General features: G+C 46.5%; 6 protein-coding genes and 2 long non-coding RNA genes across 50 annotated transcripts; 5 read left to right on the plus strand and 3 right to left on the minus strand.

Moving 5' to 3' along the window:
* Positions 1 to 264: 264 nt before the first annotated feature.
* POU4F3 (POU class 4 homeobox 3) lies at positions 265 to 1,856 on the minus strand. The gene is made up of 2 exons (XM_048057470.2): positions 1,490 to 1,856; positions 265 to 1,195 (listed from the first exon to the last, which is right to left on the minus strand). Exons 1-2 carry the CDS (start codon positions 1,607 to 1,609, stop codon positions 314 to 316), a joined length of 1,002 nt encoding a protein of 333 aa, XP_047913427.2. The 5' UTR covers positions 1,610 to 1,856; the 3' UTR covers positions 265 to 313.
* A 16,906-nt stretch (positions 1,857 to 18,762) lies between these two features.
* On the minus strand, positions 18,763 to 42,618 carry RBM27 (RNA binding motif protein 27). Of its 7 annotated transcripts, none has more exons than XM_066977141.1 (21): positions 42,461 to 42,618; positions 40,291 to 40,409; positions 39,486 to 39,610; positions 36,941 to 37,032; positions 36,162 to 36,355; positions 35,103 to 35,360; positions 34,318 to 34,551; positions 32,866 to 33,000; positions 30,618 to 30,767; positions 28,595 to 28,742; positions 28,156 to 28,309; positions 26,759 to 27,022; positions 26,505 to 26,633; positions 25,495 to 25,620; positions 24,918 to 24,989; positions 24,648 to 24,812; positions 24,117 to 24,221; positions 23,820 to 24,011; positions 22,691 to 22,777; positions 22,138 to 22,248; positions 18,763 to 21,296 (listed from the first exon to the last, which is right to left on the minus strand). In XM_066977141.1, exons 1-21 carry the CDS (start codon positions 42,517 to 42,519, stop codon positions 21,210 to 21,212), a joined length of 3,006 nt encoding a protein of 1,001 aa, XP_066833242.1. In that variant the 5' UTR covers positions 42,520 to 42,618; the 3' UTR covers positions 18,763 to 21,209. The 7 variants fall into 7 exon arrangements, with proteins under 7 accessions (XP_066833242.1, XP_066833240.1, XP_066833241.1 ...); XM_066977139.1 differs by having other exon boundaries at positions 24,918 to 24,992; XM_066977140.1 differs by having other exon boundaries at positions 35,103 to 35,363.
* Positions 42,619 to 42,804: 186 nt separating this feature from the next.
* On the plus strand, positions 42,805 to 72,933 carry LARS1 (leucyl-tRNA synthetase 1). Of its 2 annotated transcripts, XM_066977137.1 has the most exons (32): positions 42,805 to 42,927; positions 43,737 to 43,855; positions 47,145 to 47,232; positions 47,922 to 48,002; positions 48,434 to 48,574; positions 49,667 to 49,828; positions 50,091 to 50,203; positions 50,597 to 50,660; positions 51,190 to 51,257; positions 51,598 to 51,823; positions 53,194 to 53,281; positions 53,383 to 53,459; positions 54,110 to 54,163; positions 55,084 to 55,224; positions 55,882 to 55,959; positions 56,972 to 57,057; positions 57,149 to 57,214; positions 57,315 to 57,397; positions 58,033 to 58,171; positions 59,675 to 59,887; positions 61,352 to 61,409; positions 62,338 to 62,401; positions 62,951 to 63,134; positions 63,377 to 63,467; positions 64,367 to 64,507; positions 65,107 to 65,247; positions 65,350 to 65,460; positions 66,582 to 66,692; positions 68,230 to 68,334; positions 69,479 to 69,574; positions 70,478 to 70,610; positions 72,524 to 72,933. In XM_066977137.1, the coding sequence occupies exons 1-32, from the start codon at positions 42,922 to 42,924 to the stop codon at positions 72,727 to 72,729; spliced, it is 3,534 nt and encodes a 1,177-aa protein (XP_066833238.1). In that variant the 5' UTR covers positions 42,805 to 42,921; the 3' UTR covers positions 72,730 to 72,933. The 2 variants fall into 2 exon arrangements, with proteins under 2 accessions (XP_066833238.1, XP_047913158.1); XM_048057201.2 differs by lacking the exons at positions 42,805 to 42,927; positions 47,145 to 47,232.
* Positions 72,934 to 78,196: 5,263 nt separating this feature from the next.
* SH3RF2 (SH3 domain containing ring finger 2) lies at positions 78,197 to 118,591 on the minus strand. Of its 7 annotated transcripts, none has more exons than XM_066977148.1 (11): positions 118,460 to 118,591; positions 117,394 to 117,886; positions 104,137 to 104,406; positions 101,581 to 101,676; positions 99,512 to 99,835; positions 94,074 to 94,168; positions 91,870 to 92,040; positions 90,318 to 90,550; positions 87,537 to 87,904; positions 86,508 to 86,805; positions 78,197 to 79,349 (listed from the first exon to the last, which is right to left on the minus strand). In XM_066977148.1, the coding sequence occupies exons 2-10, from the start codon at positions 117,763 to 117,765 to the stop codon at positions 86,512 to 86,514; spliced, it is 2,223 nt and encodes a 740-aa protein (XP_066833249.1). In that variant the 5' UTR covers positions 117,766 to 117,886; positions 118,460 to 118,591; the 3' UTR covers positions 78,197 to 79,349; positions 86,508 to 86,511. The 7 variants fall into 7 exon arrangements, with proteins under 7 accessions (XP_066833249.1, XP_066833248.1, XP_066833250.1 ...); XM_066977147.1 differs by lacking the exon at positions 78,197 to 79,349 and adding an exon at positions 79,402 to 82,468; XM_066977149.1 differs by lacking the exon at positions 78,197 to 79,349 and adding an exon at positions 82,621 to 85,224 and having other exon boundaries at positions 90,318 to 90,547.
* Positions 94,164 to 104,143, plus strand: LOC125181974 (uncharacterized). The gene is made up of 3 exons (XR_010824937.1): positions 94,164 to 95,015; positions 98,137 to 98,236; positions 101,908 to 104,143. It is a non-coding gene; the product is annotated as an uncharacterized lncRNA (long non-coding RNA).
* GRXCR2 (glutaredoxin and cysteine rich domain containing 2) lies at positions 104,682 to 149,410 on the plus strand. 8 transcript variants are annotated; one of them, XM_066977157.1, is made up of 9 exons: positions 104,688 to 104,851; positions 129,802 to 130,190; positions 132,465 to 132,680; positions 134,322 to 136,512; positions 137,316 to 144,248; positions 144,311 to 144,426; positions 144,479 to 144,534; positions 144,616 to 146,799; positions 149,304 to 149,410. In XM_066977157.1, the coding sequence occupies exons 1-4, from the start codon at positions 104,761 to 104,763 to the stop codon at positions 134,544 to 134,546; spliced, it is 921 nt and encodes a 306-aa protein (XP_066833258.1). In that variant the 5' UTR covers positions 104,688 to 104,760; the 3' UTR covers positions 134,547 to 136,512; positions 137,316 to 144,248; positions 144,311 to 144,426; positions 144,479 to 144,534; positions 144,616 to 146,799; positions 149,304 to 149,410. The 8 variants fall into 8 exon arrangements, with proteins under 8 accessions (XP_066833253.1, XP_066833258.1, XP_066833257.1 ...); XM_066977156.1 differs by having other exon boundaries at positions 137,316 to 144,078; positions 144,217 to 144,426; XM_066977158.1 differs by having other exon boundaries at positions 137,316 to 144,078; positions 144,395 to 144,426.
* Positions 136,378 to 155,943, plus strand: PRELID2 (PRELI domain containing 2). Of its 3 annotated transcripts, XM_066977162.1 has the most exons (7): positions 136,378 to 136,512; positions 142,430 to 142,487; positions 144,981 to 145,054; positions 146,639 to 146,799; positions 149,304 to 149,409; positions 154,814 to 154,879; positions 155,329 to 155,943. In XM_066977162.1, exons 1-6 carry the CDS (start codon positions 136,438 to 136,440, stop codon positions 154,856 to 154,858), a joined length of 519 nt encoding a protein of 172 aa, XP_066833263.1. In that variant the 5' UTR covers positions 136,378 to 136,437; the 3' UTR covers positions 154,859 to 154,879; positions 155,329 to 155,943. The 3 variants fall into 3 exon arrangements, with proteins under 3 accessions (XP_066833263.1, XP_066833262.1, XP_066833264.1); XM_066977161.1 differs by lacking the exon at positions 154,814 to 154,879; XM_066977163.1 differs by lacking the exons at positions 142,430 to 142,487; positions 144,981 to 145,054; positions 154,814 to 154,879 and having other exon boundaries at positions 136,404 to 136,512.
* Positions 155,944 to 163,185: 7,242 nt separating this feature from the next.
* LOC106032731 (uncharacterized) lies at positions 163,186 to 259,603 on the plus strand. 21 transcript variants are annotated; one of them, XR_010824936.1, is made up of 17 exons: positions 172,166 to 176,163; positions 176,774 to 176,935; positions 177,263 to 177,318; positions 208,081 to 208,230; positions 208,585 to 208,886; positions 213,251 to 213,406; positions 218,978 to 219,169; positions 220,779 to 223,588; positions 224,230 to 224,428; positions 226,593 to 229,412; positions 230,855 to 231,039; positions 233,763 to 234,324; positions 238,740 to 238,954; positions 239,450 to 239,525; positions 241,013 to 250,614; positions 250,704 to 250,746; positions 252,882 to 259,603. It is a non-coding gene; the product is annotated as an uncharacterized lncRNA (long non-coding RNA). The 21 variants fall into 21 exon arrangements; XR_010824926.1 differs by having other exon boundaries at positions 172,168 to 176,163; positions 238,740 to 250,614; positions 252,882 to 256,785; positions 257,635 to 259,603; XR_010824931.1 differs by having other exon boundaries at positions 172,168 to 176,163; positions 238,740 to 250,614; positions 252,882 to 253,111; positions 258,142 to 259,603.
* Positions 259,604 to 283,144: the final 23,541 nt, after the last annotated feature.

The raw sequence follows: 283,144 nt of genomic DNA on the forward strand, positions 1-283,144 counted from the left end.
CGGCCGCGGGGCTCGGCTCCGGTGCGGGCGAGCCTCCGAAAGCGGCTCCTCGCTCCGCCACGCCGGGTCCGGGGCGCCGCGGAACGGCCGCGGAACGGCCTCGCTCGGCGGCCCGGCGGGCGGCGGGGCCCCGGCAGCCGTCGGTGCCTCGGGGCGGCGGGCTCGGGGCCGGGGCGCCTCGGCCGTGCCAGGGGCTCGGGGGGGGCTCGCGGCGGCCCGCCCCGTCCCGGCCCTCGGCGGGGCCGCGCGGCCTCGCCCCGTCCCGCCGCAGCCGCGGTGCGGAGCCGTCGGGGCGGCGGGGCCGGGGCCGCCGTCAGTGCACGGCCGAGTACTTCATGCGCTTCTGCTTCTGGCGCTGGTTGCAGAACCAGACGCGCACCACGTTCTTCTTGAGGTCCAGCTTCTCGGCGATGGCGGCGATCTTCTCGGAGGAGGGCCGCGGCTGCAGCGCGAAGTAGGCCTCCAGCGAGCGCTTCTCGGGCGCGGCGATCGAGGTCCGCTTGCGCTTGCGCTCGGCGCCCGCGAAGAGCTCGGGCTTGGCGGCGCGGTCGCGGTGCGCGGCCTCGGCCTCCTCCAGCCAGGCCTGCAGCACGGGCCGCAGCGCCGTCATGTTGTTGTGCGACAGCGTCAGCGACTCGAAGCGGCAGATGGTGCTCTGGCTGAGCGAGCCCACGCCCGGGATCTTCAGGTTGGCCAGGGCCGCCCCCACGTCGGCCTGGGTCACCCCCAGCTTGATGCGGCGCTGCTTGAAGCGCTCGGCGAAGGCCTCCAGCTCCCGCGGGTCGGACTCCACGTCGGGCAGGCAGGGCGCGGCGGGCAGCGGCGGCGCCGGCCCCCCCGGCGGGCCCATGCCCACGGCCAGGTGGCCCATGGCGCCCAGCGGGTGCGGCGGCAGCGGCGGCGGCACGGCCGGGGGCTCGGCCAGGCCGCCGACGGCCAGCGAGGGCGAGAGGTGCTCCAGGAGGTCGCCGTCCAGCGCCGGGTGCGCGGCGTGGTGCGGGTGCGAGGTGAGCGCCGCGGGGTGCGGCAGGGCGGCGGGGGCGGCCGGGGCGCAGGGGACGCTGCTCATGGTGTGGTAGGTGGCGTCCGGCTTGAAGGGGTGGCTCTTGCCGTGGGAGACGATATCGACAGCCGCCAGAGCCTCCGCGCGGGCCAGCAGGCTCTCATCAAAGCTTCCAAATATATTGCCCTGGAGCTGCGAGCGAGAACGCGCATAGTGGAGTCAGTGGGGAATACTGTCATCTCCGGATTAAAAACCTTGCCGAGCACAGAGATGCCTCCTCAAAGCTCAGGTCATAAAAATTAATATGAAGGCAGAAGCTTTGCTCCAAGAGACGTGTGGATCAGAGACGAGAGCGAGAGGGAGAGGGGAGAGGGGGGGAGAGAGAGGCTCAGAGATACGCGATTGTTCTGTGACATGAAAAAAACATTAAGCGAGTGCCTGTCAAAAATTGTGCCTTAAAGCGGTAATTATGCTTAATCTACATACCTGCGGGGCTGGGAGGCAAACCCTGCGCATAGCCTCCGAGCTGGAGTGCAGGCTGGAGTACTTGGGCTCCTGGAGGGCAGCGTGCATGGTGAAGGGCTGCTTGGCGTTCATGGCCATCATCTTTGCACACCTCGCAGGTAGGCAGCCCGTGACATCGACTCAGGGTTGTCTCTCTGCCTTGCCACTGTCAAAGTGAGCTATTTTCAATGACAGAGCTTCCCTCTCCGCGCCCGCTCGCGCCCCCCCCACCGCTCCTTCACTCATCTTACACGCTGCCTGCCAGCCACGGGCCCCGCGCCCCGCGCAGGCGTGCTGCAGGGCGGCACCGGAGGGCACCGGCGCCGGGGCAGCGCCGAGCCCCGCGCCCCGCAGCCCAGCCCCCGCGGGCGGCCGGACGCGCCGTCGGGGCCGGGCCGCTCACCGGCGCGGGGCGGAGGGGAGGGGCGGGGAGGGGAGGGGCGGCGGGCAGCCCCCGGCCGGGCAGGGCCGGGCCGGGGAGGGCAGGGCAGGGCCGGGCAGGCCCGGCGGGGAGCGGAGGGGCCGCGGCCGCCGCCCCCGAACCGCCCCGTCCGCGGCCCGGGAGCGGCCGTCGGGGGGAGCGCCGGGCCCTGCCCGCCCGGCGAGAGGCCGGGGCAGCCCGCGGGGAGCGGCCGGGGGGCGCGGGGCAGCCGGTGCCGAGGGAAGGGGGCGGCAGGGGCGCGTTTCTCCGCGGCAGCGCGGAACCCGGCTCCGCGGGGCCTCGGCCGGGAGGAGACCGGAGCCCGCAGCCCGGGCCCAGGCGCGGAAGGGCTCCCGCAGGGCCGCCGGTGCCGAGGTCCCTGCCCACGGGCCTCCCGCGAGGAGGCGGCCGAGCCGCCCCGTCCCGCGGGCCCGGCCGCCCGCACGCCGCGAGAGCCCCCGGGAGCCGCCCGGGTGTTCGCCGCCCCCTCGGGCGTTCCCGCGGCCGTTCGCACGCCGGGGGGATGCACCCAGCAAGCGCAAGCACACGAAGGCGAAACGTCTTCCGCGGGTCCCGCACGGCTGACAGCGACCCCGCAGCGCTGGCTAAGTACAACGCAAGTCGGGCGGCAAACTCGGAAGGGAGCGGCGCTCCCGGCCCCCCTCCAGGCGCCGCCGCAGCGAACGCCCCCCGCCGCCGAGCGGAGCTGGGCTCGGGCTGCGCCCCCTCGGCCAGCCCCGGTGTCCGCCACCGCCGGGCCCGTCCCCGCGCTCCTCGCTCGGGCGAATCTCCCCTGAAACCGGGGCCGCGGGGTCAGGCCCGGGGCCGCAGTACCGCCCCGCGGGGCTGTGTTACACCGGAGGGGGGCCCCGGGGAGTAAGGTTCCGTTGATTTCAGCGTTTGCCGAGGACAACGTTTCCGTTGAAGTCAAGATAACGCAAGGAAATATTTCCGTCGAGGAATGTGTTTTCGTAGGAAACCGAGCGCGGGCAGACCGTGGGGCTTCTTAAATGCCGTGGGCACAGCTGCAGGTCCCGGCGAGGCTGCAAGGCGCCCCGCAGCCGGGCTGGGAGGTTGCTGGGCGAGGTGAGCCCCGTGCAGGCGGCCCGCGGGCTGGAAGCTGTGCCGTGCTCACAGCGGGCAGCTCCACTGCCAAGCGCCCCCAGATAGGCTGGAGATGGGCATAATTCTCCTATGGAGCAGATGCTTTATTTTCGATTTCTCATACTCGTCACACATCGTCAGACGTGACATCCGCCAGACTTTGATGGTCCACGGACTTAAGTATTTTGCAAGTGTGAAATTTCCTGTTCTTAAGCAAAAATAAAATCTACGCTCAGCTTTAGAGTTTCCAAGAGCTTTATGAGCCCTAATACATGCAGAACAAGAGCCACAGGACGTGCTGGCTTGGTTTCCTGACGAGCATGAGAACTTGGTGCGGCCAGAGGAAAGAAGAGGTACAGCTCCTGCGGGGAGATGCCTTTCACTCAGGAGACACCTACATACACCAAGCATACTTACAAAGGCTTGCCTCCACATCTCACAGCAAGGGGAAATAAGGGCTAAAGGAGCAGGAGCAGCCTGTTTTATAGCTCACTCCGCGGGGAAAGTTCCGCAGCCCCTAGGCCCGTACCGAGAGCTGCTCTCCTCCATGCGCCGGCCGGGCGGGGCGCGGCGCAGGAGAAAACCCTTCCTCGCCGAGCAGGCGGCCGGGGCGAGCCCCCGCGGGGCCGGGCACGGGCACGGGGCCGGGCACGGGCACGGGGCCGGGCACGGGCACGGGGCCGGGGCCGGGGCCGGACACGGGCCGGCAGCACCGCGGACAGCGCCCGGCCGCGGCGCGGGTCCGGGCTGCGCGGCGCGGGGCTCGGCAGCGCAGCCTCGTCCCGTCGGGGGGAAGGCGGCGTGCTGCCGCAAAGCTCCGTGCCCTGATTTATGATAAAAAATTTAAAGGAAATCATTTATATTTCAAAGGGCCTAAATAGCTGCATGAAAGTTTTATCCAAAGTGGCACCATATTTATAGGCAGCCCCGCTTCGGTGGAAGTAATTAATAGAGGGATAAATTTCAGACCTTTGTTTTGTTTGGAATCCTCCCTTTATTTAGGCCTGGCTGGTTAACGTAAATAAATAAGAGGATACAAACGGGGTGCCGGACATGAAGCTGGAGGTACTGCCTGCTCGCCAGAGCGCGTCTCCCCCTCCCTAGCTCCCAGGGCGTTTGCACGGGGCTGATGCTCTCCTCTTCCGTCCCTCTGCTGCTGCCAGCCTTCCCTCTCGAGCTAGGAGCTGCCGGAGACCCCCGAGACCTTTTCCTGCTCCCGCGTGAAGCGGCGGGCGCTGCTCAGCCGACGCGCCGCAGCCAAGCGCCCCGTGGGGAGGGAGAGCTCGGCTTGGGGCTCGTGTCCCGGCGGCCCAGCCCGCGAGCGCAGCTTGCTGACTGCCTCGGGTAAGGACGGCCTTCCCCTTCCCTCCTGAAGGCAGCTGTTCTGAAAGAAACCGGGCTGGGTAACCTAGCTGCCTTTAATTAAAGCTGTAAAATATTGATGCTCCTGGCCCCGTCTACTGACGTTACACCTTACAAACAGAGGAGAGAAGTCCAAAGGATAAACAATAACAAGTTAAAAGAGCCCAGATGGTTTGCCATCAGAAACTATCTGCAGACTCAAAGGTGTCACTGCAATAGATTTCAGAGATCATTCACCTACTGGTAAATAATTAATGGTATTTCTGGAAGGAAAAAAAAAACACCAAACCCATACCCTGATGAAACATCACTGGTGAGTCACTGAAAATCTGAAGGTAGAAGTCAGATTAAAAGCGTGCGTTTTACCCGCCGTGCGGTCTTATTCAGTGTCACAATTCAAAGATCATTATCCATTTTCCTAATACATCAAAACAGTCTGTTCTCATTTAGAATTTAATTCAAAGCCCATCACAGTCAGCGAGTTGTCAATAGGCTCTCGGTTTCATTATATAATTGAGTTTAAGAATTATAGAGTAAACGCTTACACAGGACTGACAAAAGCTTTGAAATATAGAGGTATGTTATTTAACCACAGTTCGTTCTCATATATTCTCTACAGTGGGCTGTAAATAGCACTACTTAACACAGTCACAAAGCCAAAATGACCCATGAAAATTTCCTCAATTGCTATCTACGCCAACCACATAATTTCCTACAAACCCAAAAGCATACTACTGTGATCGTTTACATTTCGAGATGCATGAGCGAGCTAAAGCACGCATACCAAACACGCAGATATTTTCCTTGTTCTCACTAGGTGAGCACAGTAGTTTATACCTGCCTTCTGCTTCCTACCATGGAAAACTAGATCCCCTGCCCTGACCACCAAGAATCCTGAAAGGGGAGGATTTCTTTGTTAGCCCCTAGTATTTTTCTTTACTGTGCATCTGAAAATTATTTCTGTTTTAGAAATAATATTTTTCATTTTTCATTCAAGATTCAAGTAATAAGTTCTTTTTGCAGAGATGCAACGTCTTATCACGAATTGTCTGATATTGCTTGGAGGAAGAGTGAAGAGTGCTGACTTGTGCAGGTTCCTGCAGAACTTGGGTTTACAAAGCACATTTCTAGCCCACGAACAAGCAAGCAACGCTGCACACAGTATGATATGGCTGTTCCATTGCACAATCTGATCGAGGAAATATCTAGGATTACCCAGACAGTCAATTATTCATCAGCTAAACGGCCAAGCATCAATTACCTGGCTTGATTCTCTTATTCATTAAGGAGATTGAAGAGCCCAACTTAACAAAGCAAAAAGAAAGTTGCTAAGTTACAGGAGCTGCCCGGCTCAGTAGCGAGGCCGCACAGTGTCAGACTTTCAAAGGAAACTGGCCTAAAGAGAGGAAGTCTCGTAGGCTATAGGGTAACACTCACAGCACTCGGGTTTTAGGAAGCCCATACCTCCACAGGGTTGAAAGCAACAGGGGGTTCTGCAGAGAGGCAGGGCTTTGCTGGAGGCTTACCTCCACCTTTGTACAGCGAGAGGTCACCCGGGGCCTTGACTCAGACGAGGGGGCTTGAGAAAACAAGAGGTGGAGTGAGGGTATTTTAGAGAAGAACTTGAGGGGTTAAAGCGAGGGGTTAGGGAAGGACCAGCCTCATCCTGGGAAGCTTTTAATTGAGGTGTGGTGGGATGGAAACTGGTCCCGTGTCGACACAGAAAAGCTGTGAGTGGTGTCACTACGAAGCTGCCGCTCAGCACATACCCTCGGCAAGGTCCTACACCAGTGACGCCTCACACCAGGTTCCAAGACAAAACGCATTCCTCCTTTCAGCTGAGCTTCCCACCTCTCCTGCTCCCCCGCCGCGCCCGGCAGCTTGCAGCAATGGGTCCCCACGTCCCGCGGCCGAGGCAGGGAGAGCCGGGGGGCTGCAGGGCTTCTGCAGGGGCAGCCCAAGGTGCGCAGGGGGGGCTGGCTGCACAGCCAAAGGCACAGCCCGCTGGCACCCAGCAGCGCATCCCTCGCCACTCTGGTGAAACGCTGCGGGTCCAAATTGCTTAGCGATGCCCAACACCAGAAACAAATGAACGTTTCCAGCGTGTGTTTGATGTGCAGCCCCACCGCAGCTGGAGCCTGTCTGGGCAGGCTGGGGCACGGTGCAGGGGGGTAAAGGATCCCGGCAGTGCCGGTGTTTGGAGAAGCAGGAGGAGATCCTGAGCCTTATCTCATCGCTGTGCTTGATACGAGGGACAAGCAGCTGTGCCTGTAAGGTAAGGACCCGCAGCAGGACACACAGCTCCAGCTGACAGAGCGTACCCTGAAGCTTGCTGGAGCCTGGGAGAGAGTAATTACAATAAATTAACGGTCAGAAATCTGTAAGCACATGTAGTAACACAGCTGATGACACTTTCTCTTAACCGTCCTGTGACTGCCAGACTACTCTTCCTTTAAGGGGATTTGAGAGAATAGTAAGGGCATAGCATCTTGATGAGATGAGCAAGATTCTTACTAAACAGGGGTTTCCAGTAAGTACTTGTCTCATCATCGTTATTGATCTTCTCTGGTAGGGAGCCTTCCTGGGACATATAATTCAGCCGACATCACCGAGGTGGATCAATGCACTGTGCTCCGAGCAAGGGGCTTCCTTGGACAGCTGGGTGGCTCCCTGTTCTGACGCTGCCCCACGTCCCCTGGATGTCACTCACGTCCCTGCGAGTGCTGCTCGCGTGCTGGCGGCAGCGCAGGAGCCGCAGCGTGTCGAGCAGCAGCGGCTGGCTCCCTTGGGGCACGCCGCCGAGCGAGGAGCAGAACAGGAGGGCCCTGACAGCAAAAATCTAAATTAAAATTGGATGCAAAACTGGATTTTAATTGGCCATTTTATCTCACTAGATATGAAACAAACATACAATAATAACAAATAGATTATTTTATAGGTCTATTAATGTTTTTAAAAGCTTCCTTTAGACACCATCAGGTGAGATTTTTTTTTTTTTTAATGTGAAAATCAGGGAGCTCACATTTGCTTGAATATGGAATATTCAAATGGCAACCCATAGGAATGTGCTCTTCAAAAATAATAGGGTGAGGCCAGTTGAACTTCTTTCCAAAAAGAGAAATGGGGAAATACTTGTGATGTCCATGCTGTTTAAATTAAATTATTAAGGCTCTCTCTCACCTTCTGTAGTTTAAAACAAAACAAACAGTTTTGCCTTTTTTTTTTTTTCTTCCCTCTAGATATATGCAGGAGAGCCATCAGAAATCAAAGTTCTGGCTACGTTAGTGGTTACAAACAGTGGGCATGGACAGTCCTAGAAGGCCAGGTAAGGTGTTTGCAGGTATTCCTAGAAAAAATATTGTGGCCATATTAGAAAATTAAAAGGGCCAAAGCTACACTGCAGCACTGAAATGCTTGGCTGATGGGAGGTAAGCAGCATAAACATCCTGCCTTCCAACTGCAGTACTTGGGAAACTGACGCAATCTTATTTCTGAATTTTTCAGTAAACAAGGTTTTGATTTGAGGTAACAGGGATGCAGGATGCCAGACAGTTCATGCTAGCTGGGAGGTCTTCCTTGTACTCATTTGTAATGTGCATGAATTATAGAACTTGTTTCTTGTATCTTTCCCTGAAATTAAAATTGTAACAAAGCAGACTTCTGTGCTTGTTAAAAATAAAACCTATTTATTTCTGATGAAGATAATACGAGCAACACAACAATATTTTCCAAGGCGGGAGGAGAGCAGAGTGCTTATCTGTCAGGCATCCCTTTCTTCTTATATTTGCTCCTAATTCTAGAAATACATCTAAATGTAGTCTAACAAGACTCTGTTCCACAAGAAATTAATGAGGAACAAACATTAATTATTAATGCCCTGAAACAGTAGGTCTGCTAATGTTTCTGCTAATCAACAAGTCAAACAGCTGTATCTTTGCAAGGGCAATCTTGGGGAGTATGAAGAAAGAACAACATTGATACTCTTTACTGGACTGCCCCCAAAGTTTTGTTCTAAGCTCTTGCATTTGCCTAGCACAAATCCAAGATTCCTGCTGCTTTCTAATGACATCCACTGTAATGATATTGAATTGAAATATATTCCAGCAAGACATCACCTCAGACTTGACACAACTCTGCTGGAGAGGCTACTGGGAAGTCCTGTGCTGACTTCACTGACCTGGATTCAGCCCTGCATAGGGAAAACGAAGGGAATGAGCCAAGGAAAACAAACCAACCAACCAAACAGAAAAAGGAACAACAGGTTCAGCTGCACGGGTCTGAAGCAGAGACTGAACAATGGAAAAAAAAAAGCTTCATTTCTGGTCTTCTGAATCCCAGTTCTAGGTCAGAAGGCTCTTTGCATTATCTTAAATACAGCAACACACAGGGAACATCCAACAACATGAAAAATGAAAACTGTAAACAGGTTTTAAGGTCCCTTCCAACCTAAGCCATTCTATGGATCTATGTCTTTTAGGGCTTACTTTTCCTGCAGTCACCTCTATTTAGGTGAATGTAGTGAAATGAACCTAGGCAAATGTCTAAACAGCAGCATTTTGTAACAGAACACACTTAAAAATTAATAGCTTGGTTTGGAAAAAAATAAAATAAATGGAAGCATAATTAGAAAACAAGTTGCCTTCAGATGAGAGCTTAAGATATTAAACAAAAATTTAAAAAGTATTTCCTTCAAAGGGGCAAAGGTTATGTAGCCAGGAAAGGACTTAGAATCCTCCTGCTTTGCCAAAATTCACTGGCCTGAAGCTATGCTTTTGGTTGCTGTGAGATTGTTTATTGCTTGAACAAAAGCAGCACGGGGACTGACTGTTCAACGTGTGTTTAAGCAGACACTCTTAGGCAGTCTCTGTCTGATTCAGCAAGTAGTGTTTGCCTCCACATCCAGCTAAAGGAGCCACAGAAAGCATACGGTGGAAAAACTCATGAAATTCCACTACCCAGCAAAATTCAACAACAAGCAAGTTCGAGCAAACAGTGCCAGAGAAAGCAGTTTAGCATCCTCAGGCATTCCCGCCAACATTACCCATTTGCCTCATATTTACCACATTTTAGCCGTCATCCACAAGCTAGAAAGAACAAATACTTCCACTTTATTAATAGGCCATCCATGAGAATTAACATAAAGATGAGAAAAACTACATTTCTGTAGGAGAAAAAAAATCAAAATCTGAATGCTGAAAAGAAGCTTTGCACCCCCCCCCCCACCCCCCCCCCCCTTTAAATGGCTTCTGAAACATTGCAAATCACGTTGAAGCACTGTAAGTTCAGGACTCAGCCTCACACACATCCTCAATTCCAATGAATTTCCACAAACCAAAGGGATTTTATGACTTGTCCATACCATAAAACCTCTCATCTGTGCACCCAACACAGTTGGAAATTCCATCAGCGTTGATGCATCTTAAAACTAGCCCAAGGAGCAGGTCAAGCTGCTTAAATCCTGGCTCCATATCATAGGCTCCATATCATAGCTGTAGCTGCAGCAAACAACACACTTTCCTCCCAAGATCCCCAGACAAGCTGGTTATCAATTTAATGACCAAACCCATAGCACATTCCTGCTCCTATGCTCCGACAAACAATTTTCCATCACAAGTGCCTTGGGAATCGTTCTGAATTTGTTCCAGTTGTACAGAGCACTATGGGACCCCACATAGAGGATTACGTGTTGTGTCCAGGAGGGAATGTTGGTCAAGATCTGCACCCCTGAAAGCTACTGATAGCCCACGGGCTGAAAATTATAGGGAGCATGGGTGTTTGGGAGGTAGTGGATGCTCGTGTGCCCTGTAGCTCTATAAAATTATTCAGCTTTGTGCTGCCTTCACATTCCTTTTACATTAATGCTCTCTGAAATCTTCATTAAAATTTGAAATTAAAATGTAACAATCGGGGGGGATGGGGAGAAATCCTGTCACCTGACATTAAACTCATCCCTTCATACATTTACATTTCCTGGATTTTTAATTAAAGAAGTCACACCAACTGCTATATCAGAGTTTGGGGAAAACAAATTGTCACTGGCCAAAGCGTGCATGTGTTAGCTACACTCCCTCAGCAAGCCCCACGTACGGTGTCGGTGTTGACAAGCCAAAGTTTCCTCTGCCACTTAGCTATGTTTTATTGAAGAGGCAGCTCTGCAGGGCCATGTAGCTGGCAGCGCCTGCTGTACACACACCAGCTGAATTCCCTTTGCCACCGCAGATGCTCTACGGCTGCGTGCATTACACTGTATTTTTAGAAACTCTGCATGTCGTCTTCTGTGTGACATCTCTTTGCTTCTTGCATAGTTTTCCACCTATCAAACCTACCAAGAAGCCTTGTTGTGATCAGGCAAAGAAAAAACTTAAGTTCCTAAGTTACTTTAGATTTAGAGGAAAACACCCCACCTAGAAAGCCCTATGGGCAAGAAATATTTCCAAAGCAGCAAAAAGTTTATGTATAAAAAGCATTACAGAAATCCCTAGGAAGCTTTCTCAAAGCATCTCAAGGATTTTGCAGTGCAAATCCTTGGGCACGTCTATTGATTTATTTTCAGGTGTGGGTGATTGTAAAAATGCCACTCAGTTCTATTATCTGCAAAAAGAAACACACCAAATGTAGAATTTTGGTCAGGATCAATCTGTTGACAATTTATGAGCATATTCAGCATATTCAACATAAATTTCTTGGCAGGGAGAAGCTTAAAAAATGAACACGTGCTAAATTCTTAAAATTACTAGGGGCGTCATCTTCTTCCCTCTACCTGAGATCTTAAACCACCCAGGATGCAGGAGGCTCATGCATTATTTCCTTCATACCTACAGAGAGCTGAGCATACACTGTAAAACCCTGAGATCACCAAAATGAACAGGCTACAAACTATTCTGGAATAATGCGTACTGGCTCTTGGCACTGCTGGACAGAAATATGTTGACGTGAACTAGAGCAGGGACTGGAAAGCAGGTGGGTATCCTGCTCGGCTGGAAACACGCGGCCGTGCTCCCAGCAGTGAGCACACACAGAGGAGGCCGGGGGAGCAGCGACATGAAGGGTTTGTGATGCCACTGAAATCTAATTTGCAAGACATCAGCACAGAAATTGTCAGTGCAGCGTTTTCAGACCTTCCACCTTCTGGAGCTATTGTCTTTGTGCCTAAAGCACTCCGGTAGTCATGAGCCCACGCGTGGCACCCTGTTCCAGGAGCCGGGGCCATCCCCACATCCCCCCTCCTGCCTCAGGGGCACTGCCTGTCTCTGTCCCCAGTCCTATCACACTTGCTCTGCGCAGGTAAGATTTCAGCTTTTGCTGTCACACGTACAGCTTGAGCAGGTGGGCTTCGAAGGTACCTGTGAATATTTCCTGCCTTTTGTTACTTGCTGTCCCCTCTGTTGTGTTTTATCCAACTGCCCTGAAGACCAAGCCCGCTCGCACAGTGGTCGCTCATTGCCAAGCTGAGCACTGACCGGCAGAGCCGTCAGTGTGCGGCCCGGCGCGCCCCAGCCACGCCAACGGCCATGGTCCTGCAAGGCGCTCAGCCTGCGCAGTCTGCGGGAGCATCTTCCCTTCACCTCGACCATCAAATTCTCTCACTATTCTATTAAAAAATATTAAAATATTAATCCTTTTATGGGAGGTCTATCACACTGCCTGTTTTCCCAAACTCTTCTGCTGAATTGCGTGCCGGGATGAGAATATTATCTTTCCCCTATGTGAACACGCACACCTCTGCACCGTCCTTCCCCGCAGCCACTGCTGCCCGCGGCCCGGCTCGAGGGGGTGGAGGGGCCGCGGGGCCAGGCTGGCCACGGGCGAGGACCGGGGGCTCCTGCTGCCGGGACACGCCGCCTGCGCTCCTGCAGGTCAGTCCCTCTCCGACCAGGTCTGCCCCACTCCACCTAAGACAACACATATAACTACGTAAATGCAGGTATACTCGTGTGTGTAAATATGCACATGTTTATACGTACATATAAACATATATAGTGCTGAAATTTCAGAGACATCAGCGTAGCACTGATGTGATTTTGCTCCCACCTTTCTTTTGTTGCTTCTCCCACTCTGCTGCTGTCCCCGCTTGTTGGTTTAATGCCACGTCCATAGCAGACAGCACTGCTCGGTCAGAAGGGCTGCGCTGGTACTGGGGCAGCAGTGACAAGCCTATGATGAAAGGAAACTGGGGCAGGTACCAGCTCCTGATAATCTGCATGTAACTAGAAAAATAAAAGAACAATTTGACTGCAAAGTGGACCTAGTACTCCACATTACATAACATGCACAGTAGCCACGTTATAGTTAAAGAAACAGTAAGTTTCTCAGCAGAAATTCCCATGTTGACCTTTCCACACGAGCAGCAACAGGCTGAAGTTTTCAAGCCTGGAAGCACACACCTCTGCTGCTTGAGCAAACGGACTAAGGAAGAAGAAATTCACACTGAGAAAGCAGGAATCAGAAACAGATGAGGAGCCCCTTCCCTTTAGGAGGAATTTAGTTCAAGGAAGCCCAAGCCACGTATAAGAACTCCTCAGGCTGACAGGTAACAAGCTGAGCTCGGAGAATTCAGCTCACGACAGACTTTTCTACACTGCAGCCCAGGCACACCCACAGAGCACAAAACATCCCTGCTTAAAGGACTGGGGAAAGCCCCACGCTGCGCAGCTCCCCACCGCAAGCGCTGCGCTGCCGCCCGTCCCCACGGGTCTGCCTGGAGGCCAACCCCAGCCTCCCGTACCTTCAGCAGCGCCTGGCTTAGCGGTGCTGCCGTGCCACCTCCTGTGGAAAATGTTATGCTTCCTGCACAGAAACTTCAGATTCCCAGAGAATACTTCTACGTGGGGGTTGCCAGAAACATGCTCCCAGGGAGCTGTGAGGTTGCAGAGGAGGCGTTGGCTCCTCTCAAAGCCAGTAAGAGCTCAGACAACTGAGAGAAGCATTTAACGGCAGCTCACTGAAGCATAGCAGCGGAAGAAGCACGCCTAGGGCAACACGCAGGCATCTTGAGGCGTAACCATGGGCAGGAGCTTGTTTCCTATTTGGAAGCAGGTTCAGCAGCACCGACCAAGGCAGCACCGAGACTCGCACCTCCTGCTGCCGCCAGCCCTGCTTGCACAGCAGGGTCTGCTTTCCCCGTTGGGCTGCCTCCAAGGGTGACCGTCCCTCCTCCCGACTTCTGCAACAGTCCCAAACGGCGCTACACCAACTGCTACGCTCGGAGACGAGGGCAGCGGTGTTGGGGCTTCACTGCAGCAGCAGCGCCTGGCAGAGGAAGAGAGGGGAACCTTTGTTCTCCGAAAGGTCTCTGCTCCGCAGAGCTGCTTGTGGAGGAAGCAAGGAGGCTCAGGCCCAAACCGTCCAAAGGCTTGCATTGCTAATAGTAAAAATACTTTCTTAAAGGCCTAAATATGTTTCAAGTTACATATACTTCTATCCCGATTTATACTTTCGTAATATGGGTATCAGAAGTTGGAAATTTGCTTGTTAGAGAAGTCCTCATCACTTTTCTTTGACCTACAGATAACCCAAAGTCACATTACAAAGCGAAAATGAAGAGTGGATGAAATTGTTTGACATATCTTTAGCCACCAGAGACCACACAGAGGTACATTATATTGAGTTGACTCCAAATAATTTTCACATGAATTACTAAAGTGCCAGAAATGTATAATTTATTACCATTTAAATAAATCACGGAGCAGAAGTGCTTTAAGGCTACCAGTATAACATGCACAGACTAGATAGACTACATTTACCTCAGAAGTACCATGGAGTGCAGCAGTCCTAGCATTACCACACTTACATGACCAAGGCAAAGAGCAGATGAGGTTCAGCTCCTAAACAAATAAAACCAACGATACCAGCAATCGAACCACTGAGCGGCAGAGGAAAGCTGCTGCTACCTTGCTCCATTCTTCTTTTGAGAGGTGTCCAGAGTGAAAGTTATCATTTCTTGTGGTGTCAAAAGAGTCCTGCCTCATGCGTGCAATATTCAATATTTGTGCAATCACAAGTTTAAAAACCGCAACATCAGCTTTTTCTATTAATATGATTTTTTTTGGGTCATATGAAAGCTGCAAGATCACAGCTGAATATGTTTATAAACTTTCAATTTATGCCAGGGTTAAAAACAAGACATCAAGGAGGAAAATATTGAAAAAACACAGCAGCAGCATATAAAAATCCGTATCATCATAACTGAGTTTCCTATTGTGAAAGCGCACGTAAGATCAAATTGAAAACAAAGTCAGCAGACAAATCACAGTAAAATGCATTAGATTTTGTGGATGAACATTGCTAGGGTCACAGAAGATATTGCTTTAAAATATATTTATCCTGGGATTAACATAAATCCTGTGTTACATGGTTTCCAATAAACTTTTCTGCATCTCTCTTCTCCCCAGAGATGCAATCCACCGTGCAGGCGGGGACAGACGAAGCTAGGAGTGAGACTTGAGACACAAACCAAGCAGCCCGCTGACAGCGATGCTGCACTTACCTCTCTGCAAGCCTGCACGAACCTGGACGGGCGTGGGATCGGTGCAGGCGTCCTTCTGGAAACCTCACCCCCCCCGGTCATGGCTGCTCAAGGTCCGCACGACACAAAAAACCAACGCCCGCCAGCTCAAGGGAGGGCAGGCCCCGTGGGCTCGCACGTGCCATCGTGGCCACGGTGGGCCTGTGTCGGGCGTGCTCGGAGCGCCAAGCGAGGCGCCCCTACCTGAGAGGGGCACGAGAACACAGGCTGTACTCACCGTTCATCAGGCGGCGTTAGACCCTGGCCGAGCCCTTCATCCTTATTGCAAAAGTCCTGATTAACCCCCAAAAGCCTCAACAGGGACAAGCAGAGGGCAGTGAAAATGCTGTGGGGCGGGGGCCGGGTGGGAGGAGGGCACGGCAGAGTGCAGGCACCAGACACCTGTAACTTCAGAAGATGGAGGAAACTGCTGGCCCCCGACTTGTGAGTGGAAAAACTGTAAACTGATGAGCTCCAGCAGCCGAACGTCAATGTAACATGCTCACAGTTTTATTAAAAAATCAACCTTGGACTGCACCCTGTTGGGAGCAAAACCCCACAACTTCAGACGAAGCAGCTATCGGGACGCTGCGGGGCGCAGCTTCCTACGTGCAGGCCTGGGACAAGCCGCTGAGGGGTAACGCTCCCTTCAGCCAGCTCTCTAACTTTTAACCGAGCGATGTGAACACAGGCCCGATATTTACTATATTCAGATACCTAAGGATGCAGATTTCTAACAACAGCAACAAGTTCAGATAAGCTTTAGGTTCTGATGCTTTTAACTGCCGGTTGCATCTGCCTCCAACGGGGGGGAACAGCCGAGGGATGCTGAAGCACCTCGGGTGCCGCGGAGCAGCGGGCTCCCGGCCTTCTCCTGCCCTCTGCAGGGGAGCTTCACGAGCGCCAGGTGAGTTTCTCCAACCTACACGGCTCACCCGTTTACACCCGGCTCCTACAACTGAACGGAAGGCCCCCGGATGGAGGTCGAAGTGCCCTTTGAACACCTCCCTGGCCGCGGGCGCTTTCCGTCGCCTGCACCACCCGTACCTCGGGGCACTTCTGTACCTCAGGGCACTTCTGGGCACTTCTGTACCTCAGGGCACTTCTGTACCTCAGGGCACTTTTCCAGGAGCCGCTGAACCGGGTGGCTGCCGCAGAGCTGGCCGCGCGGGGCGAGCACCCGACGCCGAGCACCTGGTGCCGAACACCTTGCTGCTGGCCCCTCTCTGGCTTCCCCCATCTGGCTCCCACCTGCAGAGCCACAAGCCCAGGGTCTAGCACAGATCAACCTACCTTAAAATAAACCAGCAGCAACCGGGAACGCTCTGGGGGCAATTCTGAGGAAAAAAGAGAAAAACCTCCAGTGAATCCAACGGTGGCACGTTGGTCATCGCAACTGTGGATCCATCATAAAAGTAAACAAACAAAAAACCAGCAGCACAAGTACACCTAAGCGTTCTTTAGAGGAACTGGAATAGTAAGAACAGGCACGGTTCACTTGGTGTAACTGCCTACAGCGTCCTTACACCTAAGAAAGGCTTCAAGTTCTCATCGCTTCCCCCTCGAGGAGGGATTTCAGCCCCAGCGTTCTGTAACGCACGCTGACGCCGGGCATGCCGGGCAGCTGGCGACGGCACCGGCCGACACCAGACAAATCTATTTCTCCATTTTCAACCGCACACTTGTGTCAGTGCTCCTGACAAGAAGGAAGCAGAACAGTGTTACGCTACCTACCGCATTGGCTACACAAGACAGAACTGGATCCCACGTTTCGAGAAAAATTAAAATTATATCACCATATTTGGGAAACCTCTCTATATACAATTACTACTGAATTTCATACAGACTTCAGTGCAACTAATAAAGAGGTTCTTGGCCTAATAATTAAAGCAACAATTTACCTCTATGTATTTGTTCAGCTAAAGTAGTTACTTGGTATTTCTTTCTTTCTTCACAATGGCTGAAATTCCTTTCCATTGCTTTAGTCACACCCTACTAAAACATAGTTCTTTCTTTAATAGGAAAAATTTAAATATTTGAAAAAGGCAGGGAAAAAATAATCCAAAGCCACATCTGTACACAATTAGAAAATGCTATCCCTCTTTCTTGATTTTTTCTTTTTTTTTTTTGCTATTAAGATTAATTTTGATCATATAGAAACAAGTTTTTTTTTTTTTTTTAAGAGAATGCAGAATATTTCCTATTCAATGTCTAGACTCCATTTCTTCAAAGGATTTTATTGCATCTTGCAGAATAACGAAGATAATTTGGTGATTAGTATTTATACACAGGAAAGCGGGCTGTGGAAGGATTCTAAAATTCAATTATTGACAATGAAAAAATGTCCAAAAGGCATAGGTTTATCATAAGAACTCTATTCTACGATAAAGAAAAGCCAGCTCATGTTTTAAAACATTTATATTGCAGACCACAGAGATGAGAGAGAGAGTACAATCACAGCAGTAAAATGTACTAGCAGGTTCCTTCCTCTCCTCCCTCTATTCCTCAAAATGAGCGCAGTGAAGAAAGGGGGGGGGAGGCACATCCCTGTAAAATGTCTAATCTGTTTTCAAAAGTCTTATTACAGCACACCAACAATCCAGGTTAAAAAAAAAAAAAAGAATGTGAGAAAAGTGTAAGAAAAGATCACAAATGTTTACATTCATGAAAACAAGATTGAAAGGGAAGGGAATAAGAGAAACTACTAAAGAAGCAAAGACCAAAGATAATGTTAACGATAAATAGAGTAAAAGAATAAATTAATTTTCAGACCAAAATGCTAAGGGGTAAAAGATTGCATTTATACAATTTTTGGTTTTGCACACACTATTTTCAATAACCCAGCAATACTGCAAATCTGTAAAAGAGATCATGGAATCCACTGTAATCTATGAAATTTTTCTTTTTATATTAGAATTTTGAACCTTGCCCAGAATGTAACACAGTCTTTACCGGAACTCCACTCCCACTTAATTATGACTAGGGTGTATTGTCTGTGTCTTCTCCCCAACAAGTTAGCTACCTTAATTTGCACCATTTCAGAGCACTGAAGCACTTGATTTTACTCCTTGCTGATTCAGCAATTACTCATGAGCATTCACTATTAAGCAAAATAAACTTGCTTGCATTCTCCACAAATAAATAACCCTTCACACATACTTCCAGAAAAAACAGTGATAACGCTCTTTTTGTGATAATTGTATTTTTTTTGAATGGTTCTGCTGTCCAATTTATTTAAGTTAGTTTTCATTTTTTCTAAATCTTGAACCATTCCATAGTATATCTTTATTGCAAAAATTCAACATGCATCTTAGAAATTCAGATTGTAATCAATAAAACAAACATTACATATATGAATTTAAATGTATAAACAGTTAGAAATTCAACAATATCTCCTATTATACTATTACACAAGTTCACAATTTTGTAAAAACTATAGTACAAGTTTACTATACACCAAGAGGAACTTTATTCCTTTTCACATGATTTTGCTAAGGGAAAAAAAGTGTTGTATTTTCCACAATAAGCAGGCAACTGTTTTCATATTTATTCTTTTAACTGTTGGGTTGTTCTTTTTGCTTAGCTTAATTAAACAATGAAAGGGAGGTAAGTATAGTTCTACGTAACAGTTAATTTCTTTTCCTATCACATAACACTTTCAATGTTCATACACTATGCTTATACTGGTAACATCTTATTATACATTTCCTGTAAATACACTTGCTGGTGTACGGAAGTTCCACTGTTGATTATAAGTTCTATCTAACATACTCTCTGAAGTTCATTAATTTCACAATAAAATGTTACCGTAAAGCAAGCTGTACTGTCATGTTACCTATTAAACTAAAAAAAAACACACGCAAAAAACCAGAACAGTTTAATATTGCCTAGTACATACACCCTAAGGTACAGGGAGATAAGCTTTGGCAAAATGAAGGTCACTTTCAAACATCTTTCCTACTCCTTAAAGACCACAAGTCAGATACTGCTATGCTGCCCATCACTTAAATCCCCAATAATATAATAGCATGCTTCCAATACACAAGCTAAGTTCAGAGGCACAACTCATTTTTGTGCCTCAGCATTTACAAATCATGTTTGGGATGTCACTTGAGGATTTATGTAAGCCTGCCAATGTGTACTCTAAAGGGAAAAAAAAAGTAATCATGTGAAGCTCTCCAAAAATCATTAAATAAAGCTACCACAGTCACTTACTTCCTGTCTTGCCCAACTTGAAAAGCCAGCACGTGTGGGAAAGGACAAGTGTCTCTGAATACAGTGTGCCAGTCAGGTGCCATTTTAGAGCTAAAACCATATGAAAAGGAATCCCATTCTACGTGTGTCAAAGGCTACTGCAATTTTTCTTACAGCTTCATTCATTCACTGTAATTTTCATTTTCCAAATACAAAAATACAACAGTTCTTATTGAAATCTATACGCTGGTAGTTTTAGTACACAAAAAGCAAAATATTTACAAAATTATACAGTTTAAGAAAAAACTCTGTACAAAAAAATATATAAATCCTTTGTTCCCTCTATCATTTTTAATCTGTCAGGACTCAAATATGGTTGCCGCAATGGATTTTTCAAAATATACACTGACTGAGCCACAGACATTAAAAAAACAGTAGAGATAATGGGAGAAAAATCAAGACATTCTAAGTATGTAGAATTGGTTTTCCCTTGTTTCTTCATGTATGTAATTTAGCCTCAATATTAGCAGGAAAGTCCTAATTATATAAAAAGGTTTTAGTGTGAAGAGGAAGAATACTGAAAGGCATACTACCTTCAACTGACAAGGAAACAAAAAAATACACTGTTTCGATTTTTAATATTCCACCACAGCAAGATGGTAACAGGGGAACAGTGAACTCAAAGGCATGCTCAACTCCATGTCATTAGCTAAGTTCAGAGCCACTGAAATTTAGAAGTCTTGATGCAAATTTTTCTTCAGTTGGGAACTTGCTGACAAATATTCTGGTAAACTATTCAAAAGAGGAGCACATTTTTGCACCGACATTGTTTATTTTGTATAGAAGAGTAAATAAAAATGTACTGAAAAGTGTACGGTACAAATGCAGAGAGTTAAGGAAAACGCTTCCTAGGTAACACATATTCATGAACTGCAAAAGCCATGTAACAGTTAAGACACATGGCTTAAGTATCTAAACTTGTTATACTAATTTCTATTATTATACACCATTTTTGGTGTGTGTTTGCTTTTTCCTTTTTTTTTTAAATGGTAAAGTGATAAGGCAACTGAGAATGTTAATGGTATTCACCTTAAATGTGTCTGAACAAAAATCTATACTTGAAGATAAATGGTTAACATTCCCAAAACAGGTCTGAACACTACTCTGAAGGCTTACTGAGCAGCAGACTGACATTTTTTGGATAAAACGTATTTTGCTCTGAACACTTTACAGATTTGGCTTGAACATAAATAAAATAGGGAAGGAAGAAGAGTTTCTAATGGCTGGTGAGCAGTTGCCAATTTCGTTCTTTTTGGGGAAAGCATAAAACATTACATTCACAAATACTGAGATGCAATAGATGAATAGTATAAATTTGAACACTACGCTGAAACTACAGAAGGAAATCTCAAACACTCACTCAAATCTGTGTCATTGCTGATGTTTTTGTGAAGCAGGATTTGAAGAAACAGAGTGAACTGGACAATATTATAGTAGTAACCTGTTGAATTACTTTTTCCATCTCCTCTCACAAAAAGCAGAATATAGAAACTGTGTGGCCTTCAAACATCCTTAAATAAGCGAAGGATGAGCTTAGCCACAAATAATTTCTACAGTGAGTGATTGCATATGAAATAAAATGCTACCTTTTTTCAATTAGTAAATGAGGCATTTTTTTCTTTCATAACATTTAATGAAAGTTTGTGTCTTTCCCCCAAGCCTATAATATTGCTAAATAAAACCTGTAACATCTTTTCAATTATAAGCTAACAAATCAATCACATTATAAAAAACAAAACAAGGTAATACAGGTGACACGAAAAGAGGACAGGAAAATACTAATATTCACTTTCTTTCTCTCTTTTTAACCTTCTTAAATAGAAAAGAATCACCACCCCGGTGAGCTTGATAATTCTGTAAAAAGTTACTGGGCCTTTGGCTAGCTTGGCATCACAGCTCTTATCTGAAATGTTTTTATAACAAACTTTGCTCACTTTAAATCTTGTGGTTTGAAAAGAAAGTAAAGCTTTTTTTGGCTCATCAACTTTCTTAAATAAATGTTTAAAAGATATAGCTTGAACTATATTCCTAAAATTATACATTTCCAACATCAAGTTTCATCTTCTCCAAGAACGGGATTCATCCTCATCTTCGTCATCATCATCATCATCTTCATGCAAAAATAAATCTGAGGTTTCAGTCTCCTAGATAAAGAAAAAAATGTTTTTAAACAAAGAAGTTCCATGCTGTATCCTAGGAAACTTGTATGACAACACAGCCTCCCCATTGCTCTTTACATCAGGTTCTTGTTTACAGTAAATCTCACCGAATTGCACGCAACTATTTTCCACAAGCTTTAGGGAAAGAACAGTAGTCTCACACATCAAGAAAGGGAAAGAAAGCCAAACTTCAAAGGAAGCAGGAATAAACAACCACCCACCCACTCTGAAACAAGTTTCTGTTAAATGCCTAGGCAGAAAAACCTTTAAAAGCCTTAAAGTGTTCATAATTACAATCTAAGAATATACAGAACTTATCCCTCAGTAGAGAATTAATAAAGTAAAAATATTAGCAGCATGCATACATGTGAGAATGTGATGTTTATCATCTTAATTTACAAATCTAAGTTTTTGGAGTGGATTTCTTTTTTCTTTCCTTTTTTAAAACACGAAAGTTGTACCTGACTATTTAAAAACAGTTAGGCTTCTGGCTTGCAGAAACATATTTTAGGTTGGATATTAGGAAGAACTTCTTTACTGAAAGGGTTGTTAGGCGTTGGAATAGGCTTCCCAGGGACGTGGTTGAGTCACCATCCCTAGAGGTCTTTAAAAGATGTTTAGATGTAGAGCTTAAGTGATACAGTTTAGCGGAGGACTTGTTAGTGTTAGGTCAGAGGTTGGACTAGGTGATGTTGGAGGTCTCTTCCAACCTAGATGATTCTGGGATTTCCTGGAATTTCTTCAGTAAACAAAAAACCTATCTGAAAAGAGCTCATAGCTTTTAGATTGTTAAAAGAGTCATAACTTTATCAACATATTTTCATACCTCTTCCTTAGGCTCCTCTTCCTCAATTTCTGTTGACACAGAGGGTACCTTAGGTTTGTACCATGATATCTGTAGTCTTCGGTCTTTGAACCGGGATCCCTGGTTAGCAGCCTACATTGTGTTTAAAATGAATGTATTTTCAAAAAGAGAATCAAGTAAAGGATTTTTTAAGATCATCAGTAATGAGTAGACCCAGTCAACACCTATCACTGCAGAGGTATATCAAAATATCGCAAACACATAATAATTATCTGCTTCAGTCTTCAAGAGCAACTTCATTTAAACCTGAGCCTATAAACAATGCTCCTCTACTACCAATCTGAAAAGACTAACAGAGTTCTAAACTGATGGTGACATTGAACCTATGTCAGCAAAAGACCTTTGAGTTATTTCCCTTTTTAGCAAACTATACGTAAAAGCAACAAATATCTGCACTAGCTAGCTTGAAGTAGCAGGATCAAAGCTAGCTCAATTTTAAAACACAAAAAGGCAGACATGAGTAGCTAAAAATTCTTATTTTGGAACCAGGAAAAAAATCCATTATTCCACTTACATTCTCAGCTTCAGAGCGAGATTTAAAAGTTAGAACAACACTTAGTGGGGAATCCTCTTCTTGAAGGTCTTCAATATCTCCAAATTTCTATAAGAGGAAAAACAGTAATATTCTCCTCCAGAAACATGATCATCATGCGCTACGAATACATTGTTCTGTACCACAGCACTACTGAAACCTTGTTAGTTTTTGGACAGAAAAAGAGAAATCTCAGCTGCGTCATCCAGCAACGCTGCAACATTTGTACTTGTATTTTTGGGCAAAAGCTCAGACTTATTAATATTCTAATAAGCAGAGATTTATTTTGCAGGAGAAAAGGAGCTATAGAGAAAAGGAGCTGAGAAGTGAATCCAGAGAATTCACCACTTCCTTATCTCTTCTGCCTTTCAATGTTGTACTACTACAGACCTGTTAAGTATGTCCTTTAGAGCTTATTTACTTGCAAAAGAAGAGATTTGATCAATAGGAATCAAACTTTGCTATATAGCTCCTGAATACGCTAAGTACAGAACATTTTTTTCATGGAACCAGAAAAGAAGTCTAGTATGTCTAGATTAACAGAACATTGCATTTTTAGAAATGGTATATTGCATAATGGTAAAAATTTGAATGTACACAGCAATGATAGATTTTTAAAAAAAAAACAAAAAACAAGACAGAACATCAAACTAACAAAAACACACACAAATTTATCTATTTATGAAGCATTAGATTGTCTCCCTGACAAATTTACTAGGTTTGCAAAGGGAAACATTTTATTCTGATTAGTGTTAACTGAGGGAAATGTCAAATGTGTTTTTCCTTTATTGTGTTAACTCAGGTCTGATACTAACACATCCATTAACTCAGCTTGCAAACTACCAGCTATTTGCTGTACCACAAGTTTGTAAATAAGTTTAACTTACAGAATTAATAAGACGAAGCCATTTGGCTTTTCCTATTAAAGGAATGCATTGGGCAGCTACTGTAAATCAGCTATAAAAGACATTTACATCCTTGATAACTCTTGAAACTGTTTATCCATATCTTGTTCCATGAATTCAGGATAAATTTGTTTGTATTACAGATAAAGACTTGCATCTCCAACTCTCATTCCCAGTTTCTCTATTTAACGTAACCTAATACTTACAGAGAAGTGCTGTAACAATTCATCTTTTTCCTCTTCAACAAATCCTCCAACTGTTAGTGCTTTGGGACGATGGTCTACCACCATGTGATTCAACATGCCCCTTCCTCTCCCACCACGACCCCGCCCTCGTCCTCTTCCTTGAGCTGGCATTGTCTTTCCTCGACCAACAGGCAAGATACCTAAACGGGCAGCCTGTTGAAAAGGCAGCAAATAATGTATAAAGCTATCCCCAGTTTGAAAGGATTTAAAACATTTATATATCAAATACATTAAAAACATAAATGCAGACATACTTACTTCTACTTGTAACTGGTTTAGCTTTTTTCGCAGTTCAGTTGTATCTTCTCCAGAGGAAAGTCTTTTATGGAAGTCCAGTTCTGCATCTAGAAGTTCCTTTTGTGCCTTGAAGAAAAACATATAGAAAGAGAAAATGCAAGGGAAAAGCAGAACATGAATGTCTGCTTTTAATATTTAATTCCACTTCTTTAGCAATAAATTTATACAAGAAATATAGGCAGATCAACACACAACTTCCACACTTTCCTCTAAATTCAGTTGTTTATGTTTTATTTGCCTCCATGTCCTTCCCCCCACCTTTTGGAGGGACCCAGAATTCAATGCTTCAGAACATGAACAAGCTCGAATAAGTTATATGCAAACTAGGTCACCCAAGTTACTTGAAACTACTGCTTGGTTCTCCATAGCTATCACTGAAATTCAAAATACTGCTGGGAAGTACATTGATCTAACAGTGTGTTGCGTTTTTAGGACACATCATTAGAAATAGTTATAGGAGATTGATGGCCAAGTGTCTTGTACAATAAATACCTCTGTCTTGGACTTTAATTTTGATGGTGTAGAGGTTGCAGATGAAGTTTTTAACTCATCCTTTAATTGAGATATTTTTCCTGCTAGTTCTTTTAAGGTCTTCATTATTTCTGCTCTCTCTTCTGGTTTCATAGCCTTATTTTTCTCCAGCTTGGATATCAACATCTATGTATTAATAAAAGAGCAGGAATATAAAACTTCAGCAAGAACAGCACTGAACAGATGCCTAAAAAATCAGAACACTTTTACTGGAAGCCATTCCAAACTTACCTTCTGACATTCTATTTGTTTTTCTAACATCTCCTGCTTCTTTTTCCTCATGTCTTGTTGGAGTTTCATTGCCTCCTGTGAGAAGAAAACCCTTCCAGTCAGAAAAAGCAGTCTAGCATTACATGTACTCGTATGTCATATTTTCTTCTTCAAGATATATATAAGCAAGGGCCATAATAAAAACTACTAGTCTGTGAACTACACTAGTATTAAATATATCTGATCTGGAAAATAACAATGAAAAGTTGCCCACTTCCTGTTCTGAAGCAGTCTACTATTTTTTTTCTTCCCAACACCCCTTGAATATCCTGTGCTGTCATTTAAGTTTTTCGTATCTGCAGAGATTAAAACCAGAGAAATGTCAACAACCCCTTATCGCTTGCTCTTAAACAAAAAAAAAAAAACAAAAAAAACCACACACCAATCCTCAATGTGCATCTGCAAAATTGAATCATAAAACCCACACTGATTATGCGTAGAAAGCTACATAGCAGTATTTGAGGTTTAAGGTGTCTCTCAATCCTTTCTTTTTAAAGTACTTTGACCACTACACTGTCGTCAACATATAGCAAAGTACCTGTTGTTTTTTTTTAAGAGCTTCTTGCACATCATGAGGTTTAGACCCTGCACCAGGCTTCATAGCTGTCTTTAAATTTGAAGTACTGTAAACCGTTTTTGAGTGGCTTGTAGAAGTAGGGAACGTCTGAAATTGTAAAAATACACACACACAAAAATATGTAATAGGTTAAAGTGAAAGTGATACACCACCATCATATAATTTAAAAGGAAGACACTCTATGAAACAAACACAAGCTTCCAGATTTATGCAATGAGAAAAAAATTAAAATACATGTATAAAGGCATTAGTCTAACTGTCAACTTGCTTGGAAGCAATCATGTTGAACACTTTTGCAGAAAGCATTTTAACAAGATAATTTATTTTAGTCATTATCCAAAATTCCCTTTGTATCCAAATATCCACTAGGAACACTGCTAAAGCTGATCTTTTGTATCTGCACAATATTCAGCTTGGTAACACAAACTAACATCGCACTTTCAGACCAAACACTTAAGAAAAGAGGTATGCAAGTGACTGTTACTGCCTTTTTTTTTTTTCTCTTTCTCTCAAGGAAGGACTTCTTTGCGTCCAAGAACATTTGCTGCAGTATGGTATCAGTGCTAATTAAACTGTACCACCTTGAATTCTATACAGAAGGATTCTCTAAGTTTCTAGTACTATTGTTGAAGCACAGCATAAGCTCCCAAATCACTGGGAAAAGCAATTAGATTTATCAACAAAAAGCTGACGTCCCATGTAGGCCGTCAAATTTGTTTAATAGGAAGCACTGCCAAAAATATTTTATGATACTTAAAATAGCGGTACTTTGTTTCTGAAATAATTCTCACTAGTATATATAAGCAGCTCATGAAACTAAGAAGTGACTGACCATGTTGTATAGAACTTTAGTGATAAAGAAATAATCTACTAGGAACAGAATTTGCATGTTCTATTTGCTAGGTCCCTTTTTCAGCTGACGGGCAAAAGCTTTAAGCAAGTATGAAGATGGTCAGCTTTCATAAACATACCTGAGAATCCTCTACTACAGCCCCAGACTGACTTAAATCAGACTGACTTCCACCTGCTGCTCCAAGGCGACGTTTCACTGGGACTTTATTAAGGACATAGGCACCAGAGGCCAGCGGTTTATTCATTGCCTGTGTATCAACAGATATTAAAAAAATGAGAAGGGCACTGTACTCTGCATTTTCAAAGCTAGCAGCTGTCACTTAAGAACACTGATAACCTTCAGCATATCGAAGGTTAATTTATGAAAGCATACCTTTGACATATTGCTATGCATCGTTACGGCTGGAGGCGTGGTCAGGGCTTGCTGCTGAAGGTGAAGCTGGTGATGAAGAGACTGTGAGGGCGACTGCTGCTGTGGTTGCTGCAGCAATGGGGGATTCTGTTCGCTTTCTCTGTGCCACAACACCCTTATAAACCGATTGTTTAAAACTGCCTCTGTGCTTGAAATTGCCTTCCTGGCCTCGTCATTAGTTAAGTACTGAATTAGTGCAGCTTCAGGATCATTCTGGAAAGCAACCTAAAACAAAAGTTGACGAAAATACATTAATTCTCAAGAAAGAAAACATCTCAACCAGTCGCAAAGCAACCTACAAATAATCCGCAGTAACAAGTGGAATATCTAATGGTATTAATAGCTCAAAAATGAAGGTAAATATTCAATACAATTAAAGCCAAGTACATTTTAGCAAATATTACACATTATTACAGCAAAGACTATATGCAGTAAAATAAAATCAAATAAATAATAAGAGACTTCTCCACCAAATATCATTGGATAATCAAAGCACAGTAAACTGCTATTGGGATATGACTGAAGAGACTGATACAAAGCCGAAAGCTTTTTATTATAATCTCCTGAAGTAAAAACGTTGTCCAAGGATATGCAGTGCAAAGATTCACCACATTTCCAAAGAAACATTATGCAGCAATCATGAAAAAGACAAATTTTCTCTAAAAAATAATCATTACAGAAATAAAAGCATACTTTCTAGTTGGACTTTCCAGTATGATATGATTGAGGTAATGTGTTTTAAATGCATTATTTCATTACCATCGTGTAGAAAGCACCACAGTATCTTCTGGGCTAGGCTAAAACTGTCAGCTCAGGAAATAGGGAGGCCTCCCAGGTATCTGTCTTTATTCAGACCTCTAACCAAGGACTCTGGAGGCCATTGTTTTGTGTAAACAAAACAAAAGGAAATTTAGTACTTTAACCATGCAACTACCTGTGTTTTGCTTATATAGTGCTTTTCCACTTATAATGCAAGGAACACCACTGAATTGGAGCCAGTTCTAGGATGCAAAATGGTAATAAACTGATGCATAAAGACTCTCCTGTAGCATCATTGCCAAAATCCTAAGAAATAACGCAGGACTTCCATACAAAACAGAATTTGCTAGATCTCTCTCAAAAATTATGCTCAAGTTGCTCAAAAGCCTGATAGATACTGTTAAATCTGCAAGTCTTTCAAATGTAACAAGACCTCACGAAAGCAGAGAGGACCAACAGGCCTTTTTGAATTTGATTACCTACTTTTGTTAGTCTCCACTAAGATTTCTCAGAAACAAAGTACAGCTACTGTATTCAAGAAGGCTCCAGGGGAAATAAAATACCCACATGCAGAAACAAAATTGAATTTCGTTTTTTACCTGAATGTTTACAATAGTTCCAAATTTACTGAAGTGTTCGTTGAGCTGTGTAATATTGTTCAGTTCTGGTGGAATTTTCCGAACTTCTAATTTTGTATTAGTATACTGATTCTTTTTCAAAAATCCTGGCTTATTCTGGTTGTTATTTGCTTGCCTAGAGAAAATGAGAGCAAGACAGTCATTCAGAAAGACATAAATGCACCGAAGCAAGGCAGCAATTGTTAATGCACATTTAACTTTTATTTTCTCATTAGAAGTACACACTCTAGAGAGTAACAACAACTGAACTACCTTTTCTCCCAGTATTTATTCTCCGATTATTATATAGATTTTCTGACTCAGTCTACTCAAATTACAGGGACTAATGAATTGCTATATTTACAGCACTGATAGCATTAAAGTGCATTCCAGTTAGTCAACTGTGGTCATTAGTTCTTACTTTCCCAACCATGGTTTCTTCAGTGGTGGACATTCCATGCTACTTGGAGATCGTTTTCTGCTGTCTGGTTCAAGCACAACTCTAGTTACATTGCTGCTATTATTCGTAATGGGAATGGGAGGTTCAGTCTGGATGATAATATTGGCAGCTGGAGGGAAGGAAAGGAATGGGAAGAAGAGATGTATTATTTATCACACATCAATGGAAACATTGATAAAGCTTGCATTTAAACAACAAAATTGAGCTGATTTTAAAAACATAAGAAATAAGAAGTTGGTCTGTTCTGTTTAAGAAGTTACTTCAGAGATCACTTGCTAGCCTAACTAATCAATCTGAGGAAAACAAGCATTTAGTCCTGCCAGCAGATGTGGGAGTTTTGACCTTCAAGATTAGTATCAGTTTGAAGAAACAAAGATAAAACTTCATATTGCAGGTACTGAAGCTTTAGGTTCTGCAGACCACCAGCACCACAAAACAACCCACTACATTCTGAGATTTCGGGTTAGAGTTCTGGAATGTGGCATGGGCTTAATAAACAACCAACTTTCCCTGAATTAACCTTTGATAGTGAAAGGCAACCAAGAACCCATTCCTCCCACTGCTATCCCCTTTGCCACCCCTCCATCCAGTTTTCAGCAACAGCAACTGTCAATTAAGCACAGCTACAGCATGAAATTATATTCTGAGATGTTACATTTATCATTTGAAGCAAATTCTACAAACACAAATCCGAAGCACTAGATCATAATTTGCCAAGTATTTATTACATCCATTTGAAAATTATGCTATTGCTGTTGGTTTCTTGTGTATGCCAAATATTCAACTCCTAAAAAGAAGTCTGAGTTGTAAATCAATTTTCTGTGGTTTTTATATATGCCAGAGCTCTGCTGATTACACTCGTAAGAAAAAAAGACTAGGCATTTTCAGGCATACAGTTTCAGTCTTACATTGGAGGATGATTTTAGAGAAAACCTTTCAGGTACTTGACAGAGACAGCAAAACAAGTGGCCTGAAGCACCATCACCAAACACAGACCCATTGCTTACAACTGGAATGGGTTCTTAGAGAGAATCTGAGGACCAGCAATAAAGCCCCAACTCTGCTTTTTTGACATTTATTAAGATGAAAACAGCAACAACAATTTCTGCAATAGTATTTAAAAATATTCCTTATAGGATGAGTCACTGGAAGGGAACACTGGGCAAAAAAACCTCTCTTACCACTAAGTAAGAAGCACTGAAGTGTAACAATAAACACTGAAATTTACCAACTTTCCCCTTACAGATCATGGGGAGAAAGCAGGAAGGAGAAAGAAAGCTATGCCAGCAGAACAAAAATTTCTTTTTTGTTCTCAAGAAGAGCCTTGACTTCTTCTCTACCCTAAAAGAGACTTTGTACGTGCCACGCTACATCCACATTCATCCAGCTTATGAATCAGAATTACTTAAATGTAGACTGGAATTTCTACAGGCTAGGAGAATTAGAATTCTACCTGCAACAATCATTTTAATATAGCATCTGGCTGACAAAGTCAGACCATCAAGTACAAAAACAAGCCATGATAGTTCCCCTCACAACTACCATCGAACCAGACGAGGCAAGTATTGTGGATCATCGCATCTGTGCCCCAGCTCTTAAACACGCCCTTGGCAAATCAGAAGTTTCTGCAAAATGTACTGTTTAAAGTCAACTTCCTGTATCATTGTTCTTTCCAGAAGCAACAGCACTCAAAAAGTACCTTTGTAGGCTAAAGACAAATAAAAACCCAACCAACCAAAAACCACCACAACAAACCAACCTTGTAACATTTCCAAGCCAGTGGTTATTTTTAATCAATAAGTCTGCTGTTACTTCAATATGGTCATATTAGCATTTTTTAAAAAAGTTGAGATGTCTGAAAATTGCTCTGAAATACTAGATCAGTGAGAAAAAAATATACTGCTTTTAGCCTGAAAAAGAGGTAAATAAGTGTTGACGCTCTTGGACAAAAATAGCAACAGCAATGACTAGAAACCCTTCCTACCTCTTGGATTTGTATCCATCTCCCCAGATGTTAGGCCAATTAGATTTGGACGCTGCGTTTGTGCTCTTGTAAAGAACTGTCGATATTGAGATCTACCAGCACTGGTAATACTAGGAGCTTCAGGGTTATAGCCATCTGGCTCATATGTATCTATAAAAAAAGGAGAGAAATGAAAGAATTTTTCAAATGAGTTTAAGACTCAGGGTTAATTTTCCTTTAAGGAAACGCATGGATGTCCAAGAATCAGAAGTTGTTCTGAACAAAGAGGTTGTAGAACCAATGTGTGTAGCTATTTAGAACCCTCATCTCACCTCTATGCCTAAGTCTACTTGGGCATATTCTCCTTCAATTATTGTAACTGTTTGTACAAAGTGCATAGATCACAACTACTGAGTACTGATGATGAAGTGCCTGAAAAAGAAGTGAGGTGCCTGTATCACATCCTTCACTAAGTCTGACAGTGTTTCACAGGGAACAACAAAATATTTAGTTTGAGCATTTATTCTTACATCTTATCCTAAGACGTAAAGAGATTTTGAGTCTTTGTTGCGCTAACAGATTATGTTACTTCAGGGAAGGATTTTTGGAAAAGAATGCACTTAAATGATTCCAATCAAAGCAAGTTGAGAAATCAGGTGATTTGACCAATACTTACCTATTAAATTATCTTAATTTATATGAGATTAGCTACCTACCTTCATTAAGTTATTAATGATTACTTAACTACAAGGGATAACTGTGAGAACACAAGAAGACAGAATTGACTCGTGTTGTTCCTCTAGTCCGAGGTACATCAAAGATGATGTATTCTTCCAACAATAAAAAGGAAAAGCTATACAAGAGCTTGAATGAATAAAACCCATGAAAAACCTCCAGAGAAACACAGCATATCCTGGAACAGAAATGGGTGCCAATACAGGGGGATCCAACAGACCTGAAGCACTCTACATGTCAGCTCCTTATTCTAAATGACAACGAAGACTTGACAATTTAAACAGATTCCTCAAAACTTCAATACTGATGTTCTTCATGCAGCGCTGACTCTGCAGTCAGCAGTTTCAGATTCTGCCAAGAACTTTCATTAAACTCGTGTGAGCTGAACTACAGGTTCCTCTTCCAAGATCCTTCATGCAATTGCAAGAGGGCAAGCAGCAGTTTAACCGTAACAGTCCAAGAGTAGGACTTGAGAATCAACCTCCACACAGGTTTTGGAGAAGAGAATTATGTAGCACAATTAAAGTCAAAGATGCCCTGTGAGTTACAACAGATAGAATCACTCCTGAGAAGAAGCTCTGAAGCTGAAAGAATCTGATGGTAACATGGCCTGGCAGCATTTGGAGACAACTGAACAGAGATCCTAACAAGATATTTGAGTGACTGACATTCTAAAAAGCATGGAATTCACGAAGGAAATGACATGGACCATAAACTGGAGCTCTCCTTTGAATAAAATCCAGAATATTTATGTTAAAAAAGAGCTAGGAATATTATAATTACTTATTATTATATTATTTATAATATTCCAGAAAGGTATATTATAAAACACTGAGATTTTAATCGCCTTAGTTTGCTCACATAAAACATGAAAATGTCATTACTGTTTTCATTATCAAAGATATATAAATTTGATTTGGTTTAAATTGAATGATTTGGGGTTCTCCAGTTATTTTGTTATTCCTTTCATAAAAAAAAAGTGCTCTGTAAGGAAGATGTCATGTCCATTGAAAGCAGTCTTTTTTTTATTTTTTAAGTTAGAAAGCTAGGATTAGGTCAATTCTGGAAAAAAGAGAAATAAAGTACTAATGTATATGAAGAGCCTAGAGAAAATTTTGGTACACAGATGAGAGAAGAAAGTCTCTCATATGAAGTAGTAGCCAAAATTGGGTAGGAATAAAGACCAAGTTAAACAGTAATTACAGGTTTGCAGATGCATCTTTTCTCTACTGATGTTCTACTAAACAGCTAGAAGATGAACGAATTTTTTTCTTATGCTACCGTTTTATTATTTTGAAAATACGAAACCAAAAAGAAGCTCCTGACAAATGAACTTTTCTCAGACAGTGACAGAACACTACTGCTATTTCACACAGTAACAGCAGATGATGCACTGACCACAAGGAAAGCCATCAGACTTCTTTTTAGATTTGTATTCACTGGAGGAACATAAAGGTAATTACTTCCAATTACACAAGCAGAGGAACTTTTAAATTTACATGCCAAGCAGATTTAAAAAAAGAAATTTGCTTACGTTCTGATACTGTGTACAGTAGGTTCTGGGGTAATGGAGGAGGTAGCCTTGCTCCTACAGAGGCAAGACTGGGCACTGCACTTGTCCCAGGCTGGTCACGATTATTTATCAAACTTGACTGTGTTAAAGGTGGTCCTACAACGACATCATAGAATCAGTAAGACTCCACAGATTAAATGTATGAACAATTCTGTAAAATTTGTTTATTCCTTGTAAATAATCACAATCCTACTACATCAAAATTGTTTACCATGGATAAGAAGTTCCATTTTGCTACGTTACTCTGATTCCAACACACTTTCTCTCTTTCCCAGAAAGAACAAAGCTTTAAGCCTAAGGAGGGGAAGGGGAAAAAAAGAAAAAAAGACTTTTCTTCCCCAGAGCTTTATTACTGTTAGAGCTTGCATTAGCTAAAGCAGCTCCTCCCTCAGCTCTGCCATGGAGAATCAAGGCTTGCTCAGAGCAAGACATACCAGCAACATTTAGATTACAGTTCTAGAACAAAAAACTACAGGGCAAAAGGCATTAACAGGCAAGGAATCTGTCTAATTTGTGCTTTGTTTGTACCATATACAATACACATGCTTCTACTCTCTATGTAGCCAAAGAGGGGCAGTGAATTAATCCTACACAACCTACTAAAACACACCTACAATCAGAGAACTCTGAACAGCAAGCCAACTCAGTACCCACTAAAAGGCTCAGGCAAAGTTTTGCGTAAGTTATCCTGTTAATTAGAAAAGCTTGCTTTAGATAAGGTAAATGTAGTATTTCCTACCTTTGCCATTTTAAGCTTTTGCTACTAGGGTTCGTGAAAAAAAGTAATCCAAGGAAACAAAAGCAGGAATAAGACTAAGTGTGTATGAACAGATATAATCTACAGGTGCCTTTCATGTAATTGTAGCCAGGCACAGTTTCACCAGAAGCACCACTGTTTTTGAAATAAAACTAGCACAAACAACAACTATATTCCCCAAGATTAATTTCATAATTCATTTTTCTACTACCAGTGTAAAATGTTTTCTAGAAGCCTGCCCACTAATTGCTTTGTGTTAACCCTATATGAAAACTATTCCTTATCCCATAACTGCTGCTACCTGTTACAATTAAGACAGCATGTATTGTGTAACTGGAGTCAAGAGTACTGAAACAGAGTAATCATATATCCAATATACTAAGATTTTTCTCCACAGAATTTACAATGTAATATGCAACCAGATAACAAAAAAGGCTGAACAGACTCAGATCACTGTTGAGCTAAAAGAGATCTCAGATGCATAAGGTATCTGCTGCTAGAAACAACACATAGTGTAGTACAAACACAGAGATTTATTAGAACTTTCAATAGATTAGATCTCAACTTTTTTTCATTAGAAAAAAATTTCCTTTCCAGAACGAGCCATCATTTTAACTTTGTGACATATAGTAACACAGAAAAATGTTTGAACTTACTTGGTACAGGAAGCACAACAGGAGGTGGTGCCTGCGGATGAGCTTGTGGTACTGGCATCCTCATACTGCGAGCTGGACCTGGCATCGGAGGCAAAAGCATACCAGGAGGAGGAGGAAGTCCAGGAGGTGGTGGAGGGAAAGGAATCATACTTGGCAAGGAAACTTCATCTACTACTAAAGGATCGTTTCCATGATCAAACTGGCAAAGATCACCAAGTACACAAAAGCCTCTCTCTGCAAAACAAGAAAATTAATTATCTTCTTAGAGGGGAAAAAAATTAGTTGTCAACAATTAATGTCATCTCAGTTTTTGCTGGAATTTCTTACTAAAGAAAACATACAATCAATGACTTAACATTATCAGATGAGGTTTCAAAATAATTCCAATTATGGTAATTTTCCATAAAAGCATACAGACAAATATATGTATCCATAGGAAAAGCCGTGGAAAAACAAAGCATGCGTATGTACCACGTTTTACATTAAACACATATAGTGAAATCTTTTTCAGAACTGCCAGTCATTAAGTTATTTGCCAAGGCAAATATGTAGCATTGTGAACAAAATCCATGTTCTATCCACCAGCTGTCAGATTACAAATGAACTGCTTCCAGCAAGATTAGTTCCTTTCCCAGTAAAATATCGGTCATTCGTGCATTTTTACATATAAAGATACACCACAAGCTACTGCATTTTGACTTGCTACACCTAACTTGAATACCTAAAAAAAATGTTACAGAATTATTGAAACTAGGTAGGAAACAGAAGACTAGGAAACAGTTTACCATCATAATCTCGACATCTTCTTTTAGGTGGAGGGTTTCTGCCAAATGAACTGGGATTGCTATGATTGTTATAATAATTTGACCAGCTCTCTGTTGTGTTTTCCAGATGGTGCGCAGGTGCAATTACAGTAACAGCACTGGGAATAGATTGTGCAGAAGAATACTGTTCAGTAGAGTTACTTGGAGACACAGAAACTGGATTATATGAGCCTTCAACATCATTTCTTTCACTCTTGAATTTTGATCTCTCACGGTGCTCTGCTTAGAAAACAAAACAAAAACAAAATTAGGTACATCTTCATACTTTGCTCTGTATATCAGAGACCTGAAAAAAAGATGTTACGCAACAGTATAGACGTTTACTTAAATATTCAATATTTTGCATGTTAAATTGTTCTTAAAGCAGATTAGTCTTACCAATGGAAGACAAACTAAATATAGTGCAAACAGGGTTTTAACTTCAGAAACCTAGACGTTTCCTTTGCAAAATGAACATTCTTTCCTCTACTCCTTATCCCTTCTTGGATTACAGCTTTCTTTTGAAGTAGAAAGGGGGAGAAAAGCAACAAACCTCTCCGCCCACCAGTAACTAATGTGGTCTCAACACACATTGAAACATGTAGTAATCTGTGCCCCTTAGTTTTCCAACAGTTCTGAATTAGCCCTAAAAGTACAACGGATCATGTGGTAACCACCTTGAATTAGAAAGAAAACTTCTCTAAAAATACACAATAACAAAATGAAAAAGAGATTTATACTACTTAGCAAAAAATATAGTACATCTTTGAAAAATCAACAGCTTTGTTAACACATACAGCACATAAATATCAGCTACTGATATACACCTGCGGATAAATTAAGAGGTTAGTGAAGAACACAATTCCCTTAATTACTCTACTTTGAAGAACAGCATCTTAATGATTTCAGCAACACAAAGTTCTCAAAGTTTGCTCAGACTGCTCAAGGACATCTACAGCCTGCTAGACCGTACAGTACGTAGGAGTCACCACACATCACTGACATTATATCTTCTCCTAAAGCAACACCTTGAGTACTCACCAACATTTCTGCTCGAATCGCGGTCTTTGCTTCTACCCCTACTGCGGCTACGACTTCGACTTAACCCTCTGCTTTTACTACGACTTTTACTCCTGCCTCGTCGCCAGCTGGACTTGTCTCTGTACAAGTCACTCCTGTCGTAGTATCTGTCATAGTCCCTCCATTTTCCATCATCTCTCTTTTTCTCTCTGGTTCTAGAAAAACACATATGTAGACCATATTTATGAAAAGAGAAACCCAATTCAAAAACAAGTTTGCAAGTTAACATACTGTTTGTCCGTCCTGTCCAGTTTAGACAGCAAAAAACCCATTTGAATCAGGATTTCCCCAATTACACAGAAAAATACAGAAGCACTCATTCATGGAAACCAGCTACAAGAGGACTAATAAAAAAAGGAAAGGTGAAAAAGTTACAGATGAACAGAACAAGTTCTAAAAACAATGTTGACAGCGCGTGTTGGGGGGGAGGTATAGGGAAAGGGCAGTAAGAACACTGCCGCACCCCAACAATGCTTTTCATTTATATAACAAGGGAAAGAACGGAACTGAGAGCATCCCTAGGTATTAACATTTGAAAAGTACTGTCACTTTTCCCAAAGAGACTAACATCTAGTGAAGGGTTCTCATGCATGAGATCAGCATAGAAACATTTCCGACAGAGAACAGTGGGAACGAAATCATTGTTTTTGTGAAAATCCTAAGAAAGGGGTAAAAATCCTCAGTTAAAGACTGCCAGCAAATACAGAAGGAGATATCAGCACTTTGGTTCAACTACTAGCCTTTGTTCACTGGAATCTGCACGGCTTCTCTGTGGACTAGAATGTTTCTTTTTCCTGCCATCCCGCTCTTCTTCAACTGGTTCTTGAAAATTCTGTTTAAGAGACAGCCACCAAGTCAGCATGAGCATAGCTTTTTTTTTTTTTTTAAAGAAAAAGACCAAGATTAATTTCATATCACAGTTAGTATCTTGTATAAAACAACATTTTAAGTATTACTTGCACAGAATACCTAAGCACTTCAAGTAATCACACTGCAGAGGTTGATGGGCTGTGTGCTTTAAATCTTTTAGGATTTTCTCTAGAGCAGAGGCTCCAAAGTAAAGCTACTTTCAAATTTTGTTTTTAAACAGGATTCACAACAGACAGATATTATGCCCACCTTCTATCCCATTAGAATAAGCAATTATACAAACCAGGCATTTTCTGAATCTCGTAGCAGGAACACTACTAAGGAGAACTACTTCTCTCCATGTAGACAGGCTAGTTATTCACATTTTGAAATAAACGCTTTAAAGCCAAAAAAAAAAAAAAAAAAAAAGCCCGACGAAAAACCAAACCTGTTCACATAGTTGAAGTAATCACATTTCTCGCTGGCCTCAACAAAAGCAGTATTAGAAGTCTGTCAGTTTCCCCAGTACTGTAAATCTGTTTGAACGCATTTTGTACATTTTCATGCGTTTGCTGCCATTTTACTTTGCTTAGAAGGTACTGTAAATTTGGGTGGCAAAAGTTTTCCTGCAATAATATTTAAGAGTTTTTCAAGTCAAAACAATACTAAAAGGCAGGCTTGTATAAGATAAATTCATCCTTGTTTAGGATTATCTAGAAAGAATTGGTAGAAACACTCAAGAACTGGCTTGACGAGGCTCTGGATAGCCCAGTTTAAGGTCCTGCTTTCAAAACAAGATTGGATGACTTCATCTCCAGGAGCCCCTTCCAACCTAAGCTTCTCTCTGATTGCATCCTTATTTTATTCTGTGCTCTCCATTTCAAGGAAATGCGCAATACACTGAGGTGCGTGACAAAACATCAAGTTCCTAAGGTAGAAATAGCTACTAAATGTCCTGATCCTGTAAAACTGTCACACAAAACTGTCCTAAATATCTTTCTTCGTCTTCCTTCCAACCCGCAAACAAAGCCAAACAAAACAAAAACCCAAACCAACCAACTACACCAAATGATCCCTTCCCCACCATTAATGCAGTGGTTAAGTTGACAGAGGATAATTCTAAAAAAATTGTTAGAAGTTACGATAGTTCTTTTAAGAACTGATTAGCAAACTATTGTTGTCTTGTATAGTTGCAAATGATACACTTCCATCACCAAAGCTACTTCAATAAATTGTTGTGATAATTCTGGATCTAATTCTCAAAGAAACAAAGACATAAGAAATGAAAGAAGAGACTAAATAGCAACTTTGATTTAAATCAATTGATGAATCACATTCAAACAGCATCTGCATTCCACAATACAATATAATACAACTTTGTTTTGGTTGACTGACAAATTTTGATCTATTATTTGTCACCTTCGTGACCATCTGCCAGCTTAAACACTGAAGACAGAACAACTAATTCCAGCAAGGTCTTTCTTTCATCTTACTTTAGGCTTATAGACAAAAGCATAAATCTGAATACCCATTCAGAATACTTCTCTGAAAACAACGCTCGTTATAGTCCATTACTAAATAAAGAACAACAGTTTTTGCTTTCAGCACTTCAAGACATAAGCATCCATGGAGCAAGGGGGAAAGAATTAGAGTATTAGTTTTTCCCTGACTGCATTTACATCTTTCCTATAGCAACTAAAACACACATGCAGCCTAAAGTATCTTGTGAATAGTGATGTGTGTATGGAAATGAAGAACATTTATTTCAGTAGCAATTTTTCCCCAACTCTCTCTCAAAGCTGGGGCATCAGGATGCAATAAACACAGATCTCCTCCCTTGGAAAACTGCCGACACAGAGAATAATATGCCACAGAGAACCGAGAGCAGAGGATTATACAAGATAGAAGGGGTTTAGATAACTACAGAAATATTACTTCGCTTTCTCATAAACTTGATTGCTTTAAATTTTGTCAATAAAGCTTAAAAACAAGACAAATGCAAAAACTGTTGGCAAATGAGTTACATTTTTTTCAGTAACTAACCCTTGATATAGAGGCTGTCATATTTCACTGATTTCGAGTATTACAGAAGACATTTAAAGTAATTTTTATTCCTTACAGAATATACAAAATTGAAACAGGAAATGATTTGGAATGTTTTTCCTTCTTTCTCATCTCTTAAATCCTTTCAAATCACTGCCAGCTCATGTTGCCAGGGACATCTGAATAGGATTTGTGAATGATATTAAGCTAGATAAAAGTAAGATGTTCTTTCTGAATGATCACCTTCCATTTTCATTCAGATGCACAGAGACCAAAAAAAAGATTACTAGTCACAACAAAATGGATTTTGCTTTTGCATTTTGCCTCACAGATGTTACAGCAGGGATAATTTGAAAATTAGAAACAGGTAGAGAAAAAAAAAAAAGAGGTTACCTCCTCCTTGACTTCTTCTTTTTCCTGACTTGCAGGCTTTGCTTCTACTTTCGTGGGTTCAAGAGAAGGAAGGTAACTCTTTGTGTACAGACTTTCAAAAAGTTTATCTACAAAACCTGAAGTTTCTGAAGATAAAGAAGACAAGAAAATATTACATACCGATTTAAGTTCATTGTTTGGAATGGCTTTACCAGAAAAGTCCACAAAAAATCATCTGGGTAGACTGCTTAAATCAGGAGCAGCAATGCCTTAGGTTAATGAACATTAGTTCCATTCGAGGAGATGGAATTACAAGACAAAAAAAGAGACTTTTCCTTCAATCACATTTACAGCTTTGGAATGTTCTAAGGGCCAAGTGTGACTGAAACTCATGATCAAATCCACAGTTAGTCCGCTAGCTACAGAGTGAGCAGTTTCTTTTAACACACTGAATTTGATACAAATTGCCCTGAGCAGCTCATCAGAAGCCTGGAAGATCAACGTGGGGCAGGTTTTCAGAAGTTATCAAACATCTGATACAGAAATGTCTGGCGGCACGACGTACGTTTTAAAACCAAATCAAGTGTTAGCTTTTATTTTAGAGGATTTCCTCCCACCCACTGTGAACGCGACAGGCTACAAAAATCATCTTGTGGAAAAAAAAAAAAAAGAACAAGATTTTTATTCCTTCACACTCTGTAAGAAATAATCAATTTATGGATAACTAGAAATATTTTGAGTGAAACAATAGTATATCATTCTCCCCATCAAACACAGTGAAATGAAAACCAGGAAACAAAAGATAAAGAAGTGTAGAACACGGTACCTTTTTGCAGAAAGACGTCCAGCTGATCAGCACAGAAAGCTTTCAGCTCTTTCTCTGGTTTGTCTTTCTTAACTAACGCCACAACATAGTTGGCTAAAGCCGACGGGTCTGCATCACATCTGCGGGGAGAAAGAACCATTCTTGATTCTGCTGAAGAATGCCCAAAGCACTGCATGTTGGACAGGCGCTGGTACAGGAGGGCCACCGAAGAAAGCCCAGCAACAGACACTGGATGCTGTTCTGACACCCGGTATGAACACAGCTGCACCAGGATGTCTGCGACGGCAATTTTTTTTCCCCAATTACAGCCAGATACTTTAATCGCCTTGTGACCACCTCCCACACCCTGCCACACCTGGCAGCCTTCCTGGTCTTTCGCCCCTTCCTCGGGTTTGCTCAGGAAGAGCCACCTTCCTGCCGTGTTTAACGAGGACCCAATTCTAGGGCAACTGAGCAGACGTCGTCGTTTCTTAGCTTCCTCAGAGCATCACAACCAGCACCCAGTGTGACCGCACCAGAGTAGCAGAGCAACTTCCCGGAAAATCACCGCACGACTACCTGGAAGTACTACAGGGGCTTTACAGTACGAAATCAGTATTACAGCTCCTCATTCTGCCTCTCTTGGAAACACGCAGATGCAAGCTATCAGAGGGTAGGTAGGACCCCAAAAGAGTTTGATGATTTGTTTTTAAATTAACATTTAAAGAGAGGAGCAATTTTTTTTTAAATAACGTTAACCATGGAGATACAGGGAAATAGCATAGAGTGTGTAGACCCCCAAATTACCTCAAATAATAATAAAAAAAATACACAAACTAACAAACATAAAGAAAAATGCAGATGACACTGGTTAAAGACAAAATTCCCAATGAACTGTCAGTCAAGCAGCTCGACTCCAAATTAATTTGCTTGTTTCCAAGATCCGATGAAAGCCGTGTTAAACATAGCAATTAACAACAGAGAAACCACAAATTTACAGATTGTACAATTCTCACGCGCACATCCACTACAATAAACAAACCGTATTTAATCTATTCCGTGGCAGCGCCCACGCCAGCTGAGTCCGACCCTTCTGTTTTAAATAAAGGAGACGGCCCGTCCCTTCGGGCCCTCGCCCATCCTCTTCTCCGTGCGCAAATTTCTCCTAGGCACTTAGGCTGCACCGCAGCAACCCGTGCGAGGTGGGAGCACGCTACGCCAGGCTGGCCGCGTTGCACCTTCCCGACGGAACCCCGGGACCGCCTGGGCCAGGCCGGGCACCCCCCGCCACCAAGCCTCGCCTCCGGCTGCCTCCTGGCGCTGCAGCCCGGGCCGCACGGGGCGGCGGGAGGCAGGCAGGGCCGCGCGGGGTTGCGCCGCGGCCCGGCCGGGCTTTCAGAGGGGCCTGGCCGGGCGTCGGAGAGCCGCGACCTTAGGAAGAGGCGCGCAAACGACGGCCGGGCAGGGAAGCGCTCCGCCGGGGGTCGCGTCGCTCACGGCGCCGTCCGGGCACCCGCGGGAACGCGCGCGCCGCGGAGCCGGGCGGGACCACGCGCGGGGAGGGGGCGGAGGGGCGCTCAGCCGGGCCGCGTCACACCGAGCCCCCGGGGCGCCGCCGCGGCGCTTCCTGCGGCCCAGCGCGCGCCCGGGACCCGCACGCGGCGCTCAGACGCCGGGCGCTGCTCGCGGCGCGGGCCGGGAACGGGCCGGGCCTGGGCCGCGCTCCCTGCGGGTCCGTACCCGGCCGGGCGGCGCCGGGCGGCGGCGGCGCTCAGCCCGCGCGGCGTTCCCGGGGCTGCTCCTCGGCGCACGGTGACGGGGCGGCCCCGCTGCGCTCCCGGGCCCGGCCGCGAGGGCACGGCGGGAGCGGCCGCTCTGCTGCTGGCCCCGGGCGGCCGCCCCCAGCCCCGCCGCACGGCTGCGGCTCCGCGCGGGGCACGCGGCCGGGCCAGGCCGGCCCTCACCGAGCGCTGCCCGCGCCCCGCGCCCGGCCCCAACGGCCCCGAGCCCGGCCCGCCACAGCTGGGCGCCTCCGGCCCCGCGGCAGCCCCAGGCGGTGACGGGGCGGCGGTGCCGGCGTGTGGCGGTGGGGACGGCCCCGGCCCCCCGCGGCCGCCCCGGCCCCAGCCCCAACCCCCTCGGCTGCCCGCCCCGTCCCGTCCCGCCCGCCCGCCGGCCCCGCGGCGCTCACATGGGCTCCAGCAGCCTGGCCAGCCAGGACTTGAGCGCCTCCACGTTCTCTATGATCATGGCGCCGCCGCCACCATCGCCCCCGGCCCGCGGCGGTTGCTGCCCCGGCCCCTCCCCCCGCCGAGGCCCGCTCCAGGAACCAGCCGCCGGCCGCCGCGCAGCCTGCCGGGCGCAGCCGGGGCGGGGCCGGACGGCCGCGAGCCAATCGGGCGGCGGCGCCGCCGCGCGGCGGGCCAATGGCGGCCGCCGGGAGCGCGACCCGGAGGTCACCGCGCTGGGTCGCGCGAGCGCCCGAGCCCCGCGGCGACATCTTTGGGGGTGCTCTTAAAGGCGCAGCGCTCGGCCGCGGGACGGACAGGGCGGGGCGGGGAGGCCGCCCCCACCCCCCGGCCCCGCCGCCTTGGTACGGCCCCGGCGCGTCACGGGGCGCGGCGCCGCCCCCCGGCCCCTCCTCCCGGCAGCATGGCGGTGAGTGGGGCTGGCGCGGGGCCGGCGCTGCCGGCGGGCTCTGCCCGGACCGGACCGGCGCGGCGGCGGCGCCCGGGGCTGCGCGGGGCCGCTCCCGGGGCCTGGGCCAGGGCCGTGGCGGGGCCGCCCCGAGCCCCGCGGTCCGTGCGGGCCCTGCCGGGGGCGGGCTGCCCGCGGCGCTGCGGTAACGCTGCGGGCGCCCTGCGGGGGGGGGGCAGGCGGCGTTAGCGCCGGGGGCGGGCGGGTGCGGAGCGCCCCGCGGGGGGAGGCGCCGGGGAAGGAGCGCCGGGGGCTCGTGTGCCGCGGGCAGCGCCCGCCCCGCCCCGGCCCTCGGCAGCCGCCGGGGCCGAAGCGGCTCCGCGGCTCCGCGCTCGCCGGGGAAGCGCGGCCCTGGCCGCGGGGCTCGGGCGTCTCTGGGCTGCGCGGTGCTGGTGGGGTAACGGGCCTTCGGCGGGGCGCCGCGCGCGGGCCGGCACCGCCTGGGAAGGAGTCTGCCAGCCCGCCCCGCGCGGGGCCGAGGCGTTCCGGAAGGCCGGAGGATGCGGGTGGGCGCGGGCCGTTTGGGGTGTGGGGGTGATGTGGGGGTGATTGGGGGGTGTCGGTGGCATTGGCGATGGCACTGGTGATGTTGGTGATGCTCCGTTGTGAGGTGATGCCGCGGTGTTACGGAGGCCAGGGAGATGCTCACGAACGCGCTCTGGGGCCGCGGCACCCGGCAGCGGAAGGGCTTTGGGGGCGGCCCGCAGCGCGTTGCGGTTCTGTGCTCGGAAACCTGTTCACCCAGAGTTCTGCTCTTCTTTGTTTCACAGGAACGCAAGGGGACAGCAAAAGTTGATTTCCTGAAGAAAATTGAAAAAGAGATTCAGCAGAAGTGGGACGATGAACGAGTCTTTGAGGCGAATGCTCCGGACACGCAGAACCGAGAGAGGTATCGTCACGCTATTTAGTGGTTTTATTGTCACTTATCTGAAGCTTTTTTCCAGGGAACTTTTTTTCCATCAATATCCAGGGAGGGGAAGAGTGGCCTCTTTGGAAGTAACAGTGTTCTTCCATCATCTGAAGGTTCTCACGCATGAAGTTAGCGTTTCCGTATCTGATGGCATGAAGCGGTGGTGAACACGTGCTGGCCACGTTCCAGTAGTCCTCTCGTTCCTTGGTAGTTTCAGTGCCATCTGGGATTTTAAAAACAAGATTCCTTTTTGAGATGTCTAATTTCTGGTGTGTAGGAGCCTTTTTCAATATGGTAAAGGAGTAGGAGGGCTTGACACCCGCCCAGTCAGAAAGGATCTCTCCTCTATCTGTGGTGCGGTAGCTCAGGAGGCGTGTACTCGCTCTGCTTCACTGAGAATAGAAAATTCTTCAGCAAACACCTCGGGTCCTGGTGTAGGCTAACCTGTTCTGCTTTGTGTATAAACAGACAAAGGCCGGGTGTGTGATCATTACCATTACTCAGATGAGGTGCTGCAATCTGTTTTAGTATATGAACTGCATTGAAGTTGTGTGACTTGTTTGTTAGTCACAGAGCTTCAGTTTGGACTGCTCTTGTTGCGAGCTGCAGCTTCAGCAGTGTTAGTCTCAGGACTGCGTAAATAGTGAATGACACATGTGCCCCTAAATGGGTCAGACAAGTTGAATCCTGAATCTAGGAGGCATAATAAAAGTGGTTGTGTGGGTACACTTGTTAGCATTGTAGAAATCTTTTTTGGCTTAAGAGAAACGCAGTCTGAAATTTAGGGTTGTAATTAATACTTAGTTTCTGACTGAAATGAACGTGGTAGGTCAGTTTTACAATATTGAGCAAACATGAAATTTCAGCGTTCACTATGATTACGTATGACCACCCTATAAATCAAGAAAAGCTGCCTTGCTAACTTGATTTTGTTACACTCTAGTTAAAACGTTGTGTATTTACTTCAGGGCTTTGTCATAAACTTCTGTTTTCATAAAATAGCTGGTACTACTAAAAGCTACCCTAGAAGAGAGAGAGAGGTGCTGCCGCCATGTACGGTTCTGCAGTCGTTCCTTACATAGTCACAGTGGGACTTCATCCTGTGCAGGAAAAAGCTTTACTTGTGATGCTTTTTCTTAAGCTGAGCTCTTAAAGCTCCATGGTATTGTGATAGAACTGCTGTGAGAGATTTGGTGCCATTCGTGCAATTTTCAATCCTAGGAAGTGATAGCAAAAACATCCGCATCATTATTAAATATCACAGTTATTCAGAGAAAATGAGCCAGGAGAGATGACTTATAATGTGGTTGATCTTTTCCAAAACTCAGGCTTAATAAATTCTTCGCTATAATTTCTGCTTAGGCTTAAGGGGATTCCCTAGGAAAGAAAACGTCCTTTACTTAAAGGGAATGGTGTTCCACCACAGATCTTCTTTGGATGTTTTAATAGCTAGTGATGTTTTTGTTTCATTTCAGTTACCTGACCTCAGTTCCAATCCCTGCGTTTCGTTGCATTTCTGCTTCCTTGCTTAAAGCTTTCTCTGCTAATGTGATTTCATTGTGTTTCTAGAGGTGCTGTGCCTCAACCACGTCTTGTTCTTTGCTGTTTCCATTTCATAATGCCCTTGATAGGATTACCTATGTTCTTTTATTTTGTTCAAATAAAATACCTTTTGTTGATGTTATCTCTGTGTGTGCATCTGTACTGAGTTATCTGTACTGAGTACGTATACATATGTACATATCTGTACTGAGGCATTTTTCCATTCCTTGTTGGTGTTTGTCACTTCTAATTCATTTGAACGGCTGTGAATTTTATTGCGTTTTTCTTACTTGTTAGTTGATTTTTTTTTTAATAGAGCATTCTGCTTTTAATCTGTGCTGATTTCAGTTAACCTAATACTTTACTTTGATAATGGCCACCTGGTCTTGTGGGAGAATATTCCTGAGCTGCTATCTGCTTATTATAGAAGGTGCTTCTTTTGTTGTTTAAATTTCTTCCCACGTTTGGTTTCATTATCGCTCTTAGCTTTCTGAAATTGCTCCCTCTAAAATACCAGGTACGTGTAGCACTGGTCTGGTCTCTTCACTCTTTCCCCAGGACAGATACTGCCTGCTCTAGTGCCTGAGCAGCTACCAAATTTTGATTTTGTGTGAGTTCCCTTGTGGCAGGTGCAGTACTGCTCAAGCAGAGAGGGGCAGCTTCTTGGTTACCTCGGTCACAGCTTGCTCATGACTGTAAGAGCTGTAAGAAATGGTGAATTACGTTTGTGACCAGCTGAGGAGCGAACGGAGCGGTGCCACCACCAGGAAGAGTATCTGACTGGCGGAGGGAGCATGCGGTGGGATGGGAAAGGGCTGCTTAACTCCTGGCTTTTCTCCTATCTCAGAGTAACCATGAGAATCTTGTTTAAGCCGGAAGCTGTGGAAATGCTGAGCAAGCTTGAGAGCAGAATTCCTCTCAAATCAAGAGGATCGATGCTCCTTACAGTATAGAGAGCCTTACTTGTGAAACAGCTTTAGTGGCTTGGGTAAGGTCTGAGTGAAAAAGCAGTGACCTTGGCAGCATGAGGTTGGTTATTTCTTACATGGGAAAGTCAAACTAAACCAAGATAATAACTGAAGTGTTATAACAGGTGGCAGCTTCTTAAGCTATAATATTTTGCAAGTAAATAAATGACTTAGCTTTTATTTATGCACACTGATATTATCAGCAGTAGTGTCCGAAGGGTAAAGGCGAGCCGTGGAGGAGAGGCAGTTCTGCGAAGGTGGAGGCAGAAATTTCAAATGTCCTAGATATCTAGAAATTATTTTAGATGTTTTCAGAGGTCAGATTATGATAATATGTATACAAAATGCTGTGCAATAATACTATTGTTGAATATTAAGTGATTATTTACAGCGTACCACTAGTAAGGCTGAACTCAGACAGTGAGAGATTAAATACATTATTTCTGTAAGCCTTTGCAGTAGTTTGTTTAGAGAATCAGGATTAGAACTTCCTAACTTTGGAAGACAATTTTTCAAAGTTTCTTTGTGATGTCAGTCTGATTTTTTTTTTTAAACATGATAAAACTTGTTAGTGTAGCAGTGGTTTACAATCAAAGACTCATGATATTGCAAGAAAAAAAAGTATTTTCATGTGACTGTGAGCTGATAATATCAGAACATACCATGATGTTAACGGTATTATTTATGCTTCTCCTGGTGCTCACTTTCAAAGCACGGTTCTATGTTCGTATGCTTCAATTCTTTGAATTTCTTTTCAGCAAAGGAAAGTACTTTGTTACTTTTCCTTACCCCTACATGAATGGACGACTTCACCTGGGACACACATTTTCTTTATCCAAATGTGAGGTAAAATTTTCCATTGCTAATACCTTTAAGGGCTTCTTTTAAAGGAGCTAATGCTACTTTTGTAGTTACGTGCTAATTTTATAGTTAAATGTCAAGCTAACAGAATGCCTTGCTAATTACTTCATAGATTCAATAATGATGTATTCAAACTTCCCTTTTTTCATATTTCTGGAAGCAATATTGGTGGCTGAAAAGAAAGACTACGTATCACTTTTTTTTTTAATTTATTCTGGGAAACTAGAATACAGGTGTTTCCTCTGGTTCTTCCTTCACACTTGCAGATATTTTTAGGAGGTGCTGCTTCCTATTGTTTGTTTAGCTGCTAATTAGCACAAACTTCACAAAGAACCGTATTGTCTTTTTTGTTAGTGACTACTGTGCTCTATTACCTGTGTGTTAACAGGTTTTAGATATTAATGGATAGGATTCCACAAAATTCATTTCTTCTTTGCATTCTTCACTAGTCAAAAACAGCCCCCTGAAAATTAGGAAGACTTTGTGCTTAGGCAGGCCTGGTAACAAAATGTGTTTTTACTTTTTCCTACAACTAGCTTCTTAGATGCTGTTGGCTGCATTTGTTTCTTTGTAGCTTCATGTGGAAAAGGAATTACATTTACGTTTTGGGAAGGGTGTTGATTTAGCCCTCTGCCATTCTTGTTTCATGTGTTTCATTTTTCCACTTTTTATAGTTTGCAACTGGGTATCAGCGGCTAAAGGGAAAGAGTTGTTTGTTCCCATTTGGTCTACACTGCACTGGGATGCCTATCAAGGTAAGAGTTACTGAGGGCTTTTTCTGATGCTTTCTATGCGTAAAGTTACTTGGAACATTGACTACTGTCTGTCTGGAACATTATGGTAATTTATTCAAAAAATTATTAAGACAGTGTGATTTGGAACCTGAATTTGTAGTAAAGATGTGTTTTGTGCTTGAACTATGCAATATGACATACTAGAAAATAAAATGCTTCAAAATTAAGTCCAAGTAGTTTTATTTCATTTGAAGGAAATCCTCACTGTAAGCATCATCCTGCCCTGGCAGGATTTCTTTAAGTTGCAAGGTCTCCCAGAAGGTCATGCAATGTCCAGAAAAAGTTTGAGTGTTGTAGTAGAACACAGTGTTATCAGTAGAAACTGATCCTTGTCAGTTGCTTCAATCATAGCTACGGAAAAGTGCTGATAGTCTACCAATAACTCTATTTAGGCTTGTGCAGATAAGCTAAAAAGAGAAATGGAATTATATGGCTGCCCCCCTGAATTTCCTGATGAGGAGGAAGAGGAAGAAGAAAATTCTGTTAAAAAAGAAGAAGAGTTTATCATCAAAGACAAAGCAAAAGGGAAAAAGGTAAAGTTGATTAAACAAGGACTCCGGGTTGGTAGCTGTGCTCAAAAAGCTTCAAAGTATGCATCATAGTTCGTTCTTCCTCCTACACGTACCTCAGAGAAGCCTGTGATAAAAATATTTTGATTGTTTTTTCAAGATAACTTGGTCCTTTTAAGGTTGACTTGAAAAAAATGCACTTCCTGCATGGTTCCAGAGATGCCATTTTAATACATGAAAACTTAATGATAAGCTGGTGCACTGTTTGATAGCCTCCTAAGAGAAATGAGATCATCCAGAGTAATATAATACTCTGAACGTTTTGCTGCACAGAGCATTCACAAACTATGAAATAACCCTGCTTTCTTAGCAGTAGGGGTTAGATGTGCTATTCTGAGTACTCTATTGTAAATACCCTAAGGAAAATCACTCAAAATATTGTGACTTATCCGATTTGTAAGAGATGTATGATTTTAGGAGTATCACAAGGCAAGGAAAGAATCAAGTCCAGGAAAACTTTAGAGGTGTTCTAATGTGTATAATTTATTCCAAAGAGATTGTTGCAGTATAAGTATTAGATTGAGGATTCTGCCTGTTCTGCATCAACAGTAGATAGGATCTTGATTGCTCTTGCAGATAGTTCCAGTTGGGTAGAGACATAAGATAGCTGAAGGACAATAGCTGGAAAAAGTAGTATGAGCAAAGTACCAGCAGGAAAGGCTTTTATTACAAGGATTTAGTATAGGACTGCTCCACCTTTTCATGGTAAAAATACACATTTGTTTGACCAGCACATCAATTAACTGGTCATTTCTTGCCAGTTTCTCATGGCACACATTTTCTGCAGATGTATCGTGATAAATCTAAGCATTTGTCAGTTGAAAAGGGGGGAAGGGTACTAAATTGTGTGTAGTTGAACATGAGCTAGGAAATGAAATACTGTAGATCAAACTGTAGTTGTCTTCACTGTGAAAGGCAACTAGAATATTCATATTAACTTCTATATCTGGAAATAGAAACCACAATGTAAGTGGAGGGAAAAATGCACTGGAGCATATGAAGGTATTGTCGATGTGAGAACGTGCAGTTTTTTTCTAATCACAATTGTCCTGTTAGAGTAAGGCTGCTGCCAAGACTGGGTCTTCCAAATACCAGTGGGGAATTATGAAGTCTTTGGGTCTATCTGATGAAGAAGTAATTGGTTTTTCTGAAGCCGAGCATTGGCTGGATTACTTCCCTCCCCTTGCTGTCCAGGATCTGAAAAGCATGGGATTGAAGGTAACTGTATGAAATCTAAAATTCAATTATGCAAGCAGCCATACTTGACTTGTTACTACATTTGTGGATACGCTTCTTTTGTCTTTAACATGTCAGCTCTGAAAGACCAAGCACATGCACATTGCTCCCTTAGTAGGATATGTACTTGCAATATGTTTTTGGAGAAAAGTGTCTTTTGTAGTTTTAAAGTTAGGGTTTTACAGTAATTCAAATTTCCTTGAATTTCTTTATTTACTCACTAGAAACTCTTACACGTTTCCAGGTGGATTGGAGGCGTTCTTTCATTACCACAGATGTTAACCCTTATTATGATTCCTTTGTGCGATGGCAATTCCTTACCTTAAGAGAAAGAAATAAGATTAAGTTTGGGAAACGGTAAGCCTGCCATGCGTTTGTGAGTTTGGATAAACTCAGCTTTACAAAACTTGGAGCCCTGTGAAATGTCTCTAGAACTTGCCTATGACTCAAATTAAACTAAAATCCTTTTATTTCAAATGCCCTATAGACATTGTAACATAGTGTGTTTGTTGTGCTAGCCGCGTTTGTGAAATAGCGTCCCTGTGTTTTAGTTTGACAACAGATGCCGACTCAAAGCAAAGTAAGGTCAATACTGAAAGCTCTGGCAAGTACTTGCTGGCGGCAGTGGAAACAGAGGCAAAATTTGAAAATACCACTTAGGGAATCTCCCTTTGATAAGGAGCTTTTTTCCTTCTCTTCATCTACAGATTATTGTATTTACTACTAAATGAACATATACCTTTTTTTTAGATACACAATTTATTCTCCAAAAGATGGACAGCCTTGCATGGATCATGACAGGCAAACAGGAGAGGTAATATTTTTAGTTGACATTTTTATGTGTTGCTTATGGTTCTTAAATACCGAATGGAAAAAATGTATCTTGGTCAAATGTATTTTGTACATACTGAACTATCTGTTCTCAGTTGTCAGTACATGTGAAAATTGAATGAACTCCACTTTTGAGAATACTTATCCTGAACTATGGATAGTATTTTCCACTGTAGCTATTTTCTGTGATTGTCTGGCAATTTGTGCCACCAACATCACTACAGCATATCATTATCTATTTGTTGAAACAAAACAAATAAGCTTTTGTTATGTTGCTGAGATAGTTGCTGTCATGAGTAAATTTTCGGACAGAGGAATAAAATAGAACCCCTCTCTTCAGACTGCATTTTATTAAGCAGCCATTTGTATCAATGGAAATATGATTTTCTTTGAAGAAACAACTGGTGCTTTCAACAGCGTTTGTGTTAGGTTACTACAGAATAGAATTTATTTTCTTTACTGCTTGAGTCAACTTCATATATTGATTGGTGCATTGTTTATGTGAACTGTAGGGTGTTGGACCTCAAGAATATACTCTAATAAAAATGAAGGTGTTAGATCCTTACCCAGCAAAGTTAAGGTAGGTCTTGAATTCATAATGGCAAATAACTTCCAACTTATGGCCAGAAGTAACCATTAAATTAGTCTGTTTTACCTAATGCAGAATTTAATTTTGTAGTGTTATTTGTCATGCAAAGACTTGGTCTCTGTTTTGAGCTGCCATATTCACTAGTCTGTGTGGAACACAAATTGGGAGTTCAAAAACTAAGTTAAATTAAAAGCCCCGCAAAGAAGCTTAATGAGCCACTTTCATCCCTTAGGAAATGTTACTTACAGTTCGTATTAACTTAAGAGCATGTCTTGTATTACCCTGAATGTTTTTATTTTGCTGACTTATAAAATACTTTTTCCCCCCCCAGTGGCCTAAGAGGAAAAAATATCTTCTTGGTGGCTGCTACGCTCAGACCAGAGACCATGTTTGGACAGACTAACTGCTGGGTTCGCCCAGATATGAAGTACATCGGCTTTGAGACTGTGAATGGGGATATTTTTATCTGTACGCAAAGAGCTGCCAGGAACATGTCCTACCAGGGCTTTACAAAAGATAATGGAGTCGTACCTGTTGTCAAGGAACTGATGGGAGAAGTAAGCATCTTGCAGCTTGTGGGCCAGGTTTATCTACTCCTGTGAAGCTTACTTATACTTAAAAAGGTGGCTGTAGAATTCTGCTTATAAAGAAAATAGAGGAACTACAAAAAAATCTGAGTGTTAAGTAACTTGAAAAAAAAAATTAAAAAATGCAAAAGAGCTTCTTTGGCAGCTAGTACTACATTTGGGAGATTAACCAGATATACTATCTCATTGACAAATGCATTACTGTTGCCTTAGCATTACTGATAAATGAATGATTTAAGTAGCATTTTTGTGCGTGCTGGAAAGAGTGATGACTCTTCTGTGCTAGGAATGGAAAAAGAAGAAAAGTAATAGCTATAAAGTAACAGCTGTAAGGTATTATGTGAAAAAGACTGGTGCTGAAGCTTCCATTTTTGTGAATACAGCTTTGTTAGTTTTGTAGTTGAATGTTAGTTTTTGATATTTACGGAGAACAGAAATTAAAGGGTAGTAAAAGCGTGGTTACTGGCATTTGTTCATCCTAATCCAGAGTACCTTCATGCTGTTTACATCATTTGATCTTTGTTCACTAAAATTTCTTTCCATCCTTCTTGATCCTGCTTTGCATGAAGTAGAAAGTACACGTTTTGATTCTTCATTAGTAGAGATGATATGAATCCAAGCAAATTAGAGAGGGATGAAGACAACTGCAGCACCTAGACTACCTCTTGTCAGTGCATAAATCTTGACAATATGCTTTTACTGCCTTTAGTTTAATCTAGCTTTTGAACGTGGTTAGTTAATTCTTATAAAACACAATATAGAATAGATTCAGTAGGAAGGGACCTACAGAGGTCAGTGAGTCCAACTGTCAGACTACTTTGGGGCTGACCCAAAGTTAAAGCATATCATTAAAAGCACTATCCAAATACCTCTTGGCTGACACCTTGTGCCTGTCCATGTCCACCTCTCTAGGAAGCCTGTTGCAGTGTCTACCCTCTCGGTAGTGTCTTGATGCTGATGTGATCAAAATGTTTGGATGCAAACTGTGTTCCTGCTTATCTTTTTCCAGCTCTAGACTTTCTATTTCAGTAATTTTGCTTTGCTCTGAATTATTTTGTCAATATTATCTGCTATTTGATTTTTTGACTAGTAAATAGTCCATGTATTATCTCAAATGGTACACAGATGCTTTTCTTAGGTACTTCCTCCTTGTCTAACAATACACGTATTTGTTTATAATATGTGGGGAATGCACATGTTTGCATATGAATGCATATGCAATGCACATGAATGCATATGTTGCACATATGCAAGTTTAAAATAGTATCAGCAAGAAGAGCTTACTCGGCTAGACTGAAAAAGTGCTGTTTATAGTAATTATATTCTTTTGCCCCATGTAGGAGATTCTTGGCGCTGCACTTTCTGCACCTCTCACCAGCTACAAAGTTATATATGCTCTTCCCATGCTCACAATCAAGGAAGATAAAGGTAACGTTGCAACAGCTTCTTGCCTAAGCCTGTTTGATGCACGCTGTACATTCAGTATGTTGACTAATCTTTTTATCTGTTTTATCTTTCTCTTTGTCAAGGAACCGGAGTGGTAACAAGTGTCCCTTCTGATTCTCCAGATGATATTGCAGCCCTGAGAGATTTGAAAAAAAAACAGGTCAGTCTCTTACCTGAATCACTTGTCTTTCTATTTCCTTTCTGGGGTGTGGAGCGACAAAAGGGGATATCCAGTGGGTAAAACGAAAGTCCCTTTGGTTGTAGTTCTGCCATCTCTAACTTCAAATCAAAGTAGTTAAACAATAAAATAAAACCAGCTGAGGTCAGCAAAGTTTTTGTTCTCAGTCTTCAAGAAGGGTTTTTGAATGAGAATGATGTCACTTCTGTATCTTAACATGCAGAGAAGAGTGTCAGTGAAATGGAAATAAATTCCTGTTGTGAAAATAACTTCTAGAGATGAGAACTCTGTATGAATTCAAAATTTCAAATGAATTTCAGCTACGTAGAGTAGCTGTTGCTATCACAATTTCAGAAAGGCATCAGTGTCTAAACAGCTGTCCACTGGCTGTTGAAGTTCCATTCTACTTGGCTCTAGTGTGGCTTTTTCCATCTTAGAAATGTATTCGTTCTGATAGAAAATCACGTGAAAATGAGACAGGGATTAAAGTCATGTGCGAGAAATGGTGAGCATGCAGAGAAGCATTTTTGTTTGCTTTATAGTAAAATACTATGTCCATGAGAGGCACTAAAAACCTTCGAAGATAGAAGAGTTTACTTCTATTCATGTTGTGTTTTTTCTGAATTTCAAAGGCTTTGAGAGTGAAGTATGGCATTAAAGATGAAATGGTCCTGCCGTTTGAACCGGTGAGTACACCCAACTGTGTGCATCAGCAGTACACATGGCTTTGCATTCACTGATGAGAAACGTGCCAGAACTGCCTGCCTCTCTCAGAATTTCTATCTGATTTCTCCCAAACTTCTACTTTTCAGATGAAAGAGATATGAAAACATTAAACTTTCAGTTTTGTTATAGTTGTAATATTTGGTCTGTTAGGGTTTGCAGTCAAGATTTATTATTCTGTGCTATACCAGAGTTAAATAAAAGTACCAATTTTTGTGAAAATTACTGTTTGGAGAAAGTGCATCTTTACATCGATAACCTATTGGTTGGTTAAAACTTAAAATAATTATCTTGCCTTCAAGCAAGGCTGCATCTGTTCTGTGCAAAGGGCTGAAGTCCCTTCCTATTAACACCGACTCATGGCTGAATCAGTTTTCATTGGAAAACAGGTGACGGGTAAAGCCATCCCAACATTGTCTTATTACCCTTGCTTCCACAGGCTAGCTTCAGTGCTGGTATAACTTGCTGCTGGCATGATGTGAGGAGATAAAACTGGGTTATTTTTTGTGGGAGAGCAGATCAGAAGTCCCAGCAGGGACCACCAAGAATTCTTGAGCTTATCAGTGGAATTGCGCTGATACTTTGTAAATGCCTACGTAACTTGATTACTAATAGATGCTGCAAATCTACGCACAGAGTAGTACAACGTGCTACTATATCATGCAGCACAAACACAATAAGTAATAACCGCCTCTTGTTTCCCTTCCTGATCTCTGGTTCAAACTCATGTTAGCCTAGGGCCTGCAAATCAAGCAAAATATTGTCTCTTGTTCAGTGCATCACTTCTTGTGAAGTATATCAAATCTACAAGACAAATCCTTGTGTAGATATTACATTGAGATAACTTGAAGTCAATATGTGACGCTGTTTTGTTAATTCTCAGGTGCCCATCATCGAAATCCCAGGATATGGCAACCTTTGTGCTCTATCAGTCTGTGATGAGCTCAAAATCCAGAGCCAGAACGACAGAGAGAAACTTGCTGAGGCCAAGGAGAGAGTATACCTGAAAGGATTTTACGAAGGAGTAAGTAATAAAAGATTTGGCTTAGTTTGATTGGGAGAAAAAAAAATCATGGGGCAAGGTAAATAAAATAAAAAAAACAGCAGGAAAGAGGGAGTTTTGTTTGTTTTTTTCAAGAGTCCATTTTTCATTAAGAATTCTTCTGCAGTTGCATTCTACAGTTGGAGGAGTTGTGTAGAAATGAAGAAAGAGAATAGAGAAATGTGTGAATACAAACTGAGGCTCATAATTTGGTTTCTTAGCAAGTGGTCGCATTAAAGAATTGATCCATTTTGTTAAAGTATTGATTTGGAAACCGATAGGAAAAGATGGCAATATATACATTTTTTTTGTCTCTACTCGTGTAGTGGGTTACTCTGATGTAATCCTCAGCTGTTTTCTCCTAAGCTGGAAAGAATTTGCTGTTCTTACTAGCTATGTGGGGTTGCCTATACGCATGCCAACCTGTATACAACTTTGTTTTAGGTAAAGAAGATTGTCTATTAAATAAAACCAACCAAACAAACAAAAAATAAACCAACAAACAACCTGAAAGCTTGATTCCTATTTGTGCACGTCAAAAATCCAGTAATCGCTATTTCTTTCTTAGATCCAAATACCTACTGCACCTATTTCTTCTTAATTTAAAAACAATTAACTCTCTTGACTCATCTTTTACAGGTAATGTTGGTAGATGGATACAAAGGACAAAAAGTTCAAGATGTCAAGAAACTTATTCAGAAGATGATGGTGGATAATGTATGTCGTAGAATGCACACAGCTTCTTCTAAATCATCCATTTTGTCTTTTTTCACAATAATCGTGTCTCTGAGGAAACCTCTTTTGTTCTGCAGTCCTCTTAATGGTTCTTAGGGTAGCTACAGAGTATATGCTACTGCTCAAATTGCTTGTGTTCTTTGGTTAAGTGGGATGAATAGCTTAAGTAGAGACATCTTATTCCCTGCTTCATCCCATCACTTTGTCTAGGAAATATTTTGGTCTGATTTTCATCTTTGATAAAGCTGTGAGATACTCAAAGTATAGGATCTGAACTTATAGGCTTTTTCAAGTAAAATTGAAGGATATTCATTACATGCAGACACCCCATTTCTGGGTGGGGCTCATCAAGCAGAGGAGAAAGAGTAAATGAACAATGATCGTCATTACTCTGATAAGATTTTCCCAGTGAGGACTGGAAGTGAGAGAGGCATCTGTTACTTTGTCAATATTTGCTTGCCATTGCAGCATTGTTATGTTCAGCTTATAACATAACGCTTTATACTGTTTCATCCTCCATCAGAATATATAGTCTGTGAAGGAAGAATTAAAGCTCACTATTCTATTTTTCTTTGCCTTCCCAACCTTTTTTTTTTTTTTTAAATAGTAGCTGTGATATTTGTTATATGTTTTAGATTCTGCTGTAAATAACTTTTTTCCCAAAATAGTTTCAATTGCTAGGAGCATAACTAACGAGTAATATTGTTTTGCTTCTGTCCTTTTCATAATGAATGGAGACATTCTTCACAGAATTATGTGAACTGAGGCATCTAGGAGGTACATAGTCAAATATTATCCTTATTTTACTGAAGCAAATACTGAGGCAGAGAGCCAGTGCAGTTATGAAGGCCATGCAATAAATGCTGTAAAACAAATTAGAATAAAAATGATGGGTGTTAGATGCGAGGATTTTCAAGGCTCTGCTAAGTTAGCTTTATTACCCTTTATCTTAGCTTTATTGCCCTTTTAGGTGTATAATGATCTCTTCCCATAGGATGAAGCCATGATTTATATGGAACCTGAGAAACAAGTCATATCAAGGTCTACTGATGAATGTGTCGTGGCCCTTTGTGACCAGTGGTAAGTGAAGTAAAGCTGTAGTTAAAGCATTACTGTCTAGTTATATCCAACTTGTTGATTGCTTTGTTACATAAACTTTTCATGGCTGTAGGTATTTAGATTATGGTGAAGTGGACTGGAAGCAACAGGCATCAGAGTGCTTGAAACATCTAGAGACGTAAGTTATAAAAGCAGATGTAAAGAGGAGAGATTGTTTGCTGGTGATGGTGTTCTAAGAAGACTGAGAGGAGTGATTAGTAATAGCTTATTTCTTACAGATTTTGTGAAGAGACTAGGAGAAATTTTGAAGCTACTTTAGGATGGCTACAAGAGCATGCATGCTCAAGGACGTATGGGTTAGGTAAGCAAAAAACGTATTTGCTCATTGCTTCATGAGTATTGTACTCATTACTTCATTTGGAAGGCTGAAGTGTACCTTGGATCCAAAATGGTATAGTTAAATCTGTTCTACACTTATCCAATTTAAATCTTGACCCAGCATCCCAGAGAAGGCACCCTTTATCTTGTAAACTTGTGGCGCTAGGGGTAATCTCTGGCTTTTTTTTTTCTTTTGACTGGGCAGTTGGTTTGGAAGGAATCTTAGCAGAAGGGACTAATTCCATTTCTTGGGTGTTCTCCTCAAATGATGACTAGCCTTTGGCATGTGTAGCCTGCAAGGTGTGAAAGCAGGTGCAGCTTGACATGGGACAGCTATTATAACTGCATTATAATCTGCAACAAATAATCATGAATTAAAATTTGTTTGTAAGATGCTGGCTACAAAAATGGCAAGTATTTTCTCTTGAATAAAATTTTCAAATGCACAGTTGTTTTTTTTTTAAAGGATTTTTAAATGTGTAAGCATGAGTACTTGCAGAAGGAGAGAGATTCCACTAAAAGTCATGAACTGCTAATGTATGCTTGGATGTCTTGCTTGTTAGACCTGCAAGTAGGGATGATACTGACTGTCTGATACCTGGCTTCCATCTCTTCCAGGTACCCGTTTGCCTTGGGATGAGCAGTGGCTGATAGAGTCTCTCTCTGACTCAACTATCTACATGGCCTATTACACAGTTGCTCATCTGTTACAAGGAGGGAACCTGAGGGGCCAGGGAGAATCTCCTGTAGGCATTAGGTAAGGAGAGTGAATCACTAAATTTGCTTGTTTAATTTTGTGTCCTCTTCTGAATTGTTCTTGACAAAGACTTGCCAAGCAGGCTGATTTGCTTTTGTGTTTAAAAGGCATTACTGTCAAAACTTAGCTTGCTTGTTAGATAAATTGTAGCAATTCTGTAGAGAAATACAAAGGAAAAAGGGAAGTAGTACTGTGGCCAGAGAGAGGGAAGGAATGTCCTTGAGAGCAGAACCTCTCCTGTGTTCAAACCTCTCTAATTACAGAGGGGTTACCTACACACTAGTAGTGTCTGGGAACAAACTTTGAAGTGACCATCCTTAGCACTGAATTACAGATTTGATGTATGTAATTAAGTACCTAAAATTACATTGTGCTATTACATGAGTAGATAACATCTTTCTTTTTAGTATTAGCAAATACATTTTTTTTTTAACTAAGACTAACTCTGTGGGGTACAGTAAATAAGGGATTCATGGCACATCATGTCATTCGTCATTCAGATACAACAATCTTTAGCAACAAACATAGAAACGAAGTCACAGCACACAATAGTAATTTAAAGCATAGAGCAGAACCACCAGAGCTAAAGCAGAAAACTGGTACATATAAGACTGTTCTGAACTGGTGGTATTGTCTGTCATTTGAACTGTGTTTAATATTTGCAAAAGTAGTTTGGGTTCAGAAGTTTTTTTTCCTCTCTGCATAATACAGGGCCAAAGCACCTTAGTAGATGTTAAAAGATGGTAAATGTAGATTTGACACTATTTAATTTGAAATGTTTTCAGGTAGTATATGGTAGACTCCAGTGAAACTCCAAGAAGCTAGGAGTAAAAAACTATGTAGAACAATTTTTTTTAACTTGTGGATCCTACTTCCAGTAATTGCTAAAACGTGTCTTATTTGATAGTAATTTTGAATGAATTTGGTATCCCAGCTCTGTGTTGGTAATGAGGGGTGAAGGGTGCACAGGAAACGGGACACATTTTTCCATGTAGGAAGGTGATCTTGAATTGTACAGAAATTTTCTTGTACTCCTGCTATTCTACTTTCATGGAAACCAGAAGGAATGACAATATGACCCAGTGCAAGGAATTCAGAGAAACTTACATACTAATAGGTATTCATTACAGAATTAAGGTCACAAGTGGTGCCTAGAGGGGAAGGCATTTGTAAAATAAACAGGTTTTCAGGGCATTCAAGATTATACTTTAATTATTAATTGCTTTTTCTTTACAGAATTCCTTATGGTTATTAGGAAATATCAAAGGACGTTTTAAGCAGGGCATGGCCTGAGCTGGTACTTCTGAGTTCTGATTTTGTATTTCATGTTTGACTCCTTCAATTTTGAACAAAATGCCTATATTCTTTTTGTTCGTGTTTGCTTTTCAAATGGGGAGTATGTTGTGAGAATGAATCAACAGATATAAGAAGTTTTATTCAAAATGCTGTGGCTTGTAAGAGGAGTTTTTAATCTCAGATTGAGATGTCAGTAATTCTGTGCAGGGCACATCAAATGAGCAAAGAAGTTTGGGATTACATCTTCTTCAAGGCAGCTCCATTTCCTAAAACAGATATTCCGAAAGAGAAGTTGGACAAGCTAAAGGAGGAGTTTGAATTTTGGTATCCTGTGGATCTCAGAGTCTCTGGCAAAGATCTCATTCCAAATCATCTCTCATACTACCTCTATAATCATGTGGCTATGTGGTCAGATCAAAGGTAAGTTCGGAACTAATGCAAAACACAGGTGTGCAGGAGATAAAGCTGGAGAGTTTTTAGTTTTGATGGTTTTGCTAATTTTTTTGACTACCTAACATTCAGGATTAGCTTAAAAACTTATTCTTTATATCAGTGTTTTTACCATTGTCTATACTAGAAGATATTGAAATTGAAGGTTTTTTACCCTTGTTTTTCCTTTTTATTTCCCTAGAATTCTTTAAAGATTTTAAGATACAAGGTTTTTTATGTACGGATTCTAAAATACTGGCTAAAGCAAAACTGAAATTTAACTGCATAATATGACTTCTGGCTTGTTGAAACCCTGTTCTAAACGCTGAAATTCTTTCATGGAGCAATCGATTTGGCAGTTTAAATCATAGCTCTAGAACAAGCCTAAGGATTTGCATGTTCTAACGAAACAGTACCTTTTCTTGGTACTTCTTTAGAGGGTACATGGAAAAAACATTTTAAAACAGCATTGCTGTATCTTTAAGGCTTTTTCTATCTTTGAGAAGCAGAGAAGAATATACAGTAGCAACGTCTAGAGCTAAATCCATATACAGCTGGTGCAGGAACCTCTGATGTTTGCCACTATTTTTCATTTGTTTTGTCTGTCTATGGAGGCACGAAAAGCTCACAGTTAAACAGCCACATTAGAAAGAAAATGTATAAAAGTAAAGAATTAATTTTTAGTGTAGCCTTCATTGACCTCCTTTATAAAAGTCAAATGTATTCTGTAAATATCTCTTTCTATGGATTTTCTGATGTTGAATCATATTCTTGCACTGAGATTGAAGTGAATTTATTATCAATGTTTTCTTAATTACTTCTCACGGACCGTTGAAACTGTGTGTGTGTGTGTGTATATATATATATGTGTATATATATATATATATACTGCAGTGGACTGTATAGTACAGGCTGAGAATTTTTGCCAATCACACGGGACTTTTAGAAAGATGTAGTTCCTAAGCATGAATATACTGTTTGTATTGCCTTGAACCGCTAGTTAAAAGTTGTATAAAACTGTATATAGGAAAAGTTGTTTTCTCATGTATAGTAACAATGATCATGGAGAATGAATCTGCCTCCTCCACTGGTCGAGATATGTGGGTTTGCCCAACAGAAGACTGTGTAGCTCTATCCAGTGCTGCTGAGCAGTGCTAATCACAGTCTTTTAAATTAAATATAGCTGAAGGGAGGGAGGTAAGGTAAATGAAGTGTAATTGTCGGTGCAGTGCTCCCTGCTTTGCATGTCAGCAATGGTAAGCCCTAGCCCTTATATTACAGTTCTTTTCATCTTCAAAGACACTCCTGGATTTTTTTTTAAAGCCACCTCTCCAGATACTTTTTGAAGATTTCATTTAAATTATTCATCCCAAACAGGAACATAAAATGTTTATTTTCTCTTTTAAAAGGAATATTTCTACTTAATTATACGCTTTGCATCTTGTCTTCAAACAGAGAAAAGTGGCCAGTAGCTGTGAGAGCAAATGGACATCTCCTTCTCAATTCTGAAAAGGTATAGTGAGGTTTTGTGTATGTAGCTGTCAAAATAGGCACTTGGTAGCCAGATTGAAAAAAATCTATCTAGGAAATTAAGAGGAAGAAATTGTGAAAACTTCAGTTCCTTCTTTGGTGCCCTTAAGTTTTTCATTCACTGGAGATAAAGACATGCCTTTCCTCCAATACTGTCTTAACTCCTTTTCCTGTTAGTTCTTGTATTGCTTCATCAGTTTAGTGAAGATTTCAGTGGATTTTTATTAAGTTTTAGGATAATTTATAATGTAGAATGCTTTTTTTTGGACTGCATTTTTGATTTGTTAAGGCTTGGAGTAGGTATAAGAAGAAAATGTTTGTATGACTAACTTTGTAATTCCAACAAGTTCTGAAATTGAACTTTATTGAATTTAAAAGTGCCTAAACCTTAGAATTTGACCTTGGAGACTGTCTAATTGAAACAAAAACAAGACAAGACAAGACAAAACAAACAACAAAAAAAACCCACCAAGGCTCTACCTCAAAAACTGATGCAGGATAAGCTGAAAATGTCAATTGCAAAGTATTATTTTGATTTCAGAAATTTAATTCAGGTAACTTTGGGGATTTAATTTTGGTACCAGTTATCCCATTTTCCGAAGCCTGATGAATTCTAGGGTGGAACCCAAATGAGACAGAAAGCAGCTACTATTTCCATGCAGTTGTGGTATATGCAGACCTTAGTAGTAACAATTTGTCCAAGTCTCAAGAAATTTCAGGAATTGGATCAGTACCTGCAAAATTTAGTCTGTCTTTACTATGAGACATTGTTCAGTTTTACCAAACTGCTTTTGCTGTGATTCATGAGAAAATACTTTCTCAGTGGTTTCCCCAAATTCTTGTTGTCTGTCTTGCTTATCCAACAGCAAAATGAATGTAGGAGAAAAACAAGGTTTTTCTGTTTCTTTTAGATGTCTAAATCTACAGGTAACTTTCTTACGCTAACTCAAGCTGTTGACAAGTTTTCTGCAGATGGTAAGTATGTTTTGACCTGTTTCTGTTTTTCAATTTTAGTCATTTTGGCATCATTAATGTTTTGCTCTGGAAGGAGCAGTGGATATATTGGAGTATTTAATTGCAGTAAATCTACCACTTACCAGCTGGTTTTGCTTGAAAAGCTGAACTTTATTTAGAAAACTGGAATGAGTGTTAAGACAACACCTGTTTAAATCCAAAACTTCCAGTGCTGAGGCTTTCTAGAAGGTGCCTAGGATGGGTGAAAACCCGTTCTCACTGGGGGTCAAAACATCAGACAAATGCTATTGTGTGTGCATAAATGTATGCCATGCTCTTCCTTGCATCCTCATGGTTTTTGAACAGTGTTTGTACTACTCTCTTGGTGTCTGTCTGATCTTCTTCCTCTTTATAAGGACGGCAGTGGGTAAAGGGCATCTTTTACCCATCATGGGTAAAGGGCATCTTTTGAGATATCTCTAGTAATTGACTTTGAGTCCCTTGCCTCCTACATCCCTATCTACCAGCTAATTGCATGCCAGCCATGTTAGCTATTGTGGTTACTTTCAGGCATGCGTTTAGCCTTGGCTGATGCTGGAGACACTGTTGAAGATGCCAACTTTGTGGAAGCCATGGCTGATGCTGGTATTCTTCGTCTCTACACGTGGGTGGAGTGGGTAAAGGAGATGATTGCAAACAGAGACAGTCTAAGAAGCGGTCCTGCTGACACCTTCAATGACAGAGTCTTTGCCAGGTACTTTACAAAGGCTAACGTAGTTTGGACCTTTTTTTTTTTTTAAATCTTGCTAGGATCATCTTTGTAGTTTTTTTTTTTTCTTTTCTTTCTACAAGTTAATGAATTCCATAAAGCAAAACACATTTTTGATTCACTTTCAGAATAATAATTGTGTCACACTACTGACATTGATAGTGTTGTTTTACAGTGTTGCTGTTAAGTGAAGTGGACAATATTGATGATTTCACTTTCTTCCCTAGTGAAATGAATGCAGGCATAATGAAGACAGATCAAAATTATGAGAAGATGATGTTTAAGGAAGCACTAAAAACTGGCTTCTTTGAGTTTCAGGTAGGTGATCTCTTTTCAGGTGTAGAAAACTAATACTTGCCATTTATTACTTTTGCGTGGATTTCTTTTGATCCTAATGTCTCTGATCCTTAATTGTACCACTGAATTGGAATCCAAATTATATAAGGAAAAAAAGACTGCTTCAGTAGTCTTAAATTATAAACGTCTTTTTGTGGCATTTTGCAAAAGTCTAGAGGAGGGCACCTGTGATGCTGCAAATAGTTTTGATATCTAATATGAGCAAAAAGCTCTTTAAAAAAAGATGCTGTTGAGAAGAGTGTTTCCTTTTTGCTCCTTTGTAATAAGGAACTCTGTATAAGAAATACAGATGATAATCAACAGAATTGTTTGGAAGTAGAATGCTTTTTGATATACTCTATAAACTATGTCTCCAGAGTGTCTGCTGAACCATGCCACTTCACATAATTACAGAGACTCCTTTATGTGGTTCCTTTATGTTATTCAGGAGCGTGATTAAATAGGCTGTACTGTATGCATAAGGATAGACCATATTCATTACCTTTTTCTTACTACTTTTTAGTATCTTTGCAAGTTATTGAAAATGTTAGTACCTGATACGCAGTTGTGCATATTTTTGTATGTTATGTCTGTTCAAAAAAACACTTTTTTTTTTTTTAAAGTACCATGCTATTGTACAATGGTCAACTGACAGATTTACACTTGCAGGCTTAAGAATGTAATTCTTTCAATAATATATTTTAATAATATATTATTGAGTTCTAAACTTGTTACATTCTAAAGGTATGTTAGAGCAAAGAATTGTTTTTTTTCTTCTTTCAAATGTTTCTCCTTGTCAATTAATGTGTTAACAATGGTTGTTTTAACATATGTAACGTTATTTTAACATATTAATAGTGGTTAAATTGGCTTTATTTCAGGCAGCAAAAGATAAATATCGTGAGCTGGCGATAGAAGGAATGCACAGAGAGCTGGTGTTTCAGTTCATTGAAGTTCAGACTCTGCTCTTGGCTCCCATTTGTCCCCACTTATGTGAACACATCTGGTCGCTGCTGGGAAAGGTACTAGTAGTGTATGTTTCAGTTTTGGTTTTTCATTCAGAACTAAGCTTTCACTGATTTTTAGTAAGGCTAGTATCAGACTTGTGGATGCCATTCATATGCAGGTAAAAGAAACATCTGTCCTATATTAGTGTATGAATTGCCATAATAGGTCATCATCCATATCACAACAAGCATATTGAATTAATCTGTGTATTCGTGGTTACTGTAATGATATATGTAACTTTCATACAAGTCACTTTGACTATCTTCTCACTGAGAGGTGATCTAAAATTAATCCAAATAATGAAACATTTCTACATTTATGCATGAAAATTAGCTTTTGAACTTGTGTTGGCAGGTAAACTGGAGAAATAAATGTTGTATGTGAAGTTATGTAGTTCTATGGCAGGTGTGCTTGTATATGTAGTCTTTAACATACTTGCAAATTAGCGCTTGTTGGCTGTATGCTTATTCCTTTACAACTGAGTTATCGGTGGGTGCTCATTGAGGTTCAAACTGTGTAAACCAGTTTCCACTCAAGCTATAATGGTTTGAGAAAATACCAGACACTAATGTATTCTTATCTCAGTGCATTTAATTTCTTCCTTTCTTCAAAGCCTGATTCCATCATGAAAGCCTCCTGGCCAATAGCAGGTCCTGTGGATGAGATACTAATTCGCTCTTCTCAGTACCTCATGGAAGCAGCTCATGAGCTCAGACTTCGTCTCAAGAGCTTCATGGCACCTGTGAAAGGAAAGGTGAAGTGTACTAAGTCATCCTTAAGTCTTCATACTCAGTAATTCTGGATTGCGTCAGAACTCCCTCCTGATGTTACTTTTTTTTCCCTATTGTTCCCTTAGAAAAGTACTAAAGAACCTTCCCAGAAGCCTTCTCACTGTACCATCTACGTGGCAAAGAACTACCCGCCTTGGCAGCACACCACCTTATCAGTTCTGCGCAAGCACTACCAGGTGACTGCTCTTGTTTCTTTGGGCTGCTTACCTGCTTTTTTGTACTCTTATTTTCTGTCTCTAAAGAAACTTATAAGCTGTAACTTGCTACCAAATTACTTAAATATAAAGTGAGACAGTTTTAATTTCCGTTGTGCTTTTATTTCTGTCTAGCAGTTTTCAATGCTTAATGAAGATGTTCTGAGGAATACCACTGATTTGACAGTATGACCTTGTTCCTTTTGACAATTTTTGAGTGAAAACTGGCCCATGTTTTGTTATTTTTCATTTTTAAATTGATAAACTTTTAAAATATTCTCTTTCCCGGGAGTATTTCTGAGGAAATGTTGTTGACTAAGAGATTAATATTACTATGCAAGAGGGCTTAGAAGCATTTTGTGATCTCTAAGTAGGTGTATGCCGTTCACTGATGTTGCAAGGAATATGTTGAAATGCAATATATCTGTCATAAGCAGAAGAAATTAGCTTCTGTGAAAGCAGAAGAGTCTGCTTCTAATGTGGAAACTGGTGAGAATGGTTTTTGGCATGCTGATGAACCATCGTCTTTTTCAGCTTAAACAATCAGTGTTGTAGCTGATAGATGAGAGTTATGACTCTCTCAACGTGCAATATTGAGTTAAACCAGTGTTCCTCAAGTGAAACTTGTCTTTAGAGTGTTAAGTTTGGGGAATTCTATAGCCTTTCTTGTATCAGTATTGAATTCTGCTGTTCAGTCTGATGCACTGACTTGGAGCGTTGGCAAATATCTGAACTGTGAATGCAAAGTACAAACAATTTGGGAAAACCACTGCATGAAGATCTGCTTGAGGCAAGAATTAAATGTGGATTTAAAATGTATTTTAGTATATCATTCAGGTACCTTAATATATAGTCAAAGGCAAGAGTGAAGAAAACAGAATAATACTGAGTTGCTTGAATGGCAGTAGATAAGTGGTTTTGGTCAAGATTTTACAGTCTTACTTCTAAAATGTTTTAAAAGGATGAGAAAATGATTGTGTGGAAATCAATGATAGTGTTTGCTGGTATTTTGGGAAAGCGTGGAGGGTATATGATATTAAAGGGCAAGTATTTATTTTTTAAATGATGCCTATTCTTTTTAATGTATATTCATTAACATTTAGGTCAGTGGAGGTCAACTGCCAGATAATAAAGTAATCGCCAGTGAGCTTAACAACTTGCCAGAGCTGAAGAAGTATATGAAGAAGGTTATGCCTTTTGTTGCCATGATTAAGGTATGTGATAGAGGGACACTTGTATAGAAAAAGGTTAATGGTGTCCTGGGCTGCAGTGGGCAAAGTATTGCCAGCAGGTTGTGGGACTTGATCCTTACCTTCTGTTCACACTGGTGAGGACATACCTCTAATACTGTGTGCAGTTTTAAAATCTTTTTGACTCTAGATGTGATTTGTAGATGTTGGAAGGGACTAGTAATGGAAAAATCATAAAGTTTAAGGGAAAAAGTAACATTTTTACACCAATTAAGAAGTGGCTTTTAAAAAATGTATTTATTAATGTCTTCTACTTCTTAACCTTATGTTTGTCATATAAATGCTGTTTTAAAGCATTCTCTTGCCCTCTGTCTAATGTCATTCTAATTATTCTGTTTTGTGATAGCTCAAAAACTCTTAGAGGAATAGAAAGCGCAAAGCAGCTATGAAGCTGTCTGTATAAGTGAAGTTTTTAAAAAGGTACTATTTTATTAGATCAGCTAGTACAGTTTAAACAGATCAGACAAGCTTTCAATCATACAAGTAAGTTTAGGTCTGAAGCACGCCTGGTTTTTGCTAGTGTTCATCTGGCAATAATTAATGATTCTGTTGCATGCAGGGAATGGGTCGGCATGCTGAGGCTTACCCAATAATTGATCCTTGCCCTTTAAAAGATGATCAGTAAGCGATTGCATATAAATACATAGAAACTTCTGAACTCAAATTCCTTCGACCAGAATATTGTTCTGTGAAACTGATTATTCAGCAGTTTCAACGTACAAGAAGCATTTTTGCTTTTGCTTCCTATTTCTTCAAAAGAAGGCTTAAATCCCAAAGCTTCCCCTATGTTTACAAAGGGAAGAAATTCATTGTTAATTTAGGGAATCTCGTACATTAAACTGACGAGGAAACTACTGCCAGGGTAAGTCTGATGGAGCAGAGCTTCTAAAGAGACATCTGGCTCAGCATATGAAAGTGAGAAAGGGACAGGTTAAATTCCAAAGATGAAGTTCGGTTTTTTTTAAGGTGTTTTTTATATTGCCTTTAATACTTTGGATCTTGTGATTTGTTTTTGGTTTTCTGTACTAACTAAGTTACCTTTATGTTAACATATACAGTGATTGTTATTTCCCTGCAGAGAACTTGTTTTACAACTGTTGTGAACATGTCCAGTTGTTGTATGCTCATTCTTTGTTTTAAACTAGGTCATGACTAAATTTCCTGCTGTGAAATAGCACTGAAATGCCGACTGACTTGGAGAATTCTCAACCTGCACATTAAATAGAGATTATAAGTAACTGAATATAAAACACCTTTTGAATTCTATATTAAAGATGTGTTACAATTGTTCTTACTCCTCCCATCAGTGTCACTAACTCCCTGAGGAAGAAACCCTGTTATGAGAGAATAGTTGCTCCTGTGCTAGCATATTGTGCCAGCAGAGAGCTCTTATGTTTAAAAGCCTGTTCTTTTCATGACTGATGTATGTTGCTTGCCATTTTGAAGCATTGTTTTACTTGCAATGTTCAGAGGGTTTAAATCCATTTTTTTCCTTTGACAGGAAAATCTGGAGAAGAATGGTTCACGTGTTCTTGATCTGGAACTGGAATTTGATGAACGGGCAGTGCTCATGGAGAATATTGTCTATTTGACAAATTCCCTAGAGGTTAGTGTGTATTGGCATATTTGTTGCTTGGTTCTCACTGGGATAGCTGGAGGACCAGCCTTTCCAGTGACACTTTCGAAGAGACATTTTTCTCAGACCTAACCAATATCTTACATTTTTCAACTGAAGAAATGAGGAGGAGATGTTCATAGGCATCACCAGTAAGAATGATCACAGCCTCGTATCTTCAGACTCTTTCAATGGCACATGTTATCTGTAGCAGATTACTTCACCCTCTTCAAGGAGTGGATTCTAGGCAGGGTTTTTAAAACTGTTACATTGTGAAAGGCCAGTCTAGAAGCATTTATGCCAGTTTCATATGATAACCAAAATACTTGAATGAGGGAACAGCTCAGGCAGGTTTATAAGAAATAGCTTGTTTCAAGAGTTAGAAGTTTCAAAAATACAAACTACTAAACTTCATTTTTTTCACCTGTGCAATATGTAATAAATGTGGGTTCATTGGATTGCTCCTATATCAGAGCAAAGTCAAGAATGAGCAATAACTTTTGTTGTAAAATGTGTAAATTTGCAGAAACAAACAACCAACCCAACCAAACAAACAAAACCACTAAACTGGTGGAAGCAGCAGTTGTCCTGCTAAATGGTGGAACTTTCATGCAGGAGAATGTACAGAAGCATAAGAATTAGACTACCAGATCCTACAAAGTTTAACAGGAGTTGTCATGTTCTGTACCAGGGCATAATAACTCCATATTTCTGGATAAGCTGGGAACTGGCTGTCTGTCTATCAAGTTTGCTACAAAAGACACTGGTTACTATGGGGCTGTCAGGTTTAATGCAAGTTTAATGCGAGTGTGCTGTCACTGCAAATGAGCCATGCTGTTTGTTGACCTACATTAGAAAGAGTTATCTATATAGAATGTGATTTGGGAAGTCATCCCTCTCAGCCCTGCTGAGCTCAAATTTGGAGAATGTGTCAGTGTTTCGCCCCTGTCTCATCCTCCCCCATTCCCTACCCCCATTGTTAAAAAAAGGATGATGAGAAATTGCAGCTTGTTGAACAGAGGACCACCAAGAATGTTAGGGGGGGACCTGGAGTGCATGGAGGTCTGGTAACTCCTGTTGCTCCCTCCAGAATGATTAAACTCCTGTTTACACGCACACATACCCTTTCTTACAGCTGGATCACATTGAAGTGAAGTTTGCTTCTGAAGCAGAAGATAAAATAAAAGAAGAATGCTGTCCTGGAAAACCGTTTTCTGTATTCAGAACTGAGGTAAAATCAGAAATTTAGGTACTGGAAATCTGAAAACTTAAGTTAAAACAATCCCACAAGCATGCCATTTAAAAGTTTGTTCAGATATATAAAGAGGAATTTTTGCCCTTAACCTAACACCTCTTCAAGACAGGAAACACTTCCTGAAGTAATTGTAGCTGTGTGTAGGGGGCAGGGGAAATAGTAAATGTGCCTGTATTTGTATCTTAGCCTCAAGGCTCTTTAGGTCAAATCTTTAAATTGTGCTGACTGGGAGACTTTTAAAAATGAGTGACTTGAGCATCAGCATACTCTTACATTTGTTTCTTTGAGCCAAGCGCCTCGATTACCACTCTCTAGATAACTAGATGAATCTCACTTTACTACTGTTATTTAGAAATTCTGGCAGTGTTATACTTTTTTTTTAAGGTGCTTTAAACTTCCATGTGAAACTTAGCTTGCTGAATCCTAAGGTGTTTTTTAATATTTTCAATGATTATCTGTTAGTTTATAATGGGCTAATAAACCGCATTCAGTTGCATAAAAATAAAGCCTTTTGAAATTATTCGTACAGCACAGTGTAATGGAGTCCTGAAAGAATTAGTGAGTAGTGTGTGATTAGCGAAACTCTATGGCAGTAGTATCATATATGAATATTTCTAGCTGTAATACTTTTCAACAGTAAAAATTTCATTGATTTCCCTAAATATGTCCTAAAAAATTATGCATACTGTGGCTTATATTTTAAAGATTCCTGTGAGTGCTTGCATTCTGCCAGTGGCAGTCAGTGTTTCTAAATGAAGGTTATCCATCCACAGTATTTGTTGATAGATTATGTTTATTTGTTTTATTTGCATGTTTCCTCTGAGGCTTTGATCACAAACACAGATTTTGCCTTTACTGTTATTACCAACTCTCTTATAGCCTGGTGTGTCTGTATTTTTGGTGAACCCTCAACCATCAAATGGCCACTTCTCTACAAAAATTGAAATCAGGCAAGGAGATAATAGAGAGACGGTGATCAGGCGCTTAATGAAGATGGACAGAGGAATCAAAGGTAAGATGTGTAGTAGTAAGAGTCAGTACTATGTAGTAGTAAGAGTCAGTAAGCATCAGAAGAATTTCTTTGAAAGCACTCAGTCCATGGGCAACAGTGAACTACATTGCGAGAGCATCAAGACATGCATTTTATCACCTGTGAAGCCCGACCTTAAGCAGCATTTAAGCTGTCGTAGCACTACGTAGTCCATTCCCTGATGTTAGCTGGTTTCCAGTAGTGGAGACCCAAGCAAGAGCAGCTGGGGAGACAATTTGCTATTGTGTCTGACAGCATCACCCCTGCTCGCTTACCTGAGGTAGTTGTCCTGGTAGAGGTGCAGCGATGGCTCAGATAAAGGTCTCCAGACAGAACCTGGGTGCGCTGCTTTTGCTGCTAGCGTTTCTGTTTAGTGCTTGTAGAGTTCTGTGGAGTGGCTGGTGTTCTGTGGTTTAGGGATCTGAATTCCACCACAATAACTTCCATAGGGATGGATTTTCTTCTTTTCTGATGAAAATCCTGTGATTGCCGTAAGTACTTTGTGTCCTCTTGCTTCTTTGCTTTCTAAATAGTTTTCTGTCCAACAACCTCACACGAGTCTTACACTGCCACGTAGGTTCTTCAGGCGATAGGCACTGACATGACAAGATGATGATGAAAACAGCATCTCATCACTGTCTCATTGTGTGGCACTGAGAAAATCTTAGCCTCCTTTCTTGTTTTTTGGATTGTTGCAGTTGGAATAAAAGCTGCCTCTTGAGAGTGCTGCTATGGTCAGTTTAAATGTTTGTGGTATCTTAACAGTCTAAAGGTCTTCTTTATGCGTAATAATATTTCAGGATGTTCCCCTCACCCGTTTTTGTTGCTTTTAGAAATAAACAGTTTGTTTTTCAGCCTGCTTGTTTACAATTTTAGTATTCCTTGCCTCTCCAACTCCTTGGAAAGATATTTTAGGAAAACACAGAATAACGTGGTAAAATTTCCCGTCAAACATCTTTGAAACAAACATGAAGTTTCTGGCCAGTGTAATGAAAGAAAATAGCTTTCTTAAAGGAACAGCAGCTGTGTTTGTGTTGAAGAATGCAGAAATTAAGATTCAAACAAATCTGAATCACTGTAGAGCTGGACATTAAAGGAAAGATGGACTTGATCCAAAAGCTTGTGACAGCAGAGACGTCTTTTCTTTCCTTATTTTTTAACAGCTTGTGTTTATATTAATGTTTAGCTGTCTAACAAAGACGGCTGCCCATTGATGGTGCGCACAGAGGGAGGAATATACGATGATGTGTAGCAATATGCACTTGGGGAAATGTGCTGTGTGCGTAGTAGAAGTGTATGCATGTCCACTACCCTACTGCTGAGTATTTTGAAAAGATGGAAAAAAAGTGACTCTTTATAGCTTTTCATCTTTTCCAGAAGGTGTCACTGTTCTGTTGGTGCACAAGGGATAGGAGGTTGTACTTGGAGGAAGGCTTGACTAAAAGATCTGAGGCTTCACAGTGATTTTTCTGGTCTGCTTAGCAATCTTTTATTGGTGTGAATTTTAAAATGGAATTGTATTTACAAAAATCCTCACCTTCCTCTTTCTCACAATCCCTGAATTCTTTCCTCAGAAAATGAAGACAGTAACTCTACAGTTACTTGTAGCTGTCACAGAAACAAATAAGGGAAATGCAATGCTCAGAATGTGGTGTTGGGACTTGGGGATAAAACAGACAAATACCGTTTCTGCTAGTAATGTGCTCTGTAGCCACTGAATGACATCTTTGTAGTGGATTTAAAACTTAATGTGAGTAGTATCCCTGAGAGAATATATTTCCTTGGGGAAGATATCTTAGGAGTACCAAGTATTCAGTGTTGTTTTGGTTAACTTATTTGATACTATAGCTTGTGCGTAGATCCTGTAACCTAATTAGCGAGTCTTTTCATTGCAGATCTCTCTAAAGTGAAACTGATGAGGTTTGATGATCCCGTACTTGGACCCCGCCGTGTCCCAGTCCTTGGCAAAGAAGAAGTGGAGAAAACGCCTATTCTAGAGCAAGCCATCTTCCATATTGACCTGGATGAGAAACGTGTTCACATTACTGAGAATGGCCTCACAAAGGACATCGGTGACACAATTGTTTATTTAGTTCATTAAACTGGCACATACACGGCTCGATTCCTGACAGTGAGAAAGTTCATAGAGTGACTTTGAAAGCATTTGTAACGAACGAAGATGCTTATTTGTTCTTAAAAAAAGAAAAAAAAACACACCCCAAACAACCTAATTAGGCATGCAAGTTTGTCCCTACTCTTTTAAATGTGGATATAATAAAATTTAATAAAATTATTTTCCTCTGGCCATTTGGCTTTGCTTCCTTTTAAAAAAAAAAAAAAAAAGTAGTTTTCCCAAATGTTAACGTCACAAATCCTCCTTTTCAGCTTTTCAACTGTGGCCTATTTTCAGAATCATTTTTGAGTACCATATGAAGAGAAGTTGGTTGTAAATATCCCATAATAGAGGGGAAAACATTGCTTGTACACTTACGTGTTTTACTTTTCAGTGACCCGAGTGACTGAATGCCGTTACGGTATTTTTACATGGACTTACCGGTTCAGAAGTAACTTGATACTGGGGAACCGTGGGTGCATTGCCCAGACCTGAATATCGTTGCTTATTTGGCTTCCTTGGAGCAAATTTGGCTCCAAGGCTGAGAACAGAAGTTTCTTACAGAAGATATGAACAAGGGGTTTCCAAATAACTTGAATTAGATACTAGATTTGCTCTCTGATCTCCAGGTGAGAAGGCTACTGTTTTGGATAACTGCTAGCAAAAGCAGTACGTGGTAAAACTAAACCCCTTGTACTGCCCTGGGTAGCAAGGTGGGACTTACAAGTGGACAATTCCCAAATACGTGTGTTTTGATCACCACAGCTCTACAAAAAGTTATCAGGTGAAGTGAACTGATCGTTTCCTTGTAGAAAAGCACCTTCATCAGTTCCAAGAAGCAGGGAATACAGCAAGAAAAAATTAATGTATCTGGCTGCTGATTTGTCAATAATCCGAGCAGAGAAAAGTTACTTCAGAGGTTTAGAGCAATAAGTTTTGCTTTGTTGCTCTTATGATACAGGCTTTCTTGTTTCAGCCACTGCCTAGAGAAGAGCCTCACACGCATGTTGCACAGAGCTGGTTGGGAAGCCTGGGGTGTGTGTGTGCAGGTTTTTTTTTTCTCCCATAACGGGGAAGTTAACCAATGGTGGTGTTCCTTACATTCTCAGTGTTTGAGTGAATCAGACAAACTGATTCTTAATGAGCCAGGTAGAGCTAATAAGCTGTGTTTGTTTTTTTTTTTTTTTTTCTGCAATTGTCTGTTGGCTTCCAGGAGATGTCACTGCTATGCTGGTTCGGGTGCTTTTTTTCTCTAGTAAAAGCTAGTAACAGGATAAAGAGTTTTTTTGTGCGTGGTGGATTTCCCACGTTATTAAGAAAATTCTGGCCTTTCCTAATATTCTCCCTGGTATGATTCTAGTTTAAAAGAAAAAAAAAATCTGGAGAGAACTTTTTTTTTTTTAACCTGAGTATGTTTTTTGAAGGATATAATTTCACAGTTACAAGAACAGGCCTCTTTCTTTTATTTCCCAACTTCCAATTTTCTGCTGTCATGCTGTGGGATATTTCCTTTACTTTCATTGTCCTTCAATTTTCCTCTATTCAGATGAAAGTACAGATACTTTTCTCAGAAACACTACGAGCCATAAATAACATTACGGAAGGAAGTTAACATTCTGGAAAAAGTTCAGTGGGACAACGAGGGACCTTGGCTACGTCCCTTGACGCCAAGACAAACTGGATGAAATCGGAAACTGCGCAGCAATTTCAGAAATGTGAAACTAAGCTCAAAACAGAACGTAGATGTTTTGATGTCTGGATTTTTCCAAAGCAGAGTGAGTACGTGTCTGTGGTAGTGCCCTGCTGCCCGTCTCACGATGTGCAAGAGATGGCAGTTTTGATTCAGGTTGTCTCCTGTGTCCATCCTGCCTGGGGTGAGCTCATAGCGAGACGAATGTGGGCAACCAGGGCAGTGGGGAACTTTTTTCCCACCCATGTGCCTGTTATGCAGGCACTTGATGAATTTGCCTCATTTAAAAAAAATAAATAAATAAAAAAAAATTACTGTGTTAAATTTCCCCCGATATTAGTGAAGTGTTTTGCTGACTGACAGGATTCAGATTCGGTATGTGTTAGCAAGGAACGTTTGAAGGAGGAATATATTTTGGCTGCCCCACGGAAGCGCTAAAGCTGCACCTAACTTGTTCGAGGGATTTACCTCTGTCCTCCTGGGCCCGTTCAGCTGAGTGCCGTACCTGAGGACCTTCTGCCGTCCCAGCACCGGAGCGGGCTGCTGCTCGCCCGTGGTCTCGCGTTCCTCTTGCTGAATTGCTGCCGGCCTGTGTGGAACAGTGCAGAACAATCAGCTTCTAATTCTGCCTGGTAATTGCCATGAGTTTAAGGGCTGAAAGATGTGCTAATACTCATGTGGTTGTGGAGCAGCACCAGAAGTAACGAAGCGTTTGTGGTACCAACATCTCAGCGGGGGCCCCGGCCAGGCAGTGGGGTGTCCGTGGGGCACGGGGAGGGGACGGCACGGCGCTCCCGCGGCGGGGTGGCAGCGGGGCGGCAGCGGGCCCGGTGCCTGGAAGCACTGCTGCTGCCTGCAGCGCTGCGGTGCCGTCACCGCTCGGTTTGCTCAGGTTCCTCCAGCAAGCAGATGCGTCTGCTTCCACCCCTGGTGAGGTGGTTGCTCCGTGGTGAACGCTGCTGAGATCCTGTTGCTATTTATTCCTTCCTGTTTGACCCCTGGGGATGGGACTTCTTTTTCCTTCTGGCCTCAAAAGAGGAGTAAGGTTAGGAGGCTGATCCTTGGCTAATGTTATAAATAATCTGGTACAGTATAAAAATCTATATAGAAACCATATAGGTGATGAGAAATGAAAGCTCCCTGTTGCATATTTCACTAAAATATCTTGTAGGGCTGCCTCTGACTCAGGAATTCAGTTCAGAGAAGTTTATTAATCCCTGTGGGTTTTGCTGGCAGAAGAGAGAATTATTGACTCTGTGGCACCAGCAAAGTATCCAGGATCTATATTTTGTTTAAAGCAGCACCAGTTATTCTTCAGTGCTGTCTCGCTGTGTTAGAAGGATTGCTTGACCTTTGGTGAATTATTTTCCACTGAAGTGGGGAGCAGCTGAAGCCACCGTGTGAGTTCGAGGTGCACACCAGCTGCTGAGCAGCAGGGCGGCTGCCAGGGAACGGCTACAAGTGAGGTTATTTGAGAATGGTCTTTTTAATAGTTGTGCAGTGCTTCCAAGGGGTCACCGTTAATATTGACTGGTTCTTGAGCTACCCGTGTATAGAGAGGAGCCCGGCGCAGGACAGGCCACAGCGCTCCCTCGGCACGCACCCCTCTGGGCAGTGGTTTCTCTCTTGCTCCTTTGCCAGCTTTGAGGTCCTCCAGCAGGCAAGGCAAACACAGGTTTTTGGTTGCTTTTTTTGGTTGATGGGCCTTTTTGTTCCTGTTTTAGGCTGCGTCAGTTTGATCATGCAATTGTGTTGCAAGGTCTGGTTGCTTAAACTTGAAAGCCCCTCCCTGATCTCCAGGTCCCTGCTCTGCGTGACTTCCAGCAGCTACCTTCAGAGCGTTTTAGCTGGTGCTGGACACAGCTGATGTCCAGGTACAACTCCAGCTGCTACCCAAACCACAGATTAGGCAGAAAGGTTGAGGCTGTATTGTTTCCCCGCTTCTGGTATTTTTAAAGAAATCACTTAAACCCTGCAGGGATTTCATAAAAAGGGACTTACAGGTGAGTTTAACAGAACGGGAAACGTTATATTTCTGTAACAGCGTGTTGTTTAAAGTACTGTCATTATTATGCTAAACCAGATTTAAACAATGTGATTCTATACCAAAGGTCCTAGAGCATCAGTTCTGCTGAAGATGTTGTGTTTTGCTAGATGTATTTACTTCTGAATTGCAAACAAAAGGCAATTTAAATGAATTGCGAGACTGTGATAGCAAAACATTATTGAATTTACTTCGGGCAATAACAGTGAGAGAAAACCAACACATCCAAATGGGAGTCAGCACTGTCTGAGCAGGTGCTCTGAGGCTGATGCAGTTTATGCTCGATTCTTTTGTTCCTCCTGGAACAATGTTTCACAGATTTTGAAGTCTCTTCACTACTGTTGGGGCCACAGCTAGAAAAGGGTTTTCTTTCATCCAGCTAGCAGCACCATGTCAGCGGGCAGAGGAGATGACACCTGAAACCCAAAATGTGTCGGGGCTAAATTCAGTGTGGGGTGTAGCATCTGCCATAAATATAGGAAATTTGTTGGAATTCAAGCAAGGTTTTGAAATGCACACGCACATTAGGAAAGAACCCCTTCTCCTGTGGCATAAATCTGTTCCTATGGTATAAAGCTGTTGGGGATCTGGGACCTTCAGCTGAGATTTTTCTTGTCTAGCAGCCTTGAAAATTTTTGGCCATACAGCTGTGCAGGTTTATTTCCCAGTGCATTTGGGAAAGACAAAGACATGCTGAGGGAGTTGGGGTTGTTCAGCCTGGAGGAGAGAAGGCTCCAGGGAGACCTTACAGCGGCCTGCCAGTACCTAAAGGGGGCTGCAGGAAAGCTGGGGAGACAGACTGTTCATCAGGGATTGTAGTGATAGGACAAGGGTAACAGCTTTAAACTAAGAGAGGGGAGATTTAGATGAGATATACGGGGGAAATTCTTCGCTCAGAGGGTGGTGAGGCACTGAGCAGGCTGCCCAGAGAAGCTGTGGATGCCCCATCCCTGGAGGTGCTCAAGGCCTGGCTGCACGGGGCCCTGGGCAGCCTGGTCCGGTGGGAGGTGTCCCTGCCCGTGTCAGGGGGCTGGAATTAGATGACCTTTAAGGCCCCGTCCAACCCAAACCCTTCTGTGACTCTGTGAGCCCCACTGCTACGGCTGGGACCGCGGTGTTCGGTCGCTCCTTCAGCCTGCGCGGCCGGGCGCCGCTGGGGCAGGGAGCCCAGAGCCTGCCCCTGGGGGCCGGATCCATGCAGCAAGCGGGGGGGCGAGAGGAGCCCCGTCCTGGGGGCGCGCTGCTGCGGCCCTGCATCTGCAGGCGGGATCCGCGTCCTGCAGCGTGGCGCTGAAAGCGGTGACGTTGAAGTGACGCAAATGTGAAAAGTTCATTTGGGACTCAGTCCCGGAGAAGATGGATTCCACCCACCAGCCCCCACGCTGTTCACGCCGGCTTTTGCAGGATCCTACAGCCAAATTCCTTTTTGATCTGAAAATCTGTTCTGTTACCTTGATGCATTTTTAAAGCTGAACTAATGCATTAAATCTCAAGAATTGCCCTGTCTCCTGCACTGAGGCAAAAGCGGTATTTGTTTCATAATAGAACGGCAACTCCAAGCAACTACTCATGTTTTTAAAGTACTTTGTTAGAGCGTGGCTGTATGTGGCTGTGTAGCTGCTGTAGAATTACATAGCCCAGAGCTGATGCCGTAAAATATACATTACTGCGTAATCAGGGTGGCAGGGAGCAAAGAGCCCTTTGAAGCTGTGCTGGAGCCTCCATTCAGGCTGAGGCAGTAGAGCGTCCTCAGAGCTCGCTTTCCGCAGTGAAATCTGCGGCTGGCCAGCACCCTCCGGATCTGTGCTCCCCGCCGTGAGTGCAGGCGGCAGGTGAGAGCAGGGCCTGGCCTGAGACGGGCACCGCGCGCGTCAGGGCAGTGCTTGGGCTGGGCCCGGACCTGGCCTGTGAATTCATTCTGCTTGGTCTTGATGTGCAGGGTGAGGTGGGAAGCTGGCTCCTGCTCATGGCACTCACACAGAGCCACCTTCCTTCTCTCCTAGGGGCTCCTCTCCGAAGCCCAGCCCTCTTGCTGCTTGCTGCTGAGCTGCTGCCGCCCGGGGGGCCCAGCGCAGGAGAGGAGCGCTGCGACCCTGCGCTGTCACTGCTGCTGCTTCAGCTGGGGGCGGCCTGCTGAAAAAACTCCCCAGCAAGGGAGCCTGAGTCATGATCCTCTCTATCCATCCACTTCTTCTCCCTCACCACCCACTGTGCAAAATGCCTTGCTTTTAAAAATAAAATGTATGAGTATTTTATAGCCGTCTCTCTCAGCTGCTTCTTATCGCATGATGTTAAGAGTGGATATAATGCCCAATAACCCGCTCTTCATGCTAGACAGTCATATTGAAGCAGTTTACTGATCCAGCAGTGGCTTGAAAGTATGAACCTAATTTGTCATCTTGGGCTTGGACAAGTGAGCTGAAAACCACGCAGATTTACTTGCTTTTCCTGGAGAGAACAGCAGTGACCCCGTTCTGCAGCAAAGGGGGCAGTAGCACGGTGCAACAGCAAGAGACGAGACAAAGCAGGGCAGGAGTTCCCCTCCCCTCCCCTCCCTGCACTGTGAGTGCCAGTGCCTCCTGCCACTTGACTTTAACCAAGTACGAGTGGAATAAGGTGACTTGCTTCTCTCTTATCCAGAGGTTTCAAAGCAGTCAAAATTTAAAAAAAAAAAAAAAAAAAAAAAAAAAAAAAGTCAAGCATTGCTTAGAGCTTAATGGGATTGTTGTATTTGCTTGTAGGGAGGCAAAGAAGAACATCGCCAGTGGAGACCGGTGGCTCCCGCTCGGCCTGGCCGTGGTGCCCAGCTGCAGCCGCCGCCACAGGGCACCCGGAGCCCCGCGGGCGAGGTGGCGGCGAGCAAAGCTCCGGCTCCTGCAACAGCGAAACGTGAGATGAGAGCGGAAATAACCATTCCTGCTTTTCATGCAAAAAGTTTTAATGGTAGCACAACAGCTTCTACAGGATGGAATAATGCACATGTCTGGCTCTGAAAATGTTATCAAGACCCGTATTTTCCACCTGTTGACCTCCACCAGGCTAGCGAGCTAATTTTATAGTGCACGCATGCTGCAACTCGGTTCTGCCGCTTACGCTTCCAGGTACAAGGTGCAGTAATCCACTCGTCTTCAGTTAACTTCTTAATTAATCTACAGGTTACAGACCTACACTGCGGTATTATAAACTTAGATAAGTAAACTTTTGAGAACTTAAAATATTTTTAAACCATTGTTTTTTAGTTACAGAAATACAAAATAAATATTTTGAAGATTAATACAAACCAGAAAATTAATATCTTTGTTTATTGACTTTTTTCTTCTCCTTAATAGTACGATAAATTGAAAAAGCCTTTTTAAAAAATGAACTTCACGTCATGGAAAAAATATTAAGCATCACTGAATTTGTACAAGTATCTCCAAACAATAAAGTAAATATACGTATTCTATTTTTTTTTCCTACCCATCACCAAATAAGAAATGATTATATAGCTTACTGTTTCTAAACATATGCATGTAAAAATAGTCATTTCTGTTTTCTTATTTATAGTAACATGGCAGTAACATTTCACTGTAATGTTTCCTGGGCTCAATGCAGAAAGTAGGCAACAAAATTCACTGATCTGTTATGCAGGTGACCAAGGTAAATCGCTAAGGATCCATTGATCCTTACTGTCTCTAAAATGTATTTAGCTTGGAAGTTTGGTATTAATAGATCTTTTATCTGCTTTTATTATGTGTATAGTCTTCATCAGTGCAACCGCTGTTAGGTGTCCTGTGTGCCAGACCAAATGGTGGCTGCTGGTTTCTCCACAACTTTCTGTTTGAAGCAGGTACAGGCGGAGCACTCGGCCTGTGCGAGCTTCTGCCGACGCGTCCTGTAAGTCCTGATCGCTTCACCCGGGGAGTGCTGGGTTCTGGGCGCTGGTTTGCCGAGCGTTTGGAAATGTTACCTTTTAAACGGGGGAAATACTGAGACTTGGGGGGTGGGGGGGAACGGGGACGGGACACATGAGTTAAAGTCTATATAGCTATTATTACATTTAATATATGTAGTGGCACAAATGAACCTCAACTATATGGCAATGAATAAACCTTCTAAAATACTGATAAATGTACATAGGAACTTGCTAATTCCTGGGCTGCTCTGGTGTTTCCAACCTAAATGTTTTGAGGCCAGATTTGTCCCTTTCATTTTCCTGGACCTAGGTACAGAAAAGGGCTGGGGCGAGGGGGCTCTGCCCCGGGCTGTTTGGAGGAAGGAGAGGAAGGAGTCCTGCGGCCCCTCCGTGCCGTGGGGCTGAGAGGGGGCTCGTTGGGGCGGGCTGCTTGTGCTCCTGGGCTTTTCTCTCCAGCTAATTTCTTGGATTTTTCTGAATGTAGATGAGGTGCTTGGTGCTTTAACTGTTTTGGTTTTAGGTTGGTGGCTTATGAAAACCTGAACAAGATCAAGTCAGGAAATGAAACACGTGGAAATAAGTGTTCATTAGAGCACCTGGTGACTGAGAATATATCATGGATTGGATGTCTCAATGAGCTACAGCCTCATAGTTTGCTTGTTTGATGGTTTTCTAATATTTTAGAAAATGGCCCATTACTAAAGGGAGAGCAGGGCGGTTGGGAGAGTGAAAGAAGTAAATACCTGGTGTTGCACTACGTGGTCTTTTACTAACTTATCGGTATTGCGATACCTTTTTTAAAGTCCCATGTTCTTGGAATCATGTGATCATCTACGAAAGAAAAAAACCCCTTGACTTCCATTTATAAAAGAGGAAGAAACTCTTGAGAATGACTGTCAAAGGCTCAGCAACTGGAAGACATAGAAATCACAGCAGGGTTTCATAAGTATTGAGCTACCAGTGGCACTTGTGTTTGTCAGACCAACGTGATCCCAGCTAGCAAAGCCTTGAGCCTGCCCTTGCCCTCTTGAAGTCAGTGCTGTTTCCAGTAGCACCTTTCTGGCATTTTTCAGCACGTGACAAGATGTGGTCATAAATGCATTGTGTTGCTTTGGACGCAGCATCCTCTTACGTGACTTCTGTCCTCTGACCAAGGAATAACGAGATCCTCTTCATCACAGAGCAGGCGCTGGTCCCCAGGGACATTTTATAGACCCCAGTCTGGCTACAGTTCTCAAGCTCCTAGGAGAGCAGCCTGCTGGTTTCCCTCTGAGATGGCCGTGCAGAATTCCCTCCTGACATTATCGCTTTTATTTTCCCCAGGGCAGCCGTGGGAGGGAGCACTGTGGGTGCAGCTCCAGGAGGCCGGGGGGCTCCCCTCACCCCCGTGCCTGAGACGAGTTGTCCACTGCATGAAGTGTGGGGAGGGAATTAGTTAACGCTATGTTTTGTTACCTCTGCTGCCTTTGTTCGTAATTCATCAGGAAACATGACTGCAGTTCAAGCTCAGGGGGGTAGGTTACTTATTGAAGTGCTCCTAGGTTTCTGCCAGGCTAGGCAGGCAATTAAAGCAGAGCTGATGAATGGTCTGATTCAGCTCCAATTCATTAACTAATCATAAGAAATGAGCAGATAGAAAATAAGCCCAACTCAGGAACTTGAGAGAGGTTCATTAAGGGTCCCTCTGTCCCCGTGTGCTACCCTGTGTGCTTTTCCAGAGCTCTTTCCCTGCGCTCCCTGACAAACGCGATGCTGCAGATGGCCGGAGCCCCCAGCAACCGAGTGCCTTCGCATTGAGCCGGGGAGGCAGAGAACAATGTATTTTCATTACGGAAATACATTATGCTGCAGTGCGGTTGCAATTGTATTTTGCCTTTCCTAACGTTGTTTCCTTTGCGCTCTGGACTTCATAAGCTGGGTCACGGTGAGGCAGGGCTGAGCCTGGGCAGTTCAGTGAGCGGGGCCGGGGCTGCACCGCTGCAGGGAGCAGCCCGGGGGGGGGCCCGGTCCTTCCCGGCCTGCTGGAGGAGATGCAGCAGCAGGGTCACGGTGCTGGTGTCTAACCTCTCTTCACTGGGGAAATTGGGCTGAAGAGAGTCTGGAAGAGGGGAAGAGAGGAGGGAAGATAAATATATACATATGAAAATGGACATACACCCTTAAAGAGCTCGCCCGCCTCCATGCAGAGCTACCACCCTCCTGCCAACATGTGATGCTCCTTTTATACTGCTAACGATAAAAAAAAAAAAAAAAAAGTAAAATAATGAGAGGAGCCAGAGGACGGACAGGGGTTTGGAGCAGAGCTTCATGAGAGATGGAGTGCCCTTCTGGTCCCCGGCCCAGAGCTGAACCAAGAAAATGCTGTTTGTCTGTGCTCCACGCTCTCCCTGTGTGGTTGTTCTGCTCACAGAATAAAGGTGATTAGAGTAATTGTTCCAGAAGAGACATTTCTGGTCTGGTGCACTTAGAGAATTGCTCCTGGCAGACCCCGTGGATGTTTTCCCTGGTGTGATCAGCCTTCCTGTGTCGATGAGGACTGCTTGTGGGGCACTGCCTTGCTTAGCGCTTGTGACACAGCTGCAGGTTATCTCCCTCTGGGGGTTCCCTTTTAGCCTGGATTTTTGCAAGAAAGCTCTTGAACCCTCGCTCCTTTTGCCTGCAGTGTTCCGTAGTGAAATAATCCAGTCCAGATGCTATGCTCCACCATTCTGCACTGGGCTGCAGGATTAAACCAGTGGGCAGGTACGTGTGTCGCTGGGAGTGCTGGGTGATGTCAGTAAGATGCTTATTGGAGCTGTTGCTTTAAAATGTGTCCTGTTTTCAGTTCTTTCTTCCTGCATGTTTTGGATACATTTAGGGAACTTATCACCATAGCACCAAAGCACTGAAATATCCTGTGCAAGAAACTGAGATCTGTCCCAAAATAGATTCCTGCTTTTTTTACCAAAGCACCAATTTCATTGTCAGTGCTTCCTTTCCCTCTTGGTGCCTGTGACTCTGTGCGTGTGTGCACGCATGTGCACAAGTGCCAGAGCTTTTTCTCTCCCCATCAGCCCAACACTGTCACGTGTTGCCATAACGCAGTGGGTCAGCTCTGGGAGAGGTCTGTGGTGCTTTTTGGTGTTTTTGTGTTAAGTCTTCAGTGCCGTGAAATGGGCTGAGCAGTTTTGCAAGCTTCCCTGTGTGCATGGGTCTGTGAAACCTTATTGCTGTTTATCTTGGTGGAAAAGGGTGGCTTTGTTCCATGAAAGGCAATGTTCTGAGCTGACAACGTTATGAGCAGCATCCAGCTGTTGTGAGCTTGGATGTTCAGACTTTATGGCTTATTAAGTCTTAAGGCATGCTGAGCACCTTTGGATTTTCCTGATGCTCACAGTGTCTGCTGAGGCTTGGCTTAGTGCACCTGACAAATCGGGCCAACGGTGGTGCTGTATTTCCTCCCCTCTGGGCTTTGGTGGCAGGTATGAGGCATGAGGAAGGGGCCCACAGGCAGCTCCGCAGGTTGCTCTCTCTGTTTCTCATTTTGCAGCCCCAAACAACTTCAGATTCTTCCCTGTTGCCCGCCTCTTGTGGGAACCCGCCCCAGTAGCAGATTAAATTTACAAGGTGACCAGCATACATCTCTGCCTGAAGCCCCAGGGAGTTGCTGTATGCTGTTTTCTCTTTGTCGCTCGTGTTCAAACCCCTCTCTGCATGCAGCTTGTGCTGAGCTCCCGAGCGTCTGCAGTCACTGATGCGCTCCCTGCTCTCGAGGAAGGCTCCTTTTGAGGTCCTGATGAAACTGGCACTGGGGTCTTGCAGGGCAGAGCTAATTGCTGGCAACAGGCGAAGATCTCAGATCAGAGCTGCTGCAGGCTCCCCAGGCCACTGTCTTGCTGCTGGCTCTTGAGGGACCCCGTGCTCTGCTGGTACTGGTGGGCTCGAGGCTGCCTCTTGCTGTCGGGTGTAAAAGCCCACCCAGGAGGGGCAGCAGGCACAGCGAACCGGCCGGGTCCCTCCCGGCACAGGCAGCTCGCAGCAGGCGCCTCTGCTCGGCAAGCAGCGCAGCCGGGGCCGTCGCGTTAGGCTGGGCTTCGCTGTGCTAGCGGGAGGCGAGGATGCTCCTTCTGGGGGGCAGTAAAATGCAGACATTCCCCTTGCTTCCCTACGTGTGCTGTCCCTTCTCAGCACCGAGCTGTGCTTCACATTTCCTGCTGCTCCCTCTTTGGCAGCATTTCTATCTGCATAATTAACTCTCATGTGTAGCTCCAACCACCCATGCCACTGTCTTGAATGAGTCTCAGGGGAGGTCAGCTGTTGAAATGCATTGGATGCTTCGTCAGCAGGTTACAGGTGAGGTCACACCAAGCCAGCCGTCCTTTCATTAGCATGCGCTAAGTGATGGTCGGAGCCAGGCGTGAGCCGGCAGCCCCTCCTTCCCCTCCACACTAACACTATAAATTACTAACTGGGATGATCCTGGACATACTTAATGCAATTCTGTTTATTTCTGACTGTGGCTGGGAGAGGTGCAGTTGTTCTCGGTTATAGAGACATCGTATGAGGTTTTCTGGTTTAGTTCTAAAGGGTTGAGAGGAATCTTCGGCGAAGAGCTGCCATTTTCTCTGGGCTGTTCAGTTCTCACTGAAATGGCATCGCTAAGGGCTGTCTTCACCCTCTTATTTGCCACTTGCACCACCTTTTATACCTGGGAAAAGTGCACTTTTTCAGTTTGTCAGGATTTTTCTGCAGGACCTTAAATAGTGACAGACAGCAGCAGGCAAAGAACTTATCAGTGCCACTGGTTAGTTCCGCGCCATTGAAAATCCCTCTTTTGGGGAGAAGCCAGCTTCCTGCTACACAAACAGAAAAAGCCTGAAAGAGAAAAAACAGGGTCTGTGGGCTAGTAGAGGTTTTTATCCATTCCCTTTCCTTAATTCCAGAAGAAAACCTCCTTCTCCAATGCACAGCCTCAGAGAGTTTCTATCCACCAGCAGAGCTAATTCTGTAGGTTCTGTATGCAATTAACCAAGGATGTGATTTCACAGCAGTTTTGGAAGAAGCACAGCTACCGCTGTTAGGAGCTGCTAGGAGATCTAATGTTTGTTTGTTGTGGCTCAGGTGGGAATTGGTGGTCTCTAAACCAGCAATAAAAGCGAGGTATGAGAACCAAAACCTGCTGTGCAGCAGCCTGCCGGGTGCTGCCGGCTTGCCCGTGCGTTCCCGGGAGGGTGGCTGCAGGGGTCGGCTGGGGCTGGGGCTGCCACGGCGGGGGGGGTGCTCTGTGCTGTGGGAGCGCTGAGTCCTGCTCTCTGCTCCTTGGACGATGTTTCATGCGTCTTCATGTAGGCTTAAACCCATGAATCTCATTTAGGGTGTTTACAAAAACAATATCCAAATGGGTGGGTGGTGAAACTGGAGTAAGCTCGTGGCCAGCTAGGAAGCGGCTGTCAGGTAGCTAGAGGACACCAAGGGACGAGAAGCAAGATTCAGTACCCTCGTCTGCACAGTCTAAGTGGATGTTGTGAGGACGTGTCCCTTTCTATTGTCCCTTTCCTCAGCAAATCATCTTTTAAACTATTTTCTGAGTTACAGCTCCTGGACTAAAACCAGAGAGAAAAGCAAGCAACCAACCTAACAAAAAATCCAAGTGAAACCCCCTCAAAAGGGAACGCGAACATCCAACTAGAAGCTGACTGATTTTGATTTATGGTTTCTTTATCCTGTAGAAGTAGGAAGGTAATGAACCACTGTTTTGATCTCTGTGGGTTTTCCTGTGGCAGTGAGGAGATCAAAACAAGTTTAACCGTTTCTGATACCTGTGTGCTTTCTTCCCTCTCCCGCTCCTTCCCCGATTCTCCTACAGGCAGCCCTATGCGATGCCGAGGAGCGTTGGCTTTGTGTTGCCTTAAGCCCCAGCTCCCCACTGCTCCGTGCAGTTGCCGGGCCCCTGGGGGTCCCGCAGCCCAGTCTGGGGCCGTGATGCCCGGCCGGCTGGGGCAGGGACGGCCGCTGCCCCGTCCTGCTCCCCTGGGGCTCCCGAGCCCTCGGCTGGGCCCGGGTGCTGGCAGCGTGGCCCATGGGGAAAATCCCCCCTGCCAAGCAGGGGTGGCAGCGGGTGGGATGGGGAGGCACGTCGCGGGGGACTGTGAGCTTACCCTGTCAGTTCGCAGAGACGCTGCTGTAGCTCTTCCTGATGGGGAAGGTCAGCTGGCCCGAGAGGTCCAGTGATGCCGCCTTCGGGTGCAGCGCCCGGCGCGGGTGCAGGGGGCTGGCGCCGAGCCGGGGCGAGGGCAGCGCTGGCAGCTCGGGGCCCGGCGGGCTCCCCTCGGGCAGCGGGGGCTCCACCACGGGTGCCGGCTCCGTCCTGCTGCGGAGCAGGCGTGGGGAGGGCTGCAGGCTGTGCCGCTTGGGCGGCGGGGGGCTGTGGTTCTGGAACCTCACCGTCTTCACCTGCTGCAATGAGAACGGAGCACGTCACCAGGGGGAAGCGGGCGGCCTGCCGGGGACGCTGCGGGGAGCGCACGGTGCTGTGGGGAAGAGCGCGGCGCCCCGCCACGCCGTGCCCTCCCTGCTTCCCCCAGAGCTCCCAGGGCTGCCCCCCTCGGGGCCTGTGCAGTGACTTGCCCTTTGGGTGCCATGGGAGGGGAGAGCTGTCAGCAGGGCAATGACAGGGTGTCTGCCTTTTTACCCAGGCAACGTCACTCTGGCTGCCAACAGGGAGAGAAATCTCCATTCCATGCGGCTCAGCCAGTGGTGCGAGGGAGATCTGGGGGCATGCCGGAGTGCTGCACCGCCCGGCCCAGCGGAAGGTCTGACATCCAGATCTGGCACCTGCTCATTTGAAACCAGACTCACGGTGACCTCCGTGGGATTCATGCCTCATTTAAGACCTCGAAGTCTCAAAATTTGAGCATGACCAATGTTCATTCATTCACTCCGAAAGAGACCCTGCAGCACCTTGCCATTCCAAAAGGCTTAATTTCAACAGCAGAGTCAGCAGCACCAATATCTGATCGCTTAATGCAGGTATGGATCGTGCTGATTTCTAACAGGAAAAAACCTGGTGAGAACGGAGAGAAGCCCTTATGGGATTGGGGCCACGGCCAGCGCTGGGCTGACACCAACTGTGGGTCCCTAGAGGACTGTGAGGACCAGCCGAGGGCAGCAGGCCCCCCCCGCCGTACCTTTTCGGTGCTGTTCCGGGAGGTGTCTGGTTTCACCAGGATGGACGGTGGAGCTGACGCAGGCGGCTTTGGGGCTGGCTCACTCTTTGCTGGAGGGTCTTTGGCATCCAGGATCACTGAGCTACAGACAGAAGGCGTTCTGCTTTCCCCTCCTCTGACCACAAGCACTGGTGAAGCATCGTGGGCGAAGTTTGGCCTCATTCCTGCCTCAGCCACGCCAGCTGCAGGAGGGATGCTGTGCGGCTGAGCGCTGATGTGCTGATAGAGCTGAAACTGCTGAGGTCGCACCGTGGCCGTGGGAGGACGCCGCAGGGAGCCGGCAGCCTGCGTGGGGCCCCCTGGCTGCCCCGGCCTCTGCAGGGACCCATCTGGGGAGCAAGAGCCATGCGAGGAGGTGAGTTAACAGGAATGCCGTGGGTCCCAAAAGGAAGACAATAGAGGCAAAGCAGAGAGCAGAAGTGAGCAGCGGTTATGCATCAGCAGCCCTGTTCGCAGGCTGGTCCTCGCCTCCCCAAGCCCTGTGCAGGGCAGAGACCCTCATCGAGAAGTACCTGCGGTGGGGAGGCAGCACATCCCCAGGGGTCTGGGCACCTTCTGCTCTCTGCCCCTCATGGTTTTATTTATTTATTTATTTATTTTTCTGAACAAGCAAGAACTGTAAGCACAAGCTCTTGCGCCTGAGCCATCCCCACAGTGCTCGTGGTTTGGTGCTATTTGTAGTTCCCACTTTGGCTGCTCCATCTGATAGCTGCTTTCCAGGCTACAGTGCTGGAAGTTGCACACTTTATTTCTTCTGCAGCGTCTTGCTGTTTGGAAGATTGATTTTTTAAACAGAGCCACCACAGGGGAAGGAGTCCTTTGCAGTAAAATAACTTTTAAGATAAATCCAATTTTGAGTCTAAAACCACTGACAATAGTTTTTGCAAATGAGCCTCACCCCTGCCAGTGACACTGCCTATCTCCGGCCAGCAGCTCCGCCTGAAAGTATCAGAGAGTATGCCAGAGTTGCTCAAATATACTTGGAAATATATTCCAGAGCAGCATGTATGGTCTGAAGATAAACCCTACCAGTCTCACTGGAAAGCATTTAACCAACTGAGCTCTGAATAAACCTTCACAAAGAGTTTTTCTCTGCCAGCTCAAAAAAAAAAAAAATTAAAAAAAGGAATCACCAAAATGACCACAGCTGGGGAAAGCCCGCAGTGTGGGACATGGGGCACTGCCAGCTGGCAGGAGCATTTGCTCAGGCATCCCCTGCAGCCTCGGGCACGTGGGACTGGGCATGTGAGCAGGCTGACGGTGTGTGCGTGCGGCCCTGCCCTGCCGGCCACAGCAGGGCGGTCGGTCGGTGCGCCACGTGTGCCGCGGTGTGCCGGTGGCTGCAGAGCTGCGGCGGCTGGCAACGTAGCTGACCACAGAGTCGGTGTGGTTAGCGCCGTGCCAAGGACGTTCCTTCAGGAAATGGCTCCTGCAGGCACGCAGCAAGGAGCCGTGAATGCCCCTGCTCCTGCGAGTGCCACCACGTGCCCCGGTACGCGGGGCGCAGCGTCTCTGCCTGGGGCTGGCTCAGCCCGGGGCACTCGATGGGCACGGGCTGGCTACGGGGCTGCTCCCACGGGAGCTCGCTTTGGGTCTTGGCGTGGGAGAGGAAAATAGAGCTGATATGGAGAATTTTGCTCCTCGAGTTCTGTGCCGTTGAAGCTTTTGACTTCACAATTTCACTGGATGACCCCTACTTCTTTTTTTTTGGTGAAGTATCGTTTCTCACTTTCAGCCTATTCATGATTTTATGCACCTTGGATATTTCCAGGCTGAAAAAATTTGCTCCAGAAATAGAAGTTATTCCATTCTCTTGATCATTCTTCTGTATACTTATTTCTAATTTTACTGTATTCTTATTGAGTTAAGAGAAATATGAGGTATTCGGGATATGAGTTCACTAGAACTCCTACAATGGCACAGCTGAGTTTTACTCATTTGTTCTGAGCTCCTTTCTTAATAATTCCTGCTTCAAATAATATTTCAAATTAACCTTTTTTAATTGCTTCTGAGCATGGAGTTGGAGTTCTCAGAGTCATCTGTGACGACTCCAAAATCCCTCTCTAGAGGGATGCAAGTAATTTAGGGCCCAGTGCTGTGTGTGCATAATTAGGGCTTATCCTTCTCCACATCCGTGTATGGATGTTTCAGCTACCGTTCTAGCTCCCTGTGTTGCTTGGTGTTGTGAAATTATCTTGTGGATCTTTGCAGCCAGCCTCAGACACGACTGCGCTGAAAACCCCAACACCAGCAGCAAACTTCACATCCCTGTCCTCGTGCCTGATTCCAGCCGCGCTCTGTGCGGGCGCCTTGGCACCGCTCACCGGCTGTCCCCGGGGGCCCGCGAGCGAGCGCCTCTGCGCAGTGCTGTCAGAAGCTTTTTCGCTGTTCGCTGTGCTCAGCAACCACCTGTTCAGGCTCTCCAGCTCCTTCAGGGGACTCAGGCTTGTTGACCAGACTGCCCTGATTTCCACCCCCAGATGTGTAAGGTTTTCCTGCCTATCCACTGATTCTTTTGATTCCCATCGCTTTGCCCAGTTCAGGAGCTGGATTTGCTGGTTTCCATTTTCCAAGACCACTGCTTCAGCCCACTTAGGGACTGATCGTATTGCCTCAGTACAGTTCACGTTTTGCTTGCTGGCTTTTGTTTCACTTACTTTGATCGCCAGCACTTTGCTCGGCACCCTGCAACGCTCAGGACCCCTCCCAGCCCCCCGGCGGCACCCCCGGCCCCGCACTTACTCTTCCTGGTGCTGCCGCGGCCGCGCCGCAGCGATGCCTGCCCCGTGCCCCCCAGCGCGGCCACGCTCCTGCCGGGCGAGGGCACGGGCACGGGCAGCGCAGCCACCTTCAGCGGCCGGCTCTGCCGCTGGCCGCTCTCCGAGATGCTCCCCTGGGAAGAGAGCGAGGCGGTCGACAGCGTCCACGAGGCATACAGGGAAGGCAGCTTCGAGTCGGAGAGGCTGGGTTTCCTGCTGGCAACGGAGAAGGTTGTGAGCTGGCGTTCAGAGGCTTTTCATAAGGAAAGCAGCAGTTTGCCCCAAATGTGAACTCGGTGGGTTTAAATACTCCTGCACTGCTCCTGTGCCAGGGTTTTGGTGGAAAACACTACAGATGGCACAGGTGGTTCAGGAGGACAGAATACAGCGCCCAAATCAGTGTTTGTGGTTGAAGCACTTTGTGAGGCTCGTTGGGGTGGCTGAGCTGTGCTCTCCACTACTTATTCTGCTCCGTTTATCAGTGAGGTGGGGCCGTGGTGTTATCGGTGCGGGTGCACGGAGGAAGGAGGGGATCTGTTTTTTCCACGTCACAAGAAAATGGGGGAGAGGGAATGCTGGCTCTGGGCTGGGAGCAAGCAAGGCACTGGGTGCTGCTTTTCCAAATAACAACGTGGTAATCTGCAAAGAGGCTTCTTGGCTCATCCCCATGCTTTCTGTTTCAGACACAGCACTGCATTTCTAAGCTCTTTGTCATGCCTTTGCCTAACCTGAGCAAATATCAGGGGAACTGAGGGCACAGGCAATTTTTTTTTCCTCACCTAAACTGTATATATTAATTATTGCTTTTTCTAATGCATGTTTGTTTAATTAGATCAGTGGCTTCTAGCATTTAAATTCCTGCTCTAAAGACAGTATTTTGACTCTAAGAGAGCCTTCAGCTCATAGTTTCCCTTCTGGCAGAAAAAAGAAGAGTGGTGTCATCCAAAATGAACAAAGGCGAGTCTGAGACCAGACCGGCTGCTGCTCAGCCTGGCTCCCAGACTAACTCATCAACACGCACTGTGTGGTGGCACCTGCAGGTCTCTGCCCAAGCTCCTGGCCTGAATTAAACAGCCGTGTGAGAAGATAGAGATGTCCCTGCCAATATCCCAGATTTAAAACCAGCAGACGAAGGCTGACCACGCCGTTGGTGTGTCTGGGCTGTGTGCCACCCCAGGGGCAGTGCTGCTGAACCCATCAGCTGCCTGACTTCTCCCTGCACCAGCCCCTGGGTGCTGGGGGGAGATGTGATTCCCACGTAGTGCACGCAGCCGGGCAGGTGTGCAGAGAAATAAAGAGCAGTGGGAGGTGTCCCTGCCCATGGCTGGGGGTTGGAATTAGATTATATCTAAGGTCCCTTCCAACCCAAACCGTCCTATGATTCTGTCATCACAACCCCACGAGGAGTCACTGGCTGTTACTAGTGCTGCAGGAATCCCACGCGGTGATTCCACCAGGGGGACAAGAAGACACAGCATCCTACATGTGACCCGCCCCTCTCTCCACGTTTCTGTTCCATATAAGAAAAATCAGACCTGAAAAGAGGAGCGACGTAGTTGCTTGGGAAGATCCCCACTCTTCCCGTGACCAGCGACATGCCCCGCAGCCAGCCGTCGTGGTATTTCCCAAAGATGCGGACCCCTTCTCCTTTCTGCAGCTCCAGCTCGTCCGGCCCGTGAGCCATGTAGGAGTGGAGAGCCACGCACCTGGGGAGACAACGGGGGAGGTGAAGGGGAGGGAAGGCAGCCTGCAGAGAAGCCACTGCCTCCGTGCGAAGTGCCTGGATCATGTCCCAGAGCGCCTGGTTTTAGCTGTGCTGAGGAGGTGATGCTGCTGGGTTTGGGTGAGAGGCTGTTTGCCTGAAGCCTCCTCCACCAGCACTTCCGTCAAGTCTTTGGGTGTTGCTGTTACTGTGGAGAGAACTTGCAGGAAAGAAACAGCCTGTAACTTTAGGCTGAAGGGGATATGAATAAAAGAAAAGCCAGCAGGAATGAAGAACAAAGCAGATCTCATCAGCGGTTGCTGTCCCAGAAGTGCCAGCCGAGCCAGCCAAGGGCGACAAGCAAGCATCGGGGAGGAGAAGGCTGCTGTTCTCCTCCTCACCCAGGAGGCGCTCCTTTGGAATAACTGATTAAGGACCAATGTGGACCTGTCCTAAGGCAAGGCACTATGAAAGAGGGCAGCATGGTGCCCTGTCCAGGTGATAGCATCAGGAATGCGTTCTGCCTTTGAAGCACTGGTGAGCAAGAGGCCTTGCGACTGCTTGCCCTGAGCATCATCTGGAGGTGCGGGAGGGAGCCCGGCAGCACAGGGCGACAGACGCAGTGCGAGTGCTTGAACCCCGTCCTCCTCGCTCCCCTTGTCCTCCCGCGACCACAGCCGTGCAGAAACACACGCTGGGACCTCAGTCATTGATGCTGGGGGGCTTTGAAGAGTGAAGCAGACGAATGAGGAGGGAGATGGCTCTGCTCCGGACTAGTGAGGAAACTGGTCTAGAAATTCATTTGAAATTTCATTTTTCCTTGGAGAGGGGGATGTGATCTGCTCCCAGCTATTACAGACTGTGCGGCAATTAGCAGTTATTATTAAAAAAAATAAAATGAAAACAGCAGACTGTCAAAGACTATCCCATAACTTTTAAAATGGTTTGTTCTCTCTCCCTGTTGTTCAGAAAAATCAGCTGACAGTTTGTCTAAAAAAGTCTGTCTATAAAATAACTTCTGCTGCTGCTACTTGCACAGACCAGACAAAGTTCAGTGTTAAGGGTGTTCTGATTCTGCAGTGGCTTATTTTATACAGGATTTATCTTCAGGGGCAGGACAGGCACAGACTGGTTTCATATTGTAGGGTTGAAAAAGGAGCTGAGCCAAACAGGCAGCTGATAAAACACTAAAATACAATCCTCATTCTGAAAATTATTTTAAGGCTTCAGGAGCATTCTTATAGTTAGGAATCACTGTGTTTGTGTGCAGCAGTCTTGGATGACCTACGCTAATGCAAGAAAATAGCAAATATCATGAATGTAGAAAAGATTTCTAGATATTGCTCACGTGTACTACTGTATCCAAGGGTCTGGCTCAATACTGGGAAGGTGCTAATTACCGTGTAGACAGCTTGTTTCTATTTGGTTGTTGTTGTGTAGCTTACCACAGTGCCAGGCTGCTGAATCTTATTCAGAGGAAAACAAATCATCACAATATATTTACCTACTAATTTTAACTCTGGGAAACTTTTAAAAGATTTGATCATTCAAAACATCAGTGATCTTCACTGTCTTAGAGTAAATAATTATGCTCACTTAAGGTGTGATTAGTTTCTTTATATTTAAAAATTTTAAATGTACCATTGATAAGTGGGTGAAACTATATGTCTATAAATACAGAAGTGAGGTAGTAAGGTGCAAAGATAGTTCACCTGCGGGGAATATAATAATTCAAAAAGAAGAGCACAGTAATTTGAAATCTGTCTCAAATATTTCCATCAGTGTATCTATATTCTTCCATATCCCCTGATTTCCCTAAAATTAACCTTCAGCTGCCACAGTAGGTCTCTGCGACCTCCTGTTCAGAACTGCCACGGACACTCATGCATGGATCGGCGCTCGGACCCGGACACGCGGCACCCGCGCTCTGCTCCGCCTGCACCTCCTGACACCCGACAGCCCCTGGCAGGGCTGGCTCAGCTCAGGTGAAGGTACAGAACATGGCACGACACCCCCGGTGTTCGTCTCCTTACGTACATGTTGGCTGATAGGTGGTGCTGCAGGTGGGGAAGAGTGACAATGGCTGCTGAGTGCCCCAGCGATCCTGAAGCGGGGTAGTAAGATGCACTGACCTACAGGGAGAAAGAAAACAATATGTTAGTCTGAGTACAGGCTTATCTTAGCCACTGGGAGAGCGACTGAAAGCATTTGACAGGCGCCACCCATGCTTCCAAAAAAGAAGAAAAAAAGACACAATCTTAAAGAGAGGATTTCTGTTGGCCTGTGGCTCTGAGGAGTACCACGTAATGGTAGATCTAGAGGAGACAACTGATTCAAGTGTAACCCCGCCTAGCAGCAATTACTTGCTTCTCTTGATATCTCCAGCAGATTGCAGGGAATGCAATGAGTATCTCCCTTTATTACGTAGGAGACCATTGCCTGGCTCCATGCCCCGGTCTACAAGACAAGTAATGCTGGCTGTTGGTGTCAGTCTCGGCAGTGGAGCTGCAGGTGCACAAGAAGAGGGTTGATGTGCACCATCCATCTGCCATGCAGCCACAGACCTGCTGCTGGAGGGGTCTTCTGGCTCAGCTGGCCCCTTCCTGGCCCGATTTAACACTGACACACTTTCCAGGGCACGGCTCGGTGGGGCTGATGGAGCTTCTCCCGTTCTGTAAGTAAGGAACTCAGCTTTCCCACTCACTGTGAGGTTGTCCACCTGTGTCCAATGCACTTGCACCCCCTATGTGCATTGCTAAAATGAGGATGAGTTCCCTGAAGCAAATAAAGAAAAAAGGCGCTGAGCAGACAAATATCATGTCTATGTATTTCCAACAGGAATAAATGGGATGTGTCTAGATTTGCAGTTGCAGCTCTTGGTGCAGGTTCATCTTTGATTCAGGAAGAAAAAGGAGCTTGGAAAAAAAACATTTCTGACCCAGACTTTGCTAACCAGGAGGAGACTGTCACGTCTGCCAGGTGAGACTGTATAATCCTTGTTCTTTTACTTGTTAGTTATTTACCTCCAGCTGGGAGCACTGGCATTATCTAAAACCTCAAAAAATACAGCCTTTGCCCCAGTGATCCTTTAATAATTGTTATTAAAGCTGTTTACCATGTCTGTGGCTGAGGAGCTCCACAAGCATTTGCACGTGCATAGTGCAGGCCCCTTGGGCAGAGGAGGGGAAGCAGCAAGGAGAGCCCCGCGCAGACGGGCGCTTGGCTGGAGCTGCCCCTTCCCCACCGCCCTGCACCCGGGCAGAGCTACCAGGGCCCCAGCGCCCGGCTTGTCCTCCCCTCGCAGAACTCTTCTGTGCTTAAAGGAAGAACCTCAGCCCCCTTCTGCTGTCGGAGTTCTGGGTTTAAAACTCGCTCGGATAACAGCACTGAAGTCCTGCTGCATAACTGCTGCAGGCTTTAGATGTTGAGGACAGACGGACAGATACTGGTTTCCTTTTTCTTTCTACTGTTCTGAAAGAAATATCTTTCAGATACTTCTGTCTTTGTTCTTGTGCACAAACACAAAAACACAGAATGTGGGATGAGGCCGAGTTATGAGAGAGGAAACAAGCTTCAGCTTGAGAGGCTGTGACACTCACTTCCATACTCGGGGCAGTCTGGGTGCCGGTGTGCCCTGCAATGCCAGCCCGTGCTCATTAGCTACCAGCAGCTAACAGATGTCACCTGCTTGCCTCGGGAGAAAACATTTGCTGAGCATCGTGGCTAATTTATCTAGGCCAGTAAAGGAGGACAGGCACAGGTGGGTCAGAGGCTCTCATGTACATCCTACCTCTAGCAAAGGGAACTAGAGAGGTGGCATGGGTAAAAGCAGAGAGGAAACTATGCCTGGATAATGTGAGGGCCGTGATTACCATTTCATTAGTTCAGCAGTTAATTTCAAGGGTTTAGGATAAATAGGATGACCTCTCTGAGGCTGGTAAACTGCTCTTCCATCTCCAGTGTACTCCGCAGGCCGAAGGAAGCGTCCAGATGCAGGGAGCATGACATGGAGATGTTTCACTCAGCTGCCAGTGCAACGTGTGTTAGCCATTCAGAGCTGCTTGACGGAACGAGCAGTGTAAACGGGTACTGGAGCTACTAGATATGGGAAATGCTAATCCTGTTCCACAAGCATATAAAAAATGTAGATAAAAAAATCCAACAAACTATATTAGCCAACTATACTGACTATACAAAATTTTTCAGTTAAGGAATTCTACTGAAGGGCTCGAAAGACATCACAGGCCTGCATGCCGCCTCCTCCTCCCTCTCCCCTCTCCTTGGGCCGTGTCCCCTGGGACACACAGCAGCACCTGCCCCTCGGCCAGCAGGCTTGCAGCACACTGGTGGCGATCCCTGCCGTACCGGGAAGGAAAGGCACTGGCCTGTATCGTGTTGGGAGCTGCAGGACAGCATGCGTTAATGGAAATATTTCCTGCTTGCAAACTGATTCAGCAATCAAGGTGTAAGGCCTTTCGAAGAAAACAGACTTTTCCGAGGGAAGGTGGACACTTGGCTTGCACTTGAAAGTCCAATTATCTTTCAAATGGCAAAAGCCAAACAATTTAATCTGAACTTTTTTGATTGGTTTTAGCTGGCAGCCTTGTTTACACGCTCAGCAGGGAGGCAGAGGATTAACTGGAGCAAGGACAACGCAATCCCTCTCCTCCAGAGGAGTCGTGCCAGGCAGGGGGCAGCACGTGGCCGTAACACCCTGCACTTCTGCAACGCCTTGCTTGGAGGATCTCCAAGTGCTTTACAAACATTAGGAGATTAGCGAGGTCTCTCAGCCCGCAGAGGCGGGGAGGTTTCGTTATCTCTGTCTCACAGACGGAGGGCCGAGGCCTGTCGCGTGAGGTGGAGGAAGCAGCGCTGCCGCCTGGCCCTCACCAGTGCTGGGCCCGTGGGCTCGTCCCTCGGCCACTGGCAAAACGCTTTAAGGGAAAGGGTGAGGAGAAGCGGTGCCCGGCCCTGGTGCAGGAAGGTCCAAGCTACTGAGCTCGCTGCTCTGCGCCACCATCACGCACCTCCAGTTTGTGCCCAGTGCCTCTTGTCCTGGTGCCGCGCACCACTGAACAGAGCCTGGCTCTGTGCTCCCTGCACTTCCCTGCATGTATTTAGAGGCTTTGGTAAGACCCCCTGAGTCTCCTCCAGGCTGAACGGTCCTAGGTCCCTCAGCCTCTCCCCATAGGACAGGAGGGATAAACCACTGCCTACCTTGTTCTCGAAACTTGCTCAGCTGGTGATTTTCCTTCCCTTCCCAGTGATGCTCTGTCTATGAAAGGAATTGTCACGGAACCACCACACTTTCAGACACGCACAAGCCACATGAGGCTTTTCCAAAGTCCCAGCACTTACTACCAAGGCTAAACCTCCACAGGAGGCTGCCGCCTGGGCAGACTAGCCCTTGGGACAGCATCAGCTCTCGCCCCTTCCATTGCTGCTCAGTCCTGGAGCTTCTGTTCTAAACAGGAGGGTTCCCTTATCATCAGTTTCAGCACCGTGGCTGTTCAAGCCGATTACTATTACGGAGCTGTATGTGTCCTCAGTGGGATACGACCAGCAGTATCTGGCTGGCAGTTCATATCGACACTTGCACTAGAGTCTCAGATTTCCACCTCGGTCAAATACCGTAACCCAAAGATGGGGATGGAAAGAGGAAAAGCTGCAACCTCCGTGGCCACGTGCACAGCACATAGATCCCCCTCTAAGTCTGCAGGAGAAAAATTACTGTTTAGAAGAAAGGAAATTCAAACCATTCTAAGGCAACAAGTTAACACATTCACTCTATTGCTTATGCTGTTGACAATAGCTCACGCTGAGACACTTTTGGTAAAATTATATTGGGTTCATGAGACATGATACCATTTCAATTGAATTATAGTTCTATTGTAAGGCTTCATTTCCTCTCACATAAACCAGGATCTAACATCCAAGGCTCTTCACAGGCTATTGCTAAGTACAAAATGCCTGCTGGGTTTTATTGCATAGACACTGAACTACCAGGGGCTGGCTTATTGCTTTATAAAATGTTAGAGCAACCTTGAGTATGAAAGATGCCATATAAATCTAAACAAAACCTTTTTTTCTCCCATTTCAGATGATCTGTGAAGATCCTGTATTGAGATCTTTAGTCAGAGTGTGAAGAAGGAACAAGACTCTTTTGCCTCCTAAAATAAGGAGAGGATATAGTCCAAAAGGTCAGTCTACTTTTATTAGCTCAGCCCCAAGTTCAGCTTGTCTCAGCACAGTCTTGGGTTTAGCCTGCAGGCAGGCAGGGGCTCCCTGGTAACTGCCCTCCCACGGCAGGAGCCATTCATCTGGAAGCGGAGAGAGGCAGGCGGCAGGCTGGTTTAGGACAGGGCAGCAACCCTGACTGCTTTTCAGGAGGCTTGATATCCCTTCTGAGGAGCAACAGGAGGGCAAACCACTATTGCAGCACATGTTCTAATGCTGCTTTTTGCGAGGAAGCCTGTCCTGCCACCAGCTTGTCTCTGGGGAGGATCCTTTGAGGGTTAGAGCAGCACACTGCTGGCCGCATACGGGGCTGCACCGCGGTGCCGGGGACCCGGCGGGCTCTGGGCGTGCGGCCCCGGTTGCTGCGGGCTGTGCCACATGCGCGGTGCCAGCAGAAACGCTCCACAGGTGTCCAACATCCCCGGATCCACCTGGACCAAATCCCCAGGCAGAGAAAAGGCTGTGTTCAGAGTCACCAGAACGTGAGGCATGCTGCACAGCAGCTGGGGTTTTAATCGGGGTTTTGGTGCTGGGGACTCAGAATGGCAGGATGGTTGGGGCTGGAGGCACCTCGGGGTCCCTCTGGTCCAACCCTTGCCCCAGCAGGGCCACCTGGAGGAGGGCGTCCAGCACCACGTTGAAGATCTCCAAGGAGGAGACTCCACCACCTCTCTGGGCAGCCTGTGCCAGTGCTGGAACTCCTCATGTGCTTGAGACTCACCAAAAAAATTTAATGACCATCAATAAAAAGAGCAGGTTCCTGCCTTTCTTTTAAGCACGGGGTTAGAGCAGAAGGCTGTTACCAGCCACTGGCTCCCCTGTGCAAGGGGGGAGCGAGGCCTGGTGAGTGCCCCTGGGGATTCGTGTTCCACACTGACCCTTCTAAAATTAAAAATACTGGATTCTGCAAGTGAAGGTCTATGTTTTCTCTGGGAGCTCACCGCAGTAGTGTAGGAACTGGAACAGGAGAGCACTTATCTGAGTTTAGTTACTCTGATAACTTCATTTCTCTTTCTGTGAATTCCCTGGAGTCCCCAGACTCTACGGACAGACCTTTCAATTCAAAAGGAGGGGAAAACATCGCAGGCAGCCTGATGCTGCGGATGACATTACCTCACTGATGCTGTCAGCCTGGGTGTTGTGTCTTTGCACGTGTGTGCTTCAGCTTTCTGGGCGCCCGCCTACACACCCAGCGTTTCCATCCAGAACCCGCACCCCCCGCCGCACCGCTCCCTCACCTGGGCAGGGGGGCCCTGGGGGGCGTCCGCCTGCTCGCTGCTGGGGGCGGCCACGCTGGGGTTGCTGGAGCTGATGAGCACCGGGGAGCTGATCTCCAGCGCCGGCCGGTCGGTGGGCGCGTGCACCATGCGGTTCAGGGTGTTGAGGGCGGTGGTGATGGAGAACGGCCGCAGGCTCTTCCGCCGGGAGTCGGGCGCCTTGTGGAGCGCGGGCGGCTCCCTGCCCTTCGCTTTGGGAGAGGCCGTTCGCAGCGACGCGCACTTAAACGGGGGCGGCCAGTGGCTCTTGCTGGTCTGCAGGAGCTGCCTGGCCGTCGTGTTGGGCTGGAAGAGGCAGAAGGAAAGGCTGGTGATGCCGCTGCAGCGGTTCCCCTTCCCACAGGCTCAGCCCAGGGGCTGCTCAGGAGCTTTCTGCTGCCCAGCAGCACAGCAGCGGGCAGATTGCAGGTTTGCAGGTGATCTGTACAAGTTGTGGCTCAGTTATGTCCCTGATATGTTTTCAGTGACAAATTCTGAATGCAAAATTACCCATGTAGAGCTCACAGTGAAATTTAAATTGGTTTGAAAAATTTGTTGCTTAGACGGAACATCAGTGAGGCTAAATGCCCCCCGATACTTTGCAGAAACTTCATCCCTTGTCTAAGCCCTTGACTTGCAGAGGTACACAGAGATGGCTGGCTCACTAGCAGCATTGTAATAAAGTCAGCTCTAAATCAGAGGGACATTTGGGCACACCTTCCTGTTCTGCGTAGTGCTGGCAAGCTCAGGTGCGCCTGGGAATGGGATGCCACATCTCTACAGCCGAATTTAGGAACTGACTTAGAGAAGCTGTCACTGACAGCAGCTTCCCGAGCAAAGCTGGAGCCCCCCCATTACATCTCCGTAGCCCGAGACATTCATGGCTCATTGCTGTTGCCCCTGAAAAGAGCCCAGCTTGGTAACCATCGGTTTTAATGAGAGAAGAGCCAGGCCCTGAGTTTGCATGGAGGCAACAGTCAAGCAGTATTTCTTGGAAACTGCTGATCACTACAGTATTAATAGCAAAGGGCATGTGGTGACAATGTTTTTCACCACGATGACTGCCAAAGGAATTAATCATGATTTACTGCTGACATTAACGAATTGCAAAACTTTGAGATTCTCACCCACTCATGTGAGGCAATATGCCTGGCTCCGCAGATGAACGAGAATTAGGCTAACACAGAACAGGTAGTTGTCTCTCAAGCGTTATCATTTTAAAGCAAGGATTGTTTTCACATTTCCCTCCTCCTCACTTCTTAAAGCAAGTTTTAAAAAGCATGGTGTATGCATATGTATACATATAAGGTGGTAATATTGTCATTTATATATGTAATCAAACTAGCCAGAACCAAAACCAATTTTCTGCCTTTTCTAACACCAGGGGACTTGATAAAGCGGGGCACAAACTGAAACATCAAAGCCAAGAAAAGCCTCACGTTTCCCAAAGTAGATCTACCTTTGCTTTCTCCATAACTAATAAGTTTCTCCACAACGAATTCCCTGGTGTCTTAATGTGTCCCTAGCTAACTTATTTCTGTTAACGCCAGAGTTAAATAAGTCATTTCTGAAGCTAAAATGGTTTCATTAAATGAAAAGGCGTTTTACAAAATATATTAGAGCTTCAAATTAGATGTTTTACTGATGTCCTTTTATAAAATAGCCACAAAGAGGTGCTTGCTGTAATTATGATGATTATAAGTATTAATTTTATTTCTAGGAATTCTTGTTGGTGCCATGTACACCCTGCATCCCCAGCTGAGCCGTAGGAACACAATTAATGTCTAGACCGGTGCTCACAAAGGGCTGGCCGGGAGCGGGCGGCTGCGGGGGCTCTGGGGGAGGATGCCGCGGCCAGGGAGTGCCGGGACGGGAGCCTGCGAGGGGCGGCTCCGGTGCTCTGCCCGGGTTTGGAGCTTTGCCCCCCAGTTTCTCCGTGCCGAGGAGGCTTCGCTGCGGTGGGACGGGGCACAGGGGCTCGCTCTGCCCGGGACGTGGCAGCGGCCAGCACGAGGTGTGATGGAAGCGCAGGTGCGAGCGGCTGTACCTACCTCCACGAACAGGACAGGGAAGATCCCTACTTTGTCGCCTAACTTGCCCTCTGCCCAGTTTCCATCAACTCTGCTGATGACGGTGATGATATCACCCTGAAAGGCAGGAGCACATTGTTACCAGCCGTCTCTTGTGGGAGAGGTGGATGGTGGGTGTGAAGATGGGCTCGCCCTGTAATTTCACACAGCAGCCTTGTTAGGCAGCCTCGCCGGTGTGTCCCCTGCAAAGTCCTCTGTTCGGCAAAGCTTTTGGTATGTATTTATTCTGAAACACAAGCTCCTCTGTCCTTATTCAGCACAATGCTCAAACATGTTTTTAATTTAAAGGTGCAAGCGTGGCTGAATTGGGACCATGGACACGCGTCTGACAGAGGAGACATGAAAAGCAGAGGAGCTTTCCACTTGTTTGAAGGTTTCCACCGCGTGGAAATGCTTCTGTAATCACCATGCCCAGAACTAATAATGAAAATGGCGTTTTAGCTACGAACGAAGCAAAAAATCCCTGCGTAAGTGTCTAGGTAATTGGTGCCACGATGCCAAGAAACTCAGATCATTACTTCGGGAGCTGAAATAACCTGATGTTACTGGAGTGTAGGTATTTGAAATGCTCTGGAGGAAAAAAGCTAGTTTGTATTGACTGATAGCTAAATCTCTTTAGAAGGACTCACGTTTCTGAGCAATCCAGCAAAATTAAATCTTGTCAATTTTTAATATGTTTTGATTTCATCATTTTAATGAAATCTGCTGTAGGTTTTTGGGGGGCAAGTTAAGAGAACTCTACAAGAAAAAAAATTTGTTTTTCTCTCTTTTGAACTAATGCACAAAGTTTGGGTTTAAACTTTTATCTGCTCTGAGGTTCTAGGGGTCAGAGAAGGCTGGGTCCTGCTGGCCAAATTATTTATGCCCGTGCAGGGTACGAGCACGAACCTTCTGCCTGAATTGGTGGAGATTTTGTGTTTCTCTTGCAGCAGGTGAATGACCCTTCAGGCTCAGACAGGCAAATCGGAGCTGGCTGCCGACTATTTCCTTGAACAAGAGCAAGAGGTGCTCTTCAGTGCCGCGCACGTTTTGGGCCAGGCTTGTGGCCAGCTCTCTGCAGCTTCTCCTGAGAAGCCGGATGGACCCAGCGGCCCTCAGACGTTCTGTGACTTGGTGGTTCTGTGAACTCTGGCATCACCCATCCAAGGCTCCGCCGTGCCTCTGCTAGGGTTCCCCTGCCTGCTGCGGCTCCTGGAGGAAACCGTTTACGGGGGCTTGCAGCGAGAGGGCTCCCCAGGGGTGCTCTGCCCAGCGGGAGGAGCACCCGCATCGCCTGGAGGCTTCTGCAGAGGGGAGCTGCTGAAGTTACTGTGCCAATCTTCCCAAACTCCGTGCAGTAACAGCTGACGGGTGTTGCAGAGCTCGGGGAGAGGAGGATGTTCGTGCCTCTTTGAAGAAGCATCTGTTTGTTTTAGATGTGTGCTCACTTCCCATGTGTGAACTCTGCTGCGGGAGAGGAGGGGAGCACAGCCTCCCAAAAGCAAATAAACAGAGTGAGTAAGCCCTGAAACAAAGGCAAATAAAGTGGAAGAGAAAAAACAAATGCAGACAGCAGGAAGCTGAGGAAGGCGCCTCCTGCTAATAAGTAAATCCTAATGACAAAGGAAGGACTGCTGGCTGCCCAGGCTCCCTGCATCTGCGCTAGCAAGCTGAAAACCCCCACTTCGTAGGGCTGCTGCTGATGTGCAGCCCTGTTCTGACTGTTTTTTCTTTTGTTTCCTCCCCTTCTTAGTCAGAAACCACATCTGGCTCCTGGCTATTTGATTTCCCATCCGCTGGCCTCCCCACATCCGGCTCTGACTCCTCAGACACCTGGCCTGGACCACAGCCTCCCTCCCCTGCCTCTCCTTCCTGCTGGGGAGAGCTAGAAGAGCCTCGGCCTGTGCTGCCAGCCGGAGAGAACAGAGGTGGCTTCCCTGCTAGGACACCGATGCCTCCAGGCACTGCTTTCTCTGCTTTGCTTTGTGATGCCTCACCTCCTTTTGACAGTATAGGGACAGCTGACTTTGCTGGGAGGTGCAGTTACTCAGAAAAGTGTGTCCTCTAACTGAGAGCAAATGCAAGCTCTGCAGCCTTTGGGGAATAAAAGCAAAGGCAGCAAAAGTTCAGGTCCTACCCTGCCAGTGTGTGCATTGGCTGAACATGTTCGAGCTGCAGAAATGAGGTATTACCAGACTGGAAGCAATTTTCTTTAATATGTCAGTGGGTATCTGTTAAGGCTCTCCTTGGTGCGTTGTGGTGCTGAGAGCAGCCCACCACCAGCAGCTGCTCCTCGTCAGCTAAAGCAGCTGAACCGAGGGACTGAAATTGCTGCTCAAGATGACCTCGTCCTGGCCGTGTCTGTGCGTGCCCTCAGGGAGCCACGGGGCTTTAGCCAGTGCTGTCAGTGACTGAAACCTTCCTGATTTTCAGCAGATCTGCTCTAGTGCTGTGAAGCAGCAGAACGCAATACAACCCAAAGAAGAAAAGCAGCCCAGCCCGTGTCACCCAGCCTTTGGCTGTGCAGGGCGGTGTTACCTTGTGAAATGTCAGGCACTCTTTGTTTTCACTTTTGTCCCTGCTTCTCAGGTCAAAGTTGTAAAGTGCTCTGCAGAGGGGTGGTGGCAGGGGCAGGTGCTTGATGACTTGTACAGAGCTGGCTGGGAAAACCCCGCTGATCCCGTTGGCCTCACCCAGGTACCAGTTCTCATCCAGCTGTCGGAGCAGCATGATGATGTCCCCTTTGTTGAACCTCAGCTCGCCGGGATTGTGCCCTCGATAGGTGTACAGTGCCTTGGCTCGTGGAACCTGTGGGATGAGAAACAGCCCTTAGAGCTCAGCTGTGACAATGGTGTTTAACACAGACAGAATTCCCCAAAAGTACTTGTAATTACTGGGAAAAAGTTAGAGGTCTAAGGCTGAAGCATGCATTTACTGTGATTAACTACCCACATCCTTTCTTGATGTCTTTTTCTAATGAAGACAAGCTCCAAAATACTTACTCCAAATTTGTATCTAGATGAAAAGCAGGCTGAACTTGTCTGAGAATATTAAGAAACAATTAATGCCTTAAACTAGTCTTCCCATGGGATTTTTCTGCCTGCTCTAAGCTCTCTTCTAATGAAATGCCTATTGTAATGAACATGGTATTTCTGTTTTAGCATGACCGGCGGTGACAGCAGCTGTCGAGCACCTGATGGCTGTCACCCGCAGGGGCCAACAGAGCATCTTCAGGAACAGCTACGGGAAGCAGGTGAGTGCAGGTGCCTGCCTTCCTGTGGGCATCGCCCCACTTCAACACTGCGCGACCGTGACTTTATGTCAGTCTGTAATCTGAGTTACAGGAAGAGAGGTTTTCTTAATGTTGTTGTTGTTGCAGTATAATATGAGAAAGAAGAGATATACTAAACCTAGCGGAAATGAGGGAACTTTACTATCCTGACTCTCATTGAAATGAAGCCACAAGGTTCACTTAAAATAACAGCTTTACTGACCTTTATCTGTACTAGAAAACTCAATTTAATTTAATACACAGTGCAACAGATCATTGAGATGGCTGAATAAATGCAGAGCCAGCCCTGGCCTCGCTGCTGCGAACCCAGGCGGTCCGCTCTGGGGCTGCCTGCGGCTGCTTTCCTGCAAGGAGCGCCGTTAGGACGGAGTTTTCTGTGCTCTGTTGAGGTCTTCTAGATGTGCGTTTTGAAATGGCAAGGCCGAAAGGCTTGCTCTTTATGTACTTGTGTGGAGATCCCTCGAGCACAGTGCAGTGTCCCACGGAGGACATCCTGAAACATGTAAGCAACCCGTGTTTGTGGTTACTGTTATCCGCAACATCACAGCCCTGCTCAGGGCCCCGAGCGAGCTGTCCCGCAGGGACCAGCACCGTGTCCTGCCCTCCCGCGGGCCCCGCAGCCTCGGCACGGCCCCGGCAGGTGCAGAGCCCTGGCTCCGCAGGTGGCAGAGGTGGTGGAAATCATAGTCAGGGGAACAGACGTCCTCGTGTGTGCTTGTGGAGCGTTGAGTGCGTACGTACCGATGCTGTTTTAGCACAGGCTTGTGTTCGTACACCGCATTTCCATCACGTATCGGGTGAGCAGTCCTCGTCTCACATCCAGCTGGGAACAGTGGCCACCGCAAGGTGCTCGGCGGTGGAGTGCCGATGGGAGAAATTGCTTCTTCACTCGAGGCACATAGCGATTGGTTTTGGCATAAAGTGAGGCAGCAGCATATAATCTAAGCTATAATCTGAACTATTAGAGGTGCAGATGTTGTGTTCTTTGAACCGTACCAGATTCCTGGCTGTGATAGTATCTTGCGTTGTGGGCTCATTTTCCTTAATCCCTTTTGATTAACAGTAACGCCATTTCTGAATGTGGGAGCTTTGCTGCCTTTGGTGTGAATCCTGAGTTACGGGACGGATCCATTTTCTGCCTTCTGACATGGCAGCGTCTCCCTCAAAGGGCTCCTTGGACCAGAGGGGAGGCTTTGCACTGGGCTGGGGAAAGTAGAGCCTGGGTCCTGCTGGCCCCTGCAGCTCTGGCAGATGGGACCAGAGCCACAGCGAGTCCCCCTGGCCGCTGCTGGGCTCTGTCTCCCGGCCGTGTGGCGTGGAGCTGAGTGGGCTGGAGAAGGGCGCTGCTCCCGAGCAGTGGGACCCCAGCCCGCGCGCCGGCTTCCTGCAGGGGGCTGCGGCACAGATGGGTGGGTGGCGAGGGGACCGTGGGGCCGGGGGCTTCACTTCCCTGGGTCAGTCCCCCTGGGAGGGCAGCAAAGGGAAGAGAGACGCAGCGCTGGTTCTTGAAGCGTGGAAAAGACCACAGAAAATGACTTAAGTCTGGGGAAAAGAAGATCTTCCAGCACTCCCAAACACTGACGCTTGGTAGGGAGAAGGAACCAAGAAGTGAAAAATTTTATGTACTGTGCTTCCTTCAAAGCATTTGAAACAGGAAGCAATTAGTTTAATGCTTAGTTCTAATTGACTCGTCCGTTAATTTGCACTAATAGTAAATGCATGCACTTGGCTTGTTAACACTGAAAGTACATTGCTGAAAAAAAGGGAAATCATGAAAATCAGTCAGGCAAGCTTTGTTCTGCCATCCATCCTCAGAGCACAGACTGGAAATACTGACTCGGGCAGCACTAGAGCAAAGAAACCATTGCAAATGCATGCCTGAGCACGCACACGTCCTCCAGCAGGGCACAGGCTGCGGGGTCTATGGGGAAGAAAACCTGCAGGGTCACGGGAGGGCTCGGCCGCATCCGCGAGACTCGGTGACACTCCCAGTGTCAAACCAGGATGAGGAGCACGGCAGGAGTGCTTTAGGAGTGACCAGAAAACATAAAGGACTGATGCAAACTCTGAGAGCAGGGCTCCGAAAAGAGGAACACAAACGTCCGGGAAGATGAGAGAGTGGTTGCACAACGAAATAAGGCCAAACATAAAAGGCACCAAGAACGAGTTATGGAAATATATTAAAAATAAGAGAAACTCTGAAATGAAATGCAAACCTATTACTACTGGGAAATGGTGAACAAGCAATGGGGAAGTCTGGAATGTTCTTTCTCCAGCAAGAAAGAGGATGATCAGATACTCTGAGAAATTAATTTTAATGAGACAGGAGTGCGGGCCTGAATAGAGGACTGAAAACTGGCTGGAACAGAGGTGTTTGTGACATGAGGGCTTGCCGAAACTCACCCCTCAGCGCGTGAAGAAAGGGTCAGGTACCCTCTGAGCAATTAGTGCTTGTCCGCAAGAGCTCCTGGAAGGCAGAACTGCTCCCGGAGGACGGGAATAAAGTTTCTGAAGCTGTGTGCGGCCACGACCCCTGCCTCCAGACATGCCCATACAGAGCTGAAGTTTTGCGATAGGAAAACTCATCTCCCCGGCTGCAGCAGAATATTTCTAGCGCTGCTAGAAATGCCAGCAGCAGTGCACCTGGTGGGCAGGGTTGGCACTTCCGTGGCCCTGCCACTAAGTGCCGATTTGTCTGGCAAATAACGCACGGGGGTCTCCTGGCTGCGCGGGGCAGGCGGGATGCTGCGGCGAGCGCTGGGGCACGGGCTGCTGGCTCCCACGGCGGGGGGCCCGGCCACAGCTCCCGGCCGGGGAGGACGAGCAGGTCTGGCTCTCTCGGGCTGGGCAGACGCCAATGGAAATGGCCCTGGCTTGCAGCTCGGTGCCGGGAGGCTGCGGGGGAAGCGAGCGCAGCCGGCGGCGGGGCCCCCTGGCAGCAGCAGCGGAGCCTCCCAAGCCCGTCCCAGGAGAAGGGCCCGCGGCGCTCCCGGCTCACTGCCACAGCCCTGAGGTTCCTCGTCCCCGCTGCTTCCTCCGGGTGGGAGCCTGCGGCCTGGGCACCGCGCGGCTGCGCCTTCCGGGACATTCCCAGCACGGCGTGAGGGGTAACGGGCCGGGCTTTCTTCACTTCTTTACCTCTTCTTTCACCTTCCTCTCACTTCCATGCCCGTTCAAATCTCACTGCTCCTTCTCCTTTCCAGCATCCCTCTAAGTCTTGCTTTCTTTCCCAGCTGTGTCCTGGAGCTTGTAACGATGAACTGGCAGAATCTCACCCGCCACTTTGTAGAGCAGAGATTGTATTCACGCATTGAAATTTGTTGCAAAACGTGTGGACGCAAAATTATACTTAATATTAATGGTTATGTGCTTCTTTAGCATCCAAAAAATATTCAGAATCTTGGTCTTTTGGGGCTTCCTAGTCGTTTTGCACACTCACAAAGTAAGGTCGGTGTGTTTCTTCATGGCCACCTTGCCAGGAACTGTTACAAGGCTGGTGAGCCCACGGGGCGGGTGCACCTCGTGGCTGTTCCCCACCCAGTGGATTTGAGGCTGGTAGGGGAGAAAGGGTTTTCCGATCATTTTTGGCATTTGGCATTGGCTGTGCTAGGCAGCCATCCAACACATCTGAGTTTCCCTCTGTACAAAACAAAGACGTAAATTAAAAATATGCACATGTGTGTGTAAAGAAGCAATTCAAAGCATCCCTTCATAGCTGGGAGAAAAGCGCACTATAATTATCTTAAATGAGCTAGTTATAACTTCCTCATTATTGACAGTGGGTTAATGTAAGAGCACACACTCACAGCACTGGTATTGAAAAAAAGAGAAGCGCGTGGGTCTGCGGGGTGGGGGTCACCAGGGGCTGGCGACTCACGGTGCCAGGGACGGGGAAGGGGAGCTCCCAGCAGAGCGCTCTCCCTGCACCCCGTCGGCGGTGCCAGGCGATGGGGCTGTGCCGGTGGCAGCGCCTGTGCCCGAGCAGGGCGGCGGTGCCGGGGAGCAGGGGGCCGAGGCCACACACGCCTGTGCTGGGCTCCGCTCGCTGCCTCCTCCCCGTCCAGGCAGGGCTCACCCCGAGCGGCCACGGCGCTGAGCTCAGCGCTTCCCGGCGGCTCTGCCTGCTGCAGGAGGGTTGGCATCCGTGTGGTGCAGAGGCAGTGACATTCCCACAGCCACACCATTCCCTAACACCTAACAGACTCCTTGAGAGGAGCGATTTATTCTAGGATAGTGCTAATCATTGCCAGGAAGAGAAGAAATCCACTCCTGGATGTTTTCCAGCTTGGTTTCTCTCCCACTAGACACTTCGGATTCAGTGTGCAAGTGTTTTTGGGTTATTTTTCATTTGAGGCTCAAACGCCTCGGGGCTGTTGGAGTGTTTGGGGCTGTGCGGGGCGGGGGGCACACAGGGAGCTGCATCCCTGGGGCTCGCCCAGCGGGGCAACGCGAGGCAGCGCCCTGCCTGCCCCTAACGCCCTCGTGCTGGCTCCGTGCCTGCGTGCCAGGAGCCCGAGTCTGAACCTGGACCGGGACACGCGGTGCTGCTGGATGCCGAGCTGCAGGCACCCACCACCCACAACAGGCCCCAAAGGGCATGGCAGCCTTCTGTAATGAAAAATAATCGTTAAAAACTGCATCCATTTGATGGCTAGATTTCTGCAAGCCTCTAACGTCCTGCCAGAGACTGCCAGCCTTTCAGCTGGGATGAATGAGCCCTGCCTCGTTTCCTTTGTGTGATCAGTGCAGTTTTTAGGGCTCTTTAGGATCCAGTTGGATGAAAAGAGCTATTTGAATGTAAATTAATTGCCATTACAATTCTGTTTTTCTGCTTTTCAGCAGAGGAGATAACTCCAGTCTTGTCACATAGAACAAAACCATCAAAAGCGAACTTGTCATTCCAATCTCCTCATATAATTATGTTCTGAGGCTTCAGACAGTTGGGTAGTTTCGGCATTCCTTCTCCCCCGAGGAGGACGGCTCGCATCTTCCAGGCGCCAGCAGGCTGCTCGTGCAGCGAGGAGCAGCTGGGGGGGCACGGGACGGGCTGCGGCCCAGGGGCTGGGGGGAGCACACGGACGCGGCTGGGTACGGAAAGCGTTGTCTGCAGCTACAGGTGCTGCTGGGTGTGCTTCACCGGCTGGGGAGATGAACCGTGACCAGCGGGGCACGAGGCGGCAGGCACTGGGCGCTGACGCAGCCCCGTGGGGCGATGGCAGCGGGGGGAGCGCTCGCAGCCTGCTCGCCACTGGGCTTAGGACAGGAGCCGTGCTGAGACCTACGGAGGCCGCTTCTGAACTTTGCCTGTTGTTATTCTGGCTTCGTAATGCAGGGGGGGAGTGGGAAACGGGGAAAATGATTAAAGAAAGTGCAGAGCAGCTCTTGTCACAAGAAGCTCAGAGGATTGTGCACCCAGCAGCTGCGTGACTCAGTGCCGACGCGCACCCATCCCTGAGGTGGAGCTCAGCGGCTGCTTGTCAGGAGCTTCCCAGCGGCTCCGGAGGAGCACAATGCCATATTAGGCCTCGCCTGGCCCGCATGAAACCGCAGGAGAGATTCTAGGCAGGCAGAACGAGTGCCAAGATGCAAGCAACGCAGGCGTTACGCCAGGGCTTGGCTTCGTTTCGGGGATGCACTCTCCTGGGCGCAGGTGGAGCTGCACAGGCGAGGACGGGGGGACAGGCGGGGGGACAGGCGGGGGACAGGCGGGGGACAGGCGGAGCGCCCGGGCGCTGGGGACACGAGGGGCACACAGCGTGAGCACGGCCGGGCACCCAGTGCAGGGCCGTGGCTGCAGCGCCCGCACCGAGCCCCCCCGCCTCCTCCCCGCCGGCGGCTGCTATCAGATGGCCGTGTCTCTGCTGCAGTCAGCACTCTGGGGTAGTGGCTACGTTGTGTGTCACGGCTTTAAGCCGCATGGAAAACAAAATGTGTCAGCCCTCAGCATGCCCGGTCATGATTCTCCGCTTCGGGACCATGCTCCTCAGCCGTGGCCGCTTGCCACGAGGGAGGAAACCCGGGCACTGCTCCTCTCCGCTTTCTGCCCTCGCGTGTTCCTGCTGGTTGTGCCACCTCCCTTTGCCGGGAAGGGGAAATCGCGCCGCCGCCCCAGCTCCCAGTGCCGCCGCTGTGGGGCAGTGCCAGGGGGCAGCGGGGAGGCCGGAGGGGGCTGCTCCCTGCTCGCTGCTCCGCTCAGCGAGGCTGCTGAAGGCCAACGGCTCTGCACCATGTCCTCGCTGCTGACAAAGCCTGCCAGGGCCCTGCACTTTCTTTTTGCCCTTGCTACATTGCATAGTAGGCATTTTGATGGTAAGTTAACGACCATCATGAGCTCCACGATGTGCTGGCCCTTGCCTGGCCCAGGGGTCAGGACTGGAGAGGTCACTGTCCTCACGGTCTTGGCTGTGCTCACTCTTGCCCAGACCTGGACCTGTAAAAAGGAGCCCTTCTGCCCTTCCTGTACTTACATTTCCTGAAGGAGACTGACTGACTCTGGAACCGAGTTATGCAAGAACCAAGCAGATGTGGTTTCCCTGCAAGCAAGGCTTGCTCTTCCTTCTCTGCAAAACCAGCAGGAACTTCTGGGCCCATCAGTTATTCAGGACCCAAAGGAAACCCTCGCAGAGGGATCTGATTTCTAAAGGACAGAGGTTTGTCTCTTAAAAACAGTGCCTAAACCGTGTCGCCCATCCTGGCACCGAAACAAGAGGGAGATTCCCTGAGCTACGAGTAAAAGGCTAGGCTCAAATATCCACTCACAGACTCCTAAGGGAAAAGTTTTCTTAAGAACAAAGTTTATAATTCTTTATTCCGTTGCACAATGGAATTCCGATGCTAAATGGAGTTCGAGTACCTGACAATTGGTAACAGCAGAACAAGACCTCACATTTAAGGGCAAGCGCTGCAGCTTCCCCTGTGAGAAGGGCAGAGGAGAAGTAAGGGAGAGGAGGGGAGGCTCCAACTAAAGCGGGGCATCGGCGTCCTCCCTGCCAGGAGCCAGCCTCCTCCGGGGCTGCCTCCGAGCTTCGCCCTGGCAGAGCCACGCAAGAGCTTGCCTGTCCCTGCGCCCCCACCCCAGCGCGGGGAGCAGCAACACCAGGCCAGGTGCCGCGCTGCAGGGCCCGGGGATGTGCCAGCCGCTAGCGGGGAAGCTCGGCGAGAAGAAGGGGAGCCTCAGACTTTCAGCCTCCTCGCTGACCACGGCGCTTAATAGGTGAACGCGCTACCCTGCAGAAATCCTGTTATTCTATTCCTGACTTGCCAGCTGAGGCTGACTCATTGCCTTGGTAACAAATTAAAACACTTTCATGTGTTAGCTCAGCGCCAGTTTTGTGGAACCAGGGAAACTTGCTCCTGGTGTGGGCCCTGCTGCCCTGCGCGGAGCAGCCCGGGAGCGCCCCGGCCCCGCTGCGTGCCCGCGGCCCCGGTGGGAGCTGGCGCTGCGCCGCCTGCAGCGGCCGAGCCGCCTGCCCCATCCCCTGACCCTGGGGCTGCCGTCCTGCCCACGGACCTCTGACAAGGAGGACGAGCGGCTCCGCGCCGCCCCGTGTAACACCGGCTCTGTTCGTAGCCACCTGCTTCTGGGCGGCTGAATGCGCTGCTGTTGAACGCACCTCTGTGGGGTGTGTGTTGTCAGGTGATCGATATTGAGGTGACTTTACTCTTTTCAATAGATACGAGATGTTAAAACTGCGTGCAAAGGAGGAAAAAGCCATACGGTGGGGTGTGCGACGAGGCCAAGCAGGGAACAATCCCTCAGGTTGCCCTGATGGAGGCAGCTGGAGGAGAACTGGGGCAAATCCACCCTCCCAGAGGGTCGCAGGACCCCACGGTGTGCAGCAAAATGCAGTATTTCGATTTCCAGGTGAAGAAGCAGCCAGGGCAGGTGGCTGCCAGGCACAGGGATGTCCCGCAGCCGGAGGGGATCCTGCGCCACCCCGAGGTGGAGCCGATGGGATGTGCGGAGCTCCCCTGCTTGCAAGGTCCGTCCAGCTCCTGTCCAGTGCCGCCCAACCCTGACATGTCTCAGTCCTGCGATGGCGCAGGAACCGGCTTTTATTTCTCTTGGGGAAGTTGCTCAGTGATATGGGTCAGAAAACGTTTGCTCCTGCTGGGTGCAAGCATGAAGGTCGCTTTGAACAAGGTTTTGAAAAGAGCCAGCAAACCAAATCCTGTCTGTCAAATTCAGAAAGGAGCTGGAGATGTTTCTGGAGGAGCAGAAAATACCAAGGCGCAGGCACTATATATAGACGCCCATGTGAAGGTGGCGATGTTGGAGTGTGGTGTATTTTTATCCCGATAGAGGTGTTATCTGTCTATCTCCCATGAAGTGCTGGAGGGGGCTGTTGCAGCACTCGGTTCATGCAAAGAGAAAACAGCCGAAGTCACAGGTAAAGCGGCACGGTCTGTTTTCATGGGCAAGCCGTCACTCTCGTAACCTCTCTCCTCCGTCTCATTTGGCCTCGTGTTTGCTGCAGGACAGAGCTCACTGCCCCGGCGGCCGCTGGGCGCCTGCCGTGCAGCTCTGTGTGCTGCAGCACACAGCGTCCTCGTCCCCGGCAGTGCCAGGGCCGTGCTGGGCTGCAGCCCGCTGGGACGGCCGCTTCGGCAGAGCAGGAACCGCATCTCGCACACGCCAGGGGCGGTTCCTCGGAGTTCAAAGGATTCAGTGTAAATTATTTACGCATTCACCTCCTAGCAAATCCTTTCATTTCTGAGTTCCAGACGGTTTATTACGTGGAGATCCTGAAAATCCTAAGTCTTGTCCTCTTGGCATAGACGTTAAGGATCTTAAGCCTGGCCAGACGTCCCTGGAGCAGCTTCCCAGGCAGCGCTCACCAGCCACATGCACAGAGCCAGAGCGCGCCCGGCCTGCGCTGGGACGCGGGAGGCACGTTCAGAAGGGGTGTCAGTGCCACCCAGTGAGAAATAGTTTGGGGTGGGCTGCAACTGAAATACTCCCTGTCCTCTGAGGGCTTTGGTTCCTTGGAGCTCCTGACTGCAGCCTGCATGGCGTACTGTTGATTGTTCAGCAGCTCTGCTGGGGACTGCTTGCGCCTCACACGCGGAATGTTGTGAATTCTTGCTATGTGATGAGGGGATTTATTTTGTTAATTATTTATTTTTTTGTTGGCTTCATGGACGCTTGTGAGGATGAAGACCAACAAGCTGTCAAGAAAACACCTCTGAGAGGAGAAACTTCAGTCTAACTTGTGATTTCTCAGCTCCATGGAGTAAAGGCAGGTTATTTATAGGAGGTCTTTTTTTGTAAAAACAAAGCATGTCCTGTATCCCGCTTTTGATGGCATATCTGGCTGCAGTGCAGCATGGCGTACATTAATTTTGTTTGCTTTGTAGCATGAAGTGGTGTACGGTATTGGCAGTAATTAGTCTATGCAGATTGGGGCAGTCTTTCTTTGGAGACCACACCGCCGTCCAGTGCATTGCAGACAAACGCCGCATTAGGGGTCACCCAGGCAGCAGCTGCGGTGGGGCAGCTGTGCTGGAGCAGGGCTGCAGGAGCTCCGTGCCCCTTGGGATGAAGCAGGCCCTGTCTGGTGACGCGAAGGCCAGACCAGTGCCAGCGCTACTCAAAACCCAGCAACAAACTCAGTGTGCCCTGAAAAGCCGCTGGATTATGTGCATACAAGCAAAAAAGTGCCTTTCAGGGCCACGTGCACGCCCCAGCAGCGATGGTGCTGCCTCCCCCCGTGCCACGCCAGGGACAGGACAGGGACGGGGACAGGAGGGGGACGCGCTGCCTGCGGGGTGGTGGGGACAGGCAAGCACCGGTCACGTTCCTGGGGACTCTCAGCGTCTGGGTGCCAGTGAGGCTGCAATCAAGATGCTCGGGAGCTGTCTGTGTATCTGGCCAGTTGGTTTTACTACTTATCATTTTCTTCTGGTTTGGGATTTTACTTGCTATTTTCCCCTGGTTTGGGATTTTTAAACTCGGGTCATTTCAAGAGTACTATCAAATCCTTGAAGATGCAGAGATAAAGTTAAAATCAGCTCAGAAGTTTGAACTTTTCCACAAAAGAGATCTAAAAATAATCTTAAGACCAGATTTCTGGTTTGGAAGATGTCTTTGTGCTTGTTAAATAATAATAATTATGGTAGTAGGAGTAGTAATAATAACAATAATAATAATAACAGTAGTAGTAGTAGCAGCAGCAGCACAACAGTCTTAAATAAGCCCGTGGAGAGATGCTGATCTCAGAGGGACTTAGTAAAGGGTCCTTTCTTGCTCACTAAAGTCTTAAAGTGTTTTGTGAGCATCCACTGGTGCCAGCTGGCCGCGGGGCTGGGCAGTGCTGGTGGCAGGAGCCAGCGCTGCTGCTGCTGCTCCTCCGGCACCTCCGACGGGAGGTGAGGCTTCAGTCCTGGTGCCCACGCTGCTCACGGGAGCCACGACCACAAACCGCCTCCCATCCTCTTCTGCTGAAAATCTGACACTATTTTGTGCTATAAAAGGCAGCTGCCACAAAAGTGTCTGCTCTTAAGTTCAAGTTGCTGGAGGCCTCTGCGTATCCAAATTGCTTCAGCGATGTAACTCATCACTCGTTCCTGGTGTTTGCGCGCTCGATGCTGCAAGAAGGCAAGCCGTCCTTGCTGTGTCCTGGCCTTCTTGCAGCATGGGCACTGGCAGGGGTCCCCGCTGCTGCAGAGAAAGAGCTGCTGGTGCCGGGAGTCAGCCCCATGAAGGGTGTGCGTGCACTCCTGCCCCCTCGGGCAGCTGTAGTGGCACGGCCCAGGCTGCGTGTATTTGGAATCACCAAAATCCAAATGTGACTAATGGTCGCGTTCTTCACCTCGCAGTTGAGGTTTTCAAAGTATTTTCTAATTAATTAACTCATTAAGTCCAAGAGCATTCCAGTGTACTGTTTTACACCCCTTCATCAGAGAGCGCGGGGAGCCGGGGCCACCCCGGTGCCTTTTGGCAGCGCCGCGCGGTGCCGACCCTGCTGAGCGCCCACGGCCGGGCCGCGCGCTTCGGCGGAAACGCTTCAGGAGCTGCCAACAGGAGAGCTGCCGCGGTGCAACACCAGCAGCAAGCTTCTACCTGTCCTGAGAACTAGTATGGAAACGCAAAAGGGGCGAAAGAGGAGAAAAATAAATATGAGCATGTTTGCCGGGGAGCGCCGCTCACTGCCTGGGGCTCGGGCTGCCTCTCCTCTGAGCTGAGGCACGAATTCTCGGTACAGACGAGCACGGGGCAGAAGTGGAGGACACCTGTGGGGCCTGCCCACCTGCGGGCACTCACAGCTGCGTGGCCACGGCCGAAGCAGCAGCCGTGATGCTCCCGTGCACCGGGGCCGCTGCTCCCCGCCCAACCACTGCGACGTGCCCCGGGGTAGGACACTGGGTGCCGCGGCACAGGAGTTGTGTCCGCTGCCCGTGGTAAAGGGACTCATTGCACGTCTCAGGCCACACTGCCACGTTTTCCGGTGGGAAAACGTGGGACACGAGCTCCAGAGATAGGCCTGGCTGCTGTGTGCGACACGTTCAGGATGACCCATCAGTGCTCCAGAGGTTCCCTGCGGTGCGCGCAGCAGCTCGGGCCCACACGAAGCGCGGTGTCCTCTGCAGCCGTAGAGCCTCACACGCAAGCGTACGCCTTTATAACACGCCGGTTAGAAAACCTGTTACGAGTCTGCCCCTGAGTTTGTGTCTCTGCAGTTCTGAGAAGTGCCCTCAGGTTTATCAGCCAATCGAGTCAAGCTTCTGAATGTTATGGAAAGCTTTCAGAGGTATTTTACAGAATAGTGCAGGTGAAAGAAATGGAAATCCAGGAATATAACACAGGAATGGTGAGGTCACGAGTCAGTCTTTTCTCAAAATGCAATCTGAGCCAGGCTCCTTACCAGGTCTCATACCACATCCTAATTATTTCAGAAAAGCTTTTGTACTGTTAGAGAAAATTACAGAAACAACTTACAATTTTAAAATTAGCCTAGGAAATCATCACTAGATGAAGCTGAGTTTAATTTTTTTCCTTAGTGAACCTCAAAGTGTTTTGCCAGGGACATAAACATCATTATGCCCCCTCCTTCCTTTTTAAAGCCTGGGGAAACTGAGGCGCAGATGAGAAACACCTTTCTCCACCTCTAATAGCTAGAGCCTTGCAACGACTGATTTAATTGCTATCAATCAAAAATCAGTAAATTGCCTGAAAGTTAAAGCATCTGAAATGCCCTCCAAATATCAGAAGCACCTCAAAATTCCAGAGAAAAACAGCTGCTGTGAAGTTTTTGTAAGGGGAAAGGCAAGCTATTTTTATCTAAGCCTGGGATTCAGTGCAATTACTGTTGTGATGAGCTCCAAATAGTCAAATATCACAAGGAAACAGCAGCCAGATTTGCAAACAAAAGGACAATCTCTCCTACTTCAAACATCAGCATGTATGCATAGCAGCAGTGCTAGCATGGAAGTTTCATAGCTCTTGGCACAGAGGAACAGATCTGTATGCCCACGGCAAAGGGGAAAATGTGGCTGGTGCTTACCCCATCCATGTGGATCCTGGGGCTGGTCGCCAGCCGGTGCTGGTGGAGCTGCAGACCCCGCGGGAGCCTCCGGATGGAGGCGGGGGAGGACAGGAGCCCCGACCTCTGCATTGAGCCGAACCGGGGAGCATTCTGTCCGTATCTGACTCCATCCAGCAGGCGAATGAGCAGCAGGTTGGACGGGAGCTGCTCGATGCCACAGAGGACGAGCGTCCTGCACTCAGGGCACCGGAGCTCCTTCTGGGATTTCAGGATCCTCTGCAGACAAGGCTTGCAGAAAGTGTGCTGGCACGGCAGCACCTTTGCTGTGGCGTCGAGCTTTTCAAAGCACACCGGGCACTCCAACAGGTCGAGCAGAGCCAAATCATCCATCTTCAGCGCAGGGCTCCCGTCACGGGCCGCGCCGGGGACATCCACATGACACGGGCAGCCGACACGACGCCTTTGCGCACCCGCGAGACCGGCACCGAAACCCCGGGCTCAGGCAGCTACCCTGCACGGAGAGGAGGGGAGGAGGAAAAAAGAGCAGAGCTCGACTGCTGGAGTATGTAATACATCCCACCTACATCGCAAGGCAGTGCCTCACGAGCCAATTTGCAAATGCATGCTTTGCGCTCCCATCCAAGCCCGAAGTGAGTCATTCGTGATTCAGGAGCGCGAGGGGGCCGTGCCCGGGCGGGTGCCAGCGGCCGGGGAGCCCCGCGGCGGGCCAGGGGCTGCGGCGGGGCCGAAGGCTCCGTGCCCGGCAGGGCGGCTGGGGCAGGCCGGGTGCCGTCCTTCCTGCTCACACTCCAGCAAAGTTCTCTCAAATGCTGTCTGCCCTGTGGGTCATAACTGGCAGCACAGCACAGGTGCCCCCAGCCCAGCGATGCGAGCCCTGGCAAACGTCGCCTTGAACCTGTTTTCTCTCGGCTCTGGCTTAAAGCAGCCGTCGGCTGCCCGCAGCCCCTCGCACACCTACACACTGCCTTGTTTGCAAGATCGCTCCTAATTAAGCTTTCTATCTGCCAGTTTTGACAGCAGTTCTATAAAAAGCCCTCCAAACACAAATATAATCCTGTTTTACCTTGGAGAGACGCGGGGAGCTGCAGCGACATCCGCGCCCAGCCGGGCTGCCTGAGCTCTCCCTGCAGCCCCGGACGATTATTCCTCCCAATTCCTCCCACGGCCTGAAGTCACTCAACCCGTTCGGCTCCTTCGGGGCTGCGCGCCGATCTTCACTCAAGCAGGCGGCTGCGGGTTCAAGTCACGGCTTGTGGGAGCGCTGCGTCTCCCGAGCATGCCACCCGGGCTGGAGCGGGATGCTGCCCGTGCCAAACCCCTCCAGGAGCTGCAGCCAGCAGCGCCGTGACACTCGTGCACACCCCTCGGCGTGCCCTGGGTGCGCGCGGCTGCGGGACGGCTCCTTGCTCTGCTGCCCTACAACAGCGAGCGGCGGACGGAGCAAAGATCCAAGAGATTTGCCTTTACCATCTCTTCCATACCTCAGCCGTGTGTTTGCAAACCATGAATTAGAGGAAAGGATTGTAAATCTAAAGGAATTATTTCAGTTTGGTCCTTCTGCAGACAATGCACAGGACATCCTTCATGAAGGACTACGTCAGCAGACGTTGTTAACTCGGTTCTTTTAAAAGCTTTTCCCTACCGATCGTGATTTTGTCAAAGCAAAGTTTTTTTTCTCTCTCTCTCTCTCTTTTTTTTTTTAATGGTGGCCATTTGGCTAAATTAAAACGTTGATGAACATCTTCAGGATAATGCAAAAAAAACACAATTACTTCACTCTGTTTCATCTCAGGTTTCCATCTACTTTGGTATTTCTTTGTAGCCTGTCATGTGTTGATTCATGCTTGGCTGACTGAGTGCACAATTTTTAATGAATGACGTTGAAAACATCTAATCGACTGGCGTTATAAAATGCAATGTGTGACATCAACTATATTGAAAACAGTTTTTGAAGTTTTTTTCTTCTTTACATATTCTTCCCTATTTCTGTTCTGTGGTTAATACTTACATGTTGCATTTTCATCTGATTAGAAATGGAAGAGAATTATGAAATACCTTGCAGCTAGGAAATGGTGGGAAATGAAGCAGACCTGCTGATTTTGTGCACGCTAGGTAATGATAACCTTTCACGAAACTTGTTTGTGAGTCCTTTTTCAATTTTTCTTAAACTTTCGGTAAGGCCCAACCTAGTCTAGTTGTGCTGTCCAAACAATGGGCGGGATTGAAAGTCTGTCTGAGAGGACACCGACTTCGCGGTGCAGTTCTCTACCCCGTGGCAGATTTCCATGGAAATCCGTGGGTGCTGTGCAGCGGGGCAGGCGCGCTGCTGCCCCGTGTCCCAGCTGGTGCCAACCGTGCTCCTGCCACCTCCCAGCCGTGCTCCTGCCACCTCCCAGCCGTGCTGAGCACTCGTGGCCAGGGCAGGAGCCAGGTGCTCGGTGTCTGTGAGCCTGCTGCAGCACAGCAGCAGCTCTTGGGGCTCTCCAAGGGCTGCATCTTCGTTTTCTCCAGTGAAACGTGTCCCTGTGGGCAGCAGGCAGTGTTTTTTCTCCCAAGAATGCCATGGTGTGCTGGAACTCTGGGCAGCTCTTTCCGCCTGAATTTGGTAGTGCTCACAGCCCAGCTCCAGCCTGCCCGGAGTGTGTGCACCGGGAACGGCTCAAGCAGGGAGCGGGGACCTTTCCTACCGGGAGCTTCCAAACTGCCCTGTACAGTGAGGCTCTGATCTTGATTGCAGTCTCTGGGTTCTGCTGCAATGTAAAAAAAAAAAAGATGATGCCAACTCTTAGCATTTATATAACTCCTTCAAAGCGCTTTCCAAACGCTAATTCATCTGTGGAACGCCCCTTGGGCTGTCACCCCCACTTCGTATGGAAAAGTTCAGGGGATGAGGCCACTCTGCAAATCAGTGCCCGAGCTGGGCCTAGGTGTGAGGCCGGTTCTGCGCCCGGTGCTCAGACCACCCCGCCGAGCTCTGTTACCTGCCACCGCCTCTCCCTTGCGGTGCGTCTCGTAACTGGGGCTAAAAAACAAAGGCAGAGCTAGGAAGCTGCCAGTCCTTCCCTTTCATTGAAGCAGTCTGCGCTTGATGCCGATGCTGTAATTAGCTCAGGGCTGGATGCGGCGGGCGCTGCTCCCCCGCAGCAACATCGCGCCCACCCAGCGCGGCCGCCCCCAGCCCCAGCACCCGCGGGGTGCCCTCGGCCCCGGGCCGCGCGTGGGGCCGTGCTGGAGGGAGGCAGGGCCGGGCAGGGCAGGGCAGGGCACGCTGCCTGGCTGAGGCGGTGGATCGTGCCGCTGGGAGCTGGGAAGCAGCACTGCCAGCAGAAACAGCCGCTCCGCTCTGGTTCAGCGCCTGTGCCTGCAGGGAGCAGCGTCCTCTGGCCTGGCCCCATCTCCAAAGCTGTCTCAGGAAAGAGCTCGGAGGAATCCCGGACAGCAAGCACACTTTGCCACCTCGTCCGGCAGCAGCCCCGTGCCTAGCGAGGGTTTCTGTCCACCCAAGTCAGCTGCCACGGACAAGAAGCGCTCGGTGTGTTATCTCAGGGCTGCCCTGGGAGAGCCCCACGCCCCCGGCTCCTGACCTCCCGCTGCAGGGTCCCGGGAGCCCACCCGCCGGGCCTGGCGCTCACCCGCCTGCGTGCGGCTCCACCCCGCTCCAACAGCTGCGGCTGCGAGCTTCCAGCGCACAATCACACCACTGCAAATAGTATTTCCTTTTACCAGTTTTGAATTTCACACATTTTAGCATCGCTATTTCCAGTTCTTGTGATTATGAGACACTAACGTGTAAATAAGCTTTGCGTTTAATGCCTTTAGATCACAAAGAACTTCATGAAGCTAGATGTAATTACTGCCTTTTATGGAGGGGGAAAAAGAGAGGTGGGGTGGCTTTTCAAGGTCATAAAAGCGACCAGTGGCAGTCAAGAAGGGGCCTGACATCAAATAACTACTGTGATCAGCTTTGCCTCACGCACGACCTGGCGTATTGTGATGCATCCTTACAACATTGAAATGAATTTCCTCGCTCTTCCTGTGGCTGCCTGGGCAGGGTTAACAGAAGACAAGGCATTGCTATAGGAAATGGGAACCTCCTCTCCTCTACCTCATACGTACTGTACAATTCCTGCGCTGAAGGGTGATGAACCTGTGAAAATCCTACAATAGCAAAGTGAACATACAACTGGTTCATACAGCCCAGCTAATTTTTAAGCTGATTGCTGTGCCAAACAAGACAGCTCCCTTCGGACCTCGCCGTGCCCTGCTGCCTTCCCGTGCTCCGACTGACCCCGTAAGGCGCATCCCTGCGTGGCTCCTTGTGCAGAGCTGCCCGCGGGGGCTCCGGGGCGGGTGGAGCAGCGGCTCTCCTTCCCGCATCCCCTCGTGCTCGCCGCTTGAAATAACAACGCTGAACGGTGCGAGCGGGTAGAAGGAGCTTCCCCCAGCACCCCTCACAGCCTGTGTTTCGGGGTCCTCCTCCGCGCCTGCGTGCTCTGGCCCAGCAGGAGACCTGCTGGGTGGCTGGGGACCAGCCCGGCACCCGGGGACCCTGGGATGGGCACGGGGCTGTGTTACGGGGCTGCTGCAGCAACGCCACGGAGCCACAGCCTGCATGCGAGGAGCCGGAGCCGGCAGAGGGCAAAGGCTCGGCAGCTCCTCGCCAGGAGTTTATAAAAAGCCTTCTGTCACACTGCTTATCGCGAGTGGGTGCCGCACGCCTCCTCCTCCGGGGAAATAAGGGACCTCTCGTTCCTTTTTTAGATCCTGGAGGGCAGGGAGAGGGGGTGCCACTTACACGCTGCTGCAAATTATAGATCTGATGCTAACAGCTTGTCCTCCTACCACCCACCACCCAGGCACGCTGAGCGGCTGTGGTGGCTGCGAGGGGAGGCGAGCGGCAGCCCCCGCTGCCCCCTGCCCCGGCGGCAGGGACGAAGGCGCCTGTCCCCAGGCACTGCCCTGGCCTTGCTCGCGCTGCTGCGCCCCGTCCTCGGGCAGCGGCACCGGGGCTGTGGCGTGGCTGCCGCACGGGCAGTCCTGTGCTGACGGAGAGAAGCTGCTGCACGTTTAGCAATTAGACATAACGAGGCGGTGTGAATCTGCAGGATCTGTGCAGCGTGGGGCCCTGCAGAGAGCAGAGCAGAGGCCACCCCGAGCTTTTCCACCCCCCACACCGTCCGCCTGTGCTGCGGTGCCGCCGAGGCAGCGCGGGGGACACAGGGCGCTGCTGCCCACACAGCGACATGGGAAGCGCGGCTCAGCCCGGACTGCCACAGCTGATGGAGGAGCACCAAGCACCGAGGAGCTGCCTGCACCGGTCAAGAAGAGCGTTTTAGAGCGCTGGTCATTAATCTTAGGGCAAGTCAAATGATGTCGTTTGTACCTAATAGCCTTTAACAGGTTTGCTGCTGGGTAACATGAAGCCTTCAGCCCACCCAAAAGTAGCTGGAGCAGAGCGGTGCCTATCTAGACATGGAGAAGTATTTTTAAGTGAAGCTCGGATGCTGATTTTCCTTAGGATAGGCTGCTACACACCCGCTGAACTGGCGTTAGCAGCAGCAGGTGGTGCGTGGGCACCGTCCCGCGCCCCTGGCCCTGGCCCCCTGCAGCCAGCTCCCCGCACGGGGCCGAGGGCAGGGCCGGCCTGGCTCAGCTCTGTGGTCCTTCTTTCCCTGCAGTGCACTGAAGGACCACAAAATGCGCAGCACTAAATCCTGCTTCACTGGGATTCACCCAATAGGGGCTGAATCTGCAGGGATGCAATTTCCATTTTTTAAGACAAGAAGAAATAAATGTTCTCGAGTAGCAATAGACCTGAGCACCAGCCTAATAGGCCTTTGAACATTGCTGTGAGTACTTCTCAGCTGCTCTTCACACAGGTCTGACCACAGAAAATGTCAGGCTTCAGTTACCTAATTAAATACAGATGCAAATAGCAACGCTGCTTGCAACGATACATCTCCTTTTAGTGTTCCCAGGTGCTTCTGGCCAGCAGGAAGGCAGCAACTGCCGCAGCCCAGCCAGGGAGGCAAGCTGGGTTATAAATGCACAGCGAGCACCAGTGTTGGGTGTGGAGTGTGGGGGTGAGGCTTTAGCAGCCTGTGCAGAAATAAATCTGCTGAAAATGTGCTTGTGCCTTGCTGAATTAAGGAGCAACTGGTCCAGCTATTTGCTGCCTCTTCACTGGGTCGTGCTGTGACTGGGGGCTGGCAGCTGGGCTTTGCTTTCCTCACAGCCCCTGCCCGAGCAGTGCTGCTTGTGGGAGGAGGTCTGGGGAGCGGGAGCTGAGCGTGGCCGGGTTTGGGGAGCGGGAGCTGAGCGTGGCCGGGTTTGGGGAGCGGGAGCTGAGCGTGGCCGGGTCTGGGGAGCGGGAGCTGAGCGTGGCCGGGTCTGGGGAGCGGGAGCTGAGCGTGGCCGGGTCTGGGGAGCGGGAGCTGAGCGTGGCCGGGTCTGGGGAGCGGGAGCTGAGCGTGGCCGGGTCTGGGGAGCGGGAGCTGAGCGTGGCCGGGTTTGGGGAGCGGGAGCTGAGCGTGGCCGGGTTTGGGGAGCGGGAGCTGAGCGTGGCCGGGTTTGGGGAGCGGGAGCTGAGCGTGGCCGGGTTTGGGGAGCGGGAGCTGAGCGTGGCCGGGTTTGGGGAGCGGGAGCTGAGCGTGGCCGGGTTTGGGGAGCGGGAGCTGAGCGTGGCCGGGTTTGGGGAGCGGGAGCTGAGCGTGGCCGGGTCTGGGGAGCGGGAGCTGAGCGTGGCCGGGTCTGGGGAGCGGGAGCTGAGCGTGGCCGGGTTTGGGGAGCGGGAGCTGAGCGTGGCCGGGTTTGGGGAGCGGGAGCTGAGCGTGGCCGGGTTTGGGGAGCGGGAGCTGAGTGTGGCCGGGTCTGGGGAGCAGGGCTGCTCTGTGGGGGTGCACCGGTGTGTGTGCCCGGGAGTGCCCGGGGGCTGCGCCGCAGCCCTGCTGCAGGCTGGTGTTAGCTGTGTGCTCACCTCCCATGCGAGGTGGTGATAACAGGAACTGCGGCTCCGTGTCACCACCTCTCTGGGAATGCTCACTGGGAGGTAACAAGTGCTGTTGTTTGTTGTGTGCACTTTTTTTTTCTTTTTTTTTTTTTCTGGATTCCAGCCTCATGCAGATCAGTTCACGCTGCTCCCAGGAGGCAGCCTAGGGAGGTTTGCTTCTCAAGGTAGGACTCAAGTCCTGGGAATTTCCCTCTTTGAAGCACTTTTTCCTGGTTTTTGTTTCCTTGTGACTTCAAGATTTTTATGCTTACTCAGGACTCTTCCCTCACCTGCCCATGCACAGTCTCTGGGGCTGAGGTGGGTGCTCAGCGAGCTGACTTTCATCCAGAGCCTGCACGGCTCCTGGAGGTGCCAGGCATCCTCCGCTCCTGTTGACTTCAGCCTCCAGGAATGCGTGGCAGGCCCTGCCTTGCATGTCAGCCAGGAAGCGGCCAGCCAGATGAGGCGTTCCTGGCTTGTTTTCCTAGAAAAATGGAGCCTTGTGGATTGGCGGTGTATGAGAATGTGGGTATGTGTAGCTGTGCCTGTCTGTGCACCCCCACACCTTGTGAAGCCAGTTTAGTGGGGAGGAAAAGCTCCCAGAATTTTAAATATCCAGTAACTTCTATGAACATGGGAGGCTGGGCCCAAAAAGGAGACCCTGCGAGCCCCTTCATGGTAGGAACGGTGCAACGTGACCTCGTGAATCTACTTTGACCTGAAAAGCAGGCGTCAGCCTCAGCAATGTCTTCCTCAGGCTGGTGGGGCGATGGCCTGCCCTCAGCCACCGCCTTCACCAAGCACCTGCTGCGGCACTGCAGGCGGGGCAAGACCCCCGTAGGCACCATCGCTTCCGAAGCGGTCCAACATCAGCGTCCTGCCGAAGGGCGAGTCGCCTCTCCCCGCGCCTGGCCCCTCACACCTCGTCCTCGCGGGCGGTCCCCGGTTTGCGTCGGCAGCTGGTGCGTTTAAAAGGGAGGTAACTTTGAAGAAGTAACTCAAGGTTGTCACCTTGAGTTTATGAGATCAGAAATACGAGGATACTTTTCCCCTGGGGTGAGAAGAGAGATGGAGGCAGGCTGCTGGGCAGTCTTCTTGTGTGGCAAGGAGCTGTGGCAGCTATTCTGCGTGGTGCTGGGTCCTTGTGGCTGGCAGCTCAACGCAGCGAGCCCTGTGCAGCTGACGCTGCTATGGGGAAGCTGTGCTCAGTCCGTTCAGCAGGGGATGGAAAAAAACACATTTTGCAATGAGTGATGAAATTAAGCTCCGTCTGTCGGGGCAGGTGCAGCGGTTGCAGTGCTGCTTGCCGTGCCCTTCTGGGAATGCCAAGCCCTGCTGTGCCCGGCTGCCACGTGGCGCTGGGGGAAGTCCCTGCTCACTGGTGCTGTGCCGCCAGCCCTCGCGCTGCTGCTGGTCCCTCTGCAACCTGGGGACAGCGGGGAGCAGCTGAAGGGAGCCTGGGGGTTGGAATGAGCTGCGAGCACACGAGTTCGTGGTTCTCAGGCCAAGAGCTGAGGACCAGCCTTGGCTGGGTAGCCCACGCTTCTGTGCAAGGCTCTGGCGCTGCTGCTGCTGCGGCTCGGCGTCTGCTTTTCTGCTTTCACAGGGGCTTATCTCAAAGCCCGAGCTGTCGGCTAACAGGCATTCTGCACCCACCAGCTAAAGGAAGAGAGAGGCTGTGGCTGCTCTCTACAAGTATGTCAGGAGGTAAATCTAGCAAAGGAGAAGTGCTGTTACACTGAAGGACTGTGTTTGTGCAAGCACAAATGTGCACAATTGGCTGCAAACAAACCTGGTCAAGAAACCAGAATACTCCAAACCATGCAGTGAGCAAGGGTCTGTAACAGCCTCTGATAAAGCTGCAGGGCCCAGGGCCTGCAGACGTTCCTGCCTGCTCAGCTCCCCACGACACGGTGCTGCGGTACGGCGGCAGCACGGGCACCACGGCGGTGGCGGGGGTGGCAGCTCCCTGGGGCCAGGAGCCCCCCGGGAGCAAGGTCTGGGGCCAGCCCTGGCCGGGCAGGCTGCCTGCCCCGTGCCGCCTGCTGGGTGCCTGGGGACGGGCTGCCCCTGCTGTGGGGGAACGCAGAGCAGCAGCAAGGAGGAAAGCTTCCTTCTGCTGACAGACAATTATGGTTAATGTGGCATGCTGATATTTCCTCGTATTCACCACCACATTTACTGTGGTAATGCCACTATCTCCTCACCATGAGGTCTCACAACTGCTTTGCGATTCCTTCCCTTTCTCTTTGTGCATCCAGAAGGTGTCTAAGTGCTGGTGAGTTTTTCCCAGCATTTATATAAAAAAATATATTTCCATAGGCTAGCAGCAAGTAGCTCTGTTTGTGACTTCGTGCAGTATCTTTTCTCTCCTGCTTTTACTTCATCTTGTCGGCACACACACACACAGAGCCCTCTTCAACTCCATTAAATTATTGGCTAGAATTATCTTCTTGACCTACTGATCTGAACCTTTCTGCTTGCTACTCCCACACTGAAACAAGTTTAATGCTTGTGTCCTTTCAAGCTTCTACTTTGCTCCTTTGCTTCCTTCGTATCTGACCTGCCCTCTGCTCCGTGACCGCCTGCTCCATGGCCCTCTAGCCTCTCTTTGTGTCTGCCAAAGCTGGCTCAGGCCCTTTCGTGTCCCCTCTCCTCCGCCTTACTTTAAGGAGCCGTTGCTGTGCTTAGAGTAACGCGACCAGCGGGGCAGGGCTGCGGCGTTCCGGCGCTGCGGCGGCTGAAGCCGTGACACCTTTCCACATCCCTGCGTGTTGCCTACCCGGTGCTTGCACAAGGATGGGCACTGCAGTGCTTGCAGTAAGGAAGTAAAAATGAGCAAAGCACAACAAAACATTTTTCAGCGAAATGTGCAGGTGGAAACATGTCTTCACATGGTTACAGGGCAGTTCGCTATTGCTTTTCTATCTGTCCTAGTTTGTACATACCCTGCTTTGTTGCAATAGATCTAAAACAGCGTGTTGCACTCCTTAGGGCAAGGGCCGTCCATCTCTTTGTTCTGCACAGCCTCCAGCACGCTTCCAACAATCAGTTAATATTTCTTGACGTGGAGAGGAGGATGAAGACAGGGTGCATGCTTGAAAGGCAGATGTCATTAAAATCCAGTGGAAAGAAGGCTAAAGGAAAGCTTAGTGCAGGGATAACCTAGATCACGAAACAATGATTTCACTGTTGTATGCAAAATCGCTATTGTATTTGTGGTGAGGACCGACTGGCTGTGGGAAACGAGCCCGGGCTGACGCGTGAGAGCAGAGCGAGTGCTGCTGCTGGCAGGGCTGCGGCAGGCGGGCAGCGTCCCGCTGAGCTCCGGCCCGTCCTTACCCTGCTCCCCAGCTCCGTGCTGAGCGTGCCGCGGTGCTCCCCTGCGGGAGCGAGACTGCTGCGGCTTCAAACCCTCTGCCTGGAAAGCCCCTGCTCGGCATACGCGGGGTGGGAAGGTTGGCCCGGGCTGGGGAGCGCAGCCCCGGCAGCCGCAGGTGGCTTGTAGCCAGAGGAAAGCTGTCTGATACTGCTCCAGAGGATGGGATTGTTCTAACACGAAAATTATAGGGCCATGGCAGGTTTGTTGCGTTGTGACAGCACCTGTAAGTAACTGTGTGTACTGGAAGCCACTTTGCTTGTCTAGCAAATGTAGCTTGTGACTGTGGTGCTCTCATTGCTGCTTTCAACTTCTTTTCCTGTTTGATTGTTCCCTTAATCAAAAGAAAATGAACACCAATTACGCTACCTTACAAAGTGTGATTTGTGTCAATTAAGACTGCTGGTGTACCTTTGAAAAGCAGTGATGCTGAGGCCTGGTTCACGTAGGACATGCAAGAGAAAGGGGTGGATCAAGCTTCTCGAGTAAATGCAGTAAGAGCTGAGTTTGATTAATGCAAATCAAAATTTTCTTATAAAGCGAGATCCTCCTGTCTGAGATAGGAGGGCAGCCTGACATGAGCATTACCAAAACGTTTTGGAAATGAGAAGGGTGTGTCCGGGGCTGTGTGTTTACATGGGCAAGTTCACACAGGTTCTCCTGGCAGAACGCACAGCCTGTGCGTGCCCCCACGAGGCTTCCAGCAGCCCGAGGAGCCTGCACGGGCAGCGCCCGCCCCAGCAGAGCCGCTCTCGGCGCAGGAAGGCAGGCGGGCTGCGGGACCGGCCGCTGCAGGAGGCTTCTTCCAAGGGCCAAGCGTGCGCTCCGCGTTTTAACAACAAACATGCTTCTGAACTACCTGCCGAGCATTTCATGAACAGGAATTTAATGAAGCATTGGCATTTGAAAGAAGAGAGATTTAAAATATTGCTGTGTACACTTGATAAAACTAGGTGTTAGAAGACCTTTAAAAGCCAGCCAGCGCTTGCTTTATGGGTGCATTTTGCACCAAGCGCACTCGTCATTTTTCCCCTCAAAAGGCACGGGGCACGGTGACCGAGCACCTCCTTCAGCAGCAGGGCGTCGGCAGCGGGCAGGGGGCTCCTGCGCACGCAGACGGGAGGCGTGCGTGGGGCGGCACGCTGCTGCACGGGCACCGAGGAGCTGCGGCACCCGGGGGGCGCTGGAGGAGGAGGCTGAGGAACTGCGAACCCTGTGAGGTGCTGGAGGAGGCCGTCTGCCCGCGGCACGGCTCAGACCTTCCTGCCCCGCAGCTGGGCCCCCGCAGCCCTGTGCTGCATCTGTCCCCTGGGAGAGGCGCGACCAAACGGGGCGGCCGCGGTCGGGTGCTCCTGGTGCGCGTGCAAGGGGCTGCACGGAGCAGGGGCTGGGCCGCTGGCCTCTCTCGGGAGGCGGCTGGCTTTCAGAAATTAAAAGCGAACCAGAACGGTCAAAAGGCCTGGAAAGCCGGCAAGAATTACAAATAGGGATTGGAAGCTAAAGAGAGAGAAAATCTTAATTAGATCTCCACCAACCTGTAGAGAAACACATTTGGACTAAAATGAAATGGAGCTTTGTACTCTCAGAGTTTCTGAGCAAGAATGGAAGAGGAATTATTCACAATTGCTATTTGTGAAGCCGGATTGCTTTTTCTGTGAACTTGTCTTTTTAAATTTTCACCTTGTCAGAAAACGGTGAAAAGCTGCTGGGATGGTGTATTTGGGATAGTTCTTATCACAGGACACGGCAGAAACATTTCCATGGCTGCAGAACACAGGCAGGGTTTCCTGTTTAATCCTCTCCTCCCCAAGGTAACTCCATTTCTCATTTCGTAGGCCAGCCTGTCCACCTTTCAGCAGAGTTCAGCAAAACTTGCCTTCTATTTCACCACCACAGATATTTTCTCTTTGTGAATATCTATCAATATTTAATACAGCGGTGTCGGTTTTGCCGTAAGATGAGAGGAACTACTAGAAACCTTGAATTATACATGGTGTGTCTGGGGGAAGCTGAGGAGAGTTTTCTTTTGGACCCAAAGCTCTTTCAGTTGATCTCCAGGACCTGCGACTTGAAATCGTAATCATGGATGAGCACCAGAAGAAGCTCAGCCAAAGGCACGAGGGAAGGCCCCGCAAAGTGAGGTTCAAAATATCATCAGCCTACAGCGGTCGAGTGCTAAAACAAGTCTTCGAGGACGGGCAGGAGCTGGAGCCCCCGGCCAAAGAGCAGTCTCGGCGTTTCCTCCGGCACAGCTTTGAGCCGGGGAACCGTCCCTGCGCGGCGGGGGACGCGGCAGAAGGCAGGCAGTGCCCGCCAGCCAAGCTGAGTGCCCAGCGGATCAGCATATTCAAAGAGGATAAGAAATACAGCCTCGCCAGCACCTCGCCTCTCCTCAGCGACTGCCCCTCGAGAGACGGCCACCGCAGGGTGAGTAACGCCCAGCCTTGGCTGCTGCCTGTTTTGTAGAGTAAGATGCAGCATTTCCAAGTGTTTCAATATCTACGCAGAGTAATCCTAATGCATCGAGAGCAGTCAAAAGTAAGGTGGATATTATCTTAATTAGTTATATTTTAAACATAGAAGTTGCATGACTTGAGCTGGCAAAAAGGTTAGTGCCCCTGGCAGCCTACCAGCGAGCCTCAGAGCGAGTCATGCACATCCTCTGGAAACTCAGAATTACCCTTCACCCGCTTTGAAACCCCGGCTTAGTTTCACTGGATATGTTATTAACATATAATTAACACCACTGATATAGAAGTGTCCTTTTAGCTGTAATAAAAAGCAAGTACATGTGTAATATATGTTAAATTGATTCATATACAGGGATTATGTTCATTTTCTTGCCCTGTCAAATTAGACTTATGTTATTTTTTACTGCTATTTGGTTTTATCAAACCTCTACGTACCAGCCAAACAACCCATATAATGATGGTGGTGTATCAGTACTGTTGATAACAGCCACGTTACCCTGAAACACAAACTCCAAATGAAGTGCATTATTGATATATTGATATAATCAGCAGATTTGTGAAATTCAAGGTGAGTCTGCTCATAAAAAAATGAGAAAAAGGAAGACAGCAAAAGGTAGCTAGCTTGTTCAATCAATACATCAGGCCTTTCCCTGGTAGACACCTCATTTCAAATCCAGTTCAGATTGAACAGCGAGCAGTTGTTGTTCAGAGACTGGTCTGTCCTTTGCCCAGGACACACCTTGCACGCGCCATCCCAGTCCTACACTGGCTGTTTGGTGGTATCGCCCCGGTTGCTAGCAGAATGGTCAAGAATTAAGGATGTCTCCAGGGAGAAATTTGAGTACACCAACAGCTGAAACATACAGAAAGTTGTACTGTCACCTGCTTTGGTCTCTTGAATAGTCACTTTGACCACAACTGAAGGGACTTGGGAGTGCTTTAGAAAGCATTTTATGTCTTAGTTTAAACATATTAAAAGTCTATTGGTGCTAATCAAAGTTTCAAAGTTGCATGTAGGAACACCAGACTGCTGATACTTGAACTACACTTAGTTGATACACTGGGCATCTATAACCGAAAATATCAAACCACTCTGAATGTCTTTTGCCCAAAGACAGAGCACTTATGTGATCCTATCTCTACCATTAATTTGTTCTGCATTCTTGGGTAATACTCATCTCTATTCCCTAGTCTCCCTAACCATAAGTACTTTGAGTAATCATGCTATCCAATATCTGTTTTGTTTTGTATCAACATGCACTCAGTATTTGGAGACACCACGTCTGCATAAGAAATACGAGGTGTTTAAAGCCTTCTGCGAACGGGCAGGGTTTGAGCTTGCTGCCCCTCCATGCTTCTGCTGGTACAAAGCAGCAGGTGCCCGGTTGCCAGCAGAGCCATCAACCAACCTGCATTGGATGATGTGAGTCTGTCACGGCATTTTCTTAGGAGAGCATCTCCTTTTGCATCGCTTCTTGACACTTACACAGAGCGAAATAGGAAGAGTTTGTAAAACAATAGGCTATGGTAACTGCCATATGATACCTGGTAAAATGCTAAGGGAAGGAGGGACCAGGTAAGCAAAATGCTGCTTTCAAAATGTGTTTGACCAGACCAAGGTTAGCTTAAAAATCATTAGAAAAGAATGCAAATTCAAGTGTCCCCATGAACGGTTATTTAGACTGGCTGTTAGGACCAAAATTTTGCATTAGAAAATTAGCTTATTTTTTTAAATCATCTGACTGCTTTGCCAGCATTAATAAATGACTAAGAGAATTTTTCTTTTAAATCTGAAAAACCCTACCTACTCCAGTGACATTCAGTTGAATGTCACGGTCAGGATGGGGAAAGCTTTCCGGGATGTAAGGTCTCACTTCAACCCATCTGCAAGAAAGGAAGAAAGCACAGCCCTAAGGGCAGTGGAGCTGGCACGTAGAGAAAAGCCACCTCTGCAGCTCCAGATGATGGTTACCTCTTTGGTAGCATTCGGTAGGGTTTGGAAGCTTTGACCCAAAGCCTGGGTGTGAGCTGGCAGCCCCGTCTGTCTGTCTTTCCATCTCTCCTCCCCTGTGTGCACCGTGCTCTGGAGGGCTGTGGGAAGCTGGCCTGTGGGGCAGAGCCCGGCTAGGGGCGGCCAGGCAGGAGGGATGTTCTTCTGGGAACCCAGGGATCGTCACTGTTTGCAGAGCGTATTCATACAGGTGAGACATTGATTAAGATCCTTCTACAGGCTTCCCCAATCATAGATTTTGGCAAGATCATCATCTACACAAATAACCTGAAAATCATCCGTGCACCAATGGACCAGAAAGAGCTCGTGAGAAGAATCATCCAGACTGAGGGAGTAAATGACTGGGCCTTCATATACCAGGAAAGGAAAGACAGAATTGGCACTGGACATAAAAAAGAGGTGGAGAAAAAGGTTGCCTGCAACCAGTACATGCAGGTAAGTGATAATGGAAATTGCTTTTGTTCCCCAAGGCTTTTGGGTCTTGCAGTCCCAGTCAAACAGCTCAATATTCCCATCCAAGCCCCATCTATGTCTGTATCTGACACTTCAACTAAATTTGGATTAAAAGCATCACTTTGTTCCTCTTCCAACATGGAGATAACTAATCAGTGCTGTAGCACAGTTTGCACTCTGGGGACAGCTGCTCTGTTTCCAGCGTCCTCATGTCTCCCACTTGATGTTTCCCTCGGAGATCGCTGACATTTACGTAGTTTGGCTTAGGTCCATCTTTCTTCACTCTCTCCCAGCGGAATAAGAGCAGGCCTGAGTTTCTCCAGCCTGACAAGGCTAAACACAGCTGCCGTGTGGCTGAGACTGCCTGGGGCTAAAATTTTAATATCAGCTGAAATAGGATTGTGTCTTCCCCTTATTTTCTCACGGGTTAGTCTTTGTTGGTCAGAATCCCAATTAGTCTGACCATAATTTGATCCCACAAAACAATGCTGTCATGCAGGGTAAATACCAAGCATTACGAATTTGCCAACCTGAAACCAACCTCCTGTGCATAATGCAGGTTGCCTTGGATGCTCTGCAGCCATGAGCCTTGCTTGGGGCTCACTTACGTAAAGTCCCTGTGAAAACTGAGAACAACCCTGAGAAGCTAAGCAGCGATTTTTTCCTTGGTCAGTATTGAAATAAACACAGTTTTCAGAAAGAGGGCTTTAACATAAAAGCCAAGATTCATCCCATCTACTGGCAGAATTACCTGTCTGAGATATTTGGGAACAAAGAGTAAAACCTGAAAGTACCAAGACTGTGGATTTTTTTTTCCAGAATAGTTTTGGATTCTTTATGCACTGGTAATACAAATATTCAATAAGATGACCAAACCACAGGAAGGTTGTTCTCCTGAGAAGTCAACTAATTTGGCCTATCAAATTACCACGTAGGCACGACGTAAAGCATACCTAGCACTAACTCCCATATCTTAGTTAAAGCCTCGTTCTGTTCTGCTGGGTAAGGCAGCACCGCTGCGCAGGAATGATGTGGGCCACTGAACTGACACCACAACGGTGAACCTGTGCCCGGGTATGTTCTTCCTGGTGCAGATATTTAATCACTTCTGGGCTCTGTGGAAGTAGTGAATTTTAAGCTGAGATTTGAAAGAGGCTGGCAGCCCTGGAGCGAGTTGCAGGCACAAGGGGAAGCCTGAAAGAAGCCACGCGTGTGTCAGTGCTGGGGGACTGGCAGGGGCAGAGGGTGAGGAGCAATGCACGAGGAAAGGGAGCGTGGCTTAACACATTGCTGGTAAAACGGCCACATTAAGAAATGACAGGAAGATGGGGGACCTATGCAGACCCTTGCAAGAGGAGAAAAGCTGAATTTCAAGGTATTGTATTTCAAACTCAGGCACGTTAACTTCTCATTTTGTAGAAGTATCCACAAATTGTCCGCGGACACACAGGAGCCTTTACCTTGGAGATCTTGCTATAGAGAACCAAATGCTATTGGCAGAGCGGCATGTCAGGAACCATGATTACTTTAAAGACCAGAGGAGAGAATTTCCTGCTTTCAGCTGTTACTGACTTTGATGTCTGATATCGGGTACAGATTTTGTTCATGATCTTTCTGTTGCAGGAAGGCGATGCTGAACACACTTGTTCCCAGTGTAAAGGATCAGGCTCTGCTCCTTGCTCGCTGTGCCATGGAAGCAAGTTTTCAATGCTAGCAAACAGATTCAGAGAGTCCTACAGGGCTCTCCGATGCCCAGCTTGCAATGAAAGCGGCCTGCAGCCCTGCCAGATCTGTGCTGTACGACCAGAGCTGCAGCAGTCTACAAGCACCGCACCGATATTTTGTTGAGAACTTTGAATTATTTCATCTTCAAGCAGCCTTGCTCTAATAGAAAGATTTTTAAAGATGAGAAAGGCGCCTTATACACGTCTCACCGTAAATGCGAACACAGCACCTCTGCTACCAACTGTTCCTCTTGTTTGTTGCACACATCTGTTCAACTTTTTAATCAGCCCAGACCCCGTTTTGCAAACATGCTGCTTGTAGCCCTGTGGGGTGAACATATCCAGGCTGCTACATGACACGATCTGCGCTTAGGTGTAAAGAACCTGTGTAAATGTCTCCTGCATCAGGAGCTCGGCCTGGATCTGCTGGCACTGCCCGTCAGTGCTGTTGGGAGCCCAGCACAGACGGATCCCCGCCAGCAGGCACTGTGGTAGCACAACAAAAAGCAGCAGAAGGCGCAGCTTGGGCACATCGTTAACAGTCAGGGTGTGAAGTCTGTTTGTATGACAGCAGGGAAGAACCAGAGTGGTGCCTCCTCTGGGTTTTAATTTGCTGAACATTTTAACATTACACCATCTTTTGTGATTAACTCTGAACTTGCCTTGCAGTGTCACAAGTGTTTCCTGAAGATTTTGCTGATTCTTACATCAGCTTTAACGGACACGATGATTCCTGTGGGGTCTGATTTATGGGGCGAAACTGAAAACTCTTCCCAAATCTGGAGCTATAAAAATGCACAGTAATTTATTATTATAAATAGAAGTTAATGAGTTTTTAGCCTACTTATGAGGAACTGCTGAACTAAAATTCCCCTCTCCAATGCTCAGCACTTTTCAGGATCAGGCTGGTGGTGAGCAGGATTTCTGTTGCTTAATATTAATCCCATGTTGTAATCTGCAAGAGGTAAACTCTAATTAGTTGAGGTGAAGCAATGATGCTGAATACTTTGCAGGCTGCCACTGGTGGTGCAGAACACAAGGGCTTCAAAAGGTGGAGGCAAACAGGGGAAATGTTTTTTTTTTTTTTTTTCTTCCCATAGTCTTAAATCATTACATTTCATATTCATGAGTAATGGTAATACAGCCTTAACTCGCGTATTACCTCCGAGACTGACGAGTTAAGAGACTGCTTGCACATTCTTCGTGCTGAGGTTGCAAGCCTAGGCAGGGTAGTTTATGGCCAAGTTTCTACTTCTCTGTGGTGGGCTATAAAATTTCTCCCCAATACTTAAATTACTAGAAATAATGCCCTTATAGCTCTTAGACTTCCATATGTCTCCTACTGAAATTTTTCAGTGCATACCAAGGGCTTAATTAAAAATAAATACAAATATAGCAGATACTTGATTTGCTTCATTTATCACGCCAGGATCTGCAATATGTATGAATGTGGCCCTCTGGGCATTAACTGAGGGCAGACGAGACCTCAGAAACCAGGAACTGATGTCAGGCAGCTCTCTCCCCGCAAGCTGGCTCCTTTGATCTCGGCCTGTCGGTCTCATTTAAAAGTTTGCCAGCTTAAGATAAGAAAGAAGCACCTAGGCAAAGCTGTTGCCCGATACTTGAATGTTTACAGTAAAACTAGATGCAAATGCGCATTTACGAAGTCGGTATTTATTGCTCTCCAGCAGTTACATCGCCCCTCGGCCACCGCCGCTCCTCCCGGCCGCACCAGCGCGGCGGAGGCCCGGGGGCAGGCCCGGGGGCAGGTAGGGGCGCGGGGCCGGGCCGGGCCGGCCGCTTTCCCACAAACGCTCCGACCGCACGCGGGGCTGTTTGATCGCTCCCGGGGCTGCCGCGGGCGCCCCCGGCTCCCCGCAGCACCCCGCCCGCGGCACCGCAGCACCCGCCCGCGGCGGGGCCCGCAAGATGGTGGCGGGGCGGGGCGGGCCCTGCGGCGGGCCCGCGGGCGGGGCAGGAAGGGGCGGCCGGGCCGGGCCGGGCCGGGCCCCGCCATGGGGGTGACGGTGGAGGTGCACCGCGTGTACCGGTACCCCTTCGAGCAGGTGGTGGCCAGCTACCTCCGCAAGGTAACCGCGGCCGCCCCGGCCCCGCCTCCCCGCCTGCCGCCGGGGCTGCAGCGCCTCACGGCGGCGGCGGCGGGGCCGGCAGCGGGCAGCGGGCAGCGGGCAGCGAGGTGTGCCCGGCCCCGCCTCGCTGCTCGGGGCGCCGCTGCGGGGCTGCTCCGCGCGTCGGGGCGCTCCCCGCGGCCCTGGGGGCTCGGCTGCCCCGAGGGGCCCGGCGGTGCGGGGCGGTGCGGGGCGGTGCGGGGCTGTGCGGGCCGGGGGCTCGGCCGGGAGAGCCGCGCTGGGTTCTGCCCCGGCCGCCGTCACAGCTCGGGGCGATAGGCGCGGGCCTTGGCCTAGCGGGGCGATGCGTTCGGGTGGGTTTGCAGTGAGAGTGTTTTGCAGCGGGGAAGGCTGCGTTAGTGCAGGTAGGTAGCGTTCCCGTGTGGGGTCCATCCTCCTACGTTTTCCTTTTGAACGCTGCTGTCTCAGACCCAGCCTCCCAGCTGTGCATCAAAACCGCCCTTTCTGCTGCAGTTTTCCTTGAACAATAGCACAGGAATAGGGATGAGGTGTCATCTTTATTAAAAACTGGTGCTGGGCTTTTGCCCTCTGGCTGCGACTAGTTCTTAGGAACACCGAGGTGAAAAACAGAGCAGGCCCCATGACGTTTGGTTTGGCCGCGTGTGTTTAAACATTAACGACAGAAGTGAGCGGCGGTGTAGCACGGGGTGTTTCCTTGGCACACAGCCCCGAGGGTTTGTGAACGTTTTTGTCAAGATGTTTGAACAAATGCTGACTTTGGGCTGAATTCACCCTTGTTGCAGCTGATGTACAGGCGAGGAAGGACGTACCTGTGCCGTGGGCAGATGCCGGTTCCCTGTTGCCCGTTGGCAGAGGCCGGGCTCTGGCGGAGCCGATGCCGAAGGGAGCCCAGAGCGCGTCCACCCCTGGCAGAGCGGAGCCCACGCGCCCCGCAGCGGAGGCAGCCCCACAGCAGAGGCAGCCCCGCAGCGGAGGCAGCCCTGGCGCATCAGCGGTGGGTGACGGCCGGCAGCGCGCTCCTCGCTGGCACGGCCTGCCTGCGGCGGGCGGAGAGTGCCTCTTGCTAAGGAACTTTGCATGGGAAATTGTCAGGCCCTTAACAATGGGATCAGTTTTATGGGTTGTGGTTGGAGTACAAAGCTTTTCATCCAAGAAATAACAAGCTTTTTTTTTCTGAAAGCTTTTGAAGACTGCGTTGAAACTTGCTGGGGTCACCAGGCTTTTGCAAGTGGTCTCAGTGGGGTCAGTTTCCTGTCTTCATTGCCAGTTTCACGGGATAATGACTGACAAGATACATAAATCTCTAAAAGATGTGGTGGCATGTTTTTGTTTCAATTGACTGCCTCTTTTTTTCTGGTGTTCAGCTCGTTATAAAAGGGAACTGAATCCCTGTAGTGGTGTCTTGGCCTGTAATGAGAACCAAATATGTTTTATGTGGAACTCTTACAAAGGAAAAATTCAAAATTTCTTCGCAGGCTGAAACGCCAGAATTTTGAGTAAAAATGCTTTGTCTGGACTCTTTCTCTTCTGTTTCTCTTAATCATCTACAGATGTTCTTTTCTTGTGCTAGTACAGGACTTTAGAAAGATGCATTTAAGGTTTCCTTCAAAAAAAGAAAAAAAATGGCAAAAAAATACTTCTTTTTTTGCTTTTGCTCTGCTGCAGAAAGCCTGAGCTATATATTTGGCAAGCTTGGGTAGTCAAATTTACTAACCATGTAGTTTAGACTGCCACACTATGGCTGACTAATGGATGTGCTTTGAAATAATAATTTGAAAGCTTTGAATGAACTTGGAAAAGAAAAGGCAGGAGGCATCTTTTGCTGGTTTTCATGAGTGTTTGGGAGCTAGCCATCAGAAGAGAAGCAGAGTTCGTGCTTTTCATTGTGAAAGATACAAACCAGAGTAAAAATACACATAGAAATTGTATTCGGTAGTATATTTCTATATGACTTAAGAAGGGCAGTTGGAGATGAACACTGAGGCTAATTATCAACGCCAGAGACGAAGAGCAGAGAGGTTAAAATAATCCTCGTTTGTATGTGCCAGCAAAGTGCATCACTTGCTTTTAACGAGGAATTCTGTATGATTGAAGGATTGTCATAGTTACTCATAAATCCCATAGTTAAAGTTGATTTTCAGTGCTCCCGATCCTGTTCTTTCTGTCAGGGTCCTGCAGGTTGAACCGCTGAGTGTTGTTATGTTGCGGAACAGGGTGGGAAGGTGCAGCGGGGCTTGCTCTCAGAGAGACCACAGTCAGGGGTCCTCAAGGGCACGTTTGTGTCAAGTCATCTCCTGGCTCACGGAAGTCCCACGTATTGCCTGTACTGGGGCATTTTCTGTATTGACTGCATCTTACAACCTCTCTCGATTGATCACAGAAGTCACGAAGATCACTCAGACTATGGAAGGAGTTGGTGTGTTTTGTTCCTCGCCCCCCTCAATCCTCTTCCCCCTCACACACCTCTCGGGTTAGGTTTAAAGCTCTGCTGCACTCCGCAGTAAAGTTTTCACCCAGCTGCTCTAAAAGTGTGCCCTTACTGCAGAATGTTTCCTCCACTTTGATTAAGAAATCAGGGGTCATCGGACGGACAGCCTTCTGCGTCAGATATTGAGGTATATATTTGGATGTCAGTTCACAAATGCACTGGAAAACATTCTGCCTATGTCACGTATTTCTCGAGAAACAGGATCCAGGTCCTGCAGCGCACGGCAGTCGTGGAGCAGTGCAGGGCTCCGTGGACGATGCTGCCCACATTTCCAAGCCCTGCCGTAGCTCCTGATGGGGAAGGGCAGGTAGTGGCCCAGCTCCATCCCTCCTCAGGGACGTGCTGAGTGAGATGGACGCGTGGTGGTCCGCAACGACATCTTTCTGTTGCGGTACACCTTCTGGACACCTACAACGTAGATGAGGGAAAATCCCACTGGAAAGGTGTGAAAGAAGTTAAAGCCACAACTTCCGATGTGCCTGGGTTCTCGTGCCGTGTCCAAGGCAGAAACGCGGCGTTGCTGGGCCGGCAGGGAAGGGCGCGCTTAGCGTGCCGCTGTCGGGCACGGGGCCGGGAGCTGTGCCCCGCTCTGCCGCAGGGGCCGCTCGGTCGGGGAGACCTCACCTCGCGCTGAGCCCACGAACAGTAAATCAGACTCAGTTCGACAGATTGATTTGTATTTGAAATAAATGTATCCGTATGTGAAAGGCTTATGCATTTATTGATTTTTATCGCAGTAAGTAATCTACACAGTGGGTTTGCTAGATTTTTTTTTGAATTCACGTTTATTCACAACCACCACCTTTCCAACCCGGTAATAAAGTGAAGGAATGTGGAAAGGTTTAGCTGATTTTGTAGTGTCACCGCTTCATTTCCTTGGTGTTGAAAAAGAAAGAATCAGAATATTTATGAATTTAAATATTATTATTTTTTGCAAGTCTTTGAAGCTGTCATTTTGATTTACGTGGGCTCCATTTGATCTTGCATGTAAAACCAGCCCTTCATTGCTTTGAAATATTTCATTTTTATACAAATCATTATGTGTAACCTGCAGTGATTTCTCTCTGCTGCTAAACACAGTGCTGCTTGTAAAGGTCTGCTATTTCCCTCAAATAACGTCTAAGAAACATCACTGTGGTTAGAAACTGCTGCTTTTGATAAATGATCTTACGCATTCCAGTTAGGAAAGGTATGTAGGGTCTTAATTCCCTGGATTCAGAATAATGACTAATGGAATCAATTCTGTTTGTTGTTACTTATAGAAAACAATCGATACATTTGCAGGAAGACTGAGTAAGGGCACAGGAATTACTCCGTTTTTAATTGGCAGGTTTTTGCAAATTGGGAATGGAAAGCTTCAATTTCAGTAAGCAGTGAAATGTGGCGATAACTGGTAACTGCTCAGGTGCTGTGCTGGAAATGCGGAGGGATTTTCAGGATATGGGACTCAGCTTCTGAAATGCTGTTCGCGGGTGCCACGTTTGTAGCTCTAAGTCTCTAGAATGGACTCGGCATCTTTGAGAAACACTCATGACTGGCAGCCACAGTAAAAAAAAAGAAAGAAAAAGGCTTTTTAAAGACACTGATGAAGTCAGCTTCACGGTTTCTGCTGCTGCTGATTTGTTTGGGGTCTCTTTAGAACGACGGAGGGACAGACGTCTCTGCAATAAGCAAACCGGGAGTCTCCCTCCTCGGAGCTGTTCGGGACCTGTCTGGAAGTGGTCCTGGGTGGCCCCGCCTGAGACCCCCCCGGGGTGCCCGCCAACCTCAACCCTTAGGGCATTCGGAGGTCACTGGGAGGCAATTTACCGAGGGAACTCGTTGGAACTACCTCTAGGTCCGGCGTGGATACGCAGTGGGGTTCCCAAGCCCGAGGAGCGGTGGGGGTCTCTGCAGCGATGGCAGCGCCGGGGCCGTGCCCAGGGGGCAGCCCGTGGCCCTGCGGGGCCGGTGGGAGCCCTCAGCGCGGGGCCAGGCCGGGCACGGTGCCGGGGTGCTGGGAGCGGCCCTGTGAGGAGCGGGTACGGCAGGGCTGGGGCTCGCGGCGCTCCGCTGCCCTGAGCCGTGAGGCCGCGGGGAGCGGAAACCTCGCGGGGAGGCTGGGGCTGGCTGGCGGGAGCGCTCCTGTGCGCGGCCGGCTCGCCAAGCCGTTACTTCTGCTCGTGGACTTCTCATGTTGTTTCCTTTTCTGAGCCGTGTAGGAGATTGAGTCTATTTCTGTTCAAGTACTTGGGTAATAGAGCCTGCTATTTAGTGAAGGATTTATGTAAATGGTTCTGTGCTTCACGCGATTGGGCCTTACAGAGCGTAAGTTACGTTGATAATGCAATTTTGCCAGTACGGCCATTTCAAAGCAGCGTGTTGTAGGGAGCACTCCAACTTCTCTGTAGAACAGGACTTGAAAACCTTGCGCTTTTAAAGTCAACTTTTGTTCTGCAGCGAGAAGAAGCAGGAGAGCTGGGCTGGAGAGCAGCCTCTTCTGGAGTTGTCGGCCTTTTTAGCTCAGAACCGAAGATTTCTTTTATGTCAGAATTTTGGAGCACCTGTTGTTACACATCGTAATTGCATTACCCAAACTGATTTGGTCTTGAAATGCAATTTCTCCACCTTTTCTAAAGCTCTCTATTATGTTCAATGCTGATTTTAATTTGGTGTTCAGGATTTCTCCAGCCTGGCATTTTTATTACCATGGATGCTACGGTAACTTTTGAGTATTATTTGAGTTCAATAAATTTTCTTGTGCTTTAAATTTTAGATTTTGTTATTGACATGAGTGTTGGCTGCTTGGTGTACTGGCAGTAAGGTCCTTGTAGCCCTGTCACTCTCGTTTCTATCCAGAGGGGTTTGCTAAGTTCCAAGATAACTGTGCATCCTTCGCAGTCCTGGTCTTGTGCATCCATTCCCCGCATAGCACACTGCCCTGCAGGCAACCTGCACAATTTTGGCATAATTCCTGTGCGCTGGGGTCCCGGGCTGAGAATCTCTGGGGGCAGCTGTGAGGAAGGTGAGGCCGCGGCGATGCCCTCGGTCCTGCACACAAGTGCCGGTGCCCGGGCGCTCGGCGCGCTGCCTCCGCTGCCTCGCGCGCCTGGAGCTGTCGTGCTGCCGAGAGGCGTGCGGGGTGCGAGGGAGGTGTCTGTGTGCGGCCTGTGGCACCGGCTGGAACCTCCCCTTCGGGCATTTTTTACCCTAGCAGTGTTGTGGGTTTGCTTTTCTGTTCTAATCTTACTAAGCTAGTCTTCCTAAATTCTTCCTAATTTGAATGGAGTCTGCAGACTGTTAACGTGGAGCAGCTTGTACCTGCTGAGAGGGGCTGTGAGGCTGCTTTTGGCTCTACGAGTGACGTTAGCCGTTTGCTGTTAGCCACGTGGCGAGCAGTAATGTTTACGCTGTCCATTTTTATCCCAGTACCCCAGCCCCATGGATAAGCACGTCATGGCTGTAGAAACAGTGGAAGAGAAAACAGGTAAGCTGCCTGACTTTTCTTAAAAAGCTAACTAACGCTTCTCATAACCTTCGGTGTTAATTATTTAATAGCTTTGTTTCAGTAGATGCTGGGCACTGCACACATCCAGCACATCCAGCATGCAGGAATCCTAGGCATAAGTGAGACTGAGAAAATATTTAACCTGCCCCCAAAAGCATGTGTTTTAGCTGGATTAAGCATTTGGATTTTTAGCTTATTCCGAGGCTGTCAGAGATGACTTGCCTACTTTTTCTGCAGTACGTTCTGCTGTGCGGTTCCCTGGCACTTCGTTGACGATTTCCACGCGCAGTGCTCTGCAGACCAGACGTAAGGCTGCTGGAATTGAGCACGGTGAACGCTGGCGTCAGGCCTCAGGCGCTCCGCAGGCATTTCACTGCCTTGCTTTGCAGGTCCCTGCCCCTGGGGATGCGTCGCTGTCCCACCGCGCGGCGAGGCGGTTCCAGGACCCAGCGACCTGCGCAGTGGCCCCATAGGGTGCTGAGAGCCGGTGAACCCGGACCCTCAGTCTGCCGCTTATCAGGGTTCCTGGAATACCCAAAGTTAGACGTTACCACTTCCCAGTCGTATTGACAGGAAAATAAACGTGCTCAGTCAGAGCAGGTTACCAGATAAGGTCCAGTGATACTGCATGGGCCGTTTCCCAGTTGCTGAGGTTGCAAGATCTGTTTGCAGTGAGGCACTTACAGTAACGTGCCTGTGAAGAAGTATTAAACTGTTATGCCACCACGTGGGAATCAAATACTGTAGGATTTAGCATAGTAATTATTCCCTTCTTCTAAATACTGGGTTAGTGATCGAATTCTCATTTGGAATGAAGTAAGAACTTGTTGACTCTTAAGTCTTACTACCAAATGCTTGTGGATGCTCTTTGTCATACATACATTTGGAGATGTCTTCTGTCTTGCAGCTCAGGGTTAATGGTGGCCCTTAGTGAGGTAGCTCTGAGATTAAAGAAAACAACATTAGTGCTGCCATGGCATTTTTTTCAAAGGGAGTAAACCACTCCTCTTGGAGAATGCTTTTCTGTTCTCTGTTGCATGGAGATGCTTCATGTTATTTATGTGATTTGTTTGTTCCAGTCCTGAAAACCAAACCCCATGAAGTGTTCATTTCACAGACCCAACCAAATGCTGTTTGAGAACACACTCTTTTATCTCTGACAAGTCTTTAACCTGGGCTGCCTGCCAGCTGGGTTCTCGTGTGGTACTATCCTGAGGTTTCTGTTCTTGATCTGGGTCATTAAATATTAAAAGGCAAAGTGGTTCTAAAAGCCAGCCATTTTTTTGAGATAGTAAATAACTGTAATTTGTTTCCTAATAGATAGTTTTGTCCTTGTCGCTGGTCCAATTCAATACAAAAATAAACATGTAACGAGGCACGGCTGCTCTGTAAATCTTGCGTGCAGTACGTTTGCCCGGAGAATGAGCTTGAGAATATAAATCGGGGCGTGGGTAGAAATAAAGGGAAGCTTCAGTCCGCACGTTGGCCCGGCAGCTCAGTCGGTGTGCGGCAGGGCAGGGCAGGGCGCAGCGCCTGGGGCTCCCTGCGGCCACCGGGACGGGCCCTGAAGGCTGGCACCAGCACCGGGACGGGCCCTGAAGGCTGGCACCAGGATGGGCCCTGAAGGCTGGCACCGGCACCGGGACGGGCCCTGAAGGCTGGCACCGGGACGGGGCCCTGAAGGCTGGCACCGGGACGGGCCCTGAAGGCTGGCACCGGCACCGGGATGGGGCCCTGAAGGCTGGCACCGGCACCGGGACGGGCCCTGAAGGCTGGCACCGGCACCGGGACGGGCCCTGAAGGCTGGCACCGGCACTGGGACGGGGCCCTGAAGGCTGGCACCGGGACGAGGCCCTGAAGGCTGGCACTGGGATGGGGCCCTGAAGGCTGGCACCGGCACCGGGACGGGGCCCTGAAGGCTGGCACCGGGACGGGGCCCTGAAGGCTGGCACCGGGCACGGGCCCTGAAGGCTGGCACCGGGACGGGCCCTGAAGGCTGGCACCGGCACCGGGACGGGCCCTGAAGGCTGGCACCGGCACGGGCCCTGAAGGCTGGGGACGGGCCCTGAAGGCTGGCACCGGCACCTGGGGACGGGGGGCCCTGAAGGCTGGCACCAGCCCGACGCTGCGTGCTGCGGGGCTTGGCCACCCGGGAGCGTCGGCGGGGGTGCAGGGAGGTGTTTGTGCCATGCGCTGGGTGAGGGCGCCTGGGTGCAGCGCTGGGTGCAGGTGCCCTCCTGAGGCGGTGCCCGTAGCAGCCTTGCTTACAGCCCTGCCTGGCAAGCGGCAGCCGTACTCGGTTATACTTAAAAAATAAATAAGTAAATAAATAAAAATCCTACTGCATTGTTAATTTGCCAGCGTTTCTGCTTGCACATTTGCTGTCTGTGAAGTCTCGCCACTACTTTTTTTTTGAAAAATGGTAATATCTGCTGCTGTAACTCTTCCCTTCTGACTGACTTTTATCAACAGATTTGTCTACAGGGATTATTTACCGGAGGAGAATTGCAACGTGCAAGAATGTGATTCCTGAAATCCTGAGAAAGGTAACTACCTGGAGAAGTTCAGTCAGGTTGTGAAACCTTAACACCTGCCTGTGGTTTATCTTGTTTAACGGGATCTCATTTCTTAATGATATTTTCTTTTTGTTAGAAAAGTTACTTTTAAAGAGAACTTGAGAGAAAAAGGTTCCCTAAGAGCAGATGTAACTTGAATGGACAAAATTGTAGCCTTGAGTAGAGGAAGATGTAAGTGGTGCTGGTGGTTACCTTACAGGTGGCAACGGGCTTTTAACTTTCCTACCTGGATAAAGTAAACCTGCTTTAAACTGTCGCCTGGGCCTCGGTGAAAGTGCAGCTGTTCCCCCGCCTCCCCGTACAATAATCCTGTTGCTGCCTGCTGTCCCGATCCTAGTGTGGTGGATGGTATTTTTGTAAAAGCCCAGTCTCCCAGAACTCAAGAGAAAACTGCAACAGAACTCAGAAACTGCACCTGAAGCCTGAGTGAGAAGAAGGCAGCTAATAATAAACCCTGGGCAAGATTTCGGTGCTGAGCTCACGTTGGATGTCTGATCCATGACTTGGGCCACACTGGGCCCTAGTCTCTTACAAAAAGCCACTCTGTAAGGGAATCCAGAGGGAATTAAAACAATACTCAGTGTGCCTCTAGTGTGTTACAAGTTAAACGTGGCATCGTAGAGTCCCTGTAGAGAGGATAAGATGCAAGTGCTTAAAGGCTGTAGGAAGCGTAAGGACCTGGGGTGTGCAGTCCCGTGGTGTTTCGCTCCTGTGCCTGTTGAGTAGCAGTCCTTTCTGCACAGTTCGTGGGAGAGGACTAACCTCGATTTATTATTTGTTTGTTGCAGAGTATCTCGCAGCATACAGCCTGTATACAGAAAAGTATATTTATGTTTATGCGTGGGTAAATAAGTGTTTTTCAAGGCCTGCATGCTTCAAAGTATACGTATCTATTTTTTCCTGATACTCTGAAGACTCTGTATGTTTTTGGCTCTAAACATGTGTTTGTCTTTTCCAAGCCTCACCCGCCAAGGAGAACATATCATTGCCCTATACATGCAGAATGTAAAATAAACCGATGGTGAGATTCCCTTCCCTTCCCTTCCGCAGCCCACGTTGCCAGATAAAAGTCTCGCAGGTTGACGAGTGGGCTCTAGAGGAGGCGGCTGGGGCAGGGCTGCCCGGGGGCGTCGCGCTGCCGGCCGGGGTGTGCAGGGGGGCAGCGCCCGTGGCCCCCCCGTGTCCCCACGGCCCCCGGGGGGCGGCTCGCAGGTAACCCCGCGGAAGTGGGCTCTGTCACCCTGGCTGCGAGTGAGCCGTCGGCAGCAGGGCAGGAGGCACGAACGGTCAGGTAACTCAGTGCTGAGTAGTCCTGCAAGTCCGGCTGGGGGCTGAGCAGTCCCCAGGAATTTTGGAGCGTTTGCATGGCCTTCAGTGGGTGCTGAGGAGGTTGGCTCTGCTCGTCAGGGTGAGCCAGAGCTGATGTCCCCTCCTCAGTATTCCTCAGTCTTACCCTCTGAGGCTATGAGTGTATGCCAGGTACTGAGAAGTGCTTCTACCCTCTCAAAACACATATTTTTTTTTTTTTCAAAGCTCCAATTCTTCTACTTCCAGGTCAGTGCCTTAAAAGTGCCCGACATCTACCTGGAAGAGGAATCTTGGCTTAATATGCAGAAAAGAAATATGTCTATGAAAACTCACTGTCTCACATGGACACAGTATGCGTCCCTGAGCGAGGAGTCTGTCTTCAGAGAGAGCTTGGAAAACCCAAATTGGTGAGTGCCTGCGTGCCTGCTCCAGGCTGCTGTGGTCCCCTGGCCCTGCAAGTGCTTTCTGTTGCCTTTTGAATGCTTGGAAGGGTCTGAATAACAATTCTTTGGTGACTCTTGACTGTGTTTAAAGCAGCTACTATAAATGTTCTGTGGCTTTCCGCTGGCTCCTTCAGATGCTGGGTTAGGTTCTCTGGCCAGAGCACAAATAATCATCGGAAATTAATTTTCCATGTGCTCCTCTGCAGTCATAGAAGGCTGCCCCGCTGTTTCTGCACAGCAGGCACAGCCAGAGCATTCACTTTGCTCTCATGTCTACGAGCAGATGCTTGGCTAGCAGTTTAAAAATTATCAGCTACCTCCTGCTTGCCAGTCGTTGGCATGGAGCGTTCTTGCTCCCAAACAATTTTTTTCTCTGTTGTTTGGCCTGCCATGACCCAAAGATGTAAGCTGGCATGGGACTTTGCCTGGGAGAAAGACAGATTTGTGTTTGTGCTGAGTGGAGCACAGAAATGTCTTAATGCATGTTTATGACAAGGTAGGAGTGGAATTTCTAATTCCTGCAACAGTGAAATGAGCAGGTATGTAATACATGCAACTGTCTTTAAAAATAGATCTGTTTCTAGCTGATGTCAACCCCATTAGTTTTCACTGTGCTGTGGTGTCCACTGTAATTAGTCATTACTTCTGCCTTGTGATGTTCCCTGGGAAGCGTGGCAGGGTTGTCCAGCAAGGTCTGCCTGGCTTCTGGAAGCTCTAAGGATGCTTAAGAAAAAAAAAACAACTTCAGACAAAATTCAGTTTTGGTGGGTTCAAGCATTTTTGAAAGCCCAGTGCTGGGACTTTGCTGTTCAAGGATATGTTCCTCTTGCTTTTAAAATCACGTTGTTTCAGAAGTTTGCTGGGCCCCCCTGTCCTTGCACTGCAGCCTTACAGAGGGATGGAGCCTGTCCCACAGCTTCCTCTGGGGAAGACGGACGTTCCTCTGCACCAGCACTGCCTTGCAGCTGTAGGTGCTGGTGCTGCTGGTGCAGAAACTCGGGCCGCCTCAGCTGGTCAGAGCCCCCCGCCCTGTGTTCCGGCCTGTTCCAGGTTAGGCAGGATGCTGTCCTCGGCGTGTTGCTGCCTCTGCAGGCTCGTGCGGGAGAGCTGCCCCCAGAGGCAGGCGCTGCTCTGACCGCGAGGCAGACTGCCACTCGGCAAAGTGGAGAAGTCTAAACCGGGTTGTGCAGCTGGGCTGCCAGCAGCACGGTGCAGCCTCAGCAGTGACACAGCCTCTTCCCTGCCTGCTGGGCGAAGCTGCCCCCGGAGGCAGGCTGTGCGCTGCTGCAGGGCCCCCCGGCCCCCGCAGTGCTGCCCCTCCTCGGGCATCGGATGTGGGCAGCGCTGGCTCCGAAACGGGCAGGTGGGCAGGTCTGCCGTGGGAGCGCCAGCTGCGTGCCTGCCTACGGCGATGGTCACGTTGCGCGTGATGCGGGAGCGGTGCCCTGCACCACGGATCGGGGTTAAAGATCTCCCAAAAGCTCCCTCTCATGAAGGGCCAGGCACTGGATGTAACTTTTAATTTAGTTTTGAAAGCCGTGCAGGCTTTGCAGACCCTCCTTGACACTACCTGAACAATATCGCTAGACTTTTTGTACTAAAGATGCTTTAATTAAACTCCCATCACGAAAACAATTAGACCAAATTTGCCGTACTTAACTAGTCAATAATTTAGTAGTTGGGTCTCATTAATAGGCTTCACCCTGTGACTGTGTTGTAATGATGCAGCATTGCCAGCTGTGTGCTACAGAAATCAATCTGAGATCAATATTTTCCTTGAGCTGCCCTTTTTGGTCTCTGAGAACGGTGAAACAGCAAAATTAATAAGTCAGTCCCAGCCAGCACAGCCGGGCTCAGGGGTGCCCAGTATTCACCGCTGACGTCCGTCCTGTGCCTGGGGGGAGGCTTCTCATCTGCACCAGCTCCTTCGCTTGAGCTCCGTGCGTTTTTCTTCTTGATGGCCTGCGCATATAAAAAGTGGTTGTAGCCTGCTGGGGGCCTCGGCGGTGCCGGGCTCACGCGAGTGCTTCTGTGGCGGGAGTGGGAAGTTGTTCGCGTCGGACCTCTTCCCGCTGTTATCACTGCCTCTGTCCAGCTTGACGTCCCGAGGACCCGTAGGGTCACGCAAGCTTCGTTTGCTGTTTCTGCGGCAGACTCCCGTGAATTAGAAGCCTGCGCTCCGTTGCCCGTAGGTTGAAGCACCTTGCTGGTTTGGTCCTGCCTCACGCGAGGCGCGTGTCGGCCGGCGCTCGCTGGCGCTGCTGCTCCCCGGCACTTGCAGCAGTCTCGAGCTGCTCCGGGAGCCGTGCTGCCCGGGCGTGTGCCTCTGAGGTCCTTGTACAAAGTGGGGGGGGGACGGGGTGATGCCTTGCTTGGGAATCGAGACAAAAACGTTCTAAAGGAGGTTTGTGTTTAATGTTTACTAAGTAGGCAGAGAAATAAGTTGGCGTTATGTTCCTGTTTTGCAGGACAGACTTCACACAAAAAGGCAGAATATCGGTGACGGGGGCCGGTTTGCTCAACCGTGTGTTGGAAGCTTTCGCTCAGTCGTTCTTAAAGCAAGGCGTGAAGAAGGTAGGTTTATCTACTGCCCGAACTTCTTCCTAGAGTTACATTCGAAATGTTTTCAAATCACTGCATTGTCTGGGATTAAAACTAAATTGGTGTTTTAAGCCTGGATTCCTTACGTCTTTTAATTGTTGAAAAAATATTTGACCTTTTCTTTTGTCTACAGAGAACAAGCAGAACAAAAACGGATTTAGTTTTATTATGGTAATAGGTTTATTTCAAATACATTTTAAAGCATGGTATATGTGTCTGTATCAATTTCTGTAATTCATTCTTATTCCTGATTTCCCCTAGGCGTTGAAACAGTTTTTCTTCCTAATGTCTTATTGTACCAGCTAATACTGTAATAATAATTTGCGGTTCTATAGCACCTTCACACTGAAATAGTCAAAAATAGCCAACATGAATTTATATCATGTCACACATTTTTCTCCAGTAACATTAGATATTTTTTTTTTGGCAGCTTGATGTATTTACAATAGCCACAGTCAATCTCCCTGTAGCAGTTCTGTATACTTCAATAGTTCTGTCTTTCAGCAAGAATTATGAAAGAGGATAAAAGCTATCCAGTAGTGCATCCCAGAGGAATTAGTGTTCAAAGGCCTCAGTTTCTGGGAGCCGTGTCATATTGATAAACTGGTTTTAACGGCAGTGTCTCCTGTAGCGCTCACTGGGAAATGCAGTTACAGGGAAGTCCTGGTTTTGGATATTTGTGGCTTGGATAGGTTTGGGGGTTCAGGTTGTGATGAATAAAATGTTTAAAATTTGTACCTGCTGAAAAAGGAGCAAGAGAAGTAGCTGAAAGGAGTATTTAGTTAAACCTTTTTGATGTAAAGATGAGATTTTGTTTTTTTGCCTCCCACACAGTTTGTATATTATTTCAGATGAGTGAAAGCATATGCTTGAGCCTGAAAACATGGCAGTTTCACAGCTGGGCTTATGAATCTTATGTGCATGAGACTATAATGAACCTACACTTACCGTTATCCCATTGTCATTAGTTTTTAAGTTATCTAATGGAGAAGTTTGTTGTTCAGGTATACTTAGAAGTCCAAAGTCAGATCATGCCCCATGCCATTCTTTAATTATTCATGGAGACCAAGCGGTTAGTACTGGTAAAAGTTCTATTTTAAAAATGTATTTATTTTTATTTTTTATTTTAATGTGTCTGTACCAGTGTCCTGTCTTTTCTCGCTTAGCTTCAGTGCGTATGCGAGCACGCAGTGTGGGCAGCAGCCTCAGCCCTTCCCCGCGCATCGCTGGGAGACTCCTCGCTGGCAGTGCGCTGGGCTGGCGGCTCAGCCTCTCCCTCCTGGGTTTGGAGCCTGTGCCCCCAGAGCTGTGGATGGAAATGTAGTTCAAACCACAGCATGACCATTTGTTCATTTGCTTATTCTTGATAACTGTAAGATTCTGTTGGTGCTTTTTAAAGTGGGGGAAAAAAAAAAATAAAGGAAAAGCAGGCAACTGTGCTGGTGTAAGCAATGAAGCAGTGGCTGGGTAATGAAACCTGTCCTGCAAGGTTAGGGCAGGGCAGAGCTAGCAGATGAGACAAACCAGCTCACCATATCTCAGTGCTGCATTAGAAATCCTTTAACAATTTTGGCTATGTCTGCAGAGCTCTGAAAAGCACAAACGGGTGTCTGGTACACATGTACAGACTTGCCTGTATTTTTTTTTCTCTATAACGTCGGTCTCCCTGTGGCAACAGCTGTGCGTATGCATTTCATTTCCTTTAAGCTGCTAGATAGGGTTTCTTTTGTGGCTTGGCCATAGAGTAATTGTGAGATGCATTTTACCCAAATGTAATAAGCGGCAACGCAAAGGTATTATATAAAGGTATAAAAGAAATGTCGCGTGAGTGACAACTCTTGATAAACGTTCTCTGGGCTTCCATTGTGGCTGGTTTACTTCTTATCTTCGGAGCCTGGTCTACATCCTTCCTAACAGTCTGATCAAACAGGTGCTTTTCTTGCACCTGGTACACTTGGTTGGGAAAGGTAAGGACGTTGCTTCCAAAGCTGAACCATTATTCCTGCTTTATCTCCTCAATCCTGACAGCAGCGCGCTTCTCCATCCCTGTGATGGAGTAAGGGTGTAAGAAAGCAGTGGGAGGCAGCAACCCATGTGGGGCAGAGGAAATGGAGAAGGGAGTGAGCTACCTGGAGAGCAGGAGAAAACTGTGTAGTAATCTTAAACTTTGTGAACGAATACAAGAAAACTCATACATTCACACAATCGGTGTTAAATATCTCTGTGTTATAGAATGAGAGGGAAAAGTTAGGAGTAATAGAGCTATTCGTGGACGTGAAAGGCAGCGATCTTTTTAATCACTGTGTTTGTTACTGACATGATTCTATTCTGTAGTGGTTTTTTAAGGCATGATAGAACAACCGTGATGGTTTTTGCATTTTTCTTACTTTATTCCAACTGTGAACAAAACAAACAAAAAAGATAAAATTCCCCTTCCCTGCTTTTGTTTGTAGAAGTCATGGTGTGTTTTGGTGAAAATTGCAGCATTTATGCTTTTTTTTTCTTGCCTGTTCAGAAAAACTATTAATGAATGATACGCACCCAGATAATGGCCAATAAAGCTTTCCTCCTGAATAATTTAAATGTCTGAGCGGATATGCCAGTAAACCCCAGCTGCCAGGACAGCCTGTTCTGGGTCTGTTGGCGTGGGTTCTGGCTCCCTTTGGAAAGGGAATCGCTCTGCGGCGGGTGAGTAAAGGCTGGAGGAAGCTTCAGACCAGGGGGGGTGCTGGAGACCAGCAGTCAGCTGGTGCATGTGTGCGCGAGGGTTCGAAGCTTAAAACACGACCTGATCATCCCATTTTTCTCTAAGTTATGGTGATCTCTGCTAGTGTTAAGCAGTACAAACGGCAAAATTAGGAGCGATTTTAAGGCTGCATAACGAAGGAGCATGTCTAGCAATACATTTTTGTTATACTGATATATGTTTTATCCATTGCCTCTTAAATCTTGCAACATTTCTGTCATTTTTGCATCTTGATTTCTTTTTTATATTCCTTTTCCATTACTCAAATATGCAAGGGGTAGAAAGTAAAGAAAGGCTGTAACGTACTGTTTGGTAAATGGAGCTGAGCTGAAATAACAATATTTAACTGAAACATGTTTTGTCATGGTTACAACAAGAATGCAAGGTATTAGGTGCTCTTTTCAGAGGCAGCAGAACATTTTCTGTTAGTCTGTTAAAACGTTACCCTGCTTTTGTGCTGGGAACGGAAATGGGCTGTGCGCTGTAATTTGTATTGCCTTCAGATTAAAACAAGCCACGTACACTTTCCTGCGTATCACTTAACCTCTTGCTTAAAGCTGGGTGTTGGTGAAGGTGTGGAGCACATTACAGACACAACGCGTGCTCTCTGTCCCAACCAGCTGGGGTTCCAGTCTGGCTCGTGGCATATGTCTGGATGCAAACATAAGCTTTTCAAAAGGTCCGTGGTGTGGGAGGCTCCTTAGGCTGCCATTCCAGGCTGCCCTGGCTATGCTGTCACCCAGCTGCTGTGTCTCCGCGCCCCCTTTGCTGCGCAGCGTGCTGTCGGCCCTTGCTGGGGCAGTCACCCAGAGGCTGGGCTGGAGCCCGCAGCGCTCCGCCTGCGTGGGTGCTTCGGGCCGCTGCTGGGATCCGTGGCAAAGCACGGAGATGCTCACAGCGCGTTGGCTTCTCACAGCAGAGGAGTACCTCCCTCCACCTTTGAAAAATGGAACTACTTTATGGCTTGTCAATCAGAGAAGCTTTTAAGCTGTAGCTGTAGAGGTGCAGAGTTTAATGGGTAGGCAATGTTTGCTCTGCATTTCGAGGGCATCATTGCACTCTAAGTAGTGTAAATTTAGCTCCTTTAAGCCTGATCTCCTGGGGCTGAGATTTAAGTGTTTGAACTTTAGTTGAAAGGAATATATTGATTAAGCTTTGATTTAGTCATTCCTTGCTGAAAAGATACTGGGTAATGAGTTGTACCTGCCCTTTTGTATTTTTATTCATTTAATGGATTCCCCTCTCCTTCCCCTTTTCTTCCTCAACACTTTTCTGCCTAAAAGTCTGCAGTGCTACGAGGAGAAATAAAAGAAAAAGCAGTTGTCACACTGTGAACATAATTGACTCAATAAATAACATTTTTAAATTCCCTAGGCAAACCTCAGTCCTCACTTATGTCAATTAGTGCTTTGTTCTGCAAACAGTGGCATGTCTGGTTTAGACTGACAGACTGAGGTAGTCAGCTCGCTGCCTTCTACAGAGAGTAGCCATGGAAGAGGAACTGGTTTTTGTAGATAGATCTTGTCCACCTGTTATGGAGATGTGGAAAGAAGTTCTCCTGACCTATTTGTTAAAGTTAGTTGTCTTTTTTTGTTTTCTGTCATGATGGCTCCAACTGAGAACCCCCTTTTTCGTTTATCTTGGTAAACAAAGAACAACCTAGGGTAAGCCTTAGTCCCACTCAGGTTATAGCTAAACTCCAGGCTTGCTTCTTGCGTCTGCAAGATCTGACCAAACACTGGAAGCAGGGCTGGCAAATGATTGTAATTGTCGTACAAGGCATGGGGGAGGGAGGGATGTTTTAGATTTTCTTCTCTACAGTGACTGGTTTTGCTTTTCCACCAGATGCGAAGCCGCTTCTTTCTCACTTTGTACTGAACCTTGAACTTGAATTCATTTCAAAATAGGGAAGAACTTTGCTGTGGAGCAGTTTCTAACCCTGATATGGAAGAGCACTTGGTACCATCAAAGCTTCCCCCAGATTTTTAGATGGCTGCTCTGTTGCCAGCACTGTAGTATACCCAAACAGTTGTTGCTGGTTGGTAAGCACCTCGGGCTAATCTGCATTGCACCACCCCACTCCAACAAACAAACAAACAAAAATCCGAGATTCAACCTAAACTTTGCTTTAATAACAGCTTAATGCTTGACAGTTCCTCTTCCCTTCACAGATCAGTCCTTTAGAAGAAACATTCGCTCTCGTGGTCCTCTGATGGTATTTTTGACTGTGCTCAGTATTTCTTTCCTGCATTATAGAAATATTCATATGTAGACCTTTGATTCTCACGGACCCGATCACTTGCAAAGAATACAAGTGACAGTATTTCCATTTTAAAGGAATTTCTCGTTCTCATTCCTAACTGAGTGCCCTGGCTTCACGCTGCCTTGCCTTGGAAAAATGTGGAAGCTGCAAAGAGTCTTTTGTCTTCTCCAGGTTCATGTCCGAGAACTCTGCGTTGTAAGTGCTGTTTGTGCCATCCAGGCAGCAGAGAGAACTACATTGAGCTAGTACAGGATCATAAAACACAATTCTTTTTAGGGTTTTACTGGTATATTGTGGGGCCGTTCTTTATAATGTATGAAATAGTTACATTGTGTGTAAAGTTGGCATTTATTTGTGCTTTTTTTCAGGGTATTAAAATAATGGAGACACTTCTTCAGGAGCAGTGTGGTTGATTGCACTCTTTATGAGCTATTGTAAGTGCAGCATCCATCTACAGATGAGGAAAATTGTTCAAAGCTTGTGATAGCTATTGCACATTGTGGTCTTTGTAATTCTACAAATAAACATTTTTTTTTTGTCCATTATAAATAGCAGGCAATTTTTATGGAATTTTCAAGAAAAATAGTGATCTGCTACTGTGTTAGGCTTAACATAATTCAGAAACTTTGGAATAGTATTCATTAAGATGACTCTTGTGTTCGGTCTTTTGTCCTCTCCTCTCTGTGAATATATGAGTGTGGAAGTCTTGGTAAAATAAGATGTTGTTTCTATCTAAAGATTTCCTCCTGAAAAGTAGTATCTTCAAGGTTTATCCGTGGAGGGAAAGTTTGGTCAACTCTTTAAGTAGCTTCAGAACAAGAGCAAATGGCTATTGATTATCTCCTAATAAATGTTCTAAAACCTATTTTCTCTGCTTTTGCAGGAGAAAATGCATCTGTGTAGTTTCCTTGGAACAGCGTATCTTCATTGCCATCGGAATTCTGTGGCTGTTATCTGAACTTTGCTGGTGCCATTTTATTGAGGAAAGAGAATTTAACGTGCATAGGAGAAAAAGACTGTAGACTGCAAACCTGTTACAGAAGATTAAGGAATCATACTATTTAAGGGAATGTTGATCTTGAAAATCATGGAGAAACGAATGCAAGCTTGGAAGCAGCAGCATCTTGTGAATTTGTTCTACAATCTCTAGAGACTAAGCCTTCGATAAGGGAATGCAGAACAATAAAATAAAGTAGCCCTTGTTGCTATGAAGAGACCCTTGTCTCGTCAACCAGTTGCTTTGCATCTTATCAAGGGAGGTGCAAGCACACCCCGTGTGCTGTTTATTTCACAGCTTAATTCTGTGGGATAGAGACTTCATTGTACAAAAATGAAGCTCAACTTCAACAGCGGAATAGGGTTACTATTCCCTGCTTGAGTCAACATTGCTCGTTATTTCAGCCCTGCTTGCTGTGTTGGAAATGTTTGGTTATTATGCTCCTGCCAGTGTGATTATTTTCACTTGTAAGACATGCCTCAATACAAGTTTTAAATTACATACATCTGAATTCTTTCAGGAAGTATTTTTCTCCTGTTGCATCTGAACAGGGGAAGAAAGCTGTAGGAAGATTGGTGAAGTGCAAGAAAAGTTCCCAACAGTGTCTCATTTGTCTTCCTTTTGTTATGTGCACTGCAACAGAATAGTTTTATTTCTAAACTGTCTTTGAAAATTCAGGTAAGCACAGACCAGCTTCGATACCTTTACTGAAGCTGGTTGACACCACACTTGAACTGAGATGCCTTGAATTCAGCGTTCTTTGTGGAGATTCGAGCCCATTAGCTGACTGCCATAAAGCAGAAGGGCCAGCTTCATTTTTGGGGGCAGGTTGGGTGTTTTTTTCTCAGATGCGATGTGAACCCTGGCTGGGCTCTTCCCTTCGCTGCGCCTGGGTGCGGTGCGGCGCTGCCAGGCGTGGTGCCGCGGGCAGCGCGTGGCTCAGCCGCCCGGCCCGGGGGGCTGCGGCTGCGTCGCGAGCGCTGGCCCCTGCCTTGGGATGAACGAGACGAGACCTGGGCCTTTATGATGGACGGATTTTGTACTGGCACAGCAGAACAAGATACTTCCCTTTTTCCTTCTTATTTTGGTTGGTAACTGGCTCTTGTGAGTTTAGACTCTGGATGCCAAATGGTACATATTTATGAAACGTAAAGGCCAAGACTAAATACATTCATTAACGTATTTATTCTTCTTGAGTTACTGCTTTGTGTGCCTGAGGAAACTATCAAATTACTTCCTTTTTAGTTACAAAGAACAATTTTAGGAGTAACCTTTTTATTCTTGTAGTGCTATGGATTTTAGGATTAGGATAGTAAGCATATGCATTCTCCCTCCGCCCTGAAAGTCGTAGTAGTATGTGAGTAATAAAAGTCCAGTGAAATCCAGTCCCTGTTTCAAAGACTAAGTTACCCATCTGCACGCTGCTGGGTGCCTCACACAGAAGGGTTAAGCCTTCACCTGGGAGCAGGCTGCTTTTGGGGAGGCTGGGGATTGTGCTCAGGGTGGTGGATCTGTCCGGCGTCGCTGGATGCGGAAGGACCGCCTTGCCTCACTGCTCCTGGCCCGGCTGCAGAACACCCCTGGTGAGCCTGCTCCAGGTGGCATGCTGCTGCTGCAGGAGGCTTTTGATCTGAAGCCTTCCCAGGACCGTGTCCCTTGTTGAAGCAGAAATCCTGCTGCAAGCAGCTGTCCACCCCTGCCTTCCCTCCCACAGCATGGCTGTGGGTGACGGGAAGAGCCAGGGGCCATGGGCAGGGGGGTGGACGGGTCCCGTGGGACCCCGCGGGGCAGGCACGTTGGGATTTGGTGCTGTGGGTGTGGGAAGCCCCAGGACCTAACCGGAACTGCTCAAACCATGAGAAAGCTCATTGGTAATTTTTATGTAATTTTTCAAATGTCTGAAACTTTTGCCAGCTGCAGTCATGACTGTTTAAATGGTGGCGTGAGTTATTCCTGGGGCCCAGATGGTGCTGGGGGACTTGAGCAGCTCTGGCCCTCAGAAATCAGTCCCAGCACTTCTACAGACCTGCTTTTCTAAATAACAGGATGGCAGCAGAAAAAGAAATACTTTTTTTTCCAGATTGTTTTATCAGAGTAGTTAATACACACTTGCTTAATTCTAGGAATTTAATTAATTCTTGCTTAATGTGTGGACTAAAAATACACACAGGTAACTTTGGTCAAAGCCCTGAAATGACAAAGTTAAATTTAAAAATTGAGAAAATTAGTATTTTATTCTCTTAATTATTGTACTAAAGCGACTATGAACATTTCCATTAAAAAGTCATCTTCTTTATCTGCTCACCAGCTCTTGTCTCGGGTAGATGAATGCCGGATGTCAGCTGGAGTTCATTTCTCTGTTTGCGGTATGTTTGTGAAGCCAGCCGCCGCGGCTGCCCCGCTCGTCTCACTCAAGATGTTTGCCGTCTTGCTGGGTTTCATTTCGCCTCACTGCCTGAACCCCACGTGGCTCTCTTAGGAAAACCTTAGGGTGCTTTAACTTCATGGATGTAGCAGAGCGTTTTCATAATGCGCTGCATTTACGAACAGTTTCCTCTTCCGACATCTCCTGCTGTGCTCAGCCTCTTGGGTGAAGTCTCCGAAGCCCCCCGGCCCTCGCTGCGTCGGGCTGGGCTGGGTGGGGACGTGGTGAGGACGTGTGAGCCGAGCAGAGAGCGGGGACACGCAAACCTGGAGCTGGCTTTGGAAGGCAACAGGACGTTTAAGGATGTAAAAGAAGTGCTGATGCTCCTGGCATGACACCACCCCTGGAGTCACCTAAAACCCCCTCGGCTCCAGGTGCCGGCCGAGCTCTGGGGGCTCGGCTTCACGCGGCCAAAGCTGCCTCTGCGTTACTCCTTCCCTTCTTTCTCAGCTGCCTGCTTCCCTCCTCCAGTGGGCCAGATGATTCGGATTTTCTAGTCTATTTACTGTAAACGTGTGCAGGTGCCTTAAATATCACACCCTGGCTGCTGGCTGAGGTTTGGGAGAATCACCATAAATGCTGCAAAAAAGCCTGTAAGTTTTCAAACCCTTCCTTGCTGTGACATATGCGCAGCTCTGTGTATCCAGAAAGATGACACATTTTATTACATGAGGAAATCGAACAGTTGGCTGAGGAAAATAATTTCACTAGGAACAGGTTTCTGCTCCAGATATTTAATTGCAACAACAACAGTGTCAGGATCCGATGGGCTGCTTCGGTTTGGTTTAAAAACAACCCCTTTGTGTGTTCGAGGTGGGAGCTCCAGCGAGCCCCGCGTGGCGCTGAGGGGGGCTCCCTGCTGCCCGCAGCTGGGCTCGGGCTCGGCGCTCCGTTTCCTCAAGAGCCCGGGATGCTACTTGTGCCTGAGCACAGTCACCCGTGTGCTCTAAAAAGTGACTTTTACCCCCAGGGGAGGCCTGCGGGTGCTGCCCGGCCCTGCACAAGCCGCTGCGCGGGGTCGGCCCTGCCTGGCTCCTGGTTTGGTTGCCCCTGGAGGCCCTCCTGGGGCTGGGCACAGGCACGGCCATGGCCGGGCGCCGCCTCTTGTCTCCCGGGCTCACACAGAGGGACCGCTGGGGCCTGGGGGAGCCACACGGGGCACCTGGGGACAGGAGACAGGAGGGGTGGCAGCGCCCGGCCCCGGGTGGCCCTGGCTGGGGGTGGGCCCCGGGGAGCGGCATGGCAGAGCCGCAGAAGGTGCGAGAGGGGAGCGCGGCGTGAGGGGACCGCGAGGGATGAGGCTGGGCCGGGGGGAGCAGGGCGTGAGGACGGAGCAGGGGAGAGGCAGAGCCGGGGCCTGGAGGGCTGTGGCCGTGGTGGTGGCCCAGCGGTGGCCATGGCGGTGGCCCAGCAGTGGCCGTGGCCATGGTGGTGGCCCAGCGGTGGCCGTGATGCAGGCCAGGTGCTGCAGCTGCTGCTCCTGGCCGGCGCCTGCAGGCCTGGGAGGCTGGAGGACAGCAGCCGAGGTTTGCCCTCCCTGAAGCGGCCGCTCACCTCGTGCTGGGGAGCTGGCGGCTCTGAAGTACAAGGATTAATCAGACCCCGTGCTTTGAAAAGGCTCGTTCCCAGTTTTCAGGTACGTTTCTTCCCCCCCCCCCCCCCCCCCCCATTTGTTTCTTGTTTTGTGAATTCTGTTTCATGTTTGTCTGCCTAATGATACAAACACTTCTGTAGGAGTGGCAAGATTTAGAGCACTTATCTATTTTAATATTAATTAGTTGCCTTATTGGAAGCACTAACGGGGCCCTGGGGAAAGCCAAGCTTGTAGCTACCTTTGCTGTGGGAAGAGCTTTGCCCTCTGGGGAAGGAGCTGAGCAGAAAGCCTTCCTTCAGTAAGCCACGGTGCCCGTCCGTCGCCAAATGAAGGACGTCGGCGTGCTGGTCCCCCAGGGCGCAGAGGGAGCAGGCAGAGCCCAGGCCAGCGGTTTCCATTTATTTCCCCTTTGATCATTGCACAAAGTCCCTGCTTTTAAGGACAGGAGATGGACGAGCCCCCGATGCGGTGAGCCTGGTAAACGCTCGCCGTGCCGGCGATGGAGCCTGCCTGCCCCCGGGGACGTTCCCGGGCAAAGTGGGAGCCACGATCCCGCGCTCCTCCCGTGCAGCCAGGCAGTGCCTTAAGCCGTGGGAACGTTTAGGGCATGTCCAGCAATTAAAGCTGTTTTAGGGAAGCCTGCTCAGGAGAAAAGTGGGCGAGGAGCTGGTGTGGATTTGGGGAAGGGGTGCGGGGGGTTCGTGGTGGAAGGGGCAGGGATGGGGACAAGATCCCGACCCACCCGGGGAAGCGCGGGGTTCCTAGGACTGCCCGGGCATTTTCCTCCCCGGTGCTGCGGTCGATGCCCTGTGCAGAGCACAAACGCGGCAGGGCGCGGGGCTCCCGGTGCCCCGCACCTGTGCCAACATCCCGCTTCCCCCTGGTTTGATTTTTAAAACTTTTATGTCCATTGGAAATTTCTCAGTATCTTGCCTCATGGTTATTTATGCAGACAAAATCTTTTTGCTGAATTTGACTGGAACTATTTTTTTTTTTTTAATTTAATTTTTATTTTTTTTCTTCCAGTCAGTAAACTGCTCTCCTTCACTGCAGACCAGAAAACCTGGTTTGGCTGGGAGCCTAAAACAGCAGACATGGGCAAGCAATGAGCAGACAAGAGACCAATTAAATGCAGAACACTCTAAATCCATCTAATGCCATTATGTTTTGTTTTGCATTAGCTGAAGAAACAAAGTGCCCAGATAAAAATGGACTCTGCAGACTGGCACTGATCTTTTGTGCTCTTTAGAAATCAAGTTTTTAAAGTGCTGAATGTGTGGTGAACGGTATTTTCCTTCAAAAAAAATCAACAAAAGTTCCATTATACTTTAGAAGGAGATAAAGAACATGCATGATTCAGTCCTTTCAAAGGGAAAATAATTTCATTTGCTCCCACAATCAATTAGGAACGCCTTGTGAAAAGGGACATTGCTATTGAGAGGCAGGATGTGTTTCAGAGCGTGGCATTGAAAAAACTGTCACATTTGCTGCTGCCTTGTAAACAGAAAGTGTTTTAAATGTTTCTGACATTTGGAGGGACATCACTGTAATCTTAGGTCACTAACACTGTCTTTGTGGGGAAGAGACAGTAAATTTCCACTGATTTTTTTTTTTTAACTGCCAGACGCCAGGCGCATGAGATATAAATTGTTCCAAATGTCAGGAATGGCTCTGCTTTGTGCAGAAATCGAATGATTTGGCCTTTAAAGGCCCAGGCCACCCTCCCGTGCACGTGGCGGATCTGCTGCCCGCCCGGGCTCTGCAGAGCCGGGACCTTTCTTGGTGCCCGAGCTGCGCGCCAGGGCGACCGGCACGGAAACCTGGAAATGGCCGTGTGCCTTTGGCGTCGCTGGGGCTAACTGCTGACGGTCTTGAGAAAGTGTTTGTGTACCTCAAGGCTACGGAGGGGTTCCCAGGACCTTGGCTGGGGTCCTGCCACGGGGGTCCCGCTCCGGGGATGCGAGGTGGCTGCAGCACATTGCTGCCTCCTCCTCCTCCTCCTCCTCTTCCTCGGCGGCTGCTGGGAGCGGTGGGGGCTCCCCCGGAGCTGTGCTGGGGGTGTTGAAGGACCTGGGGCCTGGGGCACCTCCGCTTCAGGCTCCCATCCCGACAGGAGCTTTTTGGCTTCTGTGTTGGCCCTTTCCTACCGCTTCTGTCCCATTCTCCCTCGCAGATTTCTGGTTTAGTAACAGACTGTGCTGGGGATGTCCGGACCCAGGCTCTGAGCACAAACTTTCCATTTCAGTGGCATGTTCTCAGATTTCTCTGTAGAGTTCCTTCAAACCCATTTTTCACTTACTTTTGCTTTGATTCTCATTTGTTCTAAACGTCAGAGAGTCTTCTGCCAGAGAAGCAGACTGGACTCTCTTTGGCAATCTTGGTCTTTTCCAAAGCGATGCGGAGAAGCTGTTTAAGTGCCAGGATTTTATAGGCTTTTTCCATTCACACCGCTCAGAAAGACCTTGCAATACGATTGCCCTGCCTTGATTGATTCATTCTTATTATCAGCCCTGAATTATTTGCAGAGGTAAATGACAAGTCTTTATTTTCTCATAGTGCTTTATCTTTTTACAAAATGCATCCAACAAAGTTGCTAATGGAAAAGCTTTTAACCTTCCGCGGCAGCGGGTGATCTTTGCCCATTTGTGCTAGCGTGTGACACGTGGAGCTGACTAATGCTACATGCTGCAGAAAAACCCTGCTACCCGCTTTGCAGCCATCCCTGAGGTTACTGGCAAATTTAATAGCCAGCCCAAGGTGACTGGCACAGCAGCGCCGATAAACTGTTTGCTTCAAAAATTAAAGAGAATAGAAAGGACAAGTGTATTCCCTCGCTTCGGAGGCAAGGACGCTTAACTTGTGTTTCCCGACTGCACGGATGGCTTTCCAGGGAGCCCGGACGGCAGGAGGGGTGGTGCTGGCTGTGCCCCACGCGGGAAGGAAGGCGGCCAGGCCCGCGGCACCGCGGCACCGCCCCAGGGCACCGCAGGGCACCGCAGGGCACCCCCTGGCACCGCAGGGCACCCCCTGGCACCGCAGGGCACCGCGCCGGGGGCTGGCCCGGGCACTGTGCTGCCGCCGGGTGTCCCGCGGTGCTGTGGGTAGCAGGGGCTGGGGTCTGGGGGTGCTGCCTTCAGTCGTAGGAGGAAAAACAAGTCAGTGTGCGTGAAGCAGAGCAGCCAGAGCAGTGAGTGTGTGAAGCAGTGACAGATGTCAGGCCTGTGACACATATTTATATACAGATAGAAATGAAAAAGAAAAGCCGAAGACTTTGTTTCCAGAGTCTGAGGAATGCATTTCACCTGTCCCCAGCTCTGAGACCTGCAGTCGCCGAGGTGAGCAGAGCTCCAGGCTCTGTCCCTCCCAGGGCGCAGGCTGAGCACCCAGACCAGTCCCTGCTGCACGCGGGGCGAGGGACGGCACCTGGGTGCGCCTGGGGGCGGGCAGCGCGCCCCGCTCACCCCGCTGCTTCCCCACTCACCCCTCGCTGCTGCAGGAGTTTTCTCTCCGTGTCCAGCCCCTGGCTGCTGTCAGGGCGCTGCCCAGGAGGCTGATGGGCTCCTCACCACCAGGTCTCTGCAGGTACTGACTGGCACCAGGGCAGCTGCCGACAGCGGTGCCGAGCCGGTGCTGGCCTCTCCCCAGACTCAGCCATTTGTACGAGCGCGTCGTTTTCCCGGCCATTGCACGCAGTTGCTGCATTTAAACAACAAGATGAACTCTAAGTATAAATTATAATAATCTCTAGCTATGGCATTTCTCTCTGTCCTTCACTCGCAGGGTGACAATTTGTCCTGTAATGATGGAACAGATGGGGGGGAAATATTAGGAAAATTAGATCAAATCGTGGTATAATGCCATGAGATGACTCAGTTCTATTATGGTGTAGTCTTACAAAAACAGGATGTTGAACAAAATGTACTTTTATAGAAAAGGTTTTTTAATGTTGTTATTTCTTCCTAAAAGCTGCACGAACACTCTTCCTGATCTATATCCGTGTATAATGTTGCGTTTCTTTATTTGGGCTCGTGGTATCCTCGACGACTTGGTGGGAGGATACCGACAAAGGGATGATTGTGGAATGGCCCCACAGGACCAGCATTTATGCGCTGGACATTTTCTGGGATGAAGGTCAGCGAGGACAGCCCAGAGCACCGTCCCCAGCTTCTCCCCCTGCTTCCCCAGGCCCCGTCCAGGAGCTGCTAGCAGCCACGCTGCTGCCTGGCGCCGTGGGCTCCAGCCTGGTCCCTCACGAGCGGGTGCCTTGTAAATTTGGGCAGGTTTGGGTACGTTCACGTTCACTAGGGCAGCAGCACGGCCACGAGCAGCCAGACACCCACGTTTCGGTGTTGTGGCACGGCAGGTTTCACGGCACGACACCCAGCCTACGGCTCGTGCCACGGCCAGAGTCAAGGCTGGCATTATTCACTCTATAGCAGGCAGTCAGCTCCCTGCTATCCTCGTCCATCACGGGGGAAAAGCCTTCCCAGGGAGGCACGGAGCCGTGCTGGATCGTCTGCCCGGTGCTGGGCCCGCTCTGCTGCCTGCCGGAGGAGTGCGGCAGGCGGAGGGGCGGCAGCAGGCGGGCAGCGAGCCTCCTGCCCCGCTGAGCCTAAGGCGTGAACCGCCGCGCCGTGATGCTCCGACAGCAGCTCTGCTGCCTTCCCCAGCCGGGGGAAAAGGCCTGCTTCTTCCCTGATTCTGCCCTCGGGCACGGCAGCCTTGCAGGAGCGCTGCCTGCCTGCAGCGACAGGGCCGCAGCCCTGAAGCCCGGCGCCTGCTGCGAGCCCGAGCCCTGGCGCAGGCAGGTTCTGGCCCAGCTTTGGGCCGAGCGGGGCCGTGCCGTGTGCCGGTCCTGGGAAACCCTTTCCTCCCTCCTGCTAGCGAGCGGAGTGCCTGCAGTGAGCCCTTGTCAGGGGCGCTGCTGTGCTCCTAACGCTGCTCGCATTGCTACGCTTTGTTGCTTTGTATTTTTTAAGCCTACAGCACTTTCTTCATGGTTAATATGAAAAGCGGCCAGCTTCCTGAGCACTCGGGGGGAAAGATGCAACTCTTAGGAAGAAGATAAAGAGCTTCTGCAAATATTTATGCACAGAAAATCGATCAAACTGTAATGAATCTCATTTAAAAAACAACTGTGTGTATTTGTGTGGTTGTAGCTCCTGCAGCTGGTGTGAGAAGGAAAAGCTGTTCATCTATCGCAGGTAGATGGGATGAGAAATTGCCCACCAAAACACTTGTCCAGAGGCAGCGTCAGACGAGAAGGGACACTCCTTGTGCCGCGGGGCAGGGATGCCACCTGGTCCTCAGCGCACCAGGAAAGCACTCGGTGCTGTGGGAGCGCAGGCTTCCGCTGGTGGCTGCGATGGAGACACCTGGGGGGCGTCGCCAGGATTTTATTTAATACTCAGTCGGCTGCTGGGAAACAGGTGGCTGCATCTCCGCTGGGGCCTGAGCCTCTCTTGGCAGCTGGGTGCTGCTGCAGGGGCTTGGAGTTTGCTTCGTCCTCCTGCTGTGGCGCTCTGCCTGCCCCTGGGTGCCGGCCTCAGGTAGGAGCCTCTGGCTCTCGGGTTTCTGTGCTGGAGGGGATGGCAGTGCTCTGCAGCTTGACCTGAATAGCGTAACTGCTGCTTGAAATCGGGCTGACTTAAATCGAGATTCTGCGTGACGTTTATAAGCAAGCTTTACTTTCCTTCTCCGTGTTCAGCTTTTCCCTTTGTAACACCTCAGGAAAAAAAAGATTTTAAATACTAAAAACTGGTCAGAGAAGCTGTCGTGTAATGGCTGTGAAGCTTCTGAGTTGGTGTGCTACAATAAAACAAAGTACTAGAATAAATCTCATTAACAAGTAAGCAGAATGTATATTGTTCGGAAAGCCCCATAAAATCTCTGCTACCTGCCAACGACGAGGCTGTAACTGCTTTTCTCTGCAGGTATTGCGGAGACCCACAAGTTGCCCTTTACTATGAGGAAATATAAAGCAAAGGCAGTAATTAATAATAACCCAGCGTGATGAGAAGTGTTCTACCAGGCAGGAAATTGTGTTTAAATACAGACGAGCTCTTTCTGTTACAGCAGCTGAGCCTGAGCCTCCAGGAGAGAGTACTGCGATTGGATTCAGAAGCACAACAGCAAATTGCTGACAACCTTTACATACGCGTGTGTGTGTGTATGTATACAATCATGGGTTTTATTTAGTTATCCAAATTTTTCTTTAGTCTCTGACCTGATCAAGTACGTCTGTTGTTGTTATTGTATAAACAACCTGGCCACCAGCTTCTCTCCCTGTATAAGGAGAGGAAAGCAGGCTCGTGCCCGGGTGGGGGGCTCAGGCTGTCGCCAGCAGGTCCCTGCACCAGGCCCTGCTCCCGGGGGGCTTCCGAGCACCCAGCCCCTGCGCTGTGGGGCTGGCAGCAGCCAGGCGTGGGATCAGGCCCGAGAGCCAGTGTTTGGTGGCTGGGGTTTGCTCGCCGTGTCGCCGTCGTCCTTCTGAGCAGACGTGCCCCAAAACTCGCTCCTGGTGCCCCAGCACATCGCTGGTGGTGCCGGAGCAGCCGTGGGGCGACGGGGTGGAGGGGGCAGAGCCGGGCGCTCCCCGTCCCGCTGCTAAGGGTGGCCAGGCTCAGTCCGTGGGGACGCTTGCTCTGGGGCAGGAGCGAACATCTCACCTCTCGTCTTCTTCCTGTCGGGTGAATAAATCACTTCTTGGCAATTACTTCTGCCAGGAACCTAACATCTCTTTAGAGAGAGGGAAGTAAAAATAGAAACAGGAGGGAAATTAACGTTTGGGGAATGTGATGCAACATCTAGATTCTCAATACTTTTCTTTGCTTCTAAATCCAAAGAAGGATAAAAAATGCAAGTGTGTTTGAATGTGATATAAAGGCTAGTACTGAAACTGCAGGCTTTGGACACGAGGGAGATCTCCTGGAAGCTGTGCTGCCGGTTCCCCTGCTGGTGCCGCTTCCTGCCTGCAGCATCCCTTCCCCGCTGCCTGCTGGCGCCTGCAGCAGCCTCCCCGCGGCGAGGGAGCCGGAGCCGTCCTCTGCTGCCTGCGTCCGCCTCTGTGCCAGAGAAGGTCCGAAACAGGGTGCTGGGCTGCGGGGCTCTGCACAAGGAGTGCAAACGTAGGGGTGGGGTGGTGCAACACGGGCATCCCTGGAGTCGTTTGTATGATCAGCTTGAACTCTGATCCCCCAAAGCTGCTTCCTACAGAGGCTGATGTGTTTTCTATTGCCACACATGTTTAGATTTATGTCAGCAAGCACAAGAACTTTATCCTTCATGATAAGTCTTGGGAGAATGGTTTCACTCTGATGCCTTGGTTCAGGGTCAGCTCTGGTCAGGGCCTGTTCCGCTGCTCCCCTGCAGCGGGCTCTGCTTGGTGCCCCTCGTGGCCGTGCTAGCTCCTCGTGGCCGCTGCTTTCCTCGTGCTTGTAAGATCAGCGCAGAAGCTTCCAGGGTGTTTATGCTTGAGTTAGGGTAGATGCGGAGCTCTCACAGATAAATGCTCCCCTTGATCTACCTGACGGAGCTCACGTAACATCAAGTCATGCAGTCTGACTTTTAACATGAGAAACCGATGATTTTTTCCTCAATCAATCTTGTCAGGTGTATTATTTTTAAAATACATGAGCACATAGGAGCCAGTAGTTATATCCAAAATCTGCATGTATCCGATCTCCGTGACTTTCTGCAGCCATCAGGGTCTGTGCCCGTGACATCCCGGCTGTGTTCGGCCGCTCCAGGAGCGGGCTTCCTGAGCAGACCACCAGCCAAAAGCCACCTTTCGTATTTTAAGATGTCCCTGAGCCTGTTTTTCACTCGCAGTACAAGTCCTTCCCCTCTGGTGTTCACCTTTATGTTAGGAGGTGCAAATAGCTGGGAAATTCCACGCCGTATGCTGACCTACTTTACAGCAGTTTTTTAAAGTACTGGGAAAAGAGCCAGGAAGTGAAGTCTTAAATTTTATTTTATTTTTTCGAGGTTGCCCATTAGCTTCTGTCATTCCCTACAAGATGCGAAGCAGGCGTTGGAGTCGCAGCTGCAGCCTTGCTCCCCAGGTGAGCCCGGAGCTGTGCGGGCTTGTGGGGCATGGTGCAGCTCCCGGGGGGCTGTTGTGCGCCTGGGGCTTTGAAATCAGTTCGTCCTTCCTCAGTCGGGGCAGCCTGCTCTTACTGAGCTGCAGGATGCAGGAATAGCTGGTCAGGTTTTCTGAGAGGAGCTGGAATTACAAGGATGCAATTTTTATAGGTAGACAATCCTGGGGCTAGCTGAGAAATATTCCTGAGCGCATGGGGAATCCATTTAGTTTTCTCTAAGATCAGCCCTGTGTGTTGCTAGGAGGGGGGTTACATTTGCGTACCAGATCCCGGTATCTACAAAGTCCATCGCTTTATTAATAGGTCTGGTACGGAGTTTGAGGTGGGGAAAAAGGCAGTGCGCATGTTCCTGGTTTCTCAGAAGCAAAATTTTTTGGGAAAAAGCTTAAACCTTTTCTACCTGCAGTGGCCTCCTCCATGAAGGTCATGGGAGAGCCTGGATGGGAAGGACCCGCTGGGGGCCTCGGGTCCCCAGGTCTTCGCAACGCCCTCAGTGAAGAGGAAGAGGCGCTTGGATAATGCCGTTAATATGCTTTAGCTGTTGGTTAAACCTGGAAGCGGCCAAGTGGTCATCAGGCTGGGCCTGCTGCACGCTGTAAGTTCCTTCCAGCCGAACTCAGTGAACCCGTCTACTCTAAACCGACATTCTTCTTTCATTTATTTTCCCCCTCCCTGGGCCCTGCTGCTTCTGCGTGCCCGCAACTTCCTGAGGCTTGTCGGGGTGCTGAGGGTTGCTGCATCACCTGCTGACTGGTCTCAGAAAATATCAGCTGTAACGATAACATCAGAGGGCTTGAGCTCCTGTTTTCTGTCGGAATGGCAGCAGTTTGCATAGCAGTCTTGTGCTTTGGCCAACGGATGTTTTTCCAGAAATGAAGACTTTTACTTGGTGCGTAGAAATTAAAACCAGAACAAGCACAAAATCCATGACAATGCACCTTAACGTCCTCAGGGAGTAAAGGGTCTAACAAGCGGCTTTTGGTAGCAAAACAGTGTTAGTAGTTACGTTTGTTGGTCTGATGTTAATTTACAAGTGAGCAATGGGCTTCTGGGGGGGAAACTTGTGCATTTTCACTCTCGCCTTTGCTTTGCTATGGAAAATCACGTTCCAGCTCCTGCTGCAGGAGTTGAAATCTTCCCATCCTTTATGGTGGGGAAAGGACAGAGGTGCTTCAGCTTCTAACAACAGGGAAGCGTTGACTCAAATCCTTTTCTTCCCATTTAAAGTTCCAGAGGGGACCACGCTTCCCTGTTCCTCCCCAGACTGCAGCAGCAGCAGCTCCACGCAGCCCTGCCAGGTCTTCCACCTGCTGATTTTAAAGCAGCCTCTGGTAACGAGCCCCAGCTCCTAATTAGTGCCTTACCAAGAAGCCGTCTGCGTGGTGGTGGTGGGGATGGTGCCGCAGGCTGCGACGTGCGGGGACGCCTGGCCCAAGGCAGGCAGCAAGAGCCAGCTCGTGGCTTCTGGCTTCTGCCCGCGCTGTTTGCTGAAGCCTCTCTGAGCATGCTTAAGGCACAAGCATGCCGGCTCATAGTCAAATGATTTTTTCCTGGGTACACTTTATTTTACTTTAAAAGGAAAGGCAAGAGTAACACTGAACTGTGCAACTAACCTGAGTTGTTTTCTGTAGCCATCTTTGAATACCGCTGGAAACACAACTGAGCGCTAGGTAAGAGGTTGCCGTGCTGTAGTTGCAATTAGAGTGCCTTCTGCTCAAGTCCACGGGCTGCAGGTAATTTACAGAAAGTGCTTGCAGTACTCTGGATGCTTGCACTTGATGGGGAGAGAAAAGGAGGTCGGTGTTCACCTGAAATATGCTTGTTATTAGCTGCACTTCTTGGTGTTTCTGCAAGGCATAATTTAAAAACAATTTTTTTTTCTGAATTGCACCATCTGGAGGAGGAAAAAAATCAATAATGTATTTACATGAGGCTCAGTGGCTCTACCTACCGCTCTCACATCAGCGGATGCAGCTTCTGTTGCTCTGCCCCTTTCTGGTTAAGGATCCAGGTGCGGTGCTCTGCCGGGGCACGGGGCTTGCAGTCCGTCCCCCTGCGTGGGGGTGGGTGGGCACTAGGCTCTGCTGCACCGACTGCCAGGGCCAGCAGTCACTATCTGGACTTTCTTTTGTCTGGAGGAAAAAAAAAAAGGATTGAGAACTTCCAATTCCAGTCATGTTGGTAGAAGAAGGAGCGCTCCCTGCCTAACGAGATGAGACTCAGGCCCGATGACGTTAGCTGCTGGGAGAGAGGGCTAAGTCCTGGTTTGATGGCAATGAAGTGCACTTGTCCATGGCTTTTTTCCACTCCAGAGATCAGGAGCGTGGACAGCACACTTCTCTGACTTTATTGAGTTGATCCCCAACCGCTTGTTGCCTACTGCCTTTGTTAGCTGGAGGAGGCTGCAGGATTTGCTGGATGATTTCAAATGCTCTTTTTTTAGATGTCACCAAAATAACATGTTTGCTCTGTTGTTTGGATCTCAGTTTTACTGGAACTGCAGATAAACCAAAGGTGAACAAAGAAAGCTTTGCCTTTTGCTGTGTCCCAGCACGGTCTCTAACACACAGCTGGCAGAACCGTAAATCTGAAACCTGCAGCCATAATTATCTGCCTGGGAGCGAGTCTCTAAGCTGTACAGTTGGTGGTGAATTGCATCCTAAAAGAAAGCTAGGCTCAACTAATGTTACAAGTGGCCGAAATAGCTTATTCTAGAAACAAATTGATGATGATAAATCTTTTACAGTGATTTTTTTTTTTTTGTATGGCACTCCATCTAAATACATTAGAAATTGTTGGTGTTTTGTACTGCTAGTGAGAAGAAGGAAAATGCAGCTGTTCCCTTAGCGAGTGGATGCCTTCCTTGGGCTCAGAGAAAGCTTCGGGGTTAGCTGTCTGCTGCTACACTCTGTGATCAGGATAAAATTTCCTCCTGCTGTTGGAGGACAGGGCTGTGCCTCCCTGCAGCGTGGGGAGGATCAGGGGCCCCCTTCTCCTTGGTGTTCCCTGCCCAAGCAGTGCTGTGGGGCTCCTGGCCAGGCACTGTGCTCAAGCACCACGAGCCGTGCCTCCTTCCCACCTGTTCTGGGTACGGTGGTAGTACTGGGGACTCTGAACTCGTGTGTCCGTGGGATGTGTCCAGCTCGCATTTCAAGCCTTTTCCTGCAAGGACACCCAGTGCCTGAGAGCCTCACTTAGTTGTGAGACCCTACAGTCTGGAGCTAATGAGAAGTGCTTGCGTTGGCATCGTTGTTGACTGTATTAGAAGCAATCGATGGCTTCTGAATCGTGTTTTCACCTCTAGCCCTATTGCTGCATGGCCTGAGCCAAGTGGCACTGCCGTTGTCCTCCCCGGCCCTCCGGTGCTGCGCAGCACGTCCCGACGGGTCACCGGGCCCGGCTGCGGCTCTCCTGCCCGCTGGCTGCGAGCAGTGAGAGGAGTCAAGAACCTGGGGAAAACCAGCAGCTTGGAGCTCAGTTCCTCGGCTGTACGATGGGATCGGGTGTCCTTGGGCCCGGCAGCGGGCTCTGTCTGCTCGGCTGTGCCCGCTGGTGAGAGGCTGCCCGCGGCTGGGGCTGCGCTGGGGGGGTGGCAGCGAGCACAGGTCCCGTCCCCTTTCTCTTGGCTGCCCGCAGAGACAAACGCAGGGTGTCAGTTAACGGGGGACAAGCAGGCTCAGGGACAAGTAACAGGATGATCCCGCTGATGCCGGATCAACAATTAGGGGATTTTCTCTGGTGCGCTCTTGCTTGGAGCAGCACCTCGGTGCCGCCCTGGCGCTGCCGCTCTCTGCTCCCCTTCTTCCAGGCAGAGTTGGCTGCGGGTGAGCCCCGCTCTGCAGGAGGGCAGGGCAGTGCTGGCAGCTGCCTCCCGGTAGATTAGGCTGTAATTCGTGGGCTTTCATCTCCGGAGCCAGGGGAAAATTCTGCAATTTGGAGCAGGACTTCTTTTTTTTTTTTTTTTTCTTGCTATTTCATCTTATGTTTCTTCTGTACTTGTTGCTGCTTTAGACTGTAATGAACTCCTTTTTTTTTTTTTTCTTTTAGGAAGAATTCCCATCACTTTGAAATTATTACTTTTTTTTTCTTTATTGGAAGATTTTTCTTCTTAATATCACTGACCGAGGGCCCAGAAGATCATGAATTAAATAGTAATTCTTCTGTCTTCGCTTTCCCATTTTCCTTCCATAAAATCCCTTCCTAATGACCAGTGATCGCAGCTTAGCCTGTAAGAGCAGGCTCTGTAAAAGCGAGCCCGTGAGCTGGGGGTTACTTCCAGCAGTAGCAGGTGATCGTTCAAAATCCCATTAAGCATGCAATTTCAGAGTGAGCTCGAAATGCGTGAGCAAGGAGCGAATATCGGGTAAATGCTCCTTTGTTTCACTTGCAGGGAAGTGTTCCCAAGAAAGAACTACCTGCTCTGTTCGGTGTTACCTGTGATGATCAACTGATTGAGTTTCATTGACCAGGTTAATATCGAGCCCTTGTGCAATTACTGGGAAAGAACAGAATGTGATTTCTTTTTGCCTTGCTTTTGTGATGTGGAAAGGAAGGTTTATATTTCAAATGGTCTTTTAATTTGTGCAAGCAGTCTCTTGAAAAAGACTTATTTAATTTAGGCCAGGTTAGGAAAGCAATTCTTGAGGTCATTCTTAAAGTAAGACTTTGTTATACCCCTCCACCCCCCTCTTTAATGCAGAGCTGCAGGAGGCTGTTAATCTTCATTAGGGAATAAGCTTGAATTAAGGCTGCATGGGCTCTGCAGCCAGAATGGTTCCACCTGCGTACTGCACGGAGCAGGATCACAACGGCTGCTGGCAACATGGGTTTTGTTCTCATTCTTTGTTTTATGTCTGTTCAAAATCTGATGGACCTCTTACAGGTCCATATTTGTTTTAAAAATTAGAATAATCCCTGCCTTCATGCCTCTGGTGCTACAAAATGGTTGATGGGAGGTCTATAAACAGTTCAGGCTCCTCACGGGGCAGGGATCTGCCACGTGGGGCAGGTGGGACCCAGCAGCACGATGGGGAAGGAGTTCCTAAAAGTCCTGGTCCTGGTTACTTCTAGCTCATACGCCTTTCTGAAAAGGGTCTCAAATGGGATCAGAAATCATGTATTTTGGCATTAAATTTAACTGTTGAATTCACGTGAAAGTTTGGAAATCTAAGATCAATCAAAGTGTCTTTCTGTGATGAATCTGCCTTGTATTAAAAATAATAACAAGCTTGGCAATGGAAAACTAATATTAAAATGCCTTGTTTTGACACTTCTGACAGTATTTAATGAAATGTTGTCAATTGGTTATTTAAGAGCTTTTAATACAGTAACATTTTCCAGTGGAAAACAGGTTTGGTGTAAACTTTCTGTAAATGTTTTCAATTAGCAGGGCTGGCACAGAGGCAGAAAATGTCTTTTCATGCACGGGCATATGGAAGCTGGGGATGTTGCTAAATCCCAGCAGCCGTGTCAGCACCCGCTCTGTCTAACAAAGAGGAAAACGATTTTCGTTTCATCTCCGTAGGAAACGAATAGTCAGTGGCTTTTTACGCCTGTTAAGTGAACACAAAGTATTAATCGTAATACGTCTACACAAATCAAAGTAGTCCATCTGCTCTCGTGACCTGTCCTGCCCCTCGGTGGCTCTGGGATGGCTTCCTGCCCGCGCGGCCTTGTCTCCAGCCCCTGCCCACTCGGACAGGAGTAAGCCACGGCCCCTGTCTGCTGCCAGAGGGGGGCCAAAGGCTGATTTTTAAAACCTTGCTGCTCCGCTCCGGACCTTGGGCTCGTGGCACAGCTCTCACAACTGCAGGCGCCCCGCTGCTGCTGCAGGCCCTGCTGTGTGCGGGTGTGAAGGCTGAGCAGGGCAGGCCCGGGCAGGGCAGGCCCCGGCAGGGCTTCTGCCTGCGGGCAGGGGGCAGCCGGAGCCCCGCGCAGCCGGCGTGCTGCGGGCGCGTGTCCCAGAGGTGGCTGGAGCAGGGCGAGGGCAGGGTGCGGCGCCGCGTGCCACCTGCCAGCGCTGGGGCCTCCCTGCCTGCCGGGGCTCCGGGGCGGGAGCTTCTCTCTGCGTTGTGTTAGCCTTTGCCCGTTATTTCCACAAATCTATCCTATCGCTTCTGTGCGGTTTAGCTGTGTTTGGTGTTAAAAGGATCGCCATCTGTTAGTTTAACTTCTTGCTTGTCACTTCATTTCATGCCTCCTTATTCTTGCATTATGAGAAACAGCAATCAGTGAATTCCCTGGTTACGTCCTCTGACGCTCACAGCTTGACGTAGCCGCATCATAGCTGTCCTTCTGCAGTCCCTGTGGGCCAGGGGATCCTGGGCTTCGTTAAGCTGTCACTGGAGCTTTTCTGCTACTTGGTTCACTATTGTCAGCAGTCTGCGCCTCTTCTGAACTGTATTCAGAAGCAGCAGCCAGAAAAAAAAAAAAAAAGCCAGCAGTTAACAATATCAATTAGTCTTTTTTTTAAACTACTAGCATGTGCACAGGAACACAAGTGAGCTCAGGTGGTTGTTGGGGTGTATAGGTTTTTTCACTTTTAGTTTCTTCCCTGTGATCTGTGCCTGATCCCTTAGAAGCAGGGCATAAGGTGTTTGGTTTATTCTGCAGTATGCAAAGGGTGGCATGGTTTCTGGCTCCTCTGCACAGATCAGAGCATCCGTGGGCTCTGGCTGTGCTCATGAACCCCTCATGTGGCTGTGACAAGTCGGCACTGAGGAGCTGGGGGGGAGCAAGCCAGGTGTTGTCTTTTTGGGCAGTTTAATACAAACGCCACCGTGCTGGCAAGGTAACGCTTCCCCAGCTCCGATCTCCTGTCTGTGCGAGATGCAGCGCGCTCGCGGCTGCCTGCATGCAGCACGTCTCCAGCGGCATCGCTGCTGCTGCCGAGGGGCAGGGCCGCCCCTTGGGTGGCGGGGGAAGGAGGCTTCATGGGGATCCATCCGGCGAGAGGGGAGGCATCTTCGTCAGAAAATGATCATAACTGCAGAAGAACTGCAGATGGTCAAATGCTGCTCTTGGCCTCATGCGTTCTGTGACTTTTATGGAGCTTCCTTATGATGGAGGTTTGGAAACAAAACTCTGCGCAGGGTGAGGCTCTGATCCTGCCTCAAAGCCCGTGGAGCCTGATCTCTTGGCAGCATGCTTCCAGGCTTGTCTACAGAGTTTAAAAACAGCAGCGCAGAACAGTGGGTTAGCTGAACTCCGTACCGATGGGCAAGGGACGTGGTGGATGGGCGGCAGAGGCAGCACCCGCTGGGGCGTGGGCTGGCTCCGTTCTCGCCTCCCCGTGCTCTGCTTGGTGCTTGCTCCTCTTTTAGAATGTCAGGATCTGGTGCAGAGAAAAAAACGCACCCCTTGTGTTATCAGGTGGAAACCTGCCATAGTGATGAATGTCTCTTCAAAAAAAAAAAAAAAAAAAAATCAAGAGACCAGAGCCTGCATTTTTCTGTATGGTGCAGAACACCGTCTGTGTGTGTGGTCCACAGCAGGGTCCGTCTTCGGCATGCCATCACTCCCCTTGCAGCACGGAGTATGAGCCGTGTTCTCCACAGGGTTTTCATGTGACATTTAGGACTGTTTTACCTGCCTTAAAGCACCTCTTGGACAGGAGTCTACAGTCCAAGCGTGCCCTGAAGGTGTGTAGGATTGGAACAAGTCTCCTTCCCAAGCCACTGGGTGCCTTTCGTGGAGCACCACTAAGGTAGCGGGCGGTTAAGGTGGTCAGCTGCTGCAGCTCAGCTCCTGCTGCGTTGCAGGCTTTGGTAACTACGTGGTTGCTTTGTGCTGAATTTGAAACAACCCAGTCACGGTGCTGGGTGCGTGTTTCCTGCTACAGGATTTGCAGATGAACAAAATGGTATTATTGCAGTTACAGTTTGTGCTGCCAAGATAGCCAGCTCATAGGATGCTAGTCTTGCAAATTGTAGCTCACAGATCTGACGCATCAGCGTGCAGGCTGGGGACACAGAGAATGGCGAAAGCTGCAGCCACGCTGCTCATGTCGTGGTAAGGCCTGGGCCTGTTGTGTCCCGCTGCAAGGAACCAGCTGTTCCTGAGCCTCAGGGCACTGCCTGGTACTCCCGGACTTTGGCGATCAGACCTGAGTGTCTTTGGTTGTTGCCAAAATACCTCTGCCATTTTTCAGAGCTCTGCTGCAGGTCACTAGAGATGAGACTTCCTCCAGGCACGAGATCATCTGGGTTCTGAAGTCAGAGGTGATGCAGGCACCCGGGAGCCTGTGCTCCTTTGGAAGCCTACAGGAGGAGGGGGGAAAAGGCCTCCGCTTCTGGGAGGCAACAGAGCCCAAGAAATGCAATGCAATGCTGAAGTCAAAACCAAACTTTCAGAATGGTATATCTGGATGATAAAACTTAGCAACCGGTGAAGATTTTTCTACCATTTCCACAAAGTGCTCAGGTTTCATGTTGCTCAGATTCCTGTGCTGGCAAGAGCTGTCTGCTGCTGCTGGCACCGGGGGCTGCAAGCACCTCCAGCTCCTCCCTCGTCCTCACGCGTTCTGAGATTGCTTGGGACCAGAAGGCAAAGCCTCTGTACCGCAGCTGTTTGCCTTTGCCCATGTACGCTGCTCAGAAGAGGTAGGTAGGGGGTTAATTCAATACCAAGTGAAAATTGTTTCCCCCCATTTAGAATGAAAGTGCCTAACGAAAACGCATTAATCGTTCTGCCAGAGCGGAACGGAGCGTTTAGCGGAGTAAGCGGCAGTTGGGTCACTTCAGATCAATCTTCCCCTGATTTCTGTGTTAACCTGAAGCTGCAGTCAGGCCGGGCAGAGCTGTGCTGCCGAGGGGCTGCTGGCCCCGTGCTGCGCCTGGCCGTGGGGACGTGCCCCTGGCAGGGGCGAGCACAGGCAGTGGGCGGTGAGAGCCGGCCCGGGGACGTGGGGCTGCGCTGCGCCGGTGTCCTCGGAGCTGTGCGGAGAAAAGCCCGCTCGCTGGATGCCATCTGCACTGCACAAATCGATAGGCCTCTGAGAATATGTCAGCAGCTTTCAAGAATGTGTGTTTGAGGCAAAATGCCAGTTGTTTAGATGGAGAAAATCAGGGGGGTATCTCTTCATTTCAATTAGGCAGCCTGCATATTAACATTTTCCCAGTAGAAATCGGGCTCGTTTCCTCCTTGGAAGCCAATCTTGGTTCCTTCTGTTATTGTTTACTGTTCTAGATATGCATTTCTTTCTGCCTGCAGAACCTGCTGCAGATACGGGTCTCCTCATCTCTCTCCTCCTGGGCACAGACGGGAGGACGGCCTGGGGACTGCATTCATCTGGTAGCACATTTCGAGTAGGAGCTGGTCCACCCTCTGTTGCTAAACAAGGACCAGCGCGGTGATGGCACAAAGCTCCTCACGGTATTTAAACAAGCAATGAAAGGTTACTTTAGCGTTTAGGAAAGGCCTTAAAGATATTACTTTTCTGAGGCTTTTCAAATTGCTTCTACGATGCGCGTATGTTTTTCCTGTGTATAAAGCTGATTATGCTTTGTGGCTACCAGCTGATTATCCTATTGTGGACTGAACTCCTGTTTTAATACGTCAGAACACAGAAACTGCACTCTTGAGCTCCTGGTGGCCACTCAAATCAGCTACTCCATTTCAGAAAGGGCTGTTCACTTTGGTTGAGTGAGCTGAGATATTTCTGAACTGACTTCTGTGATCTTTCTGCCACTTTGTTTGCAGCAGCCGAAGCTGAGCAATCAGTTGATCACATCTGAAAGCAGAACTGCACACACCAAGTAAGCTTGTGGTTTTTTTCTGCTCGGTATTCTGCAAGTGTCGTGGTCCTGGGACAATTCTGTGGGTTTTGTTCTGGAGTGAAAGAATGCAAAGGACTTAACAGAACTCTCTCTAAAAATGATTTTTCAAGTAGCTCCACTTACAAAGCGTTGTGAGAAGCTGGTGGGTCACAAGCTCCTATTAGTGTTTTTCCTGCTGTGGTCTAGCCCGGCAGGCAGCTCAGCACCACGCAGCCGTTCGCTCGCTCTGCCCCTCAGCAGGATGGGCAGAACTGGGGGAGGAGAAAAGTAAAACTCATGGGTTGAGCGAGAGACAATTTAAGCAACACCAGCTTCCCAGCCAACTCTGCTCGGTTTTATTTCTGAGCATGACACCACGTGGCATGGAACATCCCTCTGTGCAGGTTGGGCCACCTGTCCCGGTCCTGTCCCCTCCCTGGCAGGGCGGTGTGAGGGGCTGGAAAGTCCTTGGCTTGGTGTAAGCACTGCTCTGCAGCAGCTGAAACGCTGCTGCGTTATCAGCATTATTTTCCTCCTAAATCCAAACCACAGCGCCATACCAGCCACTATAGCGGAAATTAACTCTACCCTGTTCAAAACTAGGACAGAAGCATTTCTCTTCCTTGTGAATTTAGACACTGATATCATTAAGCTAGCTCCTGGAGGATGGTTTTCCCGTCCGGTTGTTTAGCTCAAAGTAAATGACACGTCTGAGTACATGTGAGGTAATGTTTCCCCATGGATGGTCTTACGTGCTGGACAGAGAACCCGAGTATCTAGTAATGTGCTTGAAGGATTTCAGGCCTATTTTATGTTCTGAAATGCAATATCCAATTTAGGTGATTTTCAAATGGATGTGGCAGCATGGAAATTTCAAGAGCATCTTTTAGAGCTTTACTGATTTTAATAGTATTGGGCTTGACAGCTTTAATGTGCACCAATGATGATGAATATAAAAATTTGTGATGCTTCTCGTAGTAGTGTTGTTGCTGAATTTTCTGTGAGTAGCAGCATCCTATCGCAGCATGATTGGCACCAGTGAAGTTTCTTTGATGTAGGTGCAATAAAACACCTTTAATTACTGACACAATTAGTGCTGCTGATGTCCATGGTACATTGTACAATTCACTGAATGCTTCATGAATATTTACGCCATCATCCACAAACCAGAGGTTTAAACCAACTTCTATTGGAGTCTGTTATTTCATCTACCATAAATGTCTGCTGCTCTTCAGAATATTCTGCTTATGACATGAAGAGCTGCAGTTTCCGTTCTTTCATTCTGGGTGAATTCGTCTGGGTTTGTGAACGTTTCGACATTTTTTCAGCCATTTTGAAATATCAGGATACGCTCTGCCTTCGAACAGAGCAGTTGAATAAAATTATGATCGATCTCTCAGTTTAAGAACGTGTTTTCTGCTTTTCACTGTGATGGCCCTTTTGAGTACAACCCCTTTTCTGGCAGTGTAATGTGGGCTACAGTGGTCTTCAGTAAGCAGATGCAAAAAGCTGTCTGGAAACTGTGGAGCTAAATAACACGGCATTAATGAGAGTCAGCTGGGATACTGAGGATGCAGCTCGAAGCCCCCAGGTGGTAGGACAAAGACTGCTTGCTGTCTAGCTTTGTCTGCAAAGCAGGTCAGGCAGTGCTGTCGGGGATGTCTCGCCGTACAGTGTCACTGAAAGAACCGATCTAGAGGTGACGGTGCAAAGGCTGTAAGAATGACAACTGCCCTGGGTTTTAGGGAGTATTGGTACTTCTAGGCAGGACAGCTCTGCTGTGACTGTACAGCAATGAGCAACGTAGTGACCTCCAGAGAAGAAAGTGACTGTGCACCCCGTACAGGGCAGCAGGACACAGCCCGTCCCTGTGGCTGCTGCATCTCCTGGGGACAGGCAGTGCCCATTCGGTGCCGACTACAGTAAGCACGCGTTTGAAATGAATACCAGGCTGCATACAGACGAGCTGAGGATGGCTGAGGTTTCTTTCCTTGCACAGTAATGGATGTGTAAGCTGAAAGCCACTGGAGATGAAGACTGAAAGAAATTAAACTGTGTGCCCAGAAGACTGAAAGCTCCCGAATTCATTAATGAATAGTGCTAGAGACCTCAAATCGGTCATTTGGAAGTGAAGACAAAATCAGTCCCAAGGTAGTACATCTGCTCACCCAGGGACTGCCATGATGGCATCAGCTTGTCGAAAAACTCATGAACCCAGCCACCTTCTGTACCCGTGCTGCTTGTGATGTAGTTTCCATTCCAATGGTGGGAAGATTTGTAAAAATATGCTTTACATGCTTTGTGTGCTGCTGAGGGTTTGTGGAGCAATGCAGTGCCTTCACGTACTCCTGCATGTCCTGCAATGAGGAAGCAAACGACCCTGGCAGCAACAAGCTCTGCACTTTGCTCTTGTGTGCGGTGATCTCACTGTAGCCCTCTGGAAGGAGGAAAGTTTGATGTGGCTCATAAAATGGAAGCCCTTTCTTGAGATTGTCTATATTTCAACAGTGATGGGTGCACTAAGGTGGAAAACATATTAGTGTGATGTATGCACCTCTCTCCCAGGTTTAAAAAACAAAGAAGCAAGCCCATTCAGCTGTAGGAGCATTCCCCCTAATGGTCTGTGGAGCTTCCCTAGGGTAGAGTTCTTGGTATAATTAGTTCCTTATTGCTGGCCATTCTCTCTGTCTCTGTGCAGCCTCCCCTGTAAGGTCTGAAATGGCAAATTAACCAAGTTAAACAAGAACCTCTGTGCACTTTGTGATATATAATCACACTTTGGAGACGTAGCAAAAGCCCTGTGAATACCAAATGTTAGTTACTAGAGGGAAGGTAAAGCCCAGACAAACTTGAGACTCTGTAACAAAAAAGCATGCCACTCTGGCTGTAATGTTGTTTTCGGCATCTTACTATTAATTTTCTGAGTATCTGTGCATTTCTCTCCCAGATGAATGGTTCATGAAGTGGGTCACAGCCCCGTTCTCAAGGCCTTTGGATGTGTGTGGCCTGCTTGTCCTCAGAGAGTAGATTTTAAACAAAATGACATCCAAACTGCACCCAAGTGCTTCCAAACGAGAAGTCGTTTCCTTTATTAACAAATTGCTTTGCTCGGTAACCATTTTTGCAGCCACCTCAGAAATCTTTCCTTGTTTGCAGCTCGGGGCAGGGGCTGCTGCTGGCTGCTGCCTTCCCTCGCGCTGCGCCTCCCGTACCGGCCGGGGCGATGCCGCTCGATGGCAGCACGGCTTGCTTACCCGCGGCCCCGACAGCAGGCTGTGTGCTCACGTGTGTGCACACAGGCGCCGAAACGCTTCAATCCAAAGTGCTGAAGGGATGCCAAGTGCTGTGCTGATTTCTGGTGGTGATGGTAAAAGCGCTTCAGTAGGTACCAGATCCTGGCTAGTGCAGCGCGTTGCCCTGTGCCTTCCCAGTGACCCTGGTGCCTCTTTGCAGCAATAAGCTCCTTTTGGTGTGCACACAGTGACTGGTGCCTGAATTGCTCAGAAATAAAACCAGCTGGCTGCAACAAAAGTTGTTATTCCCAAGGCTTCATAATTATTTATGAGTCAGACCGTTGAGGCGAGTGCTGTAAAAGCACAGTGGTAGTAAACAGCATCTTAGTCTCTGAGAACTGCTGACTTACAAAATGCAACACCTCCATCTCCCTGAAACGGAATCACTAATATGTTTATTTTCACATTGTTGTATTTACGTGGTTATAGATGATTAATTATGTCATAGTTCAGCCCATGCAAAATCCAATTTGAAATGTACTCAGGGTGATCTTGCGATTTAATTATGCAGTCTGCCCAAGTTTGGGTTTTGGTGTTTTAACATTAACATGCGTTCGTCTGAATGAGGTGTGGGTAGCCCAATAATGGAGTAAATAGTTTTTTAATTCCATCACTGTTAGTGTTATTGGTATTTGTAATTGCCAATACGTACAGTCAACAGCAGGCCTTACCTGGGGAGTGCTGCTGCTTCAAATTCTTGTTTGGTGGAAGACCTTTCTTTTCTTTTTGTGATGCGTGTCTTACTTCTACTTCTGCAATATTTGTTTAACTTCGGCTGTCACTAGTTATATAACACTTCACTTCTGTCTGCAGTTTTCAAGGTCAGGCTTGAGATTTACTTGAACAAGCAGTAAGTGCCTGCATGGGGAATAGGAGAGCTGCAGACAGAATGTGTTCCCAGTGTAACGGCAATGCCTCAAAAATCTGGCTGCTAAAACGGGCTAATGTAGTTGTCTGCCTTACGTGTTTTGGAAGGATTACTTTAGAGGTGTTTTTTATTTTTTGCTTATGAAAGATAGATAGGTTAAAATCTTAATTTGCTGAGTTGTCTCCTTTGGTTAGTATGTCTCTTTATGTAAGCACATCGTGTTGTTTTTATCTGCTCGTTGTCTTCAGTTTTCTTTACATTCAGAGAAGTTAATGAAACCTGTGCTGTGGGTTTTTTTCCTTTGTGAACACTTAAATTTGGAGTCAGCTGATTTTTTTTAAATTATCCACACCCATTCATCTGCCATGAGTTCTGCCTGAAATTCTGTGGAACTGTGGGACAGGCTCTCTAATTCCTGCAAGGTCTGGAAGTTGTTGTGGCACTGAAGGCTTTGGGTACCAGAGCTGATCTGACACCAGTCCCCGTATTCGTCGTTCCTCCCTCAGCGCTCCTGTCCCCCTTTGCTTCCTGCACAGGGTCTTCCCCAAAATGAAGTCAAAGCTGGAGAAGGCCAAGTTACTCAGACACCTCTAGGTGGTTTCCAGTCATCACGGGATAGCACGCCAGACATGAGACATTAGAAGCACAAAATGGACAGTTTTGGTACTGGCTCAGAAATCAGGACAGGATAAAAAGTCGGTTTGGGCAAGGTGAGCTGGTAGACTGCGTTTGAGACTGATGGCAAATGGAAGCGTGGAGGCACACCAGGACATATCAAAATGTCCTGGCAAGCAAGCAGAGGCCCTGTCAGAGCTTTCTCCTGGTTTCATCCTGCACCAGAGGGGTCTCAGCGGTGAGCGCTGGGAGAGGTCTCGTCCTGCAGAGCGCTGAGGTTGCTGCACACGGAGGCACTCCTGGCACTAGGAAGAGGTTTTAAATTAGTCATAATGGGCAGCGGCTATTTAAAAGGTGTCTGGGAGTTTGTATATCTGACAAAATCACTTTATTTTTCCAGCCGTACAGCTCCTTGGCCAGCTTGCTGGAAGGCGATTGACTGCCTAGCTTGAGGGGAGAAGACGATTAGGTTCTCTCCCACCCATCAGCCCTAAAGGACGAGTGTGATAGATGGAGCTTAAATTATTTTCAATAGTGAAGTCTTGATTTCTCTGTGTGGGGAGCATGCAAAACATCTTTCCTTACTAAGTGTGGTCCCTGCCACCAGAGCTGCTCTCTGCCTTTGGGAACAGCAGGGTCCCAGTTCTGAGGTGGCTCCGTGAGAGTCAGTCCGAGGCAGGATCAGGTCTCCATCTTCACATTCGTGTAAGGAGAACAAATACTGCATAGGTTAAATCTCTGAAGCTCAAATATCTTGGAAACCTGACAAAACGTATTGCTGCCGCCTCTCCTTTCTGACAGATAATTTTGTTCTGTTATAGCTGACTGGATAGCTGTAAATACTTTGTACAGTGTGGATTAATACTTCCAGCGTGCTGCCAGTCTTGGAGGGAGAGAAGGAAGAGCATGAACATCATCAGCTATTGCTGACTGGCTTTTCATCTTCTGGATGAAGAGCTGTAAACCACTTTTAATCTAAGTAACATAGCAAGCGAAAGCTCTACCGTTTTGTGTTTAATTTACTGTTTCTGTAGCTTGTTACTTTGGCCTTAGTAGAGGCTCTCCCATCGTGCCCAGGGAGGGTGGATCCATTATCTCTGTCTTACAGGTAGAAAACTGAGGCGTGGAGATGCAGTGACTTGCACAGGCCTATGAAAGATTTTAGTAGAGCTAAAACTTCAAGATGGATTTCTCAGATCCCAGGCTGACACCATAGCATAGTCTGTTTGGGCTTTGTGTTATAAAAACACCAGTTCTTTTTTCACTACTGACTTACTAATTGAAATTAGTTGGAGGAACACAAATCCATGACGCATGTGTAAATTTAATTTCACTCGCATACTTTCTGCTGTAGCAGCTCAGGCTCTCTGACTAACCCTCAGGAGCAAGGTGAGGTTAGAGCTGAAGGGATATTAACATGGCATCAACAAACAGGGCATTTTCAACTAGAGATAAAGCTATTTATTGAGGCTTCAAATCTTGTATATAAGAAGAGAAGAATTTCTTAGGAAAACCAAATCCTTTAGCTGCAGTGTTGGCTGTTAGTTATTCAGGGTGTATGGCTGGGGAGCAGGCAGGGAACAGAGCTTCGAGGGCAGTCAGACGGTGAGTGGAGGTGGGTGACGGCACCTGGCAGGGGCTTGTAGCCTTGGTGTGTAAGGAACAAGCCAACCCCAGGTGACTCAGAGCTCCGGAAATAGGGTATCACTTCGATTTGGAAGGGTGAACAGTCACTGCGGAGGGTGAGGCGCTGCAGCACGCGTGGTGTGAGCGCTCAGGGGCGCGGGGACCTCCTGGTGCTGCTGCGCTCCCCCCGCGGCGCAGGCTGTGTGCGCCTGTGCCTGTGATCGGCGCCAGCTGGAGCTGGGGGAGGCTTCTGCTGTGTTTATGGTCTCAGCAAAGATCCGAAAGGCAAGATCCCTCTCCTGTTAGGCTTGAACAGATGTATGAGCTGAGATACTGAAGCCGTCATCCTGTGCAGTGTCGGTGAGCCGAAATGGGGGCCTGAAAGCAGGCACCAAGTGTCCCTGGGTGAGGTGGGGTTCATGTGTAGTAAGCTCACCCAGAGGCTACCCTGGGTGCTGGACCTGTCCTAGTCCTTTGACAGCAGCCTGGACCGCTGTCTTTTGACTTGTTACTGTCTTTCAGGACTTGTGTTTTTTGAAACCTTTTTCCAGATATGGGTTACTGAACCTCCCCACTTTGCCCTTGCACCTCTTCTCCCAGCAGGCATGAGCTGTGTAATCTGAAATAATCTGAAATCATGTCAGACTGTTTCTGTTGAGGGATTGCTGAGGCAGCTTGTCAAGCATGACAATATCTGTAGGGCCTGAATTCCCCAAACATTCATAGTTTCCCCGCAACACTTTTGTTTTTGGAGGACATTAAGGTGAAAAGAAGTCCCGCGAGGTCAGTGCTGTTGAGGTGAAATGGCTGGCGGACAGCCGCCTCTGCGGGGATGGCTGTTGGTTCATGTCAACGTGGACTGGAAGAATCTCCTGCATGAACACAAAAGGTTAAAATTGCATAATAAGTAATAGCAAAATGATGGGCTCTAATATGTTCTGCCAAGATACTGTACTGTTTTCAGTACTGTGCAGCTGACAGTTTTCTGTTTTCAATAACTTAAAGTGTAGCCACAGAATTTCAATCACCTTCCATCTTACGAAGAGCCTAACTCCTCCAGAATAACTCAGAGGAATTGACTCAACCATATTTTTCATGTTTCCCAAATGAGCAGTGCTATGGCATGGAAATGAGGGTGGAACAGGAAATAGCTGCACTATCTCCATCCTTCTGAGGAGATGAAGGTCAAAGACACTTTCATTCTTCTCAACACTTTTTTCCTCCCAAATGGGTTGTAAATAAGATCACAGCCCAGTGCAGTTAATTGTGAAGAAAATCAGTTCCTCTTGCCTCTTAAAAATATTGAGTGTGAGGAGTTCTGATTACATTAGGCACTGTATTTGGTAGTGTTCTCTTCCTACCATATCTTGGACCTTGAATTGATTTACATAAGTGATAGCAAAACTAAAAGTTTCTTGCATGCTTGACCCTAATTTACCTCCACTTTTTTATTTCCTCTATTGTGTATTCTGCAACATGAACAAACCCTCAACATTTCTTAGGTAGTCAGCCTGGAAGAAACCCTTTGTTCCCATGGTCTATGGACCTGTCACTGACTTTCTGCCTTCAATTCCCAATGCTGTATGACAAAGTTGGAGATAACCTCAATGATCTGTCATCTTCCTGTTCCCTCCTAGATATTGCTACCTTTTATTCTTTTCTGTGTAGTTCAGGTGAGCAATGCTTACATTACACAAAATGCTTAAATTTGAGTATGGGCAACTAAAAATCAAATGCAGGCATCGCTGCATGTGTCAAACAGAAGACAACTCCGTTTTCTAATGAGGGCAAGTGCAATAAAATCTTGGCCTTGTGTTTCGATAAATCACAGGTACGTTTTTTCTGAAACCTTCATCTTCTGCTGTTTTCTTATCTGAAACATTACTTTTGCTTGTGGTATCACTTTGCTTTCCACAGCTGCTAACTAGAGAGATTTCCACATCTTCACATATAACACGTTTCATTCTACTTTTGTCTGAAATGGCACGAATGAATTTTCCAGGAAATAAAATTAAAGCTCACCTTCACCTGTCAGGTAACAAACATCCAGTTTAGATCTAAACCATGGCCAGTTTCTATATCTGTAGTCAATGTATTTTGTCTAGATTCTCACAGATAATTGAATGTGTTAAATAATAGACACCTATATAAATACTCTATATTGATATTTTTAATGTACAATATTCTCCTGATTACCATTGAGGACATCCCAGTGAATGTACCCATTGTTAGCAATGAGAGGGTTAAGGTTGCTGAGCTCACTAAAACCTCTTTAAAGCCTGTGCTTGAAAAGTAAAGGAGGATTTCTAAGTAATATGCTATTTTGGCTGAGGGCTAAAATGAGCTCCTCTTAAGGAAAAACCCATCAGCTGCATTAGAAAGTATACATACTGGTCATTATTGAAGGATTTTAGGCTTCCCTAAGGAGATGTTTAACTAATGAGAAGGTTAACTGTGCATATATACTTGTCAGTCAAGCGAACAGTACTCTACAAAATCCTCCCACAAAGGAGAACAAATAAAGAAAAAAAAAGGAGGGAGCATGCAATTTCCCACATCCATAAGGCACAATTTCTCCTCTCACTGGATCATTCTGTTTTGTGTCAAAAATCCTACGAAAGAAAGTGTTGCTATTAGTGTGACCTTAACTGCTTAATGCAGCATGGTGCCATCTGCATTATTTCTATGCCTTCTCTGCTATGTCATAATCATTCTCAGTTTAATTTAAGCAAATTCCTGTTTACATGTTATCCATAACTGGAAGATAGCAGTAGGCAAATGGTCGTTGTGTTTGTTAGCCTTTAAACATGCACAGTAGCATTTAATGATTTTTCTAAACCAAAGTTGTTGCATCTCCTTTAAGGACTGCAGCATTCAGAAATTTAAGTAAAATCGGTTGCAATTAATTTAGTGACAGAAGGCTCTTGAACTTGCTTACACTAAAACTTGAAAGCAGTCCAAATAAGGATTTTCAAAGCAGAACTTGTTTAAGAGGAAACATTGCAAGTAACTTTACACTGTGACATTAAATCTACATTAATCTCTATGTATGGAAGTTTAATCAGCTTCCAGAATTCTTAATATGGGCCAAAAATGTGTGTGTAGAGCATACTACTGACTACACAGTTTTTCATATAGTTATTAACGTGAACTGTTGGTGCTGTTTGGGAAGGCTCATTTTAGTAAATGGCCTAAAGCACCAGTGGGTGGTTTGTGCTGCAAAAGTTTCCTCCACAGTTTGTATTTTCCCTTCCTCTCTCTGTCCCTGAGAGAAAACGAAAATGTGGAACCACATTGTCCTGATAACATTTTGGCTTCTAAAATTATCTGTGAAGAATTTAGTTAAACAGCAGCATGTTCAAATTGCAGAATTACTACCCATATTCATACCTTCCCTACCCTCGATTTTGGGCAGTTTTCAATATTGGTTTGACAGATGGAGAATACTAATCTAAGACTTGAATTCTTCAGATTTGAAATCTCCCAACATCCAGTGATCCTGTCAGAAGAGGGAATAAGGGAGTCAGAAATAGCCCAGTAGGCATCTCTCTTCAAAGCCCGATGCTGCTTAATCTTCTGAACAGGCAGTTTGCTGCGGCCAGGGTAAGTGGCACCAGTGAACAACAAGAGCTGCTCGCGTTTGTCTCCTCCGATGCTTCCCAGGGAGCTGTGCCCTCCTGGGTGCGGATGTGTGTCTGCTTGCGGCAGGGGAAGCCCGTGGGTGCTGGTGCTGCGGGGAAGGAACCACAACTCCGTGTTGGTCAACAACGCGGTTCTCCTCATTGCTCTGGAAGGCAGTGCTGCTTCCCCACCAGCTACGGCTGGGGCTGCCACTTGCCTTGATGGCCATAATGGAGAGCTGTGCCAAAACATGGGGCTGCGCCCAGGGGAGGTGGAATAGCTGACCCTCTGTCTACCTGTGAAAAATCCCTCTGAACGCGTGGTCTGTGCAGATCGCTCTGTGAGAGCAGGAAAAATTTTGAAGAGAACGGAAAAATATCATAGTCCCAACATGTGGTACAAAATACCTTTTAATAAATAATGCCAAGGTTTAGAGGTGCTGAAAGTACGACATATTTTGCAAGGAGACTCAACAACCTTTCTTTTCTTGATGTCAAACCATTTGGTTTCAGAAGGGTGTCATCTGCCCCGTTCATCACACTGGAGTAACAAAGTGTGTGTGGCTCTGTCAGTACGTGGCCTAGTCGGCACAGCACTTGAAAGGTATTCACTGTCCCAGCCTGTTATCTTGATGGGACTTCATCCATGGATAGTTCTGGGAGCAATAGCAGTCCTGGGAAGCAATTCTTGTGTGGCAGAAAGCACAAAATGGAAATACAGAAGACCTACAGCGGGACCCTCCCTCAAAGTAAAATTAGAAATTCCCAAGGTGGCCGCTTCTGCTAGGCGCGTGATTGAGGAGGCAAAAGCCAGCCTGTAACGGCTAACAGAGCGCGTGCAATGAAACGCCAGGAGCCTGTGAGGCGTGCTCATGCAAAGCTGTATCGGTAGGACGTGGTTACACAGCATTTCAGTTTAATGAAGTCATCAGGTCAATGGACATGCTTTTGGTTTCCTATCAGTGCATTTGTATTTGTATAAAAGTTGTACTGCTTCCTTTTGATTTAACAGCCTTAAGAAGATGCCCAAGAGCGCTCTTGTTGGTGCTTATTGCTGGCATGGTTCCCTACATGTTTGCAAAGCGAAGGGGCGAACCCTGCTGCGAAACATTCCTCATCCCTGCTGCTTTGATGTATTGTCGGTGTAAAATCATCAATTACACAACGCATTTTCAATCCCTGTAACATCATGTTGCCAAACTACTTAATAATGGCATTAGCAAACTGGAATTGAATTTCTTGTAGATGGTTTGAGCCAAGTTTGTGACAGCTGATTTACATCTGATTCACTCTTATTCACCACTTCCTAGACCCTTGATAAATCAAACTCTTTAAAAACATCTAAATGTGTGTAATTTGCATCTATGTTATGAAAGTGGGAAGAATTCAGTTCCTCATAGGATGGCAGCACTTCCCAAGGGATTAAGTTTTGTGTATTTTGCAGAAATTCACACTCACATTCTTAGCTCCAATCCTTTCCTTTTTTCCAAATCTGACAGTGTGAGAAGCCCTATTGCCACCTGACCTGTGCCAGGGAATTATTAGACTGGTGCCTTTTCAAAAATATGTCTTCTTGTAGCTTTTTCCTTAATGGCCCTGGTGGGTATTCCTTGAATTCTCTCCCCAGAAACCAGGCTCAGATCCCTTTCCTCTTGACTTCGGTGCCCCTGCCTAACCTTCGCAGTGGCACTGTTGGCATTAGCTTCCTCAAACAACTGACTGAGGTACACGGATGGTTTTGTGGAAGGTGAAAACTACTAGACTGTAGCTTAGCTTCTTGCTTCCAAAGCAAACAACTCATACCTGACCCCTATCTCATAATTCAGCTGCAATTTCATGTGCAGGCGAGATCACAGCTGTCCTTGGTGCCACACTGCGGTTAAGGAGAGTGGCTGTGGAGGCAGGTGTGGGGAAGGGCCTGGTCAAGGGGCCATATGAACATGTTATTTTTGAGGAGGAAATGTGCGTGAACAGGTAATGACAGGGTCTGGGGGCAGGACAGTGCCTTCCTCGTAGCCCTCCCAACTTGTTTGCTCCAGTTAGTGAGATGTGCAGGTACAATTACCAGGCTTCCGCGGGAGGTTTTGTATCTTAATGCATAAAGGAGTGCTGAAGTCCTCTAGAAAACCTGGATGCTTTCCTTGTATGAGCTTTTTCTTGATTATAATTACCAACTGCTGTTTTAAGGTGCTCGAGAAACAGAAACATATTGCATGTGTTGATATCTAAACATAAAGCAAAAAGCTACTGCTGGCTGGTAAATATGTCAGCCTTCAGAAGCATGAAACAGCCTGGCTTGCTATTGCATGTCGTGTAACTTGTAATATGGCTTTTTCTTCCCTGCTAGTCTACTGTGCTGAGGTTTGCTTTATTGTACAATAATGCCAATTTCAGCAATTTACATTTCTCTTAGCTTGAACAACTCTTTCCACTGCTTATTACTTTGCAGATGCCATAAGGTATCACTACACAGGCAGCTTTCACTAAGGGAGCCTATTGTGCTGGTATTTCCTTGATTACACTATCCTCTGGATCCTCTCTGTGCTGCTTGTTAAAAGGAAAAAAGCCCTTGGCATGTCAAATGCAGCTGGATCGGCCTCTTGCCTTTGATATGGAAAGTGCACTTAACATTTTGAAGGAGAAGCTGCAGCAAAAAGGTGCTGCGGGAGAGAAAAGAGTAGGTTGTTGTTTTCCTCAGCTCCAGGATGAATTTTCTGCTCCGGTGAGCAGGGATGTGGCTGGGCGAGGAGCCTCGGGTGCCTAGCAGCTGACGATGTGGGGGTTTGCTGCTCGTTCATGCCTTCCCCGTGCCGTTTGTACACGGTGCCCCTGCATGTGGCATGAGAGAAGGGGGGGGTTTGGGGAGAAATGCAAATTGCAGCGCTCCTTCAACAAGAGCTGTAGCAGGTGTCAGCTGAGGAGGCTGAGCTGCCCAGCCTCTTCCTCACGGCCACGCTGCCACCCCCAGGTTTCTGTGGGCGCTGGGTACAAACTGAGTGCGGGCACTCCTCTCAGCTTTGGGAGGCTTTAGTAGCGCTGTTGTGGTTGGATTGTAAAATGGCACGGAGGGAATTTAGGGCTCAAACTAGATGAATCAGGTTTTGAAGTGACCTTTGGTGAGCTTGGTGTAGCGCATGGAGGATCCATTGGCATGAGACATGTGTGAGGTGTCCACCGGAGGCCATGAGAAAGTCAAGGTGGAATAGGATGTGAAAAATGACGATTTGGAGCACCTGTGGGGGAAGAAACCTGTCAGAGCACGGAGTTTTGGGAGCTGCAGGCCTGGGCACTGCCATGAGAGCGGGTGCAGCCCCAGCACTGTGGGAGGCAGCTGCTGGGAGACTGTCTTTTTTGAGCAAATGGAAAGTTCCTGAAGCCTGGTGGCCTCTGGGCAACCTGTCCATGTTGTAAGGGAATCAAATTGCTCAAGTGTTTCCACTTTTAATTTCATCTTCTTGACCCTGGGTGAAAGAGCAGTAACAGTCAGCCTACGCCACGTGTGGTGGTGTCGCACAGAGATGTATGAGCTCGTTCCAGTGCTGGAAAGCTTCTGGCTGGATCAGTTGCTGAGGTACCTCGCTGGGGACACAGCCGACAGGCCCTCCAGCCCTGTGCTTCTCAGGGATCCGCTCCCCAGCACGGCCCCTGCTGGGCACCCTGCTCTCTGCCCATGGCGCAGCACCCGGGCACCTGCTGACGACGGGGCAAGGCCGCCTGCCGAGATTCCTCTCGATGGAGACGTGCCGCCAGTTACGTGAACTGTGTTTCATAAAGCAGCTGCTGTGTAAGGCCAGGTGCTGTTATGCCAGCATTTAACAGCATGTCCTAGAACAAGTTGGTTAGTCTTCAGTGATGTACTTGAGAAGCTGCACGAAGTAACCAGCTCTCACCGTGGTTTTTGTTCTTCCTTTTGGCTTCTTGATGCACGAGGGGCACATCCTTTAATCTTGTTTTATGGTTTATTAGTTTCCATAACAATATTTCTATAGCTTTTAACTTCAGAGAGACTAATTGCTTTATTGCATCTCTTTCACCGAGTGTTTTGATACCTACCTCTTGACTTCTTTTTTCTCTGCTCCTTTTTCTATGACAGAATGCAGCAGTACCGGTATCTGTGCATTGATTAAAACATCTAGGCTCCACTTAAGCTGAGTGGCCCAGGATAATGTTCAGCGATGTTCTGGCACAACCAGAACTGCGCCTTATTTTCTGTAAGTGGTGCTGTGAGCATGAAATGGCCTTTATGAAATGTTTTCTCTGTCAGGAGCTTTGAAGAGGCTTTTTAGTTGAGGTTGCAAGTCAGATCTTCATATTTATTATCCTGAGAGATTAAAAAATAGATGAATTGTAATATTCTTTCTTCTTGGGTCATTATATAGTACTCTCTCTACTTACTTAGGAGGGAGATGCTTTTTTCATCTTTTCTGAGACTGAAGCCAAAGGCTTTTTTTGCAATAGAAACATAGTCAGAATGTCATGACAGTGATTTTTAATAAAGTTATATACAGTAAATATATTCTACCCATTTTATGTTTTATGCTGAGCTTTTCTTATTAAAAATGGGCAGAAATGTGTGGGATCTAATGAACTTCACAAAAAGCATCTTAAGATCATTTCATTTTTTTGACTGTAGTTAGCAAAGACTGAGTTTTGTCTAAAACTTTTAAAGTGAATTCCAATTTCGTAGTTCATTCATATGTAGGGAGTTAATTTGAAATCTGAGCAGCATGATCTGCTCTTGATTAGCATGTCAAGTGGTCTTCCAGGTCTGCACTGGAGAAAATGAACTCAGAGCTGAATTTCAGTATGCATGAAGGCTCATGATTAGGCATTTGGAATTGGATTCTACAGGTCATCTACAGAAAATATTTTCCTTTCATGTAAGCATTTCTGATGATGAATTGTTTAGTGGCGTATCTATTGAAGTGAACGTAAACACAAACAAGTGAAGACACAAACATTAGAAATGAATTAGACTGATTTAAAAAGAGTATTAACCCCCCTCTTTTTGTTACTGTATTGAATGTGGAGTACAGGGCACCAGCTGTGTGACAGCAAAGATAAGCAGTCGTGGTAACAACTCACTGCGTTCTGATTTCTTCAGGGCCTTGCAGAGCTGGTGCTTGGGATGTACACGGGTGCCAGCAGTGCAGCAGGGAAACGATGACTTGCCAAACTCCACGAGTCTGCTGCACTACACAAATCTCGGTTCAGTTCCTGTGGATATTGAGTAAGATACCTTACGGGAAGGATGACTGAGGGGGTGAGATGACTTTTTTTTATCTGTGATGAGATGGGTACAAGTGCATTTCACGCCTCCAGCCTGGGCGCCAGGCCCCCCCAGCTGCCTGCTCTCCTGTCGTATTCAGATTGCAGAAATCACACCTTGATTTTAGGTTTTCTGCCAGGAGCACTCAATTCCAGTTTCTCCGCACCTAATACAAAATGGCTATTTGCATTTATTTCCCAGACCATTGCCTTAGCACTTCCAAGATTTTATCCAATATGACTTTTCCTAACCTTGTGGAAATTGCAATGATGGAAGATGCTTCAGCAATTTTCACTCTTATTTCTTTTTCCGGCAGTGCCTATCAGCTTGCTTAACAGCATAATGAATGAGTTCACAGGTGCTTTTCTTTTACTGTCTTTCAGTTGTTTGAAAGGAGCTGTATTTTGGTCAATGAGACAGATGATAGAGAAGCAAGGTGAACTAAAGTTTACCTTTTTTAGTCCGTGTCCTGCAGAATATGATTAAACATTAAAACTATGCAGTTAATTCTACTGTATTTACCAAAAGGAAATTTTCTGAGGAGTGGTTGTTATGGAAACAGTAGCCCTCTGTCCTTCCGAATGGAAAAGATTTATTTTAAGGGAGCTAAAAACCTTTAAATATTCAGCAAGTATGAAAAGGTGAGATCGTAACATTCCTCTTGCATATCCCCTACAAAGCTTCAAAAACTTTTGTGGAGATAAGAAGATAGTGCAGTGTAGCAAGTAGGAAAGGCTTGAGCCTGTTTGTTCATGTGGAAATGTGAAGGGGCTCATAAATAAGGGGAAAAGGACATTCGTAAAGCGCAATGAGGCTGCTCAAATACAGACAAATCATCATATTAGAACCCTGCTTAGATGAATAATCCTTCAGTCACAAAAACTGGCTAGCATGCAGGCATCAACCTCCTGAGTTTGACGGAGAAAAAAACGGAGTTTGATGGGGGGAAAAAAACCATGACAAAACTACAAAAAAACAACCCCCACCATTCTCCTCTTTATCCTGCTTTCATCAGGGAACAGCATCTGAGGATGGCTTCTGTGCCTTGCTGCACGAGCAGGGTCTGTTCACAGGGGTTCTGTGGGCCACGTGGCTGCGTGTGCCTTAAATCCGTGTCATGTCCTGGCAGCGTTCTTCGCATGTCGTGGCGCAGCTCCGGAACCGGACTGTGGTGTATGAAAGGGATTTTAGATACATCATGCCCGAACTCGGCATAACAGCAGCTTCAGATGACAACTTAACATACTATAATTTGCTGAACAATGACATGGAAAAGTTCAAATTAAAAATACAGCAACTCAGAAATAATAACAAAATAACCAAAGTTGCAGTAGATAGCAGGAAAATTGTTCCATGAAGTACTTTCACATGGAAGACTGAGCAGCAGCTTCACTGCGTTCCTGTTTCTTTTGTGCTCAATTTCCAAAAACCTTGAACGCTCAAATACAGATTTTTTTTCCTGAAAATTAATTTAAAATGTATCTTGGACTTTTTATTTTACTTTATTTTAATTATTTTATTTTAGCTACTGACCACATTTAGGTTCACAGGTGCACATATCAGGTTGCAGCCCTGATATGGCAGAATTTAAGTGTTATAATGAAGTATAAAAATTGAATTCTTCTTTATGTTGGAGCATATACATAATGATAAAACTGCAGTGATTAACAGTAAGGGCTTCCAGTGGTGACGCTGGCAGTGGGACCTCCCATGTCCCCGCCGTGAGGACCTGGTGTGATGTCCTCTCAGTTGGGTTGTTATTGAAATTGATGGAAAAGGTGAAAAATATGGCAGCTCAGGGGAAAGGAGCTGCCTGGTCTTAAAGGCAGCTGGTTAAATGCATAACAACATCTTATTTCTTGGGCTCTGTGTAGTCATGGCATTTCCATGGCAGTCTAGAAAGCACTGATGGATGAGTGGAGCGACAAACTTGCAGTCGAGATGGCCTGTTTTACTTCTATTTCCACAGACTCTTCAGTAATATTGAAATTATATGCCAACTCAAATAGTTTCCTATGTAAGTATTTTGATTTTAATTAAACAAGACACTGCTTGCAAACTCTCATCTGAATTTAACTCACAATATTTCATTGTATGCCAGGAGTAGATTTTTAAGCTTTCAGACCAAATAGAATTTAATATAGGTAATGGAAAAACAATGCTGCTTTAATTTTTATATTTTATTTATTTTTTATTTTTTGAGAAGGGGAAGAGGGGAACATGACTTTCAATGAGTTAAAAATGAAATTAACCATCTTCCAAACTCCTATGAAAACATAGCTTTTGGTAGAAGTCCAAATATTGCAGGTGCAATGGAGAAAGAATGAATCGTGGCACACCAATATCCAGGCTTTCAATGTCATGAACGCGTTTGCTCCCTGCAGAAATAAATATCAGTCACTACAGTTAGTGGATAATCATGTGGAGCCTTTGTACCAACCCATGGCTGTATTTTGTTTGCTATTTCTTTTGTTTGAGTGAGAATTGGGGTCTGCAGAAATCATTAATGCTGCTCCATGCCTCTTATGGTCTATTTTGCTGGTCCTTTCCAGAGAGTGCATGTCACCTTTTGTGCATAAACTTGCCAGCTGTCTGGGGAAGAAAGTGAGTTTTAGTTCTACCCGAGGTGCATCACGTTCTTTTCCTTGGGAGGTTTTATAATGATGTGCTATTTTCCCGTTAGATTTTACACTAGAGAAAACAACATTTGTGTAACTTTAAGGCTCTGGCCTGTCAAATCCACTCTAGTTTGCAGCTGCCAAGCCTCTGTTGGACACGGCCTTTTGCTTTTTCGGCTGCATTTTCAGGGTTCAGGCCCAGGGGCGGCAGCTCAGGGCAGCCTCCAGCTACGGCCGGGGGCAGCTCCCGCGGTGGGGGAAGGTGTCTGAGGGTGTCTGTTCCCCCCCGGGGGTGGCATCTGCCTGGGGGCAAGCGTGGGGAAGAGCTTGGTTTGTCCGTGTGTGCCTCCGTGCTGTGTGCCCTAGGTGGGCCACGGCCCTTCAGATGCACTTCCTCCTGTCCCAATGTCAGCGCTCTCTGCTGTACCCCCGTGGCCTTGCTGTGCACACCAGCAGTGCCGTGGCCCTGCTGTGCACACCAGCAGTGCCGTGGGCCTGCGGGCGCTGCGTGCCCTGGGCCTGGAGAGGCCGGGGGCAGCGGTGACTTCGCGTTGCAGCACTGTGCCCGTGAGGGGCCTCTTGGAAGGGGATCTGGAATGAAGGGTTGGTCTGGCCTGCATCCAAATAGATCATCCAAGAGGGGGTGGTGTGCTGTGTTTGTGCATTGCAAGAGGGGAAAAACCATTCTTTGCAGAACTTCTCATGAATTTCAGTGAGAATGAGGGGAATAAATTGCCAAGGAGGCTGTGAGGAACACACAGATGGTGCAGATAGGCTTTTTAGGAGTGCATGACACTGAAACCCCCTGAATTTGCCATCACAGGCAAACCCAGAAGCCCTCCTATTGCTGGCAGGCCTTGAAGCAGCAAGAGGCCCATTTCCATGCTTAGTTATATTCCTTTAATAGTGCTCCAGATCTACCTGTCTGATTATCTGTGCTCTCATCCTTCCTCCTCAGGTCCTGCTCTGGCAGCATTCTCCTCAAGCCTGCCTCTCACTTTGTGTTTTGTTAATGGTTGAGCCTTTTTCGTAATGGAGTAGCAATAATACTCAGAGGTCAGCTTCTGAACTTTTCCCAGTGCTCATGAGAAATGCAGAGCTACTTGGGAGATCCTTGCAAGTGAATGACAATTATATCCAGATCTTGATCTCTGAACCTTGCTCGCTATAATGAGCATTTCTGGGGAATTGTGCCCTTAATGAAACAGCACTTTCCAAAGGGACGTGAACACATCAATGGATGTGTGTGGGAGCCCTCTAGGAGAGTATCTGAGCAAAGTACTGAAAGACTCTGGGCTCTTTTTTCTTTCTGTATCTGAAATGCCAGTGCAGACCTCTAAAGTACCTGCACTTACGTTTGTTGCATTCTGTATAGCTGAACTGCATGCTTAAGTGCTGCATTTGTAAAGTCTTTGTAATGCTATTTTCTAAAATATTTAAAACATATGGAATCTCCTGAGTCCGGAAAAGAACACTAATGCTCTGCAGTGAAACGCTTATGTAAGATGGGTATCAAGCTGAAAGTTCTGGATCAGGCGAAAGGGCTTTGTGATGAAATAAGAAGGTGAATTTATCACCTAGATGTTACTGCCTGTTTTCTCTTCTGTGATCTGGTGATAAATCACTTGCTCTGTGAAGATAATGGCCTTGGCTTCTGTTGGGGCTAATTTCTCTACAGCAGGTTGATCTTCACAGGTGGTCAGCACTGCAAAAGCAAATTCCACCTCTGGACTCTGATTCTGCAGCATACTGTGAAAATTTTAAAGTCTGTTTCTTAAACCCCATTTTAGAATCTCTAAAACATGTATATTTTGGTTCTACATCTTGATTTATTTTACTGAAGTACCAAAAAAACACAACCCCACCCCAAAACTTATTGTCCCTTCTTCCCTCCTCCAAAAAAAAGATGTCTAGAGAAGACCTATTTTAATCAGAATAAAATGCTCTAAAAACAAAATATGGGAAGAAAAGCTTTTTATGTCTGATGTCTGCTGGTTGAGAAGAGGGTACAGCAAGGCTGTACACAGAAGGCTGGCCATTACAAAGGAAACCAAACTCTTCCAGACTAGTGAAATTAAACTTGTAATTGCAGCTACCCACATCCTTTTCAAAACGATTTCATGTTAAATTCTGAGCTGTATATGGTTGCTATTGCCATCGCTATAGGTACTGGTAAATTGTAGAAGTCATTTTATTCCATATGCCTACACAGTAATTTTGGTATTTTATATGTATGGCCAGAGGTCATTCCAGTCCAGTTGTTTTTATGTATGTTTAAGTATAAAATGAAGTCATGAAGAAATGGTTCAGCACTTCCAATTAATTTTAATGGGATACTAGTTTCAACCTCATTGGATCAGACCCTGGGATTTGAAAAGTAGCTGAGCTTCTTAATATACCCTTACAAATCTTTTTCTAAAAGTTGCACGTGACTTATCAGACTTGGGCTAAAGAAGAGCTTACTGTATCAATTTATCCTGGCAGCATGTGTCTCTGATGTTTAATTTCATTAATAAAGGAACATTTACACAGAGCATTCAGAACTGTGTGGGGCTGCTACTGTGGCAGAGAGTTGATCATCTTGAAATAAATGACTGCTTCGGGGCAGTTGAGAAGAGTGGCAGGAGGAGGATGAGGGCATTTGAATTTTAAGAGCCTGTCTTCATGTTAGCTACTTGGTGTCTCGTGTGCGAGTTGTGCTGGGGTTGTGGTGCAGCTCTTTGTGGGGAAGTGACGAGATATTACAGATTTGCTCTGGGCATACAAAAAAAAGTAGCAGGGCAAAGTCGGTCCATTTGTTAAATTTGGTTGCTGCTTTTTTTTTTTTTCCTCTCCCTTTTCTCTCTACAAACTAGACAGAAACTCATCCAGTTTCTGACATGCTGGAATGTGTGCTTGCTGTGGAAGGGCTGGTGCCCAGGCCTGGCGGCAGGGCAGGGTTAGCCGGGGCGGTGACATTCCCGGTGACATTCCCTGTGACATTCCCTGTGACATTCCCTGTGACATTCCCTGTGTTTCCACACACCTCTTCAGAGCCAGATGCTCTAAAGCATCACCTCCTTTTTGTGGGTGCTGCCTGGGGCGCCGTGGCGGCAGCCGGGAGGTGTGCGTGCTGTTAGACCCGGAGCAAGCTGCGCCCCAGGGGTACTGCTGCAGCTGGGGGAAACAGAGGGCGGGGGAGCTGCTGGTGGTCACTGGTTTGTGCATGAGGTCCTCAGCATCAGTCCTACTGGTGTCTATATACCATAGTTTTGAGCCATTGTTAAGGTACAATGAGAGTCTGAGTCTTTTGTCTTAAGTCTTTTGTATTAATTCTCTCATCATCATACGTAAAGCACAGAGGGCTGCACCTGTTCCTGAAATGTGCCCATTTCTGAATGAGAAGGTGTCCTAGAGAGGAACATAGGTAGGGAGGGTGAAACCAGCAGGGAACTGGAATTTGGGTAGAAAGCAACAATAAGCATCCCAACGAAGAAAAAAACCAATAACCAATCCCTGAAGATGAGTGGACAGTATCACAGAGGGACTCAGCTGAGAAGTAGCTGCTGTTCTGCCCATTGAGAAGAAAGAATTGGAACTGATTACATTATTTTAGCATCATGGTGTATCATAAGGGTGCTTTTCATCCGAGTATCTGATCCAGCCCTATTTAGTTTATGAGATCTGACAGGAACCCTGCATAAAATCTGATGGCTTCAGGCAGGTGATTAGTGTAAGCACAGTTTATAATTAGTGAAGATGTTTATCGTGCAAATTAATGGAAATGAAAGCTTTACTCGTACCTGTTAAACTGAAGTGTGTGTGTGGGTATATATGTGCAATGAATTCCAGTATTTTATCACGCCTGGCCTTCAGTGCGAATCGGCCTCCTTCCCGTGCTGATTTGGATTTGGGTCTGGTCGTGGCTGCGAGGAAATGGCATTAGATTTTCCAGCATCTGTTTTCTGGTGATATTATTATTACAGTCCTGCTTTGCATCCCGCAAGGCTCGTTCGCATCTCCCCCTGCTCCTGCCATAAACTTGCTTCACACCTGCTGCAGCAGCGCGCGGGAGAGGCGCATCTCCGCCGAACAAAGGCGCTGCGAGAGCAGCCGCCGGCCCGGGAGGAGGGAGCTTCCTCTAATCCCTGCTGCAGCTGGCTAGGCTGTAAGGAGAGCGGCGCTCTGCCGAGCTTCTGCTACCAGATTAACGTCCTGAGTATGCTCAAAGCTGTTTTTGTATTTTATCTTATTTCGTGTTAAAAGTGGGTGGAGTGGGGGAAGGGAATTTGGAGAAACATGGTGTACGGTGTGTGTTTATAATCCATTTGGGAGACCATTCTTATCTTGCACATGCTTCGCCTTGGGCAGTCTAGAATATTTTATCAGTTCTTAGGGTTTTATACCCTCCCAAATAAATTCCCTGTGCTGGAAAGCCATTGTCGAAGCACCCTGCTTATATCATCTCTGCGAATGATAGCTCTGAAAAAAAGAATGTACTGGAAAAAAATGAAGTTCAGAATGAAATATAAAAGAAACAACAGCAATAAGCTCTCTGACCAGAAAATAAATTATTTTTTAATTGTATCATTCCCCGGTAATAAAATTATGTCCAAAATAACTGCCTCAAATACAAATTTTGACTGTGACTCAGAGAACTGGAGGGAACTCCGAAAAGTTGCAAGGACTTGGCTATTTTTGTTGGTTTTATGGGGAGTAGATTTGGAAGAAAACATGATGGTAGAGTTAGATAAATAACTTTTTAAGAATAATAAAAAACCCAGCAACTTTGGGCACTTAATCTTCGTTTCATACATTGCATCTTCTGAAGGGACTGTGGATGGATTACGGTGTGGTTTAGTGAATTAACTTACATGCTCTTACCGCATACCTGAGGCTGGGGAATCTGAACTCATCCCACGGAAAACTGACTGAAAATCAATCAGCTTAGATAGATGTAAAGAGCTCGCTGGGGAAATGCAGTCAGGCAACTCCATCCCCAACTACTTATGGTATGACAACAGCAGCCTGCATTTCCACTAATTCAGCTGTCTCCAGGGCATCCAGCGTACGTGGGTCCAGGAAACGCGTTTTTAATGCTGCAGCTGCACAAATGGCTGCTGTAGGAGGCATGGCACGAGGTGACTGCTCACGGTGTGCTGTAGGCGCGTTGATTCCCTGCTGTCCATCCGTGCGTGCTGACTTGCAAAAACACTGAGGCTGTTGGTGCCTTGCAGAAATCCAGGAGTATTTATCAGTTCTCCAGCCTAAATTATTTCCTTGCATGATTCTGGAGAGAAGGAGCATTTTCTTTATATATATATATATATATATACATATATATTTAAAAAAGAACAAAGCAGCAGCCCCAGTAGGCTCCATCACTTACCTGCAGAAGGGCTGATTCCAGCAGTGGGCTATGGAGTCGCACATGCTCCCTCCCTCACTCTGTGTTCTCAAAACCTGTAAATATGGTTTTCCTGTCTGACATGAGATGGTTTGCTGTTATTTCTGGCTTACCCTCCTACCCCTCAGACAGCTGCTAACCAAAGCCCTGCTTTCATTCCCATTTGTGCTGGGTAAACGCACCATTCGTGGCTGAAATGTGTTTCTGTGTCATCCTCTGCCTTTTTTCACCAGAAGAACTTGCTGTTAAGAAATCTGTGACCTGATGTTGTGAATAGAGTGTGATGTGTAAGAGCAAAGATGCTGTGCTATGAAGTCAGAACCGGGGTGCAGTCTTGGTCCACTGAGTGCAGTTCTGAGGATGCAATTTTTCCTACTTCTTCATTCTTCCATCTCTCTCATAACTGTCTTGCTATGAAGGAAGCAAGAGCTGATTAAAAAATATTCTGCAGCTGGGTTTATTAATCAAGACTTTGTTTTACGTTTCTGAGAAGTTGTGTCCTTCCAGTTTGACCCAAGTCGTAAACGTCTGTGGGTTAGCTGGAAGCAAGCCGTGCTGCTGCTGAGGGCTGGTGGCTCTGCACCAGGCCCTCAGATGCGCCAGAAAGTGGTCTTAGGAGAGCCGTGAAATTTCTCTTTATTTCTAGCACTCATAAAATAGGCTTGTTTCTGAAATAACCCAGAGGAGCAAAGTTAACGTTTATTCGGGCTGACTGATGCTTTGCAGCCCTTTGGTGAAGCCGTGCGCGAGTGGAAAGCTGCTGCCAGCGGTGGGCTGCAGGGCCAGGGCTCGGGCGGCTCTGTGGGGAGCACCGGAGGGGGGGTGAGGAGTGTGGGTGAGGGCACCCACTGGGGGGGTGGGGGCAAACCTTGGGAATTTGGGTCTGGCCCCAGCTGGAGGGCTGGAGCTCCCAGAGCAGCCCTCGGTGGGCGATGCCGGGCAGGACCCTGCCTCCCCCCAGCTCTTCTGCTTCCTCTCGCTGAAGCTTCTGCCCAAGGGCAAAGAAACTGAAATGATTTTTACCCTCCCTTCCCTTTGAACATTGGATTAGCTGATTTCTCTCTAGGCTGAAGATCAGAAATAGATCCCTAGTTCCTGGTAGCAAGGGTCAATAACGAAAGGGCTGAATTTATTTGAAGTTCAGTTAAGTAATATTTCCACGCAATGCCATTTAAACTCCTGGTGATCAAAGCCTTAAAAATAAGGACGCTGTGCTCGTGCCAACACGTTCTTTTTGTATCCTAAATATTTATAGGTGCAGTGCTGGCTGCTGCAACCCAACGGGCGGCGTCCAGCACCCTGCGGTTGGCCTGGCAGGGTCCCGCTCCCTCCGCGGCTCTGCCCTTCCCCTTCGCTGCCTCTCACAAGGGCTGCGGTGCCCGCGCCTCACGGAGCTCGGTGTTCAGCTCTGACGTGTGTTTGTAGGAGGGTTATTAAAGGTGGGCAGGAGGACTGCCAGCCCGTCTGCCGGCAGGCCGGCTGAAGCCAGGAGCCCATCCGCCTGCTGCTGAGAAACGTGAAGTGCTGTCTGAGGAGGGCCGCCGTGTTCTGGTGACTTGCCCAGCAGACTTCTGTACCTTGATTTCTCAGTTAGCAGAGAGAGAAGAAAAAACAAAAACAAACCGATAAGCAAACACCAAACCCCTACTGAAATTCAGGGAGTCTGCCCTTTCTGAGTATTTAATATTATTCTTATTTTACTCCTAGGTGGAGGATTGTGGTGATGACTGAAATCCCCCTCTGGAGGGCCCAGGTCCGATGGGGAGCCCTCCCTTCCCTGGGGAATGCCTGGCACCCAGGCAGGCTCACTCACCTTGAGGCAATCCTAAACTGGCCCAGATTTCTCTCAAAAGATTAAAGATGTTGTTGACCTGTGATCACCAACCAGATGATGATTGTGTACTCCAGGGAAACTGCTTCTGTTTTGTTCCCCAATCCTTCCCAAATTATCCTTAAATTAATTTAGAGAGGAGAATGGTGTCAAGACTCTGAAGGTGCATTGGTAGCAGAAGGAAAAGTCTCATTTTTTTTTCTCTGTAAATATGTGGGCATCTATTTGCTTTCTCCTTTCTATTAGCTGTGCCTTCAGGAGGGTGAAAGGTTTAAGCTGATCCCATTAATGTAAAGGGTGAAGTAAACCCTTTCCATGCTGGGTGTTGAGTGATAAGGAAGAAAATATTATGGAAGGCCACTGGATTGCTAGGTAATACGGTCATGGCTCTTAGTGAAATAACATGGAAAAAACAGTTGCTCACTTTCATCTTCCGTGCTTGACTGGGGAGTTTTATTTTGGAAGGGTTTCCTGCAGGATGCGGCAGTCGGTAGCTGACGGGGAGCTGCCTCTCCCTGTTAGGAAAACTGAGGACTCATCACGTTACTGCTGGTGCACACCAAATTTGCAGGACTGAGGCCCTGCAGGGAAAGCTAATCAAACCTGAGTGGAAGTGAAAATGTTTTTAAACAAGATATTTAAAACAAGAAAAAAAAAAGTGTTCACTGAACACTTGGCTGAGAACCCCAGAGAACAACGTGGTGTGAAAGCTTTTGCGTCAAAGCCCTCTTCAGATGCTAAGGAAACTCTGCAACCAGTACTGCCATCTCTCAAATTGTTCGGAAGGGCCATCAGAGCTCACAGCACCGGTATTTCACAGTTCAGCTTGTGCTTTGCTCTTTGGTTTGCGCCGTGCTCTTGCATCAGAGACCGTCCCAGCTATAAGTCAGTATAGCACTGTCTGTACTGTAGAAATTGAAAATACTTCACATATTTTCTGTTCTTGGTGACTATAATAATGAAGTATTATCACCAGAGTTTGTAAATGTCTTTGATAGTACTGGATGGGGGTAGTCTGATCGGCATAGATACTGCTGCTAAAATGGAATAGAGTAACTGAAAGTAATAGTGCCAGCAGTGTAGGCAGAAAAAGATGTTCCCTTCGTATTTTGCTGTAAAAAAAATTGATACTGCAGTCAGCAGTTTCCAGACAGAATACTAGCAATGCCTGTCAGGTCTAGGTGTTCAAAATCAGCTGCCTGCTTTGTAGCATGAGGTGTAACAAAGGGGCTCGGCTCAGTGCAGCCGGGACCGAATTCCCAAGGGAGCGATGGGTTGCTTGGCTCTGAGAGGTGTAAGATTAGTTATTGTATGATGAGACATCATACCTTGATGCTTGCAGACAGGAAACAGACTTGGCGAAGCCCCAGAATGTTATCACAGCGTTGATAACTCTATTAATAGCAGATCTGAAGACGTAGTGACGAGTTGGGAGATTTGGGTGAGGACCCATCACCTCTCTGGGTAAAACTGGGGCAGGAAGGTGTGATGCTGTTGCAGGAGCATCTCTGTGTGTAAATACTGGGTGTCACGAGGAGGAAAATACCTGAGGAATAGACGGGGCAGAGTAGATTTGCCTCTGATTCCTGTGCTGTTGACTGCAGTGTGGCTTCTTCTGATTTATGCTGGAATACATAACCAAATTGTCAGGCCGATTAGAAGTTAGCTGGTGTCATGAGGCATTCATAAACCTTGGAGACCATAGGCAGTATATGGAAAATAAGATTTTTCTTCCCACTTTGTGCTTTTCAGAGGAATATTTATTAATAACTCCTTCTAGTTTTTCTTATTTGGTTTTCTTATCTGACTTTGTGCTTGCTCATTTTTATTTTATTTTATTTTATTTCTAATCTGCTATGAAATATGGAAGAAGGATGCTTTGGGGTGAGAGAGTATAAAGGTGTCTTGTTGCAGACTTCAAACAAACTCTGCCGTGAGTAAGTCTATATCAAATTCACATAAAATTGGGTTGGCTAGCATGGTTTTGATGTTCTTGAACTACTGCACAAAAATGTTCAACAGAGATTATCTATTAAGATTTTCAGTTCAGTCAGGCATTTCCCTAAGCAAACAAATAATACTTCATCTTCAGTGAGCACTAGCTAATAGCAATTCTCATCCTTCTGATGTAAAATGAATCGATTGGTGCCTTTCCTGACAGTAACATTCAGATCACTCTCATTTTTCCAGTAAACCAGTTATCCTCGTGTGTTCCCACGTAGTGGTGGGGAAGGTAGGCATGGCTGAAGTTGCACAAGGTTCACCACCTCTCACGGAGCGGAGGATGCAGCGATTTGGCAGGTGGGGAAGTGAAAGCTGCTGAATTAATTCTGACTTTCCAGCAGACAAGCCTGGAGCTGCTGCTGGGGAGGACCTATCTGCATGGTGAATGAAGATGTTACGCAGGTGTTCACATCTTGCCTGCTTTTCCTTATTTTAGCGAAGTAAAGTAGAGTAACAGAGTGAGTTTGTTTTTCTGCTTCTGCATGTAGAAGAGACAGTCGAGCCAATGTAATATTTTTTTTTTCTGACATTCTCTCTGCTTTGTTAATTCTAACAATTTCTGATTAACTTCATGTTACTGTGTGTGTGTGTGTGTGTGCGCACCTGGGAAGGCCTCATAGACATCTCCTCCCCTACAGAAGGCAAGTGGGAAATCAGCTTAGTTCTGAACAAACTCTTTAAAGGTGAACTGATGCCTTTAAAAAAAAGCTGAGCTTCTGCCCCAAACCCAGTCGCCCAGTGGGGATTGCACCACTGCTGGGCAGTGAACTGGAAGATGCAGCTGCACTTGGAATTTTCTCTCTTTTGTAGGGAGCAGCATAATTCAGCAAAACTTGACGCTGGCTGTTTTGCTCTAACTTGGTGCGCAGCAGCACAAAGCTGTGCTGAGCACCGAGTGCCTCTGACCACCTGGGAGCTTCAGCAGGGGCTCACAGCTTGAGGACTTGCAGCTGCAGAGAGGAGATGCTCTACACTGCGAACCACAGCTGAATTTGGCAGGGATTTGTTCCCAGGTCCTTAGTCTGGTTGGCTACCCACGGGCTCGCACCAGTTTGGAAACACAAGCTGCGTGTGACCATGCTGGCTGGGAGCCTCTGAAATGTGGGTCTGTGGCTCCGGAGCCCAGGGGGCCAGCACCCCCTGTGCAGCAGATGTCCGCGGGGTGCGGGGATGCCCCAAGAGCCTGGGCCAGACCCTGCCGGGGCCCCTGCTCCCGCCGTGCTCTGTGGCCACTTGTTTTCATCTGCCTGTGCTGCTCTTGCTCTGTGACATGGTGTCTTGCCTCAGAGCTTGAATTATTGCCTACATGCATGAGTAGAGCCTTTGGAAAACAACTAAGCATGTAATTAAGAGAGTCAGTGTATTTTATGGGGACAGTGACGAAAGGAAACAGCTTTTCACTTTAGTAATTGTGAGCGCCTGTCAAAAGAGATTTGTGGCAAAGAGAGGTCAGTTGGGTAGGGAGCTCCTGCTGCAGAAAGCAGACTTCCTTCTCAAGTGGATGTGATTGTGTTCACTAGAATTATCAGACTTTCATCTGAATTCATCAGACTTTTTACAGATGCAATGCATATGCATTGGCTTGGCGTTCTCAGGGCACACGCAGCCCGCTCTGCAATCTGAGATGAAAAAGCTCCTGAAACAAACCAAACCCCACGGAGCTTTCTGAAGAGGGAGAAAGAGTCAGCAGCTCATGCAGGGCCAGAGGTTTTGATGCCAGCTTGCTTGGTGTAACAGTAGGTCTCCATCACTGGCAAGCTCGGGCAGAGAAGCTGTGGGCTGAAGGAAATCTGGATTTGCTGTGGCATTAAGAGACTCGGGTTTTTATCTTCAATACCTTGCAGAACTTCCATGTATGTTAACAGCAAGTGCTTTATAGTCATAAGGCTTTTGTATTTACCTTTAAACATACAAACAAAAAATACTAGCTGAATTAGGAATAAAAGAATTGAAAATGCTTTTAGATCTTCTCATGAAGGCAACAAGTAAACAAGAAGCAGTAATTTGTTTAAAGTTGCAAAGTGTTTATTTCTGAGCTGATTTGCTGCCACCTATATGCCGTGGTGATGGTGGATACATAGATAAAGACAAGCAGAATAAAGGAGGTTTTTGCTGAGAGATTCAGATTGTTGCACTCTTCAAATACTTAATCAAGTGACATATTAATGTATCTTCCCTGTTTTCCAGTAAGTCATTAGTCGCTTAAGTGAAGTTGCTCATGCCAGTTTTCCCTTTCATTAAATATTCATGTCTACTAATGGAAATTGTCTTGACAAATTGGTCAAACTGAGCAACTTATGAATTTATGCCATAGACTAAAAAAAGTTGTTTGGAACTCCCAGTGAGCTGAAGTAATGCTTGCAATCATTAACACTTCATTGATTTTATAATTAAAAATCTGTAGAGTAAACAGAGCATCCTTTTAAATGTGGCATAGCTGTTTATCTCAATGGTTAGTGTTAGTATTCATCCTTTTCCTGAGAATACCCATGAACTCCTAACGATGCTTTCTGTTGCCCCATCTCAGGGTTCGCCCCCCCAGAAGCTCCAGCAGGTGGCAGTTGCAGTTTCCAGCTCTGAGGGCATTTCTGCTGGGCACTGGGCTGTCCCTGGTGGTCCCGGTGCCTGGCGCGTGCATATTCCAGGAACAAAATTGCGTTGTAAAACCAAGTGGCTGAGCTAAGACAGAATTAACATTGCCTGAGGCCACTGTAATGAGTATTAATTAATGGATCTCTATCTTCTCTAAGCAGGCTTATGTGGCCGAAGGCTAATGATAAAGTCAAACGGGGGTAATTTTTCATGGAGACTAATTTAGCCCATTAACCAATAACTAATAGCCCATAACTAGTTTCATGGAGAATAATATTTCGATTACTAGCCCCAAAGCATGGCTGCTAGAGTGTCTCAAGGAAAGATAAGATCTTTCATATATAGACACATTTTTTATTTTTTTTTAAGCTTGAACTCATTTTGCGAATAACCATGCTGTTACTTAAAGCCAAACCAAATACAGGAAAACGAAGTCATACTCACATACAGGTTTCCGTGCCTTGCACAGAAGTAGCTCCAGCTTGGGTGAGCGGGCGTTAGGTACCTTGGCGGAGAAGCATTATGGCCTGCTGGCGCAGATGCACCTGCAGAGGCTCGCTGCTATCTAGTTTTTTATTTTTGAAATATTTTTTTATTATTTTTGAAGTATTTTTGTTCCTTGATTAATACTTCATATAAATAATATATATTTGATATATAAAATGTGCATACACAGTACATACTGTTTATTTTAATGCTTATATAGCATTTACACAAGGCTGCTCTCAGTCCTATTGGTGTAACACACGTACATGTCGCCTACGGTACGTAAGTAACGTGCTGGAAGCGTTGCTGAGAGTGACGTGTTGTCCCGTGTGTGTACCACGAGGGCGGAACTCAAAGCGGGGCTGTGAGCACCGCGGGGCTCGTCGCTCTCAGCGGCAGGCCCCACGTGGGGCCTGTGGAGAGCGGTGCTGGGGACGAAGGCGTCTGCCCGGGAGATCAGGGCCGCGCCAAGCGGTCCTCCGGCGCGCACGGAGCGGGACAGCCGCGTCTCCTTTCCCTGCAGTCATTGACGTTTGGTCTCGTTAAATTTAAAGGAGCACAGGTGCCTCCTGACAGGAGAGCTGTGGGGAGCGCAGCACAAGGACTGCCGTCGATGCCCCCGACGGCCTCGGAGCTGGGGGCTGACGGGCGCTGTCTGTGGGAGGCTCTTACGGCTGATACGGCTGGGGAATAATTAACAGCAGGTGAGTAGGGAGGTAACAGCAATTGGGTTTATAATCTGTTTTATATTTTTAGGAGATAATTTCTGGATGCCATAGGGAATGTTACTTTGCTAGTCTGGGTTGCAGAATTGTGTTAATATCCTCAATTAATAGATTTAATTTGAAGCTTTAATATTCTAAGATAATTGGCTACGTCCTGGTGCAAATGAGCAAAACTACACTTAAATGGTTATAGAACACGGTGATTTGAAAATGTTTTGGGCTATGTTTAAGGCTTTTATTTTCGTAATTCCCATCACCTGCAGAAAAGTTAGGCTGGGGCCGGACTTGCAGAACTGTCCAACGCTGACTTTAATGTTCTGTCGTTTTCGGTAGGAGTCTGCCATTGCTTTGAGAAACAGGCGGGCTTTCCAAAACACCCAGATGCCGCCTAACTTCCTTCTAGGAAGTGAAACAGGAGAGCCCCTCGTCTGTGCGGTGCTCCGAACTTGGCCATGAGCATGCGGAGAACAGGTGGGACTGTGCACAGGCTGGGCGGCTGCGGGTCAGCACGGGAGAAGACCAAATTAACACAGAGGACACGAGCGGCACGTCCCAGAGGCCTGGCGGAGTCACCCCGAGCCGGTCGTGCCGCCGTCCCTGCCGCCGCCTCCCGCACGTGCTATTCAATGAGAAACGTGAGTTTTATGGGGGGGGAAATCTGGAAATATTCACTTTATTGGGAAATGATTTTTTTTTTCCTTTACATGTGAGATTTCCAGAAACTTGTCAGCAGGGCGGTTCTCTGAGGATGAACATTTGCTGAAAGGCTGTTTTAAAGGATGTGTGTGCGTATTCATAGAAACAGACCTTCACATTCTAACACACGACAAACTACAGTGGGAGTTGTCCTTCCCACAGCTACTGAGATGAAACTGGGCCTTGTTACTTATTTTATCAGTTGCAGATAAGCAAGGTAACGTGGAATTAACGATCTACAGTATGGGATAAAAAACTATTTAGAGGCTGCTTCTTGGTTAAAAATCATCAAAGAGATAACAACCCATCATGTATCTGCAGAGAGAATGATGAATCAGTTATCCTACTGCAGAGAAGTACTTAAAAATACCCTTAAAGATATTTTTTTTTCATCTCCTCTAATGATTTGAGAGACTTCTCTGTCTAGATATGTTGATGAAAATCTAATGGAGATTCACAGCTTTTCTGACGCTGTTGGCTCTGGCTATGCAATGTGCTTAGGAATGCTTCCAAGATAAGGATGTCAAAATTAAGCCCAGTATTAAGCTTTCATTTCTGATACCTTATAACAGGATTCATCAGGATTTAGTCCTTTTGATCAAGCCAGGAGGTTTAAGAATCCCACAAGACTCGATACAATCTTACTAGCTGAATGCTTGTCAGTGTCTTATTTCTACACATCACGCATGATCCCATGATTTGTCTTTGTTCATGTCTTTCTACTGTGTTTTGTGGATCTTTAGAGGAAGTACATTGCTAAGCTTAGTTTAACTAGAACAATCTCTATTAAGTAAAATTTGTTCTGGATAGAAATGTGTCCCTGTTCAAAATCCGAGAAGATATTTATTATGATTCTTATTTCAGGGTCTGATAACCAGTAGAAATGTAGACATGCTCTTGTGTATTTATCCGGATATTCTTGTTCTTGGCTGAGTTTTTAACTCTCAAAGGGAAGAAAAATTCCCCGAGAAGAGACTGGATAATCAAAGCAGAGGTTCCACACCTTGGAGGATTCTGTTGTAGAAGGCTGATGAAGTTAAGGTAGATGGTTACCTAAGCTGGGTGATGTGACCAGATTAGGATGCTAATTGTCTTGGCTGTGCTGTCGAGGTACTGTAACTTGGGGTGATTTAGATTAGCTAAATTAGGCATCTGGTCCCTCTCTACTGACCCCTTAGAGACCTTAGTGGTATCAACCTCCTATTTTAATGGTGAAATCCTGAATCTAATGATGTCAAGCTTTTCCATTTGTATTATTTAAAGCAAGGAGCTGGAGAGGTGAAAGGATAGGTAGTGAATAAATTAAGGAGATTCAGTGATGATTATGGGGTTTTTACCTACTAAAATCATATTGCCAAAGGCTTTATTCCCTCTTCATGAAGTCTCTCTCTGGTGGTCTTGCTGGGGTGGACCGGTGTTTGGAGGCCAGCAATGAGGCTTCCAAGGAAATTGCACAGAGATTCATTGGTTTACACGTACGATTTTGAACAGTGTCCCAAGAAACATCCTTTTTATTGCTTTGCCCTGAGCCTGAGATTGTTTACAAGTTCTTTTATAAAGTTTTGCCTGATAAAGGAAAACCGGTCGGAGCTCAGTGCTGCTGTGGCTGTGGTTTGCAAGTGGGCGCAGAGCAGTCTGCCCGCGCGTTCAGCTGGCCGTGTCTGGGTAAACTCAGAACCAGAAGCTGCACGGGGTCATCATGCTACATCAGTTTCATACTCTGACTCACAATAGACTTTTCTATGAAATAACATTGTGTTATTTCATTTGCTCTGTTGCCAGCTAATTAGTCTGATATGATTTCTGGACCACAGCAAGCACAAACAGCTGTTGTTTGCCTCTGCAGCACCATTGCTCTAGCTGCTTCTCAAGACTGTTTCCCACGTCCTTGCTTGCCTTGCCAACTTCTCACTAACGTTCACATCCTCCTCTGTTGTTCTGCCCTCGGTTCTCCTCCTGCCAGCTGTGTGAGTTCTGCTTCTCTCCGTCAGCCCTTCGTGTGGAGGACGCCTCGTGCGCAGCCCTGCCGGGACTCCTCCAGCAGAAGCGCTGTCCTACAGCCCGGCCCTGCCTGGACCCAGCCCTGTGTGACGTCCCCACAACAGCAGAGAAATCTCCCAGATTCGGGAGACTGGGTGGAAAGCATCAGTCCAGGGCAAAACTCTGTATATAGAATGAAATGATTCACATTTGTCACTGGCATTAAATTGTGGGGCATCTAGTGAATGAACATTGTATAAACATTGAGGGGAATAGCAAGCTCCCTTGTCTGGATGATTAAGGAAGTAATTGGAGCAGGGAGGTAGACAATTTAAAGTGCAAATAGCCTGTGGAAGTCAAGACAGAGCAAGCAAAACCCCATGACCAATCCAAACTCAGAAGAAAACTACTGAGGGTACGCTGTTAGTCCAAATCCCGGGTTTCCTAGGAGATGAAAGGCATTTCAGATATGGCTAACGACTTGGTTCGTATTGCTCAGCTAAAATAACTCTCTCTGCCAGTCCCCAGCTGCTCCGGGCTTTTCCTTGGCTCCGTGGTAATGAACACGCATTCAACCAGAAAAGCAGATAGCGTGGCTCTCGCCCTGCCTTGCTCCTGGAGGTAGTTTGCTGCTTCAGAACTGGGTTTGAACTGAAATATGATTATCTGACAGCTCACATTATGCTCCATTGATTGCTTTTCCCTGATGACTAGAAGAGTTAATTTATTTCAACAGTGACACGATCAACATTTAACTTTAAATCTTAAAAAAAGAGTGAGAAGGCAGGGAAAGGATTAGGAACATTTTCCTTAGGTTAAGCCACTAAATTTCAAAGTTATGTAAGGACATGATCTGGAGTAAACCAAAATGAAAACGATATGAAATTTCTCATGTGCCATCTGCTTTAAATTTAGTCAGCACTTGCTGTCATATAAAGCATGTAATTCTGGGTAGCATGGGTACTCAGAACACGTTGGTCTTACCCAACACAGCTGGGTATCACTCCGGAAGGGCGGCCTGGAGTCTAACGAGCCCTGCTGGGCCACTGGACGCTGCGTTCGGTCAGCAGGATATGGCACGGCCCAGGATTTAGACATCTTTTGTACATCACAGCCTTAAGTGCAGGTATGAGATATAAATAATCTATTTAGCCTTAAAATTTTGGAAATTGTCACTCAAATCTGGCTTTGCATTCATGCTTTTAGTTTCAAAGGAGTGGCAAGAGGCTGTACCCAATTTTTGCTGGCTGTTCCCATAGCGATGTGCCCACCTCTGACCTGGCACAGGTTTGCATGCATGTACTTACATACGTACCCAGCATTTCTGCAATGTGTTCAAATGTTTGTCTTCTTTAAACAAAAGAAAGCAAATAAATGCAAAAAATTAAAACTGTATCTGAATGCTACTTTGGGGGTGACTCACAAACCCAGCGCCCCTTACTGCGAGTTACCTGTTTCAGATTATTTTATATTCCCTGGACATTTGGTTTGAGAGTTATGCATAACTCTGTTGGCTGATTTCACGGGATTTAGCGATTTCCTGTAGCTTTGTTATTAGCTCTTAAGAGTCTTAATTTAGCAGTTTACTTGTGGTACACGGTCCTCAATGTGCCAACATAGGTCCTTAAAAGTGCATATATGCTGAGCCAAGTGGTGTATTTACGTGCTTTAAAATGGAAGTGATGAGCTAGGAAATAAGGTCTGGCTGCAGAGGGGCCCAGGGCATGGCTGCCTGCGGCAGGGCTCAGCCGTTGGCACGGGTTTGGGACGTGTCTGTGGGATTCTCCAGGCTGCACCGCGGTGCTGGCATCGATGGGGAGCCTGGCGGGACAAAAAAAGCGGGGCTTGCTCGGTGACCGCAGGAGGTGCCAGAGTGTCACAGGAGAGGTGAAAGCTGACTTCGTATCTTTAGTGGTGATTTAAAAAAAAAAAGAATTTGCTGGATTTTGAGCTGAGCTCAGCTCTGTGTTTCAAATTTGTTGCAGATCCTTTTTGTTCTGTATTTTAATATATACCCTATGTATCAGTACAGATTTAACAGATGTTCTATATTCTGTATCGGCTGCACTCATACAACAAATATTCTGTATTCTTCCCAGATATGCATTTAGTGTTGTATTCCCTGCACTTGATTCCCCTTGCTTTTGTTTGGTATTGTTTTACTTCTCTCTTTCCCTCCAATCTTTTCTTTCTTAACAGTAGTTGTATTTAAGGTAACCACAAATGCAATTGCCAGAAAACCCTTGGTGGTTGCTTAACTATGTACGTAGATGAACTGCGATAATAACGGACTAAAATGTTCCTTTTGTTGCCACTGTTGTAGGTCTTTGTGGTTTTAGTGTGGATCCTCAGCTCCGCAGGGCACTGCCAGCCCCTCGGCACAGCATCCTCCAACTCCTCCTCCTCCTGCTCCCCCCGGGCTGGGGCTGCTCGTTCTGCTCCGCGTTCGTGCTGGCACCTCCAGCTCCTGGGGACACAGGTTGGTGTGACACCGGGGTACGTGGGGTGACTGCGCAGACCTGGCAGCGTGGTGGCGGATGGTTTACATACTTACAGCCTCTGCAGATTAAGTAGTGCCATTCATCATAAAGCATTATCTGAATTTGTTACAGAAATGCTCCTAGCCACAGGGAATTTGCTTTATGACTTGAAGAGTGGCACGTCTTCCCGTGCCTATAGTAATGGCTGTCTGTTTCCTGAGCTTAGAGATCATTATCCAGCACTCTTTCATTCAGCATAACTTTTATGTCTAGCAAATTAAATTCCTGGACAAAATAATTACATGTAAATGCTGCTAGGCTATTATTCACAAGGGGCCAATTTTCTAGCCATTTGTTGGCATTTGAAATGTCAAATTTACGGCACTGTAGTACTTACAATGTATAGTTCAAAAATAGAATGTGGAAGGCTCCAATCTAGTCTGCCGATGTAAATTTTTAAGATAGCTGGACATCAGAGAGGGAAAATAAATTATCTAAGTTAAGCCAAATGGCTGCTTTATTCCAAATGCTCTTTGGTGTCTTTTCCATGCCCCCAAAAGTTGCTGAACTCCTGGCAGCCTGAGCTGCTGTTCCCGGGTCTCCACTCTAAGCTAGAGTTTTTCCAGACGTACTTCTCAGCAGGAAACCTGACTTTGCATCCAGTTAAACAGCCTTGCTGTTTCCTTTTCCCACCCGAGCTGGAGGTGAGGAAGGGAACTTTTTATTTTTGGTAGTCTAATGACCGATTTTATGTACAATTTTGCATTCACCACCTAGCATAAGGAGCAAAGTTTGACCTAAGCTTATGCTACGTTACGAGCAGCTGTGCCATTGTCTGGAGAACCGTGCCATCGTCTCGGGGCACGGCCGGCTGTGGCTGCAGCCAGCTCTCCTTAAGCTTTTGTTGCACTTCCCCAGGAATCTCAGAGGTCTCTGCTCAGGTGGGGAGGACCTGCGTTGGTGCTGGCACAGGGGCAGCGTCCCAGCCTGGCCGCCCGATGGATCACAGCAGCTCTGCCGTGGCACTGCTGCCTCCTCTGGCTCGGGAGCCTCCTGTAAATTAAGATTAAAGAGCTGTATATGCATTTCACTTGATGCTATCTCCCGGTAAAGGTTTTGTTAACACAGACACCCACATGTTCCTGGTTCCTCTCACGGTACTGTTGGAAAAACAATCAATAGAAAGCCCTGCCGTCTCCTCCTAAGGTGGATGACTAATGAGTTGTAATTGCTCCCCAACCCTATAGGAAACTAACTTCATGAGGAGTTAAGGATTATCTAGCTGTATGTCCCTGGGAGGTTATTATTCTGGGAAATTAATTTAATTAGTTTAGACCTATTAGAAATATAGAGATAGCACTGAAGATTGGCAGGGCAAAGGCAGAGCAACACAGTTTTTTAAAAATTGTAAACGCTGTGAGTAAAAGGGCTAATTTTACGTTAACAACTGCTTCTGCCTCCTTTGGGGCTTTATTGTTCTGAAAATAAAATTCTGCGATGAACTTGAGGGCAAACAGCTTTATTCTCCTCCGTGCCTGCACGCTGTGCCTTCAGCGCGGGGCCTGGCTGCAGCCAGCCGCAGTGGGCGCACGTGGGCCGGGGGGGCCGGGGCACGCTGTGCCCCTGCTAAGGGGAGCTCTGGGCTCTGCCACGTCCTCTCCTGGGTGGCCGTGAGCGGATGCAAGAGGAGACCAAGGCTCTGATTCTCCTCACTGATGTCCCCCCTGATACTCACCTGTCCCCGGCTGGTTTCAGCTCTCAAAACTCGCAGAGCAAGAGGGGTCTCTGCTGCGTGGTGACCCTCCATGTCTCCTCCGATGCACTTGTCCCATCTTGTTTACTTATTAATAGGATAAAATCTAACTATGCCTGTAGATAGCTATATTGGAATACAGCAATTTGGTGCCGTGCTAGGTAATGAGCTTAGTGCCTAAATGAGCGCGGTGTCTCATCCAGACAGGAGCAGCACTATTCCCCCAGGGTGTGCTTACAGAGTGAGCCCTGTCGATGACAGAGAAATCTTACAAATACTCGTTAAGCTTGCATCAGCCTTGAAGACTGCAGTATCAGCACGGCATGGTGTGCTCGGCGGGGCTGCGTGGTTAACCCGCGGGTTACCGAGGGTGGGTGCGCTCCCGTCTGCTGAGCGAGCGGCCCCATCCCGCCCCAAATGGCACCGCTGGTGCCAGGGGCACCTTCCCCAGCAGCTGTAACCCTGCTTGCAGGCTTGTAAAACAGGGCGAGCTCTCCGCTCGTGCATGGGAAAGCGTTCGCTTCCACAAAACGCTTAGGTGTGCATGCTGACGCTTTGGTGCTTGCTGCCCAGGGCTGCATCCGCCACAGCCAGGGCCGGGAGGTGCAGCCGGGAGGTTTGGGGTGCCCAGGGCCTTGTGCCTTACTAATGGGGGAGCGCGGTACCTCTGCTCCTCCGTGGGGAGCGTTGGGAAAATAGTGAAAAATATTATTCGTAATTATTTTTAAAACATATGTATCTGTGACATAGCGTATGTTCCCAAGGAAAAATACTGAGAGCACTGCTGCTTGTGAATTTCCCACCAACACTGCTCGGGGGAAATCTGCTCTTTGATGGAAGTCTCTCTGCTGGGTCTCACCTCCCATGGGGAGCCCCTCTGCCCAGAGGAACGCCCCTGAAAGGGGGTGCATCTTTGCCTAAATATTGCGACTTGTGGCAGAGCGGTTCTGTTTGGGCTGAAGCTGAGGCCAGCCTTGTATTGCGGGGCGAGAGGACCCGGTGCAGCCCGGCTCTGCCCCGCGCACCAAGAGGACGAGTGGGAGGAAGGGGCCAGCCCCAGTGCCGGGGGTCCCGGCAAGCCCCTGTCATCCTCCTGCCAGGCAGGGAGAACTCGTGCCCGTGCGGGTTGTGAGGGCTGCCGGGGCCCTGCGCGCTGAGCACTAATTGTGCCAAGAAAATAACAAGTTTGGGAGTTGTTTGTGTTTCCGGTAGGAGATTTATGCAGCACGCTCAGGACGGGTTTATCTCAGCAAGTGGGGAGATAGGCCCTGAAATGGATTTTCATGCTTAAAGCTTCCAAACACAAGCGCTGTGCAGCTTTCAGTCTGTTTTGCAAATCCTTATCATCCAACAGCTATTGCTTGTGAAGTGGAGCAAAAAATGAAACCCACCGAGGAGCGGGTGGCAGGGCTCCTGCTGGTTCGCTTGGCCCTGCTTTGTCCTGGGAGGACACGTGTGCACGTCTCACAGAAGCCTCCAGAACAGGATCTGCATATAAAAATTAGTTTGTGAGTTCAGCCTTCTAGGAGCTAAGTTCATTGTGCTTCTGCTCCTTGTGAGTTGTTAACAGACAGTTTGCTTCTTGGGTTCTTCACAATTATTTCGTGTCTCAATATTTTATTTATTTGGTAAGCGAATTATGATTTATCAAAGTATCAATTTATTTAAGACAGAAGACTGGAAATCCAGGAGTCCATCACTTTTTAAATGTTACCGCAAACCTCACCTCTTAAAACTGAGAGGGTGTGTTGTGTTGGATATTTTGCAGGCAATTGACTCAAAACTAAGACAATTTTGCAGGTAGTTTAAGTTTCATTGTACTCTCATTGTTGTCTGGAAAACTGCTTTAATGTTTTGTTAAAAGCTCTGCTTGTTGCGTCCTGCCCTGCCTGCTCAGAGGGTCTGTATCCTTCTTTTAGGCGCGTGTTAACATCCTTATCCATGGACACCAGGGCACTTCATTATCACATCAAATTATTCAAATCCTGTGTATCAGACTTTCAAAATTATGTACATAGTAATAGCAAATGATTAAGATCCTATGGAAGTACAAGATAATTTTTTGTAAGTAAACCTTATGCAAAATTTCTCAATAGATGGGCTCTACTCAGGAAAAGAGGGATTTCTGATTCCACCAATGATGATTACATTTGTTTAACACAGACGAAGAAGACTTTCAGTTTATCAAGTGGCTTAAAGCTTCCATGGGGTCCATGTAAATGGTTGGAAAGTAGGTCAGTGTGGCTTTGCACATTGCACAATTATGATGCACTTGTGTGTGAATTCAATTACAGAACTGTAAAAGCTTATAGGGAAAGCTGTGTCGTATGCAAGCTCTTTGGCGTGCTCTCTTTTGCTTTAATCTCTCCAAGCTGGTGAGGCTGGGGAGAGCTTAATTAAAGCCGGTGAAAGTAATTCTGAAAAACACGAGCCCGTGGAGCGCCTGGATCTGCTGCACGTTCTGGCCTGCTAGCCGGTCTCCTCACCATATGCTTTCCTCCGTTTCCCCTGCCTGATTCCCAGGGAGGGTGACAGGACCAAAATATTGGCCACCTCCTGGATACCCCTCCCTGTCGGGCAGGAGCTGAGCCGGGGCTGCCCAGCCGGGGGCTGCCGAACGCTCCTGCCCTGCAGGCAGCAGGGTGCCGGGGCTGTGCGGGGCTCTGCCCGCGCTGCCCCGTGGTCCCATCGCTGTGGGCTTGTGCTGGCAGCCCTGTGGGCAGAGCGGCTCAAGTGGGGACCTGCCGGGAGGGCTCCATCCGTCACAACCTGTCCTCGAACGCCCGGCTGGCAGCTGGCTGCAGCCGGTCCTGTTCCTTCCTAAAATCCCGTGGGCACGAGCAGTGGTGGAGTGCACACCTCCAGCAGAGTCGGCTTCTGATCCCTAATAGCCTGTGTGTCTGGATTGCTGCTCCAAGTCCTTGAGCAAGACAAGTGCTGAAAGAGGGGGGTTTGAACTCGGGAGGAGAGAGCGTTTAATGAGGGAAGGCGGACGGGGCGGCAGCCTGGTACTGAAGGCAGGGAGCTGCGGATGACAGCATGGTGGAGAGCAGGAGCCGGTGTTCGGAGGGCTTTCCTTTCTCTCAGAAATGGAGAAGATTAGAGATGTGCTGTGATAAAAGAGGGAGAAGTGAGGCTTCTCCAGCAGCAGCAGTGTTTCCAGCAAGCACCTTAGTCACAAAAGCAGCAGCATCTGTCCTCTCCCCCTACCACTTTTCCTGCTCCTCCGACAACCGCTGCCACTAAATTATCCTGTCCTCTCCTGTTACTGGTTATTGAGTGTTTGGATAAGATGGATTCAAATTATATGCATGTTCAAAGAGAGAAGATAAAACTAGACTGCAGCATATTTTATGGCTTTTATAAAATTTTGATGTATGTTGTTGAAATAGATGGAAAGCCACCACCACAGCTTGAGGGCAGAGCTCTTCTTTGAGAACCTTACTGCTGAATTAATGCAGTCAAATAGTTAGTGGAAAGCAAGCATGTGCAGTTAAGATTGGAAAAATAAATGTTTTATTTTTATATATGGGCTGCCAAGTCAGAGGACACCCGATTAAAAAATTGTGATTTTGGTGCATCTCTAAGGTTGTGCCATTAGTATGTATAACTCAGATCTGTACAGCTTCTCATTGCAAACTGGGAAGGCAGAGTAGCAGAAAAATGGGAAGAGCAGGAAAGGGAAGCAAAGCAAAGATAGCCCAAACTATATTGCATTTTGAGTGTGTGTGTGGATTTTTAAGTGTAAGCTTAAAATGTGCTTTTCGTAGTACCCGATTTTTCTGTGGGACTGACACCTTCTTAATTTTATTGTCAGCTGTCAGGTGCAATTATTTTGTCTGTCCATCTGCCCAGAGATCTCTTGGTGCACCAGGTTGGAACAGCAGCTCCTGCACAGGAACAAGTTGCACTTTCACGCACTGCTATTTGAGACCTAGGATTTATCTGAATGGAGAAGCCACTCAGAATCCCAATTTTCTTTGTATTAAGCACCGCAAATAAACTCCAGGTAAGGATTAAGGCTGCTTCTCGCTACCCCTAGCAAGGAGCGTGCAGTTCTTGCTCGCCCACTGACCAAGGCTGTGCTTGTGGGACTCATCCTGCTGCCACCTGCAGTGAGTGGGAAGCTCTTTGCTGGGGGTAATGTATGTACTGAGCTTTGAAATGACACAGGGCAGAGGAGTCCTGCAAAATCAGTCCTGCGACTCTTTGCGATATGTCCGTGCTTTGTTTCGGTACAAAGGCATTGTACCAAATGTTTATCCACAGCTGCATGCTGAAAGCTTCTGAATGAATGAGTCTGACTTCTTTTATGGATTCAGCATTAATCTGTCAATATTATTTACATACCTATCTGATGTGACATGGCTTTGAGTCTAGCATGACTCCTTTACTAAAGGCCTACAATTACCTCCAGATAACCTTCTTTTATTCCTTGTTTTATTCATGACTTTGACATTTCTGGTTGATGTGCTTCAAGCTTCACTTGGGTTTTGAGGAAGCAAATTTTTGTGCCTTGGTATAATGATTGCATCGTATTAGTATTCAACATACATGCATGGGATTGCGGCTGTATAGTTAAGGTAATGTCAAATAAGAAGGTTGACACGTTGCCAACCTTGCAGGCATTTTGTTCTTCAGAGTTGATCTCCTGACTTTAACAGCTTCATTCCAGGAGCGCTCTTCTCAGGGTTGTGTTCTGTAATATTTATTTGTGTTTTGACAGGCAGGTGCCGGATGGACTCTTGGGTCTAAGGGATCTCATGGAGTCCCAAGTTCTCTAGACTTATAAACTTATGTTCCCTGAATTGGTCCCTAATTACTCTCTCATAGTATCTCTTTCTCCAGCACATCACAGAGCATATTTTTTGGACCTAATAAGATATCTACATTCAATATTCAGTATATCTGAATATCATCATACTTAACCCACTTTAGGCATCACAAAGACTAGAATCATATTTTTTGCAGTTTTACTAGGAATTGCTTGAAACATCACACCTACAAATAAATAGGCGTTAATTTATCTAATGTGAGTATTTGCATGTTGTCATCATACAAGAACTTACACATACACAATGCATACATGCTCAGTTGTTTGGTTGCACATAGAAATTATGTGGTTATGTGTGCATATGGATTTGTGACAGCTACTACATGCTTGTTTTAGGAAAAGAAGAACTGGAAATAAAATCCTTGCAAATGTATACAAACTCCTGAAGAGCAGGAAGAGCTCAAAAAAAGAGCTTTGCAGTCTGAAAAGAGTAGAGGAGCATGTACATGCTTTCTCTTACACGGACACGTACATGAGCCACTTAATTGGCTCTACAAGAATTATTAAGATAAATATCTCTTGGTTGTGTTTTCATCTCTAAACTAACAATCCACCCATTTGCATAATCTCCATCACTGTAGCAGAAATGTGACTGCCACCATGCAAGGTTAGCATGAATTGCTGAGGATTTGCCACAATACATTATGCAATTTTTGTTGTGGTTTTAATGAATAAATTCCAGAGAAGGCTGTTATTAATTAAGCTACAATATGGCATAGTCAGCTAGCAGTGAGAAGATGCTAACTTGGTCTGAAGGACCCATCTGTGGAACTTTCTCTTTCAGAACCGCAGCCCAGTTGTCGCCATACAGCAGAGGGAATCTTTGGCAGCGTTTCAGTGCGTCATTAGGCCAGAAAGGTGCCTTTGGAAGACAGAAATAAATTGGAAGCATGGGGATTCATTGTGAAATGCCTGCCAGAGGTAGGTAGCATGGGGACAAGACACAGTCCAATATATTACAGTCTTGGGTGTGAATAGATGAAAAAAACTCCAAGCATATGCTCAGCTACTCTCCATATGAATAAGAGTTTCTAATTTGCTCAACACGTCTCTAATAGCCCTGGCAGTCTCTCTTTTCATAATTAACATCTTCATTTTGTTGCTTTCTAAAGGTGCGACGTATTCAGGCTCAGAGGAGCTCAGCCCCTCGGTGCCAGCGGTGGGCAGTGCGGGATAGGGCGACCCTTCCTGTGCCCTGGGCCAGCCGAGCCAGCAGCAGCGCGGCTCCCCTGGGGCCCTCTGGCCCCGTGGCATCGCCTGCAGCCTGCCGCCTGCGGTGAAAAAGCTTAGAAAAAGTGTAGATGAATATAGACTGTGCCTTTTGTATGTGTGTACTATTGATTGGGTATATTTTAGCTCCTTGTTGGCATAGCTTATGAAACTGCCCTATTTCATCACTGTAGTGACTAAAACAACCGCTAACACAAATCATGTTACTTGGGCTGTTATTGTTGGATCCTGCAAGGAGTGGAAGCACAGTGTTTTTACTCTTAGTTTCTTGTTGCTGTTAAAGTTACGGGCACCAGCCCTGTGCAGCCTTGCTTCTGGAGAACTTTAAATCTCAGCTTTGCCTCTTATTTTGTACGTAAACAAAACCCAGAGGTGAATGCCACCGAAGCATGGGAGTTTCCTGATGCAGATTTGTGTATGTGATCCAAATCTAATTGAATCCATCCTTATTTAGTCAGGAGTAGAAACTAAGTTGCGAAGAGCCGAGATCTGTCTCTTGTCCCTTACCTGCTGTAGGATTTGTCTGGTTTGGCAGAACAAGGGCTGGTTGTGGATCCGTATGCACAGATGCAGTAGCACCTTTGACAGCGAGCAGTCCCTGCCTGTGAGACATTTGTCACGTACAGATTGCCTGCACAAGGACAGCTCTGTTACATAGCATATGAACACAAACACATTTTCTGAAAACAATTGTATGCATATCATGTTTATCCCCCTAAACTAAAGCGTATATATTCAGAATCATTCCTGGGGAATGCATTTTAAATCTCATTTTCAGAAAACGAAATGTTCCCGAGGTGTCTGTGGCCTGACGCTGGCAGCAGGCCCCGCCGGGCCACAGGGCCTGTGGCACCTGCCAGGCGCCATTTTGCTCGCCCCCCTTTCACTGCCCTGGAGGCCATTTAGTGTGCAAATATTCAGCAGTTAGGAAAGCAACTTGGATTAAGCACTCAGTTACCCTCTTCTCCACTGGGTAGCAGAGCAACACACAATTTGTGCCATTTATCTGGGCTGCAGAGCACGTGGGAAGCCAGGGGCGCGTGCGGCAGTGGTGCTGCAGCCCCAGCAGCGTGGCTCTCCCGGCGGGACGGGGCCTGGCCCCCTCGCTGGAGACCCTGGCCAGCAGGGCAGGACGAGGCGGTGATACCTGGGGCACAGGGGGAGTGTGTTGGCCCTTCTGGGGGTGCTGCTGCCCAAGACCCAGGCTGCGGATCTGCCTTGGCACTGATCGTGCCCCAGCCCTGCGCTGCCTCGCTGCAGGGAAGCAGGCTGCGTGAATTATCCCCAGAACACAAAAGTTATTTCCCTCTCACAGCTTCTCCTATCTGTGTGACCTAGGTACTGACTCAGAGCACATGCAGAAAGCCACAGGAGTAAAAAAACAAACAAACAAAAAAACACAGCAAAACAACAAAAAACACCACATATCTATTTAAATAATGAAATAATGAAAGTTGATTACCATTTTAAGCCCTTTATCATGTAGAGGCATTTCAAGCTCAGACACCCTACTCATCTCCAGCAGTGAGATAACTATAAAGGCTTTTCCTGCCTACCCTGCAGTTTGACAGTACTGGAGTTTCAGGCAATTAAAATCACTTCACATGTCTCTAGTGTACCTGTTAGTCTCTGTATTCTCATGCCAACATGATTCAGACTTGAAACAGCAAATTACCTTGTTTGGAGGAGGTGTTTTATGGATTCTTTTACTTAATTGCTGCAAGGTGAATATTTCAGTTGGATTAATTTAACTAAATGACACTTGAGTTACTATATTGCTTTGGGACAGAGACAAGGAAAGGCCCCTGTGCCAGTACCTGATGCAGATAAAACACTTTTTTTTTTTTTTTCTATCCTTTAAAATAAAGCTGCAGCCTTTCCTGCGAGTACTTCCTGAGCAGATTATGAATACCCTGGAGATGCATGTCCCAGACATCTATCGTTTAGGACCAGCATCCCTTGCACGTTTGGCTGTGTGCATCTCAGGCAGGCATTGTGACCCTGAAAAACACAGCAGGGCTGGGGCACGTGCATCGAGCTTGGGTAGCGGCTAAAGGTGGTGCAAAGTTCTTCCTTCTCTGGGACTTCAGTGTGTATGTAAAATGCGAGCGTCGTTTGAATTCTTGACTAAAAGAAGGTATTGTATTTATGCGTTCCCAAATAGTAATGCCTTTATGCAATTATGTCCGTGCTTGAGCTAAACTCCAGCTCCAGAGGCAACCCCGAGCTCTGTGGCCAGCCGCGTCCATGCAGCACAAACCGGGGCCGTCGGCTGGCAGGACCCCGTGGGCAGCGCTGACGCTGCGCGGTTCAGCTGGTCTCTGTGGTCTGGTGCTGTGTGTGAGAGGCCTGTCAGCCCTAGAGGTGAGAAGAGTGCACTTTAAGTTAGATTCTTTTTTTCCCTTCCTGAATACTTAATGAAAGCTCTGTGGAGGAGCTCCAGCTCTCCTTGGGAGATGGCTGTATTGTCCTAGCACAAACAGACCCCAGGGGCACGTAGCTCAAAGTCCTCCTGGAAGGCAGGTGGGAGTGTGCACACCCACGCGTTTCAGCCTGAATTTGGCATCCTGCAGACATCCAGCTCCTGCAGCACTGCCAGCAGCACCGTGGGCCCCGTGCAAGCGGCTCATTCCTCACGGGAGGCAGTGTCACCCCCAGGGTGATGGATCCGGCGGCAGCTGCCTGCCCCAGAGATGCTATCACAGAATGACAGACTCCAGTTTGTGATTGATCACACAGAAACCCCAAATGACAGGCTTGGTGAAGTCTGATAAAGAGAACTTGGGCAAAGAAAAGAGGGGGGAAAGATAATACTTATTAAAATAAGGGACATTAAAATAATAATGTCCCGTAACACTACGCTTCTTCAGTTGCCTCCAATTTTTTCCACAGAAGTAAAGCAATTTTCAGTTGTCCTTACTTTCCCCAGAGTGCCACAGCAGACATTTATGGCTGAATAAATATATTCTCCCCTGCAACCTCCGTTTGTGTTTTGCTCTCTTCAGCAACTGCACATCTGTTTCTGCCGAGCAATCACCTGTGTGTGATGCAGAAAGCACCGGAGTGACTTCACTGTGAGCAACAAGAGCAAGAGCTGGGGTGAGCTGGACTCTGGGAATCTATGAAGATGGACTACATTTTTGGCATAACATCACTGACAAGAATGTCTTGGGAGCTACAAAACAATTTACAAAATACACCAAAGTATGAAACATTATTAATTTTTCAGTGTTCCCCACCCCTGTATTTTGGGTGAAAACTCTCTAAACCTCCCTCCCAAGAAATGATAGAGAGAGAAACCCCTTCAGCTCGGTGTTCCCAGATGGGAATGGCTGAAAGCAGAGGCTTGAACATTGCTCTGCCCCATTCCAGAGGCTTGCTGGGGGTGCTGAAACCAGCCATGGACAGATCATCCTAGGTACAGAGCCACACGGCCAGAATCTTGTATCCAACATCTGACATGGGCAGGCATGGCATCGCTGCTGCTGCCATGTGAACGGCCCTTCCTCTGCCTGGGGTTTTCGCATCTCTCTCTAGTTACTGTTTTCTTGAACTGAAGATCGAAATGCAGCTGCTGGACAACAGCTCTGGGAAGATGTCCTGTCTTCTCTGGTGGATTTCCTCAGTAGGGAGCTGCGTGATGTGGTGTATCTAGGCACAAAAGGTTAAAGAGGGCCAGGGCGCTGCTTGTCCTTCCTCCTGTGCCTGGAGGAAGATGGCAGGCCCTGCTGCTCTGACAGTGCTTGACACAGATTTGGCAACGGATAGCAGGGAAGTTCAGCGTGCATTTGGTATTTCTTTAGTTGGCTTTGAAAGCTGTACATTCAAAACAGTGAAAGCAATGGGCCCAGCTGCACAATACTAATTTTGTGTTGCCACTTCATTTAGATAAATTACTCCTGTGAGTTACTAATAAAAACAAATGTTAGCTTGTGTCAGAATTAGTGAACAGTTCTGATAACAGGAGCATCTATTTTTAGTTTTCTATTAACCCAGTTCAGCCTAACATCAAGTTGTATTAAACTTAGAAGACACAAATAGGATCCATGCTGGTTAGTTATTTGCCTTGAAACATGCCAAAAGCATCTCTTCTGCTTCGCGTAGCAGGTGGGATAAATGTGTAGCTGAAAGGCAAGTTATCTGTCTAGTCCCAAGCAACTCTTATCATCCGGTGCGTTAGTAGCGGGCGTTGAAGCATTAAGTAGGGCAGCAGGCTCAAGCCAAGGAATGAGCATAGCAGAGGGCCGCCAAAGACGTGGACCAAGGAACCCGCCCTACAAAGAGCGTTTTCCACAGCTGGAACAGCTGCGTTTGGCTGGCTGCACGGCACAGCTCATAGAAAAGCAGGCAGCCCGAGGCACTTGTGGACGGTGCTGGGAAGGTTTTGGCATGGCAGATGCCGTCTCTGCAGACGGAGGCACGTTATTAGGGACGTGTTAGCATCTGTTTTTGAACATTTCTGCCACTGATGCTAGAGGAGGAAATCGCACCTGGGAAGCTGAACGCCTGGTCCTGTGTGAGCAGTGCTGAATGCCAGAGGCACAGCACCGTCGGTGTCATCCTTCCCAGGTGTGTTTGCCCTACCAGTGCTGGGGTGTGGGGGTAGAGAACGGCCGTGGGCTCTTGTGCTGGCTTCTTGAGAAACTGAGGCCCAAACAACATGATTTGGTGTTTACCTAATGAAGTTTTTTGCTGTTTATTGGAAAATCTGTTCAATTATCTCAAAGGTTACTGTTTAGAATTTATATCATATGAAGTTACATATTCTCCCAGAGCAATGTAAGAAGAAACACAATGTAAACAGAAAAATCCAGACCTAGTTTAGTTTCGCTTAGTTTAGAGCAGAGAGAATGTGCTTGATGATAATTCTTGAGAAGTTTTGCAAGTTTTTTTTTCACTGACTCCCTTTTTCACCCTTTTCCAAATTTTTAGATTTTATCAACTAATTTTATTTTATCAACTAACAGTAGCTTTGATATTAAGTGCATTGCTAAAACAATTAGCATGCACAATTAAATCTCTACTTATACTAATTTTTCTCTTCATGGGAAGAATTTTATTTCAGCTCCTCATTATTTTAAAGCAATCTGCAGAAAAAGTATTATTAGGAAAATTAGGCTGATGGCATTTGGGGCGAGCTAAACGCACTGTTAAGCAAATCAGAAATTAGTGTAAATTTCTTTCATTTGACTTCATTTGCTGTGGATCAAGTTTGATACTAATGATGAAAAACAGGTCAAGCTTTTAAAAACATTGAGGTCTTTCTGCACAACAAAACTGAGTAAAAGTGCAAAAGTAAAACCTGGATTTTTTTTTCATGATCTAAGCTGGAATATTTTTAATAATTCTTTTTTCTGTTGAAACCAAGGTGCAGTCTTGTCTCAGAGAACATCACACGTACATGAAGAGCCTTTCAATGTCTCAGAAACAGGGCAAGGTATGCTTTGTGTGTGCCAGCAGAAGGCAGAGGGACTTTGGCGGAGCTGTGCATATCCACATCTGCCTGGTGCCAAGATCAGGTTTTTGTTCACTGTGCTGCTCCAAAAGTGCAGAAAAAGAAGTGGATGAGTTTAGTCCAGCATGATAACTGATATTTGGGATCATTTTTACCTAATGACTTGTATTTTGCTGCTTCACACTGAGCTCAGATGTTGCTGCATTGTGGGATGCTCACTGAGTCTTTGTTTTAGTGTAAAACCACTTCCTCTGTGGCACAACTGGTCCTTGCCCTTTGGAAGTGCATGGCTTCTGTGTATTGTGAAAAGGCTCAGTACCTGGATTGTGTCCTGTGATGTGATAAATATATAAAGGGTAGGAGAGAAAAGAGAAGAAATTAAATGCCACAATTCTACAGTTACTTGTATACCTGTCTAATAGCAGTTGGAGTATTCAGGGTAGAAAATTAGATGTCATCGGTACACTTGGAGAAGTACGGAAATGTATCCTGTGGGCATTAAAGCACCAAGGAATATGGAGAAGCTGCTGCTGACTAGCAAAATAGCAATCAATAGATAATACAAAAGGAGAAGAGAACAAACCTACAAGCAAACCAACCAACCAACCAAAAACAAAACCAAAACCAAAACCAACAGAAAAATACAGAACCCCGAGAGCACTCCTGAAATTTTGCTATTTGTAGAATCACTTAACGTGGTGCTTGGTTGCATCAATGTCCTCTGTCAGAACATTTTTGCATCAGAAACCAATGCATTATTTACAATGTAAATGATCATTTTGTATTTATTCAAAAGCCTTTTCAATTGTGCTTTGTTAAATCATGAGTAAAGCCCTGAAGACAGAAGTCTCTGGACAGACTGTGCTGCATGCTGCTGCAGCTCATGCCCTCTTCCTCTGAAGTCAGCAAAAGCCACAGCAGGAGAACACAAGAATACCTGGGCCCTTTTCTGTGCTTGTCTGATAAGGTCCTAAGTGTATCAGGTGCTACGGCAAAATGCTGGAAGGTTCTGAAGAGCTGGTGGTTTCAGCGGAAGTGTGAGTACTTGGAAGATACGTGGACTGGTGGTACTAAAACCCCATCTCACTCCTATGAGCTGGAGCTGAGAGAAGGTGATCCCATGCAGGAGGTGCAATTGAAGGTAAGACTGAGAAAGGGTTGAAGATGAAGCAGAAGATAAGTTCCGTGCTCAGAATCTCCTGATCAAAGACAGCCAAATACTGAAAGTTTGCTTCACTGTATTTTCCTTCCCGCCTTTCACTGGATGTGAATGAACAGGGAAATCTTCCATATACTCCCTCAGTGTATAAAAAAGATGTGCTTTGATTTGAGAATGGGATGCCGTTTTGACTGGAATGGTAGAAAGCATGTCAGTAGTTTAACAGTTGTAAAATTAGAAGGAAAGAAAACCCCAAAGAGATGAGAAAATAACTCGTATTAAAGCAATAGAATAGTTTTATGCTATAACAGCATTCTGTGCAGCTTAAAGCAGCTCAAAGCAATGCTCTTCACACAGTATCTGCCAAATCCTATCAGGAGTGTAAAGTGACATTATGAAGTCTCCAGATGTATTTTCATGTCATTGGGCTGATTTGTGTCATTTGATGAATTACACATTTGTAAAGTCAATGTTATTCACCCTGTGTATTTTGCTTTTGTCAAAGTTCTCTGCTACAGACAATAGCAATTCATATAAGAGTTATCACTTCATTAGATCTTACCATCACCTTATTTAAAAAAATTCATTTTCCAGTAGTGTTGGTATAAAAGATTAATGGGGTACAGGAAGATACATTAGGTGAATTCTCTTTAATTTTGCTTAATCACATCTGCTATTTTTTTAAACACGAGGCAAAAGGGAAAATTAAATCTGTGTGAGAGGCACAGGACAAACTCTTGTTCTCTTGCTCATGGCAGTTGAGCCCAGGACGGGTCCGTTAACCCCTGATGTGACTGGGGGATGGCTCAATCCCAGCCTGCCTGGGCTGGACACGTCGTAGGCGACTTCAGCTTGATCCTGTGTTACCCCTTAGGGCTTCTCCAGCTCCTTTCAAGGCAGAGAATGGGCAGGTGTGCTGAACTCGAGGCTCTGAGGAGTACTCACAGGTGGTGAGATGAACCCACTTCTGTTGAGCTCTAGGTGAGACGTGCACCTGGGTTGCCAGGAAGGACTCTGTTTGTGTAGGCGCTCTGGTGCAGTGATAGATGGGGTTTTGTCTTCAGTAGATGCATGCAATAATTAATCCTGTGAAGGCTTAGAAACCAGAAAAATGTCTGCAGCAGGACATTGAGTGGGAATGCTTTTCAAATTCTCTTGATAGGTGCTGGTGATTTTTAACTGTATTGAATTATTTAGACGGAGCCTTTTGGTCCTCCAGGATCTGTGCTGAAAGTGCTGTGGTAGGCATTATTCCTCTAATTTGAACAATGACCTTGCACGTGAGGAACAACTGCCTGTTGCAGCTTGTTGCCATAGGTAAAATTATTCTGGCAAACACAAGATAAAAAGAAGAGCATCTTAGTAGTAATATAACTTGTGACAGTGAGTTGTTTACAGGTTTAATGATAGCTTACAGATCAATGTACATTGCAGGAAGTCTCATTCATCATAGTTTTGACTTGATCGTTACCTTGTGGCAAGTTCTCCACACCTTTCTGAAAACCCTCTGCACCCCCCCAGCAATTCCCCTTGAGCAGCGCCTCCACGATGCGACCACCTCACACCTCACTCTGGTTGGTACCCTTCTTGAAAGTGTTATTAATCTGTTGACTTTTGAATGTGCTGTGAAATCAAAAGTGACTCTGCTACTGTTGCTACATTTACGTTAATGTATTAACATAAGTATTAATAAGTACTGGACTGCATGTGGCAAATCTGACTCACTGACTGGGATTCTTCAAGGTCTTGATTGACAAAGACTATCCTTCCTAATTTCCTGGTTTTAAAAACAGAAATAGTAATAAATAAATAAAAACCTGTTTCTTCTGATCATGTGTTCTTTTAGACAAATTATTTCTTGACTTATTTTTTCTTGAAGCTTATCAGCTTTTGCATTTCATTTTCAAGTTTTATTTATTTTTTTTGCCTTAGGTCTTGTTAGGTAAGCTGACTTTGAGAGGAACGTTTATCAGCTCTATTTTAGTTTTGTATGAAAAGTTTAGTGGCTTTTCTGATGACCCAGCATAATGTCTTCCTCATTTATTAAAAAAAAAAAAAGAAAGCCCATAAAATAGAGTTAAAAAGGACAATCCTAAATTCTATTTGCTTTGTCTTTTGTCTTATCCTTCCTCTCCTCTCCTCTCCTCTCCTCTCCTCTCCTCTCCTCTCCTCTCCTCTCCTCTCCTCTCCTCTCCTCTCCTCTCCTCTCCTCTCCTCTCCTCTCCTCTCCTCTCCTCTCCTCTCCTCTCCTCTCCTCTCCTCTCCTCTCCTCTCCTCTCCTCTCCTCTCCTCTCCTCTCCTCTCCTCTCCTCTCCTCTCCTCTCCTCTCCTCTCCTCTCCTCTCCTCTCCTCTCCTCTCCTCTTCCCTTCTTTTCCCACACCATACAATACTTCTATTAGATACTGTATTTGATCACACATAACAGTGAGTTTTATCAATCATATGAATTAAGTAATAACACTGAGCAGCTATTTGCTCTATTCTGGCTAATTTTTCATAGTGGTATAGGATTTTAATAGCCTCACTTGAGCTGTACTGCATAGTTAAGAACACATCTGCTGAAGAATAAGTCATCCATTTGAATAGTCTAAATAAATAGATTTGGTCCTGTATTGTAATTAACTCAAGTTTTCAAATTTGTGTTTGTTATTCCAAAAAGGGAGAACAGAATGAAAATTTCAGAAATGTGTCATAGTATAATTAAATATATTTATGGCTGTATCTATCCATCTCTTTGTCTATCAAAACCTGCATCCTTTCCTTCCTCTAGAGCAGCATAAGACTTGTTAGTGCTTTCTACACCAGTGTTTTAAAACTTTGGCTGGGCCATTGCAGTCGTAAGCTGGCAGATGTTAGGAAGGGGGAAAAAAAAACAAAACAACTTGTACAGTGACTTTACTGTCAATGAACTGAAGCAGATGAGGTTTGTCAGACCACTTTTTGTGTGTGTGTGTTTGTGTGGGGGGGGGAAGTAGTACCAAATTGAAATGTATCATCTTGACCTGACTCTCACAGGAAAGCCTTTGAAATACCTAAAGACAAACGCGGATCAGTTACTTGTCCTGTAAGATGCAAAGAGAGAGAGAGAGAGAGGTGCATCACTGCTGTTTCCTGAAGCTGAAGTGTTGAGGACATATATCAAATCCATGTAATGGAGGAGCATCACATGGGAAACACAGCCTTCAAGAGAGATTTTAATGGTAGGTTAAATTCTAGTTCTAAGAGTGATAGTTGAATGAAAGTACAACATAATTATGGATTACAGGTATTAAGTTGCAGAGCAATTGCAGTTGTCTCTCAATATACATTTCTTGTCATCCTCTACTGGGGCTCTGCTCCTCCTGCCAGTTCTGGGAAGAAGGAGATGATTCAAAGAGCAGCTAAAATGATTAAAGCTAGGATGGGATTTATGAGGAAAGATTAAAGAATTAAATATGTATAGGCTGGCTAAATGATGACTTAAGGGGAAGTATAACTTTTTATGAGTGTTTGAAGGTTACAAATATAAAGGATTGGAAGAACCATTCAGCATGGCACAAGCAGAATTGCAAAGAGTAATGTGGTGATGCTAAGAAAAAGTAAATTTTCAAATGCCAGTGATACCATTTGATCACATTTATGTAAAGAAAAAAAACAGAACCCAACATAACTATGTGGAAATGACAGGAATGTAGGAATGTCTTCAGTTCTCAGGTTCTTAGGTTTTTAGTTGCTACACTTCTCACAGGAACGCAGCCAGCTTGCTGATGCAGCGCTTGGCTGAGGTGCACAGTGACATTTCCTGCCTGCAACAAGAGAGAAGGTGTAGTTAGATGCACTGCAGAAGAACTCTAGCAAATGGAGACAGGGTTGAATTTCATTGGTCTTCTATCAAAAGAACAACTGCGTGTGGGGAAAACCCCACTGCTGCCTGCATCTACCTTCCTCTCTGAAGCTGTTGTGAGGGAACCTGTTTTCTCACTGGTTTTGATACATGGATAAAATCTATTCCTAGGGTGCAAAGTGGGAATTTCGTTGTATATAAAAGTGGTAGATGCTGGGTGGAAAATGGACGAGATTAAAGACCTTGTTTGTCCTTGGATCTGAGTTACAGACTATGGCACGTTCCCAGGCTGTAGACTAGATGAGCAAGATTGATTTGAAAAGATGCCAGATTAACTAAGGTAGAACTAAAAGGAATTAACATGAGAAAAGACTGCCTGGCTCGTGGAGATCAGCTCGGCAGTCACAGGCCAGGCTGTCTGGAAGGCTCTAGGAAACACCCAAAGAAGTATCTGCACTGATGAAGAGCTTATTGTTGCCTTTGTCTTAATGTTTATGTATTTCATGTCATAATCAGAGGTGCCATATTGCCTGTACTAAGAAATGTGAAGTTCTACACACTGGTTGCAAGTTGAAAAATATCACGTCATTAGTAAAGATAGAAAATCTTGTCATTTTGCTAGTTGAGACCTATAGCATTAAGCAGGTTACGGAAAACAGTTGAGAAGTTATAATCCATACTGCATCACATCACCCCAAACTGTGTGACTGTGTGGCTTGGGCTTTCATTTGTTTTCTTTTGCTCTTTTTCTGAGATGATCTAAAGGAGACATATATATACATATATTTTTGATATGGGCTTAACCTTCGTGTGAGGAATCATTTCTATTTCAAAACCCAAGTGTTATACTGGTTGAACACCAAGCAGGTTTTTTTCAATTACCTTAATACACTTTCCCAAAGCACTTCTTTTTCTAGGTAATTTGTTTTTATATCTCACCCAGAACTCTGAAAATGCAGGGAGGCCTTCTTATTGTTATCCTTGAGTGATGACCCCGAGTTAAACAGCATCAACTAAATATCTGCAAGGTGGCTGAGAACAAGTTTCTGAAGACTGTTCTGGGAAGCGATGGTGGGGTTGGCACCGCAGGAGCAGAGCTGGGGCAAGTGTCCTGGCACAACTCCTCCAGCCCCTTCTCACACAAAGCAGTTCGCTTACTTTGGACAGCACTGTGCCCCCATGTCCCCAGGGGGGACAGAGTGCTAACATGCTGGTACCCAGCATCACCAGCATAGAGCCCGAGGTGGGACCTGGGACCTGACCCTCATTTTCCTAAAGATTTAAACTAAAATGAGAGCCAGCTTTGCCAGATTGCCACCTTCAGATTAACTATCCTGAGGCAGACAATATTTTGTTGCTCTGTAGGGGAATTAGATTCATATATTAGACAAGAAAATCATGTAGCACCCTTTAGGAGCTTCTCTAGGTTTTATTTGGGGATGTATATATATATACATATATATTTTGGGATGTGTGTGTATATATATATATATATATATATATGTATGTATATATAAAAGAATATATGAAAACCAGAGGAAGTATTCTTATTAACTAGCTAGGTTGAAATATGGTTGTGTTGACAACACATAATAAGATACAGACATTTCAACTAAAAAAACAAAACCAAAACACACAAAAATCAAATTATTTCCCAAAGATAGGCATCATGGATGAAATTGCCTCCATACGTCACACTAATTAAAGTCTGTGAGATTTGCTGTGACTGTCAGCTGGTATTTACTTTTCTGCTTAACTGTCTGATAATGGTGCTGAATTAACCAAACAGATGATCTTTTGATTTCTTTGCATGCCTATGTCATGTCTTACACTGACAGGTATCTTTTCTGACCATTTCATCAAAACACAAGCACTGAAAAGTTACAGTGGATTTAGTGGTTTTTTTTTTTTTTTTTTTTGCCAACGGGATCAATGGGATGTTTCCATTGCATTCCAGGAGATCCACTCTATTAAACCTCCTCTGAAAGCCTCCTGTGACAAAACAGCAGCAGATTGCATTTTTCTCTTTCCTTAAAGCACTTTTCTGTCCATTGAGGAGCCTCGTTGCCACTTTCACATGGACTTTCCTCCTGTCTGCAGGCCATCAGTGGTGCAGAGACCACGCACCAAGCAATGCTGATTCTCCAGATGTGCCCAGAGGTGCCCGGGCAGCCAAGGAGGAGACACCCCTGCACTGACCCAGCACTGGAGCATCCTTGTGGGCTGGACCGAGGGAAGTAAACGGGCAGTAAGAGCAGCCGGCACTTTGAAAAAGGGGTGGCAGGCCGGATGGGGTCAGCAGAAAAATATTTATAGTGGAAATGGTGGAGCTTCCTTTGCACAGCTGATTTTTGATGTGGTTCTCTTGTCTTTAGAAAGATGAAACTCCAGTAAGCGATCCTGCGTCTTAACAGAGCTGTCAGCAAATGACTCCTGTCCCAATGTTTTGGTGCCATTTTTCCTGAGCGGCCTGTGTAATCGATGGTGAATCTTTACATGCCCAGAGTGAGTTACTCAGATCCAAAGCCATTCTGGAAACAGTCTGTCTGACAGCCTTTTTATTGGCAAAGAAGCTATTTAAATGAGAAACCTGTGTGAGAGATGAACTAGCTGCCCCATGCGATGGCAAGCGGAAGCTGATGAATTCTGCTCGGGCAACCAGGTGACCTTTCTGCTTTCCACTCTAATTACTTTCCTGTCAGATGTTCAATTAGAGTGACAGGGTCCCAAATTCCCAACGATCTCTGTTTTGTCTTAGAAGATTAAAGGGTGGCAACTATTTTCAATATGATTATCATCATTATCTCTGGGAGATTTTATACTTCAGAAGTCAAAGTCATAATAGCCCAGCTCACTGCAATTATTTGCAAATTGCCTTAATGTATTTTCCAGAAGCTTTTCCTGCACTTTGTAATTTATTTATTTGCTAAGCCAATAGAACATTAAAATGCTAAAATGTCTATGAACCTATATGAAGCCTGTCTGATGGTAACTTGCATGGACTCAGACAGCATCCTCTTTACCTACCAGTAATCTTATACATATTTTGTTAAAATACCCCTATGGATGTTCTTTTAAGTAAAATACTTTGAAGAATTCCTCCCTTTTTTCTTTTTTTCTTCTTTTTCTTTTTGGAGATGTTGCAGTAGTTCTCTATGGTGGTAGAAATGTTTGTGAAAATATTCGTACAAACCAGTACAGGAAAATATCTACAGACAGAAAACATGGTTAGCTTCTCAAAACATGCCTTTTCTCTGGAAGCTTGTTTCTAAAGTGGAAGACTGACCCACCGAGGAATGGAAACAGCAGCGTACTGGGAACCACACAGTGGGGCTCCATTTTCTGTTGCAGAAGCAAGCAGGTCTAAGAGCTACTAGGGTGTTTTTGGGTGCACTCACTGAATGCACTTCTTATTCTCAATGGGGAGTAGAGGATGGAGAGATGATGTACCCTGTGTATTAAACTGAAACTAACCCAAATAGCTTATAAAATACGCTCAGCTAATTATTCAGGAGTAATTTACAGACCAAGAGTTACATTGCAATAATTGTGAATAATGAGTAAACCACAAAAAAATGGTAGATGGCTCGCAGGCATTTTGTGAACAGAAAATGAGGCTAAATTCATTGAATAAATTAATTGCTATGGATTATTCTTTCAGCTTTAATCTGCCGCCTGCTGAAAGAAATCTGTGCAAATGGAAAAGCCGGTCCATAGCTTTCATTTTGAAATGTGGCTGCTTTGCACTGAATAGAAGAGAAAAGAGGCCTGAAAGGCTTTTTGCTGTGTTATAATAATGTATCATGCTTGTAACACAATTTTCACCTTCAAAGTTTTACCTGCCCTTTGGGATGGGGCAGTTTTATAATCCCATTTTATTAGCGAGAAGCAGATGGAGAGCCTGCAGGGAGGAGAGGTGATTTTTCCCAAGGCCACACATTGTCTCTTTGGCAGAATTCGAGTTGGAGCTTGGGATTTTACAGTCCCTGGCTGATGCTTATGATATTTTTCTGTTTGAAGACTTCCCTTTCCTGCAAAAACATGCATAAGGGGAGATGAACAAAACAACCCTAAGCTGATTTGAGGCTTTGCCAATGAAAATGCAGAGGAAAAGAAGAAATGAGAAGATGTCCTCCAGTCCATTTTAGAAGATCAATCCTGGCAAAGAGGAATTATATTTTAAGAACCAGACAGATTGTCTCAGATTTACTATCTTAGAGGACAGAAGTGAAGGCGAAGCATTTTTCTGTAAGGATTATGATTACCTAACAGGGTCTTATCATTACCAGGAGAAATGACCCTAGTTTAGAAATGATCTGTTCATTTATAAGTAGTTGTTGCTTTTTAATAGTGCAGGTTTTTCTTACTGCTATTAATATTAATAAAAATAAAGTTAAGGCCCATGTCTTTACTTGGATGAAATTTGTGATTTAAAACATAATTTGAAGAGCCTTTTAGATCAATCCATGGATTTTATAAGCTGCTGGCAGCAATTTATGTGGATGTTAGACCACAAAATCCTTTCAGGTACTGAGCACAAGCTGTCTGTAATGCCCTAGCTTGCGCAGCCTTTTCTTTCCCGACTTGGTTTGGCGTGGCCAGGTGCCTTAACAGGGTGTCCTTGAGCTGGGAGTGTCTTGTGACAGCCCGGCAGCTTAGGACAAGCTCTCTGCTATTAATGGGACTCCGAGTGGTATCACTTGGCTCAGATTTATGTACTGTGCAAGTCATCCCTTTGAGAAAGCTTTAGCATTCCTCCGTGCTGGAACTGACATCCCCTTGCTGCCGTTATTTATAGCAGGGCACTTTTGCACCCTGCCTGACTTGCTGCACGGCGATAGTAAACAAATCTATAAGTACTCTCTCATTTAGCTTCCAGTCTGAAGTGAGCTGCATAACACAGCAGCCAGCTTGGCCGTAAGGGCGTGCTGTTGCTGGAGAGTTTTGTTGAACAGAGTACAATTACCCCATCTGGCATGATCATATCCACTCATTTTATCAAAATAGATTCTTCCCCTCCATTTGATAAAGTTTAACAGAGCAGAACAAGAACCCAAATGTTAACATGAGCCATAAGGTAACACGAGAGGAGGCGCAGTTCTGTCAGTCGCAGGGAGCCATCTGAGGAGGCCAGGCCCTCCCGCTCCCTCAGCAGAGGGGGTGCTGCTCCCACCGAGGGGTGCCGCAATGGCGCTGCCCTTCCCTGGGCTCCCAGTCTTCTTTACTGCAGATTTTAGTCTTTGGCAATCCTTACAGAAAAAAAGTCACCTTTCTCATTGTGATCTCCACTGCTGGAATAGAGTTACAACATGCTGACTGTCACATCATGTTGGTTTTTGTTGCTGTAGGCTTCTTCAGTGCGTACCTTTTTTGAGCATCCCTCAGTTCCTGTTCTTTCTGGACAGGAAAGCCTTTCCTCTTCTGAGGCTGCAGGTCTGAGGGCCGTGTTTATCGGAAATGTCTAAGCCCGCTGCTCCCACGGGGCGCTCCCAGCTTGCCTGGTGTGTGTGTGTTATGCGGTGTATGTCAGCGGTCTCTGCACTTGTGCGGTGATCTGTGTCCCCGTTGATCTGCTCTTAAAAAAGGTTCTTAATTTTCTTGTGCAGCTTCAAGCATTAATTGAGAGTCAAACTTCCAGCATTCCCTTGAAATGACACCAACATAAAAAATTTAAAATGTGTCTTTTCCTGACATGACTGAAGCTGTAAAATGATTTGTATAAAAATGAAAATCAAAATAAATAAATCAAAATCTTTCCTGCGTGTTCAGGAAGGTTAAACCTCCAGTAGCAATAGTAAAAAAACATTGCACTGAGTTTTGCAGAATAATGTCACTCTTTTATTTTATTATACAATGCAGTTCACCCTAAATTACATTTTCTTCTTTTAATTTATTTGCATGAAAAAGATGGCATGGCATAAATCATCTTGTGTAGGTTGCTGGGTTATTTGCATTTCAGAGGTTGTTTTTAACGTTGGATTAGAAAGGAATTTGCAGTTGAGAAGCTTTGAGAGGCATTAACTTTTAGTGATTGCTGATTCTCAAAAGGTGATGAACGATGTTCATTCTGCTTAGGACAAACCTCCTGAAGTTTGTGTCTTTCTAAAAAAGCTTGTCTGAGGCAACGACTGAGAGCCGGAGAGCTCGGCTGTCATTTCAGGGAGCAGCTCCTGTGGGGAAGTGGGACAGGGATCCCGTGGGATCAGAGGCCGGTCTCTGCAGACTTGAGTGCAGAACCTGCCCCAGAGGCACGGGGTGCAGGGTCTGGTGCCTCCTGAGGCGGCTGGAGACCAGGCAGGAGACCTGGGAGGTGCCTGGAGGTGCTGGTGCTTCAGTGCCGAAGGGCCCTGAGCTGCGGCCCGCTGTGGTGCCCGGCCTGGCCTGCCTCGATGCGCCTTCAGGATGAGAACAGGATTTTTAACACCTAAGTTGGTCAATCCTGACACTTTTCATTTTTGCTTAAAACAGGTCAGTGGGAGGAAAAGTGCAATGCCACATCTGTGCTGTTAGAGCTGCTTTGGGGGGAAGAGGGAGGAGAGCTTGCTGGGCTGGAGCAGCGCTGCAGGGAGGCCGGAGCTCCGGAGTGTGCGCGGGCTCTTCTCGCAGATGGCGCCGCGGTGCTGGCTGCCGGCCTGCCCGGGCCGTGGGCTCCACACAGCGCTCCAGCACCAGGCAGCCAGGCCCCACGCCACAAGCAGAGCAGGAAGGAGGCCTGTGGGTAGTCGGAAGGGTTCCTCATGAGGAAGGAGGATTTGGAGAGCTGCTTAGAATAGAGGTTGGTCACACAGGTCTGTGCAGCATCTCCTGGTGCGTTTGGTACTGCTCTTCCTTGCTGTCCTTGTGTAACAGCATCTGGCACAGGGCAGCTGGAGCTCTGGAAGGCTTTAAGGAGGCTGCACATGGCTATTTCCTGCTAAAGAAAGAAGTATGATGAGATGTTATAACTTGAATTCAATACAGCATGGAGCACACAGGGAACAAAACAGTAAAATGTATTTTATTAGTGATGAGCTGAGGTTGCACATGAAGGAGCCTGTTAAACATCTGACGTGTTAAATGCATTATATTTCCCTTCAGGAAAGAAGTAGTCAGAGGGACAAGGCTGATGAACTGAGCTTATTAACTTGACTTGGCGGTGATGAGAGTGATATTGACAAAAAGGCCGCGGTAGACTTCAAACACGCTTCCTGCAGTCGTGAGCCGAGAGCACTGCTTTGGCAAAAAGTGGGAGCTGCTTTACACGGGGATGCAAAGTCTGCAGCCAGAGCCTCATCGTCAGAAGTTGAGCACAGGTCAGGAGTTGAAAGCAGTGAAACACATCCATCTCCTGCAATGGGTGGGAGCTGGAGACCATCAAAGCCAGCCCCACTGTGGGCATAATCGAGGTGACTGCTGAATCACGGGATGAAAGGGACCTGCTGGAGGAACGAGTCCGCTTGCTTGCTAACAGGATGCTATTCACAGCTCTTTAAAAGTGTGGGGAAATTGATCGTCACTTCACTATTCTCCTTGCTTATTCATCTGGCTATAAACCTTTCAACAGGTTGCTTACTGCTACACTCAGCTTATTCTCTGATAGGGTAGATCTACAGTCAAGTGGTCCTTAATGATACACAAACATCCTAATAACATTTGTAAATTGAATCCTGGAGCTGACTGGGACTATCTCTAAGTGTCCAATGTAGAAAATAATTTCTAAAGTCCAAGGTGACAGCAAAACGCCTTTTACCATGCTGAAATACGTAGTATAACAATTATTGTGGTTTTTTTTTTTTTTCTTCTTACAGAGGACTGCTCCTTTATAGTTTTCTTCTTGAGGTGGCTTCCTTAGCCTGAGAGACTATACGACACAGCTTTTGCTAAGTATGACTGACCTGCTTGTGCTTGAATAATAAGTTCTTGTATTTGTTGTTTTATCTATGTCTCCTTTACTTTCTGTGTGGGCAACAGCTATCTAACTTCCACAAGTAACTTTTTCTGTATCTTTGCAGTATCTGCCTTTATGTCCTGGATGTAAGTTGTTCATTAGTACTAGGAGTGCTTGTCTTTCATGACATCTGCTTATTGCTGGTCCCCCAAAGACCAGCAGAGAAATGCAGAGGAAATTGGCAGATCTAATTTGATTACTATTTTGTCAAATGTATACTTAAATGTGTGAAGATTTGTCCAGAAGATTTCTGCCTCTTATTACATTTCTTAACGTTAAAAGGTGCTTTTTGTTTGTTGGTTTGGTTTGTTGGTGGTGGTTTTGTTAGTTAGTTTGTTTGTTTTTAATGAAGGTGAAAGAACTAAGTGAGGCAGCCTGATGTCTTGTACTAAGCTGTCAGTTTAATATGTTCTGCTAATGTCAATACTGTCCAGTCAAAGCACCAAATCCTGGTCTTCTCCAGGTGAACAGCCCTTTTTGTGTCTGCAAGCCAGGGGCTGTGCTTCCTGGTGTGTTTCCTAGGTGGTAGTCCAATGCATGTTGCTCTTGGCCAAGTTTTCTGTGGAGTGGGATAACGAAAAGACGTAGGTCCCAGTTGTCAACTCATTTTCAGTGGAGAAAATGAACAATTTTAGTTCTTTAAATGGCGTAGAGGAATTAGTGTTGCTTGTTACAGCTCTGCTTATAAGCAAGGGTTTCATGCTGGAGGAGTTGCACAAACCCACCATTTCCCCCAGTGTCCGTATTGGACTTCTTCCCAGGCAGCCCCGCGTCACCACGGGGCTTTGTGGGCTGCTGCGGGCACTGCGTGGGAGGGTTCTGCTGCGAAGCTCTTCTGCTCCGACCCACGGTACCATCTCGGTTGTCACAGAGACAGAGAAATAGCTTATCTAGGAATGTATTTCTTGGTGTGGTTTATGAAGGAAGAAATGACTCTGCCAATTTTATGAGGGTCATCCTTGTAAGCCTTGCCTGTGTATTGGTTTGTATGAGTGGCTTAGACTTGAGGCTTTAGTCATTAGCTCTAAAAAACTTGTTAGTATTTGAAACTATGGCCATCTCTTCGGCAATAGAAAGCATCTTTGTTCCAATGCCTTCCTCTTATCCCTCCGTGTTATCCCTGCTATTTTTTTCATGGAGAATAGTGAGGCATTCTCTCAAAAGAGATTCTTGTATTTATTGCTCAACATTATGATTACTATTGTGTAAAGAATATGTAAAATGTTTAAATCGGCTCTTTTGCATCCACTAACTTGTATAAAGCCTTTAGAAGCATGAGAACTAGAGGGAGTGTCATTGCCCGGTCTAAGCAAGAGCAGATATACGACCTAGAGGGCTAAAGGAACTTATCAGTATCTGAATGCACTAGCCTTTTTTTTCTTTTTAATAGAAACTTAATATTCTACATATAAATCATTGCCAGGAGGTCTGGATCACATGCTGAGTTTCTTGGCCGCCCGCTTGTGTTCTTCAGTAAAGTCTCCAGAAGCTCTTCATGAGGATATCACAAAGGAAAGGATACTGAAATTTCTGGGAGGTAAAACCATACATCTAATTGTGGAAAGCACAGGCATGGTAGTACTCCGTGTTAAAAATATCCATCCATACACTTAGGGAGGTGAAGAATGACAAGGCACGTCCTATAAATCAACACCCATGTCTATTCTGTCATAGCCATACAATTTAGGGGTTGTATTAGAATACTTATGGAGATGCAGGTGTTATTTTCCTATTTCTGTAACTTTTTTGTTTTGGTAGAATTAGTATTCGCTGAATTGATGTGTATACATTTTTGTACTTTCTGTTGCCTAGGGCTATTGCACTTCAGTCTTTGATCTTGCACGCTAAGCTGGTTGGAGGTTGGCCAGTACTTGGATGAGAGATTTCATAGGAATTTCATGATGCTGGGAGGAATTGTTTTTGACTGGAGATGGCACTTTCTCCTGTGAGTCAATGCCGAACAAATACCCCTGGATGGCACCAGGGTGCCTGGAATGTCACAGGCTCCATCTGTAGAGGAGACATAAAATGTGGCCATGCAATCTGATTTCCTATGAACTACACACGTCCTGGCCAAAATAAGATCTATGTAATTAATCCTGCAGTCAGAAGTTTCACATAATATATTATCTCTCTCTCCTAACCTATTGCTGAGGTTTTCTGTGCAGAGCCGCAGCATTTCTGAGAAGGATGAAGAAGGAGATCATGTCTGTGGACAGATGTAGTCATTATGACAGCATTTATTGTTGTGTATGTCTAGTGTGTGGTGAGGTGTGCAGGTACAAAACAAGTAACCATGTAAATGTTTAGCCAGTTAAGAAAGCCTGTTAACTCCCACTTGAATAGAGGTGTGGTTGTTTTTGTACACACTATGGCCCATAGACTCCTTCCTTTCCCAAAGGGGCATGTAATGAATCTTGGCACAGAGGTGCTTGGGGCTGGATCCACAAGCTGCCTCTGAGAGAGACCTGGGGAGTGTGCTTTGAAGGGCTCTCTGGTGCTGCAAGGGGGATGTCCTGTGGTGGGAGATTTCCCTACATGAATGTGGAAAACATTGGTGAAAAACTGGCCATAATTTTTAAAGCAGAGACTTTTATAGCAATGCTCTGCAAATGGTGTCTCATTTGCCATTAGAGAGTGACCCCTTAATCACATTGACAAGTAATCACTCACGTGAGTAATCCTATTGACATCAGTTGGACTGGAGCTGCATCATTATAATTTAGCAAATAACTACTCAGTTGTTTAGAATATAAATGCTTCTAATTTATGTGGAAATTGAAGGCATTTCTATCTCATTCATTAAAGAAAACATGATGTGAATTATCACTTACTTAACATATCCGGGAAAGGCAGTTTTAAAGCTGCATAATGCAATAAATAGAATGAATCTTTTTTTTTTCAACCAATGGCTACGTGAGATTCCCAGTTAATGTTTCCTGTGTTTTTCTGTTACCCAAATGGTGAACTCAAGCTGAGTTTAACACTGGCTTCTTTCCAGATAAGTCATCGTCAGTGGTGAAGACCTTTTGTTTTGAATTTGCTTAGTTCATTGGTTAGTGGTGGATGACTCCAGTGTGGTCCTGCAGAGCTGCATGAATTTAGAGAGTTAATATGAGTGAGGAGCAAAAATATTTATCTGCTGGAGAGTTGCTGATACAACACTTGGGTTATTCAAAGTGTGGACCAGCTGTAATAACCTGTTGTATTTTCTGTGGACTGGAGTATGACTCCACTTTTTGGAAGCCATGGAAGTCCATTGTCTTGCCAAATTCTAGTTTGGAAATTGGATCTCCTCTCCTTAAACTTCCCTGCAGTTCCATGCTAGTCAAACTTTGCCTTTAGCACCTTTTCCCAAGCCGTGATCAGCATTCAGCTGCTGCCATGCTGTGCCCAGGGGACAGTGAGATTTAATGCATGTTTTGGGGTCCTTCAGGCTGAGTACTGAAATAGCCAGCAGTACCACCACCCATGTTGACTGTCTTTGCACAAGCATAATAATTTTCCCTGATTTTCAGCCTGGTGAAATGTTAGGGGTTTAAAATTTCGATTAGTCTTGAAGGTGGTAGGGGTTGCCCAGATAATAGTTTTTTATATCTTTTAAGACAATTTAAGACAAGTACTGTTTTCCTCTGATTTGTCCATCGTGAACTCAATCCAGCGTTCAGTAAGGCGGTGGGGAAGCCATTTCCCAGTGCCCCTGGGGTCCCATGTGTGTGAGGGGTGCCAGACCCCGGGGTCCGGGACAGTGACCTGGGCTGAGACTCCTCGGTGGTTGGCGGCCCCAGAGCTGAGGTGAGACAGGGAAGAGCTGAGAAGCTCTTTGGGTTTCCCTCTTTCTCAATGGGATCTCATTTTGCCCTGTGTACACTAGATAGCACATCCTGCAAAGAGCAATACCTGGTGCTGATACCAGCTCAACTACAAGGTGTGGAGTGGGCTGGGGAAACAAAAAACATCTTCTAGAATAAAGAGAGAATGCACTGAAGCATATGAACAACAAGAAAATCCAGACCCAAGTGTGTGTAAATACATATGGCACAGCTTTTCTCAAGCCACACTTTTATTTATTTTGGTAGCAGGGTTGGAACGCTATTTTTGTCTCTTCTCCCTTTGTTCTTATTGTGAAACACATTGTCAGAGCATTCCTAATCAGGAAGAGAGAAGTTTCAAAGAAGAGATTGTCTCTTTTTCAGGGCATTCTCCCACACCTGAGAAATGGATGCATTTTTGGTAAATACCCATTTTTTTTTAGGAAAAACTGTGTGCCAGCTGAAATTCATGCATAATCTCCTGCATAGTCAGAGTAGATAGCTTAAAAAGAAATCTCTGTAGTAACACAGGAAGAAAAACAAACTGATAACTCCTGCCAGATTGATGGCTTCTTCCTTCATCTAAATCTTTATAGATTAGCATGTCTATTTTCTTTTCATGGATATGTTTGTTTGCACTATATCATCTAACCTAATCTGTAAGGGAAGTATATTTATCCTCGAGCTGTGAGGCATTTATACTGTTCACTTGTCACCAAGAATAATGGAGAGGATAGGTAAGATAATTTCAACCGTATTAAGGGCTGAGAGATGACTATAGGTATTTTGATAATGGGACACTCAGAGTGAATAAACTGAAATGCTTTTGTTACATATTAGCTAAAAATACACCTGTTATGGTCTTTTTCCTGTTTTTCTTTTGTCCCACTGCTGCGTGAGGGCACCTGGTGTTCCTCAAATACAGGTAGACATCGATAGCCACTGTGGGCTCACCCAAGAGACCACCAGGGTGAAAGATGGGAGGGTGCGTGAGGAAGAGAACCTCCAGTTCACAAACAGTGGTTTGGGTTAAGTGACCTCAAGTTGCCATTTCCGCACAGTTCCCCCCTCTCTTGTAAATGGCAAATAGTTCTGAAGATGGGGGAGACGCTTTTGGGCACAGTCAGTGCCAGGGATGATGCAAAATTCCAGGTCACAAAGGTACTTCTGGATGACAGTCGGCTGGGGATTTATTTCCAGACCTAACGAAGCAGATGATGTCTGAAAGCCCTCTCCTAGTCTTTATTCAGTGGGCAGCCCGTGTGCAGGTAAGACTCTGTTAGCTGGCTGCTGTTTCGTATTCAGGTGTCAAAAGAGCTTTCCTGCAGCCCTGCTGCTTTTCCGGATGCTCTCCATTTTCTGTGCATTTGATCCTTCCTTTCTAAGCTTAACTCTTTGTAACTGCCTTTACTACCTTTCATCTTACTGATTTCACAGTACTTCCACAATCATCAAGAGTGTTTTGAATTCTGATCCTGTCCTCCAAAGTGCTTGCAACCCCTCCCAGCTTGCTGTCATCCACAAATTATATTGGTATCTTCTCTACTCCAGCATCTGAGCCTGTTCAGGAGCCTCCACTTCATCTGTCCTCTCAGCTTCACAGGGGACACTAATAACAACTCTTTGATTGGTGATTTTCAATATATTTGTAGCTACTTTATGTTAGTTTTATTTAGACTATGCTTTTTTAGCTTTATTTATGAAATTGTTTTATGGAATTGCATATAAAATCTTGCTCACTGAGATATGCCATATCTCATTTCTTCAGTGATGAGGTCACTTACCCCCTCCTGTGCTTTCCCTCCTCTTCTCTGCCCAAATCCTCCGTAAGTTAGACTTTTTGTTATTTATTTATTCTTGAGAAATTTATAAACTTATATTGGCTACGTCTCTTGGGCCACTGTCTAATCTTCTAGGTGATGACAACTTGATTGATGAATAATAGATTTCGGTATCTTTGCAGCTGCCAAAGGGAGTTGTAATTTCTAAATGCATCCCTTAAGATAGAAGTAGTGTTTGTCCTTCTCCAGAAGTTTGTGTTTAATCAGCTCAGTTGTCTTTCCAGTATTGAAAAACTCTTTTCATTGTAATTTATAACAGAAATATTCAGAAATAAGCTATTTACATTGCATGACTGTGTAGATTATGGGTCTAATGTTTAGAGTGCTACAGAAATTCTGTAAGTGATATTCCTGGCTCTAGAAAATTTAAATATTTAGTAGGCATGGTAGGCAACTGAAAGAGCTGAAAACAAATACAGAGGAAAATTAATTAAACTGCTGAGGTTTAGATTAGTGGCACAACAGAGGCTGAATATTTTGGAATTTTTTGATGGAGTATGAAAAATATGGAAAAAATTAAGAAGGTCCCTTGAAGATACTCCAAATTGAAGAATAACATGAAATGTGATTTTATCCTTTCAAAGATGGAGATTTTTTATAGTCACTAAAATCCCCCCCCCCCCAAACTCTGAAAATAGATTTTGTTTGTTTGTTTGTTTCTGTTATTCTGTATTGTATTTCCAATGTGGAAATTGATATACCTGACTCATAATGTTAGAAAAACAAGCAAACAACAACTTGGGGAAAGCCAAATTTCATCTTCTACTATTACTATGAATACAAACAAAAAGTGGTTATGAATTACTTTCCATTGATAGAAGGAATTTATTTGTCCATTTATTTTACTGGAGTGTCTATTGAAATTGAAGTTCTTGATTAATGATCTGCAGGAAGTAAAGCTGAAGAAATCTGCTTTTGTAACCACAAGGAAACTCCGAAAGGATGTAGTGGCTTATATACAACACTTACCCTAACCAAGACTGGAAATATAAAGCATGCAAACACACGCGGGCAGAACACCGTATAGAGTTAAGGGTCACTCACAACTGTGCAAAATATTACTCCTGCAACGTATTTATATGGAAATGTGGCCGGTAACTTGTTCAACAACCAGGTTGTCAGAAATAATCACTAAAGAAATTATAATTCACATATAAATAGATCCAGGGTATGTGTAGGACATTCAGCTTTCCCGAGCATTCATTACTTTTCAGAAACCTCTTCCAAAATCGTGGAGCTAGTGCAGTGCAAGTGCTCGTACAGAGCCTGTTAACTCTGTCGTTGCTTTACACAGATCCTCTTATGCTTCTCTGCTATATTTTTATTTTACTTTCTTCCTAGGTCGTTTTTTCTTGTGCATCTTATCCTTTACCATACAGGATATAAATTATCCCTTGTGTTGTTTACTGGCCTGCACCACTCTATTCCTTTTAGCTGCTTATACTTGCAGTTACAAAATGCAGATGTGCCAGACAGCCACTTTACCGTTATCTGAGAGCTTTTCTGCCTATAGGCCCATTGTATTCCTTAAATAGCACAGCTTTCCCTGCTTCAGCAGGTTCTCTGAAATTAAAAGGCTTTTCAAGACTGCTGTAACATCTTATAAATCATACATCATATGGACCGTTTACTGTACACAGATCTTAACAAACTCATTTTTCAGCTTGCTGGTGGCTTTCCTAAAGCCCACGCACAGCATGCCACTGGTGAGGCCGTGTGGCCGGCTCTCAGTTACTACCTCACTCTTTCTGTTTGGCTCTTTTCAGCTATTTTGGGATTACCAGTTTTGCAAGGCCCTAACAAACCTAGCCTTATCAGTGTGGAAGATTTCACTGCAAATGGTGAATATATTTCCGTGCAAGAAAGGGAAAGGTATGCACGCAGATGGACTGCATGCGTTCCCCTTGCAGAAGCGTAGCATCTAATGAACATCTGCCTTATAAATGCATGGCTTGATCTGAAAACTCCCTGCTACTCACACAGGTACTTGCTTAATGTGCCCTCATCGAGTTCAATTTAACCTACCTGCAAGAAAATGAAGCTCACCTCAGTGCTTGGCTTGTTGCTACACGTGTGATCCAGTCTGCGGCAGTTAACTACAGCCGTAGCTTTGTGCTGACCCACAAAGAGACACAGATACAGAAAATTTGCGTAGTGTGCAAAAAGACCATATAGTAAAATTTCTCCTCTACAGCCTGAGCTACTCATTCAGCCTCCAGTTCAGACAGGACCCCTCAGCTTCAGGGTTCCTTGCGGCCAGGCCGGGAGCGTGAGCTGCGGGGGAAGGCAGCGGCCGCAAGCAGCGAGGCCAGGCCGGGCAGTCCCCGGCTCGGGCTGCTAGCCTACAATAAAGAAAGCGTTTTTCTGCAGAAGCTCTTGCTGTGGAAAAATGGTATTCACTTGAAAAATCTAATTTGCCATTGAAAAAGTCTTGACATTAAAGAGTTAATTAGTCCTATTAAGAATTTTGCAGGAAATTGTTCGCTAAGTCCTGGGCCAGCTAAGTCCTTTGGGGGTCCTTCGTTGGACTTGAGTGGGAGTTCAAGCAAATCTTTTGTTACAAAAATAACTGGAATCAATACTTAGATTTCATCCTGAGGAATGAAAAGTGTGATAATGTGTTAACTGCTATTCTGGCTTCTGATATACTTTTTACATTATGAGAACTGATGAAGCATTTTATGAGAGAAAAGTGAAAAAACAACAACTCAGGGAGTATTCCCCTAGGCTGATGAGTACATGGGATGTGATAAAATACCATTATTAATCTCAGCTGGGGGCAAATAATGGTTTCACTGTAAAAAAAAAAAAAAAAAGGCAAACAAACTACAACCACTTGGAAAAACATGTTGAATATAAAAGCAAAAATTGCAGATGTTACATGACGTTTTGTGGCTAATGGTCCAAAATCCTGCCAAGTATTGAATAAAGTTTTGAATGCAATTACTTCTCTATATTCAAAAGAAAACAAACAACAACAAAGCCCACCACCACCACCAAAAGCCATTACAATGAAGATATCCAGTGTTTCAAAAAGTGCTTATTTACAAATATGTCTGTTTTTTTCTTTTTTTTTTCATTCTCAGGAGGTTCTCTCTTAGCTGACGCACTGTCCATTTTGCGTCCCTGCGTCTGCTGCGCTTCTGCTCACCCCTGCAGCGCCGCAGCCCCTCTCCTGCGGCCCGGTTTTATCGCCCAGCGGGACCGGGCTGCACCCGCTGCCTTCCTGCCCCGTGACAGCAGCCCCCAGCCCCACGGTGCCGCTCCCCTGCCGGCTCCTCGGGGCCGCGGCGGCTCGGCCGGGGTCCTCCCCGGGCTGGGGCTCAGCGCTCGGCGGCTCTGCTCGTCTCTGGGTGCAGCAGCCCAGGAACACTGCCCAGAAGAGGTGCTTATGGGATGCTGCGATAGTTTTTGGCTGGGCATGTATAATTAATTTAATCTTAAATCAATTTACAGTATAAATAATGAAGCACCTCTTAATGGACTTTCGGCTGGTTGAGTGTCAAGGCAGATGGCGCAGCGCGGAGAGAATGGAGAGGAACAACTTCCCCCGTTGCGCAAGCTTGTTGCAGAGCATGAATAAATCATTCTGTCTTACTGGCAACTGTTTCATACTGCTCTAAGATTTCTGAAGTTAACTTCCTTCTAATTTAACATATGCCAGCATTTTAAAAGCAGCCTTGTTCTCTTAAGAAAAAGCACCTAATTTATGCGCTGCTTTTAACTTTTAATAAAAGAGCATGCTTATGAGCTCTGAAAAAGAGAAATAGCTGGGAACGAAAGTCATGCTTTCCACCAGCTCTGAGAGGAGCAGCTACAAAGGGAAGTGATCAGTACTTAACTGCATCTCCAAAGTGCTGAGAGCTCTGCAGTGCTGCTTTGAGCTCTTTATTTAATTGTATGAACTGTTCTGTTTTAAAGGCACTGGATAAGCTCTTCCTTCACTCCCATTCATATATTACCTCATATTTTTGGGCTGACTTTCACATTCTGTCTTTTGGGAATTTTGATACTTTTCTGCCCAGGAATGATGTTACTATGAAGATGCTGTGTGCTGCTGCTGTTCCCCTGCCCTGAATGCTGCACTTCCTAATTTCTGAGACAATACGGAGAATTTTCACACAATTTCATCTATTAAAATCAACCACAGCTACAATGGCAAAGCTGTTCGCAGTACGTCAAATCTGTAATTTGCTCATGAATCCCAGTAAGTTTTCCGTTGCTCTCGAATGTGAATGAAACAAAGATAATTCATGTAGCAAATTGATTTATAACCTTGATTCCTCCTCTGTGGTGCACTTATCACCGTACTTCACTTTAGAATGGTTCTGGGGACTTCTCTAGGAGAAAAAGCTGGTAAATTTAGGGAGGGTGATTTTTACTAACCAAACGGTTGGTTGGTGGCTGCTTGCACCTTGATGCGTACTTGGGTGTCTCTTCCGCCCTAAAACAAGGTCAGTGTGATCCTGGCTTTGGCAGGTCGCTCAAGGTGTGTCTGAGCCGACACAACCTCTTGGTAGGTGTTGTGCTCTCTGGAAAGCACCGCCGCCTTCCCGGCTCGCAGGGCTCCCGTGGCATCTCCTGGGCACTGGGCAGCCTTCGCTGGAGACCGGAGCTGGCTGCCGGGTGGGCATCGGGAGCTCGTTCAGTGCCTCGCCTTCCCGAAGGCTTTGGCTTGAGGCTTTGAAGGGTGCACGTGATGCCGGTGACCGTGAAGTGAGGTGCTGCGGGAATCGGGTGAACGGGGCCGGTGAGGAGGGAGGGAGCTCCTGCTGCTGCTGCCAGGCAGACGCGCTGCCGGGCTTCGGTCGGTGCCGGCTGTGCTCCGTGCTGGCGTTGCAGCGCACCGCAGCCTAGCCGAGGGCTGCAGAGCTCAGTTTCTGTCTGCCCACTTCCCACTGGGAAATTCAATCCTCTCTGCACCGTTGTCTGTAATGAAGGCTTCAGTCACCTTGGCTATTTAGAGTCTGCCCTAAATCTAAAAAGAAAGAGGTTGGTTTTGATTCCTCCTCAGAAAATAGCTGCTTGTGGTAAGTGTTATGTTATAAATAAATAAGAAAATCCCCATGTTATTTCACAACAGGAAAGATTGTGTTCTGAATAGCTAGAGTCCCATTTTTTTTTTTTTTAACAAATATAGTATTCTTAATGGTCAAATTTACAAGGTTGATCAAGGCTATCAGGAGAGTGAGTTTAGCTTTGTGTGTTGTAAGCTCAGTGCTGCCCTGCTGCTGACTTTTTCTCTTCTTGTTTCTTTGTCTTCTTGTTTTACTTAAATACAGGCAACCTCCCTACAATGAATGGCTCTGAGCCCAGTCATCCCTTTGTTGCGGTATCAGGAAAAAAACAGATAGATGTTGCCATTTGCCTAGGTAAGATAAATACTGATTAGGTGGTGGGTTTCTCATCTGAAGATGGATTGAGCAATACAAGCCATTCTCACTTGAATTTCTCTTTTCAGGTGACTGAGAAGCAATTTCAAGCAACAGGGAAGTTCTGCCCTGGTACAGTTCATCACTTTGTTTCTAGCAGAGAAATTAGTCTCGATGTAAATAAATAATGGAGGGATTGTAAAAGGCAGAGTGATGCAGCACTTTTCTCCATCTTTTGATTGCTACCTTGCAGAAGCCATTGCCATGGAGAAGTGCAATCTGTGGTGCGGTAGCTTTCCTCTGCACAAAGATGGCAGCGTGATTAGGCACATCACCTTCTGTGAATGCCTCCCAGTTTTATTACCAGAATGCCCTCCTGATTTTATAAACAAATCTTTTAGCAGCTTGTAAAGGGCTTCTCCCTCTGATCACCCCTGTTCCCACACCTCTGCTGAAGGAGGCTTTCTTTTCAGCTTCCTTCTAGTTTCCTATGGACTGGAAAGTCCAGAGGTGCAAAACAACTGTGAAAGTGGTAGCACATACTGTATCTCCACGAGAGCATGGCTGGGAATTTGCAACTTTATTTTGAATCCAATTTTGCAGGTTAAAAGGATGGAAGTGCACTGTGTAAGTAGTCAAGGTCCGCGTGCCTCTCTGGATCGAGATCGTTGCAAAATTAGATTTCATTTATTAAACCAGTGCATTACTTCTGTTGAGAGACCACCACCCCTTCTCCCCAGAAGTATGTTTAAAAATTTCCATGGTCTTTTGGGGTACCAATAAGTTATTCTTAATATTTGCTGCTTTGTACTTCCATATATACTGTTTGCTTACATTAACGGTAAGCATGTTCTCTGCTTTCTATAACTGCTACCAGCAGAAATTTCATTTCTGAGAGCAAAACAACACAAGTCTTGGGGATTTCAGCTTGAGAAAAATGAATCTTATACACACAAGAGTGTTTTGTAGGTCTAGAGCACAGCTATCTATCACTTAATAAAAGATATATCATGCGATTTTTTTGGTCTGCAGACAGACCTGAAGCGAGGTTTGTGGCTGCGCCTGAGCTTGGTGCCACGCACACCTTCCCAGTTTACCTTCCTTTCCGTTTCAAGGTCATGGGAAAATTACTTTTGCTGCTCCTTCCACTTCATATTCATTCATCATTTTCATATGGTAACTACACAGTGTGGTGTCATGTGTTGTGCAGCTCAGCCACACTGAAAGCTGCCAAAGTTAAAAATCAATTTTTTCTCTGAACCAGAAACAAGGAGCTGTTTCTTATCACACTTCAAGAAAGTGAAAAGTAGAGCTAGTTCAAAAGCTGTGGGTTTTAGTTTTCCCATTCCTCATATGTCCTTTGGAATTCAGAAACTTTTTGTGATCATTTTGGACTGAAAGTATGAGCTTTTGATGATTTCCTTAGAAAAACAACCCTAAAATGCTGTTCAATATATAACAAATAACATAATTTGTGAGGTTACTAAATCATGTTCCTGTACATCACTTCTTTTTGTTTCTCCCACTACCCATCCTGAATAGGAGGAGGAGTTGTGTGACACTGGGGGCTGGATGGTGGAAATCCAGCCCACATTTGGCATTTGAATTTTCTTGTGTTCCAGAGTTAAGCAGAAATGAGTGCTAAAAGTCAGTTTAACTAATGTGGAGGATGCTTTCGTTCACTGCGATCTGTAGCTGGTGGCTTCACAGGTAGTGCCAAAGGGCTTGATCCCAGAGTTAATAAAGACCCAGACATTTATTGATTTATCTCTGTTGTTCTCTCTGATGAACGGGTCCCTTTCTGAATGAAAACCGTTCTTCCTGCTGAGACAGAAAGTGATTGTGATTGAAAGCACTTGTGGCCCTGAAACATGACAGTTTGGGAGGTTTTTTTTCAGTTAATGAGATATTTTTGTTCTTCTCAGCCAACTGGCTGGCTGCCAGTGAAGCCTGATCCTAGGTCCTGCATCCCTTTGCAGGAGCTGGTAGCTGGTGCCTCCTCCAAAGAGGTGACACACAGAGCCAGAGGGGAGTTTAGATCTGTGTAGTATGGCGTTGTCACAGCCCAGCTGCACATCTCCAGCTCCCCATCATGCTGTTTCGAGGAAGCACACGTGTCATTCTCCTAGGTACTAAGGTGCCTGGAGGAGAATGTTTCCGTCCAGTCTCTTGCTTAAGTAGAAAGGTTTATTTAAATAGGTCTTGGATGTGACTTATCAGGTTTATGCTTTAGAGACCCTCCAGTAATTTAAACTCTATTTTTTCAGAGCTGACACTAAATCTATGGAATAAATTGCTTCAGAATGAGCCCCACCACCCCAGCACTGGAGACATGGCCAGGCAGGGGTCTGGGCCACCAGGAAAGGGTCTGAGACAATCCCGGGGACAGCTGCTAAGGGGACGAGCTGTGGTGGTGGTGGTGGTTGTCCCATCTCGAGCGGAGCCTGGAGGCTGTCTGGGAGATTTACAGGAAAGTCAGCTTTCTTCTTCAGGAGAGGTAATGTGAATGCAGGTAGGGAGCAGTGACAACAAAATGTGGGTGGTTCGTGTTTCTCATCAGCTTCCTCCAAGCCCAGCTTTTCTCTGCGTCGTCCCGCTCTGGGATTCCAGGTCTGCGTTTCACAGCTAAAATTGCCACTGAGGAAGAGGGGACTGTCTGACGCCAAGAACACGGGCTTGGCAGCACATAGGTTTTTCCTTTCCAAAACAGAAGATTTCTTACTCTGCCATGTGGGAATTCAGTTTTTCCCAAGCTCTTGTTCTGATGTCTGTTCCTTTCTGAGCGATCTGTTGGTTTTTGAGGCTGGCACCCCATGTGAAGCAGGAGGGATTATACTTACAGATTAGTGCTGCAGCGATAGCACAGCACAGTGACAAGATGCTCTACAAAACACAGAAAAGCAAAGACATAAGATACAGGGGGAAAAAAAAAGACATTTAAATTTGTTACTAGGAGGAGTAAAATAAACATGGGAACATTTCCCAGGAGAAGAACTTGGTATGGTATATATGTAAAACTATAGAGGGTCACATGTGTGGTATTTGCAGAAACATGTTGCTCTCAGTCGTGAGTTACTCTTCTGTGATACTGCCTCTCTTTGCCAACTGTATGAAGCATACCAGGTTAATTTGCCCCAAACTGGTAAGTACTTGACCTTTTTGAACATGTTATGGTCAAGAAAGATCAAAACAGGGAAAACTGCAGTTGTTTGATTTTTTTTTTCTTGTGATATTTCAGCCACAAACAAAACATCTTTGAAGCTAATGAAAAAGTCAGTTATGGTATAAAAGAATGTTTCTACTGAAAATTTTAAGCCAGCTTCGCTGAGCAGGGGTGGTTTGTGGTTTCCTCAAGGAGTCTGTCGCTCGGGCAATGCAGCATGAATGGGGTGGAAATCTGGTCTGTATGTCCCAGGGTAGCTCCTATGCCATGGGACTCTGTGCTCGGATATTCCTTACCTTATTTTTTTCATTTTATTTTATTGTGGTTACAGAAATTAAGCACAGTTATTTAATAAAGGTAATTATGAGGATATTGAATTAGGAAAGGTTAAACTTGTTGAACTGTAAAATGTTTGCTGCTTTTGGTATTAAACTGATCAGTTTGTTGCAGGTATTTATTGGTAAGAAACTTGAAGAATCAGCGCATATTAATACAAGGCACATTTCTAACTCTTCACAGCAATTATTTGATTAGCATTGCTTACAGTTCTTACAGAACTTAAATAAGCAGAGTGCAAACAATCGTTCACTGAGTCCAGTCAGTTGGTGCAGGATGAGCTCTAAGAGCGGAGGCAAGCCTGGGAGCAGCAGGACAGGTAAAGGAGTTCGGCAGCCGGAGCGTGGGTACTTCAAGGCCACGCAGCACTGCTTTTCTGTCGCCTCATTTCCCAGTGAGTGAATAAGCTTTCATAACGTGGAGACCTTTTTGCATAGGGCTAACAAGAAATACAACAAAGATAGTAGCAGGAACTTAGTAAGTTACTGCTGCCTCCTTGGTGTAGACTGAACTGTCGGGCATTCAGGTATTTCCACGTGGAAAATAAATCCGTGTGGATTCCTTTAACTAACTTTGGTTGGATACCCGGCAAACGTCCTTATGCCTTCTGGTACTCATTTGTCTGAATTTGTCCAGGCTCTACTAAAGGTATTTAAAAAAAGTATTCGAGACCTCAAATCAGTAGAAAAATACCCTCTTGTAATCAGAATCTTCTCAGCATTTATACTGATAAATACCCACTTCTAAGCTGGTGATTACATATTGTTTTTCACTCTGTGGTCTCACACACTCAGGTTTCTTCATATAAAAATGTAGCTTATGTTCTGATTATACTTCCATAAACATTCCCTTGGAGATCATCTAACAGATTATTTAGTGTTTTTCTTTTTTACACGTGGTGTTAAAAAACAAGGCTTTTTTAATATATATATATTTTTAACTCATGTTAGTGATCTGTTTTCATCTCCTTTGGAAACTTTTGAAATACTTCAAAGCTGGGCGTTGGCATACAGGGGGTGGTCACAACTCTGCACCTGACAGAAGGTGTGCTTCCTGTACCATACGTCGCTCGTGGTTTATTCAGGAGCTCAAACTGCTGAAGTGGTAAGGGTGGTGATATATTTGCTGCATTCTTCAAGGCACAAACCTATTAAATTTGTTAGGTTTGATATCCTCTGGTACCTGCTTGCCGGATGGTATTAGAAGTGCTGGGACCAGCTCTCAGGAAATGCGGCGCTGTCACCCGTGGGTCGCAGCTGCCCAGAGCAGCGTGCTTCTCGACAAGGGGTCTGCCATCACCGCTGCTGGGAGGTGGAAGAAACACGACAGCCCTGTTATGGTCTGATTATCCCCCAAAGCGATAAAATATGTTTTAAACTGGCTGAACGGGTAATGCTCCCTTGTACACACTCCTAATCTCTTTAATCAGGCAGACATCGTACACGCGAGAGTTACCAGGAATCGTATCCTTAGGCACATGATGCCAAAGTGGAAATTTACTCTGCATCATATATCGTTCATAGTTACACTTTTTAATTCTGTGAAGCAGGGCTGTGTTAGAGAGATGCATAGCTACATGATTTTATGCTCGTCCCCCGGGTGTGGGCAGCGTGGGCAGGCGCCACCCTGCCGTTAATTCCCAGCACACCGGGAGGCGATGCACCTGACCCGCGTACGTGCAAAGTGCTGAGTGAGCTGTGGTAGTCACTGGGGAGAAGAGCAAAATTTAACATCCAGCTCTGGATAATTAAAGAGCATAAAAAGACCAAGTGTACTTTACTGTATTTACTTCACATGGCTCTTTAATATCTGATGAAGACTGCACCCTAAACTCTTAGAAATCAAGAGGAGCAGGGTGAACAAAAGTTAAGACGTTTAGCCACAGAAAAAACTCTGTTTAACACTTCAGAGAGTGAAAAGGATGAAGAGAGAACTGCAGGTGGGAGGAGAAATACATCAAAGTACCTCTTCTTTGTTGGGGCGGGTTGCTCTTATTTCTTAAAACAAAGCTGCAATCTCAGTGTTGCCATTTTGGTGCTGTTTCATGGCACGATAAGATAAATTTGAAAGGAGCCTTTGAACTAGAATCGTAATGAGAACTTACAGCCATGGCTGGTTTGTGTGCCCCAACTTGTAGCACTTCATCTCTGCTTCGTACTGAGGTAGCTATAGGCATGTACACAAAGCTCAGAGCAAGTATGAAGACTTCTTATCAAGAGGACTTATTTAATCCTCGTGACAACTTATTGTTGGAAAGAACCAAAATACAATTTCTAAGAATTACTGGAGAAAAGAAGAATTTAAGTTAAACATAAAGTACCCACTTTCTGAGATGTGGTCTTAAACATTGTAAGATAAAAACACAGTCAATATTGTAAGCTCCAGTGTCTAATGCTCAAAAATGGTGGAGTTAAGATTAATCTTGTTGAAAAAAGATTACAGCAGATATCTTCATCCTGTTGCCCCCTCAAATAGGCATTAGTTATTGATGGCACGTTGTAAAATACTTGCTGTATTTTTATTTTACTTAATAAAAACGCATCATTGAACCTCAAATGTGATAAAGAATTGTTCAGCCAAATGACTTTCTTACAGACCAGCTTTCCACTCGAGTTCACCACGAAAGCAAGCATCTGCCGGAAGGAGATGATTCTTATTCAAAAATCCAACCTGTAAGCGTTAAAATTACATATTTAGGTGAAGATATGGGGGAAAAAATACTGTCATTGGTATAAATTCATAGGGAGTTGGTTGTAGGTATTTGCAATACATTATCTGAGTATATATTTTTGAATATGTATTTATAGGCAGACATATTTACAGCAACTGAATAATAATAATAATAAAAGTACAATAGTATTTTTCTTTCTTAAAAACTTAATATGGGGTGCAACGTGGCTTCCTCGGCTGACTGGTCGTACAAGCAGGACACAAGTAAAAGTAGGTAGAGCATCATCTCTAATCACCAGAGAAACCGCTTCCTGCTCCTGGGCGTGGAGAGCCCGGCGTCTCCAGTAATTTCAGTCAGTCCAGACCTATAGCCACAGAAGCGTTAGGTGACCAAGTCCCCCGTGTATTTATAGGACTGGAGAAAGTAAACAGGAATTAGGCATTTAAAAACCCCTTCAGGCATCCTGGGGCTCAGGTCACATTGCAGGTTGTTCGGATTAGCAGGCATTGGAGCAGCAGAAAGCCCTCGGTCAGGTACGTCTCAGGGACAAGTGTAGGTCTTCAAAGGGTGGTGTATCTTTGCAGGTCAGTTGTCTTTATTTGTTGTCCTCATTTGAAAAGACTTGTCTTAATAATACTGATGTAATACTTGCCTCAAACATACTTCTGAGTTTAAAATTGGCTTTTGATCACTGCATTTAACTAATCTAGTGGAAAAGTTCAGTACTGGACAGATTATGGCTTTTGGGGAGTACAGCGACGCCTTTTAGAGTCTCCTCAATGAAATTGGATCTGTTGTTCTGCTTTAAATACTACTGACAAGGTCAATATAACCAAGTATGCTTTGACAGGGAACATTGTCTCATCTCATATATTAACCATCAATTGGAAGACGACAGAGTACAGCATTCTCTAAATACCACAATCAATAAGAGTTCAAGTGGCATAACATTCAGTGTCCAGTGAGAACGGGATGCCTTTACCAAGCAGCCTTTCTGAAAGACCTAAATGGGGATGTAAGACAGTCTAGCTCGTTCGAGGGAGATGCCTATCACTTCATCTCAAGAGAAGTAAAATGTATGAAACAAAAAACATGATCTAGGAGAGACAAAGGACTCAACCCTGATTTCTTTACTCATCTTTTTACTTTGAGTGCCAGTGGTACAATCTCAGCACCGAGGAGATGCAACATTATTATATTCACCTTGAAGAACAGAGGTGATCCAATCCTAGATGGAAGTAACTATTATATTGAAAAGTGACATTTGTGTGACATTTTCAGGACAGGAGAAGAATAATAATTAAGACGTTTTTATGGAGTAGCACTGCTTATCTGCCCATCTCCATGTGCCTTTCAGAAGTGTAGAAGATGTGTCATCACCTTCTGACAGAGAAATGGCTTAGCAGAGCTGGGGAGGACACTGGATGATACCTTCAACCTCTATCCCAAGTCTCATCTGGCCTGCCGTGAAACGGCTGAGCAGCAAACTGTGGGGAACATGCTGCTGCCCAGACACGTTTTTCCTGTTATCTCCCAAGCACTGAGCAGGGCTGTGGCTGGGCACGAGCAGCAGGGAGGCTGGTTTGGAGGCAGAGACATGGGTCACAAACATCGTGTAAGCAAGAGAGTGCTAAAGAGCCCCACGAGGTGCTAGATTCTATCTGGAAAATAACTTCAGGGCATTCTCTTGGACTGTTGTGCAGCACCTTGACCAACGCAGGGTGCCATGAGGATTTCACAGCTAACTGCTGACTGCCAAATTAACTTTTTCTTGAAGTGTGCTTGCCTCTATCTCATTAATGGAGACTGTGCAACTGATTTACAAGACATGACAATGAAATGAAAGCTGTAGCTAAGGATTTCCCAGGTCTGGTCTTCTGCAGACACCGGTTTGCTCTCTGATGAAAAATTTCAAGATGTGCCTGTCTACTGCTGGTAATGTGGACTGAAAGTGAACGTCTTTACGTCAAGACTGAAGAGGGTAAGGCTGCGGTGAGCTAACATGCACTCTTGTCCGTACGGTTACATGTCTAAGTTAAAGTCTGTGAGACTGGACAGCTTTTATTGCCTTTGACATTCACTGTTGGTCTATCACTTCTCAGGAATTAAAAAACGTGCTCTGGCTATCAAAACCTTTATGATCTGAAACTTTTCTATTTGCCAAAGTACTTGAGCTCCAACTGAAATGAGGTAAAATTGAATCATATTAATGCTGAGGAGTTAAACTCAAAAGGAGGTTGTTTATTGTTAATAAATGTTAAGGGAAAATTTAAAAGCATGAGCAGATATCCAGGGAAAGACATGGTTTGCTGTGACAGTGAAAGGTGACCCTCTTGGTAGGGTGTGTGTTCGTAAATACACAGTGGAGCGGTAATATAAGCAAGTTGCACGCAGACTCCTGCTGACAGTGGATTAAGCCAACGTGAAGCCGTGTAAGTACACCGTATACCTGCCTGCAGCACGGGGGTGCATTGGGTGACCGATCATCGTGGCCGCGCTGTAGGCACAGCGCACTGCCGTGCGGTTTTACCTACACCAGGGACAGCACAAGCGCGATCTGCTCGTGAGCTTGTGCACTGCGGTCTGGTTTGCTTGGACCTGCCTGTTGCCTTTAAAGTGATCTCTGTTCCTTCTAATCAGGCAGCAGAGACCAAAGTGCACGTTAGACGAGATTATAAATGGCTCCAGGAACTCGTCTGTAACTTCAGACTGCACGACCTGGAACGGTGTAGAGCCATGGGGCTGTTGATTGTGGTGTGTTAGAAGGGCTGGATAGGGTCCGGACAAAGGTCCGTTTCTGAGTCCTGACGTGGTCATTAGGGAACATCAAAAGGAGAGAACGAGAAGGTGACAGCTCTTACCCACCTTCCACGGCTTCCACCTGCGCTGTTGCATTTAGCACCCATTGACAGCCTTTTCAGCAGGAGTTTGCCCCTTGTTTCCTGAACGCATTCACACTTCGTGCTTTTCAACGCATTCCATGGCAATGATTTCCAAAATGTAATTACGTGTACTTCTTTTTGTTTGTTTTAAAACTGCTGCTAGATAATTTAATTTTGTGTTCCTTGTTCTATGTGAAAGATTAGTTTTTCCCTATTCACCCTTAATCTGCCATTCACAATTTTATATAACTTCATTGTAGCCTCTCCCATTGTGCATACAAAACAATTACATACATCTCACATTTCTTTAGCATTTGATAAGCCATCAAATGTAAAAGTAAGAAAAACTTCCCCCTAAGCTATAGCATCAAAAAATCCACAGTTGAAAAATAGCTGGAGATTTGCACTGACTCCAGCTATTTTGGCCAAATAGAGATCAGCCTTCTGGGCAGATTTACACCTGCAATTACAGAAATAGATCTCCCTATGTGCAGGCTGGAAAAATGAAAAGTAACTCTTGATCTTCCTCAGCAGTCAATGTGCTGTCCTTGCTAAGCTATAGGAGCTAGTGCTACTTGTATTTTATTTCCTCTGACACAGACACAGGACTGTGGAAAGCTGCCGTAGAAAAAAAAGTGAACAGCAAAAACTGTGATTAATATGAAATAACTAATTGTGCCAGAGCTCTGGAGGGAGAAGTAAGGATTAGAGATAAGAGAAGCACAAATCTTTCTGTTTGTTCTTTTTAAATGGAAGACTACTATTGTTTAAATTTCTTCTCATTGGTATGCTATATAGAGTGTAGCTAAAATTTCTTACTGCATTTTGTTTGCAAATGTTTAAAAGGGTGACCTTTCAAGTAACTTAATGAATATGCCAAATACCTAAATATCAATCGTTTCTTTTACTAAAACATTGGCTTTGGTCTGTCTTGCCTTATGGAAAGTGGATTTTTCAGCCTATTTGCTAGCCAGCTATGGTGACAATCAGCCTGTTTCTAAGACTGATTCAGTGGAAAACACAGCTGGGCATGCAACATCCAGAAGCTGCTAAGTTACACGAAAAGAGATGCTTTGAAAAGCAAGGTTGTGGAAATCCGAGTGCGCATTTGTCTGTTCAGATGGTAACTTGGATAGATGGGAAACTGCTTAGACACCTGCAGAAGAGTTTTAGCTTTAGTGTTTTCCCTACTCAGCAGTGCAAGACCCAACTTTTCAAATACGCGGGAGAGGTGAAGGAGCAGACACGGCCCCAGGTTTACGGCTGGTGGGGAGGGCGCTCCCCTTGGCGGTGGTGCCTGTGCTCGGGGCACAGCAGGACGCAGCGCAGGCAACGCCACGCCATCCCTCCCAGAGCCTCTCTGGGCTTAGTCGGTGCTTTCTTCAAACAGATGAGAAATATTATCCAGTTGAAAATGTAGTTGAAACACCTATGTTCTTGTAAATGCTTCCATTATAGTAAATCAGCCTCTTGAGGGAGAAACAGGTCATGTGGAGGTTTCTTTGCTGGCTCTGCTGTAAGTTCCTCAGAGCAGAGATATTTTTGTATCCATCCAGCCCAAATACAACAGGGCTCTGGTCCCTCAGCCAGGATAAAGGTGTCTGGCAGGTGATCTGCTCCAGGGCTAATTAATAACTCCAATAGAAGTTAATTAAATGTGATGTATCTGTATTTTTCCTAGTGCTTTCAAATACCATGATATTGTAAGCTCCATTTAGCTTCATACAGTAGGAAAGACAGGTGACGAATGGTATTCCCATTGCAAGTTAGTGTTTTTAAGTGCCATGGAAATAAGAAAAACTATTTTCAAATTGCCCAGGTTCTGAGCATTTCAGCCTGTCACCCAAGGAAGGGGAGCGGGTAGGTGCAGTGTGAGAAGAGAAATGGATTTTCCAGCCCACTGGAGACTGGAGAGTCCCAGGGATCGAATGGAGGAACAGCGTCAGGCAAACGTGGTCCGGCGAGTCCTGGCTCTTGGGGTGCTGTGACGGCCGCTAGGACAGCCGGGCAAACCCCTGGCCTGAGGAGCTGCCGTAACGCCACGATGAGTGTATTGCACGGACCTCACACCTCAGTAAATGACGTGTGCAACGCCCCATAGAGGGAACAAAACGACTAGCTTCGGTGAGGCATCTACATTTAAATGATGTTGGCTGAGATGAATTTCATCCAAGATGACTGATTAATCTCTGTGTGCCTACTGACAAGAGGAACCAAGCAAACCAATTCATGCGGGACACCTGGCGTGTGCCGCTGCCACTGGGGGTGTGCGGGGGGGCAGCGATCGGGAGGAGGCAACCGAACCCCCGGCTGCCCCTCCGCGGCTGGAGCCCTGCCAGAGGCACCCCAGATTCCTTCTTCCTACAATCATTGTGATATAGATTGTCCATCTTCCTGGAAGTTTTCTGGTTTCTGGAGCCAGTGATGCTCTCCCGCAACATCTCTGGCAGTGTGTTTCTGCTTGCCAACCACAGAATTTTAATGAAGTGAAAATATGTCCCAGGAAATCGGGGATCTCCACTGAGGGGAACTTTTGCTCCACTGCAGCTTTGAATGCATGTTTGGAGGCAGCAGAAAGACAAAGGGAGTGTGGTGAAGCTCAGTGTGCTTGTTTAAAGTATAGCTTTATATAAAGTGTAGCTCCGTACTTGAACTGAAGCCATGAATTTACACACAAACTGTGCATGCACATCATTTATAGTAGCAGCTGTTTACAGAGGCCACACGTGGCATTAGTAAAATGTATTAGGCTTGGGATGAGGTGTTTTTAACCAACCCTTTTACCCACAAACAAGGCTAGTTTTAGGATTATCATGTTACAGATATGTTAAATGCACATAAACACACTATCAAACCCACTGTAAATGCAAACGATTTTCCATTCTGTAGAGTAAATAAGGTTTGACAGAAAAAGAGGAATTTGCTGTAGGGTCTACACAGTCATCCCCCTGAATTATAGCTTTGTATTAAATGTGAAATCTAGAACGTACTAATTTACACCAGCAGTCCTGGTTACCCTCTGAGCTACTGCTGTGAGAAATGTTAACAGATTGCTGAAGTACTTCAACTTTAGAGAATAAAATGGTTCAACCTCCTGATCAGATAAAGTATGTCTGGCTGCTAACCAGAGAAACGTGTGCTTCAAATAAAAAGGTATTTCTGAAGGAAAAAGAATGAAAAATAAAAAAACAACAACAACAACACAACACAACAAACAACCCTAGGAGGTGGAAGAGTAAAAGATATTCTGTTCTTATTTCTGAGAAATAAAACAGCATATTTGTGCATTGATTTATAAAGCTTATTCCAACCATCTTCCAGCCAGGATTCACAATCCCCTCTTTCTGTTTCTCAACATGCTACAGCACACAGATGTGGCTTTCGTAGTGGAAATCAATACATCTGAAGGATGCCTCTGGTGCTAGTACATTCCACGGCTTCTTTGATTAAACTCTACTAAAGCATAATTATCTGGAACGCCTTACTATTTCCTTGGCAATGCTCATGCCGTTTTCGAACCAGGAAGCCTTTTGTCCAGGCATTAGAGCCACACACAACACAGAGTGGACAGAGGAAATTACTGTCCTCAGGACAAGAAAACATTTGTAAGACATCCAGATTTAGCAGCCCACAGGAAAGTAGCCACATATTTCTGTCTGAACCGAGCGTTGATGGCAGACTTTGGCTCTGTCTGGGTTCGGGTGTTCCACCCAGAGAGCTTGTGCATGGGTTTTGCCAGCGATCCCGTGCGATCTGCCATGGGGGAGCAGGGGTGCCGGCACCCGCAGAGCCCCCCGGAGCCCCCGGCCGGGGGTGTCGAGGTGCCGAGCCCCGGCTGCCCCCGCTCACGGCTCCCTCTGGCCGGGCGATGGGGCGGCGGCGGCGGGGCCGGGCCGAGCGTGGCGCTGTCCTGTGCAGGCCGCAGCCGGGCCTCCCCCAGACAGGGAACAGAAGGAGAGCTGTCACGTTAACATTTTAGCTGACTTCAACCTCCTCCTTTCTTCTTTTTTCCCAAGCTTGTGTATGAAATCCGCCTCTTCTCCCCTGCATTGCCAGATGAAACTGCTGTACAACACTCCGAGTAGTGTGTGAAAACCCCTGCCTCTCACAGGGAAAGTTTGAGTCACCAAATGTCAGTGTGCAACCCAAGACAACGGGTGAGTCAGGATGACTGCTGTGGGCTTCAAAAGAGGTGTTTCAGTCCTGCATTGCTGTGCCAAATCAAAACTGTTATTCTGAAAGATGTCTCTGCAAAAAGGGCCCACACTGGCCAGATGCCAACAGCCGCTCTGCAGCCCCTTCCTTCCTTCTTCCGATGCTTGGTGCAATTGGAGCTTGAGATGCAGCTTCTTCTGTTACAAAGGGGTAAAAAACACCTGAAGTTCCAGACAGCAGCAAGCTGAACGCTCTGCTACGTTATTTCACCTCACTTCTACCCGTAATGCCTAACGCCTGCGCGCTTCGCCCCCAAGGCAGGAGGAGGCTGCCCTGGGGGCACTGGGGGGGGACCCCATGGCCCCGCACCTGATGGGGCCGAGGAGGAGCAGGCAGACAGCCTCCAGCCGCTCTCCGAGGGCCAGGAATGCCTCATGGAGAGCTGAGATGGGAGGATACGACAGACAAGCACAAAGTCACTCTGTTTCCAAGCAATGAAGATATTCTTAGGCACACTCGTGTTGCCAATTAAAGAAAGTAAAACAAAAGAGCTGTCCTTTGCACTAGCAGTCAACTAGCACAACTCTGGTAAAAATAATTCAGAGCAGCTTGCAGCGGATTCTGAGGCTCAACACCCAGCTAGGGAAGCAGGGAGTTTGCGGTTCCCAGCCTGAGCATGGGTGTTAGGTGCTGCAATCCAGCTTTCAGGCTCCCTCGCAAGGACCTGCTGCCACCAGCCTCACAAAGGAGACAGAGCAGAGGAATTCATTCCTTGTTGTCCCAACACCCCTCGGAATCCACATGCTCTCCCTGGTCTGTGAGTGACCTGGGGGCATGCACATGGAGCTTTGCATCAACCATCAGCTTTTGTCCCCAGCATCAGAGGAAAAAAATCTGCTTCACTGATGCAGATGACAGACACAGAATAGGTGGCTTTAGTTTTCTATCTCTCCTGTACACCTGCAATATTTCTTCAGGCTCTAGAGAGAAGATAGTGCTTTGTTTTATTCTGAGAAGCTTAAGAGCAATTCAGAGCTATAGTGCAGTACCTACACTGCAGCTTCTGGAGTCTGGGCCCTCCAAAATATGATTAATGACAAATCTTAATGATGACCCGTACTAGCCTACTTGTTTTTTAAGCTTTACTGAAAAAGGTTACAAACAACTCTGTAAGCAGTGGAATGAAATGATGCCCCTTTGCAGCTGTATCTTACCATACAAGATGTGCGGGGATTTCTTTACTGCAGAGGTTTATTCATTAATTGTAGCCACTTGCTAAGTTAGGCTTTCCAAAATCTTAGTGCCCTGGCAAGAAAGGGACCTAATGCCAAGAACCAAACCTCATCTGCTCTCTTGATGATACTGGAAGAAGAAATCATAGTGCTCATCTTGACATTGTGGTTTTTAGATGGCCAATAATGATGGAAAATACGAACAGTATCTAATGGCATACTGGCTTTATAAAGATTTGGCTTTTGCAATCTGCAATATACAGACAATTAAAGTGCTAATAATAGCTCATGAAGTTTGAGTCTCACTTGAGTTATGCCTCTTTTTGATCACACAAGCAATTGCGCATGGACAGTTTGGCCAACACAGCTTTATTGTCTAACAAGGACACAGCCTCCCCATGCCGCGTTCAGCATCCTGCAGCTGAGGAAACACTCCAGCCGTGGTCCTGCACAGCCTGACCAGGGCTTTGCACCTTTCTGGGCTCTTTACAGTCTAAGCAAGCAGAACCAGGTGCGCACTGCAAAAACAGCACAGAGCAGTACTTTGCATCCCATCCGGTTGCCAGTGCAGTCATGTTTGTGTCCTCTGCTAGTTGTACCATTTTGTTAAATTTGTTTTTCATACAAGTGTTTTGGGAGTAGTTTTCTTTGTACAAAGAACTGTATTTGTATACAAATGCTAGAAACTATACACAAATAAGGCTGTCTCTAATCCATCTGTTATGAAACATGCCATAAAAACAGCAAAGAGAGAACACTGTGCAACTTCTGCTCCGGACACCCACCCTGTCTGGCTACAGCTGTGCTGGGGGTGAGGGCTCTGCCCGTTCCCAGCTGCTGATCATCACGTCAATCTGCCAGCAGAGCTGAGTGTGATCACTCTCTAATCCCTTCCATCCAAAATGAACCTGTTAAGCGAAGACCTACACTTTAAATGGCTTGAAGCGATGTGGCACATAGAATTTGTTCCTAAGGGTATGTCAGATGTCTGAGCAACTCTGTGGAAAGATCTAAGCAAGAAGCTAAAATGAAGATGAGCAGGTAGGATTGCAATGTGGGTGGTATTGTCATGAGATAGTATGGCTACAACAGCAGCAGAAAGCTTGTCTATATGCTAGGTGATGCTTGCACATCCAAAACATTCAAAGAAAATCAGAGATCTGACGAGAAGCTTTTCAGCAACCTATATGAAAATTTATGCAGATAGCCAAGGTGAATCCATATGAAGAACTATCTGTGTTCTTCATAGCACTGATGTTCAAGAGTCAGCCTCTGGAAGATTGGGCGTGGAATCCCAAACCTGCTATGTAAGCACAAAGTACTTTGTGGGGTTGGAATGAACAAGTCAGATACAGCTGTTAGCATGAAATATGTATGAACAAGGTTCAGAGGATATATGGTAAGGGGTAAGCTGCTGATGTCTCGGAGGTTGCAAAATTGTTGTCCAAGTTAATGGAAAATTTCTCTGAAGTGATATTCAGGCAGAATGTGTGAGTCTTGCAGCAGAAAAGAGCTACTGTCTTGTCCATTCAAGTTAAATGCTCAGAATTCATTAAACTTAATGTTCTGTTCTGTCCAATCGTTAACCTGCTCACACTGCCTGGTGCTTTCTTTTCTGTAATCATCAGAGACTGTGAAATTGACTTTGAGCCAATATGGATTAGCATCTTTATTATTGGCCTGGATGATGTGACAATGGCGCACCCTCAGTGAGTTTGCAGATCACACTGAGACTGTCTGGAAAGTAGCTTTGCAGAAAAAACGTGGGCTTCCTGGTGGACACCAAGCTGAACATGAGCCAGCAATGTGCTCCTGCTGGGGGGAAAAAAGTCAACAGCGTCCTGGGCTGCCTTAGGATGAGTGTTGTAATCAGGTCAATTATTCTGTCAGAGCATAACGGAAAAAAATACTTCTGTGAGTGGGATCAAACACTGGAATGAGTTGCCTGGAGAAGCTGTGGATTTTCCATCCTCGGAGAGAGGTGCTCCAAAATTCAATTGGACTGGGACCTGAGCAACCTGCTGCAGCTCGTGCTGCTTGAGCAGAGGGTTGGACTAGATGGTCTCCAGAGACGTTGCCAACCTCAGCTACTCTGATTTGTGTGAGCTGCTAATGATGTTGGTGATGAGCCAAACAAAGGAATATGTGGCTTGATTTCTTCCGCACTAAGCTCGATGATTTTGGGGCACTGATTTAGCTTGTAGGCAATGGTAGTACATGTGCTGTGATTCCAGACATGGAGAAAACTAAATGCAATAGAAAGAACTGAGAAAAGATACGGAAAGTGAAAAGAGATAGTGCTGTCTTATCACCGGTTGATCACTTTGTCTTGTAGGTACTCATCCAGCTGGAAGAAAAGATAGAGCAACCTGTCCATTGGAAATCCTTCTATGCAAGGACTGTGCTTTTGCGTTTATTTTGTAAAGCCCCAGTTAATTTATGAATAATGAGTGTGATTATTCTAAGAGCTAGAAGGTTCTGCCAGAAAGACGGGGAGTTGTAACAGCCTTGAGATATTTTTCTCGTTTTGTTCGTAATATAAATGATACTTGAATTAATATTCATGCTGAAATAAAATTTGAGGGGGGCTTGGTCAGTAACACAGTAAGTAAACAACACAGGGAAGAAAATGGCTTTTTTTGGTGGCATAAAGCTGCAAAATACGAGATAAATTGGGAGCTTTTTTCACACCTTCCAAAAACCAGAACAAGTATTATGCATTTATATTCTATTTTGCCTTTGTCCGAGGACATTAATTATCCTCAAACAGCACAACTGGGTGACAGAGCAGTGAGTTGCCATGTGGAACTCCAGGACAGTTAAGGCATCATAATGAATTCTATTAAAGTGAAAGTCATTTATAAAGTGATCAAAAGCACTGGTTAGGCAGTGTAAATGACTTACCAGATACCAGAGCGTCGTTAACCATTTACCATATGGGAGTAATGGAGCACAGGCTGTGCAGTGTTGGAATGTGTTCAGATAATCCATTTACTCAAATGGAGAATGTACACTGTACTGCCTAGGGATGCTTTGTGCTGCAGAATAATGACATGGATGTTGTTTTCACATTTGATGTCTTCCTCTGTTTTCATCCTGATTTGCTTTCTATTGTGATATTGCTAATCTTTCTTCTGCAGTAAGTGTTGCTGTTCTGTTTGAGCAACTTTGAGCATTGCTGGGAAGTAGCACCAACTGGCAAACACCCTGCGCTTCTGAGCTATGTTGAGCACTACCCTTCCATTTCTTTGTCAGTGAGAAAATTAGGAATGTACATAGATTAATTAGGATTGAGCTCTGTTTGTACAGAGCAAACACAGCTTTGAGTAGCTCTGCATATGTTGTTGAAGCAATAATGTTTAACCTGGAATGCATTTTACAGCAATTACAAATGGAAAAAGGGTCATTCTTCCAGTTGGTCAGCTCCTATTATAAAATAGTGTACCCAAGGTCATTATCACAATTAGAAATATTGCAGTAGAAACTGAATTTTGTGGATAAGCACTTATTGCATCATCTTTACTTCCATTTTAATACCAGTGCTCCAGCCAATTGCTTGTTTATGCTACTTTCTTCAGGTAGCTATGATGCACTACTTCATGAGGCATCTGAACACCTTCTGGATGAGCAAGTGAGCAGCTTGGCCCATGGTCCTCCTTTCCTTCAGTGGCCCAGAAAATAAATTATTAATTTAAACGTTATTGCTTGTATTCATTACTGTAAGCTCCGAACACAAGGTCAGGAGGGAAAAAAACGAAACACAAAACCATGTGATGGAGAAGGTCCTGCAGGAGGTAATTCTGTTTATCCTATACAACTTTCTGCTTTAGAGAAGATGTCCGTGTGCAGTTTTAGGTTGGGAAAGGTGCACTGCAGGGCTGGGGAGAATAAGCAAATCCTTATTCTACCATTCCTACTTTGTTTACACTTCAGGACATCTTTATGACAGTGGACTGGACAAGCAAGAGGTGTCCTGGATTATGAATTTGATACCCAGCTCTCATGGGGGGTCTAGGTCACTTTGCTCATTCACAAAGTTAAGAACCGTCCTGAAACTGACTTTTCTTCTGCACTGAGTTATTGCCCCGTCACCCTGTTCTTTCTTTCCTCCATTTGAGATCTAATTAACCCACATTTGAGGGGTAAAAATAAAGACTGGTGTCTACATGAATCCACCCAAAAAGCTAATAAAAGTTCTGGTTATTTTTAACTAGATTAAAAAATAAAAAGTCAGCAATGTGGCCACAGGAGAAATCTACTGACCTCTTATGTTGGGGAGCAAGAGCAAAACAAACGGAGATGCCAGTGTTTCTGCTATGCGCTGATGCTTGACTTGGGGCAAGGCTTAGGACAGACTAATTTCTGCTCTGTGGAAAAATGGCTATTGGTTTCATGGGTACACTAAGCAGGATTAGCCAAAAGACATGCTTGTCATTAACTACGGCTCATAAACTCCAGCATTGCAGGAGACGGTGCTAGAGACAAACAGCAATGAAACCAAATGACTGTCGGAGTTTTCAAGAAAAATGGCAATGGCAAGAAAAGCAGAAAACTGTTGCGGCTGCCAGGAGCCTGTAAAGCATCTGCATCAAAATGCATCACAGCACAGAAGTTGGTTACTCAATAACTTTTTTTGGCACATACAGAAAGTGGCTAAATAGCTGAAGAAGTGCCACTCAAACACCATTCTTATGGATAACCGCTAGCAGTTCAGTGAACGTCAATTTGTTCATTTACCCAAATCTAAAATGCTTGCTGTACTTCTGGGTACCGTTGGAATGGCATTCATCTGGTGCTGTGCCTTTGGGCTGAAGCGGGCGTTAGCTGTGCTGCTGTGGTCGCTGCTGGTGCTGCCCCGGGCAGGGGGCTGCGAGCGGGGCTGGGTGCGGTGGGCCAGGCTGGCAGCGCCGCCGCCCGCTGGGTCTCGGCACCGGCACCGGCCCGTGGCTGCCCTGCACCTCACCAAGGATGCTGCCAGGTTTCTGCGTACAGCTGCCAAGCAAAACTGCCATAAGGACCGCAAAAAGCTTCTCCGAAGTCCAAATGCCTCATTCACTGCTCGCTGGCCCCTGGAGGGGAAGAAGCAGTCGGTTGAGGGGAGCCAAAACCAGTGTTTACTTTCTAGCAGACCTCCCAATAACTGCTCTGAAATCTACTAGATTTCCACCTTATGGGATTTCCAGTTTTAAAATTGGTCCCTTTGAGTGCCTTCTTGGTTTTCAGAATTTGGGGTGGAAAAAAATAAGGGATATTTGTCGGGAAGAAAAAAAAACAGCTGATGACCAATCCTGCCAGTGATGCCTGGTTTCTTCATAGTCAATGTATTTTTTCACTTTATTTTCTTAGAAATATGACTGTTTTTTTCCCCCTGGTTTTGTGAAATCAATTTGCATCTGAGATGCATTTTCTGAGATCTCGGCAGTGATGAGACTGGCATCGCTTCTCTGAACAGAGCACCATATGCTTCCTTTTGTGTTTGTTTGCTGCCTCCTGAATGCTCCCAGATAGTCTCACTGGTGAGTGCATGACAAAGTACCAGAAAGATGTTAGTACACAAATGCTGCCATTCTCACAAAAGGGGAAAAAGTGATAAACGCTTTTCTCATCTAAAGAAAAAGATAAGGTCTTATTGCAACTGTCAATTTGGTTCCAAAAATATCTGTTAGCATTTTTCAAGTTAAGATCAAGATTTTTAGGAAAGGTAGGTAGATTCTATCATAAAATCTGCACTGGTTTCCTTAAAAAAAAAATCAACAAGAAGTCCCAACCAACTCTGGACGTGACTTTGAAAATGTCTCTTACTAGACAAGCAAAGGAAATGCAGTGGGGTTTTTAAAAGCATCTGAAAATTAAGTACCTTGTTTCTATTCACATAAAGTTTCCAGGAGCTAGTCCCAGATCAGGAATGCAAAATCTGAGGCTTTTCTCTTAGAAGTGGATATTTGTTTGTCATGTGAGTAACAATACAAAAGTCAGAGAAGAGACATTATTCTGCTGTGCTGGGAAAAAACAAAACACCTTAGAAGGTTCAATAAAAAAATAGTTCAGGAAATCTGCCTGGTGTTACTCCTAACGTTTCCTGTGGCTTTTGGGACTACCTGGGATATTTGGGGATGGGGGACAGAGTTCGTCTTGGTTCTGCTGTGTGAAGTTTGAGAGGCTTTCCTGATTTTCTTGCATGCCAGCTTTGGCTGCAAACATGATATAGAAACTAAAACAAACAAAACCACAAACATTTTGATCAGTTTTGGTTTCAATTGATCAGACACTGACAACTCCCTTTCCTGCAGTACGTGGCCGCTCCGCTTTCTGGCCAGGACAGAGGTAACTGGTCCCCGCGTCCCCAAGGGCCCCGACACCACAGCAGGCGCCACCGGGCCAGGACGAGGCAGAAGCACCGTGCTCGGGGCGGTTGTGTGGCAGAACAGCACACCTCCGGCATCCGTGCCTCGCCTGCCTCTGCCAGGACCACGGCACAACGGGAATATTGCTCGGTGCATCAGCATTACAAAACAAGCTATGATAAATCAGCCTCTGTGCACCCACAGGGAGGGTTCCACCATGATCAGCAGCCCTCAGAAAGCCTTCTGCTTCCTGTGGTGGTCTAATGATTGCTCCCCGAGCCCCCAGATAAATCATGGGAAGAGCGATGGGAGGGCCCTGTCACCGGGCGAGCGCAGGGAGATTCCTCACTGTTATTGTTACTACTCTGTTAAATCCTGCAAAATGAATGGAGACCATCTGAGTCCTAAGAACAACCACAGCAGGTACTCTTCAGCATTAACTGACAGCAGACGGGACCTCTCAGTCTGTTACTTTACTTCTAGATGGTCAATCTTTTGCTAATTATCAAAGCTCAGAGCTTTCCCTCCGTATTTGTTTCCTTCTGTTTAGCTTCTCCACATCAGCGTCATTTATCACTTGCAAGGTTACTCTCCAACCTTTACACCTGCCATGAGCGAGTACCGTGTTTTTACATTTGTAATCTGTGGGTGATCCGTTCCAATTTGCCTCCTACCGCAATTCATTACTGCAGGTGGTGTGTTTATACAAGCAAGGCAAGGTAAAAGCTGCCCTCCAGCTCTTCCCCTAGAGCCTGTCAGCATCTTGTTCCTAATGGCCTCTCCGTAGGTGCCCTGCTGTCGAGCTGTCCTCATTTCTGCCTCTGCCACGTCGTGGGCTAGCTGCGGGTGTAGGTGCCTGCAGCATGGCAGGAGCTGTCCAGAAATCCTGCTGCTCTTGGGCAGGTAGGTCAGGGAGCTAAAGGAATCGGCAGCAGACGGGTGGCCAGAGCCCTCCGCACGTGCCCGGCTCCTGATGGGCATCCCCTGGCAGCGCTGGCAGTGCCGCGGCAGCGCCTGGTGTCCCCCTGCCGCTCCGAGGACGGTGCCCCAGGGACCTGGCCAGCGGCCCTGGCCATCAGCCCTCCTTCAGGTCCCAGCTGCGTGGTGTGGGTGGCCCCGGCCAGCACCCCCTGTGCCCGGGGGTGCGTGGCCACTGCTGGACCTGGCAGCCACCGCCCTGCTCCGGGGGCAAAGCGCACAACGGAGAGCTGCAGGGACAGGCACTTGTTCTGGTGGGCACAGGAGCCAGCTGTCTGTGCGAAACTGAAACCAGAGCCTGTGGGAAAGGTTACTTCAGAGCTCTTAGGACTCTTCTGTCCCGACAGCAGCATGCTTCCTTCCTTTTCCTGCTGCTGCTGGCGGCCCCGACACAAGCAGAGCTTCCCCGGCAGCTGCCGCCCTGCTTCTTTGCAAATCCACTCGTAGCAACGGGAACGCTGTTTGCCTGTACTTCTGTAACGGGCGGTCATAGCTATGTGTAGAGAAACCACAACGCGTGCATAGTTATGTTCTTAGAAGTCAGCAGTTATTTTGGAGACTGTTTTTTGTGTAAGATAGCCTCAATTTAACCAGGAGTTTTAAAACACCTTGAGTTTAGAAATTTGTTTCATTGAAGAAAATCCCTGAAAACCTCTGTGAAAAGGATCACAGCATATTTGATTTCAGAGAAAGCATTCAAATCAGTTACAATTTTTTCATTTTGAAATTAATTTTGTTGTAAATTTTTTAAAGGTTGAGATTCACAGAATTATCCAAGTGTAATTCTCAAAACCAAACAGTTCAGTATTCTGGAAAGCTTGAGTAGTTTTTTCTTCCATACCTTCAAAACGTTCCCTTTGTCTGTAAGCACCGAGAATACTTATGAGTTGAAAATTCCCTGAAATAACAGCTCAGCCTAACTTTCATCTCTCATTTGAGGACTTGGAGCATGTTCTGCTCTGGTGCAGGTGGTGCTGCAGGGAAAACTCCCGGGCTCATGCCCTGTGGGTCTGGTGCTGACAGTTTCCTATTGAGTTTTCCCCTCAAAGTCAAGAGCGTTTTCCTTTAATGCAGCTGGTTACCATTAAATAAAATTGATACTTCCCCTTGCAACCGTGTTGTGTCACTTCACTTGCTGAGTTGTTTAAACCAGCTCCATTTGATCAGCTCTCTTCTTGGTTGCCTTTCTTTTCTGTATTTTTTACGCTTTTTTTTTTTTTCTTGAACAACACTGATGATTATGCCATCTGAATATAATGATGGAACAAGATGATCCTGGTGATCCCAGCTGTAACACAAATTAATTTTACCCTTTCTTGCTGTGTTTGCTCTTCATCCCCAGCTCTCCAGTTGCAGGCTGCATGCTTGTTACCTCTGGGTACCTTTATGAAGCATGACAGGCTGCTTGCACGAGTGCCTGGTTTTTATACAAATTTACACACACATAGATTCAAACAATATCTTTAAAGAACATAGATCTGTGTCTATATGTGTACACCTGCACCCTTCAGAAGGAAGGTCGTTGTTTTGGTCTGCCTGCTCCCGTGGCTGTAGCTGATTGAAGGATCACCACTCGTTGTTTGAGCAGCGCACATCGGGAAGTACTCGGACCTGATGACACCTCATTAACTCTTCTCTGAGGCAAAGAAAAATCAGGAGGCAGCCTGTAGTCAAAATACTTGTGGAACAGATAAGTGCAGCTGAGCGGGCTGTGATGTACAGGGCCAGCACAGGGTAACCGTGAGGCACCTGGTCCGGGGCGAGGAGCGTGCGGGGCCTTCTGCCAGCCGGGTCCCAGCTCAAGGGGAGCTGCGGGGCTGTCTGCCAGGGCGCTGACTGGCCTCGGATGAAAAACGAGCTACAGCAACCTCAGGACTGGGACAGGATGCTGAGATTTTACACGCAATTTCTGGTTCTTTCATTATCTGCAACACACAAGCCTACAGAATCTGCAGAACTAGGGAGGGAAAAGAGCTTTGTCCGCTGCCTTAAACCTTTGCAGAGCTTTTTCTTTCCTTGCATCCGTGCCAGGCAGCGATGGCGAGTAGGCAGCCCTACAAAGCTCTAAGTGGTATATAAAGCACCCGCTGCCCAAGCGGATCTGCGCATCCCCCTCTGATCCAGCCTCCTCCCTGCAGGGTGTCACCGAGGCGATTGCCATGGGAGGGACCGGCCACGGTGCTGCAGGTGGCGGCTCCTGCTCTGCCCTGGGCCGGGCTGCTGCGGGGGGAGCCCTGCCTGCCCGGCCAGCCCCACCGCGGACCCAGAGCTGGCCAGGAGGAGGCCCGGCAGCCCCCGGCTGTGCTGAGCTGCGAACGCAGGCTGCCGGGAGAACGCCCCAGTAGGTGTTTTGTGGGTTGTGGGGGGAAAATAGTCAGTATGCCTTTCTGCTAAACCTGGGCATCACAATAAATCATGACTTGGGCTCTCCTGGTCCCACCACTGCTTCCCATGCTGGTAAACCCCCCCCTTTTTTGTCCTCTCTGCCCAGCTGCCTGCTGGCTCAGCGTGCTGGGGAGCAGCACCCTTTCAAACCGTCAGGCTGTGTCCTCAGTTACATCCGTGTGAGACAGGCGTACAGGTGCACAGAGGAACAGAATAACTCCTCGTTTTTCAGCTGGTTCCCTGCAATGGCCTTGTGCAGCACTTCTGCCACCGGCAGGGCTGGTCCAGGTGTAGGTGTTCAGGACACGACAAACAATCGTGCTGCAGGTGGAGGACCCGCTGCTCGGCGTGCCCTCCCTGGAGCTCCGGCAGGCCTGAAAGCGGTGGCCGCGTGCTGCTGAAGCTGGTGGATCTGAGTCTAAGTGCTTGGGGAAAGGGCACCGTCGGTGAGACACTGCTGGTGTCATTTGGCCGTGGCTAGCAGGCTGCAGAGTACAGCTTCGCTCCTTTTGAGAAGTTTCTTAGTGCAGTGCGATCTGTGTCTCAGCTACAGCCGGACGGAGCTGTCGGCGCGTATGGCAGGAACAGCCTGGACGTGCCTCTGGGACGTCTGCCAGAGGCTTCACCTGCATCTGCTGGCGGGGCAAGGAGCAGCCGCACGGTGTGGAGACCACCCGGAGTTACTTCACAGGGTAATGCAGTTACTGTTCTCCTACACCATGTACAAACGTCCTCTGGAGCAGTACATTAACAAGGATGGAATGGCATGTGATAGCTTTGTCAGGCATCTTTTCTGAAGGGTGATAGTTAACCTGAAGTTTCTGTAGCTTTCATATTTTAGGTTTGTTTTTTTTTTTTTTTCCCCCCTCCCCATGAGGTCTGTTCTGTGGAGCAAAGGGTGTTGTGTGCTCAGTTCATTGTCAACCTCTTTCCTGCTCCTGAATTATCAGGTAACTGAGTTGACTGGCTCTAGGTGGACTTTGCTTGTTCTCAGCTGCCAGAGGCACACAGGTTTTTTTTTAAAAGACATAAATAGGAATTTGCAGAGTTTGGTCAAAAATGGAGACAGACAACTGCGGAAGGAAAATGCGTTAGAGCAGAAGGAGCTTTGTTTCTGCCATCAGCGCAGCTCTAGCAGCTGATTTTTTCTCTGCCTTCTGATGTGCTCTGTCTTGTGAAACGTGTCTGGGGGAGGCAGAGCTCCTGGCATGAAGCTGATCTCATGGGCTCCGAGAACTTTGCTTCCACCAAGCTGTTTACTGGGGGCGGAAGAAGAGTTTTGTTTCAGCCCCCAGTAGATGAGGATCTGTGAAATGTTTGCCAACACAGAGAATGGTATTTAGCTGGTATGGTATGTCATAACTCTCAGATTTTCGTGTAGCTGTGACAATTTACATGAGCTGAGGATCAGCCCCCATACGTTGGCAAACACTCCAAACTCACGCTGCAGGTTGAAATGATGCTCTCTCCCTATCTTTAGCCATGCTTTTTTTTTTTTTTTTTTTTTTTAATTGTTATTAATTTCTGGGTCTTCAGCAGTTCTGCAAACGTGGAAGGTGAAGGTATTCTCTGAGCATCCCACTGAAGATAAATCGTGGTTGCATCTATCCCACTCCCACGTGACTCACCACTCGGCTCAGCTGGTTTTGCCATCTGGGTTATACCTGCACCGCTCCTCGTGTACTCAGCAGTCTTCTCAGGACTCTCAGCTGGATGCTAAGGTCAAGGTACAACACTCTAGGACATCACAGCGTTAAACCACTTGGACGCGGGAAAGCAAAAATCTGTTTAAAAGATGGCAGGAGGACTGCAGTCATGAGATCTCTGAAACCAAGATGAGAGTCTGAATGTTTCAGGATAGACTACTAATTGTCAGCAAAAACACAGATACACTTTCATATATGATCATAATATTAACATATCCCATCAATTTCTCATTTGGTACTTTTTTTTTTTTTTTTTAATCCCTGCACTGGTACTAACGCATACAGTTCTCTTAGAAACCTTATTCCCAGAATGTTGCCTGGTTCGGGGCCCGGCAGGGTGCTGGTGCTGGAGCAGGTGAACCGTGGCTGCAGGGCTGGCGGCGGCTGGCGCTCGGTGGCTCCCTGACGGGTCCCCCTCTGCCCCTCGTGTGCCCTGGTTCCTGTTGGTTTGCCCTGCTGTGGCTGTAAAGCGAGCTGATTTGAAGGGTGGAATTTATTTGCATTGTTACAGTGTCTTTTTCACTCCTACTTTAAATATTTTCTGCCATCAGGCTGCCTTCTGGTCCCAATTAAATATCCACTATCTTTGTATGTAAAGACAAGCTAAGCAAGAGCCATCTTTCAACTCACATAATTGAATCTCGTTGTCTTAAGCTTCTGGAGACAAACTTTCTTCCTCTCACAACACCTTGGCAGAGCTGGAGAGCCTCTCTCCAGCTGAGATGTTCTTTTCCACTTGAAGCTCATTTTCTTTTGCTTTTTCTTTTCCATTTTTCACCTGTGCTATCTTTCTGCTGTAACTTAGTCTTGCAAATTTCAGTTCTTTTGTACAGCTTGTTCCCCTGGTAAGAAATACAGATTGTGTTGTAGAAACGATCTCTATTTTTGGACTACATTTCAGCTATTATCCATTTTTGTAGTCCTGAATTTTTAAGTGTATTTTTAGGTCATTCTTTTTCCTATTCTGATCAATACTGTTATTTTCCCTAAAATGCTTACATCTCTTTAAAGTTCTTGTGTGATGCTCCCTAATTAATACCTAGCATGTTCACAAATAGCAATTATTTTCTACCCAGTTCAGGTTGTTCTGAAATGTAAGTTTATATTTCAGCATATTTGAGACTTCAGTAAAGAAACTCAGAAAGTAGCAGGACTAAGACTAGGTGGTGGCTAAAAACAAAGAAGAAAAAAAAAAAAAAAAAGAAGCTACAAAATGTAATTTTTCTCCGGTGTGGCAGAGTTTTGGCATCTACTCACTAATGCTGCAACAAATACTGGTGGCTGTCTGGCAGCACCGTGCTCTTGCTCTGTTCCTGGCAAGGTCCAGGATCGTCAGGGTGCTGAGATGTGCTGCTAGTGACAGACCCTCCAGGTGTGGAGGGTGGACGATGGGCAGTGAGATGGGTTTGGGATAGGAGGACGCCAGTGGTGACATTTCTGGACTTTTTTTGAGTTGCTTATGGCTGCTATGAAGTTCAACTCTTCCATAAAGTCCAACCTCTCTACTACGGATCCCACACTTTTTTCCCGAGGGAAGCCTGTCTGATTGAGCTGTTACTAATGCTGGCAGGATAAAGGAAAAAACACTTCACACACTTCACTGTTCTGCCTGCTTGGAACTCTTGGAAGTGCTGCTGAGTGCATCCCTTTTATTACAATTTTTACTTAAAACCTCAGGGTTTTACTAATGAATGAAACACTTTTGCTCGGTCATTGTGTTTCTTTTGGGGTGCTGTCAGGGACGGGGGGCGTCACACTTGCAAGCGTGCAGAGCCCCACTGAGATGCGCTGGGTGGTGGGGTCAGCAACAGCCCCGGTGCTGTCTGGGTCCCCCCGCAGCTCGTTCAAGGACAGGCGCGAGCCAGAGGCGCTTCCTCTTGGCTCAAGGGCATTCAGGAAGATAATAGGTGGGAAAAACAACAGCTGATCCTGAGGCTGAAACTGGAAGCCGTTTGTGCATATAAATTAGCGTGTGACCTCAAACTGTCCTGTTTGCTGCCTGCTTGTCAGCATCATCCCTTGCCTGAGCCTAGCCTTTGTCTTTCCTTTGTCCCTCTTTCACTTTCATATTGGTTCCCTTTTCTTTGTACTGCTACTGGCACAACCCTGTGCTGACAAGTGCCGGACAATGTGGCTTGTCTAGAGATGGGTGCTCTTCATTCTGCTCTGCAGTGGTGTAAAAATCCTGCCTCATCCTGCATAGGTTGGTCCCAGGATTCCCCCAGCTTTCAGTGAGTATGAGCAGTCTGTTTTCTTTAAAATTAATCTGGTGCTCTGAACTCAGCAATCGCTTGCAGGCTGCAAGCTTGTGCAAACTTGCTGCTCATTTTAATTCCACAAATTACTTGAGCTGGAATCTTCCCCGGCCAGCAGTCCTGGGTCTCCCAACAGGCACAAGCCATTTGCCCACCTGTGGAGGCGTGAACCAGCCCTGTGATGGAGCATCGGCCTTCACCTCCCCTTTCTTACTTCTCCTTCATCTCTGCCTGGCAGAACTTTAATGGGCTACATCGTGTGTGTCTCTTTGAGAGCAAAATGCCAGCAGAGAAGTCTGACAATTAAAAGAAGAGAGTGAAAAACAAAAACAAAAACAAATAATCAAAAAACCACAACCAACCTACCCACAAACAAACATCAAAAAATAAATGCATGAGCCCTGTACTGTTGGATGGCATCTAAGTACAAGCTGGCAGATCTTGGATCCTCAGCAGGGCCAGAACCACCTCCCTGTGTGGCATGGAAGATGACCAAAGCCTTTTTCCCTACTTGGTATCAGATATGACTCTTGAAGGTGTGGTATGGAGAGATGCAAGTGACAAGTTAAGGGAAGAGAAGATGCCATCAAACCCAGTGAGCAGCACCATGCCACGCTCCCTGCTAGCCCCGTACCTGCTGCTCTCTGCTGGTGCTCCCACCTTGGGAAGCAACCATACGGAGACAGCGTAGAGAAATGTTAATTCTTGAAATCTTTCACAAGCCAGAGAAAGCTGAGCTTTTCATGGTTGAAGAGCAAAGGCCATCAGAATCTGAGATTTTGTAGCACCCACGTCGGCTACCTGCCTGTGCCACAGGGCACGTGCCATTGCTCGCTGCTCCAAGAAGAGCACAAGAAATGCAGGGAGAGCTGTTGGGCTTCCACAGCAGCGCATTTCCTTCGGTCACATTGGTGGCCCAGGGAGCTCCCGACAGGCAGGAGGGAGCACGGCGGCGCTGGTGCAGGTGCCCTGCTGGGGATCCCGTCCCTCACCTGTCACCGCTGAGTGACGTCCAGCACCTTCCAAGGGCAGAGGGACACGAGAGCGAGGGATGGGGTGCGGGAATGGAGCAGAAACATGGGCTTTTCTTCATCATCTCTCCCAGGTGTATTTTAGGGTGTTTTGTTTCCTTAAGCATATGCTGGTGGCAGCATCTACTAATTCTACATTATTAAAGCCAAAGCACAAAAGCCATTCAAATTTCTCTGTCTGAGAACCTAAAAGCAATCGGGAAAATCCCTTGAAACCATCCTGCCATCCTGCATGTAAGTATTCAGGCACTTGTTACTTTGGTTTGCGTTGACCTTTACTGACTCCTGAAGCACGGTAAACTGGCAGATCTCAGAGGTTTCATTTTTGTTCCAGTGCTGTTGATAGGGTCTGAAACATTAATTGGGCAACTACCCCAGAACCAGTTGCAAAAAGCTCATTTTCCACGTAGCGATGACAGCTGCAGAATGCTTATTGTTGTTGGGATCCTCAGGCCTGGGAAGCTGAGGACCAGGATTGTTTTTAGGTCAGGACTATGACAGGTAAAATCGAAATATGTTAAGACTGGGCAGACATTAATCATTTCACTGTGAATTGCAAGCACATCTGAAGAAAGTATTACATTTCTTCAGCTGTTTTGCACTCACATTTCGATTCAGAGGTTCGCGAGGAGTGTTTTGATTATTCTATTTCTATTGATGTGCCGTTATGCTGTGTTCCGGTAATGCGATAAGAACATTTTATGCGTGGGCATACGATGCACGGGCAGCAAGGCAATGCCCTCTGTGCCCACTGGCAGTGGTGCGGGCGCTGCCGAAGCGGCCCCTGCGTGGTCGGACGAGAGGCCGGTGCCCCCGGCAGGGCGCTGGTGCCTGCAGGGGCTGCCGGGAGTGGGGGCTCATGCTTACACGACAAATTGCTTGGGAGGGAACTATAAAAATAATGAGAACATGCGTGATTACCTAATGACATTTGATAATGTATGCTACTGTCTAATTTTGCTGGAATGCAGCGGGGGGGCTGATTTAAAAGCAGCACTTACTGCAAGGGCCGGGATGCTCGTTGTCAGTCCGTAACGCCGTGTCTGTGTGACCCCTGCAGCCCCCCCGCGTCACCGAGGGTCGGGAGGAATTTCTGCACAGCCTCTGCAGCGGCGTGGCACCAGCGCCGTGTCAGCACCATCAGCCATCGCCACGGCTGTACTTGATGGGAGTGCGCAGCTTAGTTTTTACTTAGTGAATTTGTTATGATCTAGGTCAGTGCTTGGGACACATAATTCTCCCTGATATGCCAAGCAGCCTTCCAAACAGATTTGTTAGTAAGCTTTAGGAAAAAAAAGAAAAAAGGCAAAAAGACAAATCTCCAGGCGGTTTCAAACTTACAATGTCCCTGTTCAGGTTCTTGCCCTTCAGCTTCCCAGAGAAAAGGTTTGGATTCATTTTTTTGGCTTGAGCTCTTGAAGCATTGATGAGAGAAGCTGAGAGTAACCAACTGAAGTTTTCCCTCAAAGTCATTATTTGTGAACACCCACTAAATAGGTTGCAACGTGCACAGGCCAAAGGAGCAACTAGGAATCTTGATTTGAAATGAAGGCTCAATATCATAAATGTGCTGTCTAGAAGCAAGGCCAAATACATGGTGTATGTGTTTTTTGGGGGGTTCTTCTGTTATTCCAGCAGATATTTAGGGTTGAAGAAGAAATTATTATTATTATTTCATTGAATCAATTTGTGATGATAAATGATGCATTTTTCTATCATTGCAATGCTCCAGCCTCTAAGAAGGACTTTTTCTTTCTTTCTGCGCCTCAGGACTTGGTTCAGATCATCAGTGTGGTGTGCTCATGTTCTAGGGTTTGTCTATGCCTAGTTTCAGGTTAATTTGATGTGACACGATGGCACTGGAGTGATGAAATAGTTTCAGTACTTGGCAAACTATAGTTAATGGTGGTTGATGAGGAAGGCAAATAGTCAAATTTGCTTTCTCCAGCAAGACTATCATCACTAGTTTGTCAGGTTGTATTTCTCAGTGCCATGTCGTGTTAACTTCTGCTGTGGGATGGTGCTGACCCACAGCAGCACAACATAGCCTCAGAGCTTCAAATTAAAGCACGGCAAGTTACTCTGAACAAAATTCAAAGTATGGTGAAAAGCCTCTGTGGTTACACAGGGCAGGAGCACAGGTGTATTTGCTGCAAGGCTGGTGTTTGCTCTGACTTCGGATGCACATTTTGGTCAGGCTCCTGCCCTTTCTGATGCCTGTGGGACGTGCATGCAGCCTGGCGGGGGTGGCCTCTCAGCCCAGACCTGGGGCTGTGATGAGCAGACACTGCTCAGTGGTGCTGCTGCCAGCCGCTGCACCCGTGCCACGCTGCACCGTGGCAAATCCACACCGGAACGGATTTGCTGAGCCAGCACAGACACGACTGGGTTTTGTTTATTATAAGTACTAGTTTAGTGCATAGTTGCTCAATGTTTTCAAAAAAGTTAATGGTAGCGAGCTACATTCTTATTTCTACGGCTTATTTTTTTCCTGCAAAAACATGACACCTTATTTGCTAATAGGTGTTGCTATGAATAATTAAAACTAAATTGCAACTGTCAAAAGAAGAGAACATAGCAGAGGTAGCGATGTTTTGTCCTTGGTTTCTTTAAAAGAGGATGCTGATATTTTAACATCCATCCTACCTCTCTTCCTCTGCGTGGAAGGATTTCAAAGAACCAAATGGAGTTTTAGGAGACATCAGGAATGGGGCACTGAAAGCCTCAATTGCCGTTGTATTTTCACAGCTGGTCTATCATTGTGGTGGCTTGCACTTTGTGCAAACCAATTAAAATGAATAAGTGCACTCTGATCTAATATTCAGCTCATTTTTTGGCATGCAATCACTCATAAATGCACATAAAACTGGAATTCAATTAATCAGATCATACAATAAGCCTGTCTCTTGCTATTTTTTCCTAATACATTTTTTCTTTGAATAAAAATGTAATTGTCAGTGCAAAATATCAAATCAGAGCCACATAACAAATAGCTATGGATTTGTAATTAAACCCAATAAAGGCTAAGATGAAGTATAAAAGGCAGAGAGCTAAAATCCAATTAAAACTTATTATGGGAAAAACAAAGCCAAGCTGGTGGCTTTTATTTATTTATTTTTTTTTTCAGGCGGATTGCAATTTACCCTAGTTTGTGACAAAACACACAGTTACTGGTAACGAAGCCCGAGGTGTGCTGCGGTGAGTGCGCGGCAGACGGCTACCGGCAGGGGAATGGGGATGGGTTACGCAGACATTGTTTTCTTTTCTTCGCTTGGTTCCCAGCACCAAAGCTTCTGAGGCATGGAAAATACATGCATGAAGTTACCCTAGACTGAACACGACTGGAATTTGTGCTTAAAATGGAGAAAAAATATTAGATTTCTCTTCCCAGA

The sequence above is a fragment of the Anser cygnoides genome, chromosome 14 (assembly GCF_040182565.1).
Source record: "Anser cygnoides isolate HZ-2024a breed goose chromosome 14, Taihu_goose_T2T_genome, whole genome shotgun sequence".
Taxonomy (NCBI): domain Eukaryota; kingdom Metazoa; phylum Chordata; class Aves; order Anseriformes; family Anatidae; genus Anser; species Anser cygnoides.

Excerpts from the sequence above, each read along its gene's own strand:
- LARS1 (XM_066977137.1), top strand. Across the intron at positions 48,575-49,666 it reads ACAAAGCAAAAGGGAAAAAG|AGTAAGGCTGCTGCCAAGAC; the intron begins GTAAAGTTGATT and ends TTGTCCTGTTAG. Across the intron at positions 63,135-63,376 it reads AATGACAGAGTCTTTGCCAG|TGAAATGAATGCAGGCATAA; the intron begins GTACTTTACAAA and ends TTTCTTCCCTAG.
- RBM27 (XM_066977138.1), bottom strand. The coding sequence starts at position 42,519 with ATGATCATAGAGAACGTGGAGGCGCTCAAGTCCTGGCTGGCCAGGCTG. Across the intron at positions 24,813-24,917 it reads AACAAATAGAATGTCAGAAG|ATGTTGATATCCAAGCTGGA; the intron begins GTAAGTTTGGAA and ends ATTAATACATAG. Across the intron at positions 24,012-24,116 it reads TAAACCAGTTACAAGTAGAA|GCTGCCCGTTTAGGTATCTT; the intron begins GTAAGTATGTCT and ends CCTTTTCAACAG.
- POU4F3 (XM_048057470.2), bottom strand. The coding sequence starts at position 1,609 with ATGATGGCCATGAACGCCAAGCAGCCCTTCACCATGCACGCTGCCCTC. Across the intron at positions 1,196-1,489 it reads TTTGCCTCCCAGCCCCGCAG|CTCCAGGGCAATATATTTGG; the intron begins GTATGTAGATTA and ends TCTCGCTCGCAG.
- SH3RF2 (XM_066977148.1), bottom strand. The coding sequence starts at position 117,765 with ATGGATGATTTGGCTCTGCTCGACCTGTTGGAGTGCCCGGTGTGCTTT. Across the intron at positions 90,551-91,869 it reads TACGTCGCTCCTCTTTTCAG|CAGGAAACCCAGCCTCTCCG; the intron begins GTCTGATTTTTC and ends CTCCGTTGCCAG. Across the intron at positions 87,905-90,317 it reads CCGCGGCAGCACCAGGAAGA|ATGGGTCCCTGCAGAGGCCG; the intron begins GTAAGTGCGGGG and ends CTTGCTCCCCAG.
- GRXCR2 (XM_066977152.1), top strand. The coding sequence starts at position 104,761 with ATGACCGGCGGTGACAGCAGCTGTCGAGCACCTGATGGCTGTCACCCG. Across the intron at positions 104,852-129,801 it reads GGAACAGCTACGGGAAGCAG|CTCTTTCAGTTGATCTCCAG; the intron begins GTGAGTGCAGGT and ends TTGGACCCAAAG. Across the intron at positions 130,191-132,464 it reads CGAGAGACGGCCACCGCAGG|GCTTCCCCAATCATAGATTT; the intron begins GTGAGTAACGCC and ends ATCCTTCTACAG.
- PRELID2 (XM_066977161.1), top strand. The coding sequence starts at position 136,438 with ATGGGGGTGACGGTGGAGGTGCACCGCGTGTACCGGTACCCCTTCGAG. Across the intron at positions 136,513-142,429 it reads TGGCCAGCTACCTCCGCAAG|TACCCCAGCCCCATGGATAA; the intron begins GTAACCGCGGCC and ends TTTTTATCCCAG. Across the intron at positions 145,055-146,638 it reads TTCCTGAAATCCTGAGAAAG|GTCAGTGCCTTAAAAGTGCC; the intron begins GTAACTACCTGG and ends TTCTACTTCCAG.